This window comes from Amia ocellicauda, chromosome 11 (genome assembly GCF_036373705.1).
Source record: "Amia ocellicauda isolate fAmiCal2 chromosome 11, fAmiCal2.hap1, whole genome shotgun sequence".
NCBI lineage: Eukaryota > Metazoa > Chordata > Actinopteri > Amiiformes > Amiidae > Amia > Amia ocellicauda.
This window is the reverse complement of record NC_089860.1, coordinates 8089147-8377504: the sequence shown is the minus strand read 5'-3', so window position 1 is coordinate 8377504 and position 288358 is coordinate 8089147. Positions and strand designations below refer to the sequence as shown.

The 288358-nt window shown below is 41.8% G+C and overlaps 8 protein-coding genes, 3 long non-coding RNA genes and 4 other non-coding genes across 20 annotated transcripts; 11 read left to right on the top strand and 4 right to left on the bottom strand.

The window, feature by feature from the left end:
• Window positions 1–21664: 21664 nt before the first annotated feature.
• Window positions 21665–51523, top strand: myot (myotilin). The gene is made up of 17 exons (XM_066716527.1): window positions 21665–21848; window positions 30480–30534; window positions 30920–31046; window positions 31899–31964; window positions 32963–33104; window positions 33599–33622; window positions 34236–34355; window positions 34874–35039; window positions 40587–41342; window positions 41483–41618; window positions 41947–42048; window positions 45114–45154; window positions 47132–47264; window positions 47385–47592; window positions 48461–48626; window positions 49192–49325; window positions 50710–51523. The coding sequence occupies exons 2-17, from the start codon at window positions 30497–30499 to the stop codon at window positions 50868–50870; spliced, it is 2520 nt and encodes an 839-aa protein (XP_066572624.1). The 5' UTR covers window positions 21665–21848; window positions 30480–30496; the 3' UTR covers window positions 50871–51523.
• Window positions 51524–51849: 326 nt separating this feature from the next.
• On the bottom strand, window positions 51850–59581 carry hdac3 (histone deacetylase 3). The gene is made up of 15 exons (XM_066716531.1): window positions 59382–59581; window positions 58616–58698; window positions 57927–58069; window positions 57321–57402; window positions 56442–56498; window positions 55398–55453; window positions 55058–55191; window positions 54723–54803; window positions 54505–54578; window positions 54280–54344; window positions 53811–53900; window positions 53638–53696; window positions 53406–53485; window positions 52816–52973; window positions 51850–52607 (listed from the first exon to the last, which is right to left on the bottom strand). Exons 1-15 carry the CDS (start codon window positions 59434–59436, stop codon window positions 52538–52540), a joined length of 1287 nt encoding a protein of 428 aa, XP_066572628.1. The 5' UTR covers window positions 59437–59581; the 3' UTR covers window positions 51850–52537.
• A 101-nt stretch (window positions 59582–59682) lies between these two features.
• On the top strand, window positions 59683–77101 carry rell2 (RELT like 2). 2 transcript variants are annotated; one of them, XM_066716533.1, is made up of 8 exons: window positions 59683–59775; window positions 61019–61129; window positions 66020–66241; window positions 67042–67110; window positions 67997–68060; window positions 70590–70775; window positions 71202–71867; window positions 73951–77101. In XM_066716533.1, coding segments are annotated over exons 3-8 (1179 nt in total). In that variant the 5' UTR covers window positions 59683–59775; window positions 61019–61129; window positions 66020–66048; the 3' UTR covers window positions 73952–77101. The 2 variants fall into 2 exon arrangements, with proteins under 2 accessions (XP_066572630.1, XP_066572629.1); XM_066716532.1 differs by having other exon boundaries at window positions 71202–77101.
• Window positions 77102–77659: 558 nt separating this feature from the next.
• Window positions 77660–100612, bottom strand: LOC136762924 (F-BAR and double SH3 domains protein 1). 2 transcript variants are annotated; one of them, XM_066716529.1, is made up of 20 exons: window positions 100468–100612; window positions 98349–98446; window positions 94833–94878; window positions 93223–93296; window positions 91613–91760; window positions 89386–89522; window positions 88804–88867; window positions 88269–88397; window positions 86478–86600; window positions 86196–86291; window positions 85143–85262; window positions 83787–83891; window positions 82480–82641; window positions 82261–82386; window positions 81776–81859; window positions 80788–80968; window positions 80452–80672; window positions 79668–79860; window positions 79326–79381; window positions 77660–78701 (listed from the first exon to the last, which is right to left on the bottom strand). In XM_066716529.1, the coding sequence occupies exons 1-20, from the start codon at window positions 100486–100488 to the stop codon at window positions 78651–78653; spliced, it is 2235 nt and encodes a 744-aa protein (XP_066572626.1). In that variant the 5' UTR covers window positions 100489–100612; the 3' UTR covers window positions 77660–78650. The 2 variants fall into 2 exon arrangements, with proteins under 2 accessions (XP_066572626.1, XP_066572627.1); XM_066716530.1 differs by having other exon boundaries at window positions 91613–91757.
• An 8790-nt stretch (window positions 100613–109402) lies between these two features.
• On the bottom strand, window positions 109403–112513 carry LOC136762922 (uncharacterized). The gene is made up of 4 exons (XR_010820935.1): window positions 112431–112513; window positions 111214–111249; window positions 110445–110567; window positions 109403–109567 (listed from the first exon to the last, which is right to left on the bottom strand). It is a non-coding gene; the product is annotated as an uncharacterized LOC136762922 (long non-coding RNA).
• A 14800-nt stretch (window positions 112514–127313) lies between these two features.
• hspa9 (heat shock protein 9) lies at window positions 127314–137533 on the top strand. Its single transcript, XM_066716526.1, has 17 exons — window positions 127314–127652; window positions 128597–128655; window positions 129005–129092; window positions 129275–129456; window positions 129665–129789; window positions 129913–129986; window positions 130334–130440; window positions 130556–130718; window positions 132685–132777; window positions 133384–133593; window positions 133685–133912; window positions 134155–134259; window positions 134460–134577; window positions 134941–135035; window positions 135190–135282; window positions 135707–135847; window positions 136012–137533. Exons 1-17 carry the CDS (start codon window positions 127566–127568, stop codon window positions 136102–136104), a joined length of 2061 nt encoding a protein of 686 aa, XP_066572623.1. The 5' UTR covers window positions 127314–127565; the 3' UTR covers window positions 136105–137533.
• Window positions 132937–133136, top strand: LOC136763776 (small nucleolar RNA SNORA74). The gene has a single exon (XR_010821089.1). It is a non-coding gene; the product is annotated as a small nucleolar RNA SNORA74 (small nucleolar RNA).
• LOC136763784 (small nucleolar RNA SNORD63) lies at window positions 134627–134697 on the top strand. The gene has a single exon (XR_010821096.1). It is a non-coding gene; the product is annotated as a small nucleolar RNA SNORD63 (small nucleolar RNA).
• A 388-nt stretch (window positions 137534–137921) lies between the features above and the next one.
• Window positions 137922–140761, top strand: LOC136762921 (uncharacterized). Of its 2 annotated transcripts, none has more exons than XR_010820934.1 (5): window positions 137922–137944; window positions 138927–139029; window positions 139548–139625; window positions 140032–140104; window positions 140545–140761. It is a non-coding gene; the product is annotated as an uncharacterized LOC136762921 (long non-coding RNA). The 2 variants fall into 2 exon arrangements; XR_010820933.1 differs by lacking the exon at window positions 137922–137944 and adding an exon at window positions 137959–138049.
• Window positions 139219–139418, top strand: LOC136763777 (small nucleolar RNA SNORA74). The gene has a single exon (XR_010821090.1). It is a non-coding gene; the product is annotated as a small nucleolar RNA SNORA74 (small nucleolar RNA).
• LOC136763782 (small nucleolar RNA SNORD63) lies at window positions 139673–139744 on the top strand. The gene has a single exon (XR_010821095.1). It is a non-coding gene; the product is annotated as a small nucleolar RNA SNORD63 (small nucleolar RNA).
• Window positions 140762–142794: 2033 nt separating the features above from the next.
• Window positions 142795–181801, top strand: fgfrl1b (fibroblast growth factor receptor like 1b). Its single transcript, XM_066716525.1, has 7 exons — window positions 142795–143133; window positions 143377–143470; window positions 163719–163991; window positions 179006–179098; window positions 179363–179641; window positions 179785–180129; window positions 180283–181801. Exons 2-7 carry the CDS (start codon window positions 143410–143412, stop codon window positions 180663–180665), a joined length of 1434 nt encoding a protein of 477 aa, XP_066572622.1. The 5' UTR covers window positions 142795–143133; window positions 143377–143409; the 3' UTR covers window positions 180666–181801.
• Window positions 181802–184561: 2760 nt separating this feature from the next.
• fbxo38 (F-box protein 38) lies at window positions 184562–205122 on the top strand. Its single transcript, XM_066716524.1, has 22 exons — window positions 184562–184628; window positions 185975–186251; window positions 186456–186589; window positions 186897–187060; window positions 187840–188005; window positions 188552–188689; window positions 188938–189075; window positions 189766–189859; window positions 190185–190315; window positions 190416–190586; window positions 191219–191361; window positions 191494–191707; window positions 192418–192549; window positions 195253–195417; window positions 195861–196496; window positions 197116–197216; window positions 197925–198027; window positions 198175–198341; window positions 199252–199397; window positions 200660–200763; window positions 201373–201486; window positions 201725–205122. Exons 2-22 carry the CDS (start codon window positions 186121–186123, stop codon window positions 201901–201903), a joined length of 3471 nt encoding a protein of 1156 aa, XP_066572621.1. The 5' UTR covers window positions 184562–184628; window positions 185975–186120; the 3' UTR covers window positions 201904–205122.
• Window positions 205123–215558: 10436 nt separating this feature from the next.
• LOC136762916 (uncharacterized) lies at window positions 215559–230458 on the top strand. Its single transcript, XR_010820932.1, has 2 exons — window positions 215559–216037; window positions 226683–230458. It is a non-coding gene; the product is annotated as an uncharacterized LOC136762916 (long non-coding RNA).
• A 19195-nt stretch (window positions 230459–249653) lies between these two features.
• Window positions 249654–285597, bottom strand: csnk1a1 (casein kinase 1, alpha 1). 3 transcript variants are annotated; one of them, XM_066716522.1, is made up of 11 exons: window positions 284841–285597; window positions 284404–284510; window positions 271573–271699; window positions 270477–270575; window positions 266828–266911; window positions 260598–260737; window positions 260079–260157; window positions 259013–259087; window positions 257805–257911; window positions 257107–257219; window positions 249654–251332 (listed from the first exon to the last, which is right to left on the bottom strand). In XM_066716522.1, exons 1-11 carry the CDS (start codon window positions 284961–284963, stop codon window positions 251325–251327), a joined length of 1062 nt encoding a protein of 353 aa, XP_066572619.1. In that variant the 5' UTR covers window positions 284964–285597; the 3' UTR covers window positions 249654–251324. The 3 variants fall into 3 exon arrangements, with proteins under 3 accessions (XP_066572619.1, XP_066572618.1, XP_066572620.1); XM_066716521.1 differs by having other exon boundaries at window positions 257071–257219; window positions 284841–285596; XM_066716523.1 differs by lacking the exon at window positions 266828–266911 and having other exon boundaries at window positions 257071–257219; window positions 284841–285595.
• Between the last annotated feature and the right edge of the window lie 2761 nt (window positions 285598–288358).

Here is a 288358-nt window from a genome sequence, read left to right as displayed (position 1 = left end):
GTGGGGACTCATTGCATCATTACATACCAGAACTTATCATTGGCTACCCAGCTGCCTGCAGGTTTATATCCTTAGCAGTTCCAGATTAAACGAATCCTCAGGTTGATGTAATAACTGGACTGTGGCCATACTGAGCTTGCAGTGTGAGACAAACAGATCAATTTGGTTCATCCTACTTTAAGAAGCACAGAGTTGTAGAAGTGATTGCAAGTTGGAGTGAAAAGGGAGAAAACATATTTGGAGACCCCAGATGAAAAACTAAATATACAGTATATGTATATAATTTCTTGATCTGTGCTGTGTGAAAAGTCTTGGCCCAATGGAAAGACTCTACCAATGGAGCTGTGATACCATAAGTGAAAATGGATCCAAAGAAACTGGAAGATCTCCACAGATTTGTTTCTCTATTCACAAATTACTGAATAACCTAATTACCTAATAACTACATCATTCCCATTGGTCATTGATGTGTTTTTTCAAGACTCAGTGTGTTTCGCTTGTTATGGCTGAAAGGTCTATGACCTGATTTCAACACAGTTTAATCTGAGGTGTCTCTAAGAATACTCAACACAAGATCATTTCACCTAAAAAACAAAACATGGCAAAGTCTGCAGCAGTATACTGCCTCATCTGTTTGTTTCTTGTTATTGCCAAACTGCCAGAGCAAGCACTTTGGGGATGTGAATGGGCTCTGAATTCGAATGATAATTCGGTCTCATTATTCTCATCAGGTAATTATAATCAGAATCTCTTGCACGGAATTGATTGGTGCTGAATAGCTGTGTAGCGAAAGGTCTTTCCAGGTTACTTTTGATTGGCAGAAGTCCAAGCCATGTGAAAGGGGAGGTATGTTCCAGTTACAAGACCTGGCATAAAAGAAAGCTCATCTTATCAGTCTTACTACCATCAGCATTCGTTGCTTTTCCCCTCTTGAAAGGTGCCTTTCACAATCAAGGCGCTGATGAAAGGCACAGAGACAAAGAGTTGCTGTGGAAGAGAAAGCAGGAATGAAGGAAAGCAGGTATGATTAGGCATATTAAGTTATTGAAACAAGTGAGTGATGTTCCCTCTTTCAAAACTTCCGCAAGACTATTGGTCATCGAAACATTGCCTTCATTTTTACTGTACATCAGACATAGCATGTCTAATGAAGTTGCTCTTTTAGAAGCTTTACTTTAAATTCAAAGCTGAGCTGAAGAGCGAAGAAAGCTGAAGCATTTCCCTGTGATGCCATTCCATTCACTCTATATTGTGAGAGTCGCTAGTCAAGGATATAATTAAATGGAGAATTCCTACAAAGGCTGGTTGTAAGTAAACTGATATTTTAGTTGGGGTATTCAGAAACAGTATGTAGTCTAGAGAAGAGTGGTTAAAACTGGAGTAAATACTCTGCCTGTCACAAGGTAGCAAGGCATTTAAAAACAGTGGAGATGAGATCAACTAGACCCACTCTTTCCAGTATGGAACAGGAACTCAGGAACCTATTTGCTCATATCTAATTGCTGTTCACAGTGGAGATGAATATGAAAACAAATACTTTGGGAGATTTTGATTTTTTCCTGTCAGCTTGGCAGATGCCTGTTTTCAGATGAGTTCTCTGCAAGACAACACAAGTTACCAGGCAACAGGGAATGGGGGGGGGGGCGTGAGGGATGGGGGCCAGGTGGGTGGATAGTTAATCAAAGACTGAGCAATCTGACACATTTCCTTCTATCATTATGAAGTGTGAAATATAAAGGATTTCTTTTTTTTTCCAAATTGAACCCCAAAATTGCATTTGACATGACAATCTGTCTGCATCAAATGTGCCGTGTAGGTTAAGTGCCCTCACCACAGGTATATTAATAGAGCACTGAAGCTTGTCTTTCATTCTCCTGCCTGAATTCTCACCATTCGCAGCTTCATTTTTCACAGCATTATATTCCACTGTGCAGTGTTATCAATGTATGTTTTTTAACCCTAGTGCTTTGAACATACTGTGTTTAGGATCCATACCAGTGACACACACAATTACATGCAAACATAAAGGAAAACTCCTGTTTCCCCATTCATTTCAAATTATCCTGTGTTTTTCTACTGGCTAAAGCGTTCATGTATTAATAAATACCTCCTGGTGCCATTGCAGTCCCTTATCAATAAGGAGAAGGGAAAAAGTACAAGGAAGAAAGAAAACTTGTATTGATAAGTGTCGAGTGTTTTCAAGACTGTAAGTATATATTTATTTTCCTCTCAGTGAGAGACCCATCATTTATAAAAGGCCGCTGAATAAACCTGAAAGACTTAAACTAATTTGAAAATGTCCCTGAGGAATATGTATTCTATACTCATACCACAGCTGTTTTGTTTTTCCTTTTTGTTCAGTATTAGCAATGGCCAAGCCTGCAGAGTGGAAGATACCTGAAGTATTAAATAGAAGAGTTAACCAGAGACAGTAGATTCATGATCCTGCGAGGAAGTAATAGAGGTTTGTCGAGTACAAAAAAATGTAATACCCTGTAGAGAGGCATAAGTGGATTTCATTTTATAAAGCTCTGTACATTTTTTTTCTCCATTTATTAAGAAATGTTTCCTCTGGAGGAAAGGAGGAAAGAATAAAAACATATTTTTGATCATTGCTTGGTATTTAGGCCTTGTAGGGAAATTTCTTTTTAGCCTCCAGTGAAGCATATCTGGCACAGTTACGGATGGATTTCAGTTTTCTAAAATGTAAATTAATAACATTTTACATTTTCTGACAGGATTCCTTTGAAGGCTACCTCAATTAACACAAATGGAAGAAAAATTGGCTGGTGGGACATGGTTTGATCATATTTCTGAATGTGCTCCATGTCCTCTCCTCTCAGAATTCAACAGCTTTGGGATTTGGGAACAGAGTTCACTTATTCGAAAGCATAAAACAAGGTAGGGTCCACTTTTGTCTCATTAGACAGAGCAATGGAAGAGCATTTGAAAACAGAGAATGTGGTTAAAGGGGCTTCCAACACAGCACAAAATGAGCTGTGGACTGTGTGCCTGAGGTGACCAGTGAGTTCATTTAAACATTTGCTGCCCTTAAGGATCACAGAGTAAAGTTGCTGTATAAGTAGGTGAGAACAGTTTGATTTAAAGATATTTGATGCTATATATCAGCGTAGATGTACAGAGATACTGTGGGGCAGCAGCTCAAAAAGAGAAAACAAAAACAAGGGCAAAGCCACACAATGGTGAAGTCCAGAGTGGGGGGGTTGCTGACGAGTGCTCAGTTCCTCATTGTATGTTAATTGTGATGTGTGCTTAGATGAAAGAAACCTTGTAACCTACAGTATATATAATTTATACGCTGTAGTTTAGGTGAAGATGTTCACAAAGTATTAATGTAACACATAGCAGGTGAATCCAGTTTTTTTATTGATTGATTGTATTTTAGTCCATCTAATTTATAATAGGCTATTTATTTATAAGGAGACCTGCATGATATCTTGCCTGCCTGGTGCTCAGGTTGCTGATCTCCCTAAACTAGTAGACGGGCTATTGGCCAAAGCCGGGGGGAATCCACTGGTCATGGTCCACATTGGACCCAATGACATAGGAAAAGGTAGGGCAGAGGTTCTGCAAGACAAATTTAAAGAGTTAGGAAAGAAACTAAAGAACAGAACTTCCACGGTAGTTCTCTTTGAAATATTTCCGGTACCACGTGCATGGCCAGGGAGACAGGCTGAGATTAGAAAGTTTAACACGTGGTTGAAATCTTGGTGTAGATTTATGGAGCATTGGTCTTTCTTCTGGGATAGATGGGACCTGTACAAACCGGACTGTCTACATCTAAACAGAAGGGGGGCTAATGCATTGGGAGAGCGTAAGTGCAGAGTAATTGAGAATCTTTTAAACTAGGGACCAGATGGGCAGGGAACTCTGACAATGGGAGACTAGGAAAGAAAACAAAGGGAAACTGCTAGTAGGAAAGTCCTGAAATGTCTGTACCTCAATGCCAGGAGTATAAGGAACAAGATGTTAGACCTAGAAGCCACAGTGCTGGCATGTGACTATGATGTTGTAGGAGTGACCGAAACATGGCTTACAGAAAATGATGGGGATGAATACAAGTTGAAAGGATACACACAGTTTAGGAGAGACAGGCAAAATCGAAGAGGTGGTGGGGTCAAATTGTCAAAAATGTCAAAATGTCAAAAATGACATTGAGGCAGAAGAACTCAAACTAGATGCCAGTAACGAAACAGAATCTTTGTGGATCAAACTTTTGAACAAAAGATCCGGAGGATTAGCGGTAGGAGTGTGTTACAGACCACCCAACTCAGATATTCAGCAAGATGTTGCATTGTACAGTGTAATCATGCATGTATCAGGGATGTGGCTGTTACAATGGGAGATTTCAATTTCCCAAACATAGACTGGGAAAGCCCAGTTGGGACTACAGAAGCAGAAATAGAAATGGTTGAGATGGTAAATGACTGCTTTCTAACTCAATTTGTCAGGGAACCAACCAGGGAGAGCACATGCATTGACTTGATATTTTCAAATGACCAAGATAGAGTCAGAGGGACACTAGTCAGAGAATTAATGGCAAACTGTGATCACAATATGGTTAGCATTGAGGCATTCTTTCAAGAAACAAGGACCAAGTCTAAAACAATGGTCTACAATTTTAGAAAAGCAAACCTTGAAGGTATGAGTCGGCACTTAGAAGAGGTAGACTGGAGCACACTGGATACAGATTCAGTTGAAAATGGATGATTATATTTTAAGAATATACTACTTTGTACCAAAACTTAGCAAATTGAGCACCAAAAACATTGGGCAAAATGGTTTAATAGAAGTATCCAAAATAATATCAAGAGAAAGAAAGTGTTGTATAGTGCATACAGGGATAGAGATTAAACAAAATACAAAGAATATGTTGAACTGCAAAGAGATCTTAAGAAAGAGAAGAGGAAAGCAAAGAGGGAAATAGAAAGAAACATAACTCTTGAAGCTAAAACTAATGCAAAGAGGTTTTTTCAAAGAGCTTTTTTTATAACAGCAAGAGGTCAATAAAGGAGGAAGTGAAACAGATAAAGGGCAAAAACTGATGTATCTTGGAAAATAAACAAGATATGGCAAATGTTTAAATGAGTATTTCACAGAGGTTTTTACAAAAGAAAAAAACTGATAACATGCCACAGGTTAACAATCAGTCCAGTCAAATCCTAAGAGAGATCAGGATAAATGAGGAGGAGGTACTAAAGGGACTAGCAGAATTAAAAACAAACAAATCACCTGGGCCAGATGGTATATTTCCAACAGTACTTAAAGAAATTAGGGGAATTATTTATAGGCCACTAACTCAAATATTCCAGATGACACTTCCAGAACAGGGGATGTGCCAACTGACTGGAAGATGGCAAATGTCATACCAATCCACAAGAAAGAGGACAAAACTGAGCCAGGAAATTACAGACCAATCAGTCTCACCTGCATCACTTGCAAAATGTTGGGAAAAATGATTAGACAGAAAATAGACGAGCATCTTAATGAAAACCATATTCTTGGATATAGTCAACATGGGTTTAAATGAGGCAGATCATGTCTTACCAATTTATTAGAATTTTATTAACATGCAACTGCAGCTGTAGATCACGTGAAAGCATCTGATATGATATACTTAGATTTCCAAAAAGCTTTTGATAAGGTTCCACAGCAAAGACTGATCCTGAAATTGGAAGCTGTAGGCATTCAGGGTAATGTAAGTAGATGGATTATGAACTGGTTGAAAGACCTCCTCACTTTCTGCAGCCAAACAATGTGGGGAAGCAATAAAAAAGGCAAACAGAATGCTAGGGTATAATGTAAAAAGTGTAGAATTGAGAACAAGGGCAGTGATGTTCAGACTGTACAATGCACTAGTTAGACCTCATCTGGATACTGTGTACAGTTCTGGGCTCCACACTTCAAGAAGGATATCGCTGCTCTAGAGGCAGTTCAGAGGAGAGCAACCAGACTTATTCCAGGTCTGAAGGGAATGTCCTGAGAGACTGAGGGAACTGAAACTTTTCACCCTGGAACAGAGGAGACTACGTGGGGACTTGATCCAAGTCTTCAAAATCATGAAGGGCATCGACCACATCAAACCAGAGGAACTTTTCCAGATCAGCAGGGACACATGCACCCGGGGACACAAATGGAAATTGAGCTTCAAGGCATTCAAGACAGAAAACAGGAGACGCTTCTTCACACAGAGAGTAGTCACAATCTGGAACAAACTCCCCAGCAATGTGGTTGAAGCTGAAAATTTGGGAACATTTAAAAATAGACTGGATAGTATCCTTGGATCACTTAACAATCAGTTATTAATGGACACCAAACGAGCACGATGGGTTGAATGGCCTCCTCTCATTTGTAAACTTTCTTATGTTCTTCTATGTTCAATGAAACATATTGTGACACTGTGTGGGGTTGGGCATGATGTATAGGGCTCTATAGGCAGGACAAACACACCAAGCTACCAGTCCAAATCCACAGTCCACAATCAGGGTCAAGTCCAAAAGCCAAAGTTTGTGACCAGTTCTTCTCTATTCGGGTTTGGTTTTGTGTCTCTTTTCTCTCCAATCATTCCCAGGCTCTCCTCCTGCCTCAGCAACAAACAAAGGGTGCAAGCTTCTTGCTTTTTAAATGAACAAAGCCTTGTCCTCAAGCCAAGGTTACCCCTATGCATTTAATAAGAAATTGTCATCCTCCAGGTCAAAATGCCGGTCTTTGGAGCCCATCTTCAACAGTGCCAACAGAAAGGCTCATGGTACGCTTTCAAACCAGGTAATGTGGCATGTAAAATAATGCACAGGAACAAGACCGTCACTTACAGTAACAGTGTTATTTTCAACCCATCAACCTTTATGCACCCTGGTTGTGGCACTTCATCAATAATGCAGTCCTCTGAGCTTCAAAGGCAATGAAAAGCACACAGCTATTGGCTCTCGCAGACACTCAGGCAGCACTCGACGTTTCCAGAACAAGAGTTCAGTGTGAATGGGCTGCATATAATGTAACATTAAAGTCCGAGAGCAATGACGCACAAGTTTCCGCTGGATGTCCTGACGAAGTGCATCGTCTGTACGCAACAACACAAGCGGCAGATTGAGACTGTATCATGAGCTGGGTTCTCTCAGTTGTATTAATTTGATGCTGAATGCCTATTGGAAGGAACTGAAAAATAATTGTGTGATCCTTTGGGGAAGATAAAATTTACTTTAGCACCCATAGCATATGCTCTGATGGGCCCCTGTTCAAATGATTATGCTTTATTTAAAAGGGATTGAAAATAATCAAGTAATTATATCTTTGCGATCTACTGCCACCATGTCACAAACACATTCCCAGTAGATAAACGGAGGCTTTTTTCCAAATTGTAGAGTAGTTAATTTTTTTAAATCAGTCAGATGAAGTTCAATGACAGATACCAGCAGCACTGCGCCATGGGGTCGCTGGTAATGGACCAGTCTTCATTTTTCATTCTCTCGGAAACTGATAGATGTGACTTGAAGGACAGAGGGGGAATAACTCTTCCTAATGAGGAGCGAGGGGCCTGTTTATGCACTCCAATTATTCCATTTACTCCAGATATAAATTGTGATCTTGTTTTATCTACAGAGTCCATTAGTATTTTGCTTTCAAACACAATTCAATTTTTGATCAGGTATTCAGTGCTGTGTCCGTGGTCAATATGAGCTGTTTTTTGTTCAATGTTCATTTTCTGTTCAAAGTTCGTCCTTTGAGAGCTGAAGATGCCCCTTTATGTAAATCACGTATTTATTTACAAAAGTCAAATTTTCAAACATATTGTTTTCAAAACTTCACAGTCACAATTTTATTTTAATAGAATACAATTGCTAGTCTACCTTTAAATGTGCACAATTATTAAAACACAGTATATATAAACAGATTGTGTATGATAGTAAAGTAACCTAAGATTAATATATTCTCTTTCATTAATTAACATTGTCTTTTATATTATGTACTGGTATGTGTCAGGTATTTAATTGCATGAAACCAAAGCATTACATCCACAGTCTGAACATAGTTCACAGTCACCAGCAGATGTAGCTTGTATCCCAGTTCTTTATTTATTTTCCCTCTAAGCTTCCCATCCACCTGATTATTGAATTATCATTCCAATCTCTTACAATCTCTTTGTACCATCAGTGCGAAGTCTTGTATACATCCCCATTGCAACTCAGAGACTTATTCTAGCATGTTAGTCTACTTTGTGTTTTGACCTTAGCTTTTCTCCTTTTGACCACCGCCTCCTGGATAACCTTTCTTGTAGTGTTTGCCTGATCCCAGAGCTTTCCCCTATTTCTTTCAGATTTTGATTGCCAGCTTTTACTATAAGCAATCCCTCAGGATTCCTCTCAGTCCGTGCCTGGGTTCTCTACTTCTGGCAGCCCCCATGTGACACAAATATTGTTATTAGTTTTTTATTCACTGTAGTGTAATATATTTTTATTAGAATGGCACAGAATGAGGTTTCCTGTTTTATATTATTCTATAAGTACCTGTACTTTCAGAAAGCCTTAACAATCAAACCCAACAAGTCTTCATCATATTTCTCATTTGGAGTATTTTCAGGGTATTTCAACACTTTGCTTTTGATGATACACACTGTAAATCGATGCAATGAACATATTGTCCTTGGATTTACTGCAGATATGTTATGCACACATTCTTATGAGATGGATGTATAAACTACTTAATGTTCTGCCTGCTTGCTGTTGCCCATTTGTTGCACCTGTTGTCTGTACTAAGCACCGTTACATCTCACAGGGAGATCAGCCATTGTGGTTGTCTGCTCATTAATAAAACTCATGGCAGCTCATCGGCTGTGATTTGCATTTTTGTGTGTGTGTGCATTTTATTATGACATGTATGCAATTTTATTTATAGATCCCCCTCTGACATGATAAACATGGGTGAGAGAGAGGCAGAACGGAACATGTATTCATATGGTACTTACTGGCAAAAGTGTTACCATGGAAACATAGGCTATAGTCTCCCTCAGAGAGAGGAATCAGAACTATGGGGGTGATATCAAGAGAAATGCAGCTCTCTAGCTAGGTACACCAAAAAGGCAGAATTTTATTCAAATGTGATATCTTTGTATCAGAAATGTCTATGCCGATGTGAACAACTACACATTTCTCCTATATTAAAATGAACATTGGTCCTATAGATAACATATTCATGTATTTGTTGCCAGAATTCAAAAACACTTTAAAACAAATGACTGCTACAGCTAGTTGTGTAGCAGACGAGCACAAATGAACAATCGAACTGGGCGCCACAGGACACAGGGGGACAAATTGAACCTCATTAAAATCATGGGGTTTTACTTTCTCAAAATTAGAATGAAACATTCCCTAACATGCAGTGCATTTAATCTAAATTCCTTCCATCACGAGTATTAAAGTCCCATTGGTGTGTTATATCTTTTCACATTACTTCCCTGAATTCTACACTTGGCGCATAGCCAAACATTTTATCAATGCATCTCCATATTATCTACATAAAGATTATGGCAGATCAGCAACATCTTAAGTGTAATACTGTGTTATAATTTTCAATCCTTTTTTTTATTATTTGGAAGAATTTCTCCTGGACTGGATTGTATTTTGCATTCTGATAAATTAAATTGTTTGGTGACTGTATGTAATATACTTATTTTATGGGGCATTAGATTTTGAAGGTTATGTAAGGAAATTGTTTGTCTTTGGCTTTGTTTTGGAATTTAAATTAACAAAAACATTTCTACAGAGCAGTATTATTTGACTCTTTTTTTCTTAATATTTCTGTAAATATGTTTTACCTTTATCAAACACCACCTAGTTCCATTTGCCAACTACAATAGGGGGGTCAAGTGGAGCATTTTTATAATTGATCATTATAATTGACAATGCATGTGCTAATAAGTGTTGGATTGAATTAGTTGTGAATGTTATTAGAAGCAGGAGAAGCAACAGAGATGTGTGTTTGAAAAGAAACAAAACAACAATACCAAAGTGAGGTAATCTATTTATCGTTATTACCTTTTTTCAGTTTTATTAACTTGTAGTCCTAGGAGCTTACAATTACATTTCCAGTAGCTTTATTTATAAAACTACCAATGACCTCCCCCCATCCCTGCATTCCCTCAACTTTCCTGTAATGCTTTTCAAATCCATTTCTTTAAAAAAAGTGCAATTCATTTTAAGTGTTAAAAAAGCAGACAAGAAAGCATGATCTCAGCTTATCTGGTGACAGATGAAGGTTTTATAGTCATCTCTGATTTTTTTTGTGTTTTATCCTTTTATCAGAAATCCCATGGAATGCAAAGGGGCCACGGAGTCACAACAAGCAGACAATAGGGGGAGATTAAGGATCAGGAGCTGATAGTCTCCAAATGTGCCTTGAGTTGATATCAGAAGCAGAGTGGATTTATACTGCGTTCTAATTACGCAGACCGCCATTTAACCGAGATATAATCGTGGCGCACCATGAGATGTGTCTGAAATGTGTCAGCCATGTCAAGATGCATGGTTTCATTTGTTGCCTAAAGAGGAAAGACTCAAACTCCAGCAGTATAATATTTTCATCACTATCTGGAGAACCATCCACAATGTCTCACAGTAAATACAGTAAATAATGAAACAAAAAAACAAGACCATAAGAGTGTTTTCTTGCAGGATACAATACAGAGAATGTCACTTTGGGCTGACACATCGGTGAAAGTGAGAAAAATGGGGAGCTGCAAGCAGTAGGTATTGTTGAGAGCGCACTTTAGAACAGGATAAATGGGCTCACAATTATCTGTGGCTCAACCTGGGCTGCCATACAGAATTACTGTGTTTTTCACATTTTGGCCTGAAAGGATTTCTTAGGCACTGCAGTAATATCTGAAATAAATAAGCTGCTGAGACACAGAATGTGCCATAACCTGTGGTGAATGAATGGATGTTTTTTGTGTGTGGGTGGAAGAAATAAAGGCAAAATGGGCATTTCCAGACAAAACACAAACTCCCAAAGCCCTCAAAACTCTTCAGTCATCTTTACATAAGGTTGAGATATCACTCTGCATTTTAGAGGCAGACTGTTAAAGCTTTTAAGTTAGTTTTTCAGTAACCACATGGCAATACTCAGAACCAGATTTGTTGTTTAACAAAACCTTTGCTACCACACAAGTCCAAACTGACAAGACTGTATTTATACGATATGTTATTTGACATCTAGTTCAAAGAAATCAAAAGCCCATGTTTTTCTTCATCCTTTTTCTGTGCAGCAATAACAGCTGATTGAACCGCAGTAGAAAAGTGCAACTCCCATGGACCCCAGGAAAACTTTACAAACTAATCACCTCTGTCTGAAACAACTGCTAGCTTTCCCATTATTTTGATAGTAGCCTTTGCTCAGAGCTGACAAGTAAATTGCCTGACCTTGCTCAATTTGCGGGCACTTACAAGGGCAGCTGCGATAAAGTAATTTCCCACGATCCCCAGGCAGATACCATTGTCTCTCTCAGAGGGGTTTTTGAGTTCTTCTTCTTTGACAAAGAGCGTGGCCAGGTTTCTCTTTCAAGGTCCAGGAGAAACAACCTCTAAAGCTCTCACATTAGCCAGAGATTTTGAGTACAGGTTAGCCTGTACTGTGTTCCAGTGGGTTTCATTCTGCTTGCGCATGTCAGCCTTGCAGTTGAAGTTCAATAAAATCTGACAGAACAAAAAGTGAGTCTTTTGTTACTTCGAATATATCTATAGATATAATTGCACTATAGTTTCATAGATTACATTTTGCATATTGATTTAGAAATGGTTTTGTGCGGTTTTCGTTTAGAGGGGCCTAAATTGCACAGATTAATAAAAGCCCAATAGCTAGCATTGGAAAAAATAAGGCAGAGATAGAAAGGGTAAGAAAATAATCAAACAAATAAGAACTGCGGCTCAACAGCTTTACATTGTTCGTCACAGCTGCCCAGACACTAGGTAGCCCATTGATGGAGGGCACAGAACGTGCATTAAACATGATGTGTCCAATACACTGGATTTGTTTACCTCTCTGCTTTGAAAGCCGGCGTCAACGTTTTTATTTTATCAGCCTGAATTTCAGAAGGGCTTGTCAGAGGAGACAGCTTGTCAGAACAGGTAAAATGGATTGGAGAGGCCATCCCCTGCATCTTCTATTTCATTTTAGATTCGTCCCCTCTCCAGGCTGATATGCCCGACGAACAATTGTAATTTTAATGTTATGCCCGACTGTAATTTTATTTTGTGTTGTTGGTATGTCTAGGTGGCCTTTTCATGTATGCAGATCTAAAGGGACATTTTAGCTATGGTTGGGGGGGCGGGGTGACATTCAGTAAATCCCTTTCGGGGAGGGGCTGATGGAGATGTATGGTACAGCCACTACAAGAAATGAAAGGTCAGAACCTATTGATGAGAAGGAACACCGTGATCTTTCGAGAGAGGATTATGCTTCATCTCGTCTGCTTAATCTCCTATATTGCTGAGAATGTTATGAGATATACGGTGCTCTGTCATATTGCCGTGCTTGACTGGTCTAACAATGCTTTGATGAAACATCACCTAAAAATCTTGAGCACTTATAGTGCAATCCACAATGTCTTTTTACCATGGAGTGCTCTTATCACCAGTCATACAGAGATCTTATTAACTGAAAATAGAAAGCCACTGAAAAGCTATGACAGTGCAACTTATATGACCAAAAATGTTGCATCTGATGTAGCTGTCACGGGTCGGGGGACACGGGAACAGGGGACCCAATTGCAGTGCGTGATCGAGGTATGGTCAGACAGGCATGGGTCGGGTGTTGTCAGATCAGGGCAATACAGGGCTAGGCACAGACGTGGTTGTGGTCAAGTCCAATGGTCAGGCGATCAGGCAAACAGAGCAAGCACGGGAGAGACAGTGTCGTGGTCGGGAAGACAGGCAGGAGGTCAAAGAAACAAGGAAATCCAAGGCACGAGGAAACAAGGCTACACGGAGAGGGCACAAGGAGAATGCTCAGGATTGCAGGGTGAACTGACAAAACTTCGCCACAACTGAGGGAAGTGAGGGGATTATAAAGGGAACAGAAACCAGGTAAGGAGGTGCAGGGCAAATGGGAACAGAGGGTGGAAGCAAGAGTGGGTTGAGGAATGTTAATAGGATTATTGCTGGGAGAGTGCTAGGAAAGGCAGGGAAATGGCAGCCTCTAGCGGGGACAAAGGGTGAGTGCTAGGGAGCTATGAAAGTAGCAAGACGATTGTGGAAAACTGACTTCCTTTTACTTTCATGGACTGGTTTACTAAATCAGAACCTTGACATCTGGATATACAATCAGAAATGTTAGAGCCCAGAATCATTCCCTATCAGCATCTTCCAGCACTCTGCAATATACAAAATGATGGCCTGCAGTCTAACGATAGGCTGCGAATGCAACCCCAGTTATCTGAAAACTACCCATAGGAGGATGGAATGTTACCATGGGGAACTTATGAATGATATTTCTAACAAAGCTACCAATAGGCCACTGTGTGCTGTCACTCAAGCAGACCCTCCCTCTGCCTGCTTTAACTAGAACATCACACAGACATCGTACCTCTTTTTGACAGAGCCAACAAGCTCACGAGCGACTTCACAGCTTTTGGGTAGTATTCTCTTTTTCAGATATCAGGGGTTGAATTTTCAGTCTATTGTTATCTTTCAAGATGAGAATACTACTCAAAGGGGATGGGATATTACGTACCCAAGATGTTGTGAGGCAGGCTAGCAACAAAGATTACGTAAGCCAACTCTGATGCAACAACCTACATGGAGGCAAGACCTCAATTTAAGCAGACATAAAATAAAAACAATGACATAAAAGGGGGCCAGGGAATCAATTTTATATATATAATAACAACACAAATTAAAGTTAATAAGCAGCACAACATGGAACAAGGAACAAAATCAATAATACACAGTATTAATTAATCAGTCCAATGCTTCACCAGCTAATTATATAAGTTATCTATCATCACTGAATTAATAGTATAATTAATAATATTAAGACAGATGGATAAGGTTTTTTGCTCAGGAGTCAGACGGGATTCCCGGGTGAACAGCAAGAACAGGTAGCTCTTCTTTCTTGTATTAGCAGCTTTGTTGGAAAAATGTTCATGAGTTCTCCATGGTAATATACGCTACATGGCCAAAAGTTTGTGGACACCTGCTCATCGAACATCTCTTACCAAAATCATGCACATTAATATGAAGTTGGTCCCCCTTTGCTGCTATAACAGCCTCCTCTCTTCTGTGAAGGCTTTCCACTAGAAGTTGGAACATTGCTGCAGGGATTTGCTTCCATTCAGCCACAAGAGCAATAGTGAGGTCGGTCACTGATGTTGAGGGATTAGGCCTGGCTCACAGTCAGCGCTCGAAGGTATTTGATGGGGTTGAGGTCAGGGCTGTGTGCAGGCCAGTCAAGTTCTTCCACACCAGTCTTGACAAACCATTTCTGTATGGACCTGGCTTTGTGCATGAGGGCATTGTCAAGCTGAAACAGGAAAGGGCTTTCCCTAAACTGTTGCCACAAAGTTGGAAGCGCAAAATGTCTAGAATGTCATTGTATGCTGTATCATTAAGATTTCTCTTCAGTGGAAATAAGGGGCAGAGCCCAAACCATGAAAAACAGCCCCAGACCATTATTCCTAAACCAAAGTTTACAGTTGGAACTATGCATTTGGGCTGGTAGTGTTCTCCTGGCATCTGCCAAACTTCCAGATGGTGAAACATGATCCGTCACTCCAGAGAACAAGTTTCCACTCCTCCAGAGTCCAATGGCGGTGAGCTTTACTGCACTCCAGACGACGCTTGGCATTGCGCATGGTGATCTTAGGCTTGTGTGTGGCTGCTCTGCCATGGAAACCCATTTCATGAAGATCCCGTTGCACAGTTCTTGTGCAGACGTTGCTTCCAGAGGCAGTTTGGAACTCGGTAGTGATTTTTGCAACCGAGGACCAACAATTTATTTGCCATGTAGTGTATAATGTCCCACTGCCTTTTGGGTAGTATTCTCGACTTTAAATAAAACTCATGATCATGACAGATAAACAAACACTGATTTCAGAGGGGGTTATTTGAGAGATGTCCAGGCGGTCAATAGCTCAGTCTGTGCCTTCCCTCTCCCCACCCACTGTGTCACTGTCTGTCAGTGAGTTTCTGTCTTCAATGATAATAATGTGATGTTGCTACAGGTTTAACACCCCAGAAAGCAAGGAAAATCAGCTAGAAGGAAAAGAGAACGAGGAGGTAGGTCTCAAAAAGTTACTTTTTTTTTTAGTTTTTAAAAACTTACTATTTAAAAATATAAACCCCCTGCTAGTGTGCTACACTTTTTCAACTGAGAAAAATAACTAAATCTACACTTACAAAAAAAAAGCATTTCAACACACATATGGATATATATCCCAATGGAAGCAGTGTCTCGCTAAATAAATAAAGCTTCTAAATTCTGAGTCTCTGTTGCCAGTACCATAAGATTACAATATTCAATATACCTTCATTTGCATTGCATATATATACAGTTAGGTCAATAAATATTTGGACAGTGACACAATTTCATCATTTTGGCTCTGTACGCCACAACAATGGATTTGATAGAAAGATTGTGCTTTAAGTGTGGACTTGCATCTTTAATTTGAGGGTAGTTACATCCAAATTGGGTGAACGGTGTAGGAATTACACCTATTTTTATTTGAGGTCGCCCCAATTTTAGGGGCTCAAAAGTAATTGGACAAACTAACATAATCATGAATTAAATTGTGAGTTTCAATACTTGGTTGCAAATCCTTTGCAGTCAATGAATGCCTGAAGTCTGGAACCCATAAACATCAGCAGATGCTGGGTTTCTTCCCTGGTGATGCTCTGCCAGGCCTGTACTGCAGCTGTCTTTAGTTCCTGCTTGTTCTTGGGGCGTTTTGCCTTCAGTTTTGCCTTAGAAATCAAAACAAACCAATCAGAGAAAGAGCAAAAACATTAGGTGTGGCCAAATCAACTATTTGGTACATTCTTAAAAAGAAAGAATGCACTGGTGAGCTCAGGAACACCAAAAGGCCCAGAAGACCATGAAAAACCACTTCACAACAGTTGGCCAGATCAAGAACACCCTCCAGGAGGTAGGCGTATCTGTGTCAAAGTCAACAATCAAGAGAAGACTTCACCAGAGTAAATACAGAGGGTTTACCACAAGATGTAAACAGGAAACAGGAAGACCAGATTAGAGTTTGACAAAAAACATCTAAAGAACCCTGTACAGTTCTGGAACAACATCCTATGGACAGATAAGACAAAGATCAGAATGATGGAAAGAGAAGAGTATAGAGAAAGGGAAGGAACTGCTCATGATCCGAAGCATACCACCTCATCTGTGAAGCATGTTATGGCATGGGCATGTATGGCTGCCAGGGGAACTGGTTCCCTTGTATTTATTAATGATGTGACTGCTGACAAAAGCAGCAGGATGCATTCTGAAGTGTTTAGGGCTCTATTATCTGCTCAGATTCAGACAAATTCTTCAAAACTCATTGGACGGCGCTTCACAGTGCGGATGGACAATGACCCGAAGCATAGTGCGAAAGCAATCCAAGACTTTTGTAAGGCAAAGAAGTGGAATGTTCTGCAAGTCAAATCAAGTCAATCACCTGACCTGAATCCAATTGAGCATGTATTTCACTTGCTGAAGGTAAAACTGAAGGATAAAGGCCCCAAGAATAAGCAGGAACTAGAGACAGCTGCAGTACAGGCCTGGCAGAGCATCACCAGGGAAGGAACCCTGCATCTGGTGATGTCGATGGGTTCCATATGTTAATGTCAGTGCAATCAGGCTGCAGGGTATGGGGCGCCAAATGTAAAACAGCACACCCTTTTTATTCAAGTGTAATTTTTCATAGATTTAACTTACACTCACCTAAAGGATTATTAGGAACACCATACTAATACTGTGTTTGACCCCCTTTCGCCTTCAGAACTGCCTTAATTCTACGTGGCATTGATTCAACAAGGTGCTGAAAGCATTCTTTAGAAATGTTGGCCCATATTGATAGGATAGCATCTTGCAGTTGATGGAGATTTGTGGGATGCACATCCAGGGCACGAAGCTCCCGTTCCACCACATCCCAAAGATGCTCTATTGGGTTGAGATCTGGTGACTGTGGGGGCCAGTTTAGTACAGTGAACTCATTGTCATGTTCAAGAAACCAATTTGAAATGATTCGACCTTTGTGACATGGTGCATTATCCTGCTGGAAGTAGCCATCAGAGGATGGGTACATGGTGATCATAAAGGGATGGACATGGTCAGAAACAATGCTCAGGTAGGCCGTGGCATTTAAACGATGCCCAATTGGCACTAAGGGGCCTAAAGTGTGCCAAGAAAACATCCCCCACACCATTACACCACCACCAGCAGCCTGCACAGTGGTAACAAGGCATGATGGATCCATGTTCTCATTCTGTTTACGCCAAATTCTGACTCGACCATCTGAATGTCTCAACAGAAATCGAGACTCATCAGACCAGGCTACATTTTTCCAGTCTTCAACTGTCCAATTTTGGTGAGCTTGTGCAAATTGTAGCCTCTTTTTCCTATTTGTAGTTGAGATGAGTGGTACCCGGTGGGGTCTTCTGCTGTTGTAGCCCATACGCCTCAAGGTTGTACGTGTTGTGGCTTCATAAATGCTTTGCTGCATACCTCGGTTGTAACGAGTGGTTATTTCAGTCAAAGTTGCTCTTCTATCAGCTTGAATCAGTCGGCCCATTCTCCTCTGACCTCTAGCATCAACAAGGCATTTTCGCCCACAGGACTGCCGCATACTGGATGTTTTTCCCTTTTCACACCATTCTTTGTAAACCCTAGAAATGGTTGTGCGTGAAAATCCCAGTAACTGAGCTGATTGTGACATACTCAGACCGGCCCGTCTGGCACCAACAACCATGCCACGCTCAAAATTGCTTAAATCACCTTTCTTTCCCACTGAGACATTCAGTTTGGAGTTCAGGAGATTGTCTTGACCAGGACCACACCCCTAAATGCATTGAAGCAACTGCCATGTGATTGGTTGGTTAGATAATTGCATTAATGAGAAATTGAACAGGTGTTCCTAATAATCCTTTAGGTGAGTGTATATCTTGTGTTTTTTTCCAGATAGTAAATACTATAAATGTTAATGTTAATAAATGTTAAATGTGGAGTTTGCAAAATAAATATATAGCTAACATGTAAATACAGTCCCGCCCCTCTGGTGCCGGTCAGCCTCTCACAGCAGTGGGAGGATATGATCTCTGTAAATGGCGGTGGCTGAAGTGTTGTGACAAAAACTGAGATTTAGCATTTATTTAAGTATTTAATTAAATTTATAAATGTGAAAAAAAGTATTTAAGTATTTACTAAATCTGGAACAAAACACAAGATTTAAGTTAAATCTGTGAAAAAAGACACTTGAAAAAAGTGTGTGCTGTTTTACATTTGGTGCCCCATAGCAGGGCACATGTACAAGCACTGGCATTTATCTTGAACTCCATCTACTTGTACAAAACAACATGGCAATTTACATCAATCTCCAGGGACAAACCCACATTTAGCTTACACAAGGTCAAAGTTACAGACATACAAACAGGAGCGAAAATCTGGTATCAACTTTGGAGGGGACAATTACATTACATTTTCTCAAGAGCAATTCCTGAGGGGGACACCAAAAGTAGTGCTGTAACACATAGCCTACGTTGTAATAGGTTAAATGTATATTGAGGAACCATAATTACTTCTATTGTATAATTGATAGGTAGTTAACTTAAGGGAGTGGTACATGTGCGCCGGGTGTGTTAGTCGTTCAGCTGCTTTGACTGTGAATAGGTTTCGTTCTTTCTTTTCTTTTGGCGTGGCCTCAGCCATAATAGGGGCCGTGGTTTGAACCCAATAAAAGCAGTTTCGTGTTGGAGCTAATATTGTGTCCTTATTATTTAAAACGCCGCGGTCATCACAATATTATTGAAATTACATTATGTTTACAGTGATATATTGAGGGGGACAAATCATATTTCGTGTCTCCCCCACCCCCCCCCTGGGATATCCGCCTATGCATACAATTTACCTTTATATTATCCTGTCACTTGCTTCTGCCAATTCTCAGATCCTGTTCTTAGCACCATGCAATTACCTGTGTTTAAATTATAGTAAACTCCATCTCTTTGCTGAAGCCTGTCTTTTCCATAAAGACACTGTCAAGCTCTACAGAATGCATAAACTGCAGCCTTTCAGCTAAAGACATCTAATTTGTCTTGTGATGCCTCTATCACACTTGGGTGCCTTGAAACTACTAAGGCTGTGCCCTTCATGACAATGTCTTATCTAAAGGAACTTAAGCATGATATTTTATTGCCATAAAGTGACAGCTGTTAAGCGACAGTCAAACAGGTCTGTCACCTTGTGTTTTGTAGAGAACAAAAAGCAAACTGTTTCTCAGCAAACATTAAGAAAAGAATTATACCTCTGTCAGATAAATATTTCACCACAGCACTCCTGTGTTCAGCACACAACACAACACAACAATCAGAAATAAAAATTAAAGTACAAACAGAAATTCACATAATAATTTCTCCCTCAGGATTGCCCCTCTAACATGAGAGACACAAATAAAGTATAGATTCAAGTGGTAAGCGAATAAAACATGCAAGATTTTTCCTCATATGGACTTAATAAACACTATAGCAAAACAATGAGTCAGCTATGCAGTAATCGTCACATAATACTAAGGAAGGCAGACAACGGGATATTTGAGGCTGTTTGGGGGATGATGACTGATTGTTGAAGTTCAGTATGAACCACATGCTGCAGACACATAGCAGAGACAGGGGGCAAATACAGGGATAGCACTGACAGCACCCTCTTAGACTAACTCCCTGGGCAGCTGCTACCGTTTGTGGAGCATGTGGAGGCAGCGGCTGCTGCTGAAACCCACACCAACACAGGGACCGAGTTACCAGGCCATGACCTCTTGGGGGTCAAAGGCTATCCATGGCACACACAGAGCCACAGTGAACCCTGAGAGAATGGGTGTCCACTTGGTCATCAGCACCTGACACTGCATGGTGCCCAAAGCCAATCCGGCATCAGACACAGAAGGGCACCATTTCTGCGCTTGTAGTTTTGCAGTTGTGTTATCTGTATGGTTTGATATGATAATGTTTAGATTAAGAACTTGGACAGAGGGGAAATGTGATAGCCATTGAACCCATATGTAAATATATTTTTTATGTATTTATTTATTTATTTTGAATAATAATATGATTCCATTTGGTCCATCTTACTCCTGATTTCAGAGCATCCTTTGCTGTTGAAAAGAAGAAAGAAAGGGAAAATGAAAAGGCTAGAAGAACTGAGAAAACTGAGAAATGAAAAGGAATTGGCACGATCTAGCCATTATTGCTGAATATAGTTCATAAATTGATACATTATACTCTGGGCAAGCAAATCGCATTTATTTTTCAGTTGCAATGGAATTCAAAATTGGTTTACGGAGGAAAGACGTTACCAAATCCAATGCCACTCAATCTGAGGGACACTGATCAACTGCTTTATCTAGATTGATGTATATGAATGCCCTCTAAATTAGAAAATGTTAGATTGTTTCCTCCTTATTAATGTGGGTTAGAGAAATATAGAAACCATAAAACATTTGAAAGTTTTGTTGTAAGGAAATTGGTGTAAAATGGAGCCTGGCAATTTGTTACAAAAACAAATCACTGCTAAAACAATAAGAAAATAAGAAAGAAAGAATAATTTCCTTAAAGTATATTTTACATATCTTACATAAAAAATGCACACAATTCAAATCTTCTTGGATATGCTTTTGAAGATATTATATGATTTAATATATATATTTAAATGTTTCCTATGGTTCATGGTTCAGCAGTCCATTTCATCCTAGAGGTGTCCTATGGGATGAAGGTCAAGACTGCAAGGCAATGAAAAGCAATAAGATATTTTCCAATGGACCCATTGCTGCAGGGCATTGAGACATTGTTATTTATTGGTGTTACTGCTGTTTAGTTGGTGGATGCACAGCCTTTCACCAGAAAATTCCATCTACACTTGCAAGTATACCGCTCTTCAAAGTAGCAATCATGGAAATGTTTAAAACACATCTGTGAAGTGCAAGGCCTGTGATAGAATCCATTAACAGTGGAGAAGTAGTATTCTTTTGATAATGCATATATATGTCAAATCTAAATTCACCCCATCTTTCTTCATATGTCTTTTTTGATATGGGAATCCACACATAAGCGTTCCATTGAAAGAAAAGGACATTTGGGGCCTGTGCCTATTCCTCAGTAGGCACTTCCACATGCTATTCTCATTTTGCTTCGGAGTGTGAGTGAGGGAGGCTGCCTGGCTGATCTATATTTGAGTCCAGAGCATTTGGTTTTCCTGTATGTGTGGAGTCAGCTGGACTGCTAGGGACAGAGAGAGAGAGAGAGAGAGAGAGAGAGAGAGAGAGAGAGAGAGAGAGAGAGAGAGAGAGAGTGAGAGTGAGAATGAGAGAGAGAGAAACGAAACCTGAGCCAGGCCTGAGCTCACTTCCTCAATTTACTGCACTTCAGACGTGAGTGTGACATCTGCAGCCTTGGCCGAGAGGAGCCCCCAGCAGATGACATCAAGTCATCCCAAGGAGAGGGACTGGTCTGTACCGTGTGCTGCAGGGAAGACTACAGGAAAAACCCTGGCTGTTGGAAGTTGTCAGAATACCAGGCGACTCTCTCTCTGTCTCGTCGGTTCTTGGAATATTTTCGTAGCAACTGCAAAGTGACACACCGGTAAGATTAATTAATTTGCATGGAGTTTAATTTTGCCTTATTAGGGAAGCCAGACAAATCAACCAGATGATTTTCACCTTTTGGCTCTACTGAAAAGATTTACTCTGCTTTGGTTTCCAACCCTTTGCCATCCCCTGCCACCTTCCCCACCCCTCCCAAAAAAAATCCATCATTTTCCATAAAACATGTAGGAATGGAGAAAAGATCAAACAAATGTTTTAATTTAACTTTTCTTCATCAGCGTTGACTAGTGCTACTTTTGTCCCTTTAACCTGTTGCTGTTACTGTAGGAAAATAACAATAACATTTGACAGACAGACCAAATACAAATTGACTAATTGATTGGGATATCCCGAGAGTGAGTCCTAAACAATAATTCAGTTGTATGAGAACTAGGGCCGAATTATATAATGGTTTAAATACAAGTGTATGCCATTAGAAACAGAATGTGTTACAGTGCACTCTTTTATTGAAATCCCCATGAAAAAATATGGATAAAGTAATTGTGAATAACTTGGCCACTGATAACCATTTGAATGTTTTGTTGATCCAATAAACAAACTCCACCAGCTTATGACATGCTACCATTGCATTACAACATCACAACAGTTGACAACCTCTTGCGACAACCTGTTGCGCTGGAAATAATCGATTAGCCAAGTGATGCAATATGGAATGAAGACTATGAGGCAATTCAGCATTGCGGGAAGAGCAACAGCTGAGGTATTAAATGATTCTCTCCCACCAAGATCTCTGATTGGCTGTCACGGATCATATGACCCTTAGCAGAAATGTCAGTAATAATACACTATTAGGGGGATACCTCTCCGGTGAACAGCTGCTTCAAGGCCACATGCACATTTACACTGTCATATGTGCACAAGCTATTTGTTTTTTCACAGTGGTGGGATTCCTTCACCTCCTCGATCCCACTGAGACTAATTTATATAACTGTATCCGAGGGCACTTTTCACACCTAACTCACTTGCAAACAATTACAATCATGGTTCACTTGAAAACAATTAAAAAATAAATCAGTTTGGTTTCAGTTTGTCTGAACTTCAATTTCTTTGAACTTTAGTTTGTTTGTGTAGTCCACTTGCAGTTTAATATGGACCAGAATTATATTGGTTTCAAATTGCACTTTTTGTGCACTGGTCTCTTGCAGTTTACTAAAAAAAATGTATTTAATTGTTGCTTGTATAGCTGCAGAATAAATTAAACATACCGATAGATTATTGCATATTTCAATTAATTTTGCAAGTACAGCACTGTTGGGTAGTACAGAGCTGGGAAGTTTCTTTGCATTGGAGTACGTCATTTCCACAGTTTGGTTTGCTTTTTGGCTTGATTAGTTTCTAAGGGAACTAGAATGCATTTGCTTTCACCCTGCCAAACAATTGGTGGACCAATGTCGCAAATGTACCGAGTTCGATTTCAAACCAATCGATCGAGACCACCCCTGTCTTGTGGTTTGCCTTGATCCACATCCTGGTGCGATTTGTCACTATGAGAGGTTTCACATATAGCTCCAAAGGAACCAAACTTCTTTTCAATCTGCATCATACCATAGGTGCAAAAGTCCCTGAAAACCTCCCTGACAATCCCTTGTGGTTTTCCAATTACTATCTCCATTGCTCCATTGCCATTCCACATTTGTCTGTGGAACTGTCATTATTTTTGCCTCAGTTCAGTAGATGCTGTTTACGCAACATAGTAAGCTGTATCTGTTTTGTGTGTGAAGCTGAAACTTATACTGACTGATGCTGAAAACGCTTAGAGTGATGTTTGCAATTGGAAGATGGAGGGATCACTAAAGAACGTTAGCATGAGCTAGACCAAATATCATTCATCTTTGTGTTTTAGCTAATCTAAACTGTATAGTATTGATATAGCATTCTTTACATCAAAAAAGAAAAGTGAAATATTAATTTAGAATGTCACACTTGTTATAAATATTAAGTTACCCCTTTATAACATGTGAATTACAAATCGCTAGACATTCAATAGGAGGAATTCATGGAATAACTGTCTGGGTTCACAAACGTCACTGAGAAAATTTGGATTCTGTAGTCCTAGGATTTCTTATTTAAATTCCTCAGATAAATAAACCTGCAGCAACTCTGTAATTAACATTATGAATTATTTTAGAATACATTTTTTTTCTTTTTAGTTTGAGAATAGAGAAAGTTTTGTGAATTGCATCCAGTTTGGTTTCCAGTGATGTACGTTACGCTGTTACGGTATATGAAAGAGCCTTGGCTGTCTGCTTGTGTGGAGTTTGCATGATCTCCCTGTGGCCATGTAGGTTTTAGCCAGGTGTTCTGGTTTCCTCCCACATCCCAAAGATATGTAGCTTAGGTTCATTGGCAAATCAAAATTGCCTGTAGTTGTATCAGTGTGGTGTGTGTATATGGGGGTTGAGAGAGACATAAGTGATAGAGATCAGATTGTGCTCCTAACTATGTCTCGTACAAAGCTGTCAGGAATTTGTAGGACCCTCCAATAAGGTGTAATTTCTTCTGTCTCTCGAGAGTGTCAATGGATTTGGGCAGGGCAGGACATAGCTCATACATTTTCGGTTAAGTTGATGCATGTATAGAACAAAATGTTCCCAAGCAAGTCATGCAAGGTAGTTATTTATGGCCAGAAAGCTATTAGGAAGAGTGCATTTTAGACCATCTGGGCACATGGATTGAAAACTCCCTCAAAAGCCACTTGAGACATTAGCCCATTATACACAATACACCATTGATCCATTTAGTGCAGTTTTTTTTATGATTTACAAATAAACAGCTCTTCGTTACGGCCAAAGTGTGGGATGCAGCTCACACTTATGAGCACTGTGCACACAAATAAACGACCAGAGTTATTGAGATTGATTTAATGTGTTTTTTTCTAAATATTACAGATTACACCATCTTTATGCGTATAGTATATGTCAAATCCTAGTCGCAGCACAGCAGTTATCAAATAAGTCATTGATTACCACACTATGCATAATTAGAGAGAGTCTCTAGACAAGCAATCTAATCATGCAGCCCAACTTCAATTTGGACTCTGTATTCTTCTATCTCACCAACCTATCCTTGCCCTCTGTGTTGTATTTCACTTGCATTAAGGCACATAGAGGCTGCCTTGGACGAATCAATATTTGATTGAGTCCAGTTGACTGAAGAATACTGCTGCTTTTGGCTTGAAAAAGACAACATATATTTTTAAAAGATGTTGGAATCAAAGGGCTACTGATCTATTCACTATCTCATGGGAGTTGTTGAATCTTTGCACAGACACTGTTAAACATACCTTCAGGTTTACAGCAATCCTAGGAGACATTTTGAATTGATTGGATTTCAAAGAGACAGATGTATATAAGAGAATTGTTGTTGTGGATGTCTTATTCATTTGTAATCTTCCTGAGAGCAATTGTGTTGACAATTCCAGAATGTAAAAGCACTCTAAAACAACACTGCTAATAAGCTAGACTGCTGTTTTTCACGTTGATTCAGGGACTTTTATCCACTGATTTTAAAAGGCAGTTTTCATTTTGAGCTTGTATATGTCATTCTAATCTTCTGTATTTAAAAGCACACACTGTAGAGATGCAGGGACATGGTTCCACTTTCAGAGTCTGTTTATTGGATCTGCAAACATGCTGCTGTAATTGCCAGTGTTCTCACACTTTCACCAGCAGGGCAAATTATTGTTTTCACACTGACATAAATAAATAAATGAATAAACACATAAATAAATAAACAGAATCTCAAATGATACAGGTTCTGTAGGAGCCTTTTTAATGACACCTTCCTCCCATTCTATTGTCTATTGTATTCCGAGCAAGTCTTTGTTGTGTTTCGAGACATTTTCTCCGCAGCCTGACCGCTGTTATGGTGCTCTCAGGGCGTTTCTTTTTTCTTCAGGGTGTATTGCACTTAATAGAAGAGAAGAGTTCAGGGCATTTAGCAGCTTAAAAGGCACTGCTATCGCTTTTCTGTCCATCACGCTATCCATTTGATTAAATGGTGTTAATTATCCCTAATATTAGAGCACTAAGCCTCTTTTAAAAATCTGCATCACTGCTATCATCCAGTGCTTTATGGAGGCAATAATCCCGATCTGGTTAGGCAGTGATACAGTGGCAATATCTGAGTCAACGTTTAAACAATTCATGGTACTACAACTACATGTGTATTTTATCTGTTTTCATACTCCTTATTGGCATAACCATGGCCAAAAGGTTGCTGTAGTGGGGAGCTAAACATAGGTGATTGATTGATTGGTTAATTTATTGATTTATTTTTAATAGCCATATGTGAAATATAAAGTACCAGTAACTACATAAGCTGGTTTCAATATTTGACTGAATAATACAATCATCTGTGATACAAGCAGATTCCCAGATAGTGGGTTTGGAGAATACAGAAGTAACTCTGGGTAAAAACCCTCCTCCTTTGTCTTTTTTAGCTTTACATTTTCCATTATCCATTCAAGGTTTTGGCTTGTAAGGTTGTACATGCTGAGTGTCAGAAAAAATGGCATTTAATTATTCATCCAAAGCATTGATTTATTTAGTGTTTCCAGCGTGGTGTGTGAAAGCCTTGACAAGTAAAGGGGGCTTGCAAACAAGGTGGTCAATACCCTCCAGTCACACCAGGTGGAGAGAAATATATATATACAGGTGCGGAGGAAAACAAGAAAAAGAAGAAAAAAAAGGGAAAACCAGGCTGAGCCTCCTGCATTGACAATTCCTTCCCGCAGGGAGACTTCTTAGCGTTTCCTGTTGGGGTAAGTGTTCCCATGTTGTTCCCGGTGATTCTGAAGCGGCTGGCGTCTGACGTGTAATATGTGAGTGATGCGAGACATGAAAACGCGCCTTCTCTCAGTCTCTGCTGGTACTTCCCCCAGGATGCTGCTCAGTGTGTCTGTGTGTGTCTATGCGTGTGTAGGGGGGTGGCGGATTATTTCAAGTCATACTTCAAAATGTGTCGGAGGCCATGCATGTTCCTGGACAACATGAAATAGAGAGAAGAAGAAGATGAGGAAGAGCGCCTAGTGTGAACAAAACCCTGGGGGGATTCCAAAGCACTTTGTTGCACACCAGTGACAAACCAACCAAAGGAAGATTTATTTTACACCATGTGTTGCTAAATCCAATACAGAAAGAGGGGGTATAATTAGACAGCAGTCGTCTCATGTTTCTAGAAGCTCCTCTTCTCTATCCCACCGGGCTCCTGAGACTGTTAACTATTTGAGGCCTAAAGATAGGCTTGTCTGCAGATGCATCAGTACACAGCACACTGGACCTAGCACACACACACACATATGAAGTTACTACAGAACTAATGCATTTTGTTTTGCCGACTCATCTTACAATAAACTAATTTAAAGCTGGTACCACAGTCTTGTCCGAAAGTGTCATTAATTCTAATATTAATGGCAGATCTTTTGGGGATTTGATTTATTGAGGGGAATTATTGTAGTTTGAAGGCTAGCCCCATGTGGGAACAGCCATGATTGTGGGGAATCTGATCACAGTGCCCCGATTTCCGCAGGAAATAAGTAGTTAGAAAGAGACCAAGAACAGTGTTGTGCCTTTAAAGCTGTCTGAGAATAAAAACGGTTGTTTGAGCCCCCGATTCACTTTCTTATTATTTGTTGTTGTGGTAGACAGTGAATCCAGCTAGCTAGTGCAAATGCTCCAGCATCCTTGAAGTTTTAATTATGTTTTATGCAACCTCTATAACACTCAATGTACTACACTAAAACTGTTCATCTACAGTAATTGTCAGCTGAGCAGCTAAGTATAATTAACCCCTCTTGTGCAATCCAATGGGAAATAAAACAAAAACAAAAACAAAAACAGGAGGCATCCCTTGTACAAATTGGCCAACCTACACATTTTGCAATATTTTTGGTTCCAGCTAAAATTATAATTATAATTGATGTTCAAAAACACCTTCAACACTGCCAGCTAAATTCCTGAGATTATTCTCTCTCCCTGGGTGTCAACCAGTCTGACAGACTGAAACATGTCTTTAATTCAGTCAGCATTTGGCAAGGTTTCCCCACCACATTCCAAACTAATAGATACATCTAGCCGCATCATTGATATAGCGCTGCAGTCGCATGTTTGTGGGAAACAATTCAGCAAAGGAAGGGTCGCATAATAATAATAATAATAATAATAATAATAATAATAATAATAATAATAATAATAATAATAATTAATTATTATTATTATTATTATTATTATTATAATTATAATTATAATGATTATAATAATAGTGTTGGTCTGTGAATCATCGTTTCATTGTTTAAAGTGTCTCCAGTTATTTCACTGCTTTTCCCTGGCCTGCCATTTTCCTTAAGGTTGCAAGCTGAAGTTCTCATTTCAGAAAAAAATGTCCTCTTTGGATATCATTAGCCAGAAGAGCGCCCATAAAAAGAATTTGTAGATTGCACTATAAGTGTTAGAGGTTACTACGTGTTGTTCTAATTTCCATTTCTGTTAATGCTGTTTTGTGTCCGTGTTCAGTTAATATGATGGTTTGGGCAAATGGGCAAATATAAAAACTGGGGGGAAATTCTAGCAAGGGCAAAATCTCTGTTTCATTTAATCCTCTGTCTTATCAGAGAGCTCAAAGCCCAGGTTGTTTCTGGCTTAGTCTGCCTCATTAGCTCAGGACATGTGTTTGGCCCTCTGCTCTCTCTCCTAAATGCCTGGCTCTTTAAAGCCCAGTCTCCTGTTCGGGGGGTTGTTGTTTTCATGCTCAGCATTTCGGAGGAGTCAGGTTGCTGTCCTGCTGCAGTGTTTGGTAAGCCCAGGCTAATTCTGTCTTGAGGCACCATGGGCAGGGAGGCAGGTTTGTGAGGCCATGCTTTCTTTTTCTGTGCCCCAACCACAAACAAAAATAGTCACTGTACACTGTGTACAATCCTCTTTTTCACCTGCTCCCAGCTGGTATCTGTGTTTATCTCCAGACACACTTGTTCCTGGACTAGAACAGGTGCTCCCATATTATTCATAATGTTATTTGTATTAGTCCTTTTGAAGATGTATTTAATATATTCTAAACATGTTACACTTAGAGACTTTGAGTGGAACTGTGCTCTTCAACAGCTGCTGCCTTTATCAAATGAGGGATTTATTGAAACAATTAATCCTCAATACATCTTTTGTTTTGTCTGGGTCTATATATATAGTATACATTTGGCAACCATTTCCTGAACTTGGACAAGCTCTTATAAATGAATCTCTGGGATCAGGCTTATCAGTGATGTGGAAAACATTCGACTGGCTGAGCTCCTTGGAGCAGGAAGACAGAGAAGACTTTCCAGTCAGGGCTGTGGCACAGTCTGAGCTCTTCATTTGTTGTTGTGTGCTACATTTTCTGGACGGTTGAAACACGGGGGGGGGGGATTTCCTTATCAGCAGCTGCGACCATGCGCATTGGACTTTGGAGGGGATTTGGGGGACCTTATCCGTTCAGTTCTCCTGTAATCAAATCGGCAGAGAGTTTAATATGTAGGACACAACACACACAGCACTGAAAGCTGAGAGGCAGCAGGCATGAACATTCTGTCTTTCTGTGCTGTCCCTATGATATGCTGCTGTAAAATCTCTTTGCGGGAGGGCAGTAGAGCTCAAGGCTATTTATATTAACCAGGGGGATCCCACTGGCACCTGGGACAGTCAAAATAAACTCAGCCACTACACTTCTCTGCCAGCACTCTTTGATGTTTATCACCAAACATACTGGCAGAGCTAATGGCCTCACACAACAAACCCAGACCGCGACTGTCTGGTACGCCTTTGAACCCACTTCTGGTTCTCCGCTGACCTTTGTCAAAGCTGGTGTTATTGAGTTAAGTCAGCATTAGCTTGGCTCTTCAAAGTCCGAAGAAGTGCTGTAGTGGTGACTGAAGTAGTGGGAAAACGCCAAGATATCCCCACCCACCCCATCTGACAAATTGAATCTGGGGGGAGGGGAGAGATTCGTCAATCGGAGGGGTGGTGCTGGTGGCAGAACCTGCTATAAGGATTATAGGAGGGTATATGAAAAATCTTTGTGGGTATAAGCAAAGATCCCTTCAAAATTAAGTGGGCATACAGCTTACGGTGCCAACTCTATTTGCTAGATTTGTGCCTGACCAGCACAGAAAGAGTTAAAAATGCTCTGACACAGAAGTGGCTTATACATCATGCGTTACGGCAACCATGCCACCTAGAAAGGATGCAAAAGGAAAGAATTGTGACTATCAGTTTATCAACCACCAACCACCTCTCTATCTTACGTACAAAGACAATTAGATCAATTGAAAGACTGAAGAAGCTTTCTACTCTTAAGGCTAGTGCTGAAACACCACATTGTTTTATTTTCTCTGGAAGTTCCCCTTGCATTTTGTTTTGAAAGTAGCTGCAATAAAAGCAAACTATGGCGTGATGTACGAAGGATGGAAGATTTAATTGAAACACATACAGATGTTAATGGCATTGTAGTTTTCATAAACCCATCACTAATATCATGGGAAAAACATCGCATTAAGCAACCATGACTGACAACTGGGAGAGGTAAGGTTGTGTTGAGGCTGCACCCACTAATGGTCTTCTCACTCCGTCTCTGTGTTTAGATCTACATCTACTGTTGATGTCGACACCCCTCAGAACTGCCTGTAATATGACACAGTAAGTGTGTGGTTGTGATGCATATGTGCAATCCCAATGCTCCATATTTGCATGATTAAGCTGTATCGCCACCTTCAAAGGTCGTAACCAAAGCACAGGGACCAGCTGGCATGTACTGTATGTGTGCCATACTGTATTTCAGTGCAAAAAGTGCTGGGGGATGAAATCAGGGGTTCGTCATTTGAAGACAACCTGTCCCAGAATCTTAAAGGACTTGTCCCAGAGTTTACATTTTTCAATGCATGAGTCTTTTGAAACAATTTTGGAACACCCTTGGTCTGTTTTCATTTTCTGGATCCCCTCCTGAATTGTGTGTGTGTGTGTGTGTGTGTGTGCGCGCGCTACTGGGTCTGAAAAGGCATTCCTTGCTGTCTGTCTGCTCCAGGGTCCAGAAGAAGACAACCACAATGTCACTGACCATTTCGTCCTGCTCACGGGAGTCGTCCTCGAGCACCACCTTCCAGCAGAGACACTCCAGCCTGGTCCAGCCGCTGTGCATCAGCCCTCAGCGGGTATGCCATCCCACAATCCTCTTCCCTTCTGCACTCCCTGGCTTCAGAGCAGGGCTGGCACACTCCAGTCTTTAATGGCCCCTGGTTTTCATGGCAGGCCACCACCTATGCTTCTGGTTTTCAATTCTATTTGATTGCATTTATCGTTTCAGGGCACCTCTGATTTCCAAGCTTTCTTGTACAGCCCTTAAAGACTTAGTATCCCTACCCAGATCTCTCCTTTAATGAGTCTCCCTGCCCCCAGGGTCATACACATCTAATTACTTAATAAAAATGCCTTTGGCTCGAGTTACGGTGCCTATAAAACATTGGGAGAGATATTAAAGGTGTTAAATGATTTGTATAATTAAAACCATTAAGGAACAGAACTAAAAGACAGTGTAGCCCTCCAGGAGTCTATGACTCCAAAGTGGCGCACTGTGCCAACCCCAGCTGTCTGGGGGAATTCTGTTTTGGGGACAGTTCGGTGCTCTGAAGAAGCCCTTGATTTTAACAATTGGTCAACACACTAGTTTGGTCTGCTTAATTTAAATTGAAATTCCAGTATTTTTTTTCAGTATCATCTGTATGTCTTTTTGGAAAGAAAGCCTATTGTTTAGTTCGTGCCCTGCTTTCTATTCTCTCGCTCTCTGTCTCCTTTTGTTTTCTCTTCCTTCTCTCTTTCTTTCCCTAAAGTGTGAGCTGTTTATGTTGTATTTCAGCTCACACGTTGATCCTTTTTTCTAGCTGTCAATAGAATAATTTCTTCCATACCGAGTTCCTTCAATAAATGTCATCTACATGATTATGTTACAATGCCTAGTTTAATAGCAATCTTCATTTCGAATGTGTTTTGTTGTTCTTCTTGTTCAGACCCAGAGTCCATCCTACAGCCAGCAATTTGCAGGGAACGGAGGAGTGGCCCCCACATTTATAAAGGTGACAGCTCCCTGTGGAACTGACTGATTACCATTTAAGCATCATTTTACATACTGTATCAGGGCAGAGGGAGGTGGGCCAGACCCATCTGAGCCATCCAAAGAGGATGTGGGGTTTGACTGACCTCTGCTGGGAAGAAGTGTAAGTGCACCTAGTTTGCACACTCAGTCAAATATTGGTAAGCGGTTCATTTTGGGATGCAGCACCAGTACAATGCTCATGTTCTCAGCATATAAAAGTCATCTATGAAAAGCAAAGTAGATTGGTTAATTCACTGATCTCTTATTTGCTAAAAAGGTTCATTTTTACACAAACACCAATAAGCACTTATAACCAATTCAGCAAGGCCAAAAATGGTGGTAGCTGTTTAGTAATTTAGTCTTTCCTTTCATTGCAATCTTCAAAGATCTAAAAATTAACAAGATCAGCATCTGCAAATCTGCACTGCCATCAGGTGGTGATGGCTCAAATAGCATTCAGGAACTTGTTTCCAATATCCTTATGATAAGCTGTATGAATATTCAAAACGATTGGATCACCAATAAAAAATGAAATAAACAAATTAATACATAAATGCTAACTTCATCATGTGGACAGTTAAAAGTCTTAGCTTTATGGAAAAATTAAATAGACTGTATTTGACTTTGGCCTAGACCACATCAAAACACTGACCTATCCAAAAATTGCAAATTAGAGCCCTGTACCCAAGTGTGTTTTTATTTGTAGTTAGTAGAAAATGGCACTTGTCAATCAATGCAACTGAAACAGGGTATACATTTCTAAATTGCTGTCCAAATTTGGACTGGTCTAGATCTTAATTGTTCTAGTCAGGCCAGAGTTAGGAAATGAAAAGGAGATGATATTCATATGCACCTGTGGGATGGGGTGGAGGCTCCGGTCTAAAGCAGCTGTACACACACTTTATTCTGTTGGTCACAGAGACATTCCTCGCTCACAGTTAAGAGTTGTCTGTGTTTCCCTGCCTCTCGTCCCCTCAGTGCCTCCATGACATCAGCACAGTGAAGGGCCAGCTGGTGGTCCTGGAATGCCGTATCCGAGGGACGCCCCCTCTGCACGTGATGTGGTACCGAGAGGAAGAGCTGATAGTGGACTCAGCGGACTTCCGCATCCTCAGGAAGAGTAAGTGGGGGCTCTCGAAGACCGTGGGGATGAGACAGGCCATACAAATGCAACAGGAGTAAGGATGAAGCGGTAGCACTGTGGTCTGTTGGGGTTGGGGTATCCACAGAAGCATTTGAAATGGCTACATATTTCATAAAATGGCTTATTTGTTTGGTTATATATTTTTTAAACTTGAAATTAGTCCTTTGACATCCTTGAATACTGTGGTCCTGTTTTGATCTCTACAATAGCAGTTCAGAGAAAAGACTGCAGAGAAATATGAGGCTATAGCTCTGAGATGTGGGGTATTAAATGTAGTCAGTTGTGTGATCTCAAAATCAGATACAGAAATGTAAGAAATGAGGGTTGTTTTGTCAGACTGTTACAATGTCTAAAAACACCTTCTAATTAAACTATGATTAAGATGTTGTTGTTTTTTTACCCCCTCATTCAGAGTGCAGTGTTTGGTACACTTAAAGACATGTCCTAATTGCCTTTTTTATCCTTTTCAGAAGCCAGTTCCGTTTCAGTTCCTGGTAAGCGAGCTTACATAACTCCAGCTACGTCTCATGGTGGTAGACAGTCAGAACGCTATCTCCGATCATTACTTTAGAGTGCAGAAAACAGACTGACTATCGTTGGAAATGTTCCTTGCCTTATACAGAGTACCTGGAAAAAGGCAAAACTTCTCCACAACAAAGCAAACGTACAGCTCAGCGGTTTAATTGCAGCTTTGAAGATTAACAGTCTACATCAGAGTCCATGTAACAAACATTTATCTCTGTCAGTACTGCAGAGACCTGTTATATAGCAGAGTGCTGCACTGGGTTATTCAATTGCCTATGTTGGAACTTTTAAATGTTCATAAAATATTCAACACTTTGCTAGGTTTACAACTTTTTCCTAATAAAAAGCGGTGCAGTGAAATTGTTAAGGGACACCTAATTCTTTCAGGATGTTAATTTAGAAGTCCCTTTCTCTCTCTTTTCATATATATATATATATATATATGTATATATATGTATATATATGTATATATATATATATATATATATATATGTATATATACACACACACATAATTTTCTTTTTGGCAGGGAATGCTGAATGAATAAGGACAGACCTTAATATCTGTATTTCTCTCCCTCAGAGGAGGTGTGCACTCTGGTTATTACCGAGGCCTTTCCAGAGGATTCTGGGATGTTTAAATGTGTGGCCAGTAATCAGTTTGGCACAGTGTCCTGCAGTGCTCTATTGGAAGTCTACTCAGGTAAGCAATGAAACACACAGCAATCACACGGCAGCTATGTATGAAGGTTAGAGGTGTCAAACTCCAGTTCTGGAGGGTGTCTTCTGTTTTTGATCCAACTCAGTTCTTGACTCCTTAGTTCGGTGGTCTCCAACCTTGGTCCTGGAGAGCCCCTGTCCAGCAGGTTTTGGAGGTCACCCTTCTATCACTAATTTATAAACACCTGGAAGTATTTAATTTGAAACAAATAAACAGGTGGTGTGGTAAATTCTGTGATTTTGAAACCATTGGAACAATCATCTGAATACCTGCAGCCTCTTGAGTCAAGAAATTCCTTAGGTGAGTTGCTTAATTGCCCATTGTTCCCAGTATTTAGAAATTGGTGATTTAGGGAGACCTATAGGATGAAGTGGATTGGGGCTCTCTGACCACAGTTGGAGACCACTGCCTTAGTTGGTCTGATTAAAACTGTAGTCCACCCCTAAACCTAACCCCAGTCCCCTGATCCTCCCTGTCCCGGCCTGCCTGTCTGCCCACAGGTCTGGACGAGGTGCTGGCTCTGGAGGAGACTTCCTGCTTCCCAGCCGCTCCCGGCCCAGAAGACTTCCCGGCCTTCATGTGCGACACTGCTGAGATCCCGCCCCCAGAGTGGCCCGAGAGCCCAGAGGACGAGGACGGCCCCGTGTTTGAGTCCCCCATGGAAAGGTGAGTTAACTAGAACTGTGTCCTGTGTCCCCCCTGTGACCCTGTACTGGATGAAGTTGTTGAAAAGTCCTAAACAGAATTACTACTCCTATTAAAGCCAGCTGTATAAGCATGGTCAGTTCTGCTACATTTTCAAGAACTGTCGTTAATGCAGTTGCGTGCCTTGTGAGGTCAGTTGGTTTATGGTCATGGTTTTATGCATTTTATTCTTGATGTCCTTCTTTGGGAAGTATTGTGTGGTGGCTTCTTTAAAATACCTTTGGAAAGTGGACTAAGCTCAATAAGCTTCAAGGTGCACAGACTAGAAGAGAATATCTTTGGTGCTACAGAAACAGCTGTCAGGGCAATCCCTAATAATCAGTGATGCCAAGTTATAGGGCTAGTATTTGTATTCAGCACCAGAAGAGGGGGCGATTGACATGCATTTCAATCCTGCTTCACAGAGGAAATCTCTGAGAGTACAATTCCTTCCACGAAGTAGAAGTGATGTGATGTACTGCTCTAGTCAAAAGCGGCAAGAAAGGGATAGTAGGACACAATGTTTGAAATGATCAATTATTTTTAATCAGTACTAATGTTATATTGATGGCAGTATTTATAAAATATTAAAAATACACTAAGCTTTTGATCTGTATTAGTGCTGATTTATGTTCTGTAATCATGATCAATGTCTGTCTGTCTTCCCCGTGTACAAAAATACATATAACTCCATTTCAATTCAAATACATACAATTTAGATAGTAAGACAAATGCTTAAATGATTTTGAAACAGATGTTATAAATACCTGATGTCTTGTTGGCGTCCTCGGTCTGAGAGCTGGGAAGTTTCAGGATTTTTCCCTGTGCGCCTCCAGCCAACTTTCAGTTTCATAAAATCTGTAAGTAATGCCAGTGATAAAACTGGATCTGATCCCACCTAAATGAATCACACCATTGGTCATTTTAAGCCAATATATTGACTTTCTGTATTTAGAAAATTATCATGTCCTACCTGTATGAAAAGAGTGACAAAAAATGAAACATAAAAAAAAACAGTATACAGTATTATAACACACCTACCCTGTACTCTTCAAGGGCTATGAAAAGTAAGTGCTGTTATCAAGGTTTAAGAACATAAGAACATAAGAACATAAGAAAGTTTACAAATGAGAGGAGGCCATTCAACCCATCGTGCTCGTTTGGTGTCCATTAATAACTAAGTGATCCAAGGATACTATCTTGTCTATTTTTAAATGTTCCCAAATTTTCAGCTTCAACCACATCGCTGGGGAGTTTGTTCCAGATTGTGACAACTCTCTGTGTGAATTTTGAATGCCTTGAAGCCCAATTTCCATTTGTGTCCCTGGGTGCGTGTGTCCCTGCTGATCTGGAAAAGCTCCGCTGGTTTGATGTGGTCGATGCCTTTCATGATTTTGAAGACTTGGATTAAGTCCCCACGTAGTGTCCTCTGTTCCAGGGTGAAAAGGTTCAGTTCCCTCAGTCTCTCAGGACATTCCCTTCAGACCTGGAATAAGTCTGGTTGCTCTCCTCTGAACTGCCTCTAAAGCAGCGATATCCTTCTTGAAGTGTGGAGCCCAGAACTGTCCACAGTATCCAGATGAGGTCTAACTAGTGCATTGTACAGTCTGAACATTACTGCCCTTGTGTTAAATTCTACACTTTTGACAATATACCCTAGCATTCTGTTTGCCTTTTTTATTGCTTCCCACATTGCTTGGATGGAGAAAGTGAGGAGTCCACATAGACTCCTAGGTCTTTCTCATGTGTTACTTCATCTAGATCTGTACCTCCCATAGTGTAATTATAGTGGACATTTTTGTTACCTGCATTTAATACCTTGCACTTGCCCACATTGAATTTGAATCTGCCAGGTGTCGGCCCACAACTGAATATTATTTAAGTCCCTTTGAATAGCCTGTGCTGCCGAGATTGTATCTGCTGAGCCACCTATTTTAGTATCATCTGCAAATTTGACAAGCAAAATTGACTCTGTTTAATAGAGTAATATTAAAACATTAATTTCACAATACGAATTACACTTACATAAAATTAAGTTGTATTCTAAAACATTAAACAAGTATTAATTACTATTTTCCAAAGCAAGTTAAATCAGGGGATAAGAATGGGGATCGGATGTACATGCAGTAATGTAATGCCCCCCTATAAATAAAAAGCCGATGACGAGGTTGTCCTTTACTTTGAGATGCACAGATCGCTCGCGTTCTTGTAGAGCAGATTTCCGCGGTTCTGCGCAGACCTGCACAATAGCAGCGATCCCATTGGTGGAGCCGCGCTGAATTGCGGACATCTGCGCTACACGAAACACGACCATCGTATAGGATGAGCCGGTGCGTGTCGCACGTCACGGCCCGCGCTGCTGTGAATAAGAGCCGCTGCAGCAGCGCCTTCCTCTGCTCCGCGCAGCTCGCCGCAGTCGCACAAGACCGCCAGGTGTGTTAGGGTAAGGTGTTTTTTTGTTTCTCCCTCACCCATTTCTATTAACAAAACAAGTAGTGGAAATGCCGACTTTGTGTGCAGGTGCATGTTGCTTTACCTGACCAGGGTCATTGAAAAGCAACCTGTAATGACGGTCTCTTCATTGATCGCTCATTTGTCGCCTACACAGTTGACTGAGCAATTAATTGGATCACGTTTCATGCACTTTTAATTGCGTCCTCTCCTCTTGCGGCTCTTTCTGTATCGATTTCATAAAAGCATATTTCCGTAGAAAACTAAACCACTGCTCCATATTGATGGGCAATGTAATCTTCGACCTAATTACTTTACTTTGTTAGTGCCTAATTGCCAGCACGATTTCAAAAATGCTTTGCTAAGGGAAATGTTTGTAATGTTGCCCGTGGGCGTTTAAGTATGTATATTAAGTATTAAACTTGTTTACACTTGGGATTTGGAGGCCTATACAATTGTAAAATTAGTTGCATTGCTTTAAAAGTTACCTTTTTTTGTGTATTACCTTAATTGAGCTTTCCTCAATCAGGGGAATGTTTAGTCCCCATTCATGCCAGTCAGACCAGCAGATCCGTTTTACTTGGCTAATCTAGACCAATGGCCAACTAGAAATTGGAGGGGAAAGAACATAAATTCTATAATATTAGTAAAATACCAATATTTGGCAGTTCTGTTCCAGAAAGTCTTAAAATAAATGTATACTGGCTAGAAATCCAACTGCATTTTAAGAACCAACGTGACCTTCTCTGTTTAGGTAAATGCATGTAGACACTCCAGTCTTGCGCATAGTGTGTAAACTATACCCCTGCTATGTCCTTGGCATAAAGTTTCTCCCCTGGGACTGTGTTCCTGTAATGTGTACAAATATACATTGCAGTAGGTGGGTGGGAGAAGTCACTTAGCCAGTGCTTATGACAGGACTCGGGAATGTGTGATGTCATGGAAGATCAGGGGTCTTCCAATCTCTCCATTCCCCTAGTGTAGTACTGAGAATGGTGAGTAACACTTCAGTCTGTTTCCATGGAATTTTGTATTGTCCTCGAGACAAAGAAATGCCTGACCGTAGCTCTTGGTTTTCCTTCGGTTTATTCTTTCCGGTGGTTCATTTGCAATCATGTTGGATTTATCTTGTGTGTTTATTGTGGGGAGGTGGGGGTTGTTCTGGCTGATCTCTGAATTACATAAGTGGCTTTTAAGTGTTTTAAGTGTTTTCAGGTGTTGCACAGTTTGATTTGTTTAAGGATTTATTGAACGTGCAGCTCAACTAAACCAAGACTGGCAGGAGGTACCCTGCACTAGGAAGACCATTACATGGGAACGTTCTTGGCAGATGTATAGTATTTGTCTTTGTGCAAGTTTACTCAAGTTAAACTGATAAGCTTATTTACACTATATACCATAATTGGCAGCATTTAAGGCTTCAGATTGGGTTATTTATGTCCCCGTGTGCAATCGCTTGGCTTAGGAAATAGACTGTAAATACTTCTAATACCTCCCGAGACCTATAGACACTGCTGATTTGTAAAGCAGTTAACGACTCCTGTTGGGGGAATTGACAAAACGTGGTGCCGGATCCTGTGGAGGAAATGACTTCCCTAGACCTGATGTGTGTTTTACAGTCTCGCTGAAATGTCCTGCTCTTGTACTCTGCTCCTGTCGGAAAGTTTAAACCCTGCGATAACAAAAGCGAAGCCACAGGTGCGCTTTGTGGGGCAGGGGGATTTTGGTTTCAATTGCAATAATAAAGTGACTCTGAAACTAGAGTGGTTGAATGTAGTTTTTTTGTATTGTGTACTGAGGAGGGAAAATAAGGGAGTGGGGGATTCCAGTTCCCTGCCTGAGAGCTGGCTGCAGCCCAGGGAGCATCTGAACAGAGTCTGAATGGGAGTAGCAGCTACGGTTCAGAAAGTCCTCGGCACCTCTCACTCGGTCTCTGTCAATAACCCCAGTGTGTGAGTCCTTTGCTCTTTTTTTTTTTTCTTCTCCCAGGCATTATCTCCTTTTGTTACATAAGAGTTGGATGGGGTCTCTGAGGCAGCAGCAGCTCCTGCCAGTGTGTCAGTCATGTGTTCGAGACACGAGGGGCAGCATAAAGGGCCCCGTGTTGGAGTGCCATCCCCTGTCCTATTTTGCCTGCATGTGTGAGGCTTCATTCTATTTTGGTTGGTGACCTTAGAGGCCCAATACCTTAATGTCTAATCCCAGACCTTGTCTAATCTCTGCCTGGGACCAGTGTAAAAAAACAGAACTTCTATTTACAGTTTGTATCTGGTTGTGAGGTACAGTGGAAACTGTATTGATTGTTTCTGTGATTTATCACTTTACGCTATAACCAAAGTTTGTGTGCTAATCCTAGTTCTTCCCATTTTTAGTTTTATGAAATTTCCCCCCCCCACATTCCTGACTTATTAGTTTAGCTCAATCGTGAAATGTTTGGCTTTAAACCAAGCACAAATTCCCAGAGTCTTTTGTTCGGTGTAATCTATGAAGTAAGGGGAAACCCACAAGGATGTTGGAGAGTTTCATGTTCTGTAGCTGTGTTCATGCCTCAAAGGAAGGTTAGACTCGGGTGGTCAATAGGGGGCTGCAAGTGTATGGCTTGCTCTTACCCAGAACCCCCCATGTGCCTCAGAGGAGACCACTGAAACGGCCTGCACCTGTCTGGTGATGTCAGATGCCTTTTCTGGCTCTAGTTAAAGTGACATAGAGACTAAAACGGGATCGGAACATTTTGTTTCCATTCCACACCCATTGTTCTAGGAGTGTACAATGCAGGGGGTATTTATGAACTGGGAATGTGAAACTCGCTGTAGCAATTAAAGCTACAGACTTGGTTCCTCTGCTGCCCTTCCTTAGGTTTGCTAAATTATTTCAAATTAATATTTATTGAGGAAAGCCTGTGTTCCCTAATCCCCTCTGCAGTCCAGAAACATCCATTGTTTTAGTTTTTCTGGTGAGCTGGACAAAACTGAGACTTGCAAAGATGGAAACAAAATATACAGTATGTCTAGTGGGAGTCAAAGATGCAAGAATAAAGCCACTGTTCTCTCTCTCTCTCTCTCTCTCTCTCTCTCTCAGGACTCCAGAAGTACAGCAGCACAGGGATATTTTCCCAGGAGAACGGCAGCACCCTGTCCCGGTAGAGAGCAGCCGCAGGGCTTGGTCTAGGGACTCTTCTGAAGCCTCGGCTGTGTTGCCACTGGTCGAGGAGAAACAATTATCGTCCAAACTAACAGCCAGGCGTAGCGAGCCCAGCGGCCAGCCAGACCCCACCGGCACTATGAGCATCACCAACCTCCCTTCCTTCTCCCCCACAGCCTACCCCCCCAGCGCCTTCAACTACGAGCGGCCGCGACACTTCATCCAGTCTCAGCCCCGCTTCCAGGCCCCGAGCTATGAGCAAGCCTGCCAAGGCCAGTCTGTCTACCCCAATGGCCAGAAGCCCTCCCCATCCTCCTCCACGCTCAGCTCTCCGGTTTCCACTCCCTCCTCCTCCCTTGGGTCCCCCAGAGATCCCCCTGCCCCTCGGCCCACCTCCCCATCTCGCACCCCCATGCGGTCCAGCGTCACCCTGGTGCCCAAAGTCCCCGCTGGCCAACCTCGATCTCCGGCTGCCTTCCTCAGTTCGGTCCTGCCCTGCCAGCCAGTCTCCCAGGCCAAGCCAGCCTCCGTGGCCCCACCTAGGCCTGCCTCTCCCGTTTACTCTCCACGCACCCCAACTCCCCCCAGCATCTCCCCCATGGTGCCAAAGACCACCCCTGTTCCTCAACATCCTGCACCCCCTGCCCCTCCCAAGCTTCCTCCTAGTTACAGACAGTCTCCAGCCTCAGAAAAGTAAGTAAATCCATATTAGTATTAATTGCATCTGAGCTGTGCTAGAGAATCGGGACTCGGCTGTGGACTGAGCTCTGCGGTGACGAGTTCCTCCCTGGCTTCGTGGTCTTGCTGATCCCTAACCCTTTTGACTTCCCCAGGCCCATCTTCAAGAAGTCCCCTCGGCAGACAATCCACTCCACTGATGAAGAGATCCAGGGCTCCAAGGACGCCCTCATCCAGGACCTGGAAAATAAACTTCGCTGCAAGGAGGCTCGGAGGAGGAATGGAAGCCAGGTACTTAACCGACCAGGACATGGTATCTGTTGTGGCTTCCCCTTTAGCCTTCAAACCAGTAAGAGTGCCTGGGGAAGAAACCTCCTGTAAAGCAGTTATAGGGTGATCTTATGAGCTTGTGGCCAGTCTAAACCACTGTCCTCTGGGGCCTCTTGCACCTTGCCAGCTCTAGTGGACTTGGTAAATGGGCCACAATTGGGTCTAGAAATTGCAACGCTTCAGTTTTCAAAGTTGTAATTTGAGCACAGAGGGGAAGTGGAGATGTGGAAAGTTTTTTCCTGGCAACACGGGGCTCTTGACTCATGCCATCTTTGGTATCCCTTGACAGAAGCTGACCTATGAGGAGAGGATGGCTCGCAGGTTGCTGGGCCCAGATAACGTAGCCTCTGTGTTCGATATTGAGAACTCCCAGGACTCGCACTCGGGGCAGGTAGGGGAGACTGTCAGCGCAGTGTGAAATAACATGATCCCAACAGAGCACTGCAAACCCAAAACCCAACCCTAAGAATCCTTCACCGGACATGCTGAGCAATGGGAATGGCTTGGTTGAGTTTTCCACAGGTCGGGTTTTTGTTTAGAAGCATTCACCCATGCATACTCTCTAGATGGATCATTGAAACCTTTTTCTTTTCATTACCTATTAATGTTAAATTGGCTCAGGGAAAAGACGTGCGGAGAAATATTCAAACTGGTTCCCCATTTGGGGTGCGGGGGTGGGGGGGGATTTAATCTCGTTCGAATAGCTGGGCTTCTGTGCATTTATTTTTGAAACTTGCAGCTGGAACATGTGCATGGTGGGGTGCTGTGTGCTCGTGTCCAGTGGGGAACAGTGTGGTGTTCTCCAAAGCCACTCTGATTGCATGCCTGCTATTCCCGTCACATATGCAAGGACACGCCGCACTGGCTCCATTCCTGGAACAAAGACCCAATGGGCCTGCTGTGTTCTCTCCCGTCACCTAGCAAGGTCAGAATTGTTGAGCTGCAGAAAGGGGATTTTAATAGCAGTCAAGTGATGGGCAATGGCTGTAGCTGGATGCAGAAGTGAAGCTGCCCACACTAGCTTCCTGAGCACATGGTACACGTGAGACCTTGGCAACATGCTTGTGAGATTCTCTTCACTTGAGCATAATAAAGAGAAACATCTGTAGGTACTGCTGCAAGGACATTTCATTGCAGTTATTAGACATGCTTAATGATGGATTTCTTTTCAACACGGAAATCTTGCAATAAATCCTGCTGATCTTAATATAAACTAAACTTTGGATCCAGCACCATTAGTTAATATTCCATAATTTGTCAGCCATGACTATAAGACCTTTTGCATTTTATTTATTTTTTTCTTCCCCATGTGCAGAGCAGGCAGATGTAACCAAAGGAAATGTCAGTCACTACCCTACCACCTGAATTAGTCCGGACAGGAAATGTTTTTTTTTTTTTTATGACCTAGTCTGCCTATTTACAGTGTCTTTATAACTGGGGAATATCCTGGAACAAATATCCGGATTCTTTCAATCCAGGATCTGAGAGAACCTCTTGTTTTGTAAAACCGAAACTGTTTGTGAGCAAAGTGATTGATTTTTACTGCCTGTTACAGCTGTTGGGTTGGTTTTGAATGGTAAGGAGTCTATAACATGAGTACAGGGTATATATTGAACAGGAGTGTTTGTGGTCAAATTGGGGACCAAATTGCACAGGGCGAAACCCCACAGTACCAACCTACATGGGCAAAATGGCACGGGAACAAATTCACAGCAAGTTTTACAAAATCCCATGATAATTCTCTCCTTGACAACCTCTCTGTATTCCCAGTTCTAACCTTCAGGTGAAATCTAGTTGTGTGTAATAGTTCTAATTTGGTGATTTGTATATACCAGCTGTGGGATTCTTGTATCAAATTTCTTTAGAATTGGGGGAATAAAGTAATAATAATAATAATATTTTTTTTAATAGGGGTTAGAGTATATTGTGGGTGGGGGGGGGGGGGGGGATTGATAGGATTTAAGTAATCGGATTGGATTAAATTGGAGAATTGGGTATTTCAAAACTGAAAAAGGAGATTCTGATCTTTGAGATTGGGATTTGGATGTGGTAATCCAATCCTACCTTTTAATCAAGCTTAAATGTTTTGGGGTTTTTCAAAACTCAAGGGTGAGAGAAGGATAGTTTTGATGCTGAAAATCAGGATAATCTTGATCGCACTAGAAGGGTGGATTCAGGGTGGATTTAGACGCATATTGTGATGTTACTACAGTGGGGAATCTTGGAAAAGATGTACAACTTGACTATAAATCATAAACGGTACTTAATGTTTACATTTTATTAAATTGACACAAGAAATAAGATGTTCCATTAATTAACTAATGCCTCAATGTATAAACAAAAACAAATTGTCTTAAGTTCTTCATCGGAAAAATTAACCCCAGCATCTTGCAGTTGTTTTTGAAGAAGACGAATGTGCAATTTTGCTTCTTTCTGTTGGAGCAAGGTCAGCTTGATATACAATCTTTCAACAAACCCCCCCCCCAGAGGGCATCATACTAGGTGACAATCCATACCCACTCTTACCATGGTTAATGACGCCTTTTGCCACAGCAAGCACTGATGCAGAGGAAAGATTCAACAGCGCCCATGGAACAACCAGGAGCACAATTGAGCACCTAAATGGAGTGTTGAAGAGGCGCTTTGCATGCCTGAACTTCCTACGTGTTGAGCCACAGTGAGCATGCAATATAATTCTCACCTGTACTGTCCTTCATAACATAGCTCAAACATGGAAAGTTCCTCCATGATGACAGCGGTGATCTTCCACAGCCCCAAGTGGATGGCCCTGTCACACCACTGGCAGCATTGCAGCTGAATGGACCAGCTGGAAGGTCAATGAGAGATGCTGTAGTGAACCTCTTATTATTAAAAGGGTCCTTGAATTAATGAATTATAACAGTTTTCAGAGAAATGTGAAGTTTTGTGTTGCTCATTATTTGTTTTTATAGATTTGAGAGTTCTAGACAAAATTCAAGTTACATTTCATGTATGTATATGTGAATAAAAGTAACATACAAACTTTGTGTTACACTTTTATTTTAGTCTAGTTCACTCATGTCTTTTTGGCCTAACATGCTAAACGGAGGCCTATTCAAATCAGGATTCTGTAATCTTGATCTTGTGGTATCTGGATCAGAATGATCCAATCTGATTTATCTTCTGAAAAACCGGCACAAAAAAAAGATTACGCTGATCCTGGATTGTAGAAAAGGATTACAAAATCTGGATCGGAATGAAAAACTGGGCCCTGGAGTCTGTGTCCAGTGGGATTGTGTGGGCTGTAATCCTACCAGTGAATTGCACAACCTAGTGACGGTTCTGGGAATGTTCTTCAAGAATGGGCAGGAGAGTCCAAATTGTTTTTTTTTCTATGATGGTAAAAGTGAAAAAGTGGGTGTTGGTATGTGCTAGTGCTTCATCCACCAGTAACGCAAGCTCCTTTTGTTTTCACAGAACTCCCCAGATGGCAAGCACACCGGCACTGGACAGCTGAGGTAAGCCTGCATTGTGTAGCTTTGTAGCTAATGTCTAAAGGGCACCTGGGCTCCGGTGGTCCAGGCTACCAGCTTGGACCACTTCCACCTATATTGGCACTGCAGAGTGTTTATGCTGCATGGCTGCTGGGAGTCGCTGGCTCCATTCCCTGAAATCTTCTGCCCTTGTCAATTATAAAGAGATGAATGTGAACTGGAGTGACCCTGTATGACAACGCAGAGGTCAGTAATTGATAGGCCTTTGAGCCGCCTCTACTCGGTGTAGAGGAGTTAGCCGGCCACAGTGTGCAGAGCTATTTGTGGCATTGAAGTATCCCAGACCGCCATAACTGTACATGCCACTTTATTGCATATAAAATGCACATTCACTTGTATCAAGGGGGAAAAAATGCAATACTGATACAGAACATGCAGTGTGTGTGTGTGTGTGTGTGTGTGTGTGTGTGTGTGTGTATATATGTATGTGTGTCTATGTACAGTGAGGGGGGGGGGGGGGGAAAAGAATTTGATCCCCTGCTGATTTTGTACGTTTGCCCACTGACAAATAAATGATCAGTCTATAATTTTAATGGTAGGTGTATTTTAACAGTGAGAGACAGAATAACAAAAAAAAATCCAGCAAAAAAACGCATTTCAAAAAAGTTATACATTGATTTGAATGTTAATGAGGGAAATAAGTTTTTGACCGCTTCGACTTAGTACTTGGTGGCAAAACCCTTGTTGGCAATCGCAGAGGTCAGACGTTTCTTGTAGTTGGCCACCAGGTTTGCACACATCTCAGGAGGGATTTTGTCCCACTCGGCGAGTTGAGTTGATGCCAAAGAGCTCGATTTTGGTCTCATCTGACCACAACACCCAGTTCTCCTCTGAATCATTCAGATGTTCATTGGCAAACTTCAGACGGGCCTGTACATGTGCTTTCTTGAGCAGGGGGACCTTGCGGGCGCTGCAGGATTTCAGTCCTTCACGGCGTAGTGTGTTACCAATTGTTTTCTTGGTGACTATGGTCCCAGCTGCCTTGAGATCATTAACAAGATCCTCCCGTGTAGTTCTGGGCTGATTCCTCACCGTTCTCATGATCATTGAAACTCCACGAGGTGAGATCTCCCCCAGACCGAGGGAGACTGACAGTTTAATCGCAACGAATAATCGCAACTGTTGTCACCTTCTCACCAAGCTGCTTGGCGATGGTCTTGTAGCCCATTCCAGCCTTGTGTAGGTCTACAATCTTGTCCCTGACATCCTTGGACAGCTCTTTGGTCTTGGCCATGGTGGAGAGTTTGGAATCTGATTGATTGATTGTTTCTGTGGACAGGTGTCTTTTATACAGGTAACGAGCTGAGATTAGGAGCACTCCCTTTAAGAGAGTGCTCCTAATCTCAGCTCGTTACCTGTATAAAAGACACCTGAGAGCCAGAAATCTTGCTGATTGATAGGGGATCAAATACTTATTTCCCTCATTAACATGCAAATCAATGTATAACTTCTTAGAAATGCGTTTTTCTGGATTGTTTTGTTGTAATTCGGTCTCTCACTGTTAAAATACACCTACCATTAAAATTATAGACTGATCATTTATTTGTCAGTGGGCAAACGTACAAAATCAGCAGGGGATCAAATACTTGTGTGTGTGTGTGTGTGTGTTTTTTTTGTTTAATATTTTGAAGGATTATTTTGTTTGTGGATTTGAGATTAATGTGATTAGTGTGCAAGACGAAATATGATGCGGACTGCCACCAAATGGGCTACGGACTGACGTTTGCAGAACTGCTAGTGTAGAGGACAAGTTTTGATGAATATCCAGCATATTAGTGGGTCGCTTCAAATCTGTAATTTTGGACCTGTGGAAAGCGTTCTATTGGTCAGTCAAAGCCTTCACCCAGGCTCTGTAGTAGCCCCTTGATTCGGTGGAGCAGTGGCAGTAGAAAGGCAACAACTCTCAGACCCTTGCTTCCCCCCCCCCCCCTTCCCTTATAGAAACAGACAGGACTCCGGGACGCAGGACAGTGAGACGGCTGCCATCCAGGAGAAGTGCTACGCCCCTCGCTTCATTCAGGTGCCCCAGGACCTCACTGTGGAGGAGGGACGCTTCTGCCGGATCGACTTTAAGGTATTCCAGCACCCCCTACCTATTCTCCCACCATTCCTCCCCCTGCACACCGATCGACAGGAGCCAACTTCAGCAGCGTGCTTTAGAGGCTGATTTTGTTTTGGTTTGTTTTTTCTCCAGGTTGGGGGCCTACCTACTCCTGACGTGGTCTGGTATCTGAACGGGAAGCCCATCCGCCCAGATGACTACCACAAGATGCTCGTGTGTGAGAAGGGCGTGCACTCCTTCATCATAGAGATCGTGACGGTGCATCACGCCGGGGTGTATGAGTGCGTGGCCAGGAACCGCGCAGGGGAGAGTCGCTTCTCCCTTCGTCTGGATGTCATTGGTGAGGGATGCGCTGTCCAGGAATGCATTAAATCCTGTAGGACGTTCTGTAGGATACATTTACATTGGTTATTCCCTTCCTGTATCCTGGAGGACCCCTGTCTGCTGGTTTTCAATCCAGCGGCATCGGTGTCATTAGACCCGGACTTCGGGGGCTTAAGCCTCGCTCGTACCGGTTAAAACCTGAAGTCTAGCGATGCCCCTGTCCAGCGGAGCTCTTGATTTGAACGAATGGTTTTTATTTCAACCTGGTCAGTTGTGCTCAGCTCTGTAATGAGAGGAAATCGTTCGAGTAAGTAGCTGATGACTGGGATAGATTGAACACTGGCAGACAGGGTTGGGAACCATTGCTGTATCAGATGAACAGTTACTGCGCCAAACATACTATTCTTCCAATCCAGTCCCAGAGAGTGATCATTGGCTTTGGTGTGGTTTTTAAATCCTGATCTGCATGAGACCTAGGATAGGAGTTGGTGAACGTTCAGTTGAGTGTAGAAGGTAGGTCTTGTCCAGAATGAAAAACCGAATTATTCAGATTTGACAAACAATGCAGTACAAAACTTTCTACATGCATGTTGCATCTATTTAACTTATGATGTGATTTATAAACCCACCTCTCGGGTCATGTCTAACGAGTAAAGGAGGTGGTGGGGTAATAAAATTAATAGTCAGTCTGCAACATTCATTTGGCACAAGTTTGAAGGATGGATTTAAACCATCTTTACTTTCCTCCCTCTGTGCTCGGTCACCTGCCCAATTTAAACCTGCAGCAAGTCGCTTGTAAAGTGTGATGTGTCTGTACTCTGAGGACAGCTGCCATTGCCAATTTCGGTGCTGTTCTGACCGTGCTTGTGGGTTCTCTTCTCCAGCCCAGGAGCTGCTGCGCCCCCCGGTGTTCCTCCAGAAGATGCAGAACTCGCGGGCTCTGGAGGGGGACACCGTGAGGCTGGAGTGCAGGGTCTCGGCCTCTCCGCTCCCACAGCTTTACTGGAAGAAAGACAAGGACATGTTGTGCATGGAGCCAGACAGGATGAGGTCGGTTTGCTTCATTCGCACACTGCTTGGCACTGAGCATACGTTCGTAGGATGACTTGTGCATTGCAAATCCAGAGGTCCCTTATTTTCCACTGTGGGCACTCATCCAATTTCATAATTAATTAAGGAGAGAATGTATGGATCAATTCCTGGCAAGAGGAGGCATCCCAACTGGAAAATACTCTGATCTTTGGCAGTGTAAGACTTTCATACTTCAGTTAGTCTTTGTAGAAAATGTTTAATTGTTCAGCCTTTGAACTGACTGACAAATGGCTCCTTGGTTTCCATTTCATATTTTATTCTCTTGCTATAAAGAATGGTTTGGTTCACTGCTTAAATGGATCTTGATTGTGGGTGTTTTGGTTAAAAGGAGAGGACTTGTTAGAAAAGGGTCAGGTGCTAAGGAAATCATCCACATCGCTTTATGAAGCAATGACAGCCTTGCATTTCTGACCAAGTTGGCTGCATAGATTATTTAGAAGAGCAGCTGATAAAACGCTACAATGCCCGTGATACCTTGTGGCACTGCGTTTCTGGGCTCAGTCAAGTTTGACTCCTCTTGCAGCCTGTATGAGGACAACAGTGGGCGGATCTGCCTGCTGATCGAGAGGGTGCAGAAGGCCGACGCGGGTTGGTACACTGTATCCGCCATCAACGAAGCTGGCATGTCCACCTGCAACGCCAGACTGGATGTGGGGAGTGAGTATCAAGTCTTGAGCTTTGTGCCAGATGTCTTTAACAAGTCAGTGTATCGCTGGAATGCTTGGAAAAAGCAGGGGTGATAAAACGATTGAGTCGAATGAAGTCCGTATTCAAAAGGAACAAAATGTCCCCTTGGAATACTCAACCCCCCTGTTGAATGCTAAAGGGAACTAACAATTGTTATATCGATTTAATTTGGTAGATTTCATTAACCGATATAACGCAGACCTACGGTACATTCTTGCTGAATCTGTAGGCAAGTGTCGTAAAAGCATTCTGCATTATTTGTCTTCCTCCCTTCCCTATTAATTTTGAAACGATTAGAACAATCTGGAAGTATTCCCCTGCAGTATCATGACCTGTTGATTCTAAAGGCCTACCTTTCAAAAACCACATCAGTGCTTGTAAACAAATGGACAGCACTAGATTTGAAACTAAGCATCATAAGGTACAACGTCTGATGGCTTTGCTTTTTTTGTAACGATTAAAACTATTGATGAGGCAAACCTGTCCTTTGGCTCCATTTATGATATGTAATTCAAATGGGTCAATTGGCTATCCCTTCTCTCGACAGACCAGTTTAAACTGATATAATAATCCCAGAGTACACATCGGTAGAGGGTGATTTCATCTGGAAAACATGTGCCGTATAGAACTGGGCAAACTCTTCTGCCAAAGGTGCTGAAGTAGTATGTTTTCTATGCGTCTGGACTGTGCTGATTTTAATAGGAAAAAAAGAAAAATGCTGACTACCTGCAAAGAAGGTCAGGTTTAAAGAGCTTGTCGAACAGCTGATTTTAATCAAACTCCCTCCTCCTGGCTTTATTGCAGCCACTTGTCTGTGTAGCTGGGCCAACGGTTACGTTTTTCACTTGCATGTTGTAACAGATCCCAGCTCTGTAGGAAAATTTAGACTTGCACTGACCAGAAAAAAAGGATTGTCTTTCGAGTTAGCCTGTAACTGGAGCCGAGATCAATTTTGCAGGGGAAAGGAGAAGCACTCTTGTCCAGAAGGTTAACGGAGAGCCCTGTTCAGTCAGATAGGGGAGCTCTGTCAGAGTGAGGGTGGCCATAGATCTGGTCTGCATGAGGATTTCTCAAGTGTTTGTAAATAGATCCAAGTTCTTAGCATTATGATTTTATAGAGCATCATTTGACCTCTTTAGCTCTACCTCCTCCAAAATATTGGTATGGCTTATTCAGCTGTCAGGAATCTACACCCGTTTAGATTGGATGTCTGTGTGGAGGCGGGGATATGCATTCCTATTTAAATCCACTTGTTTGTGAAATACTGCTGAAAAATGTTAAGGAGTTTTTAACACGCTGTAGCTCCTCCACACTTTTATTATAAACTGCTTCCCTTGTGCCTCCCATTTTCCAGCCCGCTTGAACAAGGCTGTCCCTGCAGGCAAGCACCTAAAAGTGCGCCCCACGTTCAGCCAGTACTCGGTCCTGAACGGGCAAGGAGCCGATGAGAGGCAGTCCCGGAGTCCAGAGGGCACCATGCAGAACGCGCCCCTGTACGAGAGTGACGAGCTATAGAGACCGGGAGAAAAGCCCACCGGAATTGCAGCAGCAATGACGTGCCTTATTTTTGTACCCATCTCTGATTTTTTTGTTCTTCAGATTTAGGTTGTTTTTGTGGTGGGGGTGGAATTGCAAGTTTGGTCATGCAGACCAGTCCTACTTCATCTGTTTTGCCCCAGTCAGTTCATTGCACTTCCAAATTCAAGGGACTCCCCTCTAGTTGAGTATTTTGAATAATTGTTGAAACTCTTCTCACTTTAGAATGGCAATTTTAAAATGCACCTTAGCTAATGACTGCCTGAGCTCTCCTCCCCGTGTAGTAGTTTGACATGGGTCTTTGTTGTACACTGTCCAGTTCTGAAAGGTCCGGTATGTTTGAGAGGGAAATGTTTTTACCACACAAGTTTCCAGTGCCAAGGGTACTGCATATCCCAAGAGATCTTTATCAAAGTTTAATTAAACAATTCTAATATTTATTAGCTATTTAATGGGATACTGGTACTGAAACATCCGGTAACATCTCTTGCAAGGCTGCCTTCTACAGGTTTGGACTTTCTGAAGAAAGACTTTTCTACCAATGTGAAGCAGAAAAAGGAAACCAACACTTGACCTGTCTCTGTGTATGATTTAGATGTTAAATGGAAAAATGAATAAAGTTTTCTTGACAATTTTGGTTTTATTTTTTTTTTCCATGTCAGATTTGAACACTATGCAAGTATATTAAGCAGGAGCTTTACTTGGGATCAAAAGGCTGAATAACTTCGTAGCTGCTCTTCCAGTCCAGTGTTAAATAGGACTTGACTTGTTGACATCACATCTCCCTCTATTATATTTTGAGCTTTTCACACCCAATTTTACTACAGCAGTGCAAGTTGTTATTTTAAGGAAACCAAAAGCATCTGTCATAGCATCAACCAGGATGGAATACAATAACATTGTGTAATGGAAAGGGTGGTCAAATGGATGATGAACCACAAATAGTTAAAAGGCAGGATTTTTTTTTCCATTGTTTTTTTTTATTACAAAAAAATTGCTTTCCTGTGAAAGAAACATTTTTTTAAAACCAACATTTACTTTATGCATTTATTTAATGTAACCTGTTCGTGTCTATGGTGTCCAACTGATCATCTTGTGAGATTTGCGATTTCAGACTCCATGTCTGAGTGGTCCTCCTCGCATTATACCCTGTATCTGACTGAGCCGGGATATTACTCTATAACCACGTGTATAAACTGTTAAGGGCTACTTTTGTTTGTTTGTTCTTTTACTAGGTCCATAGTGAACTTCCTTATAGACAAACCTCTGCATACTTTAACCTTAAAAATACAAAGCCTTTTGTCCTTCCCTGATGTTTCCATACAATTGCAGACCAAGTTGGTGGGACAAAAATGAAGATTCTGTGTGCCTTCTATCATTTTTAAGAAGATTGTGAATTTGTAATTATGCATGGCAATTCCTTTCAAGTCACTCTTAAATCGGTGTCGTCTTCTTTTCCTGGTTTAAATGAATTAAAATTCAAGTCAATAGGATGGAGGACATTCACAGCCCTAGAGTTCTGTGGATTTTTTTTGTTTCTTAAAGCCACATTCAGTCCGTCTTCTGTGGGTTCAGTGGTGCCTACAGACCGATTCCCTGCTTCACAAGCCCAACCATGACTGGACATCGTCAACAGGACTGGCCAATCAGATCTCCACATCGCTCTCTTTGTCGTTGTCATGGTCACCATCGTAGAACTCATTGGGTGCTTCTGGCCTATCCATAGAAACAAAGACAAAACATTGTATGAGTAGTGGAACATCTAGAATATGGTTGAGAGAAGACTACAAGGTTTCTGTTAAGGCTGCATAGCTCCTGTTTTTAAAGTGCTTGGTCTCTGAAGAGGTCTGACAAGGAATATCGGGTGCTTCAGCAGAATTCATCCTATCATGCGCTTGCGGCCTGCCCGAGGACAAAGTGGCACCTGGAGTAGTTGTCCTCTGAGCCTCTCTCATCTGGGTCTGCCTCGTCCGTCCGGTCGTAGCTCAGCAGGTCGGAGGGCACGTCGTGGATCTGGACACTGGGCGCGTGGTTGAGCATCTTCAGATTCTCACCCACTGTCTGTCGGATCTGCTCCAGGTACTGAGAAAGACCACAGGCAGGTGAGTTCTCCACCCACTCTGAGCAACACTTTTATAAATGCAGGGTACAAGCTTGAGATTTGTGGGTAGGTCAAAGTTTTGATTTGGCCTAGGCCTCGATGGGGTAAATATTAACAGGATTACAATGGTTTAAGATTACATTTGTTTGTTTTGTTGTTTTGCGAAGCTAAGCCATCTTGTGAGAGTCTATCTGCAGTTAGTAATATATCTTTATGGACTGAAAATCAATGGGCAGGGATAATTTTACACGAGGATGGCACAGTTCTCACACAGCTGAGGACGGGCTTTTGTCCGAAAATGTTCTTGCCACGTTATTTTTAAAATCTTTGTAACAGTGTACGCTTTCCATTTGTGGTAGTCTTATTTGAATGCAGCAGGAGTGGTGCAGTGTGGGGTGGGGGGGAGCACTCACCTGTCTGGAGTTCTGGTTTTCTATCCTGGTGCTGACGTCAGGGTGCAGTGTGAAGTCTGGGGCAAAATATTCAAAGTACTCTGAGAAGGAGGGGAGAGAGAAGGCAGGAGGGGAGTTAGACTGGGCACTGGACTGATCTCAGAGCTGAGGAAAAAACAGGCCCTTAATCACTGCACATTACCCCATTATACAAACATGTAGGATTTGATTTCACCGGCAAGTATACACTCACCACTATACGGCAGCTCGTCACTGATTGACTCTTCAACCAGCAGCGACGTCTCGTAGGTCCTGCAATTAAAAAGCGTTAACAACACTTAAGACTTTGATCCTTCAGGAGGGGTTCGAGAGTGAAATGCACAGTAACGTTAACTCCACTGTAACTCCCAATGGCGTCTCACCCACCAGCATCGAGCCACATTACGGACGGTATATCCTCCGCCTCCCAACACCAGCAGGGGGATTTTAAAGCTCTTCACAAACTCCACGCACTCCCTGCAGACAGGAGGACCACAATTGATACGGGATGCTATACAATCAGACGACAGTAGGGCTATCACAGCACACAGTTACTTTATGTATCTGTTGAAGATCTCTGATGCAAAAACAGAACAAACATCAGTTATTAGGTATACTGGTGTGAACAGCTGCCTATTCCTCTACCTTGCAAAGATGCACATTGTTCAGGAAGAACATTGCCATAAAATCTCATCATTTTTATAAACCTTTAAATCAATCTTTAATTCAGCTTCAAATGGGATGGTGATGGTTGCTGTGCATGATAAATATCAGGGATTCTGTCTGTGACTAGGTTTGCGAACAAAGACTAAGCAATTCCTATGCGATGTGGAGAATGCAGCAGACTGACACTTACCCATGGCCCCTTATACTGAGATTGAAGCAGCCCAGTCTGTCACAGCCCAGAGAATCAGCCCCACACTGCAACAAAACCACACAATATCCCTCTATTAACACGGAACATCCTGGGTTAATGGCAAACATAAATTAAAATAATCTAAAAGATGATAAGTAGTTACAAGTTTTATAATTGGAGACATTTTCAGCACAGGGGTTCTTCTCATGGCCCCAGAACTCTTACCTGAAGAACAATACAGGTCGGCTGGTAGAAGTCCACCACCTGCTTAATGACTGGCTGGAATAATTGTCTGTAACCTAAAAACAAGACAAACATTGGGTATTACATTGCTAAATCAAATAAAGCGCACAACGCACACGGCCATCTCTTTATGGCCAAACATTCCCTGACAGTCACTGTCTACAGTCTGGCTTCTGAAGTGCCGTTAAAGGCAGACTTACTCTGGTCGTCGATCCCATCTCGCAGCGGGACGTTCAGGCAGTAATATCGACCGCTCTCCGCACCCACTTCATACATGTCACCTGTGAGGAAAAAGGCACCCGTCACTACAGGCGAAGGAAAACGACATCGGCGGCCATGACTCAGCAGAACAGTGAATGGATTCTTCTATCTTTCAAGACTGGGAAGCTTATGCATAAACACACACAAAAAGAAAGCGTAATATCACAAAGGTCAAATAAAAGAGAACAAAGAGGGGAAAAATGAAAGAAAAATATTTAATGAAAAAGACAAATAGAAAGAAAAAGGAATGCCATGATTTAACAGCTCTTCTTACCTGTCCCAGGGAAAAAGTAGTTCCCATACTTGTGGAAGGACACGGTCATGACGCGGTCGGTGAGGTAAAAGGCCTCCTGCACGCCGTCACCGTGGTGAATGTCGATGTCAATGTATAGGACGCGTGGGTGGTACCTGGAAATTATATACATAACAATATCCACTAGGTGGCAGGATATCATCACTGAAATTTTTATTATTTCTCTTAAAACACAAAAGTGTGCAAATAAAATTAATTCTAATTGAATAATGGCTGGGAGAGTGGAATGTCATGCAAGCAACTTTATCAGCAATCATGTGAAGTCTTTCAATGCCCAATGCTGCCATGGAAGTCCACTTACTTCAACAACTCCAGAATGCTGATGACAATGTCGTTCACATAGCAAAATCCAGACGCCTGCAAAAAAATAATTGAGACATGAAGACCAGTTCCAATAGAGAAATGCACAGACTGGTTAAATGATTTGTCTATGTGCAGTTTTCAGTCACAGTATGGATAGATGATAAGCTGAAAAGCAGCATTCGTAGGCCCTGCTGGGAGCACATCTGTTCTTTGTGTAATAATAATTGCTAACATTTGAGGTTGTCGTAATGTAGTATACTTTACTAGGTACTGCACAATAAAACCTCTTAAGATTCCATTCTCTGGTTTTAGATCTCGAAAATTGCATTTTCCTTCGCAGGTCAACCTACGTATAAAACAGTGGTTCTCAAAGTGTGGTCCTCCAGTCTGTCCACAAGCTGACGCAAATGCACATTGCTCCGGAAATAATGACAATTGTTATGCCTTTTGTTTCGGACATGAATTCATGTTTTACTTATGAGCTTTAATTTTAAAATGACGTTTGGTAAACTGTTGTGATTAAATTAAAGCAACATTTTCTGTTAAATGATTTTCATTAAAAATATTTAATTTCCTACCAGCTAGACTAAGCTAGGTAAGTGCTGGAGTGGTTTGGGGGTTATATGTGGTGGGATAAATGCACCCACTAAAAACAATTAAATGAATAGTTGCATTTAAAAAAAAAAAATCTTTATGTTCCAGTGATATGAATTACATAAAATACATTGTGTATTACTGGTATTTAAGGATAAGCAAATGCATTTCGTCACCATGAGTGGGGGGCTGGTGGTCCACAGAAATGTCTGCATTGGCTGAGCGGTCCACAGGCCATCAAGTTTGAGAAACACTGGTATAGCAGATCAGACACATAGGGTTGATCATCATCACAGGTCAATTCAGCTGTTTTTCTAATGTGCCTGTTCATTTTTTATTTTTCCGCAATGATGTATAAAGGGAAAATTTCTCGTCATGTTATATAACGTTTTTACTAAAACAATGGCAATCTCGTCCCCTTCTGCTTCACATTACAATGCAAAGTTACCTCAAATTTTTTGGCATGGTGGAGGCCTCCAGCCCAGTTGATCGCAATATCGCAGATCTGACAGGAGAAAGGCAAAGAGTCCCATTAAGAACATGCACTAATTTACTTGACCCATGCACCTTTAATTTTCAAAGCTCTGAAAGACCAATGAGATACACGTTAAAATTGACACAGTCACACTTGAGAAAGACCTGAGAAAGTTCAAATCACACATCCTGCCCGACACACAAGGCCACGTTATCAGACCACTTATTGTTGTCACATCTGCATGATCTCTAAAGGTTGCTTTCTTTAAATGTGGCGGGACTGTGGACAACCAATGCATAATCTCCATGCTAGCAAACACATCCACTGAAGAAACACATGCACAAGCAAAAAAACCCTAGGGGAAACCTGAGTAACGTATAACATTACTATAACCTTTTTTTTTTTCCACAGAATTAGATATCATATATACAACATTAAAACTCAAATTCCCTTCCCAAGACTTTTAGAGACTAATACTCTGTTGCTGCTTTTACATTTTTGTTATAAGCTTTGTTAGTGGAGGCTGATGCAATTGATGTTTTCTTAATTATGGTTATCATTATTGTTGGATCCTGTGCATGGAATAGGTTAAGCATCTTATTCTCACCGACAGTGTTTTTAATTTCACAGCACTGACTCAAAATATTAAAGACAAACGGAAGCATGATCAGATTTGCATTTGAACCATGAAAAGCGATGGGACTGCAAAGACAAAGCTGTACTGTGCAGTCCAGCAGAGTTGCACATTCTCCCGTTGCAACCGGCACAATAGTGAATAGACATTTCTGCTCCTCCGCTCCTTGCTGGTGAACAGAGTGAGACTCTCCCCCCATTTGAACTGGCTGACAGTACCTTATGGTTTAACTGTGTTGCTCCCTGTAGCGAGGCCCCTGTGTACCGAGAGCAGAACTCAAACAGACCTGGAAACACAGGACTGGACAGCAGCAGGAGACACACATTAGCACATCTGTAATACACTGCCCCCATAAACTCTGTCTAAATACATATCAACATCCTGTCATAAGCCCACAATGACAGTTCTTTCTTTTTTTTCGTGGGGGCTGAAATCACAAGTTTTTTTTTCATGAGACGAGATTGTTTCCTGTAATACAGACATAAGATATACTTGATACTTGTGTACTAAAATTCAGAAAGCATATCATGTGGGCTTCATCACAGGTAAGAAAACACACAAAGTGAAAAGCTATGAACAAGACCAAGACTAGGCAAGTTGAATATACAACTACTGCATAATGGCTGCAGGAAGCACAAAGAGATACAAGATAACCTTGTACAAATGCACTGCAACAAAGATCAAATACGCATGTCTAGTTTCACTTTTCATTTTCATTTTCCACAGCCCATACTATTGGGTTTGTAGTGAAAGTGCTCAGATTTCTATAAACACAATCATTTAGACAATAATCAATATCCATGGAGAAAAGCAGCCATTCTCACCAGTCGTCTCCGACGTTGAAGGCATTCAGGCTCTTGGTGAAGCCCTGCATGTTGTTGGGGCTGACCTTCTGCAGGAAGTCAATGTAATCCTCCGAATGGAAACGGCACATATCATGCTGGGAGGCTTTGTACGGCTTGAACACCTGACAACCAAACACAGCCAGGCTTTAAGGCCCATTTACACTCGGGCACATCACAGCGATAACCCAGGATAAGACACAAGCCCCAATCCATTATCCCAAGGGTGTCAAACTCAATTCAGTGCGGGTTTTAATGTCTTCTGAATTTCTTCTCGCCCCATCATCTCTTCTTAAACTGCTATGACCCACTTGCGGAAGATTCATCAATATTCAAGCAATATTTCCACCCAAAAATATATATATTGGGAAACCCATTTGATAAAGATGAAGAGAAGCAGGGAAGCACCTAAATCACAGACACACTTTAATTGTGGCTGCAGCCGATACATCCCAAAGCTTATCTGCATCCTCAACCAGCTATATAGGCCTGTATACACAAATAATGTACCTTAATGAACAATTCAATTAAGAAGCAATTAGAAGTTCTATACACAAATCCTCAATAAATCCTGATTAAACTAGTAGACTAAAATTGCACTTCCTTCAAATGCTTTCCTGCGAGATAAAGGAGTTGAAAAAGCACAACCCCAAAGCCAAGATGACACCTACCATCATCTTCTTGTAGAGACCATAGTGTAGAACCAGACTGTGTGTGAGAGAGAGGCGATGGGGTTTCATTGGGTGTCCAGCACCTTTAGGAAAAGAGAACTTGTTGTTTTTCAGGGACATTCAATTCATACTTGGTATACACCCAGGGGTGTCTTACAAAATTAAGTGTACCTTACAATCTGGACTAAAACAACAGTTCCTCAAATCATGGCCAGTTTATGTCTTTAAATAATTACCAGACTGAGGCTCAGGAAAAGAGCTGTATAACTGAATGATTAGTTCAATTATAAAATTACGAGCTCATCTTGAAGATGAAAGCTGTAGTTCAGTTCAATTAAACGCAATGATCATGTAGTACTACATGTAATCTGTGTATATTACACACCGCAGCGTGTCAAAACATTGGCATTAGAAATGTGCTTCTTTTTAAACAGGCAACACAAAGACATACATGCACCATGTAAGCCAGCACCACACCAATTTGGCAGCCGTACAAACGTAATATTATATATAGAGAGAAATTGTACACATTTATTTATTTTCCGAAAGCATATTAAATGTACACTAACAGTAGTAGTAGTAGTACAATCATTGTTTAGGGCGGAAACGGTGTTTTACGTGTATACACATACTTGGTATTTAATCATTATATTGTATTGTAAATTAATCATCTGGAAATTGAGATTAAATCCCCATTAAAGTGTTGATTGTTTTCCAAATATGAATACTATTCCTGAACTGAAGAACCAATGCAAGCCTATCTTACCATAATGAAAGTTCCCCACGTCTGGGTCGTAAAAATAAGCTGTTCTGTTCGTCATCGCAGAATGAAAGAAAACAGGGCAGTCGCCTCGACAGTTGCGGAACTGTCCTTTCCTTTATTCTTCAATCAAAAAAGCGTTGTTTTTTTATTATTCACTCAAAAAAACCCTTCATTTACTAAATCGCCGCCATGCTAGTAAACACCGGAGAAGTGTGTACAACGTCATCAGAAACAGCACCGCGTTGTATTACGTCACGAACGTGTGTTGACGATAATGACACCAAAAGAGGGAAGCGGGGCCTCGGCCTTAAAGCGCCAGCACAGCTCACTTTCTGGAGACCGTTACATAATCTGAAAGTAATCGTTTTATTTAAGAATAAATACAGTTTAAAAACAGGTACGTTATAATACTTGCGCCTTTTAACTTAAAATCGACGCTTTTGTCAGTCAATACTACATACAACAAATTTTTTTTAAAAATAAATATTTTTCAAAGTTTTGACAAATATCGTGCCTTAATTTTCAATATAAATCAACATCGGTTAAACTGTATATCATATATTATTATTAGCTTAGCATGATGGCAAGAAAGAAAATAAAATAAATTAAATGTATACATTTAGAAAATGATATTTAGATAAGGACAAGGGTAAGTGCAATATGGGATAAAAAGTCTTTCGTTGTTTTAAAGATACGATTGATCTGAATCTGTTTTATGGTTTAATTGTTTATTGACGTTGTCTTTTTATCACTGTAAAGCGTTCTGTGGCTACTCTGAGAAAGGCGCTATACAAAATAAAACTTGATTGATTGATTGATTTTGTATACTGATCACAAGATGAAAGTATGGAATTTGTATTGAATGGCAATTCGCTGTGACAAGTGCTGTGTGTGGCAGAATATCTGCAGTTTAATCATTCTCCATTGATAGCTTTCAACAGCCTTTATGTGACCCTGCACAGTTTTGATAAGGATGCGAATCACTTGTGTTTACATAAAAATGTATGGCAATCAAATATCAGGATTATGTTTTAATGCTCATAGTCAGGTTGGAACAATAGACAAGGTTTGCTTATTTTCACAGCTTTAGCTTGTTTTTCTGTGCAGATGTAAAGTTTGGCAAAAAAGCTGTCATGGGGATCAACGAATTCAAATAAATTTCCTCAGCAAATCCAGGCAACGTAGAACAAACTAATAACTTTTTTTTTTTTTTTTTTTGGGGGGGGGGTGGATAAATACATGTTTTCCATTTGGGAAAAAAGAGCCCTTTGTCTATGGGTCTGTGTGCTTTAAAATGATACATTCAGCACAGATATTTCCAGTAGAAGTGTTATCAGTTATTGAATGTGTTTAACTGAGGATGAGGAGGTGTTGAGTACTGTACATGTACAGATGTCTTCGTCTGAAGGGTTAGTGATTGCTATACATACTTAAAACTCCAGTATGGAAAAGACACTTAAAGCCATGAATGCAACCGCAACGTTTCACAGTGTGGAAGTCCAGGCGTAAAGGAACAAATGCATTTTCTAAGAGGCGTGAATTGGAGATAAAACCCGAAATGCCACCAAAACCACACGTTTCCTTCTCCAGACGTGCTCCCTTCCTGAGTGTCGGCTCTTTTCCCTTTAAATAACTTGCAGAATCCCACTCCCTCCCTCCGGTTACTTCAGAGCAGCTCGCCTGGATCTCACAGAGCCACCGCATCCCAATGAGCCCCTACGGGAGGAGAGGCGTCCAGCTGTAACATCCCGGTGAGTGAAACTTCCTCCTGCATTATCTGTGGATTAATACCGGCCAGGGGGTAGGGGGGCTTCCTTGGACAATAATTGCCCGCCACTTGACCAGAGAGGTACCGGGGAGGGGGTGCGGAGAGGGTGGGCGTATGGCAGCAGAGACGAGCTATTGTGATGCAGCTCTCGAGCAAACGTAGCATTGCTTTTTGATTACCTATCAGGTTATAAGCACGATCCTGTTGTTATTTTAACTGTGATGTAATGAATCTAGCATCCAGTCATTGATGGTGGTGTTATTATTATTATTATTATACATTGGATGCAGACGGCACACAGACTGACATATTGGGTGATATTTAAATATTTATTTAGTGTCTGTGTGGGGGGAAATGGTGGATGCCGTTATAGTGGAATTGATTTTGCCCCGATGCCTTTTTATTACAGCCAATGTGCACACGCGTGTTGCATAATGCCGTCAGCACGCATGTATGTATTGCATTGCTGTCGTATTAACAGTCCCGCATGTTGGAGGGTGTGTGGACAGAGGCGCGTTTGTGTAGTCAACAGTTTTTCCTCGGACACTAATGATAAACCCAAGGGCAGGTGTGTCACCAGCCACACAGGGCTGACAGGATCATTATGGATGGGAAACTTGAGAGAGAGAGAGAGAGAGAGGGAGGTCTGTGCTCCAGAGACTCGCACGGTGTTGTTGGTTTTTGTTGGTAATTCATACCCCAGGAGTGCGTTTTGTCATGGCGACGCAAGGATTTGGAGAGCTGGGGATTAATAAACATTGTATTATATATATATATATATTAAAAATAATAATAATAATAAGATGCCGCGCAGAAACTCGGCGTGAGGAGAATATGATATCGGTAGAAATGTCAGGATATAAAGGAAAAAAATCACTGTAACCCTTCATATGGAATCGCTTCTCAGAGCACAGAAAACATTTTGCACACGTCTCCTGTTGGCTATGAAGAATGTGAACCTTTAATTGAGCTAATCTTCAATGGACATGATAGGGTCAGATGGCAGTGTGATACAATATTACACTGAAAGTGGGTTTAGAACAACATTTAGAATAGCACGTTGTTTTATTATTATTATTATTATTATTATTATTATTATTATTATTATTATTATTATTATTATTAAGAAGAAGAAGATAAATAAAAATAAACATATACAAATGATGCATTTAACATTTGAATGTCAATTATTTCAGGGGGGTTAGGCCAAAGAACTGTTTTTTTTTTCAGTATGAGGGATGTAAGTTTTTGAGTGGAACTTTTCAGCAGGCAATTTTGTAATGTGGTTTGTAACCCAAGGAACCACTAAATGCCTTGTTTGTCTGTGATTCCAAGTAGTTCCTAGCTTATCATTATTAGACTTCATTCAGGAAGAGAACAACATATATCTAGTTATCTCCCTTCTTTGCAATTCACTGCCTGGGTAGTTGTTTCTAAGAATTTCTATTTTGCCATGTAACTTTCATTTTTTGCATATGATATTTTTAATCTAATAATAATAATAATAATAATAATAATAATAATACAATCAGGTAGTCAGAGAGTCAGGTAAAATATTAATGTGCTTCTTTGAGATTTAAATTTGTACTGTAGATGGCCAGTCCAGGCCATGAAAAATCTCCCTTAGATGAAGGTCACTCTTAGTCTGCATAAAACACAATACGTGCAAAATTGTGGATAAGGACGTTTATAGGAGAAGCGATCTAATGTATCTGTTACTGTCGCATGTAGGCAGGACTGGGCAGGGTGCATCAATTCTGTATTGGGTGTAGGTTAGATCCTGAGCTGATAAGTCAAGATGTCACAATTTGGAAGAAAAGGTATTTTTTCTTAAGGACTTTGAGCACTCCCCCTTCTGTACTGTAACTGCTGATGCACCTCTACTTGTTATGTAACATCTCAGTGTACCAGAGTTACAGTAATTAATGTCGAGTCAGGACAGACAAGGGCAAATCGTACTAGCCTGGAGCAATACTACAAGAGCTGTCTGCTGATGGATAGACACGTCTTAACCATTTAATTACAGCTTAGGACGAAACCCTGGCTTCAGTATCAATAGGGCTGTGTGCTTCCCAGTGTGACAGACTCCAGACAAATAAATATGCATATATTCAAGTAGTGGGTTTTAGAAATTAAGTTGTGTGTCGGCCTTTCTCTTTGAATCCCATTGTTGTAAAACTGAAAATCAGTGAGGCAAGTAGAAGAACACTGTGTGCTGAGGATTTTCTCACACTGAGTGCAGCTTCAAGCTTTTGTTATTCAGATTTGAGCTATGGGAACAGAGGATCGCATCTTATTACAGTCCATGTCCGGCACTTGCTAAAAGACCAATGATTATTATTATTCAGCAACTTTTAAGTTTGCATCAGTCAGTGTCATTGTGTGCGTCATTAGAGAAACAGGCAGTAACAGAGTCAACCTCAGCCCTGGGTTTCCTTATCTTGAGGTAATAATTTAAGAGGTAGAAAACCGTAGCTTCACTGGCATACAGGGCTTTGAAGCAGATGGTCACATGATAAGATATCTGTTCCTCACCTTCTCATTGGGACCAGTGTGCTGCCAGCTATTAAACCCATCAGGAGGTGAGCGGCTTGCACACAGTAATAATGAGTCCGAGTGACTGAGTGTGGGGATGGGCAAGTCAAGCTCCCACTCGGACTCAGTGTCTAAGCTACCACATGATAACAGTGCCCCAGTGTGACCTACAGGTCAGGCAAGGGGCAAAGTGGGAGGGAGGGTACAGGGAGGGGAGAAGGTTACTAGGCATGCAGTTTGGAGTCACATCATACAACTGGGTGACCTTTCTATTATTAGTGGCACAGCGATCAATATATCATGTATCATTGGCTCTTGATGCATGGGGTTGTAAAGCAGCTGTGCACATTGATACGGGTGCAAATAAAAGGACCAGATAATCGCTTGCAACAAACTACATAGCTGATATACAAGTGATATTTATTTATGTTGATTTTACTCCAAATGTGTCTGATTATTTATTTATTTGCAGATGCCCTTAGCCAGGGTAACTAAAAGGTATCTCACAATATATTGATGTTTTAAGAAAAGTACCGTAAGCAAGTATATAGAATATACAACTTCAGGCCAAGTAAGAGTATAATGAACTAATGTTAAGTGTATGTGTATGATGCTCTTTAAGAGAAGCGAAGGGGTAGTTCAAAGAAAATATGGCAATAGTCACATTGGTGCTGTGTGCAGTGGGTTGTACTCCATCTCTATTATTCTTGGGGATTCAACAAGTTATGGAAATATACAAAGACAGGCCAAATAGGGCAGAAAATAAGGAAGATGGTCAGACTGTACATTTCCAGTTAAGTGTGCAAAGACGGAGAATGTATCGTGGGGCTTGGTGGTGGTCGGGTGATGGGTCAGGGGGCATATTTCTCTCAGACTTCAGAGTGAAAGAAAATTGTCTTATGACTTTCATGGGAATATGTTCATTATTTACTTTAAACCAGAGTGGCTGTTCTCAGGACTGGTTTTTCTTTTTTTTTTGAGAGTACACAGCAAATATCTTGGGAAGGTTGCCAATTGAACACCCCAGGTCTTTGCAACTGATGTAGGGGAAAAATATATATTTCAAGCGCTGAAACCAGATGGGATGTTGCCTTACATGAAGTTTTGTCAAGGACTCCTTATCATGCAGTGACCCCCCACAGCACAGAGCTCTCATCCGCCAGTAAGAGGTTCCAGCTGAAGGAGTAGCTAAGGTGCTTATTTGAATTGCAGCTATAGCTAAACTGTTTGAATGTTAATGTTTGTAAAACGCTTGCTGTATTGAGTGTTGACTGAAACATCACTGTGATTTATGATTTGTCATGTTGTGCTTTTGTAGTCTTGGGTTACAGGAGAAAGGACAAGTCAAGTCAGTCATTTGACTGTAACTGATCAAATGAAAAGAATAATTATACCAATTGAATTGTTTAGAACAATAAATCAATACATCGTTCAGACATTTGGGGACATTTGGTACACTATCTGAAGGATTATGTGTAAGGAGGTGCTCTGCTATTAAATGATTAGTTTAAGAACAACAATGGGTATAATCAGCAGTACAACTAGTTATTATAAAATGTTGAATGTTTAGAAGCACTATAGAATTGTTTATAGTTTGTTATGGTCATATGGTATCTTTACATCTTCTTTTTAGTCTTATTATTTTAATTTACTGATTAATTTGTCATTCTAATGAATTCCAGGAAGGCTCGTTTTTTCCTTTCATTTCAGTTAAACAGAGCTAATGAGTTGGTGTAATTGCTGGATTCATTAGACACATTTTACAGGCATCACATTTGTGTGTACGTACTGTACTTTGCTATCAGCAGCGTTTTTAAAAAGCAATTGTAAAAAGAAGAGTCAACCATGAAAGACCTTTTAAAAAAAGAGAAGTACGATATGTTGAATTGGCCCAATAAATTGGATTTATTGAGAAAGCGAGAGCTAATGCTGTAATGAATGCATAAAGACCAACTTGGCTCTCCGTGAGTGGAATGTGACACATCTGGTCTACGACTTTCTGCGCTGACTGAAAAACGGCAGAGGGTGTGGCCGGGCCTTCTCCCAAAAGAACGCAGAGACCCCCAAACTCCCAGCTGTTGAGAGAGATAAAGGTGGGCCAGTTAATCTCTCCCAGAACAGTACCATTAGCAGTGTGAAGCTAGGCAAGAACTGAACAAGGTTATCTACACAAGCGTCACAAAACTCTGATCAGGGAAACAAACGTGGCCGACAAAGAGAAAACGTGTATTCTGTGTAAAGATATGGGGGGGTGACGTCACCTCGGAAGGGTTTAAATAAAGACTCCCACAGATGCAGGCCAGCACACTCTCACACGCTCACTCTCACATTCCACCAGGACACTGCTCCGGGGCAGGGGAGAGAAGGATGGCGGACCAGGAGACCACGCCCATGGGGGACGCCCCTCCCACCTACATGCTTTTCCTCCTGGTCCTCTTCTTCTTCCTCACGGGCCTCCTGGGGTTCCTTATCTGCCATGTCCTGAAGAAGAAGGGTTACCGCTGCCGGACCGGAGAGCCAGACGAGGAGTGTGAGGACAAGCTGGCGGGGGGAAATCAAGGTAGGAGCAACAAAGTTGAGAAAAGGTTTGTTGGGAGCCCCACCTGGATTGTGGGACCTGAGCTTTGAGGTGGAGGCCCACGCAATTGCAAAACATGTTCAACAAATGATTGATGTGATCATTCTGTGTGTAAAATATAAATGGCAAGTAACTTGTAAGGGAAAAAGTACTTTCAGAAATCGGAAATGCAACAGAATATAAGCCAAGAGTTGCGGAATGGGCCAGGTCCCAAAATGTCCTCATTAGGTCTGTGCATGGGACTTAATGGGTCACAGATCAGTGTTCTGGCTTCTTTTAAACCCCTAACTGTCAAGTGTTACACAAATGCTACATAGCAGGGAGCAGAAGGATCACAGTTTTGCCGTATCCAGCAGGAAAGGCACAGTGCATAGAAGGAAAAGCTGGAATTTGCCATCTCTCTTGAAGGGGGAGTCCGCATTTTGCTTGGACAGATGGTTTCTTTGTGTGTAATTGGTGGCCTTTCATTGCTTTTGAGTGGTTTCATTTCCAAGCCCACGTTCTCTGGTCTCTTGTTTTTTGACTGTTTATTTTCTCATTTTGTTTATTCTCCTATTTTTGTTCGCACCCGCTCTCCTCACCTCAGCCGCACGAGATCTCAATTTCAAAACTTTGCAAGTCATTTCCTGTCAAGGGCAACCAGCAACTAAAACACTTAATCAAAACTTTCACATAAACTACGGCCATAAAAACATCATTCACATACTAATGGGTGCTCACACACTGGCTGGTTGTTGGTCCATGAGTCCCTGTCCTGTACAGTTGTTCTATGTGTCTTCTAGAGGAGGAAACTGAAGATACCAACCAGGACACAGTGGAGCAGATACTGAAGTGCATCATTGAGAACGAAGGTAAGAGAACAGGCATCAAACCAGCAGTATGAATTAATGCTTCAAGACTGCTTAATGCATTTGTTTCCCAATGCACAGTGGCTCAGAATCATTTTTAAAGAGTGCAGTCTTGGATGCACTACAACTGGGATTATTGTTTGAAAGGGAGTGGTGCTTTGAGGTAAACAGACTTCCATTGTAGCTCACTGAAGAGAAATCACCACTGTAAAAGTGTTCTCCACCTTTTGTGGAATATGTAGTTGATCATTATAATTATTTCCACAGATATTGCTGGCAAGGGTTATTATAGTGGGCATTTCAAGTCAGATATATTGAATTTGGCAGTAAACCCTCAAGAATGTCATTCTATTCCTTGATCGTGTAACTGGGCACTATTATAATTTTAGTATTTTATATAAATTGTTCCAGGAATCAGTGCAGTTTTATTTAGTCTTTTGTTGATCGATTATGTGTTCCTTCTTCTAGTAAACTGAAACATATTTAGACATTCTAAGAAATAATATTAAATATCACATATTAGTAATAAGGGGCATTAAAAAAAAAGTCCGTTGCCACTTAATCAATCAATCAATCAATCAATCAATCAATGCGCATTAATATAATGATTAATTGAGATGATTAAAGGAATGGTGAGATTTGTAATCAATAAGTGGTTTGATTATGCAGACTACATGACCACCAAGTGTAGCCTTAGAAAGTAGCCTAAAACACAGGGGCCTAAATATAAAGAGTATTGTGAAAGTGCAAACCTGGCCCTGTATCCCCCGCTAAAGTGTAAAGTGTCCATGACTCTTGTCTCCCTGTTGCTGTACCCTCAGTCCTTCTGTTTCTAAGGTTTCTGTGTGTGAGTTCCAATGTAGACATTGCATCATTTGTCTCCTCCTAGCAAATGTGGAAGCCTTGAAGGAGATGTTGGGAAACCAGAATGTGCCAGATCAAATGGACCACAGGTACAAACTCAGCCTAACATCTATATGTGTGTCCATACAATTATATATTGTGGTGCTGTTCCAAACCTCTTATATGACTTCAGCCAGTTATAACACGGGATTGTGTTTGTGTTGTGTTTCACGGGTGTAGGTGTGCCTTGTTGTTGCATAGGCCAAGCTGTGGAACATTTCCTCTATGCTGAAGCAGTAAACAGGCAGTCTAAAAACAATCCCTTATGCCACAATTGTATCAAGTCATCATGACCTCCTTGAGTTTTTGAAAGGAGATCCAAAATGTCAATGTCAGGCTCTGCACGGACAGAGGCAGACACAGCTCTGATGTATGTGAATTGTGTGTTTGTCTGGGGCCGTCTACTGGGACTTCCAGGCTGTGTATGTCCTCACTGACTGTACTTCGAACACAGAGACCATCTGGACATAGGGGTCAGACAGGATTATTTCTCTTGCCTGTTAATAAACATTTACAAATTGGCACCAGCTTTTTTTCTCTTTGGAAGACAACATAGTGAAGTTGGAAAGTGCAAACGCAGTTTAAATGTTAAGTCTATTATGATTATTATCATTATTGTTGTTGTTGTATATTGTATTTAGGGCATAAACAGCTTTCTGAATCTGCGCCACAGTCTCCAATCATACTCAGCAACCAAAATGAGAAAATAAATAACATCCCTCTGGCCCTCCATCACGTTCAGATGCAGTTCCATCCCTCAGAGGGAGAAATGGGGAAATACAATTAGCTGCAGGAATAATAGACTTTTGTTGTTTCCGAAGTGCTGTTGTTATCTGAAATGAGCTCAGTCCTGTGCAATGGGACCCGCAGCCCCTTGTTTCAAAAACACACACAGTGCCCAAACCCCACAACCCAGCAACACAACTGCAGCCCTCTTAAGCTTGGGGGATTAGCAGTGTGGTGTGCTTGGGTCACTGACATCACCACAACCGAGTCCTATACACAGTGGGCCGTGTTACACCTGAATGAAAGGCTGAGGGTTCACAGTGATTATAGCTTCCATTCATTCGGTGGATACACTGTGCCAAATCCCGGACTGTTCATAAAATGGGAATTACATTTTTTATTAATATTGAATTTTGGACTATAATCTAAAGTACATTATTTCAAAATTAAAATTTGAATGGCATACCAGCGTGAGTAAATGCCACCTTATTTTGCCTGAGGACAAATGTGGGACCTGTGGCCTTGGGTACATAATATTTGCATTTACAATTGCTTCTTACTCACACCTGTTCTTGTCCTGCAGTGATACAGCTCTCTGTTTGCTTCTCCTCAAGGGCGTCTGGTATCCTGCTCCTTTCTTTTGTGTGGTGTTTTTTTTTTTAATCTTTTTTGTGTGTGTGTGTGTGTGTGTGTGTGTGTGTGTGTGTGTTTCCAAGCCTGTATATCTATTGATTGAGTACAGAAGAGCAAGGCTTGTCCATTGACATTCTAGACACACTCACTTCCCCTGATCGCTGCAGTGTCTTCGGTGGGTGATAGAACCATGGCAGAGACCAGAGCAAGACGGAGGGAGAATCCGCAAGCATCGTTCATCAGAGCTTCTCAGCTCTCACACACAGTTCTCAATAACCGCCTGTCTTTCAGCCAGACGTCGATGCTGTGTTATTGATCGTGCTCTCCCCTATTTAAATCTGCTGGAGACGTTATCTTGGTCTATTACTTCATAAGGTGCGGGGAAGAAGGAATTGAACTCGAAACTGAAACATCATGGTCTCAGCCAAGAATTAGTTTTAGTTTATACATGCTGGAGGACTGACCATGCTAATTCCCACACAGGCACTTTGCCAATGTGTCACTCAGGCCCTGCTTATATTATACAATTACCAGCACACTATGTTCACACCGTTTTTTGTGTGTTTTCCTAATAAGAAAAGCAAAGCTCTAAAGTGTAGGGTAACTTAGATCTTTCGTGTGTCAAACATTGATTATATATACACCGATCAGCCTACACAATACACAGTATTAGGCAGGTGGTCATAATGTTATGGCTGATCAGTGTACATAACATTCAGAGTTTGTTTTTCCTCTTTAAAGAAAAAGCTATGTACGCTTAACATGGTGAAAAACTGCAATCCTGGCCTTGAATTTCTCTTTAACCTGTAGTTTAGATAAGTATACACAAACTGCATTTCTCAATTCAGTATTACCTGGGCTATATTAATGGAGTCTTGACAGAGTGCCAATAAGTGTATGTTACTAACACAAGGTAAATTGTTCTTGTGTATAAACCCTTTTCTAAGTTCATAAATCAGTGTTATCCGCTGGATATTTCTACATTTATAACCTGTCATTTGTGTACCAGCAGTGTCCAGCTTTGCACTTGAATGTCATCTGGCTTTTGATCCACCTGGGCTGTTAATTAACCAATTATTTGCTTAACTACACCAATTTAAGTCATTTCCCAAGTCTTATGCAGCTGGTTATTCAAAGAGATCTATAAGCAATGCTGGACTGCAGCCCTGGGAGGAGTTGGGCCTTAAACTAAACTGTCACTGGATCCTGCCCACTGACAGACTGCCCCGCAAGGAGAGCGTTGGGACCCTGCCGCCCCATCACCACACCGTCCACTCCGGCAGCGACCGCACCGGCAACGCCTGTCACCTCTGTGTCCAAGGCCGCACCAAGAAGGCCCGTGGCCGGAGCAGAGTGGCCAGGAGCAAGGCCCGGCCTGGGGAGCACATTGTGTTTTCCGTGGGGAGGTGAGGCATAGTCCAGTCTGTTTCTCACAGGAATTGGTGCTCGGGTTTTATTCTATGCCACCAAGTTTTTCTAATTTATTTAAGTACACCCCAATGTCACTCTGGCGGTCGTACGGTCCTCTGCTTCAGCAGTTGCATCAGCCCTGCATAGCTCATAAGGCTGAATGGTTATGTTTGTGTTATTGTGACATATTAAACCAGAAGTGCTCACTTTAAGACAGGGCTCTGAATCTCTAAGACCAGAATGATCATTTATTTAATCAGCTATCTCTGTTCACCAGCACACAGTCAGCTGAACATCATGGTTCTTTTTCAACAAATAATTATTAACAGTGTTTATATCTCTGCACAAAAGACTGTTGCACCAAACCTGGCCCTTTGTGTATGTTTTTCATGTTTCATGTCTTGAGTTGTGTCTATGTGCAGGTTCAAAGTCACCCACATCGGGAAGAAAAACAGCATCTCAGAGACCGCCAACCCCTCTGCCACCGAGCAAGAGCAAACCGGTGACCAATCGCAGGGCACCGAAACCCACACCCACCACACGCATGAGGAAAACGACCAATCACAGGGCAATGTGCGGGAGGAGTTCAACCTGAGGAACATGTTCAAAGACGTCAGCCCGGAGACGGCCAATGGGGCAGTCCAGATGCCAACTGGACCTGTTCCCACAGAGAACAAAGCCTGCCCGGAGACGGAGGGAGCAGATTTGCCCCCGCCTGAAGGGGAGAGGAACCCCAGTGCTGTGGAGGACGTGGGGGTGGATGGTGTCACCAAGACAGAGGCCATTCCTAACAGCGCAGGCACCAGTGAGGAGGTGCACCACAGCCCAGTCCGCATAGAGGAGGTCGTCATCGTGAGCTCGACTCCGGACAGGCGGGGCAATTACGTTGCGCTCCAGATGGAGGACGAGGTGGGACAAATGGAAGACGGCAAAGACGATATGATGGAAATGGAGGACATCAAGGACTGCAGGGTGAGCCAAGAGGAGGAGGGGGAGGAGGTGTCGCGCGGCTCCAGAGAGTCAGGCCAGGGGAGCCACTCAGGGGAGAGCAAGAGGAGGTCCATCGTGGTGCACACTCAACACAAATGGTAAAGAGGCCCTCAGGAGCGGCGCTAAGTGGGGCAGAAGGGCAACCCTACAAGAGTGACCCCAGATAACCAAAACAGTGTTGGCTCAATACCAGCTCAACACCAGCTGCAATCTTGGTCCAGCATCACTTTGGTCATCAGGGTTGCTCTGGCCCACTAGGAACAACCCACAGTTATCTCACAGCTGCACTCCATTGACACCAGGGCAACGACCTTCATTGAGCTGGCACTTGCATAACGTTGCCTGTAGGTTAAGCTTGACTGTATACTAAAAAGATGCAAGCCTTGGATCTCAGCTGTGAACTTGATGTTGGCCACAGTGCTCTAGGACCATGTCATTAATAAGAAGTCAAATTACAGCCAATGCTGGGCTAGCTGTGGACGGTTATTTGGGGATGTCACAAGGCTGTCTGAGGTAGTAGCCACGAAGTCTCCTTGTGTCAGTCAAACTGTTGCCTCTAAAGAACTGATAGCTCACATACTTTAGCCTAACTAACTGGAACCTCTTACAATTACATCTTCACACCATGTGCTACCCTGACAGCAACATCTGGGGAAAGAGAGGAGTAAAGGAGGGAGGAGGTGGGGGGGTGTAGACAGGCTTGTAAGCTGCTTCGTTTGAGGGAAATAATTATCATACAACAGTCATCTTGCAACGTAGCAGTGGCGTGGGAATTGATGTTTAGGATTGTTTTTTTCAATTGGTTACCAAAGCTGAAATGAAATGTTTAACCAATTCTGCTCTAGGGAAGCCCATCTTAAAGTTACTGAAGAGAGACGGTTATTTTGTTCAGCTCCCTACACTATCCTGTGCTTGAAGGGAGAGTGTTGGATATAATTGAATATAATTAATAGGCCAAATACAGACTTTGGTGCAGCAGTGACTCCAGAATATTGCAGTGCGGCACTCATTGCTGCAACTCAACAACGTGCTGCAGTAATCCCTAACTGCAATCTTTATCCTGATTCTTTGTATGTTTCATTTAGCGATGGAATGCAAACGGGTGCAGATTTCTTTAAAATAGCTTTACTCAATAATTGTTTCCTGGCAATGCCTACCCCTACACTGTAGATGACGAGAAGGCACACACAGACCATGTATAAGTCTGGTGGAGACTTTTCAGGCCAAGAACTGCATTGTTGTGTATGCTTACACACAAATTCATCTGTGACTAGTGTGTGGTTGTATAAATATTCTAGCGCATACTCTGAAGTCTAATACAGTAGGAATGGGAACTGGAATACAGGTTCAGAAACAAGGCTACCACCACCTACTACCCCCTTCATTAGTGGGGGTAATCTAGCCAGGTGTTATGTAACTAATTTAGACAATCTACAAGGGTTGGGCTTTCACTTTGTAATTATTGCTAGCATTTACTGCTGGTGGGCAAGTTGCCTAGTCTAACATAATGCACCACATAAAGCGATGTAAATGCTGTCACTGTTATTTAAAAACCCTTTTTTGATTAGCTGTGGAAGGCCAAGTGGGAAAATCCATATTTTCTCAGTTGTAATATGTTGAATTGCCATGAAACTGCTTACAGTATGTCCCGAATCAATCTGACAAGTGTGCCTAGGCACACTGTGCTGGCAGTTAATTGCTAGACTTTGTTTGCCAAAGTGAAAAATCACCCTGCAACAGCATGACCAAAACTCTTGGTCCAACAATCATTTTATATGTTTAGATAGATTGACGGAAATCAAATATGTACAATAGAAAAAAAACAAGCACTGTGAAACATCTTTTAAAATGAGGAAAGCAATTCTCCAAGCCCTCATGCGTCTAATCTTTAACAAAGAGTCAAATTTCAAAAGCCCCAGGAAGTCTTGTTTTGCTGCAGGAGACACTATGAAATTGTACTTGCTCTGAAACTGGAAATGTGTAGGAAATCTGAGGATTTTTAAGGTCAGACGCAAAGCTGAGCTCCTTGGCCAGAATCCAGATACTGGGGAGGAGAAAAGTCTTTCTATTCTCTCACATTTACTATGTATTTAAGATTGAGCAGCAATCTCCCTCTTCCTAGCTCTCAAACTAGTGTTGACAGATAGCTTAATAATACTCACCTCTCCTGCCTCTTTCCAGATCTGTCCATATCATCCTCAAGCCTACCATCTCAAGGTTACACTGAGCTTGTACTGTATCACCTGCCTGCCTCATTCTCTGTTGCCACTCTACCATATTGACCAGTAATGGAAGATGTAGTGCAGCTGAATCTGCAGAGGTACATGGTTCCTAACCGGGAAGAGATTCACAATACTGTCTGCTCCTTGTTCTGCTTAACAGCATCCAGATGTTTAAGGAGAGTACGTCTCCAGGCTTCCAGACAGTGTAATTGAATCAGATTGGTTGCTGCCCTGTGCCAGAGTTTAGGCCTCCATTGAAAATTTAGATATTTTAAAAGCTCTGTAGATTAAAAAAGCTGTTCTCTCCTGCCTGCATTGTGCCCTTCACTTTAGTAAAAGCAGTGCAGCCCACTCTCAGTTCCCACTAAGCCTTCTTTGTGTCCTCCGGATTGATCAGAATAAAATAAATATTGCTTAGTTAGCATTAATAAACACCAAAGCGTTTTATAGACCCTTTCGGGAGGTATCAGTATCTCATTTCCCATAAGCCTCCACTTAATGAGTCCCCAGCAGGGAGATTCATATTTTTCTTGCATAAAGTTAATCACACGTGACATTATCACAATAACCTAAATAAACACATCAGCTCTCTGTTAAAATTGGTTTGAGCCATCAGAGCTGAGACTTAGATCACATCTGTTTTCCACCTTAGCATGAGCTTTGTTCACAGCACGTTGCATATAAGCGGGTAACACCACACAGGTTATGTCAAATAGGAATTTGTACGTGTCAGCTGATGTGAAATGACTGAGGCTTCAGTCAGATTTGAATTGGCTGGTCATCTTTGCCACCTGCTGGGCAAATGTCATTACTACACCCCCCACGCTCAACCTAAAATCAGCATAGATGGGGATGTTGTCGATACTGGAACAGAAATACAATGGATGCTGCAGAGGGACCAATTGGAGAGTGTCCTCTGTCTCAAACATGTCAACTACCATAGCCAAAAGAAAGCATTAAGTGACATCTCCCATTGAGCTTCAGCACAAAGTCATTCACAATCTCTCGCACCAATGGGATGGTTTCTCCATTGCTTTGTACAGTGCTCACAATTAACTGATTACAGAAAAAAAGATATATATAATATATAAAAAAAAGAAGCTGTGACTGAATGCAGGAATATTCTCATTACCATTCCTGCTCATGCATGATAGTTTACGGTTCAGATGTTTAATGTTAATTTTTGCTTTCTTGGAAAACACCAGTGCTTTCCAGGATAATGTGATAGGAATATGTCCCAACAAGCATGTACACGTGCCCCTCAAAATAGTCTTATATACACTTTAAGCAGAAGCAAATGATCTAGCTGCTTCACTTTATATTAATACACCTGTAACTGGAACCTTTTAGTTTGTTGGGAATATCTAGAAGTTATATTTTTCTAAAATCAATTGCAATGAAAAGGAAGCACATTTTTCAGCATTACATTTAATTGACATTTTGATCTTCAAAGTAGTTTTTATTTTGCTCCAGTTTCTGAAATTATGTAGGTATGAAAAACAGAAACATTGACTTTTTTTGCACTGGAGCAAAAATCTGTTGAAGAAGTCCTGGATATGTGTGGTGTGAATACAGGTACAGAGTCCAAGATGTTAAAATAAGATTTAAACTTGCTCAATTTGAATTGGGAATTAGGATTCCGATTATAAATGAAATTACCCTTATGTTATTTTTTTATGAACGCCGCGTTTCGGGAAGGTTTGGAAAAGTTAGTTAGCAAAAAGTTTTGTTCGTATGCGTTTGCACAGCCACAAATGAGTCACCAGCAGATCCTGACTACCCGCACACACAATGCGAGTCTACTAAGGATTATGGTTCCACAATGAAGCACACGCCATCTGCTGCAGATGATGGTTCTGGGGGGGACTGAGTGCCGAAGAAATCAGAGGACAGAATCCGACAGCCGTCAGACATTCCCACAGTGGGAGGAGCTGCTGCAGCTGGGTTCTCCCACAGGCAGGTTGTTAACTCGTCTGCCATGGCAACTAACTGCAGCTCACTCACAGCAATGACAAAATCTCATCACCTGAGAAGAAACACAACTGTCACTTCATGTTTGTTGAGTACAACGAAATTTATTATGTGTGTGTGTATAGTGGCCTTACAAAAGTAACAATTGTATACTGCATGCATCTACATTGACAGAATCGATCTGGAAATATTTGTAGCAAAAGAAAAACCTATGTATATATCCTGACAACCCTATATATGTATATTCATATATATATATCAGCCTTTAATCAACCCTTTACTGGTTGAAGGCCTCCCCAAGATGTTCCCACTTATTTCGATACAAAGCATCTCTTTTCCAGGTCATGCCAGCAAAGCTTTTTTATTTCTTCTTCCCATCTTCTATGTGGTCTTATTTATTTTATTTATTTATTTATTTTTCTTAGGATGCACTCTTCAATGATGTCACGTACTTACGTTTGTTCTCAGTTCCATTTCTTTCTTTTTCTGTCTCTTCTTGTTATTCCAAGTATACATCTTTCCATGCTGCTTTGTGTCATTTCCAGTTTCTGTATCATTTTTGCATACAGTGACCAGGTTTCAGTCATAAGTGAGCACTGGTAGTATGCATTTATCAAATTATTTTCTCTTCAGGCGAAAGGAAACATTCCTTTCAATGCTGTGCCGTTTCTTTCAAATGTACTCCATCCCCTTTTCACTCCTTTTCTTTCAGACCTCCGTCTGCATTAATTTGTTGTCCAAGGTAGACAACTTTTGACTCCATGTGTCTTTTGATCTACTTCAATTCTCTTCATTTTAGCAAAGCTGTAGAATTTTGAATCCACTTCTTTCTTGCATCCGAGAGTTTTGGAAATTGTAGCTGCAGGTGGCCAGTGTTGCAGTGAAACGTTTTGAAGAGATCGTCTCTCTTTGATGATCTTGATCTTGCTAGGCTAGTCTTGGTGGAGTCAGATTGTTGATGGGGCATTGTTGTAGATATAATTTAATAATAATATAATTATATATATAAATAGGGTTGTCAAAAAAATAGCCAAGGCATAAACTTGGAAAAGCAGATGATAAAATGCTGTACTGTAAATGAAATTGTACTCTACAATTTTAAATTATACAAGATTAAAGCTATGCATTTTTAACACAAATTCATGGGGACTGCACACTTTATTTCCGTGTTAGATGCTGCCTCATTGTGATTTTCTTTCCATATGTGCACCAACTGACTCTGACTCATTATTCATTCTTATGAATTTACAAAGCAGTAGTGAAAGCCTCAATTAAATAGCAATATACCAGCTGGCTTAAACAGGTCTCGGCAACTATCGATTTCACTGCGATTCATTCTACTAGCAGCGTGTCTTCTGTGTGGATGTTAAAGAAAGGCTTCTCACTTTTTTATACACAAGATGTGCAATGATATGTGGAAGTCACTGAGAAACGGTAACCATGATCATTTTCTAGGCAAGGCCAGACTGAACCAGGGCCGCCAGATGCTAACTGGTTATGCCAATAAAGCAAATAGTATGTTCTATTATTAAATTAACACAAATAGGACACAATCAATCAATCATCCAAATTTAGTTTGTATCCAGGAAATGAGACCTGTAGTGTATTGCAGAAAAAAAGGGATGTTAAAAATAGAATCTATACAATATTTAAGTAAAACCCCAAAGCACCATTGTATAGCCATGCCAAACTCAATGTAGTGTCTTTATGATTTTATTATTGGCATTTCGCCAGCATTGCCTATCCCAATTGCAACTTTGCATATTTCACAGAAACAAACTTAAAACATTCACAGTCTTGGTTGTATAAAACAAATATACATACACACACACAGACATCACAACTCAAAGAGGGTTTACTGAACTGGAACTGAAGAACTTACTATATTTTAAACAAAAAACACCCTTCTGTTCTCCCTTTTAATAATAATACCTACATGGGCCAGGAATTTTGTATAGGTGCATAATTTGTCTAATAAAGTGGGCCTAAATGTGGTGTTAATTGTGAGATCCTCCTGGCAAGATCACTGCATATGTAAGGTGGAATACTGTCCATATGTATAGTCTTTTATCTTAGGCTTTGAGTAATATGCAATAAAGATTGTATAATACTATTAGATGTATATATAGATACAGCAGACTACAAATATTCCGGTTTCTTTATAAGGGTTAAGATCTGTGTAGACCTAAACCCCCTGATCACCTAACAGAGGAAGATAAACAAACAAAAATAAACCTGGGTGCAGAGTTCAGTGCATTTTTAACCTAAAAACTGATCACAATATAGACTAGATCTGTAAACACTTGCTGATTGTATTTGGAAGTATGGATCATTTGAACCAGAACGACTGACTGAAACTTAGGACACAGAATATCTGAAATGGGAAACTAAATGCATAACCTTCAATAATAAAAATAATACAATGTTTTACACGTTAAATAATTCAAATAATGTTAAATAAAAAAGAACAATACAGACATGAATAAAACATTCTGAGCCAAACTTGACTGATTAATTGAAATGTTAAGACAGTGAATCAACAACTGCAATTCCTGACATTTTGTCCACTGTATATACACTGCTGACTGGGCGCCCAACACCGGGCACTGAGGAGAGGCCACTGGGTTGAGTGTGGTGTGCCCAGGCCCGGCCCGGTGCCCACCACTCTCAGTCAGGGTGCCCGTGTCTTCAGGGCAGAGGGGAGCGTCGGTGTCCTGGGGGCAGAGGGGGCGCTCGTGTCTGTGAGAAAACACAACACGGCCCACATGTCAAGCTCAAACTCAAACAGCTCCAACCATACATATTAAAACAGGGAGTCCAGTCAAATAAAACTTGTCAAAACAAATAGTCCAGGTCAGTTTGGCAAGAGTTTTTCAATCATCTGCAATATAAATCTTATCTTCCGGGGTGGCCTCCTGCACCAGGCAGTTTAGCCTTTGGTTGCAGTTCACTTCTCTCTCGAGGGCAAGGCTGCTCAATCTAACACAGCAGTTTTTTTTTGTATACATCACCAGTAAAGGTAAGGTAAGGTTAGGCCAGACTGATTTATTAGATTACTACAAATAGGAGTTAATCGAAGCTGTGGAGCATAACAGAAATCAGCTTAGTATTAAAATTCAATAAAGGGAAGCTCAAGTGAAAAACATAAGTGTTTTTTCTGGACTCAAAATTTAATAGTTATCCACTTTTGGTCATGCAATATTGCATTATAACCCGAGGGCCACGTTACATTTACCCTGCAGGAGACATTTCTGGGGGAGGGGAAGCCAGACAAATACAAAAAAGATAAGGGGTGTGAAAAAGTGAAAAAGACAAATGGACGACTGTAGATAAGGTGGGTCTGTGCGTTAGGCTTATACATACTGGACGAATCCTGCGGGCCGAGAGGTCGGGGGAGCTGTGCGCACTGCTGCCGCTGTCTGGAGAGCAAGAGAGGGGCGAGACATGGGGGCTCAGAGACCACTTGACTCGGCATTCTTATGATACAGCTCCTCAAAGAAAGACATGCAAATGGATATGTAGGGCATGTCTTAATGGATACCTTAACCCAAATTAGGAATGTGTAGTCTCGCATACAATTGCTTGAGCGTTCATAGAGAGATCTGCCATACTAAAAGCAGCACCTTCAATTCAACCAATTTTCTCCACATTACTTCCTGGTCCAATTATCAGCCTCTTGGGAGAAACACAACCTGGTGTTCTCACCTGCTCTGCTGTCCGACAGTCTGAGCATGTCTTGCGGCACCACCTGCAGTCGATCCTCCAGGCCCCTGGGTGGCGTACTGTGTGCCGACCAGGTCCCTGGAGCAGGGGAGGAGCAGTGTGGTCCCGGAGAGGCATTGAGGATGGGGACAGGAGGGGAGAAGGGAGGAGGGGTTGGGGTCGGGGTCGGAACACTCTGGAAACAAAACGGAGCCTTGAAAGGTGAGCTGTTTGGCAAGCGTACAACACAGGTGCTTCTATTCACACCACCCACATGTAGCTCAACACCATCCAGAGGTTGGGAAAGCTGGTCTACACTCACCTGGTTTTAATTCAAAACATGCCAACTGTCCTACTTCTCTCCTAGAAGATCAGCTGTCTTATGAGCACAATATAGGATTTCAATACAAAATAAATACAGAAGTTAACCATAAGGTGGCACTATAACTAAAGTAAACCTAAAATCCCCAAGCTAGTATGCTAGTTTAGGATAACCAAATGTTTTCTAATAGGATTCTCTCTCGACCTGTTGAGCTCAGTAACCACTTTCAATCCTTCTGGGGCAGGTGATTTGTTGGAATGTGCCTACAAGACTATTTATGTAATTGTTTTTAGTATTGTTTGATTGACTATATAACAAAAATCACACAATCCATTATGCTATATTTGTCACCATATTAAACCCAGGACAGGTCAATTGTGTGAATCCTGACCTTAAAAGGGTCAAACAACAGGTCAAGGGCTTAAGACCAGTAGTTTCTAAAGCTCCAACAGATAGGAGACTCACCACTTCCTCTTCCTCATCCTCCTCCTCCTCCTCATCTCCCTCTCCCAGCACCTCCACCACCAGCGAGGGGAACACTCCCACCCGGCCGTGCAGTTCGCCCTCCCAGAAGCCGTCGTCCACGTCCCCGTAGCTACGGCGCCGCAAGCGGATCAGCGCCCCCTCCGGAAAGGACAGCTCCTCAGCGCTCTGCCCGCAGTATTCATACAGCGCCCGCGCCAGCCCTGCCACAACAGCACAGCAAAGGGCAAATAAATGATCAGTGGTACCCAGCAGTGCAAGGTCAACTGGACTGATGATGGCGCTAGGTCTTGGGTTTAAGGACAGTGGGGGGCTGACCTCCTGTGTGTGTTGAATGGTCCTGCCCGTAGAAGTCCGGGGAAGTCTCGGAGGTGCCGGAGGGCCAGTCAGTGTGGAGGCTCCCTGGGACTCTCTGCGGCACAGCTCCCTCCGAAGACGTCCGGAGGAAGTGCAAGTACCTCTCAGGGACATAGCCCTCTTGGCCTGCAGCATTGCGTGCCTGCAGGAGGAACAGACAACCTGGGCTCAGGGAGTAGAGGCTATGGGTCTGCTACAGCCTCAAACAGGTCACTCACAACACATTTAGACAACAGAATATTGACTTCTCTGATGCTGTTACTATACGTCAAAAACTCTGACATTTTAGTTTGAGACTCCGCCAACTAGTAGACTTTCCAACTGGAGTTGGGCCGATTTTTTTTGTAAAATACAGAGATATATCCTTAGTTAACTGACCCAGAGCGAGATACGAGACCCCAAAACATAAGTTAAATTTGATCAAAAAAGTTGAGAAGATCATCTGGACCATAGTGACAGAGTTCACCACGGTTTTACTACCAACACTACTTTCAATACCCAACATGTGAGGTACAAATTGTGGACAGTGTTCCCCATGGAGCGGCCTGTGCTTATTCCACAGCTGCATCTCAAAGGGAAGTTGTAGCGCTTATCTCATCTCCTCCCTAACATACTGAATTGCTTAATTCAGCTTCATCTCTTGTACTACAACCAGCCTGGTCATCAGATTCCTATAGCAGCTGCCACGAAACAATCCAATTCACTTTGGACTGGGACTTTAAGAGGATGTGGGCAGTTGCAGCTGCCTGTTTAAATATATATATATTACTTAGGGGGGCAGCTGCATGCTGTTTAATACATTTAGAAACAATTCATTTAAATTGGAGGAAAGGGGGTCCAGTGTTAAAGGCAAAGGTTAGTACATTCACTTAATTCATCTCCAGCCCTTGTTTAACCATAGTTAAAGTCTAAGTCCCCTTAGAGTCGCTAAAGAATCCTGATCACAAACCTTCAGCCAGTCCTCCATGTCTCCATCTTCAATCACATGTAGCTCCTCCCCCTCTGTGATTGACAGTTCATCAGCCTGACATGCCTAGATAGGGAAATGGAAATATAGGGGGGGAAAAAGGGACAGGAGAATGAACAGATCGTAGGTGTGGCAGTAAACAGCCCTGCACTCCACTAAACAGTCTGATGTCCTGGTCTGGTGGCCATTGCTTTATGGGGAACAATGGCTCATTTGCAGCCAGTCTACCCCGCCATCTCTCACTGAAGAATCTTAAAATAAAACGCAGACAAAGTAAAAGGTGTGAAATGTGTGTACAAATCTGAAAACAGGAAACCTGAGAAGAACAATGCAGTGCTGAGAAAGGGGATGAGGAAACAAACAGGTTGTGACTTTCTTTTGACAGAGTGACACCACTCGAAAGGCAGTCAAATCAAATAGAAATAAGAGTGCTTTATTATACACGGATGGAGTCTGGGGCTCCAAACCTGGTAGCTGTAGAGAACCTGGCATGGCAGGGGGTAGCCTTGTGGGGAGGGGCCTGAGGACACCTCTGTGAAAATATCACTGTTCTCATCAAAGTCATCAAAATCGGTGAACTCAAATTCGTCCCCCTACAATCAAAGAGTGCAACAACAACAGTTAAAAACATACAAATATAAAATACACACCATTTTTCTATGTTGCAAACATCTAAGCTCACTGACCATGGGGGAGATGTCTCCATTGGACAGACGGGCCTCGCTGAGCCTCCTCTCTTTCTCCAGCTCCTCGTTGGCCTGGCTCATGGCGCTGGACACCCAGGGCTCCACATCAACCCCTGCCGAGAGCAGCAGGGCCAGCCGAGACTCCGCCTTCACCCGGCTCACCTGGAGGAACAGCGCCAGTTGGCACAGGGCACCACACACTGGCAACTAGGCCTGTACTGCTCCCATCACAGACACGGGCAGTAGGACTGAACAGCAAAAACACATATGAAATATTGACCATAGAATTTGGTCATCATTGAACTTCCTTATGTGAAAAAGATAGACTTTGGCAAATTCACCAACACTTTTGGTTTGTTTAATATATGTAATGGACAGCAAGCACTATTTTATTACTCTGGGAACTGCTGTGCACACAACACTACAAAGCTATAGGTAATACCCATGAGAAGTCTGTGTGGGCACTGTGTGGGAACGACAAATGTTTTCCAACATACATTTTGGTTACCCCATTTGCATTTATTCCTGTGATGCAGGCAGGTAATTATGACTCACTGCTTTACATAACAAGCGCCATGCCAAATTAGCACACTGATGGAGGAAATAGAGGACCTTTGTAGTAGTGCATGTTTTAATTCACAATGAAAGACATAAGACTAAATAAAACTGCACCCGTCTGGAGAGGCAGATTGTCAGTGATTTATCCTCTTCATCCCGTCCAACACTGGCATCATCCACACACTCCAATTTTAAAGTTGTCTAACAAGAGTTGTATAAACAAGGCCCACAAACATGTTGTATAGAAAACATTGTGTCACATACAACTTTTCCCTCCATGCTCCTACTATTTAGTGTTGGGTTTCCTGTAAAGTGCTCTGAAATCCTGGCATTTAGAGAGAGTAGTTCCTCTAAAGTAGTTCTCTAAACCAGTGGTTTCCAACTGTAGTCCCGTTACCTTTGTACTAACCGAGATCTCAGTTCCTTAACTGAGCTAAAAATCAGCCCAATCAGAGCTTATTCATTACTTAAAACAGTTGGAGACAAGTTAAATATTAAAGTATGCAAGGCAACCAAATTCCACATCATTTTTAAAGTTAAAACATTTGAAACACCAGCAGGACAGTGGGTCCCCGGGACCAGGGATGCAAACCAAGGCTCTTAGTATTTATAAATCATTTCAATTTGCCTTCCAGACCATAACATGGGATATGAAAACAAGGTGGGAAACTGAAACATAATACACGCTCTGTGATATTTTGTTGGCAGGGCTCCTTCAAACACACAGTTGTCTGTAGCTCCAGCTGTACCTTCGCCTTCCTCAGACTCTCCTTCACCTCCTCCATCTTCTGTTCCACTCCGGCGCCCTCGTCCTCCGGCACCAATTTCCGCCGCCTCTCCAGGGTCTGTAGCACCTGAGATACAGAGCCCCATTATGACCCCCAAAGTGATACCCCTAAAACTACTTGAACTGTTCTGAAGACCAGGGGCAGTGGCGGGGTATGGCTTGGTTGGGCTACAGCCCCACCAAGAATCATGTTAGCCCCACCTTAGCCCCACCATGGAACAACCAAGAATATCACCGAGCAGAATAAGCACCAGCCAGTTCCATTTGCGTCACTGCGTCACTGCTGCGTGAAATTGGCGGGCGTTAGCATGCAGTGCTCACACATTACACTGATCTGAGCCAAATTTGTTAATGTTAGCTAAGTAATTTGGGAAATTGTAACATTGCTAACATTATGGATTGATCCAACCACAACAAAGATTGTGCTCATTTGAAAACATAAATGGTGAGTTTGAATATATTTTAAATAATAGGGTCGATTTGGAAACTGTGCCGACGCGTTTTGTGTGGCATCGGCGGCCACCTGTTAACTCCGTTAACTACTGTAGCTCTCTCTCTCTCTGTCTCTCTATCTCTTACTTTCTCTGTGTGTGAGGAGTGTGATACGTGATGTACAATGCATTGGTTTTGTAGCAGACAGGTTTGCCAGATAACGTGAACAAGTTGAAATAGCATGAATAGTATTGCCTAAACTCAGCAGTAGTGACCGTCCACGTCTGTTGCTCTCGATGTAATTTTGCGCGTGAAAAAAGGAGTCAGTGCAATCATCTAACCCATAGCAGCCTAATGCGTGGTATTTCTAGCTACTGGGAAGGGTGCTATTCTATTTTGTGTGTATTCACACTGAAATACAGACGTTGATTTGAGCCCCACCACTGTATGGATTAGCCCCACCGTAGTGTAGCAAATCAAAAATACTCTGCCACCACCAATATTGAAGACATTCATGTAATCATGCAAGATTAATGATGTAAGACTTCCAATCCTTGACCTTGGAAGTTCCAGCTCACAAGCCGGGATAGTATTCCCTCCAGGAGACGATGGTTAAAGAACACAGGGTTGGCAGGGTGCCCAAACTATTGTTATACATGTGTGGAGAGTAATACTATTTTTCTTTTTCCACTGCCTAATTGTCGCCGTACCTTTCACTAGCACTACAACACAACCATGTGTTTGTTTGTTTTGATATCTCCACTCTAAATCTTGTTAGCAATCTTTAACCCATTTGGCTTCAAACAACGATGAAAACCATGCCAGTTTCTCTTCTGATATACATTAAAGCATTCCCGGTTTTGCCAATTGTATCCTGTCCACTCACTCTCTCCCCGTGGGTGATGATTTTGTAGTCTTTTGCTGCTTTGGTGGCCCATTTCCGTGCCTCCTTATCCAGGCAGCTGACTCCTTCCTGGGAGCTGCTCCGATGCACCAGACTGCTCACCTGAAACCGAGAGCGGAGCTTCAAACCTCACCTTCCCCCGACATGGCAAGCTGGTTTTCTGAATATGTTGGGTAAACGCCAACATATTCAGAAATCATTTACCAACAGGCTTACTTTATACCTACTTGTCTTCTTGACCACAAAAAAAACAAAAAAAAAACAGGAAACACAGAGCAATTTATAACATTGTAGGATTTATTTTTTATTTTTTATTCTTGTAGTAAATTTAGCCATGGGCAAAACGCTGAGTAAATGGTGTTTTCTGACTCTGGAAACTTTTTTTTTTTTCTAGACCATTTAAGGCCTTTTGACAAGTTTTCACAAGGGAAAAAGAACACAATAGCCTAATCTAATCCTGCAGATCTCTGTGTGCACTTTTTCCCCCCAGTACCAACAGGAATTAATCTGAATATATCAAAGAGGGGAGGTTGATCTGTGACCAAAAACACTTCAAACTGAGTATTTCCATTACGATACCTTTCAGATACCTATTTAAGCACATTGTCAGTTCTGCCATTTCAGTCTTTTCTCTTCCCACAAGCAAAAAGCTTTTCTTGTTGCTTTATAAGATCCACTGATTTTATTGAGTTCCGGTTTCAAGAAAGGGACAAATGTTTGAGGTTTATAATGGTGCCGCCCCTGCTATCAACCAAGAATACAACACATTCTTCCATTTTGAAGCATGGCAAAGAAGATAATGTTTAAAAAAATTACCATAGCAGACTTACACATAACAGTAAGGAAACCGGAAATTAACCATTTAGTGTAATTATATTTTTCCGAGCCCAGCTACTTGCTCTTTAAACAGACCTAAATGCCTTGAAGGATGGTGGCCCTTGAATCCAGTACAGCACCACTGGTTTTCACAGCGCATCAACCCGCTATCTGAGGCGGCCCTTGCCTTGCAGAGACCCTGCCTCCTCTGAACAGTACCTTATCATTGGGAGCCGCCTGGAAGTGAAACACAGAGCCCTTGGTGAAGGCTGGGTTGTCCTGGAGAAAGAGCTTGAGGTCGTGCTCCCTGGACACCTGGAGACAAACACAGGGGGAGTCATTGCTTTATACTCAGCTCACAAACACAAAGTCACTTATTGTACTTCTCCCTTTTACCATACTTCTTTCAAATCCAAGACACAGAAGAGCAGGTAACTTAATGCATATAGAGCTGACATTACTCAATCCAGTTTTAGACAGAGGTGCTTGGTGCTGTCATACCTGGGTGGAGTCCTCTCTGATCCTGCAGAAGGCAGTCTGTGTTGATTGGCAGGTGTCAATCTCAGTCCTGCACAGCACAGTGAACTGTTGACGCAGTTGGTCGTACAGGTCGCCATCTATGACCTGGAAGCACAGAGACAGTCAGTCACTGAGATGCTGCATAAACAGCCGCCTCAGCCAGTCCAGTCACAAGCATGTGTTATGGCTTGATAATTTATTGTGTGTGTGTGTGTGTGTGTGTGTGTGTGTGTGTGTGTGTGTGCACACATGCATTACAGTTTGTAGATTCTAAGAAAGCTGGGGAATTGGTCCAAGAGTGGGAGGGTTTGGCACACAGCTGACAGGAGACAGGCTGGGATGGAAATAATGTCTAGGACGAAAACACATTTCTCAGAGCAAATGGGGGTGGGGGAGTGAGGGAATAGAGCAGACACACACACACAAGCTCCTTAATAAAACTCTGCCGTCTACACACTGGCCTTCATGGGCTGGCTGCCTGCACGCTCATTTTCTCTGTTGTTCGTATGAATGCAATTATTGATAGTCTTTAACTGTGGAATTTTTTCGTTTATCCAAATTCTGGCACCTGGATCTCCTACTCCCCCCCCTCCCCTTCACCCCAAGACTACATAATCTAATTAACTCAAAAACAAAACCATATACAGCAATGGATAATGGAAGAGCACATGAAAATATTTGATCAATGTGCAGCTCTAAAATAATATTAGCAACAGAATATAAACTTATGGCAGTTACTGCAATTTTTTTAAATAAGGTGCTTTACTGGAATCTGTTTACTTTACTGGTAAACTACTTGTTTTAAGTTCCCAACACTAACCATCAGACAGAAACTGTACCAGCCATTTTAGTGGTTTTGTTCCAGCGAATCCTTATCACTCAAGACCAGGCCTTAGAAATGTGGTTTGCAAGTTTATGGATCATGTCCAGTTATCAACACTTATTTGGTTTTGTTTTGCTTCAGCGAGTTTCATCAGCAACACAGGAAACCACCGTGCCACAGGAAGTGAAGTCAACAATGAAGCATGACTCATCAAAAAAGAGATGCTAGCAATGACGTGTTCCTCAGAATCATCTTAGGCTAAACACAGTTCTTATTTGGTCTGGAGATTATGAATGTTTCACACTCTGGCTGAACATATTTAGAACAGTGTGAGAACGTTGTCTGAAAATTGTGTAAAAAAAAAAAATGAGCTAGAGCTTTAGAAAATTTATTAAATGACCCAGCTGTGGTGGTCAGGAGCGTGGGATAGAGTTATGATCACAGGCTGACAATTTTTGTAGGAGGCGATATATTTACAGGAATAATAATATGTAAATCATCCCTCAACCATGAAGGCTGATAACAGTCATTAAAAGACAAGTACAAGTACATTACAGAGGCTAATGTCACACGGGCATTTCTGGTTGTTAATGCAACCTTCGAGGGTGAGGAGACCATTTACATTTTTTGGCCTCCAAAAACACCATATTGCTGTAATTTACTGGAAGACTGCCCTTTAACTGCACTATGATAAGGTGCAGGGCAGTAGTTTTTTTTTTTTTTTTAAGCAGCCTTGATAGAAATAAGTATGCAACACAGTGTGTAGTTACTCTCCATATGTGTTCATATTGTTTATTGGAAAAGACTAATTTGAGTTAAAATGAGCTAATTTAATATGGCATCCAAAAATAATACTGTCAATCTGAATATCAGGTCTGTCAGATTATGGAGGAGGGACTACACTGAAGCAGGGCCAAGGTGGCGATGTTGAGGCACGGGACTGGCAGTACCTTCATTAGGGCGGGCAGGTCGGTGGCGTGGTAGTGCCCGTGGTGAGAGTTGATTGCCGCCAGCGTCAGCAGGTACTCGTTACGCGACTCTGTGAGCTGCTGGTCACACTCGGTCAGGCGGGCGTTGAGCTGCAGTATCGGAGAAGCACGTGGACAGTGAGAGGGGAGTATTCAAAGTATAACTTATTTGTCCTCCAAGTGCAAAAGTTTTTGCTGTTTTTTTTTTTTTTTTTTTTTAACTATTATAATAAATCACATCCCCACGACCCTCACCAGGATAAGTAGTTTCAAGGATGGATGGATGGATAAATCACATGTAATTTGAGTTGTTAAGTGACAGGTATGAACGGGGAAAGATTTTTAGGTTGCATTCAGACATGGGAAGTATGTAAAGATGCAACTATCCCCTACATATTAAAACTGTCACAAAGGGACACTTATTAATCCCATTATTGATACAGGATGACCCTGTAAGTCTCTCACATTCATAGCTCTGGTGTGCCAACTTGTACGGATATGCATTCCTGTGTCCTACCTTCACACACAGCTTTTGCAGGCTTGTCCGAAAGTGGAAAAGTCCGTGGTCGTTCTTTTTAGATCTGAAAACAAAGTATTATCCATGAAGACATTTAAACGTACATTGAAGAGAAACTGATTAAAAAAGCGGAGACTCAGTCAGTATGAGGGATACTTCTGTGTTTTGTCATTTTAGCCTGATTTCTTACTCACCCAGTCATACAAATGCATGGATACCTTTTTCATTCTGTGCGTCCAGTTTGAGAGTTTGTATTGAGCATTTTGTTAGCTGAGCACAATTGCTGGACACAAAAGGTCGCAAAATGCTGACTCTTAAAAGCTGGCTAATAGATCTTTAACTACTGAGAAAGATGGTGAGGTGACAGGGGGGCTCCTATATTGCAATGATGGTGTATTATTCTGGGGCTTAAACTATGGTCCCACTGGGCAACAGGGTCTTGATTGTACTGCCGTTCTTATCTACCTCAGTGGACTAATTGCTTGATGACCAATTCCCCCAGTCTAGAGACGTTATGCCTATAGAAGGTGCTAGATTGTGGCAGGACGGGAGTTCTTGGAGGAGTTGGTAGGCCTGACTCACTTTGCCTGGGCATCAGCGGCCTTCTCCCTGGCGACATCAGCGATGTGCTCCAGCTGGCAGTACCTCTTCTTCACCTTGTTAAGTTCCCTCAGCGCATCCACCAGCTCCCCCTGCACGCGCTGCAGCTGCTCCAAACCCTGGGAAGCAGCACTCAGAACAGTCAGCACAGGCGAGTCCTCACACAGGGCTGAGACAGTTCAGCACTCCACCTGATGGTCTGAGGTCTATTGAGCTTTTGCATTTCAACCCATCAATCATAGTCCTATGTTGACCATTCTCCAGGATTTCCAGTAACAAAGGGTATATTTTATTTGCAAAACAAATAGAAACAAGAGGACCAATGGGATGTTCCAATAATCCTGCACAGTACTCTTTTTATTCTATACACAGCACAGTCAGGTGGGCATTCAGTGCTTAAACAAAAGGGTTTTCCTGATGTTTCAACACAATGGAATCAGTCAGGCAGAAGATCAAAGAACACACAGATAAAAATCAGCCAGAGCAGCCCATATGAATCATACCCTGTCCATGCCAGCTAGTTTTAATTCTCTGTGGTTTGGTTTGGTTTTTTTAATGCAATCAGCCTGTTTCGTTCACTGAAGTCTAATGTCATGTCACTGTCAAGATGAGTGGCTCCCTTCAGGGCCATGAAAAGGTCAAGTGCAAATCTCTTTGTGTTCTTCTATTTGTTCATTTTTAAATCTTACAGGTGTCCAATGACATTCTGGGATTATTCATCAAAGCCATCAGAGCACATAAAGCATTTGCAAACTATGATACAGCACTTACTAACCTGATGAATCAGAATTTCTATTAGATGCAATGGGGGAGATCTGACTGGCGTTGCGTGTTTTTGAATTTTTTTATATCGTGTGCCTTAGTACCTAGGTCATAGGGTCACAAACATAAATCAGTATTCTTGAGTCTTTTTACCAAATAAATGTCAAAGAATACCTAAAAGGACTCCTACGATCTCATCTTGAAAGATATATGTGACAAATTGCATCTTCATGGTGAGAATAAACACTGAACAAAAATATAAATGCAACAATGTCCAAGATTTGACTGAGTGACAATTCATTAGGAAATCAGTCTATTGAAATAAATTCATTAGGCCCTAATCTATGGATTTTAAGTCTCAAGTTTTGAGAGCATGTATGATTGGCCTGCTGACTGCAGGAATGTCCACCAGAGCTGCAGTCAGGTCCAGACCCTAGTGAGGATGAAGAGCACGCAGATGAGCTTCCCTGAGATGCTTTCTGACAGTTTGTGCAGAAATTATTGGGTTGTGCAAACCCAGTTTCATCAGCTGTCAGGGCAGGTAAAGAAGCCGGATGTGGAGTCCTGGGCTGGCGTCGTACACATGGTCTGTGGTTTTGAGGCCGGTTGGCCGTATAGTCAAATTGTCTAAAACGACGTTGGAGGTGGCTTATGGTAGAGAAATAAAGATTCAATTCTCTGGCAGCAGCTCTGTTGGCCATTCCTACAGGCAACAGTCAATTGCACAATCCTTCAAAACTGTGACATCTGTGGCATTGGGTTGTGAGACAAAACTGCACATTTTAAACTGGCCTTTTATTGTCCTCAGCACAAGGTGCACCTGTGTAATGATCATGCTGTTTAATCAGCTTCTTGATGTGCCACACCTCTCAGGTGGATGGATTATCTTGGCAAAGGAGAAATGTTTACATTTTTGCTCATTATATATATGGCAGTCAGTGTGAACCTGTGTCTTATCAACAGTGGTTTTGTTTTCTTGTGTGTGGCAAGTTCCTGTTCGGTCAAACTGACTCTAAACATGCAGTCTGGAAACACTGTGGTTTCTAAGCCAGTCATCTTTATACTGCATGCACTCCAAACTGCACAAAAAAATAATCTCCATGGAAAATGGCCAACACTCACACAGAACCATTTTTATCACCTCAAACAACATGACTGAAGGTAACTCTGTGTGCTGTTCTTTTGTAAGACCCCACTTAGATGGTCAATTATTTTTACCAAGAGCACAGAACACCATTCACACTTCAGAGCACCTGCTGAAATTCTGAACCAGCCATCGTTATCATATGCAAAATAACAAAAGCAGGGTATCAATGCTACTTCCAGAATCCTCATCATCGGATCACTCTTTTCCAACATTCCTGATTTGCTCGCCCAAGAGGTAAGTCTAGGTATTGGGGGGGGTATGGTTGATGCTCTCCCTAACACACTACCTAACCAAGCTCACCTTTTTGGTGCGCTGCTCCTTAGCAACACGCAGACTTTTCAGGGCCTCGGCTGTCAGGGAGCGATAGCCCTCAGCCGCGCTGAGCCGAGACAGGCCGCTTTGCTCGGTGGCTTCGATCACAGACCTCCACACCGCAAACACACTCCTACTGAGAGAGACCGAGAGAGGAAGGTGAGAGAGCAGGCTCCTACACTACACAGTTGCTCAACTACAAAAGTCCCATCTACACTTCCCCAAAACGTGCGTCAAAGAGCTACTCAAAAGGGTGGCTGTCTAGAAAAATACATGTTCAACTTTGATGCAGTCCTCTGATGCAATTGTTTTGATAGAGCTGTTTAAGAAAACAGATGTTTCTAAATAAGAAACATTCCTTTACGGCTTGTGAATGGTCACTTCATATTTTAAAACTATCTGTGCCAGACATTGCTTGACATTTAACTTTCAGTTTGGTGTAGTGATCGTGACTAGAATACAAATCGGTATTCTTGTGAGGCTGCTTCATTGTAATCGTGAATATGACATGACTTGGCAGAAAACTGGATCGTGTCCCATGAAAAGTAAATGCTTTTTATAGCTGTTCAGTTTCATACTTCCTGTATATACAGCTATATATATAGTGCATTACAGTCTTGAGACATGCAGAAATGCAGTTGGGCATTTTAGCTTTCATAATTACCTAAAGGTATTTCTGGAAATCAATACACACAGGACTGATCAATAAAAGAAGTGAGCACAACTTTTCTCACTAGATTTCTAAAGCTGCTGAATGTTTTCCCCTTAATATTATGGTTTAAGCATAAACTTGTGATTAGACCAAGCCATTACCGTAACCTTTGGCAGCTAAAAGCGTACTTGTACACCTGTCTTTCCTCCACTGTTTTTATGTGGATTCAACTTTTAAATTATATAAAAACAGGGCAGCGTGCCTCCCACTGCCTAGAGGTCTATTCTTTGACCACAAGCTCTGAAATACATGTCCTGCCATGTAATCACCACAGCACTCAAGTGGACAAATACAAAGGCAGTGACATCTTGACTCCATTGAGAGAGGCTGCTGTTTTGTTTGAATGGGGGAACAAAGGGGTTCAAAGACAGTCATTAAAGTGAGTTTCATTGCACAAACCACAGCCAAGGAAGTGTACCGCAAGTGATTCATAGTGAAAAAGGGCAGTAGTAAAACTGAAGTAAAACTTTTTAAATGTTATAACAAAAAGTTTCACTTTATAGTTCAACCTGTCTATCATCACTGGATGAGTAAAACACAGAGAATATGTCTCTTAGAAATATGAATTCAATTCATTCAAAATGTATCAAGGGTGTTGTTCAGTTTCTTAATTTATTTACATAAAAATACATTTTTGCCCACCAAATAGCACAAAATTAAAGATTAAAATGAAGGCTGGCTCACTTTCCTAGGGACTGTCAGAATTTTAAATGTTACATAAAGTTTCATTGAGTGTTATTAAAGTGCCAGTCTAAAAGCAAGTGAATCAGGAGAGAGGAGATGTTTAATTTCATGTAATGTCTCTTTAAACAGAAACTACTTTTCCCCATTGAAAAAGAGAAAATCAAAACCAGGCCCAAATTTAATTTCAAATTCAGCCCCATACCTGGCATCAGCGCTGTCCCCCCTCCCTCTGTGCCAGTCCTTCTTCAGGTACTGTGTGGCCAGTCGGTGCAGAGCCTGAGGGGAAAAAGGGATTGCTAGCTAAACACCTTTCCCTCTGTGTAGTTTTACATCAACCACCTGCATTTATGGCATCTCACAAAGAGAAAGAAAATCTAATTTGCCTTCCGTTTTAATGAATACACTAAACTAGCAAATCACCATGTAGGTCCAAATAGACCACTGATTAGAGTTGTGAAAACATGCTTAGACTTTGAATTTGGACAGAATTTCACTATAAGAGTTGTCCCGTTGATGCATTTCCCTATTGTGTAATAGCATGGCTTTGAGTTGGCGTTTGCTTGTGTTTTAGCCTGTTATTGTTTTTTTATTTTTCTTGCAGACATCTGGAGTACCTTCAGCAGTTGTGTGAGAACCACCCCGGGACCTTATGTACCAAAGAGACTGAATCCCCGGCCTGAGCTGAGCTTGGGCCCCTGTTTCACATGGATCCCCTACATTGCATAGTGGCTTGACAACAGCATCAACAGAGTAGAACAGAGGGGAACAAAGTAGCCTCAGTTCGAAAAAAATTAAATAAGTGGGCAGTCCCGTCTCTGGCCTATCGGGTCTCAGCCAGTCCTCCCAGTGGCATCCTCCTGCCACATTCCACATTACCACAACCCAGGTGAGCAAACACCCACTGTCCCTGTGAGCGTGTGTATATATATATGTGTATGTGTGTGTGTCCGGAAGGAAGGCCTCAGAGAACGTTGGTGAAGGAATGTCCAACAACATTCACCAGGCAAACAAACAGGGAAGGGGAGAAGGTGGAAGGAGTTTTACATTTGTTGTTTTTTGAAGGAAAAATCACTATTAAAACACTATTGGACAGGCTATTAAAATACCACACCCAGACTGTGTCCCAGACAAAAAGATACACATCCAATAAGCACCACACAACCTCACAGTGAACCAGTTATCACAGCTATCTCAAGCCCAAATATTAATTTCCATTTGCATAAACATCCAAAATCAGCCAGACCATCTGAAAATTGGGGGAAAGCCAAGTTACTTGATACAATTGTTTGCATCTGCTCGCTCTGAAGGAAGAAAGACTATATTGTGTTTTATTTTCCAGGAAGGAATGGAGAGGGGTGCAACTGTCCCATGCAAATAAATCAGATACCTGGCATATCAAAAGGTAACAGCCTTACTGTAGAGATAACACAACTGCTGTAAAACACCAAGCACAAAATTGATCGGAAACAACACAGTCATTTTGGGGAGTACTAAACAAAGCATTCTATACCTGTATCCAGTCCTTTCCAGGTTTTCCTCCCCCCAGCTACAGAGAGACACCTGACATTTGGAGTTACTGACAGAATATCGAAGGAAATAAAGGAGCAACCCCAGCTCCCTTCAGTCTAAACTAATGCACCTCAGTAACAGCCTGCATTTGTCACTGCGATCTCCAAATCGATGCCATGAACGTGCGGGAAATCCACCTGGGAGACCAGAGTGCAGAGGTGGAGAAGGGGGAGAGGTGGTGCAGGGGATGCATTAGTGTTTAAAGACCCTTACTTCACCCCACGAGCAAAGAGGAGCGCTCACCTGACCGTACTCCTTCTCGATGGCAGCCCTCTGCTTGCTGAAGGACCTGGAAGGAGAAGAAAGGAGCATGAGCAGGACAAATGGATAACTAAACACAGCGTAAACCACGGAGGCCAACACTGAACTTCTCCTTCATACACCAGAGCACTGTGTATGCAGTTTGTCTTGGTTTTGGAACACATACTAGAAAAATAGTTCAATCACAGAGAAACACACACCTTCACATGTCTTGTTTATGTTTAGAGCCCCCAAAAAATGATGCTTGTTTGTAGTGTAATCGATTGCTTCCCTCATCTCAAACCTGATTTGTTGTGGTCTTTGAATCTCCTGCCCCGAGATAACCTAAAAACTGAATGAATGACTGAGCCTTTTCATTTGCAGGAGACAGGACTTCCTCGGGGCGAAGGAAGCTGCTCGTTCACAGCGCGTCAATATAGATAATGGGAGTACTGCAGTACCTGCCTGATAAAATATTTACATAGCCAGCAAAACACACACAACAGCCCCAGACACTGAGAATGAGAGGAGACCTTGGCTGAAGAGTAATTGTAAGGGGGGGGGGCATGCATGTACCACTATTTACCCTCTACTCTGAAAAGGGGTGGGTTTTATCGATCTGTTATTACAGCCTCCCCAAGGTCTGAAAGAGACTAATCCAAAACATGTAAGGCTCTTTTCTATCAAAGTCAAAGTACATTTTTTGAAAGGGTTTTTGTGTTTGCATGTATGTTAATGTTAAATATCCTTGCACCACCCATCAGGAAAAATAAAAAGGGATGTGAGGAATTAAGAATAATAGTTGATTTCGCTGCCCACAAAAGCTGCATGCAAACCCATTTTGTTTAGTCTGATATTTTTGCGGGCAGCTCACAGACCAAAGACTGATATGATCTACACAAAACAACTAGAAAACTAAAATGATCAACCCATCAGCTCAGTCTTAATGTTTTGACAAAGCAAAATGAGTCAACAAAAATAACACACAGATGGTAAGGGTGATATTACTCATTTGTAAGATGAAGGCTGGGGAAATTGTTGGGTTCACCTTAGCTGGACTGAAATCCTGTTTAGATAGTGACCTAGTGAATCATTTCAATAAAGGGTCATTGACTGTTTAGTGGGAAGGTTTTTCCTAGCACATGCGTGTAACACATTTTATCTCATCAGCCACTCCGTGTTTGAATGTATTTTTAAAAATGTTAATGTTTGCTGCTTCGGCAGAACACAAAATCAGATAGGAATCTTGGCAAATACATTTCTCTCAGTCTACTTATAGTAGATAGCAACTTCATGTGCTTTCCCTCTGGAGATTATTCAATACAAATCTTACTCACAAACCTTTCTACTCCAGATGCTTCAAACAAAACAACATGCGCCTCAAGTGTGCATCTATTGCAGAAGTTGGACTACAAGAAAAAAACTATGGGGATTTTTGTTTTGTTTTTACAGACTGATTAGGTAACAGTTTATTTTTCTCACTTTAAAACACACAAACACATTTTATGTGTGTGTGTGTGTGTGTGTGTGTGTGTGTAGGGGGGGTAAACTCAGAATTATTAAATCTATGTTTTATAATATATAATTCTACCTGTGACACTGATTTAACATCCTCTCCCTACGTTATAAACAAGACTAAGACCTAGACTGTAGACGGCAATTATATCAACTTTTAAAATGGCTCAGGAGCAGGAAGAGAGGGGTGAAGTGGGAAAAGATGGACAGGGCTAGACAGGTTGATGGGCTGCAGACTCTACTGGGATCTGGTCAGAAACCAATCGCTAATTCATTATTAATCAGCAGCCTCGTTACACAAGCAGAAATTTATTTGGGTTTGTTTTTTTCATTTATAAATGCACGGACCCGAAGTAGGACAACGGAGGGCTGTGCTCTACAACATCTGGGAAAAATATGTATTTTTTAAAACTGCATACAAAATATAGGAACTAAAATATTTTGTCCTCATTTAATATATGTTTAGTTTTTCTACACAAAATGGAAACCCTAATTTAATAAAATTTGCAATTAATCAGAGCTTCATTAGCCCATTAAAGAATATCCTTCATAGGCCTTTGAAGCAGTTATTGTGGGCTGCAATTCAGGAGGTGGCACGACATGTTTTATTTTTTAACTTTCAAAAAAAGAAAGACTTAAAAAATAATGGTATTTCCAGATTTGCTGATAATATTAGCCTAAAGCTTTGAAGACCACAGACCTGCAGAGTTAACTACTTTCTGAAGTTATGATTAAAGAAATAACCGACCTGAAGGAATTTCCTGTGAAACTCAGTGTTTTTTGTTGTTGTTTTTTTTAAACAGACAACCACAGGTCTTCTAATGATACTGCTTTTTTTTCCCCCTTATATTTCAGATATACACCTACATTCTGATTTTCACTGATTCAACAAAAGGTGATCAAAGAAAGGATTTTAATTTTAAAATACTGTAAACCAGAAGCAACAAGCCAGGTTTACTTGACACTTCCAGTTTCCCCACAATGAGTATAAACATCAGGGCCTTCATGATGCGCTTACCCATACTGCGGTTTGCGTCTACTCCCTTTTGTGCTTGGTGTTGTATTGTACACGAGTGTGTGTCTGTATTGTTCATCATAATATAGTACGGTGCTGCAATACCATGCCTGTCGGCGGTTGTCACTGTACCTTTAAGAACAGCAGCAAGGCCATGGTTTAGTGGTTTTAAGTGTTTTTATTTGAACGCCTGCACAGCTATTTGAGATGTGAAGAATGTGCCGGGTTCTATTCCAAGCAAAGTGAAAAACTGGACTGAATCTCCCCCTCATTTTTCCCTCTTTAGTCACCAACACACTAGTAACTGCCAGGTGAGTCACAGTAAAAAGCTAATAATTTGAGAAAAGAAAAAAGTCCATGTGACTTATATATACACAGCTAAACTCAGCTAATGGGTAGGAAACACTTCACCCAACACTACATCCAAGCTGTAATATTAGCCGTGAATGCAGTCACTGTGAATGCATTTCTCGTTAGAGGGGTTTTAATACGGGGAAAGGGCTGAGGGGAGGAGATGCAGTCTTCTCTCTTAAAGCCCTAACATCATCAAACTGCCTTTCATGTTGCATTTTCACGTTGTCAGTAGCAATATGGGCGGCACACTTTGGAAAAGCCCTGAATCAATGAGAGGCCAAATGACTGCACTTATCTTTAAGTAAAGGAGGAAACAGGGCATCAATGGGATCAAAAAAAAAATGTCAATAATGTAGTAAATTACATAAGACTTTGCTTTTTTATATAATACTTTATTAATCTTTAGATCATGCTAAAATTCAACCATTTTCAGCCAGCACGAATTATCCATGGAAGACAAATATTCAGATTGTTATTGCACCTTGTGTATATATATATATATATATATATATATATATATATTGCCTCCCAGTACTGGCTGCTGAAGGTCAGTCTTGGCCAACACCTTATTTCCTCATCTAGGCTTTAATTGAACTAGAAATAAATAAGACTTTCCCGGCTCCGAGCCCCCATACCTGATCTCTTCCAGGAGCTCGCTTTCCTGCTGGTGTTTGCTCTGAAGTCTGGCCACTTGTTCTGCAAAAGCCACCTTCGCCTCCTGAGTCTCCTTCACCTGGAGATGAAGAGTGGTTTGTTGTAATCTTAAAATGGGGTTTGTGGTGGGTTTGACTCCTTTTATGAGGACTAAATATTAACAGATTAACGAAGTAATGGAGATCCCATTCCAAGTGATCCTACTGAAATATTCCCCCCAAATATTCCCAAGTACATGTTTTGGGGAATAAAGTGCCCTCCAAAAAAAACTAGCATACACTTTTAAAAATAAGTTTGGTTATATAGTACATTTCCTCTGACTTTATAATGGAATGGAAGAAATGTGCAACAGTACCGGTGAATTGGCAAATGAATGCCTTGGAGTATGATGGACAGAGATCGGAGTAATTGACCGTCACTTCAGGGTTTTTTTAAACACTCAAGGAGTAATTAAGAATAAGCAGAGGTGAGTGCTTAAGGAAGCGGGGCGCTCAGCTCAGACAATCCCACCACAATCTCATTAACCACGCACAGGGCAGACAGCTTAATGTACAGGCGATGGCAAAATAATACCATCCTACTGAAGAAGAGAGAATTGATATTCCTGTTAACCAGATTAGCCGAATGACCTTCACACACAAAATCAACACCATGGAGAAGAAATGCTACCACTTGAATAAAAGAGGACCAAAAAATATATTATATATATATGGGTTCTCATCTACACTCTGTCTAGACACAAACCCTGATGCATCTTATTGTATAACATGTAGGGCAGGCACCGTATGTTGCTACATTTTAACTTATTTTCAGTGAAACATTTATGTATGCAATAGCAGGAGAGGTGACAGTCCTTCTCTCCATCTTAGGTCTGGAGAATATATCTTCCAATGTGCCCTATAATGATGAGATAACGGTTAAAGGCATTCGTTTAAAGCAATCAGACTTCTGCTATGCAAAACCATAAATATTTAAGTACAGATCGACATCAGCCTAGTTTGTGAACTAGCTAAATTTACTAATACAAATAACTGCAATACAATGAAATCGATTACCCCATTATCGGATATATATGTATTAGGCCTTTAGTTGACTTTTAACATGGGATTTACATATGTTTTTGTGTGTCAAATTAAGGGTTTAAATGCTTTGCTTAGAATGCAAAAACATGGGCTTGGATTGAATCAAAACTTTGACCCACCCGCTAATACAAAACTACAGAATTGTACTCTGTTGAGGCTTCATTTTCAGTAAGGTGACACTTTCTTATAATCACAAATGTAACCGCTATGATGTACAGGTTTGTAGTTTCCTATTAGCAGGTGGGTCAAAGTTTTGATTTAATCTGACCCACTGTGTTACTTAAAAAAATATATATATATACAATTGAAAAACAAAGAGAGAGAGAGAAAATGGAGAGGTTAGGAGTGTGGTTTTGGTTAGCATATATACAGTGAGACTGGGGTTTGTCATAGAAGTAGAGAGCAATGAACCAAGAGAGAAGGTGGACACAACAATTGCAAGAGGTTAAAACTCAAACTTTGACACTATACCGATGTAGGCATTGGAAAGGTAAGGCATTACAATGTTTTGTAATTATTTCAAACCTTAATTTAAGCACAGTATAGTACACTACAGCAGTATTGTTCAAAACTCATAGCCTACTCTTACCTGGTCTTGCTATTGAAGGTATAGCAAAAATGTATATTAAGTTATTATTATTATTATTATTATTATTATTATTATTATTATTATTATTATTAATAGGTAAGTAACACGATCAGGAACAGCATTTTGAGTATTTAAACACACAAGTTGTAATGCAGATGTCTTTGCACGTTCATAAATCATGCAGTCGATGTCTTTGGTTCCGGGGGAAAACAATACAATGCCCCTAAGTATTGCCAGACCGATTATTTGAAAAGTGATATGTAAGAAAACTTATGCAAACTACCCCCCCGAAAAAACACAAAATCAGCAATGTCGGTCGAGCTGTCAGGAAATTACCAGAAAGTGAACTGGGCTGTGCGGCTGTGCGGAGCCTGCGCTAGTCTGAGGAAACGACATTCTCCACAGTTTCTGCACTTCAAAGCTCATTACCTTGCGAGGAGGAGGCTGCATTTTCCGCTCCTTTTGTTTTCTTGTTTGAATTCAGTCCGGATTCTCTTTTTCTGCCCACTTTCTTTTCTTTTTTCTTTTTTCTCCTGTGCGTTTTGAGTAATACTTCCCCTGCCGAGTCTTGCTCTCACCCATCCCACCTCCTATAGTGTGCGCACAGCCGTCGCTCAGAGGAGGAGCCCGGCGGTCACACCTGCACAGACACCTGCGGGGCAGCAGCGCCTCCATGCGGCCGAGACGCGGAAATGACGATCAAGGAAGTGAATCGTTTCAGTGCTGAATAATGGTCCCGGTTTTGTAGCGCAGTTGTGCGCAGATCTGCAGAATCACACCGATGCCTTTGGTGGAGCCTCGCAGATCTGTGCAGGACTGCGGAAACATGAACGGGACCAATAACTTCATGTATATGAAACTTTAACAAATGATACACCATAAATACAGGCTTGTGAAGCCCCGATTTCTCCCAACACCCACAATACCGCGACAGTACAACAATAAAGGCATGGGAAATCCGTTATGAGAAATCTGACTTTGCTCTGTGCAATGCTAGTAAGATTATAGTAATACATGTATAGACATTTCTACGCAAAACACATTATCCAATCCTTAAATCTCCCATTTTGTTTGTTTTGTTGTAGTTTTTTGGTCCTATTTATCCAGGTGTATAAATATATATAAAGTGCCTATAGAAAGTTTACATTCCCTCAGTGGGGTCATGACATTGGTGGAAATTATGTCCATTGCTGATATGTTTTACGTCAAACCTACGCAGAAACATTTCAGTAAACTTTATTTCTCTTAGACGATCCCTCGCCACTTCAGATACACTACGCAATTCAGCGACAGCGCCTTAATCAGCGCATGCGCGTCATCTTGTGTGCCTGGCGCGCATGCGTACTGTGTGCAGGATGCAGGTACGGCGCGTCACACGCTGCACGGCGCGTTCATTACTACAAAATGATCTTCAAAATCCGCTGTTTTGCAAATTGTATTTCATCTTGCTTATTCGGTGGCACTTTGAAGCATAGGCCTATATATTGTGCAGTCTTTGTTTTGTTAAAATTAAGTAGCCTACGTTTAACGTGTTTTTTTAACCCGAAATTTAATGTGTGTGTCGTTTTTTATCTCTTGCACTACTGTTTTATAAGGGAGTGACAACACGTGTGTCTATAAAAGTGTTTTTAAAACTATAAAGTTAGTAAATGTTATATAGGAACAGTTGTCTCTAGAATTATTCACATCCTTCATAGACTACAGTGGGTTTTAGCGACAAAAGCAATTGTATATTCAGTATTTGTTAAATAAATGAATGACAACAGTACTCTTGTCAGACATTCAGTATTGGACTCAGCAAAAATGTATTTGTCCAAAATTATTCATACTAGGGCCCGACAGATATAACACTGATATTATCGGCCGACTTCAGAAAATAAATAAATACATTTTTATTTGGCTTTACAGTCGTTATTATAATTATTTCCCATTATTTTTTAACATAGTTATGGTCAGGGGCGTTTTAGGGCGCCACTTGCAGAGGGAGCGCCGATTGGGCACCCTCCCCCTAAAAAAAATATATATATATATGTATTTTTAATTATTGTAAAAACAGTGTTTTCCTTAAAACACATGTCACTGGGGTGGGGGAGGGGGGCTGTTGACAAATGTGGACAGTGCAATTCATCATAGACAGACGGGAGACACGGTGCGGACGGTGCGCAGTGAAACTGTCCTGACTGCCGCTCTCACGAACAGACCGAAGCCATCGGGGGCACCAAACAGAAAGAAGAGGAAAGATGAGCAAGAAAAAAGACAGAAGTATAGTGGTATGTTTTATGGACATTTTTAAAAACATCCGTTGGTATTTGAATTATTTTAATATATACGTATGGAAATCTTATTCTCCTGTCATGTTTATTCTTCTGTTTCTTCTCTCTTCTTCAGTCAGCTCGGCTCTCATTGGCTGCTGATCACGTCAGTTTGCGCTGGAAGCTCCAACGTCACACTGATTCGCATGCGCAGTGGCGCCGCGCACACCCACTGAGACACACGGGGCTGATAAACCAATACACATGCTTTTTACTAAAACCCTCATAACCAATAGAAAGTGTTTTTGAAAGCTGTGCTGCATTTGAGTATCCTTGGTTTTGATTATTGTTCATTTTCGTCATGACTGAAGATTACCGTATTTTTAATGAAAATTCACAATAGCAATTAAAATAAAATAAACAGTAAATGTTCGCTGAAAATGTTGACTTGGATATCAGCAAACAAAAACTCTCCAAATGACAAGCAAGCTCAGATCACAGAGCAATGTGGCATTTATACATCATTATAGAACATGCATAGTTTTCCTTTATTCTAATTTATTTTTACAGTGTTTGATTTGTGGTTATTTTTGATGAAAAATTATGTTTTTATGTAAAATTCCTGCTATCACTGCATATTTGACACAATTTCTCTCTGACAGGGAGAGATTTGAGGGATCCATGCTATAAAATGTCTGTTTTGCATGCTAACAAAAAACAGGTAATTATCAGCAGATGGTAATCAGGAAATGTTGCTTCCCAATTATGGGTATCGGTCGGGCTCTAATTCATACCATAAACATTCAAATCCGGTAAACTTTCCACTGCACTGTTTTTGCGATATCTAACACTCATCGTCTTAGTGTTTTATATTTGCATGTGTTTATATTTTTGTAAAAATCTCACTGTGCACGTTTCTTTGCCAAAACCAACTTTTTTTTACATTGAATTGGGTATAAATATATATGGAGGGCATTGTACATTTAAAATTGGTACAATGTGATCTGCTACTGTGTGGATATCCAGAAATATATGTAGATCTGACTAAACTTTATTTCCACTTAAAAATAAAGGAGCAAGGACGCAGAGCATATTATTATTTTCTTTTCTTTAAGCCCCTGTGACTGACGTCTCCCCTGAAGGCATCTGTAGTATCAGTAGTAGCAGCACCAGCGAGGTTCAGACAGGTAGGAGGTGGTGATTATTGTTTAGGGTGGCACAGTTTAAACTGAAATAGTACAACAAGACCAAATAAATGCTTCAGTAATAAAGTGGAACCATGTAAAAAGTTTCAGTTGCAATTACATTTACCTAATTGTTTATAATTTATACAGTATGCACACCATTTTAAGGCCTTTTTTATATAATCAGAAACGGACAAGTTTAATTCTGTTGGCAATAGAAGAATATATAAGAATGGGTCTCACACAACCAGTGTAACTTTGTTTGGAACCAAGCGAAATTGTTATAACTGTAACTGGTATCAGAAATACCAATACAACAAAAACACCAGAGCAATGCTATTGAATATCTATGTACAGCAGTACATGAACATACTTACATTTAAAATAACTTGCGATATCCTATAGATGTAACAATCTTAATTTGTTTTCCAAAACATTTTGTCGTGTCAGTGCCTCAGAGATGCATGCATTTAATTGAGGATTTGTTTGTGGCTCTGCTCCATACCATCACCATCCACCTATTTGGTGGAGGCACCTTTGGCAGCAATTACAGCTGTGAGTCTGTTGGAATATATCTGAACCAACTTTGCACACTTCGGTTTCACAATATTTTATGCTTTTTCACACTTTTATATAACTGGCTTTGGCTGTGTGCTTCAGGTAACTGTCATGCTGAAAGGTGAACTTCTGTCTAGGGCTGTTTTCGAAGGTTCATCATGGTAGAATCACATTGATTCTTTTTCTCTTGTTAATAGAAATTGACAATGGGCCGGATCAAATCAAAACTTTGACCCACCTGCTAAGAGAAAACTACAGAACTGTACTCAGTTGTACTTCATTTTCAGTAAGATGACACTTTCTTCTAATCAGAAATATAACCACTATGATGTACAGGTTTGTAGTTTGCTATTAGCGGGTGGGTCAAAGTTTTGATTTAATCCGGCCCAATGTTTGAATACTGTAGTCAGTCACTGCACACAATAAAGGGTTAATGGGGTAAAGGCGGTGTGGTGGGGAGGAGTGTAGGGAGAGGGGGTAAAAGGTGAAGGGAGGCAGAAGGACGAGTCAGGCACTGAGTGTGTTCAGTCCCTGAAACCTGTGTGTGCTGCAGAAATAATTAAGAAAACCATTTGGTGTTGCACCCGCAATGATGAGTTCCAAAGTCTATTCCTTGGAAACCCCTGCAGGTGTTACAATACTAAACCACAGTTCAGATGTCTCACTATCTAAATTAAAATCAAAATTAGATTTGTATACTCCATCTGTCAGCATGCCTGTGAACCACTCTGCATTATCTTTATCCACCATCTTTACAGCAAAGTGTAGTTCAATATAAGTGAAATGTAAAACAAAAATGTTTTGATAAACATCTGTTTGGATTTTTTTGCTAAACGCATAGAAGACCCCCAAAAAGCTTAAATGTAACTTGTGCAACTGAAAATTGGTTGAGGAAAAATCAATCTGGCATAATTTAACCAACTAAGTTTAAATTGTTATCTTACCTATACATAAAACAGCGTGCTTAAAACATGATTACTGTTAGAGATTTTATTTTATACTACAAGGGATGTTTTATCTTGTTTATATGGATTATCTGTGTAAAAAAAAAAGTAGGATTTTCATTCAAATCTATACACCTGTAACTAATGTGAAGTCAATGATAAAATATGCAAATTAGCACCAGCTTCGACCTTCGAAGCTCAAAATTGACCCTTAGGGACAGCTCTACTTCTGTCCCAGTTTCAGCTTGCTTGTAGAGAGCAGCAGGTTTTCGTCAAGGACATTTCTGTACTTTGCTCTATTAATTTTCCCTTTAATCCTGAAAGTGCCCCCAGTCCCTGCCAAGAGATACATCCCCATATCATGATGCTGCACCACCAGGCTTCACAGTAAGGAAGTTGTTCTTTGGGTTAAACAAGTTGTTCTTTGGGTTATACTTTTTGCCACCTGGCTACATAGTTTCCTGAGTGTTTCAGCTGGGCTTTCTTGAGAAAAAGGCTTCTTTCTTGCCACCCTACCATACAGGCCAGACACTTTGACAAGTCTTGTCCATTAAAGCCTGTAGCTCATGCAGAATTGCCTTTTGGCCTATTAGTAGCCTCTCTGATTAGTCTCCTTCTGACTTGGTCATCAAGTTTGGGATGGCCTGATCTAGGCAGGTCTTGGTGGTGCCACACACCTTCCACTTATTAATAATCTCCTTGACCATGCTCCAAGAGATATTCAAGGCCTTTGATATTTATATATCCATCCCCTGATCTGTGCCTTTCAACAGTTCTTCTGAAAGCTCCTTGGTGCTTAAGGTTGAGTTTTTGATTGAAATGCATGACCCAGCAGAGGAAACTAACAGAGAACTTTTTTTTTGCTGCATTATAATTCCAGACTATAAAGCAACAAAGGGTGTACATTTTTAAAGGTTGTGTAGACTTGATAAAGACACTGTATGTAGGCTATGTGTATATATTATGTATATGTGTAACAACTGAAGAATGAACATTTACTCTTGATTAAAATAGAATAATTGGCTGAGTCGGTATCATACAAAGTAAAAACATTTGAATATTAAGTGTGGAGAAATAACCCAAGCAGCTTCTTAATAGTTCAAGTTGAGATTTGACTCTGAGGCTTCACCTATATTTACATATTTTCACTGTAAGATTGATCCTCACCGTACATTTAAATATTTAAATAACAATTAAAAAGAAAATATACTTCAACAAGTAGGTGTTTAATTCAAGTAGAAAATAATTAAATACATACAGTGAGGGAAAAAAGTATTTGATCCGCTGCTGATTTTGTACGTTTGCCCACTGACAAATAAATTATCAGTCTATAATTTTAATGGTAGGTGTATTTTAACAGTGAGAGACAGAATAACAACAAAAAAATCCAGAAAAACGCATTTCTAAAGTGCTCCTAATCTCAGCTCGTTACCTGTATAAAAGACACCTGTCCACAGAAGGAATCAAACAATCAGATTCCAAACTCTCCACCATGGCCAAGACCAAAGAGCTGTCCAAGGATGTCAGGGACAAGATTGTAGACCTACACAAGGCTGGAATTGGCTACAAGACCATCGCCAAGCAGCTTGGTGAGAAGGTGACAACAGTTGGTGCGATTATTCGCAAATGAAAGAAACACAAAATAACTGTCAGTCTCCCTCGGTCTGGGGCTCCATGCAAGATCTCACCTCGTGGAGTTTCAATGATCATGAGAACGGTGAGGAATCAGCCCTGAACTACACGGGAGGATCTTGTTAATGATCTCAAGGCAGCTGGGACCATAGTCACCAAGAAAACAATTGGTTACACACTACGCCGTGAAGGACTGAAATCCTGCAGTTCCCGCAAGGTCCCCCTGCTCAAGAAAGCACATGTACAGGCCCGTCTGAAGTTTGCCAATGAACATCTGAATGATTCAGAGGAGAACTGGGTAAAAGTGTTGTGGTCAGATGAGACCAAAATTGAGCTCTTTGGCATCAACTCAACTCGCCTTGTTTGGAGGAGGAGGAATGACCCCAAGAACACCATCCCCACTGTCAAACATGGAGGTGGAAACATTATGCTTTGGGGGTGTTTTTCTACTAAGGGGACAGGACAACTGCACCGCATCAAAGGGACGATGGACGGGGCCATGTACTGTCAAATCTTGTGTGAGAACCTCCTTCCCTCAGCCAGGGCATTGAAAATGGGTCGTGGATGGTATTCCAGCATGACAATGACCCAAAACACACAGCCAAGGCAACAAAGGAGTGGCTCAAGAAGAAGCACATTAAGGTCCTGGAGTGGCCTAGCCAGTCTCCAGACCTTAATCCCATAGAAAATCTGTGGAGGGAGCTGAAGGTTCGAGTTGCCAAACGTCAGCCTCGAAATCTTAATGACTTGGAGAGGATCTGCAAAGAGGAGTGGGACAAAATCCCTCCTGAGATGTGTGCAAACCTGGTGGCCAACTACAAGAAACGTCTGACCTCTGTGATTGCCAACAAGGGTTTTGCCACCAAGTACTAAGTCGAAGGGGTCAAATACTTATTTCCCTCATTAACATGCAAATCAATGTATAACTTTTTTGAAATGCATTTTTCTGGATTTTTTTGTTGTTATTCTGTCTCTCACTTTTAAAATACACCTACCATTAAAATTATAGACTGATCATTTCTTTGTCAGTGGGCAAACATACAAAATCAGCAGGGGATCAAATACTTTTTTCCCCCATTGTAGGTGTTTGTCACAATTACATCACCCTGAAATGCTTTGTCCTGGTGCCTTAGGGATTTTCCCTTGACAACAATTTATTACATTATTTTCCTCTAGGTATTATCATACGAACGTAACTACAAACAAAGTGTGTTTGTGTGAGTGTGGGCATGAGAGTGATAGAAAGAGAGAGAGAGAGTACAAAGAGTTTTTAAAAAGAGAAAAATATATACTTATAGTTGTAGGCTGTTAATACTGCAGCATTCGTCTGATGCTCAGTCTGATAGGTTTAAGCAGATAAGCATCATCAAAAAAAAGTTCCACTGCAATTGAAAGCAAGTCTATTTTTGGCATGAACTAAAATGTTTAGCTGTTCGCAATGTGCAGACTCATTAGAAACAATGGAAAAGTGTGCAGAATCACGTTCTGGAGCTTGATGACACAAATTCTAGCAGTGAAAGAATGAGGTTGACAGTACAGATGTTAAGCCCGAGTAAGATAATGCACTTTCTAAATGACTCTCTCCGGCACAACATAATGAACAATAAGGAACAAATCAGTAAGAGAGCTAGAAAGAAATACTGAAATGGTTTCATCAGGACTTCTCTGCTCAGTACAGAGGTCAGGTCTTTGTTTTCAACTGAAACACCTGCATTTTATTTATTTATTTTTTGTTATTTTACCCTTCACTCAGCATGAATGTACACTAAGGTCCAGTTGAAATTAACACTTCAGCTCTCTTTCCAATAGCCAACTCCCTACTGTCCCAGCAAACTAGCAAACGGCAACTTTGTCAGAGACCTCTGGGTTTCCATTGTAAAGCTGCCTTAGAGTTCTGGGGTGGAATTGGATGATTGGCCGGTTGACTGAAAACTTCATTGAGCCTCCGTTTGTCTAAAATTGGGTCCAGTGTGACCAGTCCCATCAGCCTGTTCATCTAGGTTGCAGAATCTGAAGCTTCCCAGTAAAGGTTATACAGTCCAGCATCAGCAAAACTGCTGTTGACATTCCCTCAACCTAGTGATCCCTATCCGTGACTAACCAAGTCCAAAGTTTCTTCTCTAACTTCCAGAGGGTAACAGTTCCAAGATTTCCCCTTGTACCATCAATAATCTAGCACAAGCGCTATTACAACGGCAGAGGTCTAACTTCCTGGCTATAGGATGTGAATTGAACACCTTCGGTACCAAAATAGAGGATGATGTCAGATCAGTTTCATTTTGTCATGGTGTTGGCTTCTACAAATAGCTACCCCGGACCGGAAGGAAATGGATGGGGTTTCCCACAACACAGCTGCGTCCATGGTGTAAATATCAGCCACTTCCATGGGTGTCAACCGCAGGCTCAACTGTTGAAAAAGCTCACACTACTAGATACAGTATTGTTATGTGTTGGTTTGATCTAAGTCTTCTTATTAATGTGTCACATAAACATATGGCTTGATTTACCAGGTGGGCAAATTGCTCATCACAGTCATTCACAAAGGAGTGAGGCTATCTCTATCAATGCCACTCATTTGTATATGTCAGGACTCTGTATATCCAAGTGCTTGTAGTAGTATCAAATAGGAACATAAACACACCTTTTCACAATCCAGTTTTTAAAAAATAGATAAAAGAAAGTAAATGTACAGCACAGATTACTGTAGGGTAAAACCCAAGGCCTTCCCATGACACAAAAAAACAATGAACAGTTGCAATCATGTGTATTCCTTTTATTTAAAAAATACCTTTCTCATTCCAATAAGTTAAAATAATTTAAGAATAAATACATTGAAGTATGGAAATCAATAAATAAATTAAATAAAATGTTACAGATTATTAAGTCTTGTAATCCAATCTTGCAAAATTGTGATGAAGTCTCTGGGTGATAGTTCAGTCTTGCGGTTCTCCGGAAAGTTCTACAATGAGAAAATGTGAATATATTAAACACACACATGCTTATACTTTTATATATATATATATATATATATAGAGAGAGAGAGAGAGAGAGAGAGAGAGAGAGAGAGAGAGTGTTTAAGTTAAATCTTTGCCAGATTTGTACATTATTGGAAAGTGTCTGGAGGCATGTATGGTTGAAGGCACTGTTTCTATGTCAACAGTCGTAAAATTAATTAACAAACTTGTAGATACCGATATGTAGATCCATTGATTTGTGTGGAATGGCAGTCACACACTCCTTATCTCAGTTCAATCAGCTGTAGCCATTACACTTTTTACCAGGCAGGCTGAATTTGTGAGTAATTAACTCTGAAAATATACCACTGATAAATTAATATATCGACCAATGTTTCAAATGGAGGGTGTGAACGATCCGAACTACAACTGTATATATATATATATATATATATATATATATATAGGAAGATAGAGGGATAGACAACCACAGTTCCTTATTTGCCAATGTCCCTTTAATTATAATTCTTGGTTATAATCATTGTTTCAGTATTGTAATTGATACGGAGGTGGATTGAAAAATTAAAGAACATGTGGCTCTCTGTAGGATAGAGCTGAAAGATAAAATAGGATCATGGTTAATAAAACTTACATCTGTAATACAAACTTGGGCAGAGACCAATTTAAAACATTTACCTACCCGCAAATCGTAAAATGCAAATATGTACGCTATGGCATCATTATTTGTAAGCAGTAGAATCTACCTCCTCTCAATTGAGGAAAACAGGACCAATTATGGGTTTCTATGTGATTTGCAGGTAGGTCAAAGTTGTGTTTTGGTCTAGCCTTTCACAGATGCAACTTGGGTTACTGATTACTCACCTGGCATTTATAAATATTGAACAACTTCACAATCCTCAGAACTGTAGAACTGGCTGAGGAGTTATTTCCTTCAAGTCTTGTGTTAAGTTGATTCATCCCTTCAATAAAGTAACCCTCATTTGACTGTATAATAAAGAATAATACAATATCAGAAAACAGAATACATTAATATTTTGTTATTGTAGTTGGATTTGTAAGTCCTAGTGAACCTGGAGAAACAGTTTTGGAATAAACCAGGATGCATGACTTAATTGACTCATTATGCTTTCTGAATGATCAAAAGCATGCTATTGAATTTTTGGCAGTTTGACACATCTATTACCACAGGTTTGATCTGGTTGGTCATTTTATTATGACATCATTGTTTATTTGCAGTACAACAGTGTCTTTAATGAGCACACAGGTTATAATCTATTAGACTCCTTCATATTTGCAGCATACATTTTCAATAATGTTAGATAATAAGGGGACATTACAGTTTGTACAACTGTTTTTGATGTGTCTGGTCAGTCACAGTAATTTATTTTGTTGCTTTTTCTGGAAATGAATTACATTAAAGTACTTAAATCCTAGTGCCTTAGGACTTCCAAATGTAATGTCACAAAACTGAATTAACATTTGTGGAAATTTTTTAACAAAACCTTGATTTAGAATGACATATAATCATATAACATTATGCTCATGGCTAATTGCTTAGGATGTTAAAAAGCATGTTTAAAAAGTGACACGTAAACATACATTTTATCACAAAATAAAATTGCTGCCTTACCGAGACATTCATGTGTAAACATTGGCACAGAGAATTCTGTAAAAGAAAAAAATTTCATTTTTTTTTTTATTCACATGTATGATTTCAGTGAAGAACTATCCCCAATTAGTTGAATGAGTTTCCCTGCCCATATTGTCCAGTTTATTAAAAATGACAAAGAGGACTTAATTTCAGATGGAGCATACTGAAGATACTTAATCTCAAATCTGATTTTAGTTTTTCCATTAAATCTTTTTTTTTAAATCAAATAACTTTTTTAAATGGATATTATGGCATATTTTTCCACCTCGAGTAATACAGTTTATATTTTACCCACATACATTAGAAAATGTTTCTTCAACAGCAGTATTGATATTCATTTTAAGTTATTACATTACTATTCTCAGCCATAGCTCTTTTTATTAAGAAGAGTAACAACCCTTTTGATGCTCAAACCTCCTAATTAAACATGTGCTCCTTTAAATTCATAGGTCCCCACCCTTATTACGTATGTTTCTCGTTTTGTGATATTGATACAAAAGGTAGACAAGGCATTGTACATATCATCATAAGATAGACCTCTACATTAACTATTATTGAGCTATTGAACTACATGCACTAGCTACATTAACTATTTCTCTGTAGATCTATAAACCACATTGATGCACAACAAACTATCAAAGGATTTGCATAATCCTAACAAATCCACTTCACTGCTCGAACTACAGGCAAATAAATCTGTAATCATCTGTAATGATTTAAAATAATATTTTATGCCACAGAATTACACCCAACATGCTGTACCACACCATAAGCTATTTTTGTTTTTATTTCATAATATTTATGGATTAAACCCAAACCTTCTGAGAATTGGAGGACTTTCACCCGATATATATTTATCCTCCATGTACATATTATACATGCTTTGTTGTTACAATGTATATTTAAATACTTAAAATACAGCTTTCATACATAAAGACTACTATCAAATACAGTATAATTATCTAATATGATTGTTTCTAAATGAATTGGAAAGTTACATGTTACAGGCCAGCATTTTTCACAAACTAAGAGTAGATAATGTTGTTTTTTCTATATAACCAATGCCTTCTCTCTGTGGATCACCATGGTTTATCATGGGCATGTTATAAACAAACTCAAAATACATATTTTATGCTGCCCTGAAGCCACGTTAAAATAAGATTATAAATTAGAACTGAAAAAGAACTCTGGTTTACCGTTATTCACTATGCAGAAGTGCAGATCACTGCATTGCAGACTGTAGAATGAAATCAATTTTCAACATCCTAAACTGCCAATATCCGAATGATAGCAAAGGAAGGAAGTTACAGATCTAGATTACCAACTAACACCTCGAAAATAGCTTGGTTTCCACCATGATTGATATGCTGGTTTGAATTATTTGCCAGGAGAACTAACTAATATGATTGAAGAATGTTCATACTTCTCCATTCCTACACCAACAGCACTAACATTCAGCACTCAAAGCAGCAAATAAAGTGAAAAAACATAGAAATGCTATACAACAACAGAAAGTCTCAGCAGCAGAAAGTCCCACAGAACTCACCTTTCCTAGCTCTTCATTGCAGTTGGCGGAACAGTTCTGTGAATATAAAACAAACATAGCTATTTAAACAATAATACATTTTCGCTCTGTTTATGCATGCCTATAGTAGTTTGTTTTTCTATATAAATTGTACAGAAATATTACATTTATAATATTAAACATACACTGACTTTACATAATATTCAAAGCTACAGCATACAGACAGGTCTTACCTTTATGCTATCTAACAGTGAAGAAATTATTGTACTGAAGTCTTTAGTTTTACATTTGGAATCCACTGCTTTACAATGCATCACTGCAGCTAATGAAAGCAAAAGCAGAACTGTAGACTTGGCCATGGTTCTGTATAGTGCTCTAGAAACCAATGAGACTGCGTAAGTTCACAGTAAGATTACTATGAGATTATAACAGTTTGAAGCCAGCTTAAATAAGAAAATTTTAGGCATAGGGGAATCCCAATCATAGAAGGTGAACCAGCCTAACTCCCACAAATCAATAGCTATGAAAAATAGCTCATTACTAGAAAGATTGTGAAAACAGACTTGGGATGGGGTTTTGATAATTGAAAAAGATAATTTACGCCCCATTCTCCTACTGATAAGGAATCAGCAACACCCCAGTCACTGACACACACACACATACATGTGGTGAGGTTTTTTTCTAAATGATCTCAGTAGTTAGACTTCATATATCCTATGGCACAGTAGTCTTTTACTTTGTACTTTAAAGGTCATCTGGAGCTGCTGACAGTGTTTTTCTGTGCATTCCTGTCTTGGAACTTTTCAGGGTACAACATTCAATCCTAAATAAGATTGAGAAATTGTATCAACAAAATTATATGTAATGGTTGTCATATCAGCAAACGGTTCGAAAGTACTTTGCGGCAGCTGAAATAACAGTTGCGTGTTCATGTGGTGCAATAAAGCTTATTTCTGCTCTGGTAAGCTACCTTCTGATTATGGAAAAAAGTCAAATGGAGAAAAACAGTTGAAAACAGATTGTATCTGAGAACTAATCAAGAAAAGGGGGGAAATACAGACAGGTCAGATTTTTCATCTTCATAGTGTGTAACGACTTTCCACACTCCGGTCAACTTCCAGGTATATTTTTCATTTTCACTGATTCCGAGAAAAGCCTGTTTTTGATAGGTAGCTTATCTGGATATCTGCAAATTGTCTGTCTCCTAGGGTTTCCATGCTGCTCCTATAATTCCAGAACAGTTTGTGGCTATGCAGATGTGGAGCAAAGAGCAGAGCGCAATAAATGTCATTACTCCTCCTCTCTCACCTGGACAAAAGGAGAACTTTGATAAAATAAACTTATATAACCCATTGTCCAGAATACAGACACAAGAAACAGCCAATTAATTAAAAAATAAATATGTGACACCAGGGGAGCACTCGGGGCCAATAAGATTTCAGCAGGGGGAAGGGCCCATGTGGCCCACCCCCTGGCTCCCCGACTGCTACCATAACCAGTTCAGAGTAACAGTGAGCCAGTGCTCTTTGATTCCTCCAGAAGCATTAGGCCACAGCCTATTTATGTCAAGCAACCAGGATCAAGCCACAATCACTGGCACCGCAGGCAAGCTTGTCTCCACATTACTAGAAGACACTACACTACCTATGAAACCGTTCCAAGGGTGTGAGCGGTATCTCTGGGAACATGTGTTTTGTCACCTGTCAGACACAGACATCCTGAGGAAGCTGTCATGGCTCTCTGGTTTGAAGTGCTCTTGGGGAGCTCATGTTGGGAGGAACAATGGGCCCTGTTCAAAGCAGCTGCACGAAGAAGGAGAGGAAGAGAGGAGGAGATGCTGAAATCGGCCCACCTGTAAAGACGCTTAGCTGGACCTGACCCACTCTCATACCAGGTGTAGCCAAGGGACACTAGACAGACATGGGGCTCTGCTCAGGCAAGTCGACTGTGTCTCTGGCACCCACCACAGATGCCCTGAGTGTGGAGGAGGAGACACGGACAGGCAGGGGCAGCCGAGAGGGGATGCCGGTGTGGGAGGAGGACTCCGCCACGGTGCACTTGGACAAGACCAAGACCGACGCAGCACTGCGGAGCGGCCCCCACCCCCCAGCCAAGGGTTACCTGGAGCTGGGCAGGAAAGGGGAAGCCGAGCCCCAGACGGTGCAGGTGGCAGAGGAGGAGGAGGACACGGAGGGGGACGACCTCGAGGAGCTGCTCCAGTTCTCAGACAGTGAGGGCAGTCTGAAGAGTGAGTTCCTTGACTGAAGGTTTCCAGCTAAGCCATAAGTTTAATGAAACTAGCAGACAATTGCTCTGGTAGCAATACTAGTATTTCCCTTTCCGTTTTCATCTCTACAGGAGAGAAGAGATCTATGTTTTTCTTTGTATGTTTGTTTTGCTTTTGAGTTGCTGTGTTTGCTGTTTACATTGGCTGGAAAAGTTTTAGACAACAGCTTCTGGAGTGGAGTAAAATAAATAGGAACTCTGCCAAGAGAGTTTTAAGATGTATAGACCTGATATAGATTTGATTAACATGTTGGACCATGTGGACACTTGGTGATGTAATTTGATAAAGCAACTGGACATTGTGTGACATCATCTGTAAGCCCTCATTGACCTTGTTTGAGTTGTGATGGAGGAAAAGTACCCTATTCCACTAGAATGATTTCAGACCATGACTGCTGCCCAAAGTGAATCTAAGCCTAATTAGATAGTGAGTGGAAACATACAATCCTGTACAATCAGTTGTGGTTCCATTATTCAATTGCCTATAATGTGTATACTTTCACATGCTACCCATACCTCGAGCAAGGGTGTATGTTGCCTTTAATCATGTATTTTAAAGCCTGTGGAAAAAATCTAACATGATGCCTCACCTGCATTTTCTGAGATAGCTGGTCTTGGTTTCTGTTATTTTGTTGACTGCCACAACACACATCTGTTTATTTGTGACCTGATTGTTTGTAATTGAAAGCTCTATTTTTAATCTATGTGTTGCTTTTGTTTTTGGCCAAGTGGAACAGGTGTTTACATTGTTGTTCCAAAAAAAAAGATATTCATACCGTATTGTTGTTCAAAATAATATTTTTCATCTCCTGTTCATTTTCAACAAGCTGTTGAAGCATTTCTTTATATCCAGATCTTTCACCTGACTAATCATTACGTGAAACACTCAATCAACATATTTGCAGACAGGAATATGTCGCTTACGTTATTTGATTTTTTGTTTAGTTTTTAGTATCGGGCAAATAGTGTGGAATTTGACATCTTTCTCTGTGTCAAACAAATTAATTATCTTTGGTCACAGTCGGAGGTTTTAGCCTGGTCTCAGTGAATTCTGATATTCAGATAAGAAAATGTATAAAATTGAGACTTCTACAGATAGGATCCCAATAGGATTTAACACCCATTACTTGGCTCAAAAATATATTTATTTGTAGGCGTTACGCTATGATGTTATAGGGAGAAGATGTAAATCCACACTAGTTTCCTTAAAATGAATTGGGCTTATGCAGGCACCCTTTCCAAGCACACAACCAAAAACACCAACTAAAAGGTTTAGTAGTTTATTATTGCAAAGGTCAGTTAATCAATTTGGCAAACTGTTGAAATTTCTACGACAGTCATAGTATCATTAGCATTTTTTTCTACTTTAACATCCGCATTTTCAGTGTAGCACATATTGTCTCGATGTAACAACAGTGGTTTCAGTCTCAAAATAACAGTCAATGTCTCAATGGAACTGAAACAGTAAAAACAGTTTTCAAGCGTAACAAGGAAACAGCCCAGCAGTCCAGTAGCTCCTCACTCCATTCACATAATGCTCCATGTGGGCAGATTAGCATGTGCTCATTGCTTATGACACAATGCGAACTTGTCTGACTTTGGTCAGTATGAGGGTGGTAGTGTGGAATTGAGATGACTATCAGTTAGTGACTTCCAAATAATTCACACTTTCAGATACATAAATAAATACAAATTAAAAAGTTTGTTTATTTGTTTTAATTTTCAAGAAATAATTACACATATAATTTGCTGATTCTCAGAAAGAGTAGGTAACTCTCAGGGTTTCTTCTTTCTCACAACAGTTTCTGTATACCAAAGAAAATCATAATTTGACTGGGTGTTATTCAGGGGGTTGGCCATTCACTGGTTAATCTGGTCACTGTGGTTTGCAGTGCAGATGTTTTTTTAAATGTATTAATTGTTAATCATCACACACCTTGATACAGTACTTATTTAATAAGCGGTTCTATTGATTTAAGTTTAATTAATTCTGTGATTTTTGTTTTTGTTAATTTGTTGTTGCTGTTTCTCCTATTTTAGCTATTTCCCACTTATGAATAAAAGAAGCCTGGAATCCAAGATGCAGTCATTGTCTCATTCGTAAAAGTGATATCCTTTAACCACTGATTGAAAATCGAAACTCAAATTTTTAACCCACGTGAGTATGTCACTCATAAAAACCTAGGCTGGGGGGGTTAGATCATCTAACAGTATAGGATGGGGCGCTAGACTTCCAAACAAACCCTTTCAACCTGTTTAACATAAAAAAGGACAACATTTGATTTGAAGCCACAATAATGATTTTGCTTGGTTCGCCAAGAGTTGTACCCTTCTGAAAAATGAGCATCAGTAATCGATCTATCCTAGTATTGACATGCCTGCAGCTGTCCACCAGTGCTCATTACACGAATCCAAAAGCATTAAATGTAGCTAGTGACAAAAAACGTAAGTTGTTAAGAGTACATGTTACTTTTGTAGACACGGACCCCGAGCCTTAGGTGCCACCTGTCTTGTTGGTTTCATTATAAAGGACCTGCTTTAACCAACGCTTTGCCAATGGAACTAACTAACTCAATGACCTTGGCCATTTTGAAGTGGTCCCTAGCATGCCTGCAGGTATTCCAGGGTGCTGCGTTGTCACTCTGCCAGGTTTTTTTTGTATATTATTTTGGAATATAGGCAAGGCAATGTACCTTAGAAGTGCTCAAATTAACATAAAGCATGTACTTTCATATTTATTAAGTGTCAAAATGCAAATTTTCCATTGTTTAAAGGAACACCCACGACACGATAGCATCAGCCCAGTCATTTTTAATCAAAATTATCTGATCGGAGCCCTCGCATTTGCTTTGTTTTTCCGCACATGGAGTAGGTTGTCTCAGTGGAACAATGAATCTCCTCTCACCTATTCACAGTGATGGGGCGATCCTTACTTTGTCCTACCCCCCCTGCCCGTCTTCCTGCCCAGTTGTCTCTCTTTCCCTCAGCCAGGGTATAGCTGGAGAAGAATTAGCTTGTGCCAGAAAACATTGAGCAGAATTCTGTTCTTGCTGTTATTTGCTAATAGTATCTAATACTTAAATATTAGACATAGTGCCTTCTCCTCAGCATGTTTGTATTAAATGTGTTTTGTATTGTGTTTTATCTAATATTAGGTCACTAAAGCCAAAACCAAGGCATTAGACTTCCAGAATTAAGAAGATACAAATAATACAGTGATTTCAGAGAATTGTGTGTAGTCTACTTTTTTCATTATATGACTAGTTGTTTTTTTCAGACTCAGACTTTGAAAATTATACTTAACACTACTAAATAAATCAACAAAGATCAAATGTAAAAGGTAGAGCGTGACTTCCAGATTCAGAATAACTGACTCATTCTGCAATCGATACATTGTTGTTCATCCTAACAATCGGGGTAATCGCGTGATCTACTTGCAGTGCTTTCATGGATTCTGTAATGAAATTCCTGTCGGAAGTGGTACTGGTGTGGACAGCATTTTTCACTTCTGTAATATCCAAACCTTCAGCTTTGTTTGTCAGTGTAGGCAATGTTCTTTAAAAAGTTTACATTGCTTTGGGGGGCTATAAAATGAACATATGGTGGTTTGTAATTTTTCTCGATTAATATTAATGAGTAGCTATTATTTGTACATTCAATTAATTTGTCCGGGTGGTGGAGTGACCTCAAAACTGTTTCTGGGGGACTAAAAATAAAATATAGACCACTTGCACAAACTCTGAAGAACCACATAAACGTATTTCAGGTGAGGACATTTTTTCTCTCCCTTATTAAAAAAGCAAACGTTTTTACAGGGTGTAATGATGTAATGATATCCCAATTGGCTATGATGGTGGCAAATACAAGATGTGTGAGCAGGGTACATTAATAAAAACGTAATATTATTTGTTATTGCATGTGTGTCTGCAATCCGGGGCATACCGCCACACTTTAACCACTGAACAAGGGGACACGTGTGGTTGTCTTTGTAGTGGAACAGATTGACAGCATGTTCCTGCTGTTCTTTCAGTCTGAACTAACATAGGGAGGGGGGTTCACCAACTGCTACACTGCCATTTCCAAACCCCACACATCTCCAGCATTATTGCTATCAAATTCTTGATTCCCCTGGAACATAGGATGTTAACTGGGCACTTCTATTTTTATTTAATTTTGTCATACTACTATACCAGGACTGAACATAATTTGAATATGTATATATATAGTATATATATATATAGAATGTGTCACCTCTGATATAAGAAAACCTTGGGTGAGATGATAAGATCTCAGAGCACTTATCAATGAGCTATTCCTCTCCGTCAGCAGTGACTAAAGTAAACCTCTTTGGGAATCCCAAAGATAGCTAATTTTGTCTGTCAAGCCTGTCACAGTGGGATTCCTTGAACGACAATGAAGGGTGCTCTTTAGTGAGGGGAATTCCAGGCCATAGCTCATCTTTCTTCGATGGCCCAGATAAGGAGATGGGGAAGGAGCTGAGTGCTGATGACGGTACACTCTCTGAGGGCTACTCCACTGAATTACCAACAGTTTTCCTCTTCCCCTGCAGGCACCAATTTCCAGTGAATCGTGTGTCCTACATATAAAGAGTCAGATGGAAAAGCCTGATAAAGGAGTACCCTGACACTTTTTCCTCTTTCCCCTCCTTTGCACCACATCTGGGACTCAGTAGCCTCCGTTGTACAGAATCTCTGGGGCTTTCCTGTACATGAGAAACCCTGTGATGTGTCCACAGTGGACTGCCTTCCTTTGCTCACAACGCTCCTGTGACCTCAGATCTCACACAGTGGGGTAGATGCTGTCAGGGTGTTTGTTCTCCCCTATTTACTCATACACAAAACACCACCACCTCAACATGCTGCTACAAAAAATAAAAATAAACTTTGCCCTGAATTATCTGTGGACCTCAGAGGGGTTCAGAGGCTGAAAAGTCAGAGATGGGTTTTCCGACTGTCTTTCTCTCTGTCTTTCTCTCACTCGTTGCTGTAAGGTCTGTAGCACACACTCACCCACAGTGGCCACAGCAATTGGGACACTTGCTGCTGCTCTTGATCCTGCTCTCATTGTGAGACGCTCCCATACTTCATTTTTCTTTTCTGCAGAGTTACTAGTCTCTGCATATATTACTGTGCTCTGTGCTCTGTGCCCTGCGCGTCGGCAACGAAAAAGGAAGTTAATCTTCCCTCTACATCTACCAGTTCCCTTACAGCACTGTGTTTATCACATCCACACAGTCTACTGTTGCAAAGTGCTGGGGTCCTCTCTAGCTTGTGGTGGCTCTGATTTGAGCATGCAGTGTCATTTCAAGTAAGGCCTTATTATGGGGTCCACCAAACTGCCCACTTCACTACAACCGGATTTGCTTTGAAGTAATGGTATATGGATTGCATAACCTTGAGACCCAGAAGAACAATGGACGATATGCACCAAGATTAGCTCAAAACCAAGTCTCACTATTACTTTATATGTTGAAAATAATATATAATTAATAATAATAATAATAACTGATTAATAATGATAATAATAATAATACTGCAGTGTGGCATGTGTTTTATTGCAGGACAGAGTTTGTTTTTTCATTCATCTTTTCTTTCGGTTTCTCTTAAAGAAAAGTTGGGGGTGTTTACAGCCTGCAGAATAGAAGTGATTGCACAAGATAACCAGACAGAGTGGGGTGACAAATAATACAAATTAATGCATTAAAACCTCCATTGACTATTGCAATTGTTTTGCAGAGCATGAGAACCCCATGTTTTGCAACAGAACTGATCCTGCAACGTGAAGAAAAGCAACACGTTTCTGTATACAAAACAGAGTGTTAAAAACAACCATGCTTTAGGCTACAAGAGCAATATAACATGCTCTTATCCTATTATCTGTCATAAAGTGCAAAAACAACTGTGGTTACAGAATTTTAATAAGCAGCATCGTACCATTTATTTCCACTTATCGTATTTTATAATTTTGCAAAACTTGTTGCTCATCAAAACATAAATAAAAATGAAGGCAATCTAACTAGAATAAATCCAACCAAAAGAAAGGAAAATACATTTTTAAGTACTACTTTTTTAATGGAAAAAATATATATTTAAGAAGTCCCAATTTTCTGTTAGGTCATTTAATTTCAAAACATTGACCCACCTATGAATAACAATTACATTTCCTGTATGGAATAGTCGTCCTTCCATACAGTTCAAATCTGCAATCCTGTACTGAACATGAAGTGGCTCACCTGACCCAGGGAAGAGAGTAAGTTGGTAACCCAGGACGCACTGGAATGGCGTGAGAACGGTGGATTTGCTGGTGAGGGAATTCTGGGCGTATTCAGCCCAAGGCAAATAGCGACTCCAATCCGATTGAGATGAGCTGCAGTATGATCACAGAAACCTGCCGATTTCCTGGTTTAGCCTCTCTGTCTGACCATTGGATTGCAGATTGTAGCCCGAAGTGAGGCTAATGTTCACCTGCAGTGATTTCAGGAAGGTGGTCCACACCCGTGAGGTGAACTGAGGACCTCGGTCCGAGACGATGTCCTCCAGTATCCTGTATGTACAAAACACATGGTTGAAAAGGAACTCCGCTGTCTCCAGGGTGGTGGGAAGTCCCTTCCATGAGGCCCGTGTTCTGAAGGCAGGTGGGAAGCCTGGCCGGTAAGTGAGGGTAAACTTGAATCTTGTGAAGAATAGTGGCTATCACGCCCGTTGGGTATTGAACCTCTTTGCGGAGCGTATGTACTCCAGGTTGCGGTGATCTGTGAGAACAAGGAAGGGATGGTGAGTGCCCTCCAGCCAGTGTCGTAACTCCTCAAATGCCAGTTTGATGGCCAGAATAGCAATTCTCGGTTCCCGATGTCATAATTCCTCTTGGCAAGGGACAATTTCCTGGAGAAAAAGGCACAAGGGAAAAGCTTTTGAGGTTGGCTGTGGCATTGAGAAAACACTGCCCCGACACCTGATTCCGTAGCGTCTACCTCCACGATAAAGGGAAGGGAGGGGTCCTTGCAAGTTGCCAGCAGATCCCGAGTCTAGTAAAGCAGATACAGACACAGTGTTATTACCCCACTTGAGCTCGACACTGTCCTGTACTCACTATGGGAGTGGACGGTGAACTGGGACGAACAGGGCAAGTTTCGTGGAAATGTCCCTCATGGCAACAATACAAGCACAGATGAAGATTAACTCTCCTCTGTCGTTCCATGGTCATCAGTGTGTCCCAGTTGCATCAGCTCATCCTGGTCTGGGCTGCACTGTGACTATAGTGAATTTGGTGGGCTGAGGAGGAACGGTGGTAGTTGAATGTCTCCTTCTAGCCTGGAGGAGATGATCCAAAACAAACAGCCATTCGTATTACTTCCTCTAAACCAAGGTCTTCATCCCTGCAGGCTAGCTCTGACTGTAAATCAGTATGCAGTCCCTTTCTGAAAGCGGCCAACGTACGGAATTGGAGGGCATAATTGTCCGCCGAGTAGGTGCCCTGTCTGAGGGGAAGCAGTTGTTCGTCCGCACCACTTCCCTCTGCCAGGTGGTTAAAGATGTCCTTGAAATGGGACCCTCAGGGACCACGTGATGGACCCTCGCTGATTCCACACTGCAGACACCCATTGCAAAGCTTCACCAGTCAGGAGGGTGATGATGAAGGCTATTCTCGCTGCATCGTCTGGTAAGGCTGAGGGTTCATTGGCAAAATACAAAGAACATTGTAACAGAAACCCCTTGCATCTATCTGGATTGCCATACAATTTTTCCAGAACCACGAGGTGAACAGACTGTATCCCTGTTGCAGGAGCAGCAGCAGGGGCTGCAGCGTCCGGGGCAGCAGGAGGAGAGGCTGGAGCTGCCCTTTGTTGTAGCTGCTGAAGCAGACAATTCAAGGTGTCTGCAATTTGTTGAAGTTTGGATTCATGGTCAGTCAGTCAGGCATCCTGGGCAGCCATAGCAGACTGCAGTTCAGATTTCTCCGCTGGGTCCATGTTTAGGCTAAGTCTTCTGTAACGTAATGGGAGTAATGGGAGTCCAGGGACAGGCGAGAGTCAATACCGGCAAACAACAATGTCAAGGATGATCCGAAGGTGAGGTCGATGAGGCAAGCAGGGGTCAGCGATAAGGCGAAGAGGCTGGTAGGGAGAAGCCGGGAATCGGTGGTCGGGGTACATGTGGAGGTTGTAAACAGGGAATCAATAACAATGGGGTATACTTAGAAATGCAACTAGAAAGAAGACAAGACTTAGCAATTAGTAGAAGTGATCAGGGGGGTTATATACAGGCACGAGAAGGAAGGCAATTGGCGCTGGATCGTGCTGAGAGATGAGAGAAAGTGCACTGGGGTTTGAAGAATGTGGATTGACAGGGTTAAAATGCTGTTGATGATGACCTCTGGTGGCTAGTTGGAGACATGCAGTGGCAAACCGTGACAGTGGGGTAATCTAAAATCAAACACTGAACAATTGCATAAAAGACACCTTTGGAAGATGTGCTTCATCAGGAGGGGTTGAAAAGTATTATTTAACTGATCATGCTAGCTGACTTTTGATTTTTTCCCAGTCATCACTTGACAGCTTCACAGAGTGAGATGGTGTTGAGGGTTTTGGCTCTGTGATTTGATTCAGAACTTCTAAATGGTAGGAGCATGTGCTGTCAGGTTTTTGTGGCCATATAAACACATTGTTAACACCAAGTTGCTTCATGCAGCTCACTTCCACTTCTTCTTCGAGGCTCTTCGTAAGTTGTCCGACATATGCATGCTTGTCATATTTGACTAAAACAAACCTTCCAACATCCACATTCTTAGCTTGGACTCTCTCTTAGCAAGATTACTGATCCTTGCTCAGTACACTATAATTATTTCTTTAATTGTGGCCATCTAGAACAAAATAGAATAAATAAAGGTTATATGTTGGTGAAAGACATGTATTATGTTCTATTAATAAAATATTGAATCAAAGCATAAGCTATTTTTTAAAATTATATTTGTATCACTTTATCCTACGTGAATTATAGGTAAGTCATATATACTGCCTTTATACAAATAGTACATCTTAGAAGACAAAAAAAAAAAAAATGAATGTCCTATATGGTGTGACAATATACATCCTACAATACATCCTATAGTGTGATACTGAAATACCTGTCACACTATAGGACAATTTCGACACACCATAGGATTTTTTGTGATGTCTGATTCCAAACAGGCACTTACGAAGCCAGTTTTATTTAATGTCATGGCCTTGAATCAATTGTTATTCTTTAGTTTCCAATGGAAGATAGCCCATTTAAAGAACATATAATTAGAAATTCCTTTTCTGTATGTCACACCAAAGGACACAAAAATGTACACGTCCCACAGGGGGGTACAGATGGCAAATAGTATCTATATAAATTAGATTTGTAAGAGATTAAATTATCTTGATTTATGTGCAGGAGGTCCTGCATTTCTTGGCAGATTAACCGTCACTCCATAGGACATTGATTTTTTAACACTGTGATATAGTAGCATAGGAAACCCCTGTAGAATCAGTTTAGGAGCCATATATTATGTTGTATGCATACAAGATTGAGTTTATTCAAAATGATTAGAACTGCACACCTGGGGACAGTCACACCACAGGACATTGTGTCTGTTTGGAGTGAAAAAATCAAATATGACATTTTCCTTCTTTAGTTAAAAACAGGGCATAAGTTAGTCCATAGTAAATTGTTTCATGTAATATAAAATTTAATATGTCAATGTCTCATTGATTATCACTTATGTTGATAGGACATGAAAATGGCTGTCTTATCTTTTGCCCAAATACATAATAACTGTCTACAGTATAATATATTAATTATTAGTGATTGCCATGTTCAAATAGCAGTTTAAGTTCAAAGTTTGGGGTTTACTCTGCCCTCTATTGGTTGAACTTGGAATTGCAGCAATTAGAGTGCGGTTTATTATTTATGATGAGATGAGATTTTGAATTTTGGCTTTCATTTTACTCAAGTAACCCCGCAGTTTTCTATTAAATTCGTCTGAGGGTTCAGTGAGTCAAACTTTGACTCTGCAAAGATTCAAGATGCACAATTTATGTTCTGGCAAAAATGAATAAATGGATGAAAATCAATCACAGGATTTTTTTTCTGTTGTTGCTTATTAGTAAAGTGAATTCTACTATATCATATAGTCCAATTTGAATTCATACACGATTATAATTATTGTTCTATACAATTAAACAATTCAAAGTTTTTTGCTCCTTAATAGATCATATTTTCTTAAATATTTAAATATCCGTAAAATAAAATGGTACTTGTACCATTACTTGTGGATTTGTACAAGAAAATTAAAATATGAGTATATTATTTGGAATTGATGATGATGGTGATGATTATAAGCCTATATTTCTTCCAAAATATTTGTATTTGTGTGAATTGCATATGATGGCAATGATGCCTCTGTAGTTGATTTTCATAAATGATCACAGTTATCTGTTTTCAAAAGAAATTACAGATTTTGTTTGGATTTGGCAGTTGTAGCTTGGTCTAGATAGACTTGTTTAAACCTGCAAAGTGTGTAATAAATATCAGTCAGGACAGGACCTTTGTGGACTGACAGACTACACATGATAGGGTGCTGCTGACTGTTTATTTTATTGAACTTTTCAGTGGGAGTTCTAAATATTGTATACTTTTAAACTATTGAGCTTTGAATAGCTTTTTTGTTACCTTGTTAGTTCAGGTTGTTAGTTGTTAGTTACTTCAGGTCAGTGTTTGTACATTGTTACAGTTCCGTACAGTGTCATCTAGTGGCTAAATGTCATAATGAAATTGTGCTGTTCCAGTTAACAAGGCTTAAGGGTCCGTGAAACGATTAACAATTCAATTTATGACAAATTATGAAAAATTGAAAATTGGAAAAATGGTGGTCATATTTTCAATGATCTGTTTTGTTTTAGAAAATTGAAACATTAGAATTTTGGACACACTTCCATATTTTATTTTTTAATGTGGAATTCCTATTATCTCAATGTGTTCTCTTCTACTGAAATAATGAGAAACGGGACAGTGGCTGAAGTGGGAGGACTCTGTCTATCTGAGAAATAAAAGGCTGAGAAATGGGCTGGACCTCAGCGGCAGGGGAGGACGCAGTCAAAAATATGACCACCATTTTTCCAATTTTCATTTTTTCAGGACTTTCAGAAAAGTGAATAGATATGCATTACACAGCCCCTTAAGCCTGTGTAAAGGTCCCCAAAAGACTAGAAACGTCCCTGCTAATAAAGGGCAGGTTTTCTCAAAAATACTGAATATTTAAAAAAAGACTACATACCCCAGTAATATAACAATTCTGGATAACATGGTGTATATATAGAGAATTTAATGTGTACCATATATTTTGCATTAATTATATTACAGCACTTTGTATTGCTTTGAAATGTTTCTTGTTGTAAACTTTAAGTCGATCTGGAAAAGAAAGTTTGTCCAGAAATAATCAAACTAATAAATAAATACAAATATGTGGTTTGGTATTGTGTAATACTCCCATGTAAATACACATTCCTGAAAAGTTCTGTTACCAGCTGGGGGTAAATAATAATGGCCATGTCAAGTGATTCATACTATTATTTAACCTCAGACAGATGCCCTTATATAAATACAGTGGTATAAATTAGAACTTAAGTACCACCATTGAAATGCACACAAATTCAACATATCAGCTATAATGTAGATTGTATCTGGAGGGGGGAACAAAAAACGTGTGTACTATTAAATGATCGTGGTAATTAACTAGTATTTAAATCCTAAAAAGCAAAATATCAGTATATGGAGTGATAACTGTAGCCTACACGACTACTGTTCACTGAATAATGCCACAGTATGAACCGATCGCACATCTCTTCACACATGTAAAAGAAACACCAGTAAAGGAGTTCGCGAGAAGGCTTTTAACTCTTGACTGGGGGGGGGGAGAGGGAAGGGTCTCTGATGTAACTTCAGTGTAACTTTTCCCCTCGTTTCCGCATGACCTTCACAGTCGCATGTTTTGTCAAGACCCCGACTGCCCTGTATTAGGCCAAGTTACAAAATACGTCTAAAACAAAAACTTAGGCTATGTATAAATTAATTTAGTATTTCAAATACACGCCACGCATTAAATAAATGTATTAATTAAGTAGAGTCGCCGCATATGTTGTTGCGGAGATTGTAATTTGATCCCGGCGGTAGTTGGACAGCTACATGTGGGTCCTTTCAGCGGTGCATGGTGCAACCCATGTGTGTTCGATAGTTCCAGAACGTAGAGGTACGCCACGGCTGGTGCATAGACTGTCTGTCCGGGGCCAAATTTGACGCGACCTGCAAAATTACCTGCTCTTTTCCATTGAATCCATCTTCCTGCTGGGGGATTAATAAAAACAGCATTCGCAGTCCATAAAGTGCGATTGACGTTTATATTGTGCTCCACATTTAACACCGCGAAGCGATATCCTTGAGCCGGCCTTCGTTTATCTGACATAACCAGATCCGCCGTCATGATGCTGAATGTGACCCGAGTTGCTTCAAGATCACTCCTGCACTCCACAGCTTACACCCGGAGCGCGTCTTCGCTCGCCAGAAAGGTCAGTACTGTCCATCTGTAAGGCGGGGAAACGATGCATTGGTTTAACTTGGTCATAGTGTGATTGCGTGATGTTAAAATGCAGTACGAATCGCATAATTGCACCGTGCCGAGTAAGGCTTGGGCTGAATTAAGTGTCATTACTACTAGACTGCATCATGACTGGTTGATTTTTAAGAACAGGTGTGAATGAATTAGGTTGCAGATCATATTCCTTCCCCAAAATGAAAATAAAAAAAATCTATAAAAGCTTTAAGGATTAGTATTCCTGACACGTGACTTGGCTTTATTTCTAATGTTTTAAATGGCGACTTGGTTTCATTCATTTGGTTGTCTGCTCGCCCGGCTTGATTGAGCTGATCTGCATAATATGGTTCGCAAATTTGTCTTTCGGTACTGGACAGGCCTCAAACTGCAGGCTAACTACGTAACGTTTATATGCATCAATTATTTCGTAACCAGAACGCTTAGGTTTTAATGATTGAAAACGAAACCTCAGATTACATTTTAAGTTTGTACTGAGGGCCAAGTCAAGTCTGCAGTATAACTTGTGTAACCGTCTCAGGGTCTGCTCACGTAGTCGACATGCAGTGTAAATCCAGTAGCACGGTAAATCCTCACCTTGGTCCTAATTATGCAATCTTTTCTTCGGCTTCGGGACGAGATTATTTTCTTGTGCCAACATTTCTCTAGAAAGGCCGAGAAGAGACCGATGTCGTGTATGACCTTCACCGTGTCCCTGTAATGGGACGATAAGGGACAAATCCATCACTGTGCGTGTTTGTAGAAGTTACTCAAACGCAGTGTCTTCCCGGCTTCCGTCTCCCCTCCTTTTTCTGTGCATGCTGTAACCGAAGTGTACATCCATATGTGTATAACTGTTTCATATAGATATTGCAAAAGATTGGACTTGTTTATCCCCCCGGTTGACTGTTGTCTCTTCAGGGATGCTGGAATGGACTGAGTCAAGATGCCCTGCGAACAGTGTCCAGACGTGACTATGCGTGAGTGTCCTGCCTTTGCAGTCGGTGTCATAAATAAATGAGCATTGTCATTCACTGCTGACGTTGAATGATACCAACTTACAATTTAGATGTCATGCTTTTTTGAATTGTACCCCGTTGCCTTTGTTTGCAAGTCCAACTATTTGAAATAAAAAGCACATTTGAAATACATGTATTTATAGTATAATATTTTTGTAAAGAAATCTATTTTTATCGTAGGCCTAACAGTCTTTAGTTGATCTTCATGGATAAACAATAGCTGTCTGTCTTTCTGATTTGGAGGTTGTAAAAGCTGTCGTATATGGTAGTGCACTGTTCCCAATTGAAATGTCTGAATAATGTTTTGCAGGTCGGAGGCCATTAAAGGGTCAGTCATTGGAATCGATCTGGGCACTACCAACTCCTGTGTGGCGGTGATGGAAGGAAAGCAGGCAAAGGTAAGAGGATGAAAGTTCAGGCTAGGGTATAGATTTGAAGCACAGTCACAACCTCCAAAAACGACCAGAGCCACCATCTTGGCTAGAAAACGAAGGCAACCGCATTGTGCTGATAGTTTGATGTGAGACGCTGCATTGAGCAGAGGGCCGCTATAACCAGGCCGGCCTGCTGTGCGTTGCAGGTGCTTGAGAATGCCGAGGGCGCGCGGACCACCCCCTCCGTTGTGGCCTTCAGTGCGGATGGAGAGAGGCTGGTGGGGATGCCAGCCAAGCGCCAGGCTGTCACCAACCCCAACAACACCCTGTACGCCACCAAACGTCTGATTGGCCGACGCTACGATGACAAAGAAGTCCAGAAAGACTTGTGAGTTGTTGTTTTTTTCCTCTCTCTTTGTGTAGTAAATCAGTACATACAAACCTCTGTAGTGAAACCTGGTTAGTATTTAATGGATATAATAAAAGAACTTCAGAAATGTGGGTTTATACCCAAGTGGAGTGTAACAGAATGCTTGCAGTTAGGAAAAGGTTACAGGGAAATCCGACGTTCTAAATGGATTACTTTCTGCCCACAGGAAAAACGTGCCCTATAAGATTGTCCGTGCATCCAATGGCGACGCCTGGGTGGAGGCTCATGGGAAAATGTACTCCCCCAGCCAGGTGGGGGCATTCGTCCTTATGAAAATGAAGGAGACCGCGGGTGAGTGTTGCATTGTGGTGTTGCATGACAGTGATCACTGGCTTTCTGCAGAACAGATTTTTTTTATTATATGCCATCCTCCTAGGTAAACTTTAATAAAGCTTAACTGTTTTTGTTCTTCAGAAAACTACATGGGCCACAGTGTGAAGAATGCTGTGATCACAGTGCCTGCTTACTTCAATGACTCTCAGAGACAGGTACACAACTTTCTACATTTGTCTACAATTTCCTGTAGATTTTAGTTTTTATTTTACTTGATCTTTGTGAATTAAATATTTATATAAAAAGGGCATTTAACAGTTTTATTTTTCTTCATACTTCTAAGATGACAGTATTTTTATGGTTCTTGGATCCACAAGGAACTAGTTTGGCCTGTATTTTACAAAATCCCACTGTAGTCAAAGGTCTGGAACAACAAACTCTCTTTCCCCCCGATTGCTCTGTGATAGAGACCGTTTTAGTGACAGAAGATGAATCGGTGTACTAGGTGTGACAGGCTGAGCAGGGGGGCGCTCTGTGTGATTGCTCTGTTTGTGTTGTTCAGGCCACAAAGGACGCCGGCCAGATCGCAGGGCTCAACGTGCTGCGTGTCATCAACGAGCCCACAGCCGCCGCCCTGGCCTACGGACTGGACAAGTCCCAGGACAAAGTGTAAGTGTGTTGTATTCTTTGTAACCTGCTCCACTAACTGCTAAGATGTTAGTTACTATCAGTTGTGCCTTGTTTTGGGCACAGCATCAACCCATCAACTCCCTTTCCTTCACAGCATTGCAGTGTATGACCTTGGGGGTGGCACCTTTGATATCTCTGTCCTGGAGATCCAGAAGGGCGTGTTTGAGGTGAAATCCACCAATGGGGACACCTTCCTCGGAGGGGAGGACTTCGACCAGGCTCTACTGAATCATATCGTCAAAGAGTTCAAGAGAGAGGTGGGTTGATGAGGGGAGAGGCCTCGATGTTACCACTGGGCCCTAACTTATGCACTGAAAATGATGTAACATAGGAGTGTACAGGACTATATCTGACTATATAGTCCTTTTATCTGGATTTAATTGGGCAATGGATATAATCTGTCACCCCCCCCCCCCCCCCTTCAAGGAAGTCTACTTTTCTATGGCTATTTGAAATCAGTTTTATTTTGAAATTTCAAATTACATTTTTCCTGATTTCAGATTTTTCCATATAAAAAAATAAATAAATGTAAATATACGTCATAAAAGCTGTCCAATCAGGTTGTGACCTTATCCTTATGCCTTTTGTTTAGGTTCGGTGTTAAAAATGCCAGTGTGAACGTTAAGCGCACCAGGACTAAATGTATAATTTTCATTTTTGGTGAACACACCCTTAAAGCCCAAAACCCTAAAAGACTCTTAACTATCCATAAACTGTTATACCTTTCTAATATATAGGCTAATGCATTGTTTTGCACTATAAATATAAGACAATTGCATTTGAAACCATGTATTTGCTGCGCTGCCAAGAAACAGCAATCAGGAAGAGTTCGGCATTGACCTCACAAGTGGAACACAAAAGATTCCGTAAATAAGGTGATTTTATTAAAGTTACATTTTTGAAAAAGTAAAAAGGATTTTCTCCAATCATCAGATAATTCTGTGGTTGGGGCTCACTTCACCCCGTCAGCTTTTCACATGCCGTGGACGTCGCAATGTGCTTTACCAAGAAACGCAGAATAAAAACTAGGTCTGAACCCACAGTCTACAAAATTAGCAGAACATTCTAACAAAACAAGAAGCCTGGAAAGAAGAGGGACAGACAGTGGCTGTATTTGAAACTGCGTACTATCCATACTATATGTACTACATACCAACGTTTCAACATTACTGACGTTATGTAGAATGAGTAGTATACGGTTTCGAATACTGTGTCTTCAGTGCCCCGCTGCAGAGAAGCAGCTGCGTAAAAAAAAAAAAAAAAAGTTTGTATTTCTAACAAATTGATTTAATTTTGCTTAACTCTATTTTAATTATTAATTAATTATGTTTGTCACCTTGGGTAAGTTGTAGTAGTTGTAGTAATAATGTTATTATTATTATTATTAATTAAATGCATACATACCAATTATTTTCAACGTTTCATCACAACAGTCTCTTTCTACAGACTGGTGGCATCAAATTCAACTTGTGAGCATCATGTTTTTTTGTTTAACTTCATAACATGTAAATACTCATAATGAAATATGATTTAATAGGCGTTATTTGGACACATGCTGTGTCTTTTCTTTACTTGATACACAGGCATGTGTATTGTATGATTGTACAGGATGAAAATGTTGATTCTTATCCTACCGAGACCCACCATTATAACTCTTACTCAGTAATTGGTGGTTGTTTTCACTCAATCGATACCAGAGCTGCAGCAGCAAGAGTGAAGCGACACGAGAGGCAGGCGGCACTTTTCTATTGTTTTTTAATATTTTTTTCACAGGTCGTGTATGGTGGCTGAAAGGTGCTAAAAATAGTTTTCATGCGTTCCAAGTGTCTTGAAGCTTCTTCTTATACAAACACTGTACTGTTGAATTGTTTTAATATATATACAGGTTCTTTAAACTGACTTTGTTGTAATGTTTGAATGCCTGATTTCTGTATTTTTTACCCTGAATTCCGCGATTCCGTCTGTGTTCTGCGCAACGTGTATTTCATATAGCCCTACTTTTCTGGTCACGTGTCATTATGACCCATAACCCAGAAGATGCCTACATAGATGATATTAAAGAACAAGTATCATGAGTGCACAGAATACATTTATCGTATCCCATGTCGCTCCAGAATACAGATGCTTGTTTTCTTTCCATCAATTTATACATGTTGTAATCTTATTTCCCTCCATTTTGAAGATGTACAGCTGTTGAACGCCTGTTTCTTTTGTTCCCTGCAGTCTGGTGTGGACCTGACTAAAGACAGTATGGCCTTGCAGAGGGTGAGGGAGGCCTCTGAGAAAGCCAAGTGTGAGCTGTCCTCCTCCCTGCAGGTCAGTCGCAATCTCTATAAACCCCCCTCGGACGTAACAACACAAACAAATCACTCCACCTAATCGATAAACTAGTTGGGTGTGCCAGAATCCTGCGACAGAAATGATTGGCAGGTCTGGCCTTTCGTGTGCCTCGAGATGGAGGATCACTGGTTCGACCCCAGCGGCAGTCAGCTGACGGGCCCCTCTGTGCCTGAGCCAGTGTTACTCTGCTGGGAGAGGAAGGCGCTGCCAGGACGGCCTGGCTCTGGGAGACACTGTTTTAGTGGCTGCTGATGCCAGGCTGTGGCAGTGCTGTGCCCTGCTGAGAGTGGACTGTACCCACACACTGGGGCAGCCCTAGTCTGGGGGCGCACACTCACTGAGAGAGCTATGGCGCAAACAGGCACTGCCAGGTGTCCTGTGTCTGTTTGGCTCGAATAAGTCACTGCACTTGATATTTTGGTTTTTACCAGCGTTTCAAAAGAGTACACTTTGACCCATCCTGTTCAGCCCGTCTGTAGGATTCTCACTTTTCTTATTGTGATCAGTCGCTGTGTTGAAGATTGCCTCTCCAATCCTGTTTCCTGTACAAACCTGTGCCCATTTTTCCATTTCCGCGACCAGACTGACATCAACCTGCCCTACCTGACGATGGATGCCTCCGGCCCCAAGCACTTGAACATGAAGCTGACCCGCTCGCAGTTCGAGGGCATCGTGGCCGACCTGATCCGCCGCACCATGGCCCCCTGTCAGAAGGCCATGCAGGACGCAGAAGTCGCCAAGAGCGACATCGGGGAGGTGCTGCTGGTGGGAGGCATGAGCCGCATGCCCAAGGTAACGACACGGCCACAGACCCCGTCTCCACAGCTCTGTCAACCACCCCTCCACTCCCCGCTGACCCCAATTTCTCCGGTTCCCCCCACAGGTGCAGCAGACCGTGCAGGACCTGTTTGGTCGTGCCCCCAGCAAGTCTGTGAACCCAGACGAGGCCGTGGCCATCGGGGCCGCCATCCAGGGGGGTGTGCTAGCCGGCGATGTCACGGACGTGCTGCTGCTGGACGTCACACCCCTGTCACTGGGTATCGAGACCCTGGGGGGAGTCTTCACCAAGCTCATCAACCGCAACACCACCATCCCTACCAAGAAGAGCCAGGTGAGCCCCTCCGCCCTGGACCATCGGCGTACTGTTTTAAATTAAACCGTATACATTTGGTTCTTTTGACGCTACTTTTATTTTTCTTTTATTCCGATGTGTCGTACAGAAGGAATCATTCGGCAGCATCATTTCTCTTACCCTGTGGTCATAACTGCTAAATGTTCATGATCATGTGTGTAATTGTAAAGGTGTTAAACAGTGTTGACCACATGCTTTAAAAAGTGTCTCTCTGCTCACAGGTCTTCTCCACTGCTGCGGATGGACAGACCCAGGTGGAGATTAAGGTGTGCCAGGGGGAGAGAGAGATGGCTTCAGACAACAAGGTCTTGGGACAGTTCACATTGGTACGTCCTCTTTTTATGCAATACTGAATGTCAGGCAGTTGTAGGTCATCGCCGTTCTCTAGTCACCACTTCATCTTCGAATGGCAGAACTGAATTCTCCCGTATTAACCATGTGGACATAATGGGTTCAAACGCTCTTGCTTGTTGAGTGATTCCTGGATGTCAGTGCCTCCCTCCCTGACGTGGTCTCCCTCTTTCAGGTGGGGATCCCCCCTGCTCCTAGAGGAGTGCCCCAGATTGAGGTGACCTTCGACATTGATGCCAATGGAATTGTACACGTGTCTGCCAAGGACAAGGGCACGGGCCGTGAGCAACAGAGTAAGAAACCTTTTCACAATTATCAATTGTCCCGTCTCCCCTGGCATCTGTGCTGTGATGCTTTTACAAACACATCATTCCGACCCAAGCGTGGGGAGAGATTATAAACAACTGAGCACAGACTGCTAAAACGCCAAAAGGATTTGTTCTACTAATATATCAAGATTTTAGAAAATAATTGTAGGGCTTTTCTTTGTTTTCCTCCTTCTGGGAAAGGAAATGATTTGATCAGACTATTGTGACAGCTGTCCATATATTACTTTGTAAAGATCTGCATCAGCTGGAAAGTCTTGGCTGTGATATAAGGTTGTTCACAAGATGTGACGTGATAATGGAGTTTTGTGCGTTTTGTCACTTCTATAGTTGTAATCCAGTCTTCTGGTGGCCTCAGCAAGGACGACATCGAGAACATGATCAAGAATGCAGAGAAGTACGCTGAGGAGGACAGGAGGAGGAAGGTAGGGGGTGCTGTCTAGAGAGATCCCAACCCTGAACCCTAAAGGAATTATTATTATTATTAATAATCTCTTGGCAGATGCCCTTATTCAGGGACACTGCAGACGTTTGTTTTGATTTTGTCTTTCTTTAATTGTCTTATTGTGCCCATTACAGGAGCGTGTTGAGGCGGTGAATACAGCGGAGGGGATTGTCCACGACACGGAGTCCAAGATGGAGGAGTTCAAGGATCAGCTCCCTGCAGATGAGGTGCAGATTTGAGTGATTTGTGGGACAGAATAGTGTTCATTACACCGGGGTGGGTCAGGCGGAAGAACGCAGTTTCCTTTCGCTGCAAATCCCCAAGAGATTGTCGACAATGGGCATTGAAGGTGAACGTGATTGACTGATTTCAGCAGCTGTTTGTGTTACTTGTTAATCCTAAGAGTGACAAAATACTACAACATATTTGTACTAACTTAAATAAAATTCAGTTAGTCTACTGAGAATGGCCAGTTGGCCCAAAGTTAATTACAAGAAGGATTTACATCTTCCCCCTTTGTCTGTCTATGCATTTTATTTCTACTTGTCTTTAGAGTTGTTGTGCACATTAATCAATCCCAGAAGAGACCCAACAGCTCAGAAGTCTAAATTTAGTTGTCTGGGTACATGACCTGTTTCTCCTCCCCTTCAGTGCAACAAACTGAAAGAAGAGATCGCCAAGGTGAGGGAGCTGCTGGCACGGAAGGACAGTGAGACGGGGGAGAACATAAAGCAGGCCTCCAGCAACCTGCAGCAGGCCTCGCTCAAGCTGTTCGAGATGGCGTACAAGAAGGTGAGGAGGCTGGTAGACTCAAAAGCAAGTTCCGCTGTCCTGCAATGCAATTTTTTTGTTGAATACTTGAAGGCGGGGCTGCAAAGTCATCATGTATCTTCATCGTTCCCATGGTGGTCTTTAACTGTATGGTATCGATCATTCAACGTGTCTCTCTGTTTCAGATGGCGTCGGAGAGGGAAGGCAGCAGCAGCGGCGGAAGTGGTGACAGCAGCTCCAGCTCCGGCAGTGAGGAGAAGAAGGAGGGCAAGCAGTAAAGCCTGGCTTGTTGGGTTGTCACGCAGGCAATGGGACTGGAGGGCTTGGGGAGCGTAGACCTGATGCTATCCTGAGCGGCTAATGCACACGAGTCATTTTCACCTACTGTGTTTTTGCAGTATTCAATACAACATGATGGTTGTTTCCTTTTTTTGTTTTCATTGTAATTTAATGGTTCAAAACTAAAAAGTGTATCTTGTCTTCATTTTTAAAGCAATTTGTTTGTGAAGTAGTAAAATGTCTGGTAATTATACAAACGACTTGGGAGTTCCCTTTTGGGTTTACAATTGGACAGACCGTGCACCTCCTGTCTGGGCTTGGCACTGGAAGAAGAATGGAAGTTGTGGCTCTACTTCCTGACCAGCAAGACGACAGATGACAAAAGTGTATGATTGTGCCACTGATTTGAAGTTTGACTTGGAAATAAGATAATCTTGATTGTTTCTATAAAGTCTAAAGTGTTCAATGTCAGCTTTAACTTTGGTGTGTGGTGGCTGGCCCCAATGTACAGAGGAAGGCAGGTCAGATGTATTTAATAGAAAACTGAGCCATGTTCATTGGACTACTGTAAAAACCATGACCTGTGATCAGAAGTATGGCTTAATCTGAATTGCTACTACTGTTAGGGGGGTATACTGTCCATTTTATTATCCTGTTTTTGTTGTGTTCCCTGTGCCTGTTTAGAGAAAGACCAATGTTACCTAATGAAGTCAAGATCAGACTGGAGGTCATTGTCTGTCCAGTATCATGTATATTTTCCATCTTTATAAGCACATGATTACAATCTAGGTCTCTTTAACAATTCAGTGCCAGTCTGTTTGATCTTGTTATAGAAGTGGGAAGAATATCACTAATGTCTTGAAAATATCAACTAAATGACCTTATTTAGTTTTAAGCAGAGCTGAGGTGATAGGTAGATGCATATAAGCTGCCTTCCTGTCTTTGATTTGTAATTCACAATTACATTTTCTGTCCAGTTTTCTTGCCATAACTCTAACTGATAATCAAAACCATTTTCTGGGTAATAAGCAATGCCTCCTTAGTGAAGCTGTTAACAAAATCACAATTATATAAGTGAGCTGACATCAGCTGGACTAGATTCTACTGAAACATTTTTCCGTCTCTGGTTTGGAAGGAAAAGCTTCCCAGTATGAATTGGTCTGATAGGGTGCCTGGGGAATTGGGGTTAATTTAAACTTAACCAAGAGTTGTCAGTGAGCTGGATTGAGTTTCTGTACACTGATGGTCTAGTCATGTATTTACTTTTAATTTCAGGAGGGTGGGGGGTATTACTGTTTTTTTTTTTTTTTTGGGGGGGGGGGGGGGGGATTAGTAGGTCTCTTGCTAAGGGGTAACAGTCCTGAAAAGGTGTTAGAAATTCTTCCATTGCAGATTTGATTTTATAATAAAACAAGATTTTCAGTCTGAGCAATGTTTATGAGTGGTGCTTCTATAAACATGTTTTTAATTGCTGAGATTGTTCAGGACTGTTCCTAGGTAGCAACCTATGCAAACTCGAGCAAAATGACTACCTACTGGACAATTAGAAAAGCAGGAAATGAATCCAGATAACTAATGAGACAAGTAGAACACTTTCCACAGAGTTACTGTTAATCAGCTGTAAATTAAATCAGCTGTTGTGTCTAAAACGAGACGGTATTGAAGCCAAAGCTGTAGGCGCCATGTTGGGTCTACATGACGCAGCCCATAGGAGGCTGCATGTGAGCCCTAATGGTGTCGATTGCATGTAAGGAGAGGGACCATAGAAATACGAACACCTTTAGAGCGACGTATGGGAGGATCCTATGTTAAAGACATATCCCACAATACACAGCTCAGGTATGTTTGGTGTTAAATATTCTATGGTGCGGAGTTGAAGTATAAAAGAGACCTGAGGCGCACTATCGGCCTCTTCATTCACAATGCACGAAGTTAGAGTGGAAGGTAAGGAGCCTGCAGAAACCATGTTTTTTGAACGATGTATTTAGTGTTAATTACCGTCACCTTGAACAGCATCTCAGTCTTCTTTAAAACTAATTATTGGTTCGATTGGGTCAATACTTTTGACGTATTTTAAAATATGTATATCTGTCGCCTGTTGCTTTTCAGTTCTGTGTGCTCCTTCTAAACCTTCCTTGATTAGTATAAGATTGTAAATTTATTTTGTGACGTTATTAGAAGGCGATTATCGCATTCCGTGTGCAATCTCTGGACCAAGTTTATCAATGGATTTGCACGTGTGTGGATCGGTGCCCCAATCCCGCGCACTGAGCATGCGCGTTTAACGGAGGGGGTTCGGTGTCCGAATGCGTGCATCGTGAAATGGGACACGGATCGGCAGGTTTTAATCAACTGTCCCTGATACTAAAGATGTTTGGCCCCCTAAGCCTTTACTAATTCCAACACCGGAGACAAACTGGGATCCCCTCGCATAGGCACTCGACAAGGCAGGCGTGCACTGATCTTAGTTCCTGGGAAATGATTATTCGGCGCTTTATATACATTTAATAAACAAAATAAATCCCCAGTAGCGATTATATGCGAGGGGGCTAGAAGTTGCATGCAACAAACGCATGTCTCCCCAGGGATATACACATGTTCCCGATGCTGTTGTATGAATCCGAATCAGTGTAGATCAAACCCGTGTCCCCGAATTCATAGACCCGATTCGGAACCTCTAGCTGTAATCCAGCAAAAAGGGCGCTTTTTCTGTCCTTCATTCCTTCCTTAAAGCGATTGAAACCGACTCCTGCTGGTAATGCATCATGCTCTTCTGTAAAGCAGTTCTGCAATTTAAATTTTTAAATGTGTTATTCTGCAGACCGACTGGCTTCAATCGACAATACCTGAAGACCGAGACCTCCAAGTCGGCCAAAGTCGTGACATGCTCTGGTTGATGACGACCAATGCTACTTCATGTTAATGTATGTTTATTTCAAATCCTACTTTCCAAGCATATTCTGAGTAATGCACAATCAAATGCATGGGTAATTTGTTCACTTAAGAATGGGATGGACAGCTTTTAAATGGCTACCCTGAGTGGGTATAGGCAGATTTGTTACATTGTAGGATTGCAACAAATATTTTTCGCCTTACTGTAACTAATCGTAAAACCCAGCGGCAGTCAGCTGACGGGCCCCTCTGTGCCTGAGCCAGTGTTACTCTGCTGGGAGAGGAAGGCGCTGCCAGGACGGCCCGGCTCTGGGAGACACTGTTTTAGTGGCTGCTGATGCCAGGCTGTGGCAGTGCTGTGCCCTGCTGAGAGTGGACTGTACCCACACACTGGGGCAGCCCTAGTCTGGGGGTGCACACTCACTGTAGTTTGTAGATGGTGAAACCCTGAACTGACAAAGCCCAGCCACTAGAGGGCAGTGTTTCCACCAGTGTTGTCTTCATTGAACTCTTGAGCTTATCTTGTGCTCAACTTTCCCTCACTTTTTAGGAAGTGGTCTCCATGCGGTCCCTGCTGTGCTGGGAGAGCAGACCCAGATTTGTGAGCAGCCAGGGTCACTGATGTAAGGTACGAGCTCAACCTGCTTTTGGTGCACTTCAGAGTGCTGTAGTTCTGTGCTGTGATGATGCTGAATCAACACATCATTCTTATTAAACTGTGAAGAGATCTCTAAAGCACTGAGCACAGCGCTGATCCTTGGTCAGGCATCTCTGCAGTCTACGCTATAGGGCTTACAGACCCACTTGCAGCAGTTGCCCAAGCTTAGAATGTACAGCCATTTTTATATATATATATATATTTTTTTTTTTTTATACCCACAACTTGGCATTCAAGATTTTGTTCAGAACCTTAAATGGTCCTTAACCACCTCTAGTCTTCTAGATCCTGCAGTTAGTGGTTCTGTTTAAGCACTTGTTGGAGTCTGTGAAGAAATGGGTGTATCTTTGTGCTGACGCAAGTCTCTGTTCTGCAGGCTCCTTGGCTGCTGTGTGAGTTCCTGACCGGGGTGCTTCGTATCGAGGGAGCTGCTATAGATGCTATACAAGGTGAGAAATCTCCGCCACCTGGGCACCACGCTGGTTGTCCGCTTTGTCTTGATTGTCAACCAAGATTGTACTATCATAGCAGAGGCTCATTCCTTGTTATGGTATTTTTTTATCTTGGGATATTATGCGCCAGGACTTTGGCACAGGTTAAACTGGACCCCTTCCACTATAACCTGACTAGAAGACCTGGGACACTAGTCCTGCTCATACTGGTCAACTAGACCAGTTTTTCTAAGGGCTGGTGTAGAGGGGATGGGTTATTTAAATCTGAACTGGGGTGAGGGAGAGGGATATTGGAGTTGTTAATGTGGCTGACTGTCTTAAGTTGAATCTTTAATTCCCAGATTTCATGCAAAATGGTTTATTTGAATTTTTTTGTCTTGAATTCAGTTTACAGAATCTGGGTGTTTGATCATTGTAGTAACTGTGGACTATTTCAGAGCTCAGGACACTGGAAGTCTGAAGAGGTGGATCTCCCTCATCGCATGGATGGAGTACAGAGGGAGAGGCACACTTCCCCATCCTTTTAAAAACCACAAATTGTAGCATTTTAATGTAGCCAATTTTTTTTTTTTTTTTTTTCCCTCCTGAACTGGGGAATTTGAAATTTGTTCTAAGAAATGTGAATCAATAAACTGGTTTTGGGTTGGAAAAATGTGACTGTTTAATGTCTGAGCTATTTTTTTTAAGGATGTGCTCAAATGGAACTACTCGATTTACCAACAATTTAGTTTAACTGTTCAGACCTAACAGACTTTATATTCTATCTTTCTTGGCAGATGCCCTTGTATTCTATTAATCTGAATTTATGGATTAAGCTTTCCATATCCCAAATAATGCATGGGATCATACAATGCCCTTTGTGGAGTAGTCAATGGTGCAATGCAAGAAATTGAACACATTTACGTAGGACTCTGTTGGACAGTCATGGTAGTTGATGTGGTTAAAGGTCTAAAGTGATGGTATGGTTTTCTGCAAATGGTATCCATCCTAAAAGGTCCACCCCTCAAGTGTATGTGTATGGGATTTATCAATGGAAAATCCAGGGCCATTTTCAGTTTCTCCAGTTAACATAGGAGGTGCTTAAAATCACAAGCATTTTACTTATTTGGGGTGTTTATTCTAAAATTTAAACTTAACTGCTTAAATTACCAAAATCTAGTTGCATGAGATTGTAGTTAAATCTAAGGGGACTAGGTGAGGTTAAGTCTCCCATTTTGTGATTTCAGACCAAGCACTCTGAATAGAATTCCTAATGAGATCACACAATACAGTGCATTTACATGTGTTTTTAGGTGAGCTGACAGGAGCAAGTTGGTCAGCTTGAGTAATTTTTCTATAATTCTCACACTTGAAAGGGAGGTCTTTGTGTATTCTCGGATGTGTATTGGTATATGTTACTTTAGACATAATCAAGGGAGTGAAGAGCTGGCTGGTAATTTAAAAGGCATACCCAAGTATGTCCAGAACTATCTGTGTGTGAAGGCCACTGTGCTAGACTGTTGGATCTGTTTAGGGCTGGTTTTACAGATCCAAATTAGTAGACAATGACTACCTGATATTAAGTCCGACAAGTGCTAATCGAGGTCTGAAACCAGACCTAGGAGTCGGATCCATGTAAAACATTCAAATAGTTCTGGAAGCAATAGTGCTTGAAGTGGACACATTAAGCATTTCTTAATTAATATCAAGATATTTTTCTAAAGTTTATATAAATTTCTAAATTCAAGAATAAAACTACACACAAACATAAAGTTTACAAATGAGAGGAGGCCATTCGCCCCATCATGCTCGTTTGGTGTCCATTAATAACCAAGTGACCCAAGGATCCTATCCAGTCTGTTTTTGAATGTTCCCAAATGTTCCGCTTCAGCCACATCGCTGTGAAGAAGCGTCTCCTGTTTTCCAATTTCCATTTGTGTCCCCGGGTCCGTGTGTCCCTGCTGGTCTGCAAAAACTCCTCTGGTTTGATGTGGTCAATGCCTTTCATGATTTTGAAGACTTGGATCAAGTCCTCACGTAGTCTCCTCTGTTCCAGGGTGAAAAGGTTCAGTTCCTCAGTCTCTCAGAAGGACTTTCCCTTCAGACCTGGAATAAGTCTGGTTGCTCTCCTCTGAACTGCCTCTAAAGCAGCGATATCCTTCTTGAAGTGTGGAGCCCAGAACTGTACACAGTATCCAGATGATTAATGACTTCACTTATTTTAAATTCTACACTTTTGACAATATACTCTAGTATTTGTTTGCTTCCTTTATTGCTTCCCCACATTGTTTGCATGGGGAGAGTGATGAGTCCACATCTCACGCATTCTTCCAGTTCAATTCCTCCCATAGTGTAATTATAGTGGACATTTTTATGACCTGCATGTCCCTTCCACTTGTGCACCAACACTTGTACACAAAGAGCACATTTGAAGACTACAATATTCAGTAATCGATACTGTTGGGGGAAAGTGCAGGATTCATTTAGGACCTTGTCGAGACTACTAGACTGAGACGACGTCTTGTGGCCGTTATGTGCTATGGATTGTTCTGCCTTTTTTGGGCGCATCCTTTGGAAGAGCGGCGCGGATGCGAGAATACAGTACTGAAGGTGTGATGTGTGCGCGGATTGAGCGGCAGAGGGCGCTCCTGCGCAGGCGCGCCGTGATTGGCCGAGAGGGAGAGCCACAGCTGGGCAAAACTTCCCAGGAAACTTTCTTATGCCGTCCGAGGGATGCTGCGGTGTTCAGTCGGAGCTCAGAAAGCGCACAAGAAACTCATCTTCAGTCATCAGCATTAACCGCAACAACGGGCTTTGGTTACTGAACACCCCTCACCCCGGTCGAGCACATGATGCGTGGGATGGAAACGTATTTTACCTCTAAAAAGGGCTATAGAGATCTGAAATCCGAATATTAAACCCGGGATATAGTTGTATATATTTATTATTTATTACAGTTTAGGTCCACTACTCGTTCTTTGGACCTGGCTTGTGAAATGCGAAAACGTCACCATCGCGATTAAGCCGCGCAGAGGAGCGCTTCGCAGGTGAGTGTCCAGACATGCGCGGTTGACCCCTCCATCTGCGATTATTGATGCTGCTGGATAGTTTGAAGGACAAAACTGTTTTGCGTTGATGCTGAAATTGTGTTTCTTGTAATATGAAATATATAATGTCCAGGTGTGCTCATAGCCAATGATATCGGGTTGATACGGAGCAAGGCTAAAACTCATATAAAACATGTATGATTATGATTATTGCGATTGATTCATGCATTCTTTATTGGACAGATTCAGGAGCTCATTGGCTGGGGATTTGATAACATGGACTCTCTGGCGGTGTGTCTTGCGGCACTAATTCTAGTCTTGACCTGTGAAGCAAGAGGTAAGGAAACGCATTTCATTATTGTGTTGAAATCATTTTAAATATGATGATCAAGCGTCTGCTCATCTACGGTGTTAAATCACACTCCCTGGCTCTGGGTTACTGCTGCCCGTAGTTCAGTCGGCGGGCTGAACACATGGTCGCTGTTAAAGTACAGTAACCTTTCAAAATTACTGCACAAGTCCCCGGAATAGCTTGCGGTTTGAGAGGTCTGCGTGTTCAGGCTTTTTAAAACAATGCGTCGCTTGTCTGCTTAATTCTGCCTGGACTGCGGTATATGGATCTCAATGGACTTTCCATTTCAGCAGTAGATATCTTTAATAACATCCACGGGTTGGCATTGCAGCAGGAGAGCCTCCAAACATGTTACACTGACGAAGCGTGTCTCTGTGTCAAGAAGTAATCCATTTGATGAGACACCCTACAATTATACACACTGCGATATGTGAATATATATATATATACACACTCACCTAAAGAATTATTAGGAACACCTGTTCAATTTCTCATTAATGCAATTATCTAACCAACCAATCACATGGCAGTTGCTTCAATGCATTTAGGGGTGTGGTCCTGGTCAAGACAATCTCCTGAACTCCAAACTGAATGTCTGAATGGGAAAGAAAGGTGATTTAAGCAATTTTGAGCGTGGCATGGTTGTTGGTGCCAGACGGGCCGGTCTGAGTATTTCACAATCTGCTCAGTTACTGGGATTTTCACGCACAACCATTTCTAGGGTTTACAAAGAATGGTGTGAAAAGGGAAAAACATCCAGAATGCGGCAGTCCTGTGGGCGAAAATGCCTTGTTGATGCTAGAGGTCAGAGGAGAATGGGCCGACTGATTCAAGCTGATAGAAGAGCAACTTTGACTGAAATAACCACTCGTTACAACCGAGGTATGCAGCAAAGCATTTGTGAAGCCACAACACGTACAACCTTGAGGCGGATGGGCTACAACAGCAGAAGACCCCACCGGGTACCACTCATCTCCACTACAAATAGGAAAAAGAGGCTACAATTTGCACAAGCTCACCAAAATTGGACAGTTGAAGACTGGAAAAATGTTGCCTGGTCTGATGAGTCTCGATTTCTGTTGAGACATTCAGATGGTAGAGTCAGAATTTGGCGTAAACAGAATGAGAACATGGATCCATCATGCCTTGTTACCACTGTGCAGGCTGGTGGTGGTGGTGTAATGGTGTGGGGGATGTTTTCTTGGCACACATTAGGCCCCTTAGTGCCAATTGGGCATCGTTTAAATGCCACGGCCTACCTGAGCATTGTTTCTGACCATGTCCATCCCTTTATGACCACCATGTACCCATCCTCTGATGGCTACTTCCAGCAGGATAATGCACCATGTCACAAAGGTCGAATCATTTCAAATTGGTTTCTTGAACATGACAATGAGTTCACTGTACTAAACTGGCCCCCACAGTCACCAGATCTCAACCCAATAGAGCATCTTTGGGATGTGGTGGAACGGGAGCTTCGTGCCCTGGATGTGCATCCCACAAATCTCCATCAACTGCAAGATGCTATCCTATCAATATGGGCCAACATTTCTAAATAATGCTTTCAGCACCTTGTTGAATCAATGCCACGTAGAATTAAGGCAGTTCTGAAGGCGAAAGGGGGTCAAACACAGTATTAGTATGGTGTTCCTAATAATCCTTTAGGTGAGTGTATATATGTATTGATAGATAGATAGATGCACTTACACATAGAAAAAACTAAACATGAAATCCTAAATAGAGAAAGTGAGAGGTGACCTCCACAATTTACCCCATTCTTGAAAAGATGTATTGTAGTCTCTGCTATGGCTTAAAGAAAAACCTGGTGTCAGTTGCTATTTAAACATTTGATTTATTTATAATGTTGTACCTTATAAAGGACATTTTCCACTCTGATGTCATAGGTCACCTTTATATGAGCAATTATGGAGGCTATAATCAGGGTATTGCAACCAATCCATTTCTAAAGTAGTCCAATTGCAATCTTTGCATGTCTTTTGAATCTGATAATAAAAAATATACCTAAAAAATATGCTGGGCTATGTGGCTGTTCAGGACCAGGGCTGGTCACCTCAGTTATAGGTGACTGGGCTGTTAAATCAGAAAATCAAGAGGTTTTTGACCACAATGGTGGGAGTGTGTAACTGAGTATTTTTTTCTAACAGTCAGTTTACAGCATTCTCTACGTTAATTCGTAGATTAAAATTGAATGTGACGCTTCCCAAACTAAGGATGTTGTCTAAACGTGTTGCGGCGGTCAGTATGACATGACTTTGGCCCACGGTCTCGTTACAGACACGGATGTCAGTGACCATTGTGAATCCTAGTCTGTCGCTCTATCCAGACATCTGAACCGTGCCGCCAGACAGATTCAGTGTCCTGTGAGTGGACTGCACAATTTGGCACCACTACATCAATTTGGCTGTACAACACAGGGATAAAAACAACAACACTTTGTTATTTTACTGAATACCATTGTGGTCATTTCAGAGGAATTCCCTCCCCCCTACTGGGGTTAACCAGCTAGAAAGCTCTAAGCACTATTGACAGCAGTAGGGGGTAGAGTAAGTAGAAGGAATAATAAGGTGTAACAAATACGAACATTGTAGTATCTTACAGTGTGTGGGAGTGTTCACTATTATGTTATATAATTCCATAGTCGTCCATTTAGAAAGACAGACGCACAAAAAATGTAGTGTTAGTTATACAAATGACGTATTAAATAAATGGCATTGAAACGACTATTCTTCTCAAGTACACAGCATCTAATGAGCAGCTGAAGCAGGTACATTCAGTAAGATTACTAAGACTAGATCAAATCAAAATATGAACCTGTCCTCCATTTGCAAATTACAAACTTGTACCCTAGCATGCTTTTTACTTGGAAAATAGCTTTTTCTTAATAATTCCATCAACCTCGCACGGCCTCTGATCAGGCCTTCGAAACTGTGCTAGAGTCACCGAAACAGATCCTCCCTTCAGAGGTGAATTTTCCTTCATTAAAAAATTCCCATGTCGCAGCAAGGGGAAAAAAAGGAGGCTGTTCTCGTGTTTACTGACAAAACACCCTGATCTGATCTGATCTGTAACAGTCTATTTTCAAGCAACACGTTTGTAGCAGCACAACCTTCTTGGGAGCAAACAAACAAAGCTTGTTCTTTGAATGAGTACGGAAATCCTCGGTGCATAAGTTTGCGGCTCCTGCCAAGTTAAAAAGAAGTCAGCATAAATCAAAGCAGAAGCAAATAACACCTAAGGAGTTGGTTGCGCAAATCAATGAAGAAATAGTGCTTTATGCTGAGAAAGACTGCTTGCCTGACTGGCCTTTTAGTATATAGCCACCCAAAGGAGAGGGGAAGTCCCTAACTGTATTCGGTTTCTGTTGCACATTGTTTATTGTTCGCCTTGTGAAAGATGCTTTCTAATGGAATGTGGAAAATCTAAATCACTAGAGTGTTTGTCGTCTGAGGTGTGGTACAAATAAGTGTGTGGTGAATTCATCCTCTGTGAATTGAGGAACAAGAGTAAATCTCACACTCACTGACTCTGACAGTCTTTGTTGTCCTCCCTGTGGACCAACTCATCCAGGGTTTCATCCTTTGTGTTCCCTCCTCTATCCTCTCACATTGTCAGCCAACATTTTTTTTTCTGTTTCAATTTCTAACTTCAAACAGTCTTAATTCCCAAGCCACCCTTATTACCACAGTAAATCTGAATAGCAATTTGGCAGTTTTCCCAGGGTGTTTCCATGGTTATACCTTGCCTTTATTTTGTTTGCTGTGGTCTGTGAAATGGTTTGCTATACCTGTACATGATTTACCAGGCTTTCACCCTTGCTTGGCTGCACTTTACTATGGTGTTACCATGGTGTGCTAAAGTAAATATTTATAAGCATATAAGATGAATATCTATTGCTGTGTCACAATTAGCCATAACAAATGTGTGTATGCTAGCATGCCCACCCACTCATTCAGAAAGTTGATATTTAAACAATGGGCATGTGGAGGTGTGGGAAAATTGGGCATTCACTTTAATATGTAGATCTCTCTCTCTCTCTCTCTCTGTGTATTATATTATATTATATATTGTGTGTGTGTGTGTGTGTGTGTATTCCCTAGGCTAGCACCCAATACTTCATTAGCACTGTATGAAACCCTGTGGAGAGTTCCTGCCATCCGTGTGTGTGTGTGACCCCAGGCGAGGGGTAAACTGCCCATTGTCAGCACTGTTTACTGAGACACCAGCTCTGTTTGCACATCCTGAGATTGTGGGGCTCAACCTTTATTGTGTTTGGATTGCCTCTTCCTCCGTCTTCAGCGGACGCTATAGTCATCTCTGGAATGTGCGAGCTGGTGCTGAGACCTTTGTTACAAGTATTATAGGAGTGTACCAGGGCCAGTTTAGGAGGTCACATCTCAGGGCTATTCATTATGTCAGGTACTGATCATTACAAATTACTGAGGAGATTTTCGATGTCTTAAAAGGTCTGAGTGTTCAGCTGTTAATGTGCTCTTGAGGTGGACTTTTCTATTGCGCCTATCTCAGACCCTGCATAAAACACAAATGGCAAGTTAGCAGATGCTTGCGTCTGCTCTGTGTTGTTCTTAGTGTTATTTCCCTTAATGTTTATTATCAGTGGTTCGATGTTGCCATGTGTCAGAGCCATGTATGTTTCAGTTGCGTTTCACAGCGAAAACTAGAACAATCCTATTTATTTCCCAGAGAGCTTCAGAGAGTGGATTTGGAGAGTGCTTGAGGATCATGGGAACTATGGCTGTGACGGTTTGTGTAATTTCACCCAGGGTTAAGCTGCGGGTCAAGTGACTGTCTTGTTAATGTGCCTCTGCCGTCTCGAACTCTGAAAGGATGGCGTTGTTAGCGTAGCACTCAGAAGCAGTTCTTAAGCTCTTCGGCTTGACAGGTACAAACACTTAAAAAAAAAAAATCCCGACTTGCATTCATTCACTCGGGGGTTGGAGTGTGCGCAATTCTTTAAAATCAATCCAAAAATCCAATTAAATCCCCCGAAACATACCAAAACAGAACCGCAGACCCTTTCCCTTCTCTGAAGTCTCCACGCACCCACTTAGCAACTGTTGAATTCTTATGGATCATTTCACTAATAAAAGAGCAAATTTACAAATGTTTAAATATATATACGGGCATTAGTAGAACACAGTTATATTTTTGTTTTCCAGCAGTAAACAGCTCCCTACTGTGAACACAATGTACACAAAGGACAAGTGCGCACAGGCCCCACTTTCTGCTGAAACAGATCAAGAAAAAATAAATGCAAATAAACCCAGAACAATCACCTGTGATCTGGGCAGCCAGTGGGGATAGTCATGCTCCGGAGATACGGTTTACATGAGCAAGGTGAGATAAAGCACAAAGCCTGCCAACTGTTTTGGCTTTCCTGCTTCCCAGTGTCTCTGTAAACTGAGGAAACAACCCCCCCTTAGTAAATGTATTCAGTTGGTACGTGTGCATAACCCAACACCTTCTTGTGTGTTTTTCATTTACCCAAGCCCTTATGCCTGGAACAGGGGCCTGTCTGTGTTGAGATCTGCTTACCGTTGACTGCTGCCGCCCAGTCTGGCATCTACCATCTACCGCAAAACAGAGATAAACGTGCAGCTGATTACTGTCCTGACAGGCCGTGTTAGGCTGTGTGTGAGATGACGCTATCTGGCCAAGTTGAGACGCAGTGTTATTTCAGTTTTTCAGATGGATCCGTTATTCTCAATCCCAACTAGCCCCATTCTTCTTCAAATTGTTTTTTGTTTCTTTGGGGGTAGCATCACCAAGCCAGTTCGTTATTTTGGGGGGTTTGATGCAATGGAGTCAGGGCTTCATCCATCAACCAAAAAGGTGTTGAACTTTGAAAACGCCTGGTCGGCAAGGATGTGGTGTGTATCAGCACGATACATAAGGTGATCATGTTTCTTCACAGTTTCTCAATTTGGAACACAACGGGCACCATTATCATTCAGTGCCTTCCTGAAAAATGCAAAACACGTCCCGCACGGCGCACTCTCTCCTGCTTCACTGATAAAAGACAATCTCATATTTGTCTTCTGATTTCTACTGGAGTCAAAACTACAGCAGACTACAAAAAAAACCTGCAATCTGATGATAGAAAAAAATCATCCTCATAAATACAGATGATTGTATGGCGTATGGACGGACACACATACTGTTCGACAAAAAAATAATACCGTGCTTAGTCCTTAGTCCTCTACCCTGGCCTCAGCTCTCCAAACGGATTACAGTCTTTGTAATGAGAGATCCGTCTCATCTACTGCTCTGTACATTTAAGTGGTTCAATTCTATTTGTGTGCCATTGATAGGGAAGAAAAAAGAGAAGGTTCTGCTGTTAGGTTACACCTCTCCAGAGGGCTTAGACTTAATTGCGTATTGTATGGCTGTTGCTGTTCTGGCCTGGAGTGTGGCTGTGCTCCCTATCTCCCCCCGTCACAGGACAGGGTTAAGACTCTGCAGGTGTTGGCCCCTTCCAGTTCATTATTCTGATAACGGGGCACAACAAGAATGCCTAAATCCTCTACTTATCACACAGTAGATTACAAGGAGGATTTGCTCAAGCCATGGAGAAAGAAAGCAATTCATTCCAGCTCAGAGGGGGGCCATCTTTAGAGGAGATGACTTAGTGTATCTTTTTCTTGTTTGGGACGAGTTGTGACCAGTAATAGGTGGTGCAAATGTAGAATGTAGAACGAGTGTAGAATGCAGGACTGCAGTGTGTTCAGTAGCCAGAGCATTGGGAGTGGGAGAATAGTTGTTTTGCTGTTTGCTGGCTGGTCCCTTGATTTCAATTAAACAATTAGACCAATTAAGTAATTCAAAACTCTGTTGGAATGAAAACCAGCATACACGGCCCTCCAGGGATTGAGTTTGAGACCTCAGCTGTAACCCCAATGCAGAGTTGGTGTGCTCTGCATAACTCACAATACACAGTTGCAAGTCTTTACTTAATGACAGTATCCATCTGTGAATGTCTGCCACATAGACCTCTTATAATATTCCAAAACATCTCAATCAGGAGGGGAAGTGGAAATGGATCTGTCCAGTGTTTCAGCTTTCATGTTCCTTAATGACTTGGTCTCGGTGTGTGCCTCCCTCAGTCTGTCTCTTTGAGCATCATCGCCTGTCTTCACATGTTTTAATGAAGAACAATTGCCGTGGGTTGTCAGAGTTTCCGAGAAGTATCCGAGTATTCTTTGGCATCCCTTTTAATATTTAAGTAACAAATGGTGAGTCCTTTCTTTTAAGACAAAGGAAAATGGCACCGATGTTTAAGATCAAAGGGGGTGTGAACGTAGATGTGTTAATTTTGTTTTTGTTTGTGCGGTCTACAGAAATGCACAATCTTGCGTGTAAGTATTGCTGCATGTGTGGATCACATTTGTCACTCTGTCTTCGCCTCTCACTTCGTTAAGAATATATTTTTCACAGTGCTGAGCCAGACTGCTCATTACAAGTTGAATGTGCGTGTGTGTGACTCTGTCTTTGGCACGACTGTGAAGCCAAGTGTTAACGACCAACCAAAAACTCACAGATTATTTTCAGCTGCCTTTCTTTAGTTCATAAACAAATGTATTCTTGCACATTCTTTGTTAGCAGATCGACTTGAAGAAAATGTAAAATACAAATAAAAAGCGCTTTTTGACAGAAAACAAAGTGCACTTGAATAAGGCGGAATAGATAACATTTTTGGGTTGTTAATAGATCTTCAAAGATGAGAAATGAAAACAAATTATAATGGTTAAATAAATGTATTCTTCCAAACGTATTCTCCATCATAAAGTTTTAAGCTCCCACACCACCAAGACCTTTCGGGATCATAACTGAAAAGCCCCTGTGGCAGTTTCTTTTAAGGTTCAAGACGCTTCCTTTCTCTATATATATGGCCCTCTGTGTCCAGAAACAAATACTTAAATAACAAGATATACATGAAAGAGATGGAGGATTCTTTTTGAGAGCCACAGGGTTATTGCAGTGTCATCGCCGAACCTGGGACTGGCTGCCCTACCTGCTGCAGTGTTTGCACAGCTGGCAGAGAGAGGGGAGAGACTGCCTTTTGCATGAGAGATGTGAGCTAGCTTGTCATCTCCCTCTCTGTTGTTTTCAATCCTCCCACAGACACAGCAGACAAAGCCTGTTAACTCAGCACAGACACCGAGACCTGGGCCAGGGGAAGGCGACACGGGTGATTTAGTCTGTGTGTAGGGGTACTTCAGACACACATACACACACCCACACAAACACAGGAGATGTATTCTAGGAGTTTGTGGTTCCTTTTCTCTCCATAACGTGGGATTAGTGACCCTTAAACAGGGAAGATTACAGCCACCCCACACCCCTCCTATAAAGAACACTAGAGGTACCCCACACCCAACAGAATCCTTTCATATACGATTCTGAAATGTGCACTGAAATGCTTTTAAGGAGAAAAGAATAGCTACTTCTGTGTACACACCTCTCTGACTTGACAAAGTGGTCTTTAAAACAGCACTGTTTTCCCATCATTCCACACTGGAACCATATTAATGGGAGCTCTCCCTTTGCTTTCAGCTTTGCAGGGTTGCAAATTTCAGTGACCGGAATTTCAGTGCTTCTGCTCTCTCCGTATGAACAACAAAAATAACAAACGCAAGTGACGTTTAAGCTGAAGCGTCCTTAAAAATAAATAAAACCATTTTAATCACAGGAAGAAGGCCAAAGGTCTTGGGATGAGATATCAGAAATGCTGGAATTAGACGACAGAATCTGGACACTATAGTAATTAAGGAAACACACGATTGATCAGTGCTCCCTTAATGCTGAATTGTGCTTCTGTGTCTGCGTCTCTGTAAACATAGAAACACAGAAACGAAAAACCATTTCCTATGGTGCACCATTTGTATCATTCATTATTACATGCACATAAGGGCTTATGTGCACAAAATATTGTACGAAATGGACAATATCTGATGAAAGAGTTTTTATTTTGACCATGAAATGCAACTTTTACATTTTTGTGCACAAATTTTTTTTTTTCTTGCATCATTTCATGGACATAATGCATACTTGGGTGTTAATTTCGCCCACAGAAGGCAAAGTATATTTTACTTTTTGTCCACAAAATTGCTAAGCACGCCATGAAACTCATTATGTGCACGAAATTATGTATGACACAAACGGCGCCCCATACTTTTGTGAGACCTCTGCACATGTCCAGGCCAGATGAGGGGGAGTTCGTGGATGAGGACATTTTAAACACTTTTGTATGTCACCACATTGGTTTTCTGATCTGCTACAGCGCCTACAGCCATACATTGTACACCAGTCGACCCACCACTCGCCAATAAGCACAGCTGAGCAATTTGCTGTGGCTCTCAGATTCTCCCTGCTCAACCAATCAGTGTTTGTTTGACGCACAGGACCACAGATACATGCGACGAGTTTATGAGATTTTGGAGGTGTACGCGTCGGCTCCTCTGCAAGCCTTTGTGAGCTACACTTACCCAGAAACACCTTCTCTTTGTCTCTATGCAGAGAGGTTTTCGCGTATCTTCTCGGGAGCATAAATCAGTCTTTAGAGACGTCACTTTGTTGAGAAGAGAAGCTTAACCAAATAAGTGTCCTAAGACAATTCAGTTCCCCTGAAATTAAATTCAGGAACAGAAACACAGATTCAAGTTGGAGGAACATTGGATTCTGCTAGTGCTGCAGGAACATTTAGTTTCTTTCCTCTGTTTCAGCAGGGGGGGCGCTGTGGGGGTAGACAGTGTTAGGGATACTCAGCATCCTGTACAGAATGTGTGGTAAATGCATGGTGGAGACAGGATGTGTATTAGTTAATTATAGAACACGAACCTTCTCTTTAAACTCTGCCCGACTGCAACCCAGCCATGGTGTCCAACATGCACTACACTTACACACTCCATTTTAGACCCCTTTTCATTGAATTCAGACTTTTCCATTTTGTTTGGCAGTGGGCCTTTTTGGAAGACTGCTCCTTTTCCTTTCGATTAATTCACAGCTCATGGTTAGTTGTTTCTAGCCAGCCTTAACCTCTTCTGCACCCAAAGAACACTGGGGTTCACTGAGATTTTCTACAGTCAAAGATATGAAGTAAAAATGTATACTCCCAGGCATAGTCTCACAGTAACTTGTGACACTTGCTGTCCCTCCAATAGCCAGCAGGGATTGGAGGTCTCCTCGAATCATTTTCACTTTGCAACGTAGCGAAAAGTGCCAAAGTGTTCCAGGCACATGGTGAATTGTCACTGGGATCTTGAGACACTTAATCCATTCTCCTGGAATTGATGGCTCCTGCTTTTCTCTCCTGTTCCTTGATTCTTCTATCCATTATCTGCAAACAGTCGACTATTCCTGTTTGCCATTCATGGCGTTGGACACCACAGCCAAGCAGCCTTTGGTAGAGAGGGAATGCACCGACCTCTGAACTGCCTTGACAGATCCCATCCATCAGCTCTTGATGAAGGATTGGTGTAAAAGTGAGAGAGCTGGGCAGCTAAGAGCATTCTGAAGCCTCCCATGACTAGGTGGTAATTTGTACCATAGGCATGTAATCCAGGCTGATGAAAAGGCTGCATGCTTGATTGTGAAATGGTGAACTGTGATGTAGGCTTGCGTAAAAGTGCAGCGGTGAGGCGAATTCCTGTGTGGGTCGATTAGTATCGGTTATGGCCTGCGGTGAGCTCGACCATGTCTGTGTCTATGAGGCAGTCCTCTTGCTGCGCAGACAACAACATCTCCTTCTGCCAGGCTGGGCTAGGAACAGACTCAACTGGAATGGTGTGCAGGCCCATGAAGGAATGAGTGGAAGATTGAAGGAATGCCAGTATATCGGAGGTAGAGCTTCAGGGGCATCTGGAAACGGTTAAAGTCAGATACCTACAGGGTCCACCTTCAAGGCCTGGGGGTTATAAATGTCCTCATTAAAGATGCAGGTGCTTGTTACAACTAGGCAGTACTGTCTTTATTGATAACATTACCTTCGAAGTCACGCTGAGCCCAGGTTTCATTTATGAGGACTTGGCTCTCCTCTTCTCCCCTTGCCCTTCACCGCAGTCTCTGATGCTGGTGGTCTGCATACCAGTGAACAATATATATGGGGCCTGTCTCAGCCCAGTTGTTCTGCCCTGTGGGTTCTGCTCTCCCAGCTTGCTAGGCATAAAAGGCCTCTGTGACTGCAAAATACAGCTCGGTAAGAAAGAAAAACAGAAAGACAGGAACACAGACTGGGAAAAACAAAGGGCCATATTCACAAAGCATTTTTTTTTCCAGCTAGTCTAAATTTACTGCTCTTAAATGGAAATGGAAAACCCAAACTTCGAAACAAAGGCATTTTTGAACTGCCTAGGTGCACTCTAAAATGTGTATCCCAAAAGATTAATTGCACACTTGACCCTTTACATTTTTCAATGAAAATATATATTTATAGTTATTATTCTTAGCCAATAAAAAAGCATTTGCCAACTTGGCATGGAGGTGAATATTTCCCAAAGGGAACCAAGCATGTCATGTTGAGAGGCAGGTTTCTGTGTGCTTAAATTCCTGCTTGTGGTAGGAAGCTGGTCAGAAATAGCTTGAATTTCTGGAAGGGCTATTCCTGGTACATTTTTCAAAAAGTGTAAGTGTTGATCTCGGAGCTCAAATTTGTGTTGAGTTCTGGAAAACCACAGTGGTAATGGGGACAGTGTACTTTGGGAAAGAGGCGCCAGGCAGTGCCCAGACCCTCCCTCCTCACTGTGTGAGCCTCAGCGCTGGGTGAGGGCCCATGATGCCGAGTGAGGGGCCTGAACAAACCTCCCTTTGTGCCTCGTGAGCAGCTGTGAGGAAGGGACTGTGGGCACCATGGCCCTCACTTCGACAATGCCACCACACAACAACACTTGACATCACCTGAAAATATGCTTGGCCGCCTAATTTGGGGAAGTGTGGCGTTTTTATTTTGCCATGCGGAATTTGCTTTCCGGGACAAAACGGGGGGTTGTCTCATCAGAGGACTTCACCATCCCCTCTGCTCCTCCCTAAATCCATGTCAGACAAGACAGCTGTGGACTGGCTGGTGTGGGGAAGGGGATGGGGAGCGGAGAGGGCAGTTGGAGAAGGGGTGTAGAGAGGGGTCCTGGAGTGAGGCTGGCAGGCAGGCAGGCAGGCAGGGAAAAGGAGACAGCGAGGAGAAGAACAAGCCAGCAGCAGGGCGATGACTGATACAGCCATTGTGTTTAACATTTACAGCCGCGTCTGCCAAAGATATCTCATCTCAACTCAGGCTCTTAAAATATCCCTCAGGACAGCAGTGCTAATGCAGCTAAACTATCCTCTCCCTGAAGACTCTCTCCTTTGTGATGCCTATAACAGCAGTCACTGTATTTCTTCTTCTGTTTCTTAGCCTTAATCTTTCAGGGGAGATTCATATTTTATTCTGTATCTATTTGACTGCTGCTTTTACCCACTTCTAAGTGTGTTTGATCTCGAAAGAAAAGATTGTAGGGTTTGGGAATGTATTAAGTTACATACAGTCTCCGTGGATGTATTTTCTGTTGTTTGTCTAATTATTAGATAAGGATTTCGTGATTGGAGCTCCTCATTCATTCAATAAAACGACTCCAAACATGCTATACAACAGATCTAGAAACCTCATTGTGGTAAGAAGTATATTATAGGAGGAAGAGTTTAAAACATAACAAGTATAAACAAACTTCAAAAGCCGTAGGGACTGGATCGAAGAGCAGCTTGTGTACATCATGGGCAGTATTGAACAGTTCTGCCTGAGTGTGTGACTGATTGTGTAGGAAGTGTACCTCTAAAGGGCGGTAGCGGCTGGCAGACTGATTTATGGAGCGGCGATAATGGGCCCTTATAGGAGCTCCGCCAGCTGCTGTGTGTCCACTGCCTTCAACAGCTGGAGCGTGAGTGGAGTGAGACGGGACGGCACTTGGGGGACAGGTGGGGGTTAGGAAGACAGAGGGAGGGAGTCAGGAGAGGGAGGGCACAGCAAGAGAGAGGGGCAGACCGGTATAGAGAGTGGGTGAGGGAATCTTAGAGGAAGAAGGTGAGTTCAAATCTACCAGGGATGGTAATGAGTTGAGAGAAACTGTTCACTGTCAGTTTTGATGTGAACTGTGTGAGCAAGAAGAGCTTTGTTTGAAACACGCTGATGTTTGGTCTGAGTGCTGTCCGCACATGCAAACACGGCTTTACAATGGACAACACGACTGTTAAGCCGTGTTTACCTTAGGATCATAAGAGAGAGATAAGGGGGGAGAAATAAGACGGGAGATGGAGCGGCTGGCAGAAGGGGCGGCGACGGGAGGGAGAGTCGCGTGCTTGGCGGTGTGTCTGACGAGCTCCTGGGTTAGGAAGCAGAATGAGAACCATGCCTATCTGAGTGCAGTTGCTCAGGCTAACTGCACGGGAAGCACACACATTGATTGGTGGGCATGTGCCTGTACAAACAACAGCCCAATCTGAGCTCTGAGTGGGCGCCATTTCTGGTGCAATGTTTTGGGAGCCCGAACGCCTTTGAAACAGACACCTGTGACTACAGACCATTAACGGCACTTAGTGTAGCACTCCAGCACCCCTTCTACAGGGTGTCCATCATGGCAGGCAAAGATGACTGTTTATTTTTCTTGTCGGGCTTTCCATTACTCTCCATTTACTCCCCATCACTTAAAAGCAATTGTGCTCAATAATAATCACTCAATCAGTAAACCAAGCAATCCTATAGAGCTGCGGTTCTTAGCCTAGTCTTGAGGGCACATTTTTCTGCTGATTTCAGATCAAACAAAGCTCTCAATTACTCAAATTAACTCATAATTTGCCTAATCTGGTCTTTTTTTTAATAGCAAATTTCTATGCAACACTTGATGGCTTATATTTTTTAATTTAAGTAGTAGAAAGTAATATCTGACTTAGAAACATGTTTGTCATTGGTGATTAGTGGGTAGGCCAGTGGTTCTCAACCCTGGTCCTGGAGTATCACCTACCCTGCTGGTTTTTGTTCCAACTGAACTCTCAATTACTTAATTGAACTAATTTCCTAAATCATCCATCCATCTTCAAAACCACTTATCCAAGTGGGTCGCAGGGGATGCCGGAGCCAAACATAGGGCACAAGGCAGGAATACACCCACAATGGGACACCAGTCCATCACTGGGCACACACACAGGACAATTTAGTGTGGCCAATGAACCTAACCAGCATGTCTTTCGATGGTGGGAGGAAACCAGAGTACTCAGTGGAAACCCACACAGACACGGGGAGAACATGCAAACTACACACAGAAAGAACCCAGGAACCCAGGACCCCTGGAGCTGTGAGGCAGCAGCGCTAACCACCGAACCACCGTGCCACCCATTTCCTAAAGCAGAGCCTTTTAATTATTTTTAACAGTAGGGGTTTTAATTTAAGTATAAAAGTGTATAAGGAAAATATCTTATTGAAGAATTTGTATCAGTTACAAAATGTAAAGAGTCAAATGTAATCAAATTACTTCAATTAAGGGTTCAATTAAGTAATTGAGAGCTCACCTGACAAAAACCAGCAGGGTAGGTCATACACCAGGACCAGGATTGAAAAGGTAAAACGATTTGAAACAGCTTTATATTTTCCTTGATCGTAAAACTTTGGTACTGATTTGAAAGAAGATGGAAAAGAGGGAAAGGTCAGATTGTGTACTTTAGTAAGGTATACACACAAGGCTTGTAACACTTACATGCTTGACCTAATTTAGCTTTTTTATAATTATTTTAAGTATTGAAGATGACAAGTTAAAAATGAAATGAAATAAGGCACTTGAACCATCTAACCTTGTGATAGCTGAGCAATGTAAAAACTACAGTTAATTAAATTATTATTTTAATGAAGTAATTGCAAGCTCGTTTGGAACCAATCAACAGCAGGGGGGCGTGCCCCAAGGGTCAAGGTTGAGAACCACTAGTTTAATGGGAAATGTTCTACCAATGTTCTGCCATGGAGGGGGTATGGGGAAACGACTTTGAAGTTTCAGTGTGTTCTGTTCAAGGGTTAAATGTCATCGTGATCCCTTTCATACTTCAGAAGTTACAGAACGGGGAAATGGCGGTCAAGCTACGGCAGCACCCTGCACTTTACTTTTATGACCCGCGCCACAGAGCGTCTGGGGTTGTGTGAACCTTGCAATTCAGCACAAGCAGTCTGCAAAAATTGCGTGTGGGCAAGATGTGTGCAGAGTGTGGCATCCACGTGGAATATCTGCAACTGTGGATGTACCGACTACACAGATAATGTCTTCTTAGCTGAAAAGATTCCCTCAGTGGTTGTTGCACCAGATTGCTTTTGTGTTAAAACTCTCCTTTGATGTTCATCTATTATTATTGTTGTTATTATTATTATTATTATTATTATTATTATTATTATTATTATTTCTCTCCCATGGCCTGCTCAAGCCCCACTTTTCTAAGCTTCTTCCCCTGGGACTAATGTTTTAGGGAAGTACAGCTCTTTCGCCTGCTGTTTGAACCTCACATCTTGACATCCGCTTGCCTTTCCTCTTTCTGTCACCGCAGCTCTCTTCAAAGGAGCTCAAAAGTCTGTTGTTGGCGAGCCTCCACCCCCCTGTCATAAATCCTAACAACCAAAAGCCTTTATTTAAAATATCATAGACAAAGAGGGGAACGTTAAGACACGAGGCGGAAAAGAGAGACAACTTAATACCAGTGTTGGAGGTCTTGGCATTTCCATTGCATTGTATGACTTGTTTTTGTTGCTTTTCCCCAAATAATTCTTAATTGTAGAAGTGATCTTCATCTGCAACATCAGTGTGGTTGGATCAAAGTCTGCTAATGGACTGAAAGAGCCAAGGTTCAAAGCTTACCCATGATTCAATGCTCATTTATAGGTCAAGACTTCAAGACAGAACAATTTATATTATGTATATTATTTATATTAGTTTCTGAATGATCAATAGATAGTGAGTGAATACGATGCCTCTTTGTCAGACCCAGTTGGTCAAATTCCACCTTACAACATGACCATGTGGACAGATCTTAGAAACAACAGGAAGGCTTGCTATCAATACACCAGTATGTTTACCTCATCCCCTGAAAATGGCAAGGAACATGAAGTCATAGAGTGTCTCTGTCTGCTACAGACTTCTCAAGACTCTGAAAGAAAGGCCCTGTATAAACCAATTTGAGTAATATGGATTATTGGATTAGTTCGCTCTTGGTGCTGATCAATACTCACCTTTTTCACACTCTCATACAAACACTATAGAGTCCATTCACAATATCTTTGTTATGCATTAATTTAGCCTCTTCATTGAAAAGAACAACTCTGCCAGTGTCCCACATTAGCAGTACTTGATGTAACCCAAAGTTATCTAAATCTCTCCCACCCCCTCAAATCAAACCTGAGCACCCAGCTGCAGTGCCTCATATCTCCCCTTGTACCCTCAGCCCTATCAAGACTGTCAGAGCCTTATCTCCACTCTCACAATCTGAACCCATTCCCACCCCAAGCAGTAGAGACCTCTAATGCAAAGGGAGGAGGGGCAGAGTCTAAAGCTACCCTCCTTCCAGGCTGAGACACAATTTTGTCACCCTGTCTTTGTTGCCTTGGGCCCAGGCATGTGTGTTGCCCTGCACTGTCCAAGCTGCCCAGGCCCCCGCTCCCCTCTGCTAATTGAGGACGGGCGGACGGCATTCTTCCTGCCGACAGATCCAGTCAGGGCCTCTGGGAGCAGCTGAGAGGACTGGCAGACTGGACTCACAACCCCCCTCCCGCCCCAAAGCATTTTATCTGTCAACACTCCACAGAGCAGTGAAACAAAGAGAGAGAGAGGCTCAAGTTCGCCAGGCCACTTTAAAAGTGTACGAGTCCTGCCAGAGCCAGAGCCTGTGTGATTGGTAGCCATCTTCATGCTTGTTGGCCGTCCTGCTGGCCTGCCTGAGTGACTCCTCTGTGTGGAGGGGCCTTGAGTGAGCGTGAGAGGAGGGAGGCGGCATCATAAGGGGGTTAATGGAGGCTTTTATGTGGGCCCGTTAGGACATCGGTGGTGGCCAGGTTGTTTCAATAAGCCAGAAATGAAAAGGCTGTATTGATCAGAATATTTCACTCAGCCAGACATATGCAGGGGAATGGAAACTGGATATCAAGCTCCTCTCGTGCTCTCCGCCTCTTTATTAAAACAAGATTGCCATCAAATCCCTAACAAGAGTGTAGGCCTGGCACGCTGTCACACCCACAGTGACCGCCCGCGACAGGCTGCACTTCTAGACTGTGTGAAAGTATTCATATCACAGTGAGACACACTGGCGGTGGGTGGGGAGGGGGGGTGTAAAGGTGCCCTGTTCACAAACAATGGAAGGCTTGTTCAAAGAAAGGGGGGAAAAAATCAGATCTTAGTTCTTTAATAAACTGCTCTGCCTCCACATATTCACAACACATTTTTTCCCCCTCCCCTTGTGAAAATCGTAAACTGACAATTGTACCTCTATGCTAGAACCCCATTACAAATCCCATATATTTACAGCTCTGGAAAAAATTAAGAGACCACTTAAAATTGATTTCTGAACTTGGAGTGGTCTCTTAATTTTTTCCAGAGCTGTATATATACCGTGCCATGCCAGTACACATAAACATGGCTGCCTGTGTTTGCATTGCATTTTTTTTAGGTACAGCTGCCCCAGGAAGTGAATGTGAGACCCTAAAGGGCAAACAACATTATGTACTGTATTTTTAGTTTCATTACTTTGTCATTCACTGTATTGTAAGTAAGGGGATGTAACGGTACATCCCCAAGACCAGTTTATGACTCCCCTGAAATTGTACCCCCTGAAACTAGTTTGGGCACAGGCGGAGGTGTACTTGATCCACAGTGGAAAGCATGGACTAAAATGGACATAAACATGGCCAGTGGAAACTGGGCAAGAGAGAGAGTGGACAGTTACAGGAGGCACTGGGGGAACGCTGAGACACTGACAGTGCCTAGAAGAGCCATTTCAGTTTATTGGTTGTCTTATTCTTTCAGGCCAGTGGTGGTGCTGGTTTTGTTTGTGAGTTTATTTAAATATGTTTCAGTTCATTCTGTTTCGGCCTCATGTCTTCTGGGTTCCACCTCACAATATATATAAATTGCTCTAAACAACTCTGCATTAATAGTCAGGGTTGGGGTTTCTAATTGACATATTCGTTATCTGTATTATGAGGAATTGCATTGTCCGGCATATTTTATAGGTCATTGAAATTAAGTTGAGTTCTCCAGCTCCAGGAGTTGGGCATCCCTGATTTAAATATTTTCCTTCTGGAAATAAGGGTAGACATGAAGTCGGAGCTTACATTAGTGCTGAAGTGTGCAGAGTGGGCCTGAAAACAGACCTGCCTAAGCTTTCCAATCAAGGGGAGTGAGAGACAGGAAACCCACTGTTACTGAGAAGTAGCTTGGTAAGGTTCTCCGTCATTTTTAACAGCGTGTGCCAAACCCAGCACTCCACTATAGTCCTGACTGGAAGCTTCAGTCTGAGACAGTAAATGGACCGGCTGCTGTTAGTGGCGTTTTAGCTCTTGTGCAGCAGGGTTTAGATGGGTTAGAACTCAAGCAAGCTCTCCTTGGATGGCAGTGTTATCAAACAGGACAGCATCAGCCTTCTGTCCAGCTCCATCCCACTTCCGTCTTTCAGCTTTAATTTGTCAGTTGGTCTGTGTTAGCAAGCCAAGTCTGCAGATTCCAAACTGTAGCAAAATATAATATTTCATGATTACAGGAAAACATTAAAATCATATTAAAAAGGGAGGCTTGATCTTTGTGGTGTTTGGTTTTAATTTTGTTTTCCTAGAAGACTCTTCCCTTTTTGTTTGGTAGAAAACAGCTGTATTTTAAGGTTTGTGTTCCGTTTCCTAATACTGATGTTTTTTTCATGACCTTTCCAGATAGTTTGCAACTAGAAGGCAGCCACAGCTAGACACATTGCATCGCAGGTTCTGGCTGTTTCTGGTAATGTTTAAATTTGTCTGGATTCCTTCAGAATTGCGTGCTTCCATTTGTGTTCACGGGAAACAATAATTTTTCTTTCATTCTTGCTGTCGTGAGTTTTTGGGGTTGGTGGTGCAGGGTGGGGGATAAAAGAGAAATTATCCTTCTCCGGCTTACAGTGGAATGTCCCGTAATTTAATTCCAACACCCAAACAACAGCCGCTCCCCCTACCTTCTCCATTTCTCTCTTCTAGCACTTTCCTGGATGTCAACCAACCATTTCCAGGTGAAAACACTTCAATCCAAAAGAAAGTTGGAAAGGGATTGGTGGGGGGGGGGGGAAGAAAGCAAAATAAAATTTGTACAAAAAATAAGAAAAACAACATAAAGAAAAGGCTTTCGTTCGGTGTTTTCCATCATCTCGCCGGCTCTTTCCACAACTCGCTGGTACAGCAACAGGATGTGACAGTACCAAGCATGAATGAAAGGGGCCTTCCAATATACACACGCACCAGTGCTGAGGCAGCAGGGGAGGGCCAAAATAAATGGAAAGCGGAGCCCTCTGGGGAGACTCCCAGACCTCTGCTGAGGGGAGTACAAGAGCCTGGAGCACGCAAGGATGTCTGCCTGCTTAAAATACAGTGACCAAATCACAAAAAATGAAAAAATAGCCCCTCATCTTATATCTGTATATCATCTTATTTATATATATATCTATGTTAATAAAATACTTATCACAATTCACTGCAAGTGCATTTACACACCATTGAGAAATAAAGTATGCTGCTATTGCCAATGTAATTAACTGTAATGCACCACAACATAGTTTTGCAGTGCCTTTTTAAATACTACTCGTGAAGCTAGTTCTACTCTCAATGGCAGATTTGCTCTGAACATCAATAAGGTGGACACAGAAAGTGTCTGCTGAAAAAACATCTTACAAACTGGCCATTGCTATGGGTTCAACATCACCCTGCTTTACTGCACACCCACAGGAATACCAGGCCATACGGTGATGAATATGTAATGGCATGTTTGCTGTGGTAGACCATAGTTTGTTCATGGTAGAGTGGAGTAAAGCACAGTAAGGTTAAAATTAGAGGAAACAACTGTAAAACTACAGTTGCACAGTGAAAACATGTTCAAAGTGCAAAAATCCTAGGGTAAATTCACCACAGTAAACTTGCATAAGGGGTAATAAGGGTCAGTGTCTTTCAAGGATGTCTCTCTCTTTCTCTCAGGGCCCCCCCGGGTGAGCCGGCCGGTGGAGGAACGTCAGACGGTAAAGCTGGGCCGCACGGTGCGTCTGCCCTGCCTTGTGCAGGGAGACCCACAGCCCATGCTGCTGTGGTTGAAGGACGGGCGCACGGTGCACCGGGGCTGGAGCCGCTACCGGGTGCTGCAGCAGGCCCTGAAGATCCGGGACGTGGAGCTGGCCGACACCGGTGTATTCGTCTGCCGTGTCACCAACGGCTTCGGCAGCATCTCCATCAACTACACCCTCATCGTCGTCAGTGAGTACCTCCTTCCACACACCCGCCTCCAACCTCGTCCTCTCCCTACACTCACTCACACACGTCAGTAGATGCTATGGTCTCTTCTCAGGGCTGGGCCACAGTGGCACTTCCAATCTCTTCCATTTCAGCTTTTTCAATCTAGTCGGTACTCAATTGACCGTTATTTCCTCAATTCACCCCGCAGCTTCAGATCACGTTGGTAATTAAGGATTGGCTGGAACAAAGCTGGTGACACATTGTGTGTTGACAAGGAAAACAGAGCTGAAAGATGAATGCAGCTTTTATAATTTGGATAGACTCAATAACAGCATGTGGTCCTGGGTGTAGGGCTTCTTCCCTAGAGGCTCCTGGTTCAAGCCGTTCATATACAGCCTCTCTGCAGCAGTCCTTGCTAAAGCATATTTCATCCCCTAGTCCAGAAGGTTCCTTTTGTATTAATTGTTTGGTAAATTACTTTTTTTGTTTTTAATTCTGCCCCAAGTCTTAAACGACAAACCTCAACCGAGCACATCAGGTCCTTTCTCTGGACTTGAACAGATCGCATGAAAGTAAACAAAATGGGATTCACGTGAATTGAATGCAAAATTATATTTGACATAGGGGAGAGTGCTGGCAGGGAGCAGGCAGTAAAAGAAATATGGTTCCACTTATTCAACACGAAATGAAAACTTACAAGTGTACATTGTGCAAATGGGAATTTATGGCTTGTTAGCATAAAAAAACGTATGGCTTACATGCTGAATTTCATCTCCCTGGTGGAAAACAAAGGGAGCCTTAATACCTCCTGTTCTGTCATGTAATACCTGGGACAGGAAAGAATTGTGGTTGTTTACAGAAACAGAAACTTCATACTGCGTGGGGGGGTGGGGGGGAGTGGGGGTTGTGTGTGTTTTCTGGTGAAGAAACAATGTGACCGTCTCCTCCGGGCTGATGGGATTGCGCATCAATTAATTCATCCGCAGCGTCTGAAAGGTTTATGTAGCTGTGAAACATCTGCTCCGTGTAGATAATGAAACAGGGGTTGGGGGACGGGGGTGGGGCACTACAACATTTCTGGTCTTGTGGCACTGCAGAACAGATCTCTGGGAAGGGCCCACTTGTTGGAAGTCCAGACCAGGTCCTGTTTAGAGACTGCTGATCAAATGTACTCTGGAAGTGAACTTTAGAAGAAAAGGGGTGTAAATCGCTAAAGCGACGCCTTGCCCGTAATAAATCGCAGAGAGGCCGATGTTGTTGAAAGTTTCTTGGACGCTGATTTCCGGACCCTTCCTCCATTACCGCTCTGTCCAGGGCCCACTGACGATAGCCAAGGAGGCCTGTCTATTCAAAATTGTGTTGACAATTAGTGCTGTTCAATAGACCTGCCAGGCACCGGAGACTCTTACTCTGCTTTCAACGCGTGGCTCTTTTAGCCCAAGGTTTCCTGCTCAGAGGCAGTGGTGTCTGTCATCTTCAAGCTCCTCTTCAATCTTTCCGTTCCTTTCCATTCTTCTCAAGCACTTGAGGCACTTACAAAAGCTTCCAGGTACAGTGAGGGAAAAAGTATTTGATCCCCTGCTGATTTTGTACGTTTGCCCACTGACAAAGAAATGATCAGTCTATAATTTTAATGGTAGGTGTATTTTAACAGTGAGAGAGAATAACAACAACAAAATCCAGAAAAACGCATTTCAAAAAAGTTATAAATTGATTTGCATGTTAATGAGTGAAATAAGTATTTGACCCCTTCGACTTAGTACTTGGTGGCAAAACCCTTGTTGGCAATCACAGAGGTCAGACGTTTCTTTTAGTTGGCCACCAGGTTTGCACACATCTCAGGAGGGATTTTGTCCCACTCCTCTTTGCAGATCCTCTCCAAGTCATTAAGGTTTCGAGGCTGACGTTTGGCAACTCGAACCTTCAGCTCCCTCCACAGATTTTCTATGGGATTAAGGTCTGGAGACTGGCTAGGCCACTCCAGGACCTTAATGTGCTTCTTCTTGAGCCACTCCTTTGTTGCCTTGGCTGTGTGTTTTGGGTCATTGTCATGCTGGAATACCCATCCACGACCCATTTTCAATGCCCTGGCTGAGGGAAGGAGGTTGTCACCCAAGATTTGATGGTACATGGCCCCGTCCATCGTCCCTTTGATGCGGTGCAGTTGTCCTGTCCCCTTAGCAGAAAAACACCCCCAAAGCATAATGTTTCCACCTCCATGTTTGACAGTGGGGATGGTGTTCTTGGGGTCATTCCTCCTCCTCCAAACACGGCGAGTTGAGTTGATGCCAAAGAGCTCGATTTTGGTCTCATCTGACCACAACACTTTCACCCAGTTCTCCTCTGAATCATTCAGATGTTCATTGGCAAACTTCAGACGGGCCTGTACATGTGCTTTCTTGAGCAGGGGGACCTTGCGGGCGCTGCAGGATTTCAGTCCTTCATGGCGTAGTGTGTTACCAATTGTTTCCTGGTGACTATGGTCTCAGCTGCCTTGAGATCATTAACAAGATCCTCCCGTGTAGTTCTGGGCTGATTCCTCACCGTTCTCATGATCATTGAGATCTTGCATGGAGCCCCAGACCGAGGGAGACTGCCAGTTGTTTTGTGTTTCTTCCATTTGCGAATAATCGCAGCAACTGTTGTCACCTTCTCACCAAGCTGCTTGGTGATGGTCTTGTAGCCCATTCCAGCCTTGTGTAGGTCTACAATCTTGTCCCTGACATCCTTGGACAGCTCTTTGGTCTTGGCCATGGTGCAGAGTTTGGAATCTGATTGATTGATTGCTTCTGTGGACAGGTGTCTTTTATACAGGTAACGAGCTGAGATTAGGAGCACTCCCTTTAAGAGAGTGCTCCTAATCTCAGCTCGTTACCTCTATAAAAGACACCTGGGAGCCAGAAATCTTGCTGATTGATAGGGGGTCAAATACTTATTTCCCTCATTAATATGCAAATCAATTTATAACTTTTTAGAAATGCGTTTTTCTGGATTTTTTTGTTGTTATTCTGTCTCTCACTGTTAAAATACACCTACCATTAAAATTATAGACTGATCATTTATTTGTCAGTGGGCAAACGTACAAAATCAGCAGGGGATCAAATACTTTTTCCCTCACTGTATCCAAGAAGAAACCACACATCTCAAAGGTCCTCTTCTCCCTTTTCACCTTATGTCCTTAACATTTGAGGACATTGTGCACGTGTGATGTGTCACGTTGAAATATTTCCCCACTTCAGTGCCATCCATTTTCCTAGACAAGCCTAATCATTTAACCCTTCAGAAAGAGAATGTTTCTGGACCAGCACTGCAAAGAAAAACTGGAATCCAGGGAAATTACTGACCACTGGACCTAAGGTATTGACAACAATATTACTATTGCGCACACACACAGACACACACAGACCCTTATATACACACACTCCAGACACTCTCCATCTGAATTCCTCCAAGCAGCTCAATCTGCCCCTTCCCATGTCAGCAACTGAGTGAGAGGGATCAGATTCATACCAAAATGTTAAACACTGCCAGGTTTAATAACACGGGGAGTGGAGACTCTGGTCACACGTCACATTTAATAGGGATTGCTTCAACTGGAAACAGAGACGCCACTTACTACTGTCAGTGGGAAAGAGCACAGGCAGGCTACAGTCCTAACCTCAAGCACTGAATCCATTTATTTATGTGTTTTTACACCAGCAGCAGATGTACCAAAATAAACAATTTGTAATAAAAAAAATACATAATTTAAGCTTCTTAATTTATATTCCACCCTGATGTTTTACTCTGAGCAGATACATTACTATAATAATTTGGGAACACTGCCTGGCTTGTTTTCTCGTCAAGGATCACGTTTTTTTCCCCCTTTAACTTTCCCACTCACAGATATTCATGGCCTATTTGACGTTAACACTAACACTCTATTACCTTAATATGAAGATTGTGTGTCTTGTGTTCGTTTTATCTCTTAATATTACAGTGTGCCGTGTTTGAAGAGCTTTCGTTCGGTTGCTTTTCGTGGTCTTTGTGAGCAGTTTGTGTGACGTCACCCTCAGCAGGCCATTTTAACACTGACGCCATAGTGTGTACAGAGGAGAGAGGATAACATTATGTATTATTTAAAGAAATATTGCGCAGTAGACCAATAACAGTTTCAACAACTTTGAGTCACAAAATGTATCTGATATTCAAGGAGCAGAAAACATGGCTGGCCCTAATACAAGGGTGTCGTGGTCTCTCCTTCCTTGAACCATAGAATGCTTCAGGAAAAAACTGAAGTAATTGGGTATGTTTAACAGTTGGAAGCTTTCAAGGTTAAAAAAAGAGGATTGACTGACCCTCCAACTCCCCAATGGCCCTGCCCTTTCTTAGCTTTCCACATCGCCTCAAACAGCAGGGAAGACTCTGTCAGCACACAATTAATTGCACAATTCCCGGCAGCCCCCCAAAGTATTCCTCTTGCCATCCGTGGAGTATCCCTGGTGGTCCACTTGTTAACCCTGCTGTTTTAAAAGCTAAAAATAACACACCGCGCATTGTTAGCAGTCTCTGCATGTGACCTGGATACTGTCAGCCAGCTGAAAACATCCACTTCCTTCCCCTACAAACAGAACCCAGTAGGAACTCTAAACTTCATCTTCATCTAAAACTAATCTTGCAGTCATGCTCATACCCCTTCTTTAAAATATTTTTTGGGAGGGGTATGTGTGGAGGGGGTACTGTAATGAGAGAGAGAGCCTTACAGCAAAGACACATCCACTTTTTTGGGAGGTTTTAAGTGTGATTTAAGCTACACTGGAGCAAAAACACACCCAGACACCAAGGTGGAGGGTCCAATTTCCTTGTGTGTCCACACCACACCTGAACCAACCTGTTCTGTACAGAGTCTCACTGCACTAGCTGGAGACGCTGTGGATTTGGTGTGGACGGTGGTTATGCCCAGCTTTCTACTGGTGGTGGAGCTCTTTCATTCCCATGCAGTTGTTATTGGTTGTGTATGTGTTTGTGCTGCACTTAAGACGAGTTACTGTTTCAGACTGATGCCGGCAGGCAGAAATCTGACTTCTGCTGCGTCATAGGTCAAAGGTCAGCTGTTTCTTTGGTGAGCTGCAGCCTCTTGCGATTGTACCGTCAGAGCTGCAAAATCAAATCCTGGGACGTGGGAGTGTTTTGTATTAGGATGCCTCCACTTCCCTCTGTGTACATTTATTGCAAGGGAAGAGCAAAATGTGCAGCACCTAGCATTAGTTTAATAGATAAGAGCAGCTCCGGAAATATGAACCTGCTGTGCATCAAGACTCTTATTTCTGCCAGTTTTAGCAAAGACAAGGTTATGCTGAAGGAGATCCCAAACAAGTTAATTCAGCCCCTCATTGGGAAGTGACAGAGTGTGAGAGGTTTAAGACTGAAATAATATTCATAATAATGATTTCATTGCATGGCATCCCAAACCACTTTACAATAAGAACAACAGAAAGCAGCACATTAATATTAAAGTGCATTTTTTTCAATTTCAAATGCAGTGCAGTGTTTCAGCTGTAGAGGTTGGAGTGTTTTGTGATCTAGTGACTCATGAGGTTGTGGCTACACCTCCTCACTTTATTGTCATTCAGTGGTAATAGCAGACATTCCTAAATCTTTTGGTACAGGTGACTGCTTTTCCAACCCTCTACAAAATGTAATGGAGCAAAAATAATTGTTATATTATTGAAAGCAGCTGTCATTGTGCTTTAACATGCAGTGTCTGCGTCGGGAATAGGGAAGTATGGGGGGGGCTGAATCCAATTAAGGCCACATTAAAACCACTTAAGGGAGTGCCTTTGGTTTGTGTGTCCTATTCATTGCATTCCTCCCGCAGTCCCTTTAAACATCTGCAAACCAGTGATCAGTCACAGAAGTTTTTTTTGTTTTTTTTTGTGATGCAGTCCACACTGGGACATATTCAATAAACATTTCCTATCATCATATGTTTACACCTGTGTTATTGTGTCTAATTAGGAAAAAGTTGGGGAAGTGACACATATATCATTGTGTAAATTTAACACAGGTGATGTTTAATATTCATATCATTTTTACCATTGTGCATTGTTTTCTTTAACAAATTGGTGGTAAATTGAACATGCTGTTAAAGCTTTTTTGGGTGGGGTTAAAACATCCAACAAAGACACTGGTTAGCAGTGCTGGCCAGATGAGTGAAGAGTGGATACTGGTAGCGTGACAGTCATATAAATCATATACACCGAGCAACATGTGTACAGAAGGCAGATAGACTTTGATCATCCTCTCACCAGTGTGACAATGATCTAATTTTAAAATCAGATTGCTGATAGAATGACACAGCGCTCTGCAAGCCAACTGGATTTCAAAAACATGTTTGTTGTGTGTGTGTGTGTGAGTGAGTGTGTGTGCGTGCGCGTGTGTTTTTTGAAGTTCAAAGCGCAAACACATATGGAGGCAAATTAATCCATGCTTTAGAGAGGGGTGGAAGAAAGGGGGTTCGTTAATAAAAGTGAAAGATGAAAGGATGTTTTGATGAAATTGAAACCATTCTGGTCCGTATTAATTTAAGCCTAATGCAGAGAGAGAGAGAGTGCATTTCCTATTGGAAGAGAAATGTATTGGCTGTAGCATATGCAGGGGGAAGTAGAGGGTGAGGGCTGGGGGCTGGGAGGGACAGGATGCCATTCTAAGTGCTGAAGTATCAGACAAGGTCACAACATCTTTCAGTGACTCTTTGTTTTTGCTGGTTTGTCTTTTTCGTCATGGCTTTGCTTTCCTTTTTCTTTTAATTATTCTATAACATAGACAAATGGAACAAGTTTCAAAGCATTGGGCTCAAGTTTTCCACAACAAAGTGCAAGGGGAAAAACCAGGAAACACAACTGTAGTTTCTATTTTCCACACTGATGTTGCTTTTTGCTAGGGGACCTTTACATTTGGCCATGATATTGAGGGGCAGAGATGAAAACAAACGCTTACATTTCAGGGTTGCATGTTTTTCTGAGGCTTCGCATTTCTCTGTCTGAATGTAGCGAGAAATTCACTTAAAACTAATTAAAAGCCTTAAAAAGTTAACATTTATTGAAAGGGTCCTATTTATTTTCTCTTCAAGGTGAGGTGCTCAGAATTTGTTTGTCCCTTTTTATAACTGAGGTTCCTTATTCAGGCTTCTGAATCTCTTTGGCTGGCTTTTTTTTTTTTCATTTTAATCTTAATGAATTAATTAAGATGCTATTCTAAGATCCTAACATTGAGCCACCCTCTTTTTGGCCATACCAGTCTAGCCCAGCCCAATAGCTGTGTCCCTACTAGTGTTCTCCAGGCCTACATGGAAGCTCAATGTACAGCTGGGACCATATCCTGTCAGAGCAGACATTGAACAACTGGGAAACGCCCAACTAACAAGAACTCTCTCCCACAAACCGGGGAGAAAATGGAGTGTACGCATTTAACAAAAAAAAGAATAAGAAAGACGCTGTGTGGAGCTGAGAGCAAAACGGCCCTGTAGCCCTCACTGAGTTTCAGTTCTGAACGTCAGCTGCAGGATTCCAGGCAGCTATTGGGCAATTTCCCTCTCATTCCTTTGATATCCCCTGTGAACATTTATCACAGCAGGGTAGCCACAGAGTGCTTTACAAATTAATAAACAGACAACAAAAATAAACAAATAAACCGTAAACAATAAAAAAAACTATAATAAAATAAAATAAACCATTAGGCATGGAGGAGAGAAAACCAAAAAGTACTCCACAGTTATTGCATGCTTGTGCTTGGCTTTGCCACAGTTCTCCAGTTTCCAATTAACTTTCCATGAGTTACAGTGATTTTGCTCTGCGTTGCTACACTTCTCTGTGGACTGACCATGATATGACAATAGTCAACGTTTATAAAGGCACCTACCCAACTTTTCACCCAGGCAAGTTTTTAGATACTGTTACATTTCTCTCCGCTTTGAAGTCTGTATACTAGCCTGCTTTCGACTGTGAGTGGCACTGGCCCAGGTAGGTGCAATCCAGTATGTGTCCCTGCTTCCCCAGGACTGTTGCCTATGTACCCTGGCCTCTCAGAGTGCTGTAGCTGTCACAACCCTCCCCCCACCCCCCTAATTTCCATCAACTCCCACTCCATGTGTAATTGCAAAGGGCACACACCATGTTTCATCTCCTGGGTGGCTGAATGCTGGAGAGAGCCCTCTTTGCAGCTCCAAGACACGAAGGTTTTAATTAAACTCTGAGAATGCAAATTATCCACCTTCACTCATGCCCCACATTAAAGCCCCACCCCCTTTTCCTCACCATACTTTTTTTCTAAATGTACATTCATCTCATTCGAGAGCAGAGAACATGGTCCCAGCCGGCCTTTCTCAAGTCCTTGTTTCAGGATGTTGCCTTATTTTTTTCTTCTGTTGTTTCTTTATTCTTCCCTCTAGTCGCCATGTGCCTGCTGCTACAAACCACTTATGGTTCTATAAAAGTGGGGATAAACTACTAATTACCCTTTTCTCCACTACTCATTTTTTTCTCCCCAAGCTGCATTTATGTTACAGCTCTCTAATTTTCAATGCTGGGACTTCAATTCACTTCAGACTGCGCTGAGACCCAAATCAATGTGCATCTCCAAAAATAGTTGCTGGCTTTTCAGCACCCCCCCCCCCCTCCATTTAAGAAAGTACTAAGGATAAATGTCATTGCTTACAAATGCCCATTGTCATTAAATGCACATTTTGTATCAAACTTCTCTCAAATAGATTTAGAAATATACTGATTGGAATATGCCATTCTGTAAAGAGAGAGTAGTGCGACACTATACAACTTCACTGAGCTGTTGACTGTAAAATTGCATTGAAATATTCAGACATATTCAAAACCATCAATCTTTATTTCATTATCCCTATCCTCAGATTATGAAAAACAAACAAACAAACAACAAAAAATCAATAACATCGTTTTGCATGAAGGGTGAGAATACGTGAACTGTTGAAATCAACACATTAAGAGCAAGGATATGTGCAGTATTCCCATAATCCCTTATTGACCTTGGCAATGGAGGGAATTGTTTGTGGTGCACCATAAGACCCAGCGTCCTGGGAATTATGACAGTGTTTTGTTTGTTTAATGGAATTATGACACTTTTGTTACCCTTACACCCTCAGTTTAACCAGGTATATTAATATTATTCCAACATATTTTTACAGAGAGACACTGCACATTCCACAACCTGTTTTTTAAATTGGTTTTCATGGAGCCTTAAGAACAAGAGTAAAAAAAAAAAGGTGTATATTTGTGCTGCTATGAATAGAGAATGTAGCTTCTTGAGAAAATCCTTTTAAGTGATTCCAGTAGGAAAAAATAATACGAGGGGTTATAAACACTGGTTCCACCAGTAGCCACATTAAGCGCTGTGTAACTGGAGCCGTGGGGCTGCTATGACTGTGTCCCTGGGCCCTTCAGTTCCTCACAGCGTGCCACACTCTGCTCATAGCCCCCTCTTTGTGGGACTGCCTGGCTTTACAGAAGCCCCCTGCCAGGCATAAGGGGTGCCCTTCTATCACACACACCCTCCATTCCCCATTTTCCTTACCTTCTGAAACCCTAGACCCATTTCCCAAAAGCACAGGGGTCTGCTCGAGACCTCTGAAACAGTAGAAGTGGGGATAAATGTGTCTCTTTGATGTTGGAACCTGATGTAAGTCAATCTTCTTCCTGTAGTAGTTTTACTGTACTGGGTGATACAAAACAGGCAAAAATAATAAGGTTGCATTTGTGCAGTTCAGAAGAGAAAAAAAAGTCCATACCCTGGAGTGCAGGAGAATATCAGGGTTAGGATCAGTTTTTGTTCTTGTCAGTCAGGTTCCATTTCCTCATTAATAAATCTAATTCCAGGTAATTAGTTATAGTCTGTGCCATGAAGGAAATGGGTTTGATTGAAAGGGGCATGGAGATTGGCAGTAATAATCAGGAGCTGATTTGTGCAAGGAAATTTGGCAATGGAATGAGAATTGAATCATGAAAGTGGACCAAATCTGTTTCTGCCATGTGTTAGGTAGCTGGTGTGAGTCAATTGAAATTGTCCAGACATCTCTTACTGCATTGCAATTGGGGCGGACCAAGACTTTACTGGCTTGATTTTTAGTTTGGTGTTTCTTCATCCATGAAATTGAGAAACATTGGAGGCAAGCAACTTCCATAAGAGTGATAGATGGAAGGGGCATTTCAGCCAAACTTTTCTATGTAGCACTTGGCCAATCAGATTCTTTCCTTTGATGGCATCCACCCAGCCGCCTGTGGGAAGCAAAGAACAACAATGTCTTTAAAGTCTGTCCTTAAAGGTAGCGGACTATTGTGGGGCTTATGTGAGATGGTCTAGGTTATCTAAACGGGTTGAGGCCTTGGCTGCCTGGCTAAGCCCCCTGTAAGCCTGGATTGCCTGAAAAGTGCTGTGCAATGGCAATCCTCTCTCTCTCAGTCCTTGCACCTGCGTAGGGAGTGAGAAAACATCAACACTGCCAATGGAGAGAGCTGAGGCCCAAACGCCTGCTAAAACCACTTAGGCCAGATAATGAACCTCTGATTCCGTCTCACTGAAGCTGAATAGCTCCATCCAGGCCCGGGCTCAAGGGTGCCAATTGAAATGTGGGGCTGCTGGCTTAGTGAGAAGATCAGCCAGCCAACGTTAACAATAGGCCGTGGGCTAGCAAAACACCAACAGGCCTTTTAGATCTTATCTCCGTCAATCTGCCCGTTCAGCTGTGCCAGGAGGGGTCAAATCACAGGGTGTGTCTCTCTTACAAGCCATCAGCAGGCCAAGAACACAGAGGTCACCAAGACCAAGGTGTACCCATTTGCCTGGTTCAGACTGGACCTCAGCAGCACAGATTGTCTCGCAATAACATGTACATGAACCGTGTCTGGTGTACACATGGCTGCTGCCCATATCAAACTCATTATGAAAAAGGTAGATGGTGAATCAACTGCAATCGCCTCATCCTCTAGTGTTGAACATTTAATCTGAAAAGCAATGTGGCAGCAGAACCATTAACCACCACCCCCTTACCCCACCCAAAGGCTTATTACCACACTGTGTGAAACCAAACAGGCAGCTAGGGCATAAGATTAATGTGGCCTGGGTGCCTGATTGAAAGGTGCGCTCTCAAATTGTGGATTAGGCAGCCTTTGGAGTGGGGCTTTCAAAGGAGCTGTGGTGATCTGCAGCCAATGAGCACAGGGCTGCAGGAGGGTCCTGCTACACACAGAGGAGTATACCCTATGAGCATCCTCTATATGTGACTTTGATGTCATGCAGGGTTTCTAAGCCTTACACATGTACAGGCTCAGTGTAGGTTCATGTGTTGGGCAACAACCCCTTTCAAATCATTTGGCGTAACCAGATCAATCTAATATGTTTTTTTTTTAAGGTCTGATGTCCACCTAACACCAGCACTTGAAATACCATGACTTACACCTTCAAATCCAATAAACATTTTGAAGAAAGTTGATTTACTTTTCTGTATCAGGGCTGAGGGACAGCAGTGGGAGACTGTGAGTGCTCCCTCTCTTACCACACGTCCACTCCAGCCTAGACCGTCTTTTAGCGAGAGCTGAACCAAGAATTACTTTAAAAAGGCTTCAGACATGGATTGATATCTCCCAGGTCTTGTGACTCCACTTAGACAATGTTGTCCTTCGAGCCCACACATTACATATATAACATTCAGAGCTGGGTGACAGAATGCAAGTTTTGCACAAGTGACAGAGAAAACAGAAACAAACGGGGAATGCAAGAAGAAATGTTGTAAAAAATTTTAATTTTAAGTGGCAGTGAGACTAAATGGAATGAAAAGCTGGGTTGCACTGCAGCAAGACATGCCTTAGTGTCAGCTCTGTCAAATCTCCATGATCGCTTTTGTTATCGAACGATTCTGTGATTTTTGCCTTTCTTGGTGCAGGCATTTGTACCACACTGTTTTCACTAGGCATATTCATTGCGGTTGTGGATGAAGATGCCTCCTAGTGTTCACATGAGTAAAATTAAGTGCTTTCTAAAACCAGATTGTTTACCCTCATCACTCAGTGGAAAGCCCTTTGTTTAGTACAATCATCTTTGTCCCAGTGTGATCTCCTGTTCTGTCTAACGTCTGGAATTGAACCTCCTCTTGCAACATGGCCTTTTTGTTTTCCTTTGAAGATTCCAAGCAATGTGCTGGAACATCAAAGTCCTCCACCCGCCAGTATTCTTTTTCTTTTAGTTTCTTGCAAATTTGGGCCACACACACAAAATAACAACCAAAACATGTGGAGGTCTGTGTTGCAACAAAGTGGAATCAGATTTTGTTCTTCTCATTTCGGTTTGTTTTTGTTTTTCACCACGGAGTAAATAGGAGGAAATAACTATAACTAAACGGAGACGAGCCAAAAGAAAAGCAAACAAAGTGAGGTGGGGGGCAAGTGTGCACATGGTGGAAAAGAAAAGAAGGAGAAGACATGCATTTAAGAGGCATTCTGTCACTTCTTCAGGAGGCTGTGTATAAGCTTAAGCAAGTTACTTAACCTCCCTGTACACTGTCCTTTGTATGGACGTGAAACTGTGGTTGTGTTGTAAGTGACTGCAGCAGCCACAGCAGTTGTTGGTATATATTTCAACTCTTAATCCCCAAGAGTTGTTTGGTTAAAGAGAATCTTATTTATTATTATTTCTTTGACCACGAGTTGGAGAAAAAGAATGACAGAAACCCAGGACTGCCATGGAACACTGAACCTAGCATTACAGCCGCTCCCCAGGGGTGAAAAACTATTGCATTTATGTGTTATTTCTTTAAATGATTCCAGTTCGTTTGCCAGTATAACTAACTCATTCCTGTTGCAGCATGCAAGCAGAATTCGGATAAAGAACAACAACTAAAATCAACAAGGAGAGCGAGTCTGAGAACAAACAGCTTTTGCTGCTGAGTACAAAGTGGTCCTTACTGGAGCCTTTTAGGAAAATGTCTCTGATGGTTCTTCCCTTGGTCTCACACGTATCAAGGGTGTGATATTACTGAGATCAACTTTGGAAAAGCGTTTTAATGGAGTGAATAATTATTCAAACGATACAAACATCCTTAAATATATTACAACAACAAAAAAACACGTAAATTATAAATGATCTTCATTTGGAAAACTGAATTGTGTCAAAGTATCAACAACTTTGGATCAAACACATTTTGCAAGCTTGATTGAGGGCTTTTTTATCCAGATATTACTTTAGCAAATAGTATTACACAGGGAGAGGGGGAAGGTAATATAGAGTAAGTGTAAGCATTGTATTTTTTTTTATGCATTGAAGGTGTATTTAGCTTTTGTACAAAACTCTGGTGTGGGGGCCTGTGAAAGATTGATTGATTTATTTAAAACAATATAAACCCAACTCCCCCAGTTATCCAGTGCAATGAATGCGCTTGGAAAGAAAGAAAGTGTAAAGAAAAAGAAGAAAAATAACAAACATATGAGACTCATTTGTGCGTGTTTTGCTGTTAGTTTTAGTGGGGTCCGGTTTTGCGCAGTGATTGTTTGCACAGGATTACCTGAAACAAGGCACGCTGTGATGCGAGTGCGCCAGTGCCCACTCAGCAGCCGGCCGAGCGGAGGAGCCGAGAAAGGGCCGTCTGTGCATTCCTGTGAGCGGTGCCAGAGAGAACCTACCCAAACAAAGCAGAGCTCACAGCCCCGTCTGCGCAGTGTAGGTGAAAGGCAGTTAATTGGTTTCCTGCTCAGGGTTAAGTCAACATGGCGTTTTGTTTTAAACAGCGCGGAAACCTGAGTGAAGCTACAATACCGGCACTGTTTGTCCTAACCCCCTCCTTGCAAACTCTGTTAAAATAATATGCGGGTTAGCTGTGGTTCCCATAGCGCAATAAAAAAAGAAAAAACTTAACACGCTCCGAAATCAAAACACATGACAGCTAAGGCACTCCATGCTCCGCCGAGCATGTCATTCAGCGCAGCAAGGCCAGGGTTCATCCGCCGCACAGTGGAAACCCAGTCCGGTCCTCAACACAGTGGATAAACATTAACCTTTATGAAAGAGCGTACAGAAGGGTCTAGTTCTGATCCTAAGATTTTCACCAGCTATATATTTATATATTTTTTGTGGATACGTCTTAAACTTGGTTAATATGATATTATTTTTAACAATAAACTTACTGGTGGTGATCAAAGTGCATTACTGCTAATAATGGTAACAGAAAGTGAATGATATAGCACAATATCGTATTTCAGAGTTTATGGATTTGTTTATCTTGGGTCATAGTGCCACCTTGTGACCAGCTGTGGCAAAAGCATTGGATTGTCCAGGAATATCAACAGATTTCCTTGGAATCGGATGTGGATATTGAAAAAGAGTTGGGACCGTGAGTGATGACCGCAGTTTCAGTTTGTGTACAGGGTTGTCCAGTGGATTCAACTGGCAGTGAGGATTCTGTCTGTCAGGCACCCCCCCATACACACACACAAACACACACACCCCATCCTGTCCTTGAAAGCAGTGATCACTCAGTGCCCTGGTATTTTGTAGGCGTTGAAGGTGCTCAAAGAGTCTAACTCTCTCTGAGGGTTCCTCTGGGACGTTGTCTCGTCTATCAGTAGATGTGTCACAGCCAGGCCCTATCAATGTCAACCCTGGGCCCCAAAACCCAGATTCAGTTCTGACACCCTGGTTTAGGACGTCATTGCTTAGCACCAGGAAATGCTTCTTTCTGCATTTTTTTTATCATTACTTTGAAAACTGCTCCACCATACCATGTATGTATTATTGAGTACTTGTATCTTAAAAAAATGCTCTGAATGCTTAGTTTGAACACCTTTCCTATGAAAGAGTATGTCCAGGCTACAAAATATACATGTTCTCATTTTAATATGAGCAGCCTTGACAGAGAAGATGTGTTGTAGGTGACATTGTACAGAGTAAAAACACTTTTTTTCAAATGTATATGCTGTTTTCTTAAAGGTGTGTGTGTGTGCCAGGGGACTCTCTGCTCACAGTCAGGCACTTGTGTTTTTTAGATGATTCTGCGGTGTTACAGAGCAAACCCCCACCAGCCTCGGCAGAGCCCAACGCAGAGCTGACCAGACAGCAGCCCACCGGAGAGCCCTGGGGTGAGAGAATATTGGGTTTCTTTCTTCATTCTTATTTTTAAATATACAAGAGGCTCTTTCAGGATAAAAGTAGACATGATTCCTGTCAACACAAGGACAAGAATCTGATTGAGTGAGTCTGATTGAATTGAAATGGTAGAGAGTGCAATCTGAACGTTTTGCCTTGATGAGTTTGGGTCAGCATCGCCTTGACAGGATTTCAGATATGCTGAACCCACGTCTGCGCCTCGCGCTGTGTTTAAAGCCTGTGTCGTCACATTGCAGTGATGCCCCGCTTCACCCAGCCCCTGAAGATGCGGCGCAGGGTGCTGGAGCAGCCAGTGGGCAGTTCCGTGCGGCTCAAGTGCCTGGCCAGCGGCAGCCCCGCCCCCAACATCACCTGGTGGAAGGATGAGCACAGACTGCCGCCTCCCCGGGACGGTCAGCGCCCACAGTGGACACTCACCCTGAAAAACCTGCAGCCCGGTGACAGTGGCAAGTACACCTGCCACGTCTCCAACCTTGCCGGGCAGATCCACGCCACCTACAAGGTGGACGTCATAGGTGAGAGGGATGGGAGAGGGCCTGGGGTGGGGGTGTCATACGGGTTCTATAGAATATCTTCACTGTCTGAATATGGACACAGTGAGCAAACTGCAAACTGGCTTCTTGCCATTGACTGCTCCCTCCTGTCTCATCCCTCCCAGAGCGCACTAACTCGAAGCCCATCCTGACGGGCACACACCCTGTCAACACCACGGTGGAGTTCGGGGGCACGGCCTCCTTCCAGTGTAAAGTGCACAGCGACGTCAAACCTGTTATCCAGTGGATGAAGCGTGTGGATGTGGGCACCTACAACTCCACGCTGGAGGTGGGCGGGCAGCACTTTGTGGTCCTGCCCACCGGGGAGGTGTGGTCACGGCCTGACGGCTCCTACCTCAACAAGCTGGTCATCACGAAGGCCCGGGATGAAGACGCTGGCATGTACATCTGCCTGGGAGCCAACACCATGGGCTACAGCTTCCGCAGCGCCTACCTCACCGTCATGCCAGGTCAGAGTCAAGTGTTTCTCTTGGCAGGACAGGGAGGTGGAAGGGAGTGGGTGATTGTCTGTACAGATATTTTGAGGGGAGTCCAAGTTGCACTGTGTGTTCAGAGTGGCTGTGTCTCTCATCTTATCTCCTGTTGTGTCCCGTCCCCCCCAGACCCCAAGGTGGAGAAGACGGTGATACCCCCCCACCTGAACTCCGGCCTGCCCTGGCCCCTCATCGTCGGTATCCCAGCTGCCGCTCTGCTCATTGTGGGCACCATTGTGCTCTGGCTCTGCCACTCCCGCCGCCGCCACAACACCCTGCCCTCCCGGCCCGCCCACCGCGAGCACCACGCCCCCGACAAGGAGCCGGCCACCGCCCCGGACTTCCCCAGCCCCCAGAGACTGATGGGCCTGACCTCGCCTCTGACCCTGAGCGGCCCCCCCAAGATCTACTCGAAGGTGTATACGGATGTCCACACTCACACTCACACCCACTCCCACGCTCACCTGGATGGCAAGATCCACCAGCACCAACATTTCCACTACCAGTGCTAACCCAGTGTCTGGACACCCGTGTGTCCCACTGCAGCAGACAGAAATCAAGAGACAACTGGAGGAGAGTTGCTATCACTGCACAGGCAATCCAGTGCATAATTTTCCTGATATCGTTCTGCCTGTTTTAGGTGAACTGCGGGGTATTTAAAAAAGTCTCAGGGCTCCAATGGATTGTCTTTTTTATATGTTTGTTTTTCTTCTGCTTTGATTCAGTCTCCTTGGGATTAAAGGCCCGAGATTAAAGGTGCCTTTGAGAAATGGAACTCCTTTGGTTCTTTAAATGTAAATATGTATTTTGTGTTTAAATTATTAAACCTCTTTGTTGTTATTCAGACCAAAAGCAAAACAACAAAATCGATACAAGAAATTAATATAAAAAAACAAGAATAAGCTTTTTGTGAACTGGAATGGAAGCTGTGACTGTGAGAAATGTGCTGAACTGTATACAATCTGTTGTTCATAGTATTATAGTGGTACTTCAGTGCCCTTCTATAAGAAATGTGGTGCCTTAAAACAAAAAGAAAAGAACAGCCATATGATTTGCAAAATGACTATGCATTGAGTGTGAAGTTGGTCAGGGCATTGAAATGAATTATTCAATCTTAAGTGAGGGATTATCAACTTCTAACTTTGTATGTACAAGTATGTCAGTAATGTATCCATGCCTCTTTAACAATACAGTATTTCTTCATATTATGCTAATACGTGTACAAAAAAGCCATATTTTGTTATGTAAAGGAAAACAACCTTATAATTCTTGCATTTCTTGTGAGGTGTATGTTATTTAAAATATTTAAGAAATGTATTGTAATTTTTGTACTTGTTGCTATCGGAAATGGAACAAAAAGCAACTCAGTCTTTTCAGATGAAGTGTTGCTGAACATAAATCCTCTTCATAACGCTCATGTCAGTTTTCATAACTTATTATGTACATTTTTTGTATTTCATAAAGGACCAGTTAATGTATTAGTAATGTGCTTGGCCATAAAAGAGTTTGTTCATTCTTGGCGGTCAACAAACTTGCATACAGTCCAAGAAAACCAGAATTGCATGCTGCAATTGTACTGTAGAACTCTACTGAGAGTCCTAATTTGGGAATCAAAGTCTTTTTTAAATAATAAAAACTTTTAATGTGATTCATGTGATTTTAAGAGATGTTTTAAAATATGTTGATCTTACACTAACGACTGGAACAGAACTGTGTCTAATTATAAAACTCTGATGTAAAAAGATGGTAAAAAGTCATGACAGTAGAAGAGATTAGATTAGAGTTTATGGATTTGTTTACTGGATTAGAGTGTTCTGGTCAATACTGTATTCATCTAACAATTCCTGCTTTGGACCTTTATGTTTTGATCCATTGATTTTTGGTTAATTAGTATTGAAACATAAACCAAAACTACTGAAATCTGTATCCAGCTGTAACTACCTTAACTAAATCATGACAGTAGAGGTATATAATAGTAGGTAAATACAGCCAAAGTCAACTCCAAACTGCTTCCCGCTCAGCAATTAAACTCAAGGTCACAGATGGAAGATTAGGGGCATTTCGGACAGATAATAGGAAGCACGGTATCCACTGCACCTCGCATTCAACACCACTGAAATATGAAAATGGCAAGAAAATTGAACAGTTGTGCAGTGTGAATGGGGTGAAGGAACCCAATTAAAGACCATTGAGTTGTGAGTGTGTCATTTTTGATCAAAACTGATATTATATGGGGAACTAGAAAGTCTAATGCCTTTATACCTCCACTACTCATTTTGTTTCCATTCCAACAAACCAGTTCCTGCAGTGTGCTGTGGTGAGCCCCCCCGAAGATGCAAACACTCAAGAGCTTAACACACAGCAAACCTGAGAACTGTGTAGTTGAAGGTATGGAATGGCCAAAGTTCAGGTAAAGCATCATTAACCACTATGAGACTCTGGGGTGGTAGGATAGATGCTTCATAGGGAGTTCAGGTCTGTTGAACGTGGGTCACTGACCACATCTAACTCACAATTCAACTCACCCAATACAGGCCTCCATCCTGTGTTGGTTTAGCCCTCTCAGGAATGCTATGGGAAGGAACATTTTGTGCCATTAAACACCAAAGAAGGCCTAGCAAATATATATCCCCCAGACTCCCCCATAGTCTTTAATGGATATTATAACAGGGATAGGGTTACAGGGAGACTGGCTGTTGGAGCAAGAAGATACTTCCCATCCCATATTTTTAATCAGTGGGCAACTGGAACAGACATTCAGTATGGACAGCTGGACACACCTGCACCCCACAACAGCACACTCCAGTACTTTTTTAATACTCTCTTCTATCTACAGTGCTGTCATTTGCTCATCTGTTCAGAAGAATTGTATGTTTTCTCTTCCACAACATTAATCCTGAATAAATAGACATCCTTTAATCCACATCAGATTCACAGCAGTACAAACATTCCCATTATAAAGAAAGTAAATGGTATCTGTCTAAATCAAAATCGCCCGTGGGAATATTACATTCTTAAGGAGGTAGTTGTTTGCACTGTTATAAATTTCAGTGAGTATCTGGTTGATACAAGATTAGAGGTGACTTTAGGGTTAGGCTACAGAAAGGACTAATATTGTGTTATTGGTTAGGATTAAGTTAGGGTAACTATTTAAACATACATTTGCAAGAGGAATTAGGTAAAGGTTAGGGTGAAATTTAGGTGGATTATTATTTACTGATTAAGGTTGGAAATATTCTACAAATTAGGCAAGGGTTAATGTTAAAGGACCGTTTTTAAATAGTTTTTAGATTTTTGTAGGGTTTTTTAAGATTAGGCTAAATTGATGTTAAAACAAATCAAAACCAAAGAAGAAGAAGAAATTGGTGACACTTAAAGTGGCGGGCCAGAAATGCGTATTTCATTTTCTATGTGGTCAGGTTTTCAGACAATATCTTCCCCAAGGAACTCCAAAAGACAGCTGACACAAGAGGCAGGCCCAAGACAGGAAGGAAGCTGGGCAGAATAGTGATGCCAGCTGTCTGTCTAGCACAGCACAAAATAGCATCCCTGGAGTTCATTTGAACTGTATCTTTTATGGTTTGTGCCTCTTGTATGAAGTGCATTAAGCCGTTTACACATTCCTGTTTAAAGTCAGGACATAATTCACGATTCTCTCATGCCAATTGCTTCAAAGTAAACTATCACCAAGGTGTTAGTCATAGAAGTCAGATAAAGACGTTGCTTGGAAAAGCTGTTTAACGGGCGACACCAGGTGGTGCACTCTAAAAAGGCAGAATACAAAAAGGACCCTCAGCAATTCTGTACTTGGTTTGCAATGTTTTTTATATAGCTTTTGACCGTGTATTATTATTATTATTAATAACTAACATCCATCCATCTTCGAAACCGCTTATCCTGGTGAGGGTCGCGGGTAATAACTAACATATTTGATTACTGGACGCCAAAAGAATAATGCAATTAAGACCTTTACCGTACATGTGCTTAGTCGCTGTGATCGAATCGATACATTTCGATGAGAAGAGAAATTCACTTGCATGTAGGTTTACGACAAAAAGATACCTAGATGCTACAATAACTGAATTAATGCTTTGTCAGTTTAAAGGCAAACTAATACAACACCTCACAGTAACACATACACGAACACGTTTTCACCTGCAATTATAGTTTGCATCACGCAATAACAAACATGTGTTGAATGATATACACGCATACACATCCCGCAATAAGGTGACAATAACTACAGCTAGCTCAATACTTTCAATTGTTTATAAAAGTCATCAGTTCAAGCCACGTGTGAAGGGATGAAGCATGCATTCGCCAAAAAACGCATTAGCAGCCACATGCGGCTCTTTTGTTTGTTTGTGATTGTGACCCCGCCTTCACCGGAGGTCAGCGTGACGTAGGGGGCGGGGTGAGCGGATGGCGGAAGTGCGTCCATGAGCCGCTGCAGGAGAGCAGAGAGAGACAGTCAGGTTGGGGCTCAATTCCTACCTTTCGTTTTCAATTTTAGCCGGTGTTAACCCACAGCAGCTGGGCAGGGGGCCCGGTTTGTCTCCGGTTCTCTAGGGCGGGTCTCCATAAACTACACTGAGAACTGAAACCAATTTTCCGGCTCGTTGCCGGAGAAAGGCCTCGCTTGCAGTAGTCTGGGGGGGATGTGTCTGAGTCTGCTTATCTCGTCTGTACAAAGAAGAGTCTCCTAGTCTGTTTGTATACAGTTTATGAGCTTCAAAAGAGATGCATCTGAAGATCTCCACAATTTACTAGTAGCTTCTAAGGTGAAGTTTCTGTATTAAATGCGACCTTTGTCGGGTGGTTTAATGTGCGTGAACTAGCAGGAGAGAGCTGATCACGTTTACGGGAAGGTGTATTGATTGGGTTTTGTTTATAATTAGTTGTATAGGAGATATGTGCGTGTGTTTAAGTTGTTTCAACCTCGTATTGCTTTATTATAAATGCACGGGCCAACACTTTTGCGACCTCGCTTCCATCAAAACAAACCAGACAAGTCTTCTGTGCAAGCATAGACGCTCCGCAGAGCAGCATCTAAGCAGACGTCCAGACAGACATTTCAGACCACAAACCAAGTCAAGCTGCTTTGATTTGTTACGCAGATTCCCCCAGTTTCCTATAGTGGATTTGAAAAACGTGATATTTGACAATACTGATGTCAAACTGTATGCAACAACGTGAATTGATTTTCTTTTCCAATGGTCTTTAGCTTTTCAAACCAGGTGAAGTTACTTATAAGTATTTGTGACAATGGAACAAAGGGTTTTGTAAAACTGGAGAGGTGCTGTTTGTCACAGCTGTTAAAACACATTAGCCAGAGGATGCTGAAGAGGTCTTGAAGTTGCAGGGTTGGCAACTGCACATGAGTTGCATGCCAGTGGCTATAATTATGTTGTTGTTTTTTAGCAGAAAGCTGTCCATCTGAAAATGTTCCACTTGGTGTAGGGAGTCACGCTTTCCACATCGTTGTTTTTTGTCAGATTTTAATAATCCTTATCCTTTAGTCTTTCCATTTTCAACTACAGGAAATCCTTGACAGCTGTGAAAAATATGAAAGTAGCTTGTAACTGGGAAAATGTAGTGTCTACCAGTTTTTCATGATGCTGGATATTTTACGTACTCTGCTTGTACGTACGTACCGAGTCGTTATTATTATAGTTGTGATTGTTGTTGTATTAGTTGCTCTAGTCTTTGCTGTAATATCCAGGTGCATATATGATCTGTGTCAGGACTGGTGCACAGTTCACAGCGCCAGTCTTGGCAAATGGGGGTGCTGTAATGGTGACTCGACCCTTCTCTGTTGCAGACCTGACACCAGTGAGTGAGTGTGTGTGCGCGTGTGTGTGTGTGTATGCATGTATGTATGTGTGCCTGAGTCACGAGGCCGCAGTCACCGTGATCAAGCCCACGTAACGTTGCCTTTCCCTGGGTGAGCCGCTCGCCGCCCCTGCCATGATGGGCCCCCGGCGGAAATCCACCAAGACGCAGAGTGCAGGGGGGGGCGCCGCCGACCCTCTCAGACAGGAGGAGCCCAAGGACTACATCAACGAGCTGTCCCACGAAGTGCTTTGCCACATATTCCGGTCAGTGCCACGGCCAATGAAAGCGTCATCCATAGCCCTGCTTCGTGTCTCTTTCTTTTGTTTTGTTATTATGATTTTATATGAACTCTCCTGTTGAAAGGGTGCCTGCAAGTACTAACACAAACAACATCATGGTGGATTGGACCAGGAAGCCTCAGGTTTGGTGCTGAAACTGTGTGTTTTCTCTTCTGCTGTTCCCTTTAGGTATCTCCCCATGCAGGACATCATGTGTATGGAGTGCCTGTCTCGAAAGCTGCGGGAGGCGGTCACCCTGTACCTGCGGGTGGTCAAGGTGGTGGACCTGTGTGCTGGGCGCTGGTGGGAGTACATGCCCTCAGGTAGGCAAGGATAGGCTGAGACCTCACCCCTCTCTTACTGTCTCCCGCTTGCATCCTTCACACTGTGGCTGTGCTGTCAGTTTGTACTGTTCATTGTGTATTAGGCACTTGTGTGTTTGTTCAATGTCAAGTTAATGTTCTGTTCAATCTCGGAACACATTGTGTTTATCATCAACTTCCTAACAAACCAAGTTTCCATGATTATTATACAGAAGTGAATGGCTTCCTGAAAGTCTCTGGCTTTAGCATGACTTGTGACTGTCATTATGTTTGTGAGCAGTGCTGTAATAGTGGATGTTGTTGGCAGGCTTCACAGACTCCAGCTTCCTGATGCTTCTGAAGAAGATGCCAGACCTGGAGCAGCTGTATGGGCTGCACCCCCGCTACCTGGAGCGAAGGAGAGTGCGGGGGCACGAGGCCTTCAGCATCCCTGGGGTCTTGGAGGCCCTGCAGGCATGTCCCAACCTGCTGGTGAGTGACCCTGTGCAACCCTGAGCAATCTCTGTACAGAGTGCCTGCTGAGCCCTCTTACCCCTGGGTTTAAAACGGAAACACCTGCATCAGTGTTTAATATTCATATTATTTATTTCTTAGCCAACGCACTTATTCAGGGCAACATACAGTTTACACAAGAATCATTTTAAGCATTTGCAAAAGTGCAGTAGTACAGTCAATTCAAATTCAATAAGCATTCATCCTAGTACAATGAGATAACAAGTACAGACATAATACAGTAGCGAAGAGGGGGTACAGTGAGTCTTCTGGTGCAGGAGAGGTCTGGAGGCAGTGTAAGGAGAGATGAGGCTGTTGGTAGCTCGGTGCAGTTTGGTCGAGACAACTGTGTAGGTAAGAGACAGTCTTGAACTGATTGTGATCTGAGATCAGCAGCCAGTGAAGGCACTGGAGTAGCATGTGCAGTTTTCAGGTCAAGTGGGGGTTGGAGAACCGGTTTACTGTTCCTATGACACATTGATGGCTGTGCTCAGAAGTCAGAAAGAGCTTGTGTTACTGAATATTGTAACTGGCATAGCAGAGATTGGCTGCTGTTGAGCAAAACCCGAGCAATGCGGACAATTCCTTTCAGCTCCTCTGCAGTCTTGATTATTTTTGTTGTTTAGTAACTTTCTCCTCTTCCAAATCACATGCATCATCAGCTTTGGATGATTTAAAACAAGTTGGTTTGACATCCTGAGACTAAAACAGTGTAGGCATTTTTTGATTTCAGCTCTTTGGTGTGTTTCTCTCCCCAGGGCGTTGAGACTTCTCATTTGGAGCTGGTCGAGGCCATCTGGAACTACATGCCTCAGGTTCACATTCTGGGGAAGTTCCGGAACCGCAACGGGGCTTTCCCCATCCCCCCGGAAAACAAACTCACCATTCCCGTCGCAGCCAAAATCCAGACCCTGCATCTTGTAGGTAAGGACATGGCAAACCAGACCAGAAAGGAAGTGGCTGGCAACAAGCTCCAAAAAAACTCCAGCTTTGTCTTCCCAATGTTATTGTCCAAAGCTGGCATTATCTTGGGCCTGTGTTGGAGTGGACACTTGATAATCCTGTAGGTCTCCATGACCAGTTGTAGAGACCCCTGGGAGTATTTCCAGAATCGAGGAAAATAAATGCAGCTTGGAAAAGATATAGATGCAAAACCTCAGTTATGTTTGTGAGAGGCTTTGAATTCCATTATGATGGGAAGAACACTCTCAAAAGGGATTTTGAGGTTTAATACTTCTATAACTCAATTAAAATTTTAAGATTTCAAATAATAGACTAGATTTTCCATTATTCTCTTATTTTTTATTTTTTATTTTTTTTATTCTGGTAGCAAAATTATACTAGTCTTCTCTCAGTTCAGCCATGTGGTGGCCTCTTAAGAGTGAGGTCAGGTCATCCGTTGGTGCCATGTGCTTGACTTGCTTGTTTCTTTTCATCGCTAATGGCATGCACTGTCCTGTCCTGCTGCAGGAGTCAACGTGCCAGAGATCCCCTGTATATCCATGCTGAGGCATCTCTACCTGAAGTGGGTGCGCCTCACCAAACCCCAGCCTTTCAAAGACTTCCTCTGCGTCAGCCTGCGCACCTTCGTCATGCGGAACTGTGCAGGTCAGCTCGGTGCACGACTCTCCATATATATAATGAAGACGAAACGTGTTGTGATGCGATTCAATGAAATGAATCTTTTATTATACAAAAGTCTGGTTTAAAAAACGTCTATAAAATTATTTTTTCTTTATAATGATGTTTATTTATTTTTCCTTTTGAAAGCTTGGTAAGGAAGGTATTATGAGCGAGAGAGGAATGTGTAAAACGTGAAGTGGGTTTGTAATGCGCTGCTCTGGTGCGCCCCGCAGGTCCCACTAACTCGCTGAAGTATGTGCCCCTGGTGACGGGCTTGGCATCAGCGAGGAACCTGGAGCAGCTGGAGCTGGTGAGGGTGCCCTTCCTAGGGGGGCTGATCCAGCATGTGGTGGAGGACAGCTGGAGGTCAGGTAAAGATCTGTTTCTGTCATCCTACATGTTAGTTGGTCAGCGTCACAGATCTTTGAATGACCAGGGTGTTCACAAAAGCCCAGATTGGTAATGTCTTTTCTTTAACATGAAGGGGCAACTTGTTTGGAGCCCCTAGAATGACTTGCAACGGTCATTAACATCTCTGAAGTTTGTATCTAAAACAACTGGGACCAATCTTCCACCAAAGCATTGCATGGCTTCTTTAGCTCTGGAACGCTGCTGTGGCCTACTAGGGACTTAGTACAGCAATGCGAATGCACTGAAATGTGTGGAGTACTTCTATTCAGTGCATTGACTACAGGAGAATCAACTGATTCTTGTTGCTTCCCATGGGGTTCCCAGTCACAAACATGCCGTATTTGTGTATTTTTAAACTGCATTCTGACTAAGTCTCTCATCCACCTTTCCACATTCTGTAGAGCCCTTTTAAGAAAATATTTATCTCTTGCCCTCATGAGGAAAATGCTATTTCATCCAGACACTCAGACTTGGCACGGTAGCTCAAGATCGGTCTGGCCTCCAAAGGATTCTATGCATTTTAGCCTTTCTCTCTGTACACCAGCATTTTGTAAATAAGAAATGGTTGCTGAATGTGTGCTTCCCTTCATAATGTAAGTGACCAGAGTCATCTTCTGTGTCTTATGGACTAACTCGGCTCTCTATTCCAGGGGGATTTCGCAATTTGCACACTATTGTGTTCGGTGCCTGTAAGAATGCACTTGAAGTCGATCTGGGCTACCTCATCATCACTGCAGCGCGCCGGTGAGGAGAGCAAGGATGTGTTATGCTTTCACCTTGGGAAACTGCTACCGTGTCCTGCATGCAACAGTAACTTATTTGTGCAATGTACGCCACACTGTCCCACCAATGTAGGCAAGATACACTGCTGCTGTTCTCCCCTCTCTAACCTGAGGGAGACTACTCTCCAACATGGAGGTCACTACTAACTTACTTCTCACCCTGGTGAACAGGACTATAGGCTTCCCCCTACTAGCAGCCTATTAGTGAAAGTGCTGGTGGCATTGCCATGCACTCTTATGAAAACTCTCAAATATTGAATGTAGCTGACGCAAAATCTGTCATCCAGGTTGCATGAAGTTCGAATCCAGCCTTCCCTAACCAAAGACGGGGTGTTCTCTGCACTGAAGATGGCAGAGCTGGAGTTCCCCCAGTTTGAGACACTGCACCTTGGATACGTCGACGAGTTCCTGTTGCAATGTGAGTGCCCCTTCCCTGTCGCAGTACCTGGGTCCAGTCCGTAAATCAGCACGTCCGCATTGGATGAGACTCGGGGCTGACCTTGCTTCCTCCCTTGTAGGCAAGTTGAGCCATTCTGACCTGGTGAAGTATGGCTTGGCGGACGTGATCGAGAACCCCGGCATCATCACGGACATCGGGATGAAAGCTGTCAACGAAGTCTTCTCCTCCATCAAGTATCTTGTCATCTACAACTGTCCTCACCTCCACAACCCTCACAGTTGGATCACAGGTACTGCGCTGCACCACCAAACTGTTGTGCTACTGCTCGGGGCGCCGTGCTCTGGAGAGGATGTGTCCCACAGAATACCTTAGCAGGTCTATCTGACTTTAAGCATCTGTCTGTAACTTATTGACTTATTTGTTTGAACTGTTTACTACACACCAGTGGATTTATGTGCAGATAACTGCTCAGACTGCCGGTGCCGCTGCATGTTTACATATTGTGCTATATCCAGTATTAAAGGGTAAATCAGTAAATTCAAGTAAATAACAGCCTACTATTTACTAACAGTGTGTAGTTTAAGCTGTTCAGAGTCCTTAAAACTTGCTAAGCTTTGCTGCACTGGAGTTTTAAAATGGTGTTGTTGTTGTGACATCATGGCATAAATAAACTAGTGTAAACAAAGTAATATGGATGAAGAAATATTTTCAGATTCAACAGCTGGGAAATTATATGAGCCTTTAAGGGCAGAGTATTCAAATTAAGTAAATAATGAGTGACAGTGATGATTCTATTGATTTTGATGTCAAAGGTCTACCGGAAGGGTCAAAAAAGGAAGTGGCCATGTATTTGGTGTACTTCACACAATACTGTTGTGCATGACTGTACAGTAGATATTAGTGACTCTGCCATCCCGACAGATCACTCCCGCTGGAGCCGGCTGGTGGACCTCACACTAGTGCGCTGCCATGCCATCAAGTTGGAGTCCTTCAGCCAGTTCATCGAGATGCTGCCCAGCTTGGAGTTCATCTCCCTGGACCAGATGTTCAGAGAACCACCTAAGGTGAGCAGCTGGCCTCCGCCAAATGAGTTCAGGAGTCCATGAACTGTGTAATGTGTTAACTGCACGTAAATACGCTGCCTTTGCGTTGCTTTTCTTGCCACTGTCTTTAGCTTCTCCTTTTGTGTCGTGCAGGGATGTGCCCGGGTGGGCCTGAGCGCCGGCACGGGAATAGGGGTGTCCTCGGCTCTCGTCAGCAACCAGAACTCCAACAACGATAACGACAACAACAACAACAATAACAACCACCAGAACAACAACGCCAACCTTCCACCGCACAACAACGAGAACAGAGAGGATGTGGGCCGGGAGGGAGGCCCTGCGCCTGAGCAGCAGATTCAGGCTGACGGTATGGCATTATGGGAACCGCATGCTGTCACAGAGGCTCCAAAGTGCAACAGAGAACAATACAGAGAATGTGTTTAACAGAGACATCTACTTCTATACATTGTTTTCTGTATGATCATAGTACCTTTTAAACAGATTTTTCAAAATCTATGCAAAGAATGCTGGGCTTAACTGTGCACCTTTTTGGGGAAAAGCTAAAGGCCTAGTCAGACCTATATATTATACGTTTTATTTTGTAACATTTGCATTGAGGTATTTTGAGATTTAAAACACTGCATTCTCCATCCTTTATTTTGTTTTCACTGAACAGTCTCCTATGCTTACTGTCCTGAAGAAGATAGGGAGGACAAAGTACAATAAAGTACTGTATAGGTTAAGATTTTAGTCAAAGCAGACAAAATTGTCTTCTGGGTAGTAATATGGATATCTTATTACAAACCCTTGATTGCAAGAAGAAACCTTATTATAGTGAGTGATTTGCTGTCTAAAATAGTTTACTGACAAGAACTCAGTGGACAGGACAGTTTTGATGGTATAGTCTGCATTAGAAACCCCAGCAGAAACTTGTAAGCAGTGAATACGCACTGTAGTGTATTTGCCCTTAAGAAGTGAATGACACTGCACAGATGTCATGACCGAGGGAGGGAGCAACTCCTTCTCTGAGCTAATGGCTGACTGCTGTTTCACTGTTTCCTCCCCGTTGGGCTGCAGAGATCAACGATATGGAGGAGGCTGTGCAGGAGAACGTGGAAGCCGAGGCCAGGATCGTGGCGGCGGGGCCAGAGGAGGCCGCCGGCCCCAGCCAGGCTGTTAAAGCCATGGATGTTGACGAGGAGCAAGCAGGTGAGCGGACTAGGGATGTGATGCAGCTGACAGAAATCCATAAATGCGGATGCAGACGTAGCATATTTAGTTGTAGGTTGAGGGGCATTTTGTATTTGCCAGCATTACTGTAAAATCAGTTTGCTACAGTTTTTATAAAAAGAAAAAAAATATTTAACACATTTTATTAAATTGCTGTAAATGTGAAATACAGATTAAATCCGCTCATAGTCCTATACATTGAATGTAATGGAGTACATGTATTACTATTATTTCACTGTTCAAATTAACAATTGCCTGAGTCTTCTGCATTTTGAATTAACTATAAAGATGCAAGAATTACAATTCAGCATGGATTCTTAAATTCTTAACATGTATCTAATACTACCATTACTAGACACTTTACTAATTACATGTAGTTTAGGCTAGTAGTTGTACATTACATTTCAAAAACACAAGGAGCTCTCAGCCTCACAGGAGGAGTTGACATGTAGGGGTGATGATACGCGGGCACGTTTGGCACCAGTTATGTGGTCAAGAAAAAACGCCCAGAGAAGGACAGGGTCACACCCAAATACTCGAGTAAATTATGTAAAAATGAGGAGAAATGAAAATGCACACCCAATCCAAATATAAACAGTATAAATATATACTGATCAGCCATAACATTATGACCACTGACAGGTGAAGTGAATAACACTGATAATCTCGTTATCATGGCACCTGTCAGTGGGTGGGATATATTAGGCAGCAAGTGAACATTTCATCCTCAAAGTTGATGTGTTAGAAGCAGGAAAAATGGGCAAGCATAAGGATCTGAGCGACTTTGAAAAGGGCCAAATTGTGATGGCTAGATGACTGGGTCAGATCATCTCCAAAACTGCAGCTCTTGTGGGGTGTTCCTGGTCTGCAGTGGTCAGTACCTATCAAAAGTGGTCCAAGGAAGGAAAAGTGGTGATCCGGCAACAGGGTCATGGGTGGCCAAAGCTCATTGTTACACGTGGGAAGAGAAGGCTGGCCCATGTTGTCCGATCCAACAGATGAGCTACTGTAGCTCAAATTGCTGAAAAAGTGAATGCTGGTTCTGATAGAAAGGTGTCAGAACACACAGTACATTGCAGTTTGTTGCGTATGGGGCTGCGTAGATGCAGACCAGTCAGGGTGCCCATGCTGACCCCTGTCCACTGCCGAAAGCACCTAGAATGGGCACGTGAGCATCAGAACTGGACCACGGAGCAATGGAGGAAGGTGGCCTAGTCTGATGAATCACGAGTTCAAGGTGTTGACTTGGCCTCCAAATTCCCCAGATCTCAATCCAATCAAGCATCTGTGGGATGTGCTGGACAAACAAGTCCGATCCATGGAGGCCCCACCTCGCAACTTACAGGACTTAAAGGATCTGCTGCTAACGTCTTGGTGCCAGATACCACAGCACACCTTCAGAGGTCTAGTGGAGTCCATGCCTCGACGGGTCAGGGCTGTTGTGGCGGCAAAAGGGGGACCGACACAATATTAGGCAGGTGGTCATAATTTTATGGCTGATCGTTGTATGTCCTATATATAAATCTTATATATCCTTAAATGACCGCATTACATAAGTGCAAGATTTCAAGGTAAAGTAAGTTACCGATGGACGTTTCATTGTTAGCAATGTTGTATTTTATGTTAATAATAATGTGCAAAGCTATTATTTTTTCTATGATCATTATGCTTTCTTTCTTGTGGGTCTGTTGTGCACTGTTAGATACTTTACATAATGTTGTAATCCTACCTTTAAAACACAAGTAGTAAATATTAAAGCCACAAGGTACAGCTACCGGTTTAATTTGAACATGTTGTCACATGACAGCCATGGATTCCGTGATGGAAGTGTTAAGTGTTAATCTCACGCATGTAAACCAGGATTTCTGGCATTTTCCTGCAAAAACCGCACAAGAGCTGCACTAGAGCTAATGTGTGAGGGAGGTTAAAACGCACACGTCAACTCCGCCATAGGTGCCACCAACACTGAAAATACATTCACTTTGTAGGGTGGTACAGAAAGATACACTTGCAAGGACAGGTGGTCGATACTGGTTCATTTTCCACAACAACAAGCATTTCTTTCGTTGAATTATAGTTTCACCAAAATATGTCGTCACCTCCAGTGGTGTAGTTTTAAAACTTCAGTAGAATAAAACGGAGCGGGTGCTGCACATACTGTTTTTATATGAATGTTATGTTAATAAGTGGGCTTCATTACTTATTCTCATCATATTATGTCATATACATCATGCAAGTAAATGTTTTAAATACATTTATTCATAATTGTAAATATTTAGAATTGAGAAGCATGGTGTTGAAAGAGTGGTGCCACTCCGCCCGGCTCCCCTACACCCCTGTGTCAGACGTGGTGCTCCAACAGCATTACAGCCCTATCTGTAACAATCACATCATTCCTTCTCTCTGTAAATACATGTGGACTGTACTGAGTGAATGAGTGGACTGACTTCATGCATGTGCGGGTTGCAATGGTAGACACAAGTATTTTGCTACAGATTCGAATTCGTTTGGTTTAGTATTCGACGGAGTTCGGATTTGCTAAACGTGTGTGAAGTTCGACATCTGCGAATGCGGATTTGAACTTCGTCACAACCCTAAAGCAGACCCTGTGCTTTCCCTAATCTACCTGCATAACGGACACCTTTGTGAGACTCTGGGGTCTGATCTGCATCTCTCCCCCAGGTCCCAGCGGAGTGCAGCCTGCCGTGAAGAAGCTGCCGGTGGTGGTGTCCGATTCAGACAGCGAGGACGAGGAGGACTGCACAGCTGCCCCTGCCCCGGTGGATCCAGGGTACCAGGTTGCTGGAGAGAAGATCATGGACATAGAGGAGCCAGGCAGGCCCAGCAGTGAGTGTTCTCTGCAGCCCAGAGCACACCACAATGAAGGGGAATTAACTGGTTCATTAGTAGCTTCCAACTCAAGACTTTCCCACTAGTTAGCCATTTCTGTATTTTGTTAAAAATTTTAAATAGACCCATTTATTATTAGTGTTGTATTCCACTTCTACTTAGTTTTCAGTAAGGTGTTTTATAGAGACTGTGGTGAGGGTTATTTTATGGAAGGCTGATTTATTGGCAGTGATCCTCTGATTTCCTCTAATTTCCAGTTAGGATTACAGAGAATGCTCATAACATTCTCACCAAATCGGGTTTACCAATCCAGATTGCATGTACAGAATATGGTTTAAAAAATAAATAAACTGAAACTCATTGCTTTTGTGTATTACCATGTCTTGAAATAGACCAGTGTTCATGGCTTCCCTGACTCTCTGCTGCTCTTTCTCCTCCAGGTAAAGGGAAGACCCCCCTGCGCCGGCGCGGACCACCCTTGGCGGAGCCACGTTGCGAGAAGGGCTGCCAGGTGACCAGCGAACAGATCAAGGCTGACATGAAGGCCGCCATCGAGACGCCAGAGCGAGGCGCCCGGGGGGCTAAGGACTCGGGGACAGGAGTGGGCTCTGGCTCGGGCTGCGCGGCGGGGGGCTGCGTCTGCTCCATTCGGTGGCGCGACGACTCGGCCAATCGGGAGGAGGGGGCGGCGGCGGGGGCCGGTGAGGGAACGGTACGGACTCGCTGCACATGTAGCAGGACACACCCCAGTGCAGAGGGCAGGACTCGGGGCGGCTCTCGCCACCCAACAAACAACGATCCCACGAGGGCCACGCCCAGGGACGTGGGGCACAATTCGGTGGGCCCACACAGAGGGGAGGGCCCAGAACAGGGGGAGGTGGCTTCTGGAGGCCCTCCCAGGACCCAGGGGGGGCTGGAGTCGCATGGCAGCAGTAAGGAGAGGACTAGTGGGAATTTGTCTCAGGACAGCAATGTGGATGGACACCAGGACAGGAGGCACAGGGATGGCTACCCCCGGCGACCGGTCACAAGGGCCAGTAGCAGGCTGTCCCACGTGCCTCTGGTCTCAGAGTCAGGTGAGTCTGACTCTCTGCTGCACCAATTGGGGTCCCAGAGCACTGTCCACCTTCGTTTACTTACTATCAACGCATTACACAAGATCAGTTGGGTTTCTGCCTTCAAATGATGTTCATCATTTTTATTATAATAAGTATCATTTCTAGCTGTGGATAATGTATATGCAGGCTGCAAAAAGTAATGGTCTTTGTCAGCTTTGTAGGCTACAGTAGCAAGAGGGCAAAGATCCTGGGTGTTCATTTGAACAGTGAGTATGAAAGAATTTGATGGCATTATATAGACCTTCCAGACACATAAAAAAAGCGCCGCTCGTTTATTAAAAGGAAGCGTATTCCAGTGTAGTGAGATTTATTTAGTAGGGTTTTTTTTTTTTTTTTCCTGTCCATGTCATGATCTCAGATGCTTTTACATAGTACATTTCAGTACCTAAGTGAAGTAGAAGATTATGATTTTAAAGTTTGATTTTTTCAGATGACTGTAGGACCGTTTTGTGCAGTTCAGTGATGGCGATTGTGTTTTGCTGCCTGGTGGCTAACTGGATCTGTGATTGCACTGTGTGCTGCCCCACGGGGCGGTGACAACGTTGATGTGTAAATTGGTGTACGTCTCCCTCTGTAGAACTCTCCAAACCAAAGCCCCGAGCTGCTGTGAAGAGGAAACGAATGGCAGACAAATCGACCAGCACCAGTGACCCTGTCACCGAGGACGACCATGTGCAGGCGAGTTCCCCTGCATCATCAAGACAGCAAGCCCCTTTGCCCCCGCCTTCCCTAGACATTTACCTACTAGGGCTCAGTATAATTCAAACTGGCAGCTGGCAGTGTTGATTTCCATTTACCTGTTTTGAAAGCTGTAATTAGCATGTAAAGTAATGTGAAACAAGATCTCGTGTCCTTACTATACATTCACTAAAGATAAAAGACTGTAACTGTTCATCAGTTGTTTAATTAAATAAAGATATTCTGTCCGGAGACTCGCCTAGTCTGAAACTTGGAAAACCACAAAAACGCAGAAAAACAATTGCAGGCACTTGTTTTATTGGGTGCATTGCATTCAGACGGATGCTTTTGAAAATGCAGTCAGGCAATTCTTAATTGAAAGCAAGCCAAAGCGAAAAGTTGACAGTCTTTAAAAGTGTGACAGAACAGCGTAGTTAGCATCTGACGACTGTGTATGCAGCATTAAAAAAAAAAAAAAAAAGCTTGCATTAGTGGTTGTTGTATTTTCAATCAGAGGTGGTATAATTATGTTCTCTCATTGTTATACTGTTGTCAATGTCTTTTGTACTGCTATCGTCTTCTAGGAAAGCATGCTACCGTCTAATCTTCCATTTGTTATGGTATAATAGTAAATATCGTGAAGACCTGATTACATTAAGAACATATCACCATTAGCACAGCATCCTTACCCACTTCATTGCTGCACAGGTGCTGACACTGAAATCCAAAAACCTGGTGGGAATCACACTAACAAACTGTGGAATCACTGACCTGGTGCTGAAAGACTGCTCCAAAATGATGTTCATTCACGGTAGGTATTTTTGCTTCACAGCTATGTTTTTTTTCCTCCCACAAAGTAACATTCATACTATTCTGCCTCCCGGTAGGTTAGCCAGCCGAGTGGTGAGAATACAGCTGTCAGATCTTGACCGGCCTTGCCCTGTGTCCTCTCCCCCAGCCACCCGCTGCCGAGTGTTGAAGCACCTGAGGGTGGAGAGTGCACCCATAGTGAACCGCTTCGATTACGCCCAGTGCAAGAAGCTCAACATGGAGCAGGTGCTGGACCAGATTCTGCGCATGCCCCCAGAGAGGAATCGCATCATCTACATGCGGCCCATGCAGCAGGTATGGGCTGAGCAGAATTGGAGAGCAAAGTTCATGATGCCAATGACACGAGCGGTATGACTTGGTATACGGTGGGTCACTGCGCCATCAGAAGGGGTTTAAGCGAGGCGGAGTGACTTGGTTTTGATTTACTAGGATTGGAAACTGATTTACTAGTCCAGAATTTATACACAACTTTTTTTAATGTAGATTAGCGGTTAATAATCAACAGAATCAATTAATGTTTTATTTGAAATTAGAAAGCGAAATGAAGGTGAAGCCTGCAAATCTGAGTATGTTTGAAGAATTCCTCTCCCCTCTTGCTGGGTGAAGCAGTTCCTTTCGGTAATTCCCAATGCACTGATTAATAGACCTAGATTCTCACAGCTGTTCCATGGTTTTAAGTGTTAATCAGCTCGTACAGGGTCATCGTAAACTCCTCCCAGGAAGCGTAATCTGGATAAACAGATCAGCTTTTCAGATGGTTAGTGACCAGATGGGTGTGGGGGCGTGCAGAGTAGGCTCAGATGTCAACATCCCTGAGAATGGGGGCAAATAATTGTGGAATGTTACCCTAGGTGTTTCAGGAGTTTGGACAACCCCAAAAGACTATGTGGTAGAAGGTAACTAGAATTTATTTTGGCCTAGACTTGCTTGACTAAGGGGATGATGACCTGGCCATAAGGATGAGGCCATCAGAACCCTCCTACCCCATTAGATGAAAGGGTTCCAGATGCTGCTGCCAGTGTTTGGGGTGGAGGAGGGAATTGCAGCAATGCATGCTGGGAAAGTGCTTACGTTGCCAGATGCCTTTGCTTGGGAAGGTGGATATCCGGCCCAAGATTGGGGTTGTCCTCCTCCCAACCCACAGTTGAAAAGTCCATATTGTGGCAAGCCTGACTGTTCTTGTGCGCTGCTCTGTCTCTCGCAGGTGGACTCCCTGGCCTTGGAGAGAAAGATCTTCTGCGGCCCGTATCCCTACCACATCTGCATCATCCACGAGTTCAGCAACCCGCCCAACGTCCGCAACAAGGTGCGTGTGCGCAGCTGGATGGACACCATTGCCAACATCAACCAGTGAGTCCCCTGCTCTTCCACATGCTCTGTGTTCAGTGTGCTTTAGGAATGTCAGTGTCGAAATCAACAACTCTGACATACCTGTTACCTGCCCCTGTCCACAGGGGTGACTTGTTTCTTTGTCACTAGCTACATTGAACCAAAATATAAATGCAACAGTCAAAGATTTGACTGAGTTACAGTTCATATAAGGAAATCAGTCAAATGATATAAATTGACTACATATAACTGATTTATAAAAGGAGTTAAAGTCTCAAATGTTGAGGCAGGGCTTATGGTAGAGAAATGAACATTCATTTCTCTGGCAGAAGCTCTGATGGACATTCCTGCAGTCAGCAGCCAAACGCACACTCCCTCAAAACTGCAAACATCTGTGGCATTGTGTTGTGAGACAAAACTGCACATTTTAGAGAGGCCTTTTATTGTCCCCAGCACAAGGTGCACCTGTGTAATGATCATGTTGTTTAATCTGCTTCTTGATGTGCCACACCTGTCAGGTGGATGGATTATCTTGGCAACGGAGAAATAACAGGAATTTGTGCCCAAAATTCGAGAAATAAGCTTTTTGTGCATATGGAAAATGTCTAGGATCTTTCATTTTGCTTTAACATGTTGCGTTTTTATTTCTGTTGAGTATACTTTCTTCTGTATTCCTGCTTCTAAAATCTTTAAAATCCAATACTTCGGATTTACTCATCCAGAATTGATGTGCTGTTTTTTTTTTTTTTTTAAAGTGTAGATTAGCCATTAATATACAAGAGAATCAATTACTCTTTTATGTTCAATTAGAATTTGAAATGTAAGTGAAGCCTGGAAATGTGCGTGTGCGTGTGTGTGTGTGTGTGTGTGTGTGTGTCTGTGAAGAATTCCATTCCCCTGGGTGTCGCAGTTCCCTTCAGTGATTCTTTGTCACAAGCTACTTTCTTCTAAAATGATAACAAGTAAGGGGTGTGTAGTCCAGATACGGTGAAGGATGGAGATTGAAACTCCAACACAATACAGCTGTTGCTCATTTCTCCACTAGAGGTCAGTGTCTCTCAGCAGTTGCTCACAGTGCAAAAGCAAGACCCTCCAGCAGGTGGCACTGTGCTGGACATTAAGCCTGGCTTGCTCAGAATGACTGTGGACTCCAACAGCAGTTTTGTTAATTACAGATGTAGTTTAATGGTTACACTTCCCTATATGCATATGCATTCTCATCCTCTTCTAATGTGCTGATTTGGAGAGACCCTAATGAAGCCTTTACCCTTAACCCTTCGCAGGGAGCTCATCAAGTACGAGTTTTTCCCTGAAGCGACTCGAACAGAAGAGGATGTCAAGAGTTACCCAAACTACCCCTGGGGCCGGGACATCTACACCATAGAGGGTGAGTGGCCCTGGCTAAAATAAAAACTGCAATATGTCCAGGTGAGGGCTTGTCAAACCTTGTATCGCTGGGCCCAGTCTCCTCCAGCAGGGGATGTTCTCGCTGTCCGTCAGTGAAGGTTTGTGTGAATCATGCACAGTGCGTGAGAACTGCAGCAGCACAGGGTTCCCAACTCGGGACACCGCTTTGTCGCAGCCCCTCTGGAAATTCCTTCCATTAATGTTCAGAGAAAATATTTAACTGCAGAAAGAAATAAATTGTTTTCTTTTGGAAGTGCATTTTCCTCTCTGACAGACTTGTGGTTTGGATCAAATGCCATGTAAGGGGTGTGTTTAAATGTGAATTAACGATATATACATTTCATGTAAAGCAGGGGTTTTCAAACCGGTCGTGGAGTACCCCCTGGCCTGCTGTTTTTTGTTCCAACCTAGGTCTTAATTACTTAATTGAATGGTATATTGCTTTGTTAGGGCAATTAAGGATTCAATTAAGCAATTAAGACATCAGTTGGAACAAAAACCAGCAGACCAGTGGGGTACTCCAGAACCGGTTTGAAAACCACTGATGTAAAGCATTGTTTCGAGTCTCGCTCTCTCTCTCTCTCTGTAGGAGTGGTGGACAGTGCCCCGTATTCCATGATCACAGATTTCCCCTGGCTACGATCCCTGCGCACGGCTGAGCCCAACAGCTACGCCCGCTATGACTTCGAGGACGACGAGAGCAGTGAGTGAGACGGGGGTGGTCGGCACCAAACTGGGTCCTGGTCATATAGATCACATAAACTTCAGCGTTGCATGTTCAGTGTTCATATGTTGAAACAAACCCCTCTAGATTTGCACACTAATGATTCAAACACCTAGCAGTTGTCTTTGGGCCCCTTGATCTGGTATTCCAGGGAATCCACCCTGTCGGGTTTCCCCTCCACTTTAACCCCCAGCCACCCCTTTGCCCTGTGTTCCAGCGACCATCTACGCCCCCCGACGGAAGGGCCAGCTGTCGGCGGACATCTGCATGGAGACGATCGGGGAGGAGATCTCGGAGCGGCGGCAGACCCGCAGGGGGGTGTTCCAGAGGGTGGTGGCCATCTTCATCCACTACTGCGACGTGCGCGGAGAGCCGGTGGAGGACGACTACATCTAACCCCCGGGGGCTGGGGAGCACCCATCTTGTGTGACCACCCTCCCACCCTTTCCCTCTGCAGAGACGCAGCTAGGAAGAGAGAGAGAGATTCAGTGGGGATCGGGGGGGTACCCCTCATTCTGGTTCAACCCAGGACTGCTGTGCCCAGAGGGAGGCCCACACTTAGCCATTCCCCGTGGTGGCAGTGGGTACCGGACAGATCGAGTTGCCTTTCTTTGTTCTGTTTTTTAGAGGGGGGACGTCTTCAATCCCCAGCAACTACAGAAGCATAGTCTCCAGGTGGAATGCTGCCCACATGTATATGGATCCATGCTAAAGTATTTTTTTTTATTTTTTTTTATTATTTATTCATTTACAGCAATTCCTTTTGAAAGGACTTTGTTTGAAAATGAGTTCCTTGCACTGTTTCATTTGTTTTAGTTTTTTGATAGCAGTGTTTGCCCAGTGTTGTACTGGAACGCACCACGCTCGGCAAAAACATTGTTGGCGCTGTGATCGGGATATCGTGTGTATGCATTCAGGCCGGGATGATGAGATGAATTCAGACACTCGAGCTGGGTGGGACGTATGGGTGAGAACAGACACACGCGCACACAAAAGGAAAAAAAAAAAAAAAAAAAAAAGGCGAGAAAAACAAGTTAAAGATGTTATTACTGTGTACTGGCCAGGTCAGCTGTACGACTTCATTGTTGAGTGTGCTGTTGTTAACACTATAAAGAGCAGCACAAATCATTTTTCTTTCCGTTTAGTTTTTTTGGAGGGGAGTGTCCCTTTTCCTCCGCTATATTTGAGAGTTTAATACTGCCGCGGGAATGTCTGCATTGAAGATGGCGTCGTATCCCTCGCCTCCTACCTCTGGTGCTCACAGATAGACACGAGCTTTAGCACCCGCCTCACAAACCGCTGGAAGCTGGAAGTGCCCTTAGATTGTGTTTTTCTGTTAGGTTTTTTTTTTGGGGGGGGGGGGGTTGTGATGAAGTCCATCTGAGTTTTATATTTTGGTTTTTGGTTTCTGTTAGTTTTAACCTGCTCCCATGTTTTAGATTTGTTCAGAGGGAGAGTAGAGGCCCTGCCCAGAGGTCTGCCATGAACAGATTCTGCTCTCAGTCACATCTGGGGGGTTGTTTTGGGGTGGTGGTGGGGGAGGAAAGATGAAAGGATTCTTCTCCTTTAGTAGAAATTTCCAATTGTCTTGTATCACAGACTTATTCAGTTCTGATTTTGCCCAGATTCCCCTCCGAGCCCTTCCTGAGGGGAGGAAGGGGAGGAAATGTACACCAGTTTTGGGAATCTTTCACGCACACACTTTTTTTTTTTTTTTTTTCCTTTCCTTTCCTTAATTGAACCCATATTTCAAGAGACCAAATAAAGCACTGCCTTGAACCAGGAGCACTGCTGGGTTTCGTTCCAAAATCTCTCTCTCCATGTCGAACACATCAGGCAAGTCTCGACACAAACGACACCTGGCTTTCAGAGCACACGTGCGCACTGCAGTCATCTGCGTCGTATTCGCTAGAGAAGAATCGCAAGAAACGCTATTCAGCATCACCTGTGAGCATGCGGGGTTCTTGGTGGTGATGGTGGTTTGGCTTATATTGTTAGATTGGGGAGAAATTAGATATGGGTCAGACTTGTGTGTGAAACATTTTTATTATTATTTCTTAGGTCCTCTGAGCAAAATGATCAAAACAAATGAAAGAGAAGCTATTTTCCCCACCCAGCTTTGATCCCTGGTTGGATGGAGCCCGCACAAAGGGAAAATGAGATCACGTTTTGTGGAAATTTAAATGTCTGCAGCTCTATAAAAAATAAACTGAGGGTACTGCCTGAGGTGTGGCTCCTTTCACCGCGGTATGACACAACAATGCAGGGCACTCTTAAATAAAGTGAAATGAAAAGCCATCCTAAAATAACTTCCCCCAACTTCTTGCTGTTTTATTTTTTATTATTTTTATTTTTCTGTAACTGGATGTCTCCCTCCACTGTTCTTCCCCTGAATAAGTCAACAGCGTGCTTATATATGATTGTCTTCAGAAGTTAAAGGAGCTGAGTGCAGTTAAGCTCTATTCAGAGTATCTTCCATAATGTTACGTTTTATATAATGCATAACTAACTAAAAAGGGGTAAATTGAATAAAGTTATTATACATATATGTATATGTTGTAATCGGGTATTGTTCAATCCTGGTGCCTTTTTCCACTTCCTTTCAGTCTGATTTAGTTTCAGCTTGTCCTGAAAATGAAGTGAGTACATTTCTGTGGGCCCAGGGGCTGGCAGACCATTTGTTGTGCTTCTGTTTCCATGCACCCTTTTTACAGTGGATCGGATAACGGGGGATGTTCTGGTTCAGATGGACTTGATGGAAACATCCTGCTCTGTCAGACTGGCGCATTGAGTCTCAAATAAGAGCCACACTGAAGACAAAAAATAAATAATGTATTAATCTAGCAAACACAAGTGAGTCAAAACAGGCGTGCCAGATTAATATTTTCTTTTATTATTATTTTTTTAATGCTTGACTCTGTGAGCGCAGGTGTAGGTCTTTTTTTTTCTCCGTTATTGTACACAAAAAGGCAGTTGAGATTCCCCAGAGAAATAGCTGGTTTTGCAAAACAGGAAGCTGCTCTCACAGACGTCTGTTGGAAGAAGAATTGGGGTCCATTTTTCAATGGCAGATCCTGCCAACACCTGGGGTGGACTGTCTGTGTGTAAAATCAGATTTGTGTCTGCGAACTATGCACAGCAAACTGGACTGAAGCCAGAACTCCAGGTCACCAGAATCCTACCTGTCACCCAGTTACTGCACTGGGGGAAGAGTCTTGTTTTGCCATTGCCTTTCTCTCACAGCCTTGACACTGGATTGAAACGGACTGCTGCAAATGGTCCAAGTCACGTTTAAAGCCTTTTTATAAACCAACATTATCGAAACACAGCAGGAATGACTTTTTTGGACTTTTTGGAACAGATGCTCGTCTTTGAGACACATTTGCCAAGTTCCTCAAGAGACACGAATGTTTTATTTTTTTCTTTCTGGTATTTCTTTTTTTGTTTTGTTTTTGATTTGCTTTATTACACAAAAAAGGGAGTGTGGACTGATTGTTTAATTTGAACAGATTCTAGGAATTATAAAGCTGTTTGCTAAAAAAATATATATATTTATTTCTATGTTATATTGTATGTGTTATTTCTTATTGAAATATTAAACATTTACAATGAAAAGTAGTAATCCGTTCACTTTTCTGGGGGTACATGGTTTGTGACAACAAGACAAATCTATCATACACTTAGGCAAATAGTTATCCGTAGACCGGCAAATAATTGTATCAATGTGTAGTGCCTTAATTTCATTGAAGTAAATCTACCTAGATTTAAGGTTGCCCACTTACTCAGTGCATAGCTTTACAAGATAAGTTGTAACTTATTTTATTGCCACTATTATCAGCTTTAAAATTAGCCTGCAGTTACCAAGGCTATGGGCAAAGTTGTTTTCCAAGTTGTGTCCCCTGTTCCCATTATTCATTTGAATGCTGGTAGCGCTCAGTGTGGAAAGAACTGAATAATGTGAACACTTTGATTTTTCTCCTTTTCTTCAGACAACGTGTGCTGTCATGCCAGAGCAGCAGTCCTAGGGATGAGCTGGGATGATTAACAATTGGTGCTTCCCCATTATTAGGTATTTACCCAAACAAAATTGCAATCCCAGATCCATTACTAACCTACAGAATACCTAGAGGTACAAACAAGACTATTTCCTGCAGGAAACCCACATGGTCAAAACAGTAAATGCAGTAAATGTTTTAATAATTATTTTAAATTCATTAATTTAAGAACTGTTGCAAGGCTCCTGATGAGTGATTTACAATAGCCTAGAGGTTGGATTCATGACTTTCAAGCAATGTATTGATTTTGACTTTGACTTTGACCTTGGGCTTAAATGTAATGATATGGTCTTGAGACTCTACACCGGTTGGTTACAAGTGAAAGTTTTAAAATGTGTTTTGAAATCTGTTCCACAGAATGGGATACGCGGACAGACAAGCTAATCAGTTTTATCCTTGTGTAGCTACAAATGTCAAGCTAACCTCTTTTTCCTCTTCCGACCACACATGGTGTGAACACAGGAAATACTCTCTGGTGTGCATGAGAAAGTTTTCTTGTGTGCATGAGAATGTATGATTTTTTTTTTAATGATTTCCCATCGCAGTGTGATTTTTAGGGGTTCCATACAAACCCTTCCTAAGTATCTTCATAATATTAACTTTAACAGCCTTCCAATGTCTTTTGCATTTCGTTATTTAAAGAATCTTAACTAGAGAAACTGTCAAGGCTGTCTAGAACTTTTTAGTGTTTTTTTTTTTTTGGGGGGGGGGGGAAGGAAAGACTCAAAAAAATGTGTGACTCTGCAAATTCACAATTTATATGATTATTTTGTTCTTCCCTCAAGATTCCTGAGTTTGCAAAGGTTCCTCTACTTTTGTTCTTGGTTCTGGCTTTTAAAAGTGCTGTTATGTTGTAAACACTTTGAAATACAGAAAAATGTATTTCCAGACCCTCTTTGTGATTGAAAAAACACCCCAAAACAAAAGTCGCGGCGCCTCTGAGTTGCGTTGCTGGCACAGGGCTTTGTCGTCCTGCTTTAAATTAACTGGAACAATGACTCCTCTTTCCTTTTGAAGAGTGTGAGTGCATTCTTTGCAGATCAACAGCCTTCAGCATTGGCCTGTCCCTCCCCAGCACAATTCTGAAGCCACAATTGTTATTATTTGTTTTTAATATTATTCTGGTACATAGCCTTCAGTCAGAAAGTCCAAAGTTATTTCAAAGTAGAGGAGCAGAGCAATCTTTTTAAATGACTCCACAACACACAGAAATTGGTCCATCCAAGGAGAATATCTGTACATTTCAATTGGTGAGCTGTCCTCTTTTGGTACCAAAGTTAAAAAAAAAAAAAAAAACATTCAATTGTGTCAGAATCTTTTTTACGGGGATTATAGCACATTTATAAAAGAAAAAACACTAAGTATACACAGAGGAACATAGATTTATGTAAATGTATTTACATATTTATCTATTTATTTCCAAACCTCCCACAGTTCAGTACGTTGTTACCAAAAAGAGACCTTTTTCAAGGTCAACTGAACATGTTTGTCTAAAGCCCCTAAAGAGGAAAAATCACACCAGTTCAAATGTTCATGAAAATAAACTCCGAGCTTGTTCTGCAATTGAGGGGGAGATTTATGAAAGCACGCCACTAAGAATTTTATTACATGGCGTTTTTGGCAGATCTGAAGTCCAGGCTTGCTAACTGCTAGGCCTCTGAGCCTGCCATTTTCCTGCGGCTGTCTCCAGGACCCCAGTGCTTTTGATAAAGCCTCCCCAGCATGTAAGCAGGTCCCTGCTAGAACGCTTACCATGGTGAAGAGTACTTCTGACCACCCCCCCTTATCAAACCTGGCTTCAGTCTGAAGAGTGTATTTCCCTTTTCACCAAAAAAGATAAAAACTCCATAATTGGCCCCAATTGTAAAATGCCTCTTAACTGCATTCATGTATAAACATCATTTCCTATTGTTGATACATTCCAGACTGAGGCGCACTAAAATCTCTGAGCCTTTTTTTTTTTAAACAGGGATTACCAAAACAGGCCTGCTGAGGAGAAGGGAAAGCTATTTTTAAATGTCCAATGGTAATGTGAGAATGGAGATAAAATTAGTTTAATATATCAAATTCAAGAACAAAAGCCGAGAAAAACAAAGTCGGATTGTGCAAATGAACTCCATGAGAATGAACTGCTAAACTAGGATTAGGTTGAGCTTCCTGTCTATTCCCTGACCGCCTAATTAAGCGCTGTAGTTCTGGGGAACATCCTTACAGTATTTTTTTGTGTGTGTGCTTAGTTGCATTTTATTTGTTTTTATTGTGCATTTTCCTCTCAACTCACATTCCAGGCCAAAAGTGTTTCGGCTTTTTTGTGAAACCGTATAAGAAACCAAACCAACTCTAGTTCTCTGTAAGGTTTCAAACATCTGCTCCCAGTTCAGAACAAGAGCAATAAGCCTCCAGGAAAGTCTAAAATAAGTTAATACTGTTTTCTTAAGTGTTTTTTTATTTATTTTTTATTCAGTTTCATTCATTAAATGTTTCTGAAAACTCTTTTTATGATGTATGGGTGCAAAGGATGAAATGTAATGACCAAATCTGAAATGTATGGTTTTACTCATTGTGAAATAAAACTGTTGGTTGCCTGGAGATGAATATTCTTTTGTATAGGGGAAACACCATTCTTAGGAGCAACAGTCAAAGAAACCCTTTTTATTTTATGTATGAAAGGAAATGGTATGGTTAAACATATATTTAAATTTCAAGTTTAAAACCCCCTCTGTCTCCAAATGACAACAGGGCTTATTTAGAAATATTTTAATGTTGGCCAACGTTAGGACTGAGAGGGTAAAGGGACTCTTTGTGATCGTGTTTTGTTCCGTAGTTTCCCATTTGCGAGTGGTAAAAGCTGGCATTCAGTGTGACATTTTGGGTTTTCTCTGATTTTTAAAAAAATGGGAGTATTTGTTTTTGATTTCTTTTAGGCTTTTTTCAATATCAGATTCAACAGTTGTTACAATGATGTAATTCGTGCCTTTTTCTTGTCAACTACAGGTGCACAAGTTCTTGGGAATGGTGGCGATCAAGTGTTGACGGACCAGCCATCTGTGAGAGAGTCTTCCATCATCCATCATCAGGCCTTGTGAGAAGAGGGTCTGCACTGCTGATTTCCTGATAGGGCTACATCCTGCTGTCAGTGCCGGTATGGCTTTTGTCATTTTCTTCCCTCCCTCTCTCTCTCTCAGGCATTGTTAAGAACACAGCCAGGATTAAGGAGACCCAGATGTGACGGACACCTTCCTTCAGAGTGAGGCAAGTTTGAACCTCCTCCCCCTCTCTCTTTTATCATTCTCATGGCAGACAATTTTAGAATGAATTGATCTGTGTTTACAAGAGACCCCCGCCCCTCCCCCAACCCCGCCACCCACCGAGACCAAAGCTGAGGGAATAAATATAGATGTGTTGCATCGAAAAGCAGTCATTTTAGTTGTTGTTCTCCACCATTAAATAAAAACATAGCAAATAAAAAGAAAGTCAAAAATACACTTTTCTCCTATGAGCCTCACCAGCCAGTATCCCTGATGGGATAAGCAGACAGGAGGTAAATAAAGTGGAAAAAGTGCATCTGTAACTAAAAACAAAAACTATGCAAATGTGCTGTTATTTTATTGGTTCCTGCTTGTGTTAAGATGGTTACCCTGGTTGAGTTGTGGTTATGTGGCACAAAACAGATGCCCAGACACCTTTGACAGATACTTGTTGGTGGCTCAGTCTAGGTGGTATTACCCAGCTTTGAGGGGGAGGAAAAAGTGCTACCCAAGGGATTAATGTCACTGTGGTTGTGGGGTGACAGGACGAATGTATCACTGAAAAGGGAACACAGGAGTTTCCCCTTTAGTGGAGAACAAGTGGGGGGAAAAAAGGCAAACAAGTGAAAACTTCCAGCTCTGCAGTATTTGGCTGGAAGTGGAATAACGGGGGGGCTCTGAGGGAATTACATCAGTCAGAAAGCATTCTAATCATTAACAACACAAACACTTCAACTGGATTCCTCATTATGTACAGACCCCCATAAATAACTCTGGAAACGTCACTCCAGGAAAAATAAAGTTGGTAGAGAAACCACACAGACGTTGAGAAGAGAAAAAAAAATGCTGCAAATAAAAACCAGGAGAGGTGTACCTTCCATTAGCAGTTTTGGATAGCTCTCTTCTGAGTCTGTTTCATGTTAAGAGTGGGCTTTGGGCCGCATCCCTGTAAATACTACAACAGCAAGGTCTAGATGAAAGCGAGGTAAAAACGGGTCTGGAAATCCAAAACTTGCACAAGTGTGTAGGCAGAACTGAATAGCACCTGCATACCATCTTTGGCCGTGTTGAGTGTTCAGCTCTGCATTGCGACTGCAGTTGAGGTCTGTGTACTGTCCGGCAACCAATTTCCCCCCATGCTGAGTTTAAAAATAAAAAGACATAAACATTTACCCTGACTATTATTTATGTATTGGCTGGATGGATTGACCTATTGATTTATTTAGCTTTCCTCTCCGCAGGGATCCTAGAGGTGGCAGCCCACACACTTGCAGTTTCCATCAGCAGTCGGCCCATTTGTTTGCCAGTCTTTATAATTCCTTCAGCAGTCCCTATTCACTGCTGCAGTTAACTTTTTTTTTTTTTTTTTTTTTTTTTTTTACACAGTTTTTACAAAAGCGCTCGTAAAACATTATACAAGACTAGATTCCTGGGAGTGAATCACCTTTAGTCAACTAAAGTATGACCACTTCTTTGTCCTGCTACAACCAGACTGAAACATCAAACGTTTCCTATACCTGGGCACTAAGAATAAAGTCAGTAGAGGCCTGGGCATGCGTGAAGTCCTACACTCTTTTCGGCGACATGAATTAGTGAACGACATGAATGACTAAAATGAAGCCAAAATTAACACAGATCCTGTCATGTGCTAGACAGGCTGCTGGGACTATTTATGTTCAGAGCGTAATGCTTTGATGTCATCCAGACGGTATTTACCAGGTCATCCTCTAGGTCTGGCTCCTTCGGCCTCTTCTTCCAGAACTAACTAGGAAGGATCAAGCTTTGTGGGTTGACCGGTTCACTGACTTCTTCCAGTTACAAGGAGGAATTTCACTGATGTGAGAGAAAGCATGGCCCTAATGTTGTTTAAGGTACAACATTGTGTTCGGATTTCTACTTCATTTAAAACAATTAAATACATTCTAATTGTCAATGCATTTTATTTTTTCTGCACGGTTCACGCAAACTGAAATTAATCATTCGAAGGGGATAGCAGTCTTTCATGGTCTTACAAAACCACCAACACAAAAATTATAACTCTATTATGTTTTCCCCTTAGAATATGAGATTTATGTTTCGTTTGTGTTATCGCATATGGAAGCTCAACTTCAAATGTTTATCAAGATAAAAAGGTCAAACACTTGACGACGTCTCATTCAGTGACTTCTAGTTATCTTGTGACGACACTCTGTGCGGCAGTCTGTGTTGTCTGACCGAGGCAGATGAAGTGAAGACAAAACTGTTGTGTCTGATAGAAATGGCGCCTGCAACACCATCAAATAAAAACAACGCTGTCCTCACTGGAGTTTGCTGACGTTCTTCTGCTGATTAAATTAATGTTTGTATACACTGTGGCCTGCGTGTCTGAAAATGTATTTACACTCTGTCAAAATAAGTTCCTGGTCAGTCATTTATCGTAAAACAGTTAAACATGTGCGGACTGTGCCACAGTACAGACACGGCACAGGAAAAACTGTGGAGACACTGAAAATAAAAAGCTTTTGCCCTTTTTAAGGCTAGAAGTACCTTTCTTATTTAAACTTTTATTACCAGATATCCGTCTTCAAAAAGGTGGTATAAAGTGATACATCAAGCAATTTGTAAAGATTATTATTTGTTTTTAAAGTGAAATAAATGATATCCATGATGATCAAACTCATTAAGATAAATACTAGTATAAATACTAAATACTACAAAACTAGTTCAGTTGCTCTTTAACACAGGAAAGCTTGAACATATTCCATTAGGATTAAGGCCAGACTAAGAAGTAATTTTCATTGTGACAGTTGTAAGGGGTGGGGACTATATTTTAGCATCATGATGACAAAATATGTATTTATATACGACACGTCTCTGACAAAAATAATACAAAAGGAACAAAGACATTTTATTCATGTTGGTCTGTTCAACGAAAATAAAACCGCATATAATATTGACCAACCATGTCGCCAGGTTTTAACTGGAATGGAAATGGCAGAGGGATCGCTGGCAGAAACAGAATAAATTAGGAACAGGACACGTTTAAATATATTTTTCCTAAATCGAAAATAAGTGGTGCCTGCCTGGTTGCACACAGAAGCCCTGTTACAAATAATCTGGTGTGGATGACGACCACACAAAGCACAAAACAAGCACAGCTAAAAAAAGAAAGAATGGAAAAAGTAAGTATACGTCTTTCCCATAAGGGGAAGAAATGGAACGCATATGGAATAAAAAAAAAAAATAATATATATATATATATATATATATAATATATGTGTGTACTTAGATATTAGAGCAGTGAGCTGCCAAGTTGTGAGGTACTGGTTGGCTGTAGTTCTTAATAGTCCCAGTTACTCGATATATAAACAGAGAATCTTCAAACATTGCCTTTTTAAGCCTTCTTGGGTAAGGAAGAGGAATGACCTTTTTAGCAGTTCACTGAGCTAACGAACAGCGCCCGCCTAATGATCGGCAACACTAACATTCCCTCGATTTTGTTTTACGGTTTTGTTTGGTTTCTTGGCCCCCTCCTCCCTCCCCCTGTCCTCATCTAAATTTAGTCTCTCGGAGCAATAAGTCTACTAGGCCCCTTCGGCAGGAGACAGCACCTTTTAAACACAGAAGGACAGCCATCACAGAGGCAGGCAAAGAGTGTGTGGAGGAGGGGGGGAGGTTAAACTGCAACTGACATTTTACAGACATGAAGTACTCCCCCAGTCTCTGCTACCCTCACACACAACATGACCTCTACTGCTGGATCCATCCGAGAAAAGCCTCGTCAGAGCTGAGATCCTCAGGCATAGGACCCAATTTTATTATTTTCATTACGTAAACAAATCTGAGACTTAAGATTAGTATGTCTTTTTTTTCTTTTCCTTTTTTCCTGAATCCCACAGGGACGCCGCCACTCAGTTCCATAAAACCAGATTAAAATGAAAGAACAAAAAAGGGAGAAAACGAAAACATTGACGTGGTTTAATCCTTTATTCTACAGAAGTGCACCATTGGAAAATTGACAGGCTTACATTTGTCCTGTGTCTAACATTAAGCATTGTTGTTAACAGTGAGGCTGTTGGAGCTGAAAAAATGAGAGAGAGAAAAATAGGTCACAGAGATTTCTTTCTAAATCCCAATCTGGGTTACTGAATATAGGACTCTCAAAACTATTCCTATAAAGCATTTGTGCATCCACTTAGTCAAGCTTTCAAAATAACAATGACTTTGTTGCATTTTTCATTTATTATATATATAATTTGGGGAACTACATCAGTGTTTCATCCTTTCAGAAATCATGATGTAAATATATATTTCGTTCTTTATTAAATTGAACTAAACTATACATAAAAAACTGGTCTACTGTGACTCAATCCAAGTGAGTTCTCTGCTACTTCAGTGAAGCTGTGTTTGACTTAATTAGTTGAGTGGTCTTTAGTCATTGATTGAAGACATCTGTGCAACCTGCAGGCCCGGGGTTTTCCAGAGATCACTTCTTTACAACATCACCCTCATGAACAGCTGCTGCCTCTTGTATGTTGTTTTCTAGGAATGCTGTCTGTGTCCAGAGAGGGGACAGCTCTTACAAACTGGAGGCAGTGGGAGAGCAGGACACTGGGGGCTGTTTAACCAGTGATTAGGCAGTGAGAGTAAGTGTGAACATCATAGGCTATGAAGGACACAAGACCTTCCAGACCAGTGCCAGTCTTAATAAAGCACACGACTTGTGTGCAGTTATTGACAGAACAGAGCACTGACTCAAAATACAGCTACAAATGTATGTTGAAAGATTTTTGCAAGCTAAAAATGAAAACAATCTGGAGCCATCCACTATGAATGTTGTTAAATAACTGTATAATGCAATTCAAATGTATAACATATGAAGCGCACACCATCCAGATTGTTTGTATATGTAAACTTTCCTAATTAAGTATTTGGCAACATATATAGAATATATATTCATATTTTTTCTTTAAACCTTTATACCAGTGGTTCTCAGTCCTGGTCCTGGAGGAATCCCTACCCTGCTGGTTTTTGTTTCAACTGAGCTCTCAATTATTTAATTGAACCTTAATCTGCTCAGATTAATGTGTAATAAAATAGTTGGTTCTTTAATACATTTATACAGTTCTATACTTATACTGTTTAAAATATTGAAAAGGCTCCGATGTAGGACATTATTAGTTCAATTAAGGGTTCAATTAAGCAAATGAGAGCTCGGCTGGAACAAAAACCAGCAGGATCCATCTTGGGTTCAAGCATTTGTTTGTATTATTATTTAACAGAAACACTTTTATAATCCTGACACCCACATGATGACTATAAGTAGCAAACTCCCTGGTTCTCCCCTGGGACACCTCTTATGTATTGGTGGATGGCCAGGGCATGGCTTTGATCTGAGACCGCCAGAGAGCACAGTCAAAGTTGAATGAGCAGGAGTTCATTGTGCAGGAGAGAGACTGAGCGTTGGAGCGGGGGGCCGAGTGAGCCACAGTCCCTTACTTGGGAATGGAAATAAGGAACTCTGAGCAGGAGGGGGGAGAGGGGTAAAAGAAGCAGCAGAGAGGATGACTCCAGATACATTTGATTTGGCACCAGCACCAGTAAAGAGACAGTATTGCACATTTAATCAAGATTACTTTATTATACAGTCATGCTTTAATGTCCAGAACGGCTCAACAATCAGGGTGTAAATTATGAAACCAATGGGGGTGTGGAAGGTTCTTTATTCTTTACTCTCACTATTCCCTCATCCCTGTCTCTCTATCTCTGTTTTCTAACCCTTGAATGTAGATGTTCTTTAGACGGTTTAGCTGTGCTTTAATGTGAAACATTTCAGAGATTCTTGGCAGTCATGTCACTGATATTCTGAGTGTTTAAAAGTGTTTTCTGTGTGTGTAGGATGTCTGATCATTTTCTTTTTCCATAAGAAACAAACAAGAATGCAGATCCGGAGGTCCAGTCCTGGTAGACTGATGGCGGTCGTTCAGTCGCTCTGTCTCACTGTCACGTGCAGCCGCCATTCTGCTTTCAGTGAATATTAAAAAAGTTGTCGGGGGGAAAAAAAATGACATAACTGCCCGATTTCCCAGTGCTATCTATGTGAAGCTCAAAATGTATGGTTAACCCTAAGTGATGGGTATGGAATGGCTTTCTGCAACAACTACAACACCATAGCAGACGTTTATTAGTGTTAACTCCCCATCAAAAGGGGATGAGAGATGGGGAAGCAACTGGAATCCAGAGAAATTCCCTTTTGAGGTGAATACACATACACTATATTTGACTCTCTCCTGTCCACAAACCCCCTCTCTCGGAAAACCTTTCCATCCCTTTCACCTCTCACCCACCTCCTCCTTTATAATAATAAACACACTTTTTTTCTCCTCCTGCCCTCTCCTCTCTTTCCATTTTATTTTCTGTGTGTGTGTGTGTGTGTATACTGTTCCCAGCTTGCCTTTAGCGAATGCTTTCCCATATGGGGAATGAGGACTGGGAGAGGAAGTTAATTATTCCAAATAACTGTGTCTGACTCTGAGCGGGGCTCTCGTGTTCCCAGGGCCGGAGTTGCCAGGAATGGCGAGGAGCCCTCCGTCAGTAATGGTTTCCACATGGACATCTGGAGAAATCAGCCAAGCCTCCAGCACGGGCAGAAATCTCCAAATTTAGAAGAAATATGAAAATTGTCAAAGGCTGCTTCCCTCGCAAGAGAATCCAGCCCAACCTCTCCCTCCCCTACACCCCCCCCGCCTCAACTCAGGTTTTTTTTTTTTGTTTTTTTTTTCCCCTCTCTCTCTCTCTCTCTCACTCTCTCTTCTCAGACATCGCAGGTCACAGCCTGAGGTCACTGGGGGGCCCGCCACTAGCCAATGGAGCGCCTCGGTGGGCTTTCCCAGAAGCGCAACTCTCCCAGCTAGGCCTGCCTCCCTCCGCATATAAGGGAAAAGAAAAGTGTCCTCTCCCGGAGCCGGCTTGCACTTGAAAAGGGAGACTTGTGTCAGGAACCCCCGTCAGACTCTGGGGCTCAGAGAAGGCACGGCGTGCAACAGGGCCTTCCCCCCCGAACAGCACCACCAGCACAGCCACCAGAACCCCCTCCTGGGACACACACCTCACAACCGCACCCCCTCTCCACCCCCACCCCCACCCTCACCCTCACCCTCACCCTCACCCTCACCCCCACCCCGGCCAGGCACCACACCTGCGGCAGGTCAATGCAGGACACGGACCGGAAGACGGACAGATTAACAGGTAAGTCCATCCATATGTGTTCGTTTCTGTCCTTTGGGAGTAGCAAGTTCTCTGAGAAACGTAGCTCGGTGGGTTATAGCGTAGGAAATAGTGAAATTACTTTTTCATTTCATTTCAGGTTGAGTAGATACCAAGAAGAAGGGTTCACGAGGTAACTATATAGAGAGACTGAGGAGAATTGAGAATATGACGTTTGGGAATCGACAGCCTGCGTACAACTGCATAGTTGGGAGCTAAAGTGGAGTAGTCTGCAGTTTGTAGTGTCTCTGGATTGTCAGTGCCTGATGCTGTTAGAGCTGTGTCTCTTCTCTTTCTTTCCCCCCACATCTGGAGAGGAGCTACAGTGCTTTATGTTTCTGATGTGCCATGCTGTGTATGGGCCCCTAGTGGGTAGGAAACTCTTGCACCGTGCACCGGTCAAAAAAGCCCTCCAGCCCTCTCCTAGCAGGCTCGGTGCAGTTCATGTGTGCGTGGCCACAAATTCACAGGCTGTCCGGATTTGGCTTGCTTTGGGTGTCGTAGTTAAGGGAATTAAACTGCCTTTCGTCTTTTCTAAGGCTTCTGGAGCTTCCGTTGCTTTCAAACCACATTAGCTAGATTGTCGATGGCGTGGAGTTGGAATTAGTTGAAAAGAACGTGTGGGAGGTGGCAGAAGTGGAGGGGAAAATGTGGAAATGGAGTTATTACTGTTGGGACACAAAAATACACTTAACAATCTCTGTAGTGAGCAGTTTATTGCAGGATATGACATGAGAGTCTAGGTAGCTTATGGGTACTGAATGTACCTGTATCATGACTCAACACTCAGGATGTGAGCTAGAGACAGCAGAAGATTGTTGTTGTTGTTATTATTATTATTATTATTATTATTATTATTATTATTATTATTATTATGTAATTGCACTCATTTTTAGTTGAGTTCTTGGTTGCAGGGGTTGCAGCATGTGTAGTGTTTTTAGCATAAATATAGTTAAGAAATACTTTAATTTAGTAATTCTTGCAATGCCCTAGGGAAGGTGACTGGGGATACAACCAATCGTGGTTTTGCAACATTTCAGAAATGGTTTGTTATTTTTTTCCCCCAGCAAAACCTCAAAATCAATCAGAAAGGACTTCATTGTAGAGAGGAGGTGTGTGTGTGAGGGGGGGGTACATTGATGCTTTTCCTCAGAATGTGGGAACGTATGGTTTAAATGAACATGGACTTTGTATCACAATTGTAAAAGGATATGTCAGCCCAACTCCCTCCTAACCCTGTACCTCCCCTCTTTGTGTTTTTGAGATCTGGAGGGGGGGGGGCTGAGCAGATGCAGCCAGCTGTTCATATTCAGTGAGGAGGTGAAGGAGTCATACAATAAACTGATCTCAATGTAGGCTTCATCCGGAGACGGTGGGGGCAGGGTAATCTGACAAGTCCTCTCCATTGCTCTGTGAGAGATTTTAAACTGCCCCCCAACAATCATTGACATTAATTACCTTTAAGTATATACTTCACACCCCATCCATATTTGTACTTTCCACGCTTGTAAAGGGTTTTCTAACCATTTATTATGATTCATTATATTATGCATTATAATTCTTACTATCGTAGTGTCTGTATTTATATTATAGCAGCAGTGGTAATATATGCACTTTGCAATAGACTGAGTTTGAATTTGTAAGAAGAAAAAGTTGAACTCTGATAATGTCAGTGAGCAATAATATTATTTCAAGCCCCTATAATTTTTCTTCTATTTTAACAGTTGCCTTTAGGGTGCTGTCCTTTTGAATTACTATTATTATTATTTATTAATTACCAGATGCCGAAATGCAGTAGAAACACAATAGAACTGCTAACAATACATACATTTGCAGGGGCATAAGGAAGCATAGTTTAATAAAGTGTCAGCATTCTGACTCGGAAATGCTTATTTCACAAGAAACAAACAGCGCACAGGGTCAATAATAAGTGGTATTAAGTGAATCTGGAATCTGGCAGCTTCCTTTCTGGGAATAGACAGAGGCCGTGCTCTGCATAGGATCAGCAGATTGAGAAGAGTTGCACCGAGCATGAGGGACATTGACAGGAATGGTACAGTGACATGTTATCCTGACCCCCCAGTGTGGGCCTGGTCCTATGCAGTTCAACTCATGTAGAAGTCATTCTTACATGCCTTTTGTGTGGTATGCTCCATGAAAATAAAAAAATCCAGTGAACTGGTGTTGTCCCAAGCACACAGAAACAGGGAGAGATGCAGATTAGGAGACTACTTCCTCTGGCCGAATGATGAGAAACATCCAGGTGGCTGTGAGGCCTAGTGGTTGAGAGATTGAGAAAGAGTGGGAGTTTGATGGTTAAAGACTGATCTTGCTGTTCTTGCATGGCATGTGTTGTTGGTAAATGGGATGAGTCTCTCATTCCTGAGAACGCGATGGAAGCCTAGCGTAACACACTTACACAACCATTTTATTTTTTTTATATGGTTGTCTGCAGAGACATTTTTGCCCCTGTAACGCTGCCTTGCAAACATGTCTTCAAGGAAATTAAATCTAAAGTTCTATCACTCTAAAAGACACCACAACAGATCCATGGTGTCCACTTCCTACTAGTTATTCTCTCTAAAGCACGGATAGAAACATGAATATTAAATCCCCCTGGGCTGCCGCAGTGTTTCTCTTTGATTTTGAAAGACTTTGATTTTATTTTTTGTTATTTGTTTCTGCTATAAAAATATATATTTGTGAACAAGGCCCTTGCTATATATCTCCATCTGTCAGTCACAGAGAGAGATGGATAGATAGCGATGGAGACGGCAAGGGAGGAAAAGGAAATGGATGATTTATTTTGAGAAGGAAGTCTGGAAGCCATCAAGCACAAGTTGTTTCACACGACCTCATGCTGCCCCTGCGAGCTGCCCTGTCCTCTCTGTATTTCTCTCTATGTCTCTGTGTGTCTGTGTATCTCTCTCTCTGTTAGGCTCAGGGGACTCGCATTCCCAGAGTCAGTTTCACATGACCAGTGTAGGAGCTCCCCAGGGCCCTCGAGCACACAGCCCCTGCTGGGCCCCTTGGACTTTCCTGGGCCGGACTCTCTGAGCACGCCTGAGGGCACGCTCCATGACAACAGCACAGCGTGGAAACTCGGGAGGAACCAAGTGACTATGATTGCTAGCTCTGATCTATGAGTGGAAACAATCTAGTCACTTATTCAATTTAGTCGCTGATGAAATTGATCATCAATTCATTTTCTTTGATCTCTTTTTTTTTTGTGATATGTCAAAATTCTGGGACACAGGGAAGTATCTCTTTTCTCTTTAAATAAGGGCCTCTGATTGTATTGTCCAAAATGAACATAACTTCCCCCTTTAACTTGTGTCCTCCGGCCCCATTTCTCTCCTTCAGCTCAAGGTCATTGTCTGAGTCAACTCTGGCCACTTCCTTGGAGGATTTTGAACACCTGAATCACTCTTTTCTGAGCTGTACATCCGCCACGACTAACAGACCCACAGCACGCACAAGGCCAAGACGAACGCAGAGGAAGAGGCTAAGGGCTGAGATGTTCTTTCAGAAGCCTTCATGTGACCTTCAACATATGAGACAGGAGTTTAGTTGGCATTCTTTGGTAACCACAGTGACGTAGTGAATATTTCAGTTTTTCTCACATCTATCCCTTCAATTTCTCTTTCTTTCCTTCATTCCCCAGCTAGCAGTCCTGTCTCCACCATGGTACATTAATTCTCTCTGCAGGAGGAGAGTGTCAGTAGCACCTTCTCTAATATCCCAAAATAGGCCGACTTTGGGGCCAAAAAGGACACGACTTTCACATTCCGCCGCCCCTTGCAGTGGCTAAACGACAAAGTTCAGATTTTTCCAGACGTTGGTTTCTCCTAAGATTCCAGATCACACTTCAGCAAAAAAAAAAAAAAAAACTATCTCCGCCCCATACCACTTCCCAGCCACCCCCTCCTCCACCCTGGTTAAGCCAGTCCTCTTCTGGCTTGGACATCATAGCTCTAATATCCCTCTCAAATATTCCCCAGATCCTGGGAAAATATGCCCAGAATGTATTCCCATGCACCCAGAATCCTGTGTTACTGTAGGGAACTCTACTGCCTTTGAAACTTGGGTAGCAGTTCTATACAGGGGTTTAAAACACTCCTAACATCTTTAACAAAAGCTGCACGGAGATTAAAGATGTGTAACCTTAGACCCACAATCTCTCTGATGGAATGGAGGATTTTCTCATATTTGATCACGTAGCAATTAGGATATGAGGATTCAAATCTAGAATACTGGCTAAAGCCCATTGCATAGAGTCTGAACTGAGCTTTATTGTGCCTGGGTCTGGACCCGAGATTTGCATGGAGCTCTTTATATAAGTACACTTGAACTTCTTAATTCTGCCTATGTCTTTATGCGTTCTTGATTTTTCTTCTGCAAAATAAAATCGAGACACAATTCGGGTACTACAGTGCACAGACACCCACTGAGGCCCGTGCAATACTGCTGTTATTCCCTGTGTCATTACTTCAAGTTCAGTGTAGATCAGTCCTTTTAAATGACGCATACTTCTTGCTAAGCTGGTCTCTGTCTTTGTTTGCTTTGTTAGCTTATTATAGAAGTGCTCTCCCTTGGGTTCCGGAGGTCCAGTCATATTTTACATCCCATAATGTTGTGCTATTTCAGACTCTGCTGAAATCAGATTTGGGGGCAGAACACTGACTAGTTTGTCATTTTTGGTCATTCCCTTTCTTAATGGTGGGCCTTATAGGGTCTGGGTCACCAGCCGATAACCACAGTGATTGGGGAAAAAAAAAATACCCTTCACTTCAGGGACCAAAAGATTTATAGCACATTTTTGGATAGAGTCAAAAATGTTATAAATAGTTATGGGCAGTGATTGGTTCTTAAGTGACTAGGACAATGTGGGACAGCCCAGATTTTCAAAAACTGTCTGAATACATTCCCAGCATAATACACAGGGGCTGCAGGGAATGTTTGTAAATTAGAATTACAAGTACGTATCCGAGCCATTAGCTTCTGTACAGGCTTTTGGGTTTTTTGACTTCTCCGTCCTGTTTTTCTCTGGTGGTATTTACTGCAGCTCCCTCAGATATTTGTTCACCAGCTGTCTGGTTATTTACCGCAAAGCTACCAAGTGGCGCCATTATTCCCCTAGGAATCTGGAAAGATGGGAAGAGATTCAAACTGAAAGGAAGTAGTAACATGTAAATTGTGCATTAACATGTTGATAAATTGCAAAGGCAGCATCAGAGTGAGTCTAAGTGTTCTTCTGTAATGAATCATAAGCAAAAAATGCATCTTCATTCTCTTTATTTTTTATATTAAATTATGAACAACAGATTTACTGAATATTGGAGCAACTGTGTGTATAACATTTACTGTAGCACCTTTAAAAAAAAGTTGTATTCCTTTATTCCAAGATTTTATTTTATTTTTTACCCCTCTTCTCTAGAACTGACCTCACTTTACCTACAGCAGTTTGTATTCGTACTTTATTACATCGGCCTCCTTGGTTGGCACTGTTTGCTTTTCAAGAGCAAAGGTGAAAAGTTCAGGAATGAAAGCAGGGACCATATTTTAACCTCCAGATTACATCCATCTCCAAATGAAGTCAGTAGGAAAGAGAGAGAGAGAGAGAGAGAGAGAGAGAACGAAAGACACAAAGAAAGAGTGGGGAAAGGCTGAAGGAGGGGGAGGGGGGGCTTTCCTCCTCCCCACGTTTCCTGTGCAGATGATTTAGATAGATGAGAGGAGACGAGTGAGAAGTGGGAACCTTAAAAGGCAATGTTTGGCTGAGCGCAAGTCCTCGATTATCGGCCCAAAAAACTGCCTCAGTGTATAAACACTGTGCCCGTTCCCTCCTGTCTGAGTCTGTGTCTCGTGAACTGGTGGACTGAGGAACAGGCCCGGCTTACACTGAAGCTGACTGTCTCGCCCTCTTGCTCTTTGTTTAGTTTTAAACATTTTTAGGTATCCATTCAAAAACAAAAGGCAGTTTTTCCATACAGGGCTCCTTAGTTTTAACATAAAAGTTAGTAATTAGTGTCACTTATGAAAAAGACACATACTTAAGTACACTTGAAGTACACTCTTCAAGTATACGTTCTTATATGTAAAGTCATAGTATACTTAAAATGTACTTACAGTACTTCTTTGTAAGGGATGTGTGCAGAGGTTGCCCCAGTCTTTTGTTGGTAACAGGGACAATCTTTGCACAATCTTTAAATTAACTAATGGCAACAGACACAAAATTTATATATATATATATATTTCCTTCAAAATCATATATGAGGTTGCTAACTAAAACATCACAAAAACGGGATTCTGGGTTCTTTATGTTGTAGCACTTTCCTAACTTAACATTGAGAAAAATCCTTATTTGCTCAGCGTCTTCTTATGAAGACTCCATTCAGGAAATAGTTGGAGACGTGTTCCAGACACATTCAGCTGCCATCTTGTAGAAGGACAGAATTCAGGTCTGAGAATGCTATAGCTGGTTGCACTGGTCTGAAGCGTCACCTATTAAGCATGTGTTTGGCATCTGTTTGGACCTGACTGGCTCTTATCGCCAACCTGATCTGAAGCATGTGCTTATTAGGCCTGTGTTAGCATCTACTTTCGCATAACTAGCACTTAACAAAGCATTACCCATGAAAATAAATCGGCGGAAACACGATAACACTGTAAGGGTCACTGATTGGGCCCTGTGTTCGTCATGTTCTTATTGGGGTGTGTGGGTTTAAGCACAACAAGAAAATGATCTTGTTCCACCTTGATCAGAATCTACTCTATTGAAGTAATAAATGAGGCTTCCTACTTCCCAGCTGACTGTGCCCAAGTCAATAAGGTGTAATGTGCTTTTGTCTCGCCCTGCTCTTTCAGTTCAGTGTGTCTGTACTGCGTCTGCTTAAACATCTGAGTTGTGATGTAGAACATTTAAGGTCAGGGATCGGGCTGCAGTTGGGCGGTTGGGCTGGCTAATGCGATCAACATCAGAGCTGGGATGAAGCGCGTTGAGTTACCCGGGTGCTGTGCGTGTACTAATTAGCCATCTTTCCTGTCAAGTGTGACCCAAATGACCCCAGAGGGTAAACCAAGCAGGGCTGGAGGTGTGACAGTGATGGCAACCGTAGTGAAGAAGACGACAGCAGACGTGTGGCTCAGTTTCCCATCGCTTTGTACCTTTCCGCAGAGAGGCCTGTGTGTGTTGCATGAGAAGAAACAATTAGCTTGGCAGTGGGCCAGCTCACGCAGGGCTGTAAAAGTGCAGCAACATGTTTCAAAAAAGGCGGGGTGGTGTTCCTGGTTAAACAAAGCCACTCTACAGGGTAAAAAATTGCCTAAAAGATATGTCCTTTTAATGTTTTTACAATGGTTGTACCATAGTTTTACAATGGCTTCCTATGGGTTTAGCATGCTTTACTCCACTCTAGCATGAATAGCACCATAATAAACATGCCTTAGACATATATATCATGGTATATCATGGTCTTGCCTTCCTACTCACTGTTTTGTAGCTCTTCTGCACAGGATCTCACAAACCTAGTTGAGAACAGACCCTAACAACAGAGTAATTTATGCCCTGGAGTGGTTTGCATCAAAAGCTTGGTCTGTGGTTAATTATTCTTAATAAGTGTAACTTTCAAAACGCAGCAGGTTCAATTAAAGGAAAGCCACTTTTGAAGGTTAATTAAGACATGCACACACACACACACACAATCGCAAGATTATCAAAGGGTTTTGAAAAACGAGCCCCATTTGTTTTAATTGTGCGTTTTGCCATGATTCATGTTTTTGGTGAATCATCCCCTGCGCTAACCTATGACTAAAATGGAGGAATGCAAACTAAACCGGGGAAAGAGGGAATATGTCTTTGGACTACACTATTTCATATTAATGACAAGCAGGGTTGTTTTTTTAAAGCTTTATGCTCAATATCTCCTTTTCTGTCGGTTTTGGTTGGTTTATTTGTTTGTTTCTTGTTGACAAACAAGACATTCTCGTCATTGTACAAGGTGGATCTTTGTGAGATACGTGTTAGTTCAGTGTTTCGCTTATCTCCAGGTGATTTATGGGGATAGTCTAACTGCACCTTACACTTCAATTCATAAAATAGAAGATTAGATATGGCAATTGATTTTCCTCAATCTACAGTATTAGATGCAGTATTAATGGCACTGGCAAGTTTAAATAAGTTTAATACACTTCTGGGCTGAATTTGGCATCAGGCGTTCATGAGGCTGATTTCATTGAAAGTTTTAATTAGCATGTACGCCAGCACCATATTTAATTGCTCATTAAAGTCTAGTGAGCAGTTGTGAGATTTATTTAAAAATAAAAAAATCGCTTTAGCTTCCCTGCATGTGTGCTATAAACGTTTGCTGTGATAATGTTGGAATTTTAAACCCAGTTGAGCTGTGTCTTATGTCCATAGCGTGTCTGCCTCATTACTAGCTGTGAGGGTTGTTTCCTGCTATTTGCATTCATCAGGAACTGAATTCCTTGATTTACTTTACCCATTTATTGCATATTTACTGCCCTTCCCCCATCCATAGTATAACCTGACTTTGTGAAAGTGCAAGCCATGAAAATACACTAGATATAAAAGACAGTGACACCTCAATCTGACTGATTCAGGTTTTCACAATTCTGTAACAGGAGTCTTTCAATGGCCTGGAGATTTCTGAATGGTTATCCTCTTCTCTGTGAATTTGTAGAAACAGAGGCCTGAAGTTAAAATGAAATGACACTTTTGTTTTCTCAATAGTAGAACAGCTCGTAAAAGTCACAAATGAATCAAACCTCCCTGCAATGGGAGTTTAATGTAATTCCTTGCTATATATAACTTAATTTCTGTTTGTGTACGGGCTCTTTGGGTGCTGTGGTGGAACAGGGATAATGTGACGCAAGCTCAAACTGTGTTTAAACCCAAGATAAAGGAAAGTTTTTTTTTTTTTTTTTTTTTGGAAGTGGTCTGAGTGGCTTCAGCTTCACCTACTGTTTCTTTTCCTTTTATGTCAGTCCCTGGCTGAATGTGACTCGAAAAGGGAATGTTTCAAGGAGACAGTGAGGGGGGGGGGGGGGATAAAGAGAGAGAGAGAAAGGGGGGGTTAAACAGTGACAAACTATCTGCCTCTGTGATCGTGGCCTGTTTAGAGCACTGAGAGCTGGTGTTTATCGAAAGCCCTGGTTACATTTTCCACAATCCCAAAAATAAAATCGATTCCTTATAAGGACTGGGCTGCAATCCTGGAGAAGGATTTAAGAGTACCTAAAGCCCGGTCTTGGAAAGGACTCAAAACAGCTTAGGAATTTTCTTTTTTTTTTTTTTTTTTTCTTCTCTTCTCCTTCTTCTTTTCATTTACACTTCCACATTCTCTACCCCTAAACTCTGAGGGAGCAAATGAGACACTCCTCAAATGGGAAGAGTTTTGCGGGGGCTGCGGACCCAAAAAAGACACAGACTGATCATTCCAGAATGTCAGTGTGGGGATTGAAGAGGCAACAGTTGAGCGAAGTGCGTGGCAGAAAAGGCATTAAGACACTTTTTCAAACAAACAACTAAATGAAGAGAAACACATTCCCAAATGGAATGTGAAATCCCATTTTTCCTTTATGGTGCGATTGGATTAAAGCCTGGGTCAGCCGTAGTAATTTCAGGGTTATTTGCACATCTTTACACACGGGAATGAGTCCTTTGACCTTTTGACCATATTTCTAGACTCCATGCCCAGTTTGAGCTGGTTTAATCTGCCAAATGTTGCTGTGGTAATATGCTTGGCTGCAGGAAGAAGTGCAGCAAATATATAGTCAGTCTTCACAGTGCAAACTAATGTTTCAATGCATATAATAACACAAACTGTTTCAATTTACTCACTAACTGAATGTGAAGCATGGGCTTGAATTTGGTATGCAATGAGGTCCACTCTTGGCTGAATCGTTGAAACAGCAATTCAAAGATCTCCCCCACCTGCAGACGGGATATGTGTTTGCACTTAAACGTTTATCCATTTATCAGTCTCGTATATATAGCAGATTACTAGTTAAACGTTCACCAGTCTTTGATAACCACGCTCTCCTATCCAAACCCGTTACTGTTGCTATATCGGTCAAGCTAACGAGAAAAACAATACCACAGACACACAGAGCTCCTGCCTTCATTGATTACATGTTCATAAAGGTGAGCTATGATTGGATGACTATGAGCAGAACATAGGAATTATGTGTTTTTTGCAGCGGGAAAGTTGTTATATTCCCCTGTATACTGAAACATTTAACTCAAAATACATGCACCCCATGGCACTTTGCACACCACTGCACTAGAGGAGACTTTCTCTCTGTTATCTTGCAGCCTGACAGCAATCTAGTTCAGTTGGCCAAGTCTCGTTTTTATGTCTGCTTCCCCTGGCTTTTAGAGAGGTTATAAGAGACTTACCACTTAAGCAGCCTTCATGCTTATAAGCAACACAATAATACACATGGCATGGTAACGCACCGCACGGTCTGCAAATTGTTGTGTTTTACATGAAAGCAGGCCCTGGGATGAAAGGCTCACGGGAAACAAGTGCGTCTGCCCTCAAGGCTGTCTGACATCTGTTCAGATTCATGTAAACAGGATCTCTCTGTCTTCTCTCTCTTTCAGCACCAAGTAAACATCTGAAAGGGAGCAGGGCTACCGCAGTCCCATACACAGAGCCCAGCCAGGTGAGTGTAGCTCTGGACAGATGTTTCGTATTTATGTGATTAAGGACGACCTGAGGTGAAGACGTCAGCGCGTGTGCTGCAGGGCTTAGCGAGGCTGCAATCTCTAAGCTTCTCTGACAGTCTTTGAAACTGCACAGCAACCCCCTCTCCGCCTTCCAACTCTTGCAAAGGACATCGAGCTGGCCTTCTCCCTGCCTTATTGGCCCAGACTGAGAGAGCTTTTCGTATTGTACTCGTCAGTCCTGGCTGGGCTGAAACCGCCACAGAACATTCCACCTCCTCTTATGTTTGGGATATTTGAGGTTGACACTGTATTCCATATTTCCTGGTGGCTTTGGAAGTTGTGTCCTGTTCATTGTGTGTGTGTGTGTGTGGAGTGCTGTTTAAAGGACTGGGTGTATTGGAGGTCCTGGGACATATTTGTTTTGTATCTAATTAATTTGTATTTTCTCTTGTATTGTGTGAACTAAAACTGGGTAGTTGAAGTCAAAAGCAAATACACTCTTCCCTATACAGTTCCTATTTAGCATCTACATCCATTTGCAGAACTGAACCCTCCTTGTTACACATTGCTTCAGGCTAGTTACAGCCTGGGGTAGAATTTACCAAAGAATTAACCCATGTAAGCTTTAACAGATTTAATACACCAGTGAATTACTTTCTTTGAATAGTCTCTTCAGTAACAGAACAAAATGCTAACAATGTTCTGTTTGTTGCTACAGACATTGCCAACATATAAAATATATAATTCATTGTCTACTGGCTTTGATGCCCACTGATTAGCTGTACATATTTCACACTGCTCTCTGGGTTGTGAAAGGCTTTATTGATGACCAATATCTCTTAAGAGAGGGGTTTTGAAACTGTTGTCTATGGACCCCAAGGAGTCTGTAAAACACTATTTAAAGTGTCTGTGAAACAATAAAATGCTAGACAAAATCCTCTAAGGCTGTTAACAGTATATATTGGAAGCTGCAAGTCTGAAAATGGTCCCTCCAGCCTAATATATCTCAGAAGCGCTGTTTCAAGGGGGAGCTGTAAAAAAATCTTTCTTTAATAATTCTAGTTCAGAAACTCAGTCAGTGGCACTGTGGGGATCGAGGTTCAGAGCCCTGACACAAGAGTATCTCTGTGACCGGGCACCCTCAGGAATTGTAATGTACCAGACCTGGCACCAGTGGGCACAATGAACCCCAGTGCAGTGCCGTCACTCCCAGCAGCCCTGCAGGCTCTGAGAAAGGTCTCCTCTGGATCTACCTGCCTAGCCACTCCTCCAATAAGCCTCCGAGCCCCTTTCCGAAACAGCTGGTGTGGGGATCAGGGCTGTGAAGTGCTGAGCTCAGGGGAGATGGGAGAGCGGGGGTTGGGGGGGAACATACCAGGCGCTGACACGCAATTTAGATGCTGCTGACGAGGCCTTGAGTGTTTTTCCAGGTTGTGCTGTGCAGGCCCCTCCACATAAAGACACCACAGTGCCTTATGATGTGGCAGACCCCATCCCCATCAAATCTCTTCCCTCCCTGTCCTGTTTTCTGCAGGAAAGACAATTGCTCCAGCATGTTAAGCCTCCTTCTGTGTTTTGTCCAGCCGCTCACGCTGTGTAGCAAATGACGCATGAATTCACTCTTCTTCATCAGTCGGGGAATATCGAAGGCACCTCGCTTTTGTCCACAAAGGACACGTGCAGTCAGAAAACATTACCTCCCAACAGTGGTGCCGGCAGTGACATTGCAGTGTCCTGAATGTATGACGCAAACTAAGTTCGACTGCAGTACAAGAAGATTGAATGTGACGTTGGTCTAGGCCACCACATGGCTTTCTGTTCTTTCCGTCTACAGATCCCAAATTAACAATACAATTTTACTGTAGTCAATTATCTTTAGGGCTTTCTGTTGCCTCCACCTCTTTGTCTCTGTACGGTCCTGGCTTCAGGCTGCTCATCTCGGGTCTTCTGTCTTTCCTCTTATCCTTCAGCTCTGACCTCCCTGAGGTGAGAGGTGAGAAAGTCAGGCAGCCATCCCGTGCTGGAGAGGAGAATGTGAGGTGTCTGCATCCGTCTACAAAACGCGGGAGTACAGTCTCTCGCCATATGGAGATGCACACCTGGTGAGCGTCCAAGCAGCTGTCACACAGAGCAAAAGCCTCCACTTTTTCCACCAGGTCCTCATGTACAAAAAAAAAAGTAATTAGACTAGGTGAAATACCAAAAGATCCTCTATGTTCCGTCACCCATAATAGAATTCTAGACGGAGCAACTCAGAGAGAGAGGTTCCACAGCAATATCTCGATCCATTCTGTCATTGCTCCTTTTTACAGGCACTGGAAGATTCCCTAACATGAAATGACAGAATGGTGGTCTGTCCGTCAGGGAGTGAATCAGTCCAAGACGGTTGTTGAACGGTTTGTTGCTGTGCTGAGTTTAGGTCTGTATTTTAAAAAGGTGAGTGAAACTGTTAAGGAAATGAAGAACCAATAGTAGACCCTACAGTGCACTAATACCCTATAATAAAACAAGCCGAGCTTAAATAGAAACGGGCTCCAGATCTGCATACTGAACAAGTGAGTTTGCACACATCACACAGATGAACGCAGTGTCGGGAAATCCCCACGCTTGCTCTCACACATGCAAGTACATTATGACAGAGAAGAAATTATTAGCGAAAACGCTACAGGGAGCGATACTAAAATCCAGTCCACACCCTGCAGAATATGTTATGGATTATAAGGGAAGAAACTGGCAGATCATAATAAACAGAGGACCACTTAGCAACAGTTCTGTGTGGACTGTGGACTGTGCCCTCTCTCTTTCTCTCGCTCTCTCTCGCTCGCTCTGCTGTCCCCAGGCCCGTGGTGCAGTGCTGCATCTCTGGTCAGTTGGGAGTCTGAGATGAAGCACTGTAGCTCAGGAGGGGGACACTGCCCATCCTACGTCTGTGTTTCAGTGTACTGTGCCCTATCTCTGCCCCTCTCCCCCTCTCCCTGTCCTCGGGGTCCAGTTTTCCCAGGAATCCCTTGGTCAAACATAGGGGGATTCCTGGAAATACTGTTCTTGGGGGCGGGGCTTGGCAACGCGACATCAGGAAGAAGGATGTTCACCTTTAAGATCCTGAAACCATGGGAAGAGAGGAGGCAACAGGCCTAGAAGAGGAAGACTAGAAGGCAGGTGTTCTGCTCTCTGCCTGCGCTGTGCAAACATTCAAATGGTTTTTATTGAGCACTTCCAGCCCCCGCACAGCATGCAACCAAGGGCATGGAGAGCACTATGAAAACCAGAATCAGAGGCCAGCGCACTCCTGTAGTCGTCCCGTTTCCCTGTTTTTGTTTCGGGAAGGAACCAGCTGCTTCAAACCTTGGATCTGTCTCCTTCCCATCAAGCCAAAAACCACGAGGGTCTTCCACAGCTCTTTAGCACACGCTGGTGATGAACTGTTGGAGGACAGAGTTCAAGCGCCGGCTCTGCAGTTTTGGTAGTGTAAATGTATAGTGTTTGTTATGTTTCTGTAAATAGTGCCATACCGTCCTAGTGAAAGCATTGCTGTTCTGTCAGTTGTGATGCTTGTTTTCCTTCTTTCGGGGTTATAATCTTGAAAACACCACAGAGAGGGGTTGTATTATGATGGCCCAGTCCAGCTGTGCCCTATTTCATGCCAGAGTGTTACTGTAAGTGTTACATATGCTGCCATGTATTAATGCTCAATAAAACTTGGAAAGACATACACTGTGTCTCTGTCCCTGTATTGACCCCGTTTCAGTTCTGTAAGGGTAGCAAGCAAGAACTACTCGACTAGTGAAAACAGTAGCCGGGTAACATACAAGCAGATACTCTCGCTGACAAAAACTGTTTTGCTAGCCAGTCAGAGGTACTGAAATGATGCATAACACTGCAAAATACTCATTTGTCAGATTTAGAGAGGGAGGGGGGAGAACCTATATCTCATGTCTAAAGGGTAAGGAAAAAAAAAAAAAAAAAAAGAAGAGTATAGGTTGCAGGGGGGGGGGCGGGCAGAAGGGGGTGTGTTGGCCTCCTTGCTTGATACAACTTTAAATTGATGTGAAAATGCATTTTCAAAGTGACAAGCCACCACGCTAGTGCCTTGACACCCAGGGGCACAGGAATGATGGGACGCAGCCAACCGTGGAGAAACGCTGAGGATCCAATACACCTTTCAAACGATGCTGCCCTGACTCTGTGAGACCAGCATTCACTGGCACTTTGCACCACTTGCTGGAAGTCCACTGGGAGCCCGGGCCTGCCAGTGCACCAGCCCCCACACACTCGCACACGACAGCCTGTCACACTCAATCACTCAAGAGTGCACCCATACTCAGCTCTTCAGGGGGACGGCAAATATATAGTGTTGTAAGTGCTTGAGTGAGTGCAAGCATGCCACAAACAATGCAGAAATGGCACTACTGTAAACTGCTGAGATGGACACAATTTTTGAAATAGTATCATACAGATATGTTGACACAAAGTGTTTTTGTTGTGCTAGCTTGTAGATGGAGCATTTTCAAGTAACAATTTTTTCCTTTGCTTTTTTGACCCTAGTTTGCATACCAGTAATTTTCCCACTGGGTTGTGCCAATTCAGTCAAAGGGTATGGGGATGTACGTGTTTGATGCATCATGATTATCAGTATTATTTTCAGCTGGCTTTTCACAATCATATATGCCAAAGCCCATTCACTGCTGTAATATAATGCTGCTACAGACCTAACCGTGGTTTGTCGGTCATTACCCTTTGAATCCAAGCTGTTCTAGCGAGCACACGTCCACCCTCCACAGGGGCACTCCTGCCAGCCAGATGTCGGTTGTGTACAAAGATACTGACACTGTAAAATCAGCTGAGTTTCATATTGTTTAATTTGCAGGTGCTTGTAAATCACCAAATTAACAGTTTCTGTAATTCAAAATTTATTTTGAAATGTCGCTGGCCATACGAAGTAGGTTATAGTTAGAATAAACGAACTCAAAACTATGATAAAACAAGTCAAAATTAGGAGCCTAGATTGTATGTATTTGTAAAAAGGGAAGGGGTTTCTCCTGTTGGTAAATTTGCAAGCAAGGTATTCTGTTTCTTAATATTGAATAAGGGTGAGAGGGTAGGTGTGCAAAGCCCCGCCCCTCGAATGTACTACCTACCTGGGGTTCGCCCCCAACAAAGGTAATGGGAAGATGGCAGGGAATTTGAAACAGTTTGGAGCAGCTACCAGTTTCTTTGTAAAATATTGACTTTGTTTTATAAATAATACAACATACTTTACAATGTGAAAAAAATCTGACGTTTTGCGTACCAATGGGTTTATTTTAATGATACACCTGTGGTAAGTGCGTTTGCTTTTTGCCTGGTCTTTTTTAATTAAAAATGGAAACCAGCAGTTATTATATGTAATTGCTTTTAGGAGAGCAACAATAATGTAAAGATTTTAAATGGTGTTATGTGTATATTTTATCTTACATTGGTTTAGTGTCACACTAGCATATTTTAACCTGCCAAACACTGACACATTTGTTTTACATGCTTATCAGCAGCTACATTTTAGTTTACTCAAATTAATGTAGATTAATTAAAAAGGAACCAATTAAAATGTTTTGTGCCATGGGCTAACTTCTAATGGAAATATTAGCCTACATTGTGTTAGCAAATGTGTTTAACCATATCAGATATGTTGTGTTAATATGTTCAATGTGATTGATATGTTACTTGTATTTTTGTTTTTTTTAAACGTCCTTTTGACAATATTAGGCTATACTAAAAGGGTCCAATTTTGTTAGAAAACATGCATATTAGTTCAATAAAACAGGATACAATATTATACCATAGAAAAATCCAGTAAGTATCGAGAATTGTTTGAATTTGAAGGGCTTGAAAGAATGTGTGTTGCCTCTGCCATTTATTATTATTATTATTATTATTATTATTATTATTATTATTATTATTAATAATTGAATGATCATGTTTCTAGAGGAGAAGCTGGCCGTTGTGCTATGGGACTAATTGGACATCACTTATGTTATAAACCCCGCAGCTACGTTTCTATAAAAAGTAATGGTGACTATAAGCTAATGAGACTAATATTGAGCGTAATTGGTTGTTACCCTTTCACCATTAAATCTAATTATTTAAGAATTGTATATTAGTGTCTACATGCTTATGTCGTTGCGTGATATTGTTACTTGGGGTCTGATCAGTAGCAGCCTCTGGCGTAGGGTAACTAAAGCCTTTGAGTGGTTATATGGGGAACCGTACCATTTCGTTTGGGTTCATTGTGGTTTAATTTTGATATTTGGGGCATTTTGTTTGTATGTGCCAGTTTGCCTCGGTCCTACCTGCGGAGTGGAGGGCTGTGGAGAGCAGTTCATGTCGGCTGCAATAAGCGGGAGGGGGTGTTTGTCCTGGTTTGAAATGCAAGAGATTGCGATTAAAACAATGATTGTATTCGTAATTGAAACATATTTCATAGCATGGTTAAAAGAATACTATCCTCTGTCCATCTTACCAGAATGTTGCTATATTTATACAAAGCTAAATAACCCAGATTATTGCAACGTTTATTTTTATGCATCTCAAATTTAAAACTGTAAATGCTACTATTTTGTTTTGATCCCAAAAAAAGTAACCTTATATTCCATGTTATCCGATGTATTATAGCTGGAAAGAAGCGCAGTCTTTTGACTTTTTCAGTTGTGTGTTATTGGCGTTTTAACAGGTGATTAACCTGTTTCATGGAGTCTGTCCGTGAAGCGCTGACCCAGGATCCTGCTGGCGCTGCAGTCCGCAGATGTTTGGCAAGTCGATGTTGATGTGAAATGTAGTTTTCAATTCTACAATTAATGTATTGTGCTTTTATATTGTATAGCCTTTGTTGTCCCCCTCCACAGACATGTATGGATGTGCACTAATGGTCTAACACCACCGAGATGTTTTATCATGTGCTGTTTTATAATAAAGCTTTACAAATGTATTTATTGGTTTGTGGTATTTCCCCAGTGTCGCCCATGTTGTACTGGGAGTTTTGAGGCTGGAGAACCTGTTTCTACAATGCGATGGGCACTTATTTTCTTAAGTTTCTTAAGGGCATTGTTTCTTGGCAACTTCAGATGCCACCCCCTTTTTAAGTGTCTCCAGATTGTCCCGCCAAAAACCATGAGTTGTAACCTCATACCCCCCTCTATACTATCAACAAACCCCATCCACCCAATTTAGAGGGGAAGCCATGCAGACAAGATGCTTTGACTATAGTGACCAATGCACCCACTTGCCACATTGGGCATCAACTATGCTTGGTGAATTACTGGTGATTGTTAACAAGACTCGACCCACCAGTTACAAAACAGCAGTGGGCTGGCTGTGGTCTTGTTTACCTGTATACCACCTTATATCACCACAGACAGCGGCCCTCTGTGCCCATCTAATATAACCAGCCTGGCTTTCAACAATGGGTCCCTTTGCCCCGAGTCACCAAAGATGTGCCCAGCTTGGCCCCTTCCCATCTAAGAGGAGCTAAGCCAGGTACATCAGTGGTGAATTGTCTAAGCCCCTTGTTGCCCCCTACAGCTGGGGAAGTGGATGATGGGGCAAAACCACACCTCTACGCCAAGTGTTTTGGTGGGAAAATCTGGAGACACTTAAAAAGGGTGTAGCGTCTGTGCTATCCAAGAGAAACTGTGATGGATCGCCAAACGATTGCACAGTCTTAACAATGTCGCAATTCAAACCTTAAGAACAAACACAAGACATGCTTGAAACATCCATTGATTAAGTCAACAAAAGGTAATCAACATTCATGACATGTAAATGACACAAAACAAAAAGATTAAGGAAGGCTACACTTCAGACAGGTGGGTCTAAATACTACAAAATACTACAAGGCGGTGACAGAGCACAAGTCAAACCATGGAAAAGCAACAGCAGCGTGAAGACCAGAGGGAGCAGCTTTCATCACAGAGCTGACTGGAGCAGAAACATACTCAACCAATCGCCTGCAATGCAAAATAAATCAGCTTTGCACCCACAAAAAATACAGTGCTAATGCCCCCATTTAGCCTACTTGTTTTTCCATCAACACACAAAATGACATTTTATAAGTTAAATAAAAAGCTAATATCTTTAAATGGACACTGACGATACAACATGTGATATATTTTAACAATCGTAAATCATCATGGATTAGAGTCTGCAAAGAAATCAATAAAATGAGTGTGACAGAGGCTGAACAGCAGAAATTACAAAATCGTCTCTGATAAAAGCGGAATATTTGCGGAAATAAAATGTAGTATACAAATACATTAAGAAATAAAAACACAAAACGAAATATCTGTACGTAGGATTGAAAGCAATGGGTCTACTGGAACAAACTGTACTTACAATGGAATCACCAACACCATGAGCTTTGGAGTCACCTGTAGACATTTCCTATGAAAATAAGTCCTTAATGTATATGTGTAATGTGGATTGCTCACATTTACTACGATGGTAGGCCTCTATAACTGCAATTACAATAGAAAAAAACATGTACTGCTTGGAGATAAAATACTTCAAACCATTTATAATACACGCTCTTTAGGGAAAACTAATGTTCTTAGGGTCGCAGCTGTAAACCCACAGAAACAACTATATTCAACTAAGTGCATTTTAAAATATTGTCCGATACATAATAGGTTATGTATCCCTAATTGAATGCTTGTATTGTGAGTTTTTACCCACAGTGAGTTTTAACTTTTACATAAAACTACAAATCCTATACAGTAGTCCACAATGAATACTCAGTTATAGTATGTTGCACTTAAGTTAAATTTGCATTTTAATACAGAAAGCAACTAATGCAACGAAAAACGCAAGTATTTAACTACACTTGGGTAAAATCGAATATTGTCTGAAGATAGTGGGTTAGCAAGGACTCATAATAAAAACAAATTAAGCTAATAATTATACAATTATACCCACTACATGGTTAAGTAAATTGTACATTTTAGATTTTAACTTAAAAAACAAATCTAGCTCAAACCCTGACCTGCGCACACCGCCATCTTCCCAGTGCGCTTGCGTGGGGGCGGGGCCAGCCGGCGAGACATCGCGGGGGGCGGAGTCTCACTCGGCACCAGCCAATCACCTGCGCGTAATTTCACCCTATAGCGACGTCACTCATTCCAGCAGGTGATGCTGATATAGAAAGTGTATAACGAACTTCCTCCAGCATAAAGACAACACATATGAATGATTTGTTCCCATCCGGTCACTCGTTGGCTCCTGTTCTTGCATTGCATTACAAAGGGAGTACGCGGTCGTCTTGGATCAAAATTATGGGTAAATATGAAGTGAAATGGCATTGCATGAACTATTTGTTCACACAATGCGCTCCATCCCAGCAAAACGCCTTTTCTCCACTAATGTGGTCATGCTTATGTATTGTGGTAGTCGCGGTTATATTCAGCAAATGTGTTCATTCTCTCAAAATGTGTGTTTTTTCCAAAGCTCAAGCATTTTGTTTTTAGTTACTTTTGAGCGCCATCTCCTGACCAAGATGAAGAACTGTAACCCACTTAGTGAAGACAAAAGATTGGATCTCAATTGTATTTTTATGAAGTCTTGTTTAGTTAAACATTAACACTAGCGGTCACTGTTCACCTCCTGTACATAGGAAAAGTGATAGCCAGTAATCCAGTCATTTGACCACTCTTCAACCTTGAAAACTAATATACAACTGAAGTACAGGGAGTGCTTGTCAATTAAGAGACTAGATGAAAATTGATGCAGTCAAGAAATACATGCACATCATTATCTGTAGTAACTAATGAAATGTAGATATAAGAACATGATGTCATTAATATGTATCAAAAGACCATTAAAAGATGAATATAAAGTATGAGGAATTTGCAGACAGATAGTCAGACAGATCCATGTCTCAGATGATAAAAAAACAAATTCTCCCGTTGTGATATTAATCTGCATTATAGGGCACACTGGGAAAACTAAAATCGACATTCAACATTTCACTTGGAAATATTAACTAATGCTGGAGCCCATTAATAAAACTATAGAGAATAAATAGATCCCTGCAAAATGCATATATTATATTGGTACTTTAGAGGCTCCTGGTTGTATAATTCAGAGATATTACTGAATCAGAGTTGCATTACATTTCTGAAGCTAAGGGCTTACTAACATTAAAATAGTATTTAATAAAACATGAGAACACTTTTTGTGAGTTTGAAAACAGATTTAAACAAATAAATGAGTAGCTTAAAAAAACATATATATTGATATAAATGTAGGATACACTGAAATAAACAAAACAAGACTGGCAATCAGCTGGGTTCCACCAAACACTGAACACGTTTAACTTTGTATTGGTCTTGGTGATCCAGATTCAAGCAACCAAGTATAAAAAACCCTGAATAGTGCCACACCTGCCATCTAATCCAGCCTGTGCACCAGCAGTTATGTGACTCAAAGGCAGGTGTTGTGCTTCTCCCGCAAGGTGGCATTGCAGCTCAGTTCCTGTGCAACCCTTATGCAGGTATTCAAATAAATAAAATTAGCTTTCCACATATTACCATTTCAGTGGACACGTAGACTGCTATTCTATGGCAGATTTACAGCCCTGCTCTGTTCCCTTAAGCTCACAGAGCCCAGTTGCACACAGCTGGCTCGTTCACACAGACACACATGAACACAAGCATGCATACAGAGAGAAAAGCTTTATCTCACAGTACACCATCAGAGCACTGAAAGCAGACACATGAGCATTCCTACTTCAGACATAATACAGGACTTGGAATACTTAAAACCTTTCATAAGCAATGGTGTAAAGTTTTGACCTCTGGTGTAAATGTACTAATTAGACAATGTTTGAGCATGGATTTTACAATGGCACTATGATGTGGCAGCGGTCTCCACCACGTGCATATCACTTCACAGACTGACCAATGTTTCTTGTCCGCTGGATGCCTTAACCATATGTGCTAAAGACCACGCCCGCATACAACATGTCGGTGCTGGTAACACGGATTGGCAGTCACTTAGTAACACATACTGAACACTTCATTCTAAATCACCTGCCTAGTGCTCGATGTGGAAAACAAGAAACTTGGGCCTGGTATCTAAAAATACAGCTTTACTTCTCTCATTCCTCCATCCTCTTCCCCTTTTCTTGTCCAATAGTTCAAGCACACAATCCCTGGGCAATATTAAACATGGCCACCATGTTTCTAATGCGGCCAATTGATCCCTGAGTTGATACTGTTTCTTACAAGTGCTGTGAGCGCTTCCAAATAGAAAAACACACAATTCCCTGACAGTTCTGCACACGGTACATGGCTGTGTGGTGTATCTATAGGCGGGCTGGGTGTGTGTTGCTTTACTTGGGTGGGCATGTCTACAAAAGCAAACATCTTTGTTACCTCAAGAGCAATACAATATTTAAAGAAAGCAGCTGCCAAACTGTGACCCTCCAGTTCTCGAGAACTGTGTGACATGAAATGCTAGCTGGGAGTTCAGGTTCCCAGACACCGATCAGAACATCCCCCGACGTATAATCAGAACGCAGGAAATGAGTCACATGAATGTATATGAATGGAGAGGTATCGGCTCCGCCTGCCTGAACTTGATTATTATACCTGGATTTTTAAATTCCTGCTCAGTAAGATTAATAATTTATAACTTATTAAATTTAATAAGTAAGTGAATAACACCGTTTCACATGAAGGGTGTCCAGGCATTCCCCTACAACTGTGTGTGTGTGTGTGAGAGAGAGAAACATGGCTGTCGTGGAAAGTTTTGAAACCCTTCATCTGAAGCAACTACGCTCAGTGATTCATATTAATTAAGTTATACTTTGTCCGAAAAATAAGTGTTCTATAAGGGCTCTAAAATGATTTCTGACATCCTCATGGTTTTTCTAATTAGAAAAAAAGGTGATGGTAAGTAATAGTGTAATTTATGACTGTGTGGAAGACATTAGCGTTTTGAGTGGGTTTCGTGGGGGTGGGACAGTGGCCTGATCTCTGTGTGTGAGTGTGTCTCCGAAGACAGGGCGAGACAGAGAGGCGCTCTACTCCTCTGGGCTGGGGAGTTCTGCCAACGGGGGCAGTACACCAGTGCCACTACAGAGGACTTAAGGAACCGGAGGAACCACATGGAGGGACCGTACCCTGAACAGGCATTCCACGACAGGTCATTGAAAAAGCCCTCTGATGCATCGCAGTTGTAGGAATCCAGTCTTAAAATTCCTCAGACAGCTGAGAACGGGGGACTCTAGTGTGTGTCTGTCAGGCTGTTTCCGAGAGCAAAGCAGAGCCATTCACATTCCATACATGCACTGGTCTTTTTTTAATAGCCAGACCCCTGAAGCCCCTCAGTGCTCTGTATTAACATGCTTGCAAACCGACCTACACTCCCACACGACCTGCCTTTGAAAAAGAGCTCCCCCCAAACTAGAGCCATTCATAATAAGTGTTTGATAAGAATCAGCCTTCTGCCCCTCGTGTGAAGCTTGCAGGGTGCTGCAGTGTTGTGGTCTGCTCCTGTGCGTGCTTGGCATTTGTGCCGGAGGGAAGTCAGCCTCTCTTCCACTCCTGCTGACTCAGCCGATACAGACACACCTGTCCTGGGGTGGGGCAGTGACTCACTAGCACACTTCCTCTCCGTATGCTCTCTCTTCTCAGACTCGCAGGCACAGGAAAAAAAAAAAAATCTCTCACTCTCTCTTGAATAAAACCCAGGACCTATATTTTCAGTACTTCTACCCTTTTTCTCTCTAGGTAAAAGTCATGGAGGTGTTATAAATGTAATTCCTGAACCATACGGCCAGTTAGTCCCATGGAACACTGCGGTTAACCATCTACCGGATTTTCCATTTCCTTCCTACTGAAGTTTCTCAAGGCTGTCATTTTCTCTCCAGCCGTGAAAACAAAAAATCATTTCGTTCACCTCCCTCCCACCATTATACAAACTATGCCAACAATCCGACCGGTTTTCGATGCATTTCATTTCTCTGCAGACGAGCACTTTCTCAGCATGCTTCCTCCAACTGCAAGTTTAAAGAACAATTGTAAAAAATGTAATTAACTACATTTCGCCCTTTCCCCCACTATTCACATCCAAATATCGCTGATGGAAATCCAGACTCGTGGCTGAAGACTTGTGTGCCACTGTTTTTTTCCCTTTCTGCTTTGACTGTGTGAGGATTTCCCCAGCCAGCATGTGTGTCTCAGTGAAAGTGTGTGTGTGTATGTGTGTGTGTGTGTGGGGGGGTTGCTCTGATGCAAGTGTGAAAAATGCAAGGGCTTTTTCTGTCCCCCCTCTAATTCTCTAATGATCATCACAGCTGCATAAATCACTGCTGTTCCCTGTTTCAGCTCCTCTGCTGTCCCAGTAGACCTTGTTTAAGTTTTTATACTCAGCCTCATTGATGAAGCCTTCTGCCTCTGCAAGAGTAATCCCATCCTCCCACTTCCCCTCCCCCCTCTCTCTCTCTCAAAAGCAGTGCTGTGCATTTTTAGAGGAAGTAGAAACACACACAGCAGGCAGAATTTCTCTTTTGTTTGGCAAACTATATATACAAAACCATACTACAAACAAAACTGTAGACCCAGGACTGCAGTTTAAAAGAGTGTCACAGCATCCTTTGCCACTTCTTTTCTGTTCGTTTGTCCATTTTAATATTAATAAGAGACACATTTCTGGCTTGGCTTTGGTATTTGATATCTTGATTGCACAACTCGCACATCATAGAGGCCTATAATTCTGCATGTGAAAGCATAGCCACAGTATTTTATATAACCAGGAACTTTTCACCCAAAAATGAAAAATTACATTTTTAAAGTGATCTTTTGCCATGTATGTTACCTGAATCCAACAGGCTTTAGAATATGAGGAAACTGATTCCCTCTGAGACACAAAGATCCCCAGAACTAAATCATGTAGTCTGCTGCTGTTAGGCAGGTTTCCCTTTAGATTTCAGCTGGCGTACATATTCATCTGAATTAGGAACTGCTATGCTACTTTTTCTAAACTCCTTGTTAATCGCTGTGTTCGGGGAATGCAGAAACCTCACGGCTGTCTCTGGACCACACATTCCTCAGCACTGCCACGGGCCCAGCTCTCCCGAGATCAGAAAACGACAGGGAAAGAACCCATAGGGACCGGGCCTGCAGCCAGCACTGCGCAGAGTGAGAGGCAGGATGAAAAAAGATAAAATACTAAAATAGTATCTGTGACGACAGTGAAACTCCCTGCAGGATATTGCACATGAATGAAAGGGATGATTATGATAATATCAGTGTATAATTATAATTTAGGGGAGAGTATCAGCTCAAAAGAGAGGCCTATGAAATCCCTGATCATTTAAATAGCAGTACCCTCCCACCACCACAATAAAAATAATAGTGTACTAATCCCCTTTTCCCCTCAAATAATTTGTGTCTATTCAGAGTCGGCGTCAGCCTCTGCAGAAAGGCCAGGCAGCCAGATACTGCAGCTTCTGTATCTGGCGCAGTTTTGCGGGCAGACTCTCAAGGTCATTTTCGTCTGCTGTTGCTCTTTAAAAAATTAATATTTACATATAGTCCCATGGCAACCCTGCTCCAGACCAACACTGTGCCCACAGAGTGACATTAGAGTCATGAGTCTTTTTGAAATGCAAACCCACTTAATCTCACTTGTCGTGCACATAGGACTATTTTCCCCCCACCCCCAAACTTTATTCAAGCAAAATGCAAGCCAATGTCTTTGAAGCTGTGATATGTAAATGTGTTTACTAAAAATAAGATCAGTATAGCTGAGAGAGAGAGAGAGAGAGAGAGGTGGGGGGAGATTGCACTAATATAAGCTATATTATATTTTTTCTTAGCAGACACATTTATCCATTTTGCACAAACATTTTAAAACAAATGTGCAATAGGTAGGTAGGGGCTAATTTAATTTATTTTGACCAGTAACACTTGCATATTATTATATACTATGAAGCTGGAGTGGGTAAGCAGCAATGCAGTGCGCCGGTGTGTTGCAGGAGCCATTGGGGATCCCCGCACGCCATTAGCAGATCACGCTCTTGTCACTGTGAGATGCGGTGCATTATTCAGGGCAACTGAGCAGGTAACGCGTGTGAAGCTCCCAGTCACACATGTTGCATGATACAAAATCCACCACCTCGCCCCACTTCTCTAGCTGACGAGCAAAAGGGCAGAGAAACGTGCTCCTTTTTCTGTTGCTGTTCGTTGTTGTTTCAACGCGCAGGTTTTGCACAGCCCCGCGTTACACAATGCGCTGTAGCGGCGTGCAGTGGCGGCCACCCGCCACACGGGGCGCCGAAAGCGGCAGAGGAGCAGCCTGCGCTCTCCAGGTGAGTCTGAGCCACAACTCGCTCCTCTGCTTTGATGAGCCGGTTCTCGCATATTTATTTCCTGCTTTTTGTTCGTTATTAGGCCATACATTTTCAAGCCCCACTTCACACGGAGCGAGCTGTAATTCGCAAAAATACACCTAAAATAGTTTACTTGCAGGAGATGTAATCTTTTGAACGCTGGTCTTGGACCTTCTTACCTAAAATAACATGAGATAGTCTAAGATTACCAACTCTGAAACCTGCCATTAGTGTGTAAACACAAGATTACACAGTATGGCTGTTCTATAGCCTATATATATTGGGCGTTTCCTTTTTGCTTTGTTTGCAACGTTTTCTTTCTGTCCTCCCTTGATTTAGACACGGTATTTAACTCTGCCTTATTTTCTTGGCCATACTGTCTAAAAAATCAAACCAAAAAAAACAAAACAGCAAGATGCTTTGTTTAAATGGAAACATGTCTATTGTGTATCGATACAGACAGCATGCTCTTACACAGCAAAGGGATTGGGACAAACTACCTAGTCATTTAGGTAATGCTGTCACTTGGGGGATATATTTTTACAGCTGTAATTCCAGGTTTTATAGTCTAATATGATTACGGATAAATGATCTCCTCGTTTGTAACCTATGTTCCTTGTTACCATTTGTTTAGTCTTCCCAGCATGTTGGGCAGCAGGATGCAGTTTTATTATTTATTAGCAGACACCCACACCCAGGGCGACTTGCCGTTTTCACAGGAAACATTTTCAAAGCGCTGCACATACAATCAGTACAAAGTACAATAAGCACACATCCTAGTATAAAGGAGCTAACAAGTGCAGACATAATGCAATTAAGTTCCAGGTATGTGCTAAGGGGTGGGGTAGGGTTAGGTTACCATAATTTATATATATATATATATATATATATATATATATATATATATATAAAAGTGCCAACAATACATAAATTATCAGGAGCATGAGGGAGCAGAGTTTAATAAGAAACTGTGAAAGCACTCTTGCTCCGAGCTGTCTCATTGTGGTGTCACAGGTAGTCTGAACAGATGTGTCTTGAGCACTGGGTGGGAAGTGGTCAGGGACTGTGGGAAGGTCATTCCACCACTTACATGTGATGGTGCGAAAGGAGTGGGCTCTGGAGGAAGGGAGTACAGCAAGTCGTCTGGCACAGAAAGACACGAGGGGTCTGGGGGCAGTGGAAGAAGATATGAGAGTCTGGAGGTAGCTAGGTGCCGTCTCTCCCCCTCCCAGTCCCAAACACCCTGCCTCTCTCTCCTGGAGACACACAGGTTCTCGGCAGCGGTGCATTGCAGTGTAATTACCGTGCAGTTCTAGACATGCTCAAGAGATTAACCTCAGCAGCTGCACCTGTCCTTTAGCGGGCCAGCTGCTCCGATCCCCCGGAGCTCACGGTCACTCTCTGCTCTCGCCTGGCCAATAGCTCCATGGACTGGTGAGGCAGAGAGTCCACATGGCACTGAGCAACACAATGGGCCACATGGGCACCTGACTCCACTCACGCCTGTTGACTCAAGGTGTTCTTGAGTAATGCACATAATACACATTGGATCAGGATTATGGTTTTAAAGGGCTGCTTTGTTTTTGTTTTATCATTCAACCAATTCCTTCTTCAGTTGTTCTCTATTGCCATCCTCGTCATAGCTGTGGCAGAATGTGCAGCCAGCCCTGACTTCCCAAATCCAAACACCTCCAACTGAAACAGTGGCCCAGTCCTCGTGACAAGCTGGACCCATGCAGCCGGACCCAGTGCAGTTTGTGTGCACATACTATAATCAAATATAGGTTTCAAACACTAGTGTGGACCAGGAGATCAGCGCAGTTCTCTCACACAGACATAGATTCATAGGTGTGGTAGGAGACTGATATTATTCACACTGCACTACGAAACGGTAAACCGCTCAAACACAGGCCAGGACCTGCTCTGCAATACAGGCAAATATTTGACTAAGCCTGTGTTCCAAAAACTCCACCACACACAGCGACTCCTTCCCCTGCCCCACGCCCCACGCCCCACACCCCACCCCCCGGCACTTACAGCCTCGCCTACCCTGTCAGACACTCAATACCACTGGACCTGCGGGGCGGCTGGGAGCCTGAAAACAGTAGGCCAGGGAAGACTGTGGGATTTGCAAACACACCCTAGCTCTGATCTGAACTTGGCCAGACACGGCCGCACAAATACAAATCCAATCTACATTCACACTACTATCCAATAACTCTAGGGCAGGGAAGTCCAAGCCAGCCCAAGCTAGTTCATATCGTAGGTCACCTTCAATCCTCAATTTCCACAAATTGCTGTGCTCCAGCCGTGTGTGGGGGGATGTTTTCACTGGCTGGCTCCCCCTGCCCAGCTGGCCAGTCCCCTCTCCCGGCACAAGCAGCTGTGTGCGCTGCCCTGACAATTACTGACAAAGCATTCAGACCTTCTTCCTGTAACCCCCCTCCCCCACCAGTCCCAGTTCATCCTTTGCTGACCTCAACAGCCAGCCTTCCCTGCTGGTGAAGCCAAGCCTGGCTGTGTCTCTGCAGTCTGGTGTCTAGTGTTACAGGGACAAAGCCCTGCCCATATAAGGCTCTGTCTTTGGTCTGCCCTGACTGCACCATCAATAAGAGCACATGGCTGAAGTCCTGGAGCTGAAGAGGTTGGGGGGTAATAACAACCATAGCAAGGAGGACATTAAATAATTAGTAATGTGTCATTTTTCAGCCTGGGCTTCAATACACAAGGGCTGACTGGCAGGACAATAATAGACTGCACTCTCTCTCCCCATTCATACTCACACTGCTGCTGCTGGTGTCAGCCCTGTACTGTAGGACTCCCCACTCTATTGTTCAGAAGTCCATCAGCTTTCTTTTAGGCAACAGCAGCTGAAACCAGAGGGACAATACACTGCAGCATCAGACATCTGGACAGAACAATGACCACGCCAGAGAGCAAAATAAACAGATGGGTATATAGGAAGGAAAAGATTTGATGAATATATACAGCTCTGGAAAAAATTAAGAGACCACTGCAAAATTATCCAAGTCTTCAAAATCATGAAAGGCATCGACCACATCAAACCAGAGAAGCTTTTCCAGAAACACGCACATGGGGACACAAATGGAAATTGGGCTTCAAGGCATTCAAAACAGAAAACAGGAGACACTTCTTTACATGAGGAGACGTCACAATCTGAACAAACTCCTCAGCGATGTGGTTGAAGCTGAAAATTTGGGAACATTTCAAGTCAGACTGGATAGGATCCTTGGATCACTTAGTTATTAATGGACACCAAACGAGCACGATGGGGCGAATGGCCTCCTCCTTTGTAAACTTTATGTTCTTATGTTTTTATTATGTTTTACCATTTATAGGTATGTGTTTGGGTAAAATGAACATTTTTGTTTTATTCTTTGTATCATGCAACCAAATTCCAAATATGAATGGAATGGCTGCCATACATGTAGAGATACTGATTTAAGAAAAAATTGCAGTGGTCTCAATTTTTTCCAGAGCTGTACATGTAACCTCTGCCTCCTAACACACATACACACACAAGCCGAGTTAGGAGAGGTGGGGGGATGCAAACTTTGTACTACCACACCATATAAATCCATGGAGCCACAGTCAAATGCTTGGCGACACACTGACTTTAACCATCTGCAATCCTTACTGTTTGAGGAACACCGATTCACAAAAATCTCCCTAAAGACATGCATGAACTGGAAGTGATAAATATTGATTCATCACCAAATAACCATCCCCAATGAAGGGTGTAAATACTTTGAAAAATTGCAGTTCACAGGCATTGGCTGGAAAATGGTCTGAACTCATACAAAGAAAGCCATACATACACCATTGGTTTAATCAAAAGTTTATTATGCATTTCTTTTTGAATATAAAAGTTGCTGTTTCACTGGTATGTTACCTCTGTCACTCCAGTTTCTCCTTGTAGGACTGCCTGGAGTTACTGCAGCCCCCAATAGGGAAATACAATTCAACAATCGCATATCAGTATCAGTCCTTCTGCACACAGGGTTTCCAGAACAGCTAGGAGTGAGGATCTGCGCGGTTGAGATTAAATATCTACATTAAAAGATCTCAAACGCAAAAGCCTGAAGCAGCAGAGAAATGGCTTCCTTCCAGTCTGGCGACAGTTGACATCCCACCTCATTAGTGAAGGAGGCCAACTAGTCCGACTTTACATCTCACCGTATTATCTACTGCAAACGGTACAAGAAAATGGAACATGTAAGCTTAGAGCAAGGAAAAGCCCTGTATCTAAAGAAATGTCTTCTGACCTCTCACCTTTGTGTCCCCATTTTTATTTTCCTCTAACCTGGTTTTCACTTTATAGCTCTGCCTGGCCATCTTGTCCCCAGGTTAAGTGGCTATGCTCTGTGCTCTCTGCACACATTGTCCACTTGAGGGAAAACTCGATCAGGCGTCCTAAACCATGTCTGTCAAGCAATACATGATTTACATTCCTGGTGTATGTGCCAGAAGGGAACATCCAACTTCTCTACCCTTGCTACCATCACCAACTCAGGGTGTACTTGGGGTCCTGGCTCTCTCTCAGTTTCTGCAGTGACAGAGGAACCACTTTTTTAAATAAAGAGTAGTTTTGCATACCTGGGTAGACATTGCCCATCTATTATTTCTTAGTTTCAAGAATACAAATGAAAGTGCTTCCTAGAGGGTAGAAGGAAAAAACACTGAAGTTGGGCATTGTCAAGCACAAAGCAAAGCTTTTATGACCCCACAACTATACACACACAGTTGGTGTGTTAGAGGGGAGGGAGTTTCACATCTAGTAAATTCCACAGTGACTGATGAAAAGTTCCAAGCCTCAAGGTGAAACTACTACACAATGTGGTGCTCAGATTCAGGGTAATCCTCTTGGTGTTGTCTCTCTGGTTTCTGTCAGTCTAGGAATCTCAACACGGAGAAAATCTATGCCCCCGCACTACTGTTGCTTGGTGTGTGTGTGTGTTTGTCAGACGTGGTCACCATGCACTAAGTGTCTGCTCGCTGGGCCTTCTCAAGACTGGCTGCTAGGTTACCATTGTTAGCAGTGGCTTCCATGTTTTTGTTCATTCCGATCAAACCGGCTTTCCACTGTCATCACTGCCTTCATGCCCCCACACGATAAAAGCCCTTAATAGATTGCATTGTCAAAAAGACAAAAGGGACAAAGAAAGAACAGACAGTGGCCAAGGCAACACTGAGCATTTACCGCAGCCCGAGTCATCTCCAATGAAAGATCCGACACTGGTATCTGCAGTCTTCACAGAAGCTTTGGATTATTGTGTCAACCACCACCATTGGGTGTCAGAGAGGTTACAGTTGAGCATTCACTCCTGATGCACCAGGGTGCAAAGCCCACCATAACAATAAGTGACAGTCTTGCAAACACAAATGAAGAAAAACCAAAGGTGTTCTAAGAAGCATTTTGTGAAGGCATCCACACAAGTTCTAACGCCATGTCATCACATTAGCAGGGCCACAGAACTAATTGGACCCACTGTGCACTGATACACCTTTGTAATGCATTACTATACACTGACTAAAGCACAGTACTTACATGACAGCATGGGCGAATACACTTTAATGGAAGTGGACTCCATCTTAGCATTGCCCAGTTCATTGAAGCTTCCAATACAGATAACTAAATTGTCTACATTATAGCTGACAACTCTTGATGCATTAGCTCTAAAGGGGAAGAAGGAAGAGAAAAAAAAACACCCAGGTCACCAGAAAAGACCAGAGTCACAGAATTCCCTTAGATAATTCTGGCCAGTCATCTTGCAGCAGGGTTTCACATCAGAGCCACTGCAGAGAAGCTGGTCTTTGGGCAACAGCAACAACAGGAGCAGAGGGCTGACTCACCGACTGCACAAACACAGTGGGCCAAGAGGAACAACAGCAGACATTTGTGCAGTGCTGGATGCGTCTCACACTTCCATGAATTCAGCATTTCTTGTAGTTAATTATACCTAGACTGCTTTCATTAACTATTTATAACTACAAAGGAAATGTGTCTTTTTATCATCCACAAAAAGACAACAGACATGAAACCAGAATTAACCAATGTATAGGCCAGCAAAATGTCAAGTCCCTGTGGCTCATACAAACAGACCTACCTAGCATCTCAACTCATTTATTCCTTGAGAGGAGACTGTCTAACTATGTTCTCATCCCCAGAAGGCCAGACTTCGGTGTCAGTGGTGGATGTCACACCTGTGAAGGGCTGCAGGCGGCCGGCGTGTGTTGAAATGTGCAACAGAAACGATACTCACTCAGATCTTCCACTGAAAGTACCGATTGTGAAAATACCCAAACCCACCATCTCAATTGAGTAATTATATTTAAATGCAAATAAGGACACCTCCATGGGCAGCAAATGAGAGTTTTTGAAAGAGAAGCAGATGCAACACAAAGTGTAGCACCACCTCCTTTGTGTGCCGATTGGTTGTGCAGAGGTACCAGAACACCGTGGAGGGGAAACCAAGTAGAATCTCCACATGCAACAACTGCCGAGAAAAAAAAAAAACTGGGGCAGAGGAAAGCTCAACCCCAACAGGGAATATCAGTCATCTGAAATAGTTTGACGATGGATCAGCATTAGCAAAACAGTTTAATTATATTGCATCAGAGATAATGCCTATGGCACAAGGTTCCATATAATATTTCAAACTGACCTGTGCTCATCGATTTTTGAAACATGCCCTGTTAGAAGAGGATGCAAAATGAACAAGCTTTCGTACCAAGCTGAATAAATCAATCCTGAGCTGTTCTCATTAGTAAGTGACTGTACATGTTTATATTCCTAAACTTGGAGAGGGGGGTGGGGGGGGGTTCTCTTCCTTCTACATAGTTTGAAGCCTTACAAGATGTAGAAGAATGCCACTCCAAGGACCTGCAAAAAAAAAGATATATATATATATATATATATATATATATGCAAACCCCCACAAACTTATGGACTGCAAGAGGTGCCAACAACAGTTTCTAGGACAAACACAAGACTTCAGTAGACACACAAACTGCTCCATAACCTAGAGCAGGCTAATATTTCAAAGCCTGAAAGCTTAAACCCCAATGATTATCCCCTACAACCCCCACCCCCATACAGAACCTTAGGGTTATTCTCATATGTAACATTTGTTTTCATCCCATTTTCCAGTGCTTTAATTCAGGTATACCGGATTAGTCACACTGCACAGTAAACAAGCCCACAGGAGCACAAAATCCATTTCATTGCAAGAAATCTTTTGAAGGTCTGCGGTTATTCCACTGAAGAAAGACTTCAATCCCAAAAGCAATGTGCTCGACCCCACGGCAGCCACTGTGACAGGTCCCGTCTGCCTTGATCCTTCCGACTGACACCCCCCCCCCCCCCCCCCAAGATCAGGACACAGCTTTAACGTGAAAAAGGAAAATGCTGCACTTGCAAGAATATTAGGTACTTAACAGGAAAGTAGATCTCAGGGTCAAAAGCAAAGTTTTTTTTTTTTTTTTGGGGGGGGGGTTAATTACACAGAAGACTGGGACGGCGGTTCTGACAAGTAATTTTAATTTATTCTGACATGCTAAAAGGGAATAAATTACACTGTTATAGAATGTCCAGCAGTAAAATACCTTAAGCTGGGTCAGAGAAGGAGTAATAAGGGAAAAAGACACCCAGCAAACAAATTACTGGTGTGCATCAGTTGTGGCTAAAGGCTGAGAAAATTAAATGAACCCTGCTTTCTTTACAAGACTCAAAAAAAAAAAAAAAAAAAAAAAAAAAATATATATATATATATATATATATATATATATAAAAAACCTCCAACACTTTGCAATACAAAAAAAAAAAAGGAAAAATGCTACGCTAAAGCAGCAGCGCATATTTCACGGTCGCAGAGAAAGTCCCGAAGATATTTTACAAGATCTGCTTCACCGCAAGAAGAACCAACAAAAACACCCTTTCCTCAAACTGATGAAATTCAAAAAAAAAAAAAAAAAAAAAAGGGGGAAAAGATGCATCTCATATATATTATATATATATATATATATATATATATATATATATAATAAAAAAAAAAAGATTGGTAGGATTTTAAGGGGGAAGAGGGGCGTAAATACTTTATACATGTCTGAAAACAGAACACCGAGGCCATCACAGCAATAAAATAAACCTCTAACAGATTATGATTATTATCTTTTACTTCTTTCATTTGACGTTAACATTTGCAGAGAAAGAGAGAACAGATCATAGATGTGTACAATTGTCATCTAAGCAATTTACATACAGGTTTAGTCAAGTGATGCCTAATCTGTAATGAATATGCCTGTGGTTTTAATTTATTTTTTAAACTTTTAAACTTTTAGACTTTTACCAAGTACAATAGTTAATGCAGCGTTCTAAAGAGAAACCTAGTAGTCACTAGAGTTTTATTTAATATTTTCACATTAGAAGCTCAGTTTTATTCTAGCACATCAGCAGGCAGAGTCTTAGTTCTCCTTATAAAAAAAAAAAGTGTCCCAATGTTTGCTAAGTAACCTCTGAACGATTAATTGATAATGACGACGATGCCAACTACATCAGCAAGTCTGACATCTTTTCATTAGCTTCAGACTGAGGAAACCAAAAAGAAAAAAGGAGGGAAAAAAAAGGTGCATTTAAAGTCTATCACATCCAACTGCAAGGAGGACTGACGTCTCAGAACATGCCTCTCAGCGTAGTTGTGTTTGAACAGAAGGGGCTAAGCTTCTCTGGTGGGAGACAAGAGTGAGGAAGAACCCAAGCAGTTCAAGTCTTGGAGAACTCAGGAGGGGGGGGGGGGGGGGGGGACATTGGCATGTGCACAATTATATCCTCTGTGAGCCAACCATTTACAGTTTTCAGTTTGAAGGAACAAAAAAAAAAAAAAAAAAAAAAAAAGACACCCAAGTCTTCAGGAACAGGACAATAGAAAAGGCTACAGCTTCAAGGCTCCATACATAGCCTTCTTCTGTGTGTATATAGTATATACAAACCTATATATAGATCAATGCCTCTGCATTGTATCTATATATACTGATTACATATATAGTATATGAAACAAAAGTTCTTAAACAGCGAAAAATGGTTGCCCACAATGCCCGGCAGGTTCTCGTGAATTTAATCCTAGATGCCGGGGAGTGATTAGAAGGCAAATCCTGCTACGACCACTCTGCTCTGCTTCATTACATCTTCTTAATGCTTAGAAACCTGCAAGACACAAAGGAAAGGCATTTTAGGAACTGGTCCAGCTCGAGCATTAGGTTAGAACTAGTGTTTTGTCTGCAGTAGGACTTCACCCATCAACACCTGCAGACGGCTCAAAAACAGAGCACACAAGTCTTCAGAAACCCTGGAAAAGAAATGCCTAGTCACAGTTACCTGCCAAGAATAGAAACATCTGTTCACTCAACTGTATACATCATTTGAATTTTTTTTTTTGTTAGAAACCATTACTGCAGAGCTGTCAGATTAAATAAAATATTTATATGCAGCTATAGTTAGAAGCCTTTATAATGACCTAATTTCACATTCTATTTGAAGTAGTGCAGAATGATTTAAAACATGGAGGTTTGTTTCAACCCCCGCCCCCAAGAAATCTTTGCAGGCAGCTTAATGTATTATACATGTCATGTATATTAATTAAGTATAAGAAAAATATTTACAGATGCCATTTTGTAAATAAAGATTCAAACAAATTTAAAAACCTGTATTGGTATGTATTCTCTGAGCCTGGATAATAGCATATAATGGTGTCTAATAAGACAGGGAAGAAATGTTTTCTACAAACGTTCATCCCATTTCAAGTGTCGCTGTGGAAAGACATCTTTAAGTACAGTCACATTAGCAGCACAACAGTTTAACTCCATGTGAACCGGCAGGCTTTTTAGCCAGTCGACAGCTAGTATATATATGGCATTACAGGATGAGAAAGATGCAGATTCTACAAAAACATCTTAGGCCCTACAGCAAGTGGAGAAGTGTGCTCTGCAAACATACTCTGCTTTAAACTAAATAGCTTTGCTTCTTGCCATATGCCGAATGCCAAATGTAGCATGAAGCACTGTACCGGGCTGAGGGCGGGCCTGCTGTATTGAGGGTCAGCGTGTCATGTGTGCGCTAGTGGAGGAAAAACTAAAGGGACCTGGAGAGCCCAGGCCAGCACAGAGCAGCCTAACTTGGCAACCACTTGTGTCCCAGCACCAAGCATACATCTCACACCAGGCCCATACAAACTAGAGCGCTCACCAGTCTTGCAAGGAGGAATGACACACACAGGGAAGTGGCGAGGGAGCTTACATGTCACTACAGTGATGTGGATTAGGCATCAAGGTAACTACACCTGAAATCCAGCCACCCACAAACTATGCCAACATGTTTTTCTGGGCAGTATCGGTAACATCAAAAACTAAACCTGTTTTGTTGGGAGTATTAAATATTAAAGTGTGTATATTAATAGGCTAAATTTACCAACTTAAATATATTGGGGGGAAACAAAACCAATTTAATAGCTTAAGCGTTTTATTTCCATTTCTTAAAGTGAAAAATACTATGGCTCGTCTCAGCCACAACGTTGCTGCAGTGCAGGCCTGGATGTGCACAGCGTAGCTCTAAGATGGGCTGAACGTGGAATTTACAAAACTCTTGATAAGCTTTACTGCCTGCCATTTCCTTCCTCTGCCAACTCGCAGATACAAATCAAAGCCAAGCTTAGCAGGGACTTCACAGAGCAGTCTGACCAGGCAAAGGGACATGGAGACTGGAAAGAGCTTGGGTATTCAAACTGCTCTATAAGCGCTCCATGCAAAGGGGAGAAACAGCCATGTGCTCATCAGAGTGTTGATGTTGGTAAACGCTAGGACAGCTTCTTGATAGCAGAAATGGCAGCCATTACAGGATTTCAAATAAAATAAAAAATGGCTTCCAAGCAAGCTTAACAGGGTGCTTTTGAATAGCAGTAATGCTTTGAAATTAATCAAAAAACAGTTTTCTCCATGAAAATGACTGATGCTTCACTTCTTGGAGGTAGCCTCTTTGGAAATAATGGTTTGAAAGCTTTCCAGCATTACATTAAAAAAGGCAGTAAGGACAGCCCATTGATACTTTCCAAAAGCAAAAGTGTTTTTCCAAACCTAATTAACACTGAACACTGGTTAGCAGCAGCAATGAAACATCCTGTACTTTTGATTTAAGTATGGTGAGCAGATGGGAGAACACATTTATGTAGAATAAATTAAACTGTGCCCGAGGCATGGAAACCTTCATTGTTTCAATTAAATTAAAAAGGTCTTTAACTGGACAGAGCATAACCACTCCATTTCAGTAGTGTGATGCAGACAATTCCACAAACTGCAATTATAAGGGGAAGGGTGGGGGGTGCAAACACAGAAGGCTCAAGAGTTTCACATTCATCATGAAAGGAATGTTTTAAAAACCATCTCCGGAGACACTGATGCAACATTTAGACTCCCATTTGGCATCAACCCTGCTTGAACAGCCCTTGCTCTCGTGCTCGGGTCAAGGAGGAGATTTTGTGATTAAGGAACTTGTAGAACTTTGAACACTGGCAGCATCACAGTGATTCAGGATTAGAAAAACCATGCAATAAAGCGGGTCTTCATGGGAGCAGCTAACAAGAGCAGGTCAATGCTATTCATGTTTGGTGCTTTGATCCCTACACATGTGCCCAAGTGTCACCATGGCCTTCCAACACATGCAAATTCTGACAGTGTCAAGTGTCTGGGTTTAATTTCACAAGAGTGGGGAGACTGGATGATGCAACCAAAGAGAGACATCCTAAATGAGGTGAGAGGGTCCTTCCACTGCATATTTATCAGATTGCCACTGTAAAAAGAGCATTGTTCAATAGATCAAATAAAAAGCCACCATTGTGTTACAATAAGTGTTTGTCATGATCTCTACAGCAAGCAAACTTTGCATGGCTGCAAAATTAAGTAGCCTGACAAGGAGGGTTTTTTCTTTAATAGACTGCAAATTTAGGACAAGGAGGAAAAAATAAAAGAAATCCCATTGAACTATGCTCTTACACAGTCCAGGGTAGGCACAAATTCAGCAATAGTGACATTCTGTGGATGTTTTGTTTTAGTCAAGCTGACCAGTTAAAACAAGCCCATTTGTTAACACCATTGTGCAGAAATTGTTTGCTCCAAAACACATTTAATGTAATACTTCTCTATTGTGTAATTATGCAGGAGGGCTGTAACTCAAAACCCCATTAACAATATTGGTATTGTTACAAGACTAATATAATGGGGAAGCCATGCTGGTATCCAGGAAACTGGCAATACCTTCCAATCCAAGTCCTTTCAGGATTCTATACTCCAGAGCTTTGCCATTTACATTCCTGGGCAAAGATTTCATTAAAATCTCAAAGGGAAAGAGGCTGCTATTTTACAGAGACCTATATACTTGTAAATGCGAGGGGCTGTGGTTTAAACCAGATTTCTGCAATTGTTTTTGAATTCATATTCCTTGACTGTCATATCACTAATACAGGATTACATTTGGCTCCCCCTCCCCCACTTTACATGCTTGACAAATTTATAACTTGATACAGATAGGTATATCTCTCTGATGTAAGACTTTTTTCCCCCTGCAAGGTCAATTCTTCTCAACCTCATAATCAAGAGCTCTGTAGCACTGGTTACAGTGAATATATAATTGAGAAAAAACTAAACTGGAGAGCATCGACGTAGGATAAGACTACTACCACATCATCAGCAACCCTATTTATAGCAAGGATATTTCATAATGCTGGTTTGCTGGCGATCACAGGGGATGTGAAATGAATTGGACGCATGAAAAAAATTGAAACACTTGTGTTGCTATATTTAATGTCTTTCAAGGTTTCAAGAAAAACCTTTGTACATAATGCAGATCGCAGTGACAGCAGCATCAAAGTAGGAATAAAGCACTCATACAAAGTGCTGTCAACATGATAAAGTCTGACCTCTTTCATAACATCGGGCTTTTATGCATTTTTCCGTTGTGTTTTTCTGTCCATTTGGGACAAAATCTCCAATGTTTCATCCTCACACATCATCAGAACAAAAAGCTGCTGGCAGATGTCCAGAGATGTGAGCTAATTATTCTGTGCTGTTGTACCAGGAAGCAGCAGCAGCAGCAGCAGCAACTGAGACCTAGTGCAAGGCTACTGATCTCAGGGAGGGGTTTATCATACCATAGACATGAGCAAATCTGCAATTGCTGGTTAATACATTTCCCATTTCATACAGCCACATAAACCCAACATGATGAGGGTACCAGTTCTATAAGTGGTGAAGAAGAAGGTGAAGGGATTGTGTGGAACCAAGTCCATATTTAGGTGCGGTCTTAGCTATTTAAGTAGAGAAGTTAATCTGCATGTAGAATCTCTGAAACCTGGTTCTGTGTGAAATCCGGAAGCAGTTTTATCTTCAGAGCGAAGGATTTGTTAGTATTTCTGCTCTTTATACACTCCACCTCAATTAGGACAGAGCAGAAATTAAAGGGCAACACTGACATGATGACCCAAACCTTACTATTTGAATAAATCCCATTAAAATATAATCCATCCAGGAGTGCAGTGTTGGACATGATTCCCAAAGACAGAGGGGGGTGGGGAACATAAAATAAGCCTCTCAAAACACTTTGACAAGGGACAGAAAGCACAGGTCTGCAACACTGACTTTTACTCACAAGGTCGTTGCCATGGGGACTACCAATACAACACTCCCTGACAAGGTTCCTTTTCATGCTGTCGCAGTTAGCCCACAAAGTAATATGGACATCACAGGCTCCTAGCTGTGACATGTTAATACTGTCATTCTACACACACAGATCTATCCCACAACAGATCCTGGGGATTATGCATGTGACGTGATTATGTGCGTGTCAGGATCCCCTCACAAGCTGTGACAGGGAGCAAGCACAGGGTGTAGGCAGCAAGCTGCAGCAGATAATGACATACAAAAGAGATGGTTGGTGTGTGTACAATTTCCTTCCCCCTGGTTTTATAGAAAATCTTGCAGGGTTTTGTTGTTTTTCTGGAGGAGGGGGGTTAATAGGTATTTGACTGCAGCACTGAGCCATTTCAGCACTGGATTTGTGACAGGAAAAGATGAGGAGAATTAAACTGACAACCCAACCAAAACCTGAGGGAATCAGGTTGGCCGTTTTTCCAACTGGACACCTTCCTAAGTGCTGATCCATTTTACCACAATCCAGGCTGGCAGCTCACCCCCCCACACCCATTGTGAAGGACACTTTAAACATTTTTAATGAAATGACAGGACATTCACAGAAGACATTTCTTGAACCAGCACCCAAATCTGACCCCCAACAATCAAACTGTATAACAAAGGGATACAATAATAAAAAATAAAAAATGGTACAAAACCAGAAAGAACATGGTTAGTTTTGGGTTAGAATCTCACTCCCATTTCTCAGTTTTCTTACAGTATTACCAGAGATGTAGCAGCATTCCAACCAGTATTAACAAGTGTTAGGTCCAGGAACAATGACTGAAAAATCTGCATCAAGGTTATCCCATTGGGAAAGAGGTTAATTCAGGGAAGGGATATTTTAAGGAATTTATGTCCACATAATCCAAGTGTAAAACAAACCCCTTCGTCCCAAAGAAGAATCAAGAGACTTTGGTTCAAAGTTAGTAGCCAAATTTCCCAAGGACGTCTTTGCATCTGCAAGACCGACCAATTGAATTTCTCCTGCGATTTACGGTTTGGGCATCTCCTCGAGCTAACACCAGTTTTCATCTGCTTATTAAAAAATAAAAAATTTGAGGGGGATGGGAGAAAATGTCCAAATCATTTTTTTTCTCTTTTTTGTTGGTTTCCCCTCCCCTTCTTTTAATAAAAACCTATTTGAAGTAAAAGCAATTGGCGTCTCCATTTTGCACTCAAAACGTCGCTTGGCTCTTTGCTACTAACCTTTCATGTTACTCTTGGGTTTGTCAGTTTGCTTGCCTGTGGGGGTTTGTGCCTGCTGGCCCTGCCCCCCCGAGGAGGCAGCTTGCTGGGCTGCTTTCTGCTTCAGCATGGTCCAGTCAAACGTGTAGTCGTACTGGTGATTCAGGGTCCTGCAGGGGGAGAGAAGCACTATTTACCACACGCCTCAGACGAACGCCCGGGACAAAACCTAATCAAACAAGAGGCTGGAGGGGAATTTTAAAATTTGTCGGATGCATAAGTTACAAAAGATTGCAAAGGATTCTCTACCGTTTTGTGATGCAAGTAAATTCTGACTTAAGCAGTGCTGGCAAACTGAATACAAATCGCTCCAAAAAAAAAAAATGTGCCATCTCTCATGTCACTCTCCAGAGCTCTCTTAAAAGGCCAGAAGCAGTGTCATTCAAATTTCACCTTAACGGTTGACTTACATTGCAGTTACTGTTCTTGTAAATGTATAGATTACCCTCCCCCTTTATATAATCTCCAAGAAATGAAGCCCAGGGGTCTGCAATGTTACTAAGCAAGTCAGTAAAAAAAAAAAAAAAAAAAAAAAAGTCAGCTTGCATATGCCCATCAAACAAAGCAGAGCTGTATTTTTATTGTTTCCTTGCTTTGTTTTATTAAATCATGAGCATCAACAGTATGAAAAAAAAAAAGCAAGCTAAGACTTGATGCAAGGGAAGTGGGCGGCAAAGCCAAGGTATGTGCAGCACCTGAAGAGAATGCGGAAGAGCTGTCGCAGGTACATGTAGTCTGGCGCCTCCTCGAACCGCAGCCCACGGCAGTAGTTCAGATACATGGCAAACTCTGCTGGGAAACCCTAGCCAATGCAGGAACAAATGGAGAGAGAGGTCATTAGCAATAGGGTTTTACTAAACCCACTAACACCCACCCTTCAGAGAACACAAAAGGTAAGTACACAGTAACACAAGGGGGCTTTACCAGCAAGCAGTACCTAAGCTTTGGATGCTTGACAGCAGAGTTTAACCAACACCCCCACCACTAAGCAAAAGGCTGTCCACATTAACCAACTCCTCTAATGTTGTTCTCGGGGATTAACCAGTCCTGAAGCTGGTTACTCAACAGAAGTGTGGAGCAAACCGAGCCCAGAAAGGATTACAGGGGTGTTTTTTTTCGATTAGCAGATGGCAGGTCTATCCATCACGTTGGATCTGGCATCTTTCCCCATCATGCCCCTGTAATCATGCATCCTGCCCCACCCTTTGTCTGTTCTGTGCAAAGACTGAAGCAGTGCCTGTCCCCTTAAAACCTGGATCAGATTAAGTCTTCAATCCACTGCTGTTTCCACTTAACTCTGGGCTACCTTTTTTTAAAGTAAAACTCGACCATTGAACTTGAAACACTTCTTCCAGCTTCACGGGATTTGTAGAAACGAACCCCTCATTCATATTTTTCCCTTGATCTGGATACATTTACAACAAACTGGTTGTGAAGTTTATGCATTTCATGAAAACAAGTCTATTGCTTTCTTATTTTTGTGTTACATTCATAGCCTTTTTATTTTCTGTCTAGAAATGATTGATTCTGATACGCAGCTCTGAAGGTTGAAGAATGATAATGTAGCACACTAAGAGTGGTTAGATGCATCTGACCACCCACCCCCCACTGGGAATAGCTGCAGGTGAACTTTAGTGTATAGTTGAGCAGTCAGGGGGACCTGACAAACACGCATTCCAACCCAGTTCCTGAGAGCAACTTGTTTTTCTATTGTTCTTGTGATAACCCACAAGCCTAGACTTAAACACAGCAGCTGTCAGAATAAACAGATTAAAGATGCCACCAAATCTGCTTACATAACTCAGCATGAAAGGGGGAAGGCGTCAAAATGCACTAGCTATTTTCTGTCTGGGTGGAGGTGGTGGTAAGAAAACACACCAAGCTCATTTCATGCAATACATACCTTACACAAAACTTCAACAGGAGTGGACATCTTCTTCTCACTAATCTTCTCATACTTCTGTTTCTTTGTGGCAGCCTGTGGAACATGTGGGCGAGAACATGAAAATGTTGTGCAACACCGATTGGAACTGACCTAACTTTTTTTAAATTATTATTTCAGGAAAAAAGTGATTGCCTGAGTGGAACACCACAATTAAAAATGTAAAGTAGGCCTGGCCCTTTCAGCCCCAAGAACACTCCGTGCAATGGAAAGCATGCTTTGTGAAAAGTGCAGTCTTCAGCCTGGACCACGAGGTCAATCCTCCACCGCCTGCAATTCTTCTCACAAGGTAGCCCATGTGTGCCGCAGTTTACTTTGTCATGTAATCCCCTACCAGCACGGTGAGCTGCAAGGTGCCATGTTTGTTCTGCCTGAGGATTTGAATTTCAACAATTGTTCAGCGCTGATATTTTATTTAATTACAGTAAGGAGTAGCACCCAGGAAACATTTGAACCTCTCCAGTTATTTCCTATAAGGATTTACAGAAGGCCTGAAGACTGACATGAATGCAATATGTGCAGTACTGAATGGTTAAGGAATGTGATTCAATAGCATCAGAATAGCACTTACAACCCAGAGCAGAAAGCATATAGATAGATTTGCTTTCAGCTTTGGATTGTAAATGCTGTCCCTATACTACATAGTTTGAGTTACAGCACAATGAAAACCAAATACTCTTCTAGAGAGATTCAGTCAGGGCTGTTTAACCCCTTACACTCCGATTCACAAAACTCCATAACAAATGTTTTGGAAAGAATCTAAAAGCCACCAAAGTCTGGAGCAACTGTATTAGCAACATTTTCAGCTACACAGGTAGGAGAATTTTATTAATTTCAAGAATCTGACCATGCAGAGGCTAACTGAGGAGCTGATCCCTAGTTGGGTATTAAGTACATTACCTCTTACATAAATTTGAAAATCATGGGTTCACATTTTGGAGTATAAAGGGGTAAAGCTGCTTGCATAGGATCCTGAAGACAAACAAAATGTATTCACTGGTAGTCCTAGAGTACCTGCCTGGCCTACCTTTAGACCCTGCCAGGGCAGGCTGGTTCTATTGAAGTACATCAGCACGTATCCTAACGACTCCATGTCATCTCGGCGACTGCAAAAGAGAAGGATTGTAAGTTTTAAATTAACGATACATTAATCTACTACAGCAAAGAGTCTGGCTTAGACACCCAAGATTAAATTGTTTCACCGTCTGGAAGATGTTCAGAGCAAGAGGAACTGCAGTGGCTACAGCCTCTCCTACCCCTCTCACTTGCTCACTCTGACTGACAGCTAAAGCTGCACTCTCAGCAACCAAGCTCTCCTCACGAAATGTGGGATTCTGGGTCACTGGAAACAGCAGCTGTCAGTAGCAGCAGGAGCCAGGTATCATGGGACAGCACACCACTACACTCAAGGCAGTGCCACCAGAGGTAAGTGCACACAGCGGTTGTTGTTTGTTCATATATTTTCAGATCTGAAAAGTATATTTTGACCTCTGCATACACAGTCCAAAACACCTAGTTGTCAAGAACAGTCTCCCACTGCTCTCACCTTTGCTCGATGCCCAAGTGCGCATTGATGCTGGCGTAGCGTGCTGTGCCTGTGAGGTTTTTGTCCTCTCTGTAAGGTATGTGTTGTCGTGTCCTGTTGTCCCGGTATTTTTTGGCCAAACCAAAGTCAATAAGAAACAACTGAAAAGGAAAAAGAAAAAAAAAAAAAAAAAGTTAAAGGGATTTTTAGGACAAGGACTATAACTGATGTAGCACGTTTGCTCAAAACAGTTGTCCAAACAACATTAGTGAAAATTTAACATTCAAAGTTTATACCATGGGTTTCCAATTTATAGATGTTAGAAAAGCAAAAGTTGTGAACAAAATTACATAATTGAACGAACAATTAAATACCTCTGGAAAAGTCAGATACTAGTTCAGTTTCATTCTTGTGACCTAGGTCTTGACTGTACCAGTCTTCTGATTCATGATACTAAGTTGGCAATGAAAGCAGTAAATCACCTTCGACTTTCAGTATTAAAGTCTATAACATAAGGGCACTCTGAATATTAAGGGAAATAGGCAGTTGAACAAAGGAGGAAAAAAAAAAAAAAGTTTTTCAAATATAGGAGTGTAAGAAAATGTATACATGTTTAACTACTTACTACAAGTCCCTAGAGCCCAGGGCACCACATGAATTATTCTGCTATGGACACTTCTAAACACTTCTGATAGCTAGTACAGCACACTTCCCCCAGCCAGAACGCACGTGCTTACTGCAGAGAGGGGGAGGCACTCATTCTCTCATGCAGCGTTTACTGTGGTGGCAGGGCTTACTGTCTGGGCAATCATACTGAAACGTAACCACTCAGCCATGCCACTCTTGCTTGCTTAGCTCAGCCTGGGATTCAGACCTTATTTCCTCTTGTCAAGAAAATTTGTAACACCAAGTGTGAAAGGCCACTATCTGAAAGTCTGGCATGGAGGCCACAACTAACACATTATCCAATCAGCAGCCTGACATGTTGCAGCATAACACAAATCTTCCATTTTACAGAATCATAGAATCCTAATGGAATCATAGAGAAGTGAGGAACCTGGCTTGCTTCTTTATGTTGCCTTTATATTTTCCTCTTTTTTAAACAATTCAATACACCAAGCAGCGGTAGTGAGGGGAACAGACAGTTTTAGTGCCGATGAATATACAAAACCAGTGTCTGGTTAATATTCACTGCTAACTGGAAATGACAAGGGAGGAAGGAGGAAAACAGAAAAGCTTAGGTTTCCATCTCACTTAAAAGCAAAACCTCAAGCTCAGGTATCAAAGCATGCAACCCTGAACTAGACCGAGAAGGGAAATATGATTGGTAGCTATGTCAAAATTAGACCATAGATGTTCCAATAATGTACACCTTTAGTAAATCACAAATGCAGTTGACATTCAGGCAGAAAGGGGGAGTCTGATGGTCACCGAGAAAGCTTTGCAGAGTTCATGCACGATTGGATGCTTGAGGATTAACCTCAATCCGCTTTATGTTTGATTAGACTCCGCCCATATTTGCTCTCACCTAATCTACCAGAGTCCTTGTATAGCCAAGCGTTCCATACAAGTGCAAGACTACAATTGAAACTACAAAGAGTAAGCTTAGCTGACTGGAACTGACACAGGGGGAATCCTACTCAAGTTTAGGGAAATAATAAATATTCTTACAAACTAAGAAATATACAAGGGAGATTTTGGATTTGGTTAAATACTTTACATCTGCATTCCCTTTAAAAACTAAAACAAACTGCGTTATACCAGGCTTGTAAAGGTCACCCCATAATGGTTTGGTATCAGAGACAGTGGGGTGAAACTGAACCAGATAAGGGCTTGTGCTTTATTTAGGATATGAATAGCTAGTCTCCAGTTATTTGAAAATAAGGTAAAATGTGAGTTATACAGGACAAATTTTATTTTCTCTGCAGCAGAGGGTATTACAGTCTCCGTGTAGACCGGGAAGGCAGATTAAACAAATGTAATGACCTAGATTTGTCTGATGTTATTCAACCAAATTCCTTCTTTTGAAAGGCTTACTGCGATCGATTAGTCAGTAGAGCTGCAGAGACAAAATGCAGTGCAACAATTCTCTGCCATTTATGGTACAAGACCAATACAAAATAGTTTTGTAGGTGAAAAACTCTAGATTCTCAATTGTAGATGAGGAAAAGACACAGGAATCCATTTAAAATAAATGGCTACAAGGGGAAGTTTTTAATACTTGAATGCTTCAAGGGATACTTACAACTCAAACTTTAATTCCACATTGCCAGTTGTTCTTCCTGTTCCAGTGATGACTGACCTGCATAATTCTGCTGTGGTTTCTTTCTTTCCAACAGAAGAAAGAACTGAGAACTTATAAATACAATTGTGGATAGTAGAAATTGCGGAATACTTTTTAACCTGCTTCTTTAAAAGCAGAATGCAATGAAAAACCATGTAATAATGGGTGTTAAAAATACCAAAACAGAATTTGGTTTCAAAAGTCTAGCATGCACATGGTGCCACTGAGAATTGGGTAGTCAAACATATGGAGCAACATAACAACAGCCTTACAAAATTTAAAATGTTGACCGATTAAAACGACTGTAGCCATTAACTGTTTTTGCCTCCATAACTCATACTAACTAGCAAATCTAACCCTGTTGCTTTCCAAGAACGGAAAACCCATAGTATTTAAGTTGGGGTTTTAAATAATATTTGCAAAAACCAGAACTGAATAAGGCTAAAAGAAAAATGAAACCGCAAGCTAGTATTTCAACAGTGCAGGATTTTTCAAAGCGATGTTAAAACTGGCAGATCAGTTCAGACAGCAGCCTGCTAGCGTTTGCTAATCTACAACACACGTAAGACCTGACCACACCCTATTTCCAGGCCGATTCCTTGCTTTTGGGCACATCAACACACCCTGGTGCGTCTCTTCAAACCCTCAGTGCACCTGGCCTGGAGCCAGATGCAGAGGACGGGCCTGACGTCAGCTGGGCTGCACACTACCTCTCTTAGCCGAGCCTCTCAGCAGCTGGTTTGAACCAGCTACACAGTGTGTGCCGTTCACCGAGGGAGCAGCACCCCCTCATCACAGTTACTAGTCTTTCACACACACACACTCAGGAGTGCTGGGCCCCCAGTTGTCAAAATTACCCTCTACCACACCAACCTCAACAGAAAGCTGAACATAGAAAGGCTGATATCGCCAAAGGTACCTGAACAAACTACTGTTTAACAGGTTTACAAAAAAAGAAAAAAAACAATCCATCAACCATTAATCCATTACCATCTCCAAGTATCTAGCAATAGCAAGGTTACCCACAATTTTGCTGCAGCATTAACAGGTTGTCTTTACCAAGATTACTCAGCCTTCTCAGGGGCTGACATAACTTGAAAGGAAAGCGCCTCTTCTCTCATCTAATTGTGCATTTACACATCTATAGCTTTGAAAATGTTAAAACTATGTTGCTCTGGGTAAGGGTGTCTTAAGAAATATATATTACAGTGTGTATAGATCAGCCTATATCAGATGCACTGCTGAATGAATGCCTCCCCAAGATTCAGCCACTTGCATCAATCTATAGTCTGTTCCATGTCACGCCTGCAAAGTTTAGCATTTAATCTTCTCATCTTTATGTGGTCATCTTCTAGGTCTTTTTTAGTCTCTTGGGACCCATTCAATAAATTCCTTTTTCCATCTTTGAAGTAGATACGGATGGAACTGTATACAAATATAGACCACATAGAAGGGAAGATGAAAAACTTTGCCAGGATTACATGGAAAAGGGAAGCTATAGAAACAAGTGGAAACATCTTGGGGAGGCCTTCATCCAGCACTGGATTGAGATAGACTGATGAGATGCTCACACACACACACATTTATACATACATAGACATCTACACATACACACTATATAAACACTATACATATACATTTGAATTTAAACTATTTACAGAAATATAAATACATATGTACCTATACACACACACAGTCTTTTCACTCAGGCCTCAACCATGCAAGGTCACTGCATCTACCTATACACTTATAGATCCTTAAAAATTGATCAACTGCTGGGTGAAGGCCTCCCACAGATGTTTCTGCTTGTTTTGATGTCCAGCAACTCGTTTCCAGGTAACACCAGCAAATCAGATTTAAAAAATAGACATGGAAAAGTTAAAATCACTTGTGATGCATTTTACAGCTTTTCTTGTCCATCTTTAGTGTGTTCCTCTAGCAATGTGTTCAACCCATAGCTATTTTAACTTTTAGTTATGTCATTTCTTTGATCTTGTATCCATTTGTTTCTCCAAGTATACATTTTTGCATTTAGCGACCTGGTTTTGGAGCAATAACTAGGGTACCATGCACTGATCAAATACTATTCAGGAAAATGAAAATTGCTATTCAATATTCTAGAGTTTCTTTCAAATGTACTGCATTAAACTTTGCTTTGATTTCTTCCATAAGACTTCCATGCGTGTTGATTTATTGTCAACAGTGGAGATCACTTTTGACTTCAAGCATCTTTGAATCTAATTTTGTTTGAAGAAAGCCGTGGAACATGACTTTCGATATAATCAAATCTATTTAAGTCCAGTTTTCTTACTTGCATACGGAAGTTCTTGAATTTGAAGTCGTAGGTCTTCAGGTGTTCTTGAAAACATGACTCATAAGCAAATCTAAGATCATTCAAGCAAACAATCTTGATTCCTTTTTCTTCCAAGTGCAAAGTCTTGAACATTTCTAAGTGTTGCATTTCCTTGATGAACTCTGCAGATCTTGATTTTGTCAGCTGATATAGATAGTTTATTAAATCTCCTACACACTACATTTCCTCAATGTTTTGATTTTAGACCCTTGATGACAGTTTGTATGTTTGAATCAAAAGCTCTCTTAACCAATTAAGCCCAGGCAAGGCAGAAGTTCATACTCAACATCTTTATAATACTTCTGGGACGGCTTGAATATTATCTATCGCATTAGAGACACTTCTGAAACATGCTTGTTTTCTGGGTTGGGCGAAGTCCAGGGTGTCTTGAATGCAATGTATTCATTCCAGTACATTCTATGCAACTGTGTGACGAGTGGATATGAAGACTTGTCTTCTATTGGCCAAAAAAAAAACATCAACCCATCATATTATAGATCACTATAGCTCTATATATTCATTGATAGCTAGTCAGTTATGTATAACTATACCATATATGGTGCTTAGGATGCAATGCAGCGAAAGCTAAAATCAGACAAAAACTGAGTCATTGTAACAATGATTTAATGGAGATGCATTCCTGACAGGGTTATTTCTTCCCCCTGAGAGCCATTAAGGGAGGGAGATTTAAACATTTAAAATTTAAACATTAGTGACAGTGAGTGTTTAAAATGAAAAATGGCTAAAAAAAAAAAATAGTGAGCCAACCAAATAGCAAGCAAGCTTTGGAAAATGAAGTGCTGATTTATCATTTCCTGGCCTCTACATTCCAGACTCAAGCACCTGCTGTATATGGCGATCATACACAAATAGTGAAAAATTGCATGGAAGGAGGGAGGAAAGCAATTATTGGCTAAACAAGAGTAAAGTACTTCTCAATGGCTGAGCAAGTATAAACAAAGCTAGTGGCTTTCAACAAGCAGTGACTGTTCCGACTCATCTTTTGACTTGCATCATGGATTCTTTGCGACTCTCTCCAGGGAAACAATGCTAAAATGGATCGGCGCTAAACAGAGTACAGCTATATATAAATAACATTTTGGCCAACAAAACTCCTCCTTATTCATATCCACGTCACACAGTGGCACTGAGGCCCTTGTAAATGCTCCACTTCATACCACACTGATGAACCCCATAGCATCAATGTCTTGTTCAAGCTGGACACCGACGTCTTCAGAACCCCCAAGCCAGGCAACAGAACTGTTACACTGATGAGCTGCAGATGTACAAACTACTTATTTCACATAGGGTTTCAATTCTTCAGTCAGCCATTTGCAGACTGTACAAAACTTTGCGCTGCACAAGAGAAACATCCAGCAACCCCCCCCCCCCGACACCTCCCTTTTACCACCGCTCACCATGTCCTTCATCCAGCTAAAGACAATCTGCAATCTAGATTAGGTGTTAATCTCTACATCTGTTTAGCATGTGTGTCTGGATTAAATGCCAACAATTGTACATCTTAACGTTTATTGATCAAATTAAAATGAATAGAACAAATCCAAAAAGATCAGTAATTTGGGGGAGCAATAGGAGACGGTAGTGGTTTCAGACCTGGTTTAATCCTGAGAAAGATGGGTCCTGAGAAGAACTAACAGCCAAGCTTCTTTTCCTCTTCCCCACTGGAGATTCTAAACACTAAACAAACAATAGAGGGTGCAGTGCATCAAACAGTATTGCTGACAACCCCACAAGGCCAGCGCAGACAGGCAACACCAAGGCTCAGAAAAAGAACGGAGCAGAGGAGGAGGAAAAAGCCCAAAGCCATCCTTCTTCCTGTATGAAGCACTAACTAATACCAGGGAGAGCTCTGCAGACTGCTGGACCCCTTTATGAGGGAGCGGTCCTAGCCTCAGTCGAGATCTGCCACCGCAACATTACGGTGCAGGCTCAGGACATCATTCTGCAAGCTACGCGGAATAGTCAGCCATTTTTGGTTTAAAAGCCATCCTGGCAAAATATAGTAGCAGTTACAACCCCACCCCAGCCTCCAAATCCCTATACTTCTTGGTTACAGAAAACACTTCTAAGCCTGTTTCTCTTTTTTGACTTTGCAGAGGCTTTTTGAATTAACTCAGCCCTTAACACTAGAAGTGCCATATGATACAGAAGCTCTCTTGGAGACGAGTACAACATAGTAATTCAATCAGGTAGAAAAGCAGCCAGGGCTCTAGGGGAGCATTGGCTGCAGCTGGCTGATGGGCACAGCTAGGGTTAAGATGGCCATTTTTCAGTCCATTCCTTACAATGGGCACTCTCAACTTACATTAGGCATGAGAAGCGTTTTAAACAAGTGAAGCCACCCTCACCACACCCCACCCAACCCCCTTTAACTCCCCTGGTAATCTTGCCTTAAAAGCAATGCATGGAATGATGCCTTTTTCTTTTGTTTACAATAGCACTGAAAAGGTGTGACACCTTCAGTAAGGAAGAGGGCAGAAGGCTTTTTTGGCACCATTTGTAAGGACCATCAGGCTGATCAACATGCAAGAAGCTCTAGAGAGCAAAAGGAGAAAGGGGGTGGGTGGGGGGGGGGCATGCAATACAAGTAGTAGCATGAATTATTCTGTCAGTGAATTTAGGCACCAGATTTTAGCACATCTTAAAAATAAAAATGTATAATAGGACAGCTTTTGGGATTATCATGGTAGCGATAACCCTGGCAGTGATATCTGCTTAGGAGGTTTCTAGAAAGCAGCACAGAAACAAATAGAAGCTTTCAGCCTGAGAGGATGCTAGGCTGAAGACCGTCTACAGCACAGCGTGGAAAATGAAGCTGGTTAAGTAGGGGGTGTTTTAAAGTGCGTTTGGAAGGGGTTGAGTGTGGAAGATCACCTTTATTTTTTCAGTTATCTGGATCACACTGAATTGAAAGTGTGAAGGGGAGGAAAGATGGAAGTTACCCCAGTAGTGAGCAACTCCTGTACAGCAATATGTCTGTAGTGCCTATCCAAGGTCAGACTGTTAAAGTAAATGGCTGTGCTAGCAGCACTTACTGAGTGGGGGGAGGAGAGTCAAGAGCCAGGATACCTCATCTGTCATGGAAACCAAATGCCACAGACCTGCAGCGCAGCACAGTCTGAGCTCAAGCCAGGGGCAGGGTTAGGCCTGTTCTACACTGCGCCCCTTCCTTTGTGTAAGCATTGGACAGTCAGAGGTTTCCCTCATTTGAAAGGGAATCATTTCCTTCTGTTTTTGATGACTGGCTGCAGTGGGGGTGGGTGGTGGCGTTAAGGCTATATTTCATTTCAGTTGGTCATTCATTCACTTCAATGTTCTGGTATTTAGATTTAAATTGCAAATACCAGGCACTTAAATTTGAATGAAGTTTTTTCTTCTGCACATAGATATCTATATCTATCTATATATTCATTCCTTTAGCTGTAGCTGCTTGGCTGGAGATCAGTAGATTTCCAGTTACAGTGGAAAAGCCTTGTAGAAAGCACTGGGGAGGGGGGGGTGGGTGGAATCAGTACCCCAGTCAAAAGGAAGCAAGTTTAAGAGCTATACATGGAGGACAATAGGAAGGGTGGAATAAAGTGAAGACGAGAGGCTGTTGAATGGACACCAGAAGAGAGAAAGAGTGGGTTTCGCAATAACTGCTGAAAATCCAGTCTTCAAACTGAGTCCTGATTTCTCCTTGTGTACACGTTGCTTCAACCTCTTGACTTCAGGGCAACGGAGAACACAGCTGTACATCCAAAGGACTGAATATTTGTTTTGTGAAGGGATCTTGGTTGGGGAATGGCATGTTCAGCAGACAAGTTCATTACAAAAATAATCATTTTTATATATATTAAAAAAAAAAAAAAAAAAAAAGCTTGAGGCTGGCATTCACACAGACACACAATGATAAACACTAGTTTGAGACAGCACTGCCAAAAATGGTAATACAGGCTTCGATGGTACAGTAACAATTACTGAATTGGTTTTCTTGGATAGTCCTTCTCTAAAAGGGTAAGAATGAACACCAGCAGCTAATTCTTTCCTGGCACTGGTGGTTTCATGTTAAAATATGCATCATGCTTTAACTTTGCCAAATGTTGCCTGTCTGCAAGGGCTCAAAATAAAAGTATTTAAAAACATAAAAATAATAATCAGGCAACTTTAGATACAGTATATATAAAATAAATCACACAAAAGACCTCAAATGATTTTCTGCAGAAAAAAATTATAAAATCAGGTATGATTACAAGTAGAGGCATGCAGAAGCCTTTGTTATTACCGCAAAAGCAGTCTTAAAGACTTCAAAAGACAAATTAATCTCGAAGTTTAAATGTGCACACCCCACATCACCACAAAGGTCACATAATACAGATCAAGGGTATCTATAAGATGGAGCTCTCTCAGATTCAACCAGGTTTTAGACTTCCTTTGACAATATGGGTAGTACTGAGGAAGAAAGATCCAGCCAAATTACTGAATTTAGGGATATTGTAAAAGAGGTATGCAAAAAGGGTTCAGTGTTCTGGGGTCAGGGCTGGCGTTAACCTGCCTGGGGTATATCCACAACTGCTTCACTTTTCTTGGATAACCAGACATGCGAGGAACATTGCAATTAAAATTCTTTTCATGATCTAAAAATCTGCCTCGAGTATAAAATAAAAGATACAAAATCATATAAAAGTATCTGGGAGGACGATGCCCAAGCAATACAACCCACAAATAATGTTAAGGACATACTGAAAAAGGCCTCAAAACTAGAATGGATGTAGAATTATTGTGGATATACCCCAACAGCCTTTAAATCAACACTTAATATGTAGGGTATGGCTATGATCCTACAAGCTACAATTAAATTCAGTTAACAAGTAAAACTAAATCCTGGCCTATATAATAAACAGAAAACTGATAACGTAACCGGAAAACAGGAAAGTAATCAGTAGCTTGTTACCTATTTTGCCACTAAGATAAAGCCTGTATTTAAACAAATTAGATGCTGCAAACTGAGGACTGTGCCTTGGCATAATGACCTCCTACTAAGCAGTGCTGAGGAAATGGGGATTTAATAAAGCTCATGAGGGCACGCAGATATAGCTCTTTCTGGGGATGCGGAATCTTGTGCTGTCCTACCCTGCAGTATTCTACGAGTAGACATACTCCATTACTGCATAACTTCTCCTGGCCTACCTCAGAAACCTGCCAAACAGGTCTTACTTTGACTCCCAGCAGCCCCTGCATATATCCATTTGTAAAAGCTTACCTTATTACAGTGACGCCCAATACCCATTAAAAAGTTGTCTGGCTTGATATCTCGGTGGATGAAATTCTTTGTGTGCACATATTCGATTCTGCTGATCATCTGCAAAGAAAAGGTAAAAAGGCATTCTCCTCATTGTCCCTCACGGCAAACGCAAAGGACTGCAAAGACTCAAGAGCAGGACTTTGAGGCTACCGCTGCCCAATAATGACCCACCTGTCAGCAAAGCTACATGGTCAGCTTGCTGTACCAGTGTGGGCCGTTCATTGTGCTGGAGGAGTCTCACCAGCCCTGCTGACATAAGCATTCTTTCTGACATTAACGACATGCAATAGCCACTGGCAGCTCATGGTTTAAAAGTGAATGCCATACCATATCTATCATGAAATCCTAGTTTTGAATTTTACATTAAGGGCCATACACTTTAACCAGAGCAAGCCCGCAAGAGGCATTACTGCTGTGCTATGCCGCTACTCATCTGTACACTGTACCAATTAATCTGGAGGGCACTAGAGTAGGCCTCCAACACACAGGAGCTTAATTTCTGCAAACCCAGTTGACTCCTATATCAATAACATTTATTTCCCACCCCCTCCAAGTAATTTCTCTAATGACAGCTGGCTCAAGGACAGATGTTTTGAGCCTCCGTACCAACCGTTCTGATTTATGATTTAAGGATTAAACTGGCAAATATTGAGACTTTGCAGTTCTGTGAAGTTAGTGTAGCTGTGCATGTTGAAGTGTTTAACCATTTATTCATTAAGTCTTATAAACAGAACATTTATGATCGTTGGTGTTGAGTTTGGAAAGGTCAACGTGTCAGAGGCCAATGGAATGAATGCAATTATATAAACTGGCGAAAAGTCATTTAAAAATATCCACTTAATGTATAGTGCAGCCGTTCCTTTAACAGGGGGGGGGGGGGGGGCATCTCAGCTCTCTAAAACACAGCAGAGGCACAAGCAGCAGGAGCTGTGCAAGGATATGGAGTAACTAAAGGTTTAACAATTCCTGTGGCAGTGGACAGGTTGCAAAAATCAAGTGACCACCTTCCCAGCCACCCTCCTCAAGCCCACCCCCTCCAGAAAAAGCAGCTTACCTGGTCTGCTAACATTAGTACGGTTTTCATTGTAAACCTGCGTGAACAGAAGTTAAAGAGGTCCTCCAGACTGGGTCCCAGGAGATCCATCACTAGGACATTGTAATCCTTCTCTTGGCCATACCACCTGCAAAACGATACACATGCATCAATCACCAGGGCTCCGTCACACTGCCTAAGAGTCACAAGCACAGCAGGGCACTTCACATGGGGCTAAACCTGTGGGGCAAACTTCTCTTTAAGAAGGAAAACAAGTTGGGTTTTGGGGGAAGTTAAATCTGCCAGCTTTAAAGATATTAATAATTTTCATTGATCAGCAAATCATTCAGTAATGGATGTTGTAGTGTAATGAAATACAGCCTCTCTCCAATGCCATAAAGAGAAGGCAGTGATGGTACAATACACTGCCTCGGGGTGGGGGGGGCAGCAACTTATTGACAGGAAGCAGTAAAAGAGCACAAACCTTAGATTAATGTAAACCAATATAAGTATACCTTCAGTGGGTTCCTTAAACACACAGCTATTCAAACTGCCTCAATGCTGTCATGTTACCGAATCGCCAAGCAGACAGTTAAATTGCTGGCAGGCTCTGAGCTAACGGTTACCTACATCAGAAAGTGGTGTCAAAGTGGAGTCACGACCTGTGACAAAGTTTAACACTTTTTCATGGATGAGAAGATTCCCAGAGCTGACTTAATTACCCAAGGAGCTAACTCAAAGGCAATTTATTGGCACTGCTGAATAAAAGTCACATTTGAATATTCTTTGAAACCGGACAACTATATTACGTGCTACATGCAATATTAAAATACTTAAAAGGAGTATAAAAAATAAAATGCTTACAGTAACTCAATTACAATCTGCTTAAATCATGCATCAGGACAAAATATAGTATAAAATGTTTAAACAAATTCAAAACATCAAATACACAGACCCTTTCCTAACAATAAGGTAACAGGCTGGAGCACAGGGGTCACCAAGTCCATCAGGACTGCAGTAAATTTCTACAACAGCTCCCTGGAAAAAGACCCACTCAGCTAATTCACACGAAAAGTTTGTCATGAGATCATTCTATATGTGCCAGATAAACTTCACCTATTCCTCTATTGAGATTAGTGCTGATGCTAGAGAAACATGCCTGGGAAATATTAACTCTGAGGAGGGAGCAGTCACCTTGGGGTCTTACTCAGCACTTCACAGCACATTCACAGCCCAGAAATGGGAGTGCTCCCGCCCCTGTCCAATCACATTTCACAGACAGGGAAGGGGGGGTGCGGCCAGTGAGATGCCAGGAGTACTTCCTGAGTCACTATGCAATCACTGGCAAGAACCAGGGGTAAACCTCTCCTATTCTAGAACAATGGCCAGGAACAAGGACCACGTTCACATTGAGCCCAGTCACTGCAGGTGTTCATCAGCTCCCCTGCATTAAACAGATTTGCAGTAGCTTTTGGGTTCCACTTCAACAAATTTTAAGTTAAGATTATTAACTGAATTTACAGCACAGCAGCAGCAGCCTGCGTACGCCACATGACCCTGTTTTCCTAGAAACATTATACGGAAGGAACACATTTAGCCAGGACTACTGTCACCATTACTTTCACAGGCAAGCTTGCAACAGCACAAATGAACATTATGCTCAGTTAAGAGAAAAACAAGCCTGTTTCACATTATTGCATAAACAAGCTCCCCTAGCAGAGGACACACTGTGAGCTTTCAGAAAATCAGTGCGCTCAGCATGAAGACATTTCTGAGAAGCTTCCAATTTCATTAAGGAGACCCCACACAATGTGAAATTAGAAAAGACTTGATTTGGAGTTAAACTCAAGTGAAAGAAACATTTTAAATGTGTTCTTAATAGTACATTGCAGCTGTTTAACTGTAGCCATTTGTTTATAATGAAAGTAAAGTTTCCATGTTGGTTACAATGCCAAGACCAGGGAGGAATGCAATAATTATCAGGAGAATGAAAAGCCATCCTTCATGATTTGCTCCTTGTTTCTAAGCACAGAGATGGAAAGAGCAACAGCAGGGGTATATGATTTTACACCCTTTTATAGTTTGACGTTCAAGAGAAGCAGGACAGTGAGCGGGATTTTGAATGATCAACTACACATCTTAACTGCCTTTCTTCCAGGACTTAAGTCTGACTCATTGCATGAATGTCTCGGGCGCATGGTAAAATAAACCAAGACTCCTTACATAATAGATTTACTTAGGCTTACATTTCAATTTGGTCAACTTCTTAAGTAAGTTTGCACAGACAGATCTATGACTTTAGAACAATACCTTTGGTTTCAGCTAGGGCTGGGCGATATGACTTTAAAATATCTCGATATTTTTACAAGTTTGAATGATACACGATCTGTATCTCGATATTTCTTGTTTTTATCCAATCAAGCTACAAAATAAAACCAAAGACATTAAAACTACAAGTATTTTGTTAATCATTAAATATGCAAAACTAACAAATACTACATGCAGGCTGTCATGGTAAATGTACGCAGAATGCAACACATTTCAGCACAAATGATTACATGCGTTACGTTGTTATGGGATTATATATATATATATATATATATATAGATATATATATATATATATATATATATATATATATAGATATATATATAGATATATATGTATGTGTGTATATATATATAGATATATATGTATGTGTGTATATATATATATATATATATATATATACACACACACACACATATATACATATACACACACATACATACACATATATATATATATATATACACATACACACATGATATACTGTCACATAGCAACAATAACACAAGTAATAGTAATCACGCAACATGCGCTGTAAAATGCTATAGATTCAGGTATTTACCACAGCACGTGTTAATACTAAATAGTTATTATTATTATTATTATAACTGTTGTACCACTTCACCATCTAATGCAACTTTCTGCATTTGTTTGCATTGCTTTCCAATTCATTAAAATGCAAACAAACTTTATTATTCTTTAATTTTATACAAATTATATCCGTCTAAATTAATGGGGGTGTGATGGCGTATGTCGGGGGTGCCTGCAGTGCGAGTTTAGCCCGGCGACGAGAGTAGGGTGAAACGTCTGCGCTTGCGCATTAAAGTCTCTCTTGGTTATGTTGGTTATTCTGTGTCAGTTAACTCTCCTCCATGTACGTCTGTTTCTGATGCACATTTCTTGCCGCATCCGACACGTGTGGAAGAACTGGGAAGAATGCAAAGCGTCCTAACAACAAAAAATATTGCCGTAAAGAGAGGCTTTTGCGACAACGATATAAACGATAGAGCATAATATGAAACTATAGACATTTTTCTATCGTCATAAGATATACATCGTCATATCGCACAGCCCTAGTTTCAGCAATATTTTTTTACAACAGTTTGCAGCTCATTCAGTCCTGAAAGATTACTGCTATGCAACAGACATTATATCACTTATCACAGGTAATGCTAAGCTGTGACTTGGACTCCTAACACTAGCCTTAGACCATGTTCAGCTATGAAGAGTTCACTCATCTTTAACAAGGTGGTTTTGTTTTGCAGACCCCTGCCATTACAGAGGACTCACAACAATGAAATTCATACTGAGAGGTCACATCATACCAGCAGCTGGCAAGCAACAAGTGCTGCTGAAGACTGAACCATACAAAGGCCTACCCTTTCCATTTGGAGCTCTACCTGCAAGGCATGAGATAAAATGAGACTACTCTCCTGTTTACATAACTGATGAGTAAAGGGTTACAGTACAGTTGCTGGGCTGAAGTTGCAATCACAACAGACTGCAGATAACGTGTTGGACTTTGAACTGCAAACAGGCTTCCAAGCTTACAGGCTGCCCTTTCCCACCACCAAAGCTACTGCTTCGGGGACAAACAGCAGAGAGCTGCGCTGTCATAGCAGTGGCTATTCCTGCATTCCAACGCTGGAAACCTAACATTTCCAATAATATATGGCACTCTTGTGGCTCATTTCTCTATTGCTTGGCATAGCAATTAACAAGATGCACTTTCCAAACAGAGACCCAACATTATATTCATAAATAAAACAAAGGTGACTAGAAGAGTAGCAGGTATTGCTTAGGAAGAAGTGGGGGTGGTACTACTTTTTTAAGTTCTGCTATAACTCATCCGTCTAAACTTCAATGGAGCTGCAACCAGAAACCAGAGCAAACAGGAACCAGATTAGCATCTTTGAGGAATGTAGGAGGGTGGAAATTCACTTGTTTTGCCCTGACACTAATCCACATATATTTTTTTAAATCAAGTGCTACTTTGATGAGATCAGAGTATCAGTTCCTACACAGTCAGCACCAAAATGACTAATTCAGGCAAACTCACCTTGCTCTGATGACTCAACCCACTTACAATAAATGGATTCTGGCTACTTAGCAATTGAAAGTCTCATTCAATGAAAACCATGTAAAAACAGAAGTACCATAGTAAAAAGAATCCACAAAGCAAAATGCTGCCACTGCCTTAGAAAATGGAGGACAAAACAGCATGTCCAAAACCACACATTGAAAACCAAAGCTCAGGTGCCAATTTGAAGAGTGCCAGAATGCCTTGCCAGTTTGTTACCGAAGCAGAGGGCACCCTTTCATCCTCCAACAACTCTGCGCTTCTTTTCATTTCTATTTTTTCTTCTTAAGGCTCTGCTGCCATGTTGGAAGAACTTACTCCTGCTGCCACTGGAAGACTGACAAATGGGTGGCCATGTCTCAAACAATGGTCGCAGAGAGCCAGCCAGCCTGAGCGACGAGCTGCACCCCCCCATTATGAAAGTATTTATGAGCTTGGTTGAATAACCGCTCCCTTGGAAAACCCTCACTGCAGGAGAACATCACATCAGCCAGGCCGTCAGTGATAGACGCACCCCATACACAGGAGCCAATTCAAAAGATACTTGGCTGGCTGGAGAGAAGGTGGTGAATGCAACAAAACCAAATATGTAAATATACTTCAAACAGACATACTACAAAGAGCAAGGATCTACAAAGTTAATCCCAATACACAGGTTGTTTATCACCAAGGTGTTTTTACCCACTAGTTACACAAGAGAAAACCATGTAGTGAAGCTCTGTAGGATATTATTAAACTCTACTATACTACTACTATACCTTCTCACCCAGAATGAGGGAAAAACAAACACTGAAATCTAATCAGGCTGTGGAAGAATTAAAGCAAAGACTAAATTAAATATTTTACAATTAGTTTAAATGCTATACGTGCCTATAAAAAAATTAAAAAATCCTCCTTCTGAATAATGGAAAATGAGCAGCTGGTCTCAATAGATCTAGGTGTGAACACAAAGGGAGTGGTAGCGTGTTTGGCAGGTTAAACACCTTTTCTTGTGCTTCCTCAACCCATTCAAATGCTCAAGCAAGCTTTGCTCCATGAGGGACACCTTCTAATAGCAGGATTAATGTTTAAATAAAGATGTGATCCCGAATATAATTGCATTCACATTTTTGTACAGGTGAGGATAGATTTTTATAAAAAGCACAACAGGCACTTCTCGTAAACGAAATGTAGAATTATTTTATGTCCAAATCAATCTTGGTACAATATCACAAGTGTACATATATACCTGATTGTTTGATCTTAAAATACAATTCAACATAGCAAATCTAATAACTAAGATACTGACCTTTTCACACTTAATGGTAATTAAAAATGTTTTGTTTAGGCGTACCCAATTTGTAGCAATCAAGTCAACATCAGTTACAGGGATTCAAGAATTAATCATACTTTTGAAAAAGCCCCATGCTTTTTTTTTTTTTTGTCATAACAAGGAAGGCGACTAGAAAAATTACACCTGAAAGAATCTGATGCATCACAAGTTCACCTGCATGCTCACAGGAAACAAGAGCTGCAGTCATCTTTTCGGTAAACTGTTCCACCATGAACTTGAGTCATCATCTGATGCGTCCACATGACAGGGCCATCTTAGAATGAGGGCCTAGATAATTACACCCACAGGCCGAATAAACAAATACAGGAAAAATATAGATTCAAACTATTCTCATCTTAAAAATAAACAATGCTGGGGGTATCCATGAACACTGTCAAAGAATACCATCAGAAAATCATTCAAATACTTTAATTTCACAAAACATGTTAAAATATTTATGTCCAGCACAGACGTATAGATTTATTTTGGGTGTTACGCAATACATTAAGAAGCCAAATGTAGGCTTGTATCAGTACCTTACATTTTTTAATGTAAACATGTATCCCATGGAAGGGAGTGAGTCCAACATGAACATTTCCCCCAGTGTCCTTATCTTCCTAAAACCACTGTTTGTTGCGATTACCTCATCTCCCTGTGACAGCGAAGGGCAAAGTCCCCCCCCCCCCCCACAGTGCAGAGGATTAGGCAGGCTCAGCAGCACCACTAATACATCCAGTATTTAATGCTGCCAAAACAAATGCGGCCTATGGAGCTCCTAAACAGTAACGAACCGGCTGCGTGCCCTGCAGGAATCGGCAACTTCTCTGGACACTGGAGCAGCCTGCTGCCAGGACCACGCTACATGCTATGAATGTTGAACAGACCCGTCCACCTGACCCCAGCAACCCTGTTGAGGTAATAAAATGACCAAAAGTCAGGCTTCTCTCTTCCTCCGCTAAGACCACAGAATACACTGTCGGCAGGAGTTAAAGCAGGATCAAGTCTTTCGCAAGAGGCAGGTTGTTACATCAGTGCTGGCCCAGATTCCAGGGCCTGCAATACCAATTCAGCTTTAGTGGTTTGCAGAGCACCTGACCATTTCATACGGTTCTCAGTGGTGCTAGCTAGACAGGATTGTGCTTGCAAGCTGCCCCAAACAGTTTCTAATGCACACAAGACAATAGGTGTGAGGGGGATAAATAAAACATATAGACTATCCCATTTCACTTCACACCCAGATGACACACCAGGTCAGTGTGTCGTGACAACCGAGATCAGTACATGTTGAATCTCTCATCATTGCAGGAAGTAACTTGTACAGGAACCACCACCAAATGCTATTGGTACATACATGATAGTATGATGTCCAGCACAGTTCAAGAAAGCAAGCTGTGAAAATGCCCATCCCAGTGAAGCTAGCAATTCCCATTATATAAAGCACTTCATTGTTTTCTTTGGCAGCAAACAGGATGCACTACAAAGCTCAATACAAAACTAACCTGCCAAGAAACAGGCTTTGTCCAAGTTGTATAACTATGTGTGGTAAGCCTGGCCCTCTGACTTCATGTTCTGTGTTCTCAAATTAGAGCAGGTTTTTCAAGAGAGGGAGGACAGCAAGGCAACACTGAACACGTTTGTCTTACCACTGGCATTCTGCATATTATTAATCCTGCATCCTACCTCATTATTTATGGCTGTTCTAAAGACATGGGACTTCGTGGGAGGCTGAGCTACTGCTGCTGCTCAGATGAAGCACAACACACAAAAGGCACTCTATAAAATAAAGAGATTAAGTATGGCCCTTAATAACCTGAAAGTTTATGTTTTTGAATCAAACAAAAGCGGATGTAAATGGTAGACCCTGTCAATTATGAGGTCACCTAAACAGTGCAAAGCTGTTAGTTTGGAGGAGCCAATAGTTTGCTCAGATTTCCAATTAAAGGGCAGTCAAACTGTGTGATAGGTAGTGCCAATGTAATATTGAACCCGGTATACCAATATTCATCTGGCTCCAGACACTGCATCTTTCATACTTTAATCAATCGCTACAGCAGATAAGTCTATAATGGCTGAAACTTTCCCTTGCAAATCTCCAAAACCATTCCCAGCCTTACTCCGACCTTAATTAAGACTGCACAATTTGACTGGAGCTATTCCAAAATTGTCATCCTTAATTGCATTCACAAAAGCCGTCTGGTGATCAGTTATATTTCTCATAAAGATAAAATAACTGCAATGGTTAGACAAAGTAAGGTAAAGTGAAATTTGTATTCGTACAGAGAAGCCAGGGGAATAATGCTATGCTCTTTTCCATCTACACAGAATGGCAGAATGAATTAAGTGAAATTTTAAAATTTGCAGGGGCTTCTATGGATAAAATACACCCCCAACTCCCTCTTGGCTCCTTTTAAGAGTCTTCCAGTCTGGATGCCACACTTATGAAAACAAGAACATTTTGTAAAAAAAAATATTCTGTAGTTGAGATAGAGGACTTGAAGTTACCAATAATAAACGTTTAAATACAAGGTTAAACAGGGAATTTGATTTACTTGAAAGAAATACTGAAGTGTTCAGCCAAACAAAGTATTGGACTGATTACAGTCTACCCTTTTAAAATGTTGAATCACTGACACAGGTTATGGATTATTTTTTAAAATATCTACTCTTTGCTTGACATTGAGCATTGATATTGCTGACAACAATACAACAGGTTTATGAAAAGGAGAGAAATCCTAATTAAAATGTAGCATTGCAGTGAGGGTGAAACTGCAGTCATCAGTTTTTCAAAAGTGTTACAAGTTGCTATGTGGTTTATATACCCACTGGCCTACACTGTCACAAAATGATCAAAAAAACTGAAACAATGTTGAGCTCCTAAAGAGCAGAGCTCTTTTTTTTACTTAAATGTAAAAAATGAAATTATGTTCACTATTAAATTTGAACAATACACTGTCTTTTTCAGAATGCTGGACCTACAAATATGAGGCTTAATTGTTAATATCATCCCTCACAGAAGCAAGGTCTTGACGTTAATAAAACAAGATGAATTGTTAGGGATCCATGGACATGAAATCCACAGCCCACCGCCCTTTATGGAAAACTGCCTGCTCATTTCTATTTTTAAGTCAGGTATACAGATCTCCCAAATTACAGCTAATGAGCAGCCAGCCATGACAGATGTAGCTTAACGCACAACGGAAGTCAGAAGCACAACTTTAAATGTTCCTTCATGCTCATCTGTATCAGTGTGCTATGGCAACGCATCTAGACCATGGTACAGTTTCCATTCCTTCTGCCAGCACAAGTCATAAAATCCATTGTTTGTCCAAGTATTTTGCAAAAGCTTCATTCAGTCCAGCCTTTGTCCTCCCTCGTTCTCCCTTTCACTACAATGCTGCACTATAGCGTCTCCTGGTTACACTACCTTCAAACTGAACCAGAAATCAAGAGGTTATTTGCTCTTTGGATTAACACACCTGGTTTCACATGGCCTCGCTGGAGCACTGTTTGAACTGCCTGCAACTCCTACTTAACTGATCAAATGCTGCATGGAGAGAAAAAGTAAAGGAATACAAAACAAAAAACATGCATACTGACCTAACAATGCCAGGGGGACAGAAGAGTAGTCTCAAAAGCATTCAAGTATGGAAGGTCTAGTAAACTTGGAAGATACTCACTACCCCCTCCCCCACCATCCACAGCATGATAGGGAAATGCCAGACTTCCTTATCAGCAGGCAGAAGTTAACACCCTACTAGAAAGCTGATCGACCGACCGACCGTTCCAAGCATTAAAGCAACAAATAGAATGTATGCTTAGTTTTTGTATGGCTTGTAGTACAGCATTTTTATAATGCTTAAATTGTATTTTGTATTGATTATTACTATTGCACTTTTTGAATGCTTTAAAATGCTTCTTGTGTAAACTAAGTGGCCCAAGATAAAGGCATATGCTCAAAAACAAATAATTGAAACTAACACCAATGCTCCAAAAAAGTGAGAAGTAAGAATTCTTTACCATTAGCATCCACCAGGCATGTTTGCCAGACTTCTGCAAGGGACTATTTTATTAAATCCATTTAAAAATCCCTGGTAAACTTTCAAGCAAAATTACTAGGACTATTTAACAAGTCAGTCGACTTCGATCCAAAGACTATTTAAAATAGAGGTTTAGATACCAATGTGTTAAGTATGTCTTGATGAAGGTTTGGTCTTGGCTAAGGAGAGAAGCACTACACTGGCCTTCTTCACAGCAAGCTGAGGAAAGCTGAGAAAAGGAGGGGGTTAGAGTGGATGGTCTTCTTATAGAATTAGGTGACAACCATGAAAACCACATGCTCCTTGAACCTCAGCAACACCTACACCGAGTCATGACAAAGAAACATGTCTGCGAGATCAACCAAAGGCTCCTTTTATAAACATGTAGATCATAAAGTGGGCTCAAAGGCCGACGGCTCACTTTATACTCCCTTCTATACCCTTGACCCTCTTCCTGCTCAATCATCACATTAAAATGGCTTTCCATGGTGTGGGGAAAAAAACCTTTTCATGAGAGAAACTCAAACAGTCTATGTCGCCACCGATGTGACAAATTTCAACCCTAGTGTGGTGCCACATAGGAGGTAGTAGAAAATTTCAAGAACTGATGCGAGAGTGAACATAGGTTTTACTTCCCTCTATAGTGTGGACTTCACTTTCTGCTTACTAGTGTTGAGAAAAACTAAACTACCATAGAGAAGCTGACCCTACATTTACACCATAACAATTATCCAATCTCTGTCCCAGTGTTTTCTTTGTCTTGTACCCGGCATCTTCAAATAAAAAAAAAACCTCCTTCGATAAAGCCATAGTCTCTTTTTGGGCAGTAGGACATTTCTATTTTAGTCCCCGAGTATCAGAAACCAAAAGGTGATCCATTACATCTTAGGGTGAGAATTTTTGTCATTTAACAATCTCACCACAAACAGCTGTAGTGTCTGAGAGAGTCAACAAAGAAAAACCACACAGACTGTGGGGGGGGGGGGGGGGGTCAAATGCACCTAGACATTCAGCAATAAGAAACTCAAGACAACACATTTAAGCATTACACTGAAGGCAAACATCCTTCAAAAATGTGCTGGAAACTAAATCTGCTGTATTTTTCTATGAGCATTTCAAATGATCTACATGCACCAGCCAGGGCACAAGCAGCAAATAGCCAAAGCCAAAATGGCTTTGTCTAATTGCCAGATACAATATGCAAACATGAATGAGTGGGCCCCCTTATATTGCAGATCTTTAAATAGAGACGCACAGAGCAACTGAACCAAACTCAATGCACTCAAAGTATTTAAAGAACATTAATCAAGACTGCTGTCCATTAACTGGTGGTATTATCTAAAATGGGTTATTACAGACTAGCAACATTGCTCTGTGTATGGGGGTGAGGGGGGGCGATCTGAACCAGATGGATAACAGGGAGCTCCAGGGATCTAATCTCTCGCTCTATACAGCAGGCCTTAATGAAGGCACTGGCTCTCATTTGCTCAGACAGGCCGGCTTAAACAGGGTATAAACTGTCATAAACATTCCAGTGTGGATTACCGGAACTATTGCCTGGAGTTCTAGTCCTCTAACCAGGTTTCGCTCAATATGGAGGCCTCCAGAACTCTTTTCAATGAAAGGCTTGCAGACCCCAGCAGATGCACTTAAGAGGAACATCTGAATGTGCAACCTGAAACCACAACTACAGAGCTGCTCAGGGTATGAAAATGCATTTGTGGTACTATTTAGGGAAAGTCCATTACAGGCTTCAGTCTTCTTTGGACCTTTTTCCCCCCCATCTATACAGCACCATGACAAATAAAATTGACATGAAAACTTTTCAAATCAATCCTAACCATAATTGGATAATCCATTGTAAATATAGGCCTTGTGACTCCAAATGATTGTGATGCAAGATGTGAAATGCTAGGTTAAGTTACTAACATCATATGTTAATACTCACAAATTCCCTCACACTACACCTCAATGTTATGAATAGTACAGCAATGTTTCCTGGAGCCTCTTAATCTCAATGGTTAACACTTAAACACACACACACAGATATATATGAAGCAATTCAGAGTTAACATGGAGATGTACATTGTAAAAAGGCTTTAGAGGGTTACACTACAGGATTAAAACAAACACATGGTTTAAGCCAAAGGGATGTATGGTCACCTAGCTGACTGTCTAGAATAAACTATATTACCAACCAATGTTCTTACAAAACCAATTCTGGTAAAACTTGTGACACATGATTTCTGGTCAGTATTTAGGATCTCTGGTCTTTACATTGCAGTACCATAAGGGGTGTTTCTTTTACGCATCCACTCCTATATACAAAGCATTTCCTAATGGAAGTACATTCTCCTCATGTACAATTCTTTGCAGCCAGTGGTGACAGTTGGCAATCCAATGTACACCATAAAATGGCTGGTTACCATAGACATTTAGCAACAAAATGGGGGCGATTTCAAGAACTACACCTTGGATTGATGCATAATATTGGTTTCTATTTATTTGAAATAGTCATGCTAAAGCTCACGTCGCCTAAGAGAACAATACCCAGAGGCCCTGTTCAAGTTGTTTTCACTCGCATCCAGCCGCCATTTTCTAACCGAGCAGGAAGACATGTTGGAACAAACACAACAAAAGAGGAGCGGCCATTTCCAACTCGCACCGAGAGATTCCCCACAGCAGTTCCGTTTTGGGAAAAAAAAAACGCAGGACAGACATGAAAATGTCTGATTTAAAACTATCGGGACACAATCGACCGAGCATCATAAGTGGGGATTTTAAATGTATGTACTATTCCAGCCTACAGTGTTCAGAGAGCCACACTTATTACATCTAAAAAGTATTTTCTCTCTACAGGTAGGCAGCCATGTAAAAGCCAACAGTGATTGATAACGTAACAACTATCCCGGAACATTGTGTCCTTCAAACTTATGTTGGCTAAAATGCATTACAAATGATAACCAGTCGTTTCACCCAAATACCATTATTAATATAACTGATGACACACTTCTAACTGGAGAACATCAAACGGAGACGGTGACTTTACAAATATACTCTCGCCAAAGCATATGTGCGTTTTTAACATTTCTTACCTAATGTGTGGGATCCCAACGCCTCCCTGCAAGATTTTGTACAATTTGCTTTCATATAAGAGCTGGGGGTGTCTGGCTTTCTGGGACTCCAATTTCACAGCTACTTCCTGAAACACAAGGTTGAATTATTGGTATTAGGTACCTTGTTATGTGTGTGTGTTATTACATTTTATATATATATATATATATATATATACACACACACACACACACATTATATATGCATGTATATAAATAAAATCAAGACTTAAGACCATACTACTACTACTAAAACTACATCTGAATAAGTTTTGAAATACGTTTCCAAAGTGATTTGTTTATTCATACTGCCTACTTACCTACTACAGGGCTATACAAAGGTTACATAAAATGTTACCCATTTTCACACCACAGAAGTTAGACTAGCACTACGCTATGTTCTATGAATGTTTCTTTACCTCCCCATTTGTGATATTGATCGCCAGGTAAATGTCCCCGAAAGAACCGGATCCGATTTTCCGGACGAGCTTGTATTTCCCACCGACTATAAACTCGGCTTTGGAGCCGCTACTGCTGGCCATGTCCCCCGGATCGCAAGCGCCGCAGGGTCGGGAAAAACAGAGGATGTGCTGGGAAACGATCCGCCGCCCTTTTCCACCTCTTCGTTAAAAGACCATAAAGGGCCCCGGTGACGCCGTCGGCAAGCACGTCGCGGAGCTGGGTGTCGGGCTCGTTTTTTCAACGAAAACAAACAAACGGAAAAAAGCGTTTCGTTGGGAGCGTCGAAACGAGAGGGGCTTCACTTTAAAGCATGGACGGCTGGTGGGGCTCAATTAAAGCCAAGTTGTCCCTCGCTTCCCCCCGTATCTCTTTCAGTTAGAGAAACACCGAGGTCCCTGTCCAGTCTTTTCTTTTTTTTTTTTTTTTTTTGGTAGCGGCAGAGGACAGTAGTTGGGGGGGGGGAAACAAACAAAAAAAAAAAAAAAAAAAAAAAAAAAAAAAAACGATGCCAACGATTCCTCCGAGTGGACCGTCTCAGCCTGAGGGGTAGCCGGTGATCATCAGAATCGGTTATTAACGGTGGGGCCTTTTAGCCGGTATCCGTGTCCTCTATCCCGTCCGTGGGCTGGGAATCTCTCGGAGTCGCTGCTTTCTTTCCCAAGCGCGGATCACTCATCCGCCATCTTGTCGTGCCTCTGTCCGTCTCAGGCGGAGCGGCTTCTTCTCACACGCAGCGCTGCGCGGGGCATTGTGGGCACGGCAGCTTCGGAGGGCGGGGCGGTGACGTCACGGCCCTGCGGAAGCGTGCCTCTGCGTCACATGACCGGCTAGCTGTGGCCTGGGCCTATTGAATGGCGTATTATTTTATTATTACTACGAGTAATTCATGTCATGTTGCCATTTTCCATTCCCCTTTATTATTATGTGTGTGTGTGTTTTTTTTTAAATACCCTCTCATAGCTTACAGCAGTACTTTATTGTGGATCGGACGCTGTATTTTGTTATTTTGTTTATGAATGGCAACAGAAGATTGTCAGATTGTATTACCATCTATAGTGCAAATGTCAACAATTGTTTTATTGTGGTCAAATATAAATATTGTTGTAAAGTTAATATGATGTTTTTTGTTTGTGTGTTTATTTTCGATTCCAAAGCGGGTTGTTTATGTAAATAACGCCACATTACTAGTTTAGATCTAGTCTTTTCTTTCACAGCGCTCATCTTCACCTTAAATCTCCAATGCACTCCCAGTAGGTCAGCTGGGGCTTTTATTTAAATGTACTAACTCATCCTCAGTCACTTTTTCAGTCACTTGCATCATGGCATGTCTATGTGGTTAACAAAGTTTCTCCCCAGAGTTTCCCAGCGCTAATGAAAGTGAACTTCAGCCTAGTATAGTTACCTTATGAGGGATGGTTATACTGCTGAAACACAATATTGGGATAATTGTTTTATTTTTATTTTTATTGAATTCGTTCAAACTGGGAATGTACTACATAATCATAAACGAGGTCATATATTGATTTATATTGGAATATTTGTTTACCTAGTTGCTTTAGTAATTTGGTTTAGGAAAAAATCTGCACGTTTTTCCCTATCAGTCTAGAACTTTTAATATTATTTTTTTCAGTGTCAGTTCTGTTAAAAAGGAGAAACACTTTAAAACAGCCCCGCATTCTTTGTCTGGCAGAAAATACCACTTTTAATTTGGGCGTCACCTGACAATTATTATTGTTTTCTCACAAAGTCCCTAAGTACATAATGAGCACCTTATACCCCCTACTTCTCTGCAATTAACATGCAACCCGTCGCTATGTGATGCTACAAAGTGTCACTAGGGAGACCACTGTGTAACAAATCAGCCCAAATAGTTAAAATGGCGCTTTGAGCTTTTCTGTCTCTCCAATTGTGAGTGGCGTGGATCATTAGCGCCACCTACTGAAGCGCCCTATAGACTATTCATTTGTGTCAGGATCCATTTTAAATTGTATAATGCTGTTGGGACTGTGTGGCTACAAACGACTTATTGCTATTACACGGTGATCAAAATAGATTACACCATGCATTTATCCAAGCTCCACACTCAAACAGCAAGTGAGAAAAACTATATGAAACGTGTCAGTGGCTGTGCTTTGTGCATACTTTTACATACAAGAAATCTCATTTTTTGAAATAGCTCAATCATGCCCTGCCATAACGTGATTTTGTGTGCCGATCGCTGCCAGTGATTGTTGAAACAATTTGTAAACAGAAAGATGCTAGATCATAACCTATACATGTAGTATACAGTTGTGTATATAGTTCTAAGGAGTTTAACAACATAATAATATACAACTTACTTATATATCTATAATGTATAATTGCTGTTCTATTTTTGAAACACATTTAGATACATATTTTTAATACATGGCAGACATGTGTGATCCTGATATTCTTCATATGTCAAAATATGGCACTTTTTTGAATATTTCAAATATATTTAAAATATATTTTACTCTGTAACCCATACATGTATTTTATATGTAACATATATAGTAGAATTTAACCTTGCTGTATGTACACAGATTACAGACTAAATTATATTTGAAATATATTTCCATATTCTTTAAAAATAGAAAAATGGGACAAGGTTCAAAATAAGGATGACACATTTCTGCCATATAAAAACAAAAAACAAACAGTACTTGGACACAGCCAGTCTGTTTGAGTTGTTACTGGCTTGAAGAGAGCCATTGATCACATTACATGGCCAGCGTACAATGACAGCATGTGACCATATTCAAAGCAGCAGTGCAGAAGATAAAGAGCTGACTGATAGGCCTCATCTCTTACAGCACAGCCTGTCATCGGCGAGATGAGCTGATAGTAAATTAAGCTAGAAGGGCAAGCTGTGCCTAAAGTAAGGGAGTTTTTTTTTTTTTTTGTCAGGGAAATATTTCAATGCATCCCTACTAGCTCAGCAGCATTCCTATCCAGTCACGCTATACCAACAGCTCATTTCCCAACTGCTAGAGATTTACGATAAACAGCCGTTGCATTGATGAATACTTGAAAAACAGCAGCCAGGCGCTCCGATTTCTTCCTTCCCTTTGAGATTTTAAGGAAACTCCTGCAGACAGACCTAGCCGGATGTGGGACTTGGCCTTCCTGGGATAGATGGCTAAATTTGGACAAGACCCTCTCTTACAGAACAGAGACGCAGGCGATGAAATCCAGACACAGAACCATCCCCTTTAGAATAGAATGGTATTGCAGGAAACTGAACTGACCTATTATTATTATTATTATTATTATTATTATTATTATTATTATTATTATTATTATTATTATATAATGTACTCTGCCTTCCGACCTGTGTCCACTGTGTTATTCGCACTGCAACCCTATACTGGATGAAGCCATTATTGATGGATGTATTATTTATTTGTTTGTTAATTTATTAGCAGATGTCCTACCCACAACAATTTACAGTTGT

Excerpts from the sequence above, each read along its gene's own strand:
- rell2 (XM_066716532.1), top strand. The coding sequence starts at position 66,049 with ATGGCGGACCAGGAGACCACGCCCATGGGGGACGCCCCTCCCACCTAC. Across the intron at positions 67,111-67,996 it reads GTGCATCATTGAGAACGAAG|CAAATGTGGAAGCCTTGAAG; the intron begins GTAAGAGAACAG and ends GTCTCCTCCTAG. Across the intron at positions 70,776-71,201 it reads ATTGTGTTTTCCGTGGGGAG|GTTCAAAGTCACCCACATCG; the intron begins GTGAGGCATAGT and ends GTCTATGTGCAG.
- fbxo38 (XM_066716524.1), top strand. The coding sequence starts at position 186,121 with ATGATGGGCCCCCGGCGGAAATCCACCAAGACGCAGAGTGCAGGGGGG. Across the intron at positions 188,690-188,937 it reads CGTCATGCGGAACTGTGCAG|GTCCCACTAACTCGCTGAAG; the intron begins GTCAGCTCGGTG and ends TGCGCCCCGCAG. Across the intron at positions 190,316-190,415 it reads CGACGAGTTCCTGTTGCAAT|GCAAGTTGAGCCATTCTGAC; the intron begins GTGAGTGCCCCT and ends CCTCCCTTGTAG.
- fgfrl1b (XM_066716525.1), top strand. The coding sequence starts at position 143,410 with ATGGACTCTCTGGCGGTGTGTCTTGCGGCACTAATTCTAGTCTTGACC. Across the intron at positions 143,471-163,718 it reads CTTGACCTGTGAAGCAAGAG|GGCCCCCCCGGGTGAGCCGG; the intron begins GTAAGGAAACGC and ends TCTTTCTCTCAG. Across the intron at positions 163,992-179,005 it reads CTACACCCTCATCGTCGTCA|ATGATTCTGCGGTGTTACAG; the intron begins GTGAGTACCTCC and ends TGTGTTTTTTAG.
- csnk1a1 (XM_066716521.1), bottom strand. The coding sequence starts at position 284,963 with ATGGCCAGCAGTAGCGGCTCCAAAGCCGAGTTTATAGTCGGTGGGAAA. Across the intron at positions 260,158-260,597 it reads CACTTGGGCATCGAGCAAAG|TCGCCGAGATGACATGGAGT; the intron begins GTGAGAGCAGTG and ends TCTCTTTTGCAG. Across the intron at positions 259,088-260,078 it reads TGCCCTGGCAGGGTCTAAAG|GCTGCCACAAAGAAACAGAA; the intron begins GTAGGCCAGGCA and ends CATGTTCCACAG.
- hdac3 (XM_066716531.1), bottom strand. The coding sequence starts at position 59,436 with ATGACGAACAGAACAGCTTATTTTTACGACCCAGACGTGGGGAACTTT. Across the intron at positions 58,699-59,381 it reads CGTGGGGAACTTTCATTATG|GTGCTGGACACCCAATGAAA; the intron begins GTAAGATAGGCT and ends CTTTTCCTAAAG. Across the intron at positions 53,901-54,279 it reads CTCAGTATAAGGGGCCATGG|GGAGTGCGTGGAGTTTGTGA; the intron begins GTAAGTGTCAGT and ends TCCTGTCTGCAG.
- hspa9 (XM_066716526.1), top strand. The coding sequence starts at position 127,566 with ATGATGCTGAATGTGACCCGAGTTGCTTCAAGATCACTCCTGCACTCC. Across the intron at positions 128,656-129,004 it reads GTGTCCAGACGTGACTATGC|GTCGGAGGCCATTAAAGGGT; the intron begins GTGAGTGTCCTG and ends AATGTTTTGCAG. Across the intron at positions 129,093-129,274 it reads TGGAAGGAAAGCAGGCAAAG|GTGCTTGAGAATGCCGAGGG; the intron begins GTAAGAGGATGA and ends TGTGCGTTGCAG.
- myot (XM_066716527.1), top strand. The coding sequence starts at position 30,497 with ATGTCGACACCCCTCAGAACTGCCTGTAATATGACACA. Across the intron at positions 41,343-41,482 it reads CAGTCTCCAGCCTCAGAAAA|GCCCATCTTCAAGAAGTCCC; the intron begins GTAAGTAAATCC and ends TGACTTCCCCAG. Across the intron at positions 47,265-47,384 it reads TCTGCCGGATCGACTTTAAG|GTTGGGGGCCTACCTACTCC; the intron begins GTATTCCAGCAC and ends TTTTTTCTCCAG.
- LOC136762924 (XM_066716529.1), bottom strand. The coding sequence starts at position 100,488 with ATGCAGCCTCCTCCTCGCAAG. Across the intron at positions 88,868-89,385 it reads GCCGCTGATGCCCAGGCAAA|ATCTAAAAAGAACGACCACG; the intron begins GTGAGTCAGGCC and ends CTTTGTTTTCAG. Across the intron at positions 82,387-82,479 it reads ATGGAGACATCTCCCCCATG|GGGGACGAATTTGAGTTCAC; the intron begins GTCAGTGAGCTT and ends CTTTGATTGTAG.